The sequence below is a fragment of the Bombus huntii genome, chromosome 5 (genome assembly GCF_024542735.1).
Source record: "Bombus huntii isolate Logan2020A chromosome 5, iyBomHunt1.1, whole genome shotgun sequence".
Lineage (NCBI taxonomy): Eukaryota > Metazoa > Arthropoda > Insecta > Hymenoptera > Apidae > Bombus > Bombus huntii.
Window position 1 is genome coordinate 16716471 of NC_066242.1, and position 288358 is coordinate 17004828.

Genomic DNA, 288358 nt, shown 5'->3' on the forward strand with positions numbered 1-288358 from the left:
GATTAGATAAATTCGACTATATTAAACAGGTGTTTTTATCTTTTTACATGACGATTGAAATGTCGTTTGCTGTTATTCGTGATGCTTTTCTTCTTCCGGAGAAAAACTTGTCTCTTAGTAGAATGATTGTATTATGTAATATGTTTTTGATAATCAGTCTGGATTACGAAGTATGTCAGGGAACAAATTTATAAAAAATTAATAGTATCTTTAAAATGAAATGTATGTACATATATAGTATCGGCAGCATTTAATTTTATCAACTAATGGAAGAATCATGACCATGAGTATCTGTTTGTACGAAAATTATGATGAAGTAAGCTTTGCTTTTAATTTAGTTAAGAAATAATGTTAAAACATGCGTAATATAACGTACAGTAATTAAAATTATGCAAATAGTATAGAGACAAAGTATCTGAAAAAAAGATAAATCCCTTTATAACATTATAATTTACACCGAGCTTTATAAGTCCAATTTCTTCGTTAATTCTTAATGTATGTATAACACAGACATCAGATTCAGCTTAAAAAATCCTATAAAGACGAATGATATTTGCATAAACGTGGGCGTAATCTCGCCTTAGATTACTTGGTCGAAGAGGTGTAGATAATATTTAATTTAAAGGAAATTGTGTTCCACTTTATGATTACGTTTTGAGCACATGTTGTCACCAGAGAACCATCGATAATTCCGCAAGTGCAGTGCGAGTTCCACTCAAATTGAACCATTAAACATGTAATTTCCTTTTCCAGACCTTTCCTAACCCAGAACTTTCACACAACATTCGCATGAGATTCTAATGCGAATACGAGAACTGATCTCTTTCAGTATCGAGTGCTTAAATATACATTTTTTTAGGTTTTGTTTCTCTTTTTCTCTTTAAATTATTTTAAATAATGAGGGATGATATCAAGATAACGAGGAGGCAACGCAAAATTGACAGAGTTCTTCAACTTCCGCTTTATACTATTTATATGCCACATAATAAAGTAGAATATGTATATTCATAGTACAAATAAAAAACAGAAATAAATAATAATTCCTGTCCTTTAATAAACAAAGACGAATAATTTTCAACGACAAATGAAACTAACATAATGATTTTTATCTATAAATTTTGTTTTTGATTTTTAAAAAATATTGATATTGATCACAGTGACACTACGAAGTACAATTATCATCATTTAAATTTTAGAAATCATTTCAGACGACCATTCTCTCATACAATTTTCTACGGATCGTGTTACACAGACGTTATTTAATTTATTATCTCTGTGCGATTTTGTGCACGGTTTCCAATACCTGGAGTAGGAAAGACACGAAACCACTTTTAAGTTGTATAGACAAACGCAAATAGAAATTTTTCATGAGCCCAGCGTCAGTTATACCACGAGTTACTCTAATTACATGATCATTATGTCAGCTACGAGAAGAACACTTGAAAGAACACTGATTGTGACAGTTACAGTGTTGACTTATGGATTTTTATCATCGATTCCATTCTTCGTCAAATATACTGTCAGATTAAACAATTTTAGAGATACGACCTTTTTCCAACCTTTGTCTATTTCAATATGCGAGATAAATATCATAGTTTAGAATTTACTTTGCTTTTTAAGTGTAAAATAAAGAACAAATAAAAAGAAAAGATATATCTGTTAGATTTTAATTATTCGACAGTATATTTGTAGAAAATCGAAACCGGCTTCCTAGACACTTGATTTCGTAAATGTTTCATTCTTAGTTAACAATACTGTTCTTGTAGTCAAGTTAAGTATTTCTTGACAAGAAATTAATTAGTTGAAATTTGATGAACTCATTTCGAATCGCTTTGTAATACAACTTTGATAGCATTCCATAGAAGAAACACATCGTATCCTGCAAAGAAATACACTCAAAATGCTGATAAAGTCTTACGTGCATGATAGAGGAACACTCGTAGTCTGCTAAGTCTTCCTTTAAAGCACTTTGTCTTTTCAGTGACATATGGCAGTTATCGCTGTTTATACATCAGAATAATTAGAGAGTACTTAACATACAATTGAATGTCGCTTTAGAACTCATTGTTCTTTAGAGTTTCCTCCAACAATTGTTGAAAGTAACACCAATAGTCTTCACTCTTCATCGATATCTCACTGCAACTCAAACAGATAATTTTCTTTGTCAACCTGTGCTACGTGTCATAACCAGACACTTGTTAATCCATATCCCTGTAAACTTTTTCAAAACTTAGACTCGCCAGTCGCCGCAAAATCTATGAAAGTCACCTTCTTGGTTTTCATGTTGCCCTCTTGGGGCAACCCCTAATGCTATACGGATATCTCTTGTATTTGCACACGTTTTTTAATAGTATTGGTGCCACTAGTAGTACTCAAGGAGCTGGTCGTTCTCGTGGGAGGTTTCGGAGGAATGGGATCCTTGTGGATGGCGTTGCTGGTCCCGTGGCTAAGTTTCTGTTCACTTTTAGGCTGTTCATCGACATCTGTCGATTGACTCTGAGCAATCTGTTGATGTTCCTGGATCGAAGGGCTTCTTGCAAGGGTAGTATACGATGGTGGAGGTTCTTGCGCTGGCCTAGGACTTTCTGGAGCTTTTATAGACGACCTGGTAGTCATCGGTAGTGATTCTTGCCCGTTTGGCGTGCAGTCCATCGTGGCTCTCTTTTTGTCACGATCCCTCTGATAGTAAATGCCGGCGAATATCAGCATGTTGAGCACCAATAACATGCAACCGATTCCTACGGTGATTGCTAGGGCTGTAGTAGTACTGTAGTAATGACGAGAAGCTAATCTTTGTAAAAGTTCAGCGTCGTCTTCCGAATCGTCCAGAATAGGAGTAATGTCTTCGGTAATACTGTCGTCACCTGTAGATGTGCTGCACGCTGTTGTCGACGAGGCGCTCATCTTGGTTGTCGCTACAAGCGGCAGAGGAGTGTACCACTCGTCTCGTACTGGTCCTGAAAGATTCAACACTTGCATTCTAATTACTCTATTCGTTGGGTGAATTAAACGTTACTTACATCGTGTATGATAGGGACAGGTTTCTTTTAATTGTAATGATTACATAATTGAATTTTTTTTATAATACATAGATATAATTTCAGTACAAAATGTAATATGGCAAGCGTAAGATAGACACAGGTATTCGTGCCAGTATAATTGAAGTTTTTCGTTCCTAATCTTTTTATACAAAGTACTAGTTAATAATATTAACTTAGCTGGTAGATAGTATATATTTCACGCGAATCGAGAACAAAATGTATTTTTTTTTTAATTTAAATTATTCGAAGAAGAAGTTTTTAGTTTCTTACCTGCATAAAAGTGGTCACCTCTTTCTCGAAAATGATGATGCCGCATTGAGACATCGTCGTCTCCGGGTCGATGCAGTTGTGGTATCAGATTTAGCCAAACCGCCATTTTATGGCCACGGTAGTGGCTCTTCATTTTCGGTTTCATCGCTTAAACGATTAATCACCGATATTATTCTCTAATTACATACGACATATAGTGTATACACGGCACAAGTATTTAAATAAATGAAAAAAGAAGCGGATAGGAGGAAAAGAAAAGATACGTAGCAGGAATAAACTCACCAATTGTGAGATACTGTTGAGTACCCGTTTCGTATTGTTCCCATGTGAGACCACGGTATCGCGTTTTCTCCTTCGGTGTCCCATAATCCACCGATTCGATTTTGTGCGGCTCGTTCGGATTGCCGGTTTTCGCGAAATTCGTGAAAAACGTGAGAACTGCCTCGGCGACGCCCTGATCCTGTCGGGAATAATTCCGGGGAAAGAAAGCTCCTCCAGCCACCAGTGGCAACCCGAAGATATACGGTATATCCTCGCCACGAATGCTGCCCAGACGCTGAAACAAAATTATTTCGTTCGTTGGTGGCATGTACGTGTAACGTTCGAAACCTGCGGCAAATGCTGCTCAAAACGGTATTCGATATCGACGCCGGAAATTATTTTCAGCTACGGATAACCATTATCGACGAGAGAACTCTTTTTTTTTTGACGAGGGAATTCTTTTTTGCCCACTTTCGCCCACTATGACTTTTTATTAATATTACTCACAATCAATTAGGAGAAAGAAATAAGCGTGGAAATTCCACGATAAGAGAATCAAATACGCGCAAACTCGAAGACTAAGAGATTTAGAAATTTCAAGATCTAAACGCTTAAAGATTCGAACGAACGTCTCATACTATCTTTTCAAACTATCTTACCACTTGAATAATTACCACGCTATCCAGATAATTCTTAGAAACAGCGGTTCTTTCATTTAATATATAATATATAAAGTTTGTCCGAAAGAAAATTTCCGCTCAAAAATTACGCAGATTAACGACCGCGTCGTTCATTATCACGTTTTCCTTTCGAGGACGACTCGATGACAACGAAACAAAAATTCCTGTCGGCCCAGCTGTTCGACGATTAATTATTTTAATCCGATTCAATAATTTTAATTGGAAAGCAGCGTGAATCACGCGGAGACACAGCCAATTCTATTTGTGCGTTCGACAGAATGTCTGGGTCGCGATGCAAATCCTGTTAATTCAGAGCGCAAGCAAATGGGATTTACAGCTGCCTGCCGACTTAAATGTCGCCTGGATCTACTAGAAGCTCGTGGATGGGCTGCAGATCGGTATATGCATGTGCATACATTTCGAAGACACGCCGAAGAAACGAACAGCGAATTAGCATATTGCTGGAGGATCTACCGTCTCGTCTCCTGGCACCCATACAGTCGGATCGTTTAACGGATGAACCGTTTAGCTTTGTTCCGTTAAATACGTTGTAGCTTGTTGAATGAGTCCCAAGTGAATTTCGTTAATGTGGTTTACCTAAGCGTGGCTTCTTCAAGATACTCAATTTACCGGCAAAGAAGCTTAATTTTCGAGTTTAAAGTAACGCTCGGGTCAATGACTTTCGGCTTGTTCTTCGACATAGTAGTTCCAGCGTGCGTTGTTATCTTAATTCCCGTTTTTAGATATTTTTAGGGGTTTTATTTGCAAAGAAGTGACCTGAGAACGCGTGTGCGAATCAACGTTATTATTGATGATACTTTCAGAGTACCAACATAGAGAGAAACATTTGTTCCTTGTCAAATATTTAGTGTATTTATTATTATTATTATTATTACTTTATTATTATTTATCATGTACTAATTTTATTGACATAATATGCCAAGAGCTAACCCCTTAAGCTTAATCTCAGTTAACAAGTGGTGTAGGTCAGTGTATAGTCAGCCAGAGTATACGCAGTATATGGTCAGATAAATAGATAAGATTGGTAACTGCTACTATGTATTATTATAATCGTAGAAATTTAACTGTTCGGTCATTTAATGAATTTCATAGAACGGATTGTACTGCAGTTTACTAAATAACAGACAATAACAAAAATTATAACAAGAAATGCAGTCCATACAATTTATTGAGAAAAGTATGCGACTTCTTCGATAAAAAGAATTCCATTTTGGCCCAAAAGTTTTCCTATCACGTCAAACATATTAAATTATACTTAATATTTCATTATATCATCTTTATAAATCATATTTACAATTACACGATATTCAATTTTCATTTTGTCAGTTTGCAAATTGTCGAGTTGTCAGATTTGAATTCGTTACATTTCGACTTTTTACTAGAAATTTACAGTTTCCTCCCTTTTGCCTCTTCTATGCTGAATTTCTATTCGAATTAGCCAACGATATTTTTTTCCTAACGTTTCTAAATGCACGGACGACGCATTGATTAGGCTCGCGTTTCGAGTTTCAGTCACGACACTGAAACTTATTAAGCGAGATGGCCTTTCACGGGCGTGCACGCGACTCGACTTCCGTTTAATTAAAATTTCGCTTTGTACGTCCACAGTTGGCCATAGCGTGGCAGCTAAACGCACTAAATCGCTATTAACCGTGACCCGAGAACGAAACTCGTTAACTTGAAGTTCCTGCCTCTCTCCCTCTTGACGTATGGACAACTACCAGTCTTATGAGCGCATCGCGATTACACAATGAACTAGTTAAAATCATCAGATTGCTGACGTGCATAAATTTCGAAGAACGACGACAAATTGCTTTAAATCAAATTTTCCAATCAAATGCGTAGGACAACAATTTTACATTTACATAAGCAACAAAATTACATTTTGAAAGTGCGATAATTCAAAATGGATAAAAGACACGAAAAGGAGCAATGTATTACCGTTCGATCTGTACAAACACCGAAAATATTTCCTTCCATTTTAAAGTAAGAAACAGACAGAGCGAAAGACCAAGAACAGCATTCGAGCTCACAGCTCGTTCGGATTGCCTCTTTAATCTTCCGTTTTCCTGGAATCCATTCCGATCTTGGACTTCTCTCAGCTTTATGCTCGTGCTTGTCTTCCGACTAACCGCTGCCCATGATTTCACGATGAAGCTACTGTGACCTAATCAAACGTCTCATGGGACCAGTGGAAGGACGTTTGCGTTACCCCAGAAGACTACGACGATGTAAATTAAGCGTGACTCTATGTTGGAACTTTGCCTCGACGTTAGACTCTTGGAAGTTTGCGTTATTAAGTCTATTAATCTATCGGGTAGTTGGTTAATTGAGCCATGTGATGTATGAGTTTTCAAACGGTAATGATTCGTCAACTGGAAAATTCGTTGTTTCTTAAAAGTCAATGGATAGTACAGTTTATTGAAATTATCTTTCTATTTCTATCGATATTCCACTTGTAGAATTACGTATTAATCTGTACCATTTAACTAGTTATGTATTAATTCACGCGTACAACTAGTCTGACCTCATACTGACGTATTCTCCTTACCAGTAGCGACGGTCGACGTATAAGCGAGCAAGTAGAATATACGTTTCATTGGCCAGACGAGTAACACAGAGGTTGAAGCGGTAGAGAAGCTCTATAATTTATTAACCCTTGATATGAATTAACCAGCATAACATACAATTTCGTTAATAACATCGGCGCAACCATGCAAGGTAGCTCTCGCAGTAGAAATTCTTCCACTTAGCTTTTTTCCATCTCTTACCACAATGTAATTGTGATCAACTTCTGTATGCTTCTTTAACAAAAATAACGAAGACACTCGAGGGTCTCGTTCATCCTACATGTATAATTTTATGTAAAATTAACTCGAAGTTAAGCCGGTTCTCTGGCTCGCGCGTTCCACTTTCCACTTTTAGTCGAGTCAAGAGCTGTATGAAAAACTACCATACCATCTTTAATATTTCGCTGTGTTTGGCGAGAACGAGAGGAAGGGCATTGGTAGTGTGTGTACTTAAAAAATTTCGCGAAGAATCAAAGAAGTTGCGAATAAAATGGCGTCGACGACGACGACCAAAGGAAGAAAGAAAAAAAAAAAAAAGAAACAGCTTTCGTCGAGAAATAAGTTTACGACTGAAGTGGTTCAAAGAGCCACGGTTTACTGTCGACACTTCATGCGGGCGTTTCAATCGTTAAAAGACCCGGTTCCTTTTAAATTACTTCCAACATCTGTCGCGTTCTTGTATTTACGAATGGAAAAGGGATCGAGTACTGTAGGTCGCGAGTGATTTGTATAAAAGACTATAAATTATTTCCTACGTGTATACACTGTGTTCCAAAATTCGTGGTACGAGTAAAGTAAATGGAAGTTCCGATGGAAATCGAGAATAATAAAATTACGTTGGAACTGTACATTTTGTAAGTTTACCTACACACAACTAAAACTAATTTAGCAGCAAACTTGAAAAATACAAACAAGTTTCAAAACTGACTTTACCGTATAAGAAAATCAGCCAAATAAATTTCAAGAATAATCCCACCGTTAAAAATTCTAATTCAACGCATCGATCGTTTTCTTCGTCATCGGATACATAAAACGCACGCTCGATCCCCTGTAAAACGTGCAATCTTTTCCACAAACCTGCAAAAGGCTGTTGTCTTTGGTTTGATGGCTGAAGTGGTAGAAGAACGTTTTGGCTCCCCTTCTGGCGTGATAAAAGGCAATCCTCATGAGTGGAGCTACGGTATGACCATCGCTCAACGCCTCCATCGTCGAATCCCTTATAATGATAGGATGAAGGATAGGCTTGTCCCAGTCCGTATACTCGTTCCTCACCGCGGAGAAAATCTCGTTCAAATGATATACATAAGCGTTCCTAATGAACGTTCGTAAAATTCGATTTCGATGATCCTCCTCGAATCCGTACTGAATATCGTTCGCGTTAAAATCTAAATTCGACTCCGTAGTAGACACACCAAGGATAAGAGGTACTTTGATGAACGTGTCGCTGGCTCGTTCCATATCCAGCCCTGGATCGGGATTGTTTTGGTCCACTGGCAAGCCTGGTCCGATCCGTGGCACGAATCTGAAGCGGAAGACGAGACGAATTAGCGCGATTCATTGCTCGTCAGGATACCGAATTGGTACGGTGTTCCCCGTGTCGATCGATAAGGCGACCAAGTAAATCGGGTGCCAACAATAGCGTGATCCGACTCGCGAAAACTTGCGCTAGCCGATTAGCGACTACACTTATGCTTTGATCTGGAATAAACGGTACTATGATTTTGGCTTGGGCGCTACAGGGTTCGATATAGCATGGGATTTTAGAATTATAATTACGAGATACTACGATGAGAGCTTGCGCGTAGTTTTCATAGTCGCGTTGGTGTAATTGCACATTGGCTTAATCGTACAATTTCGTAGTAGACTTTTCAGGATGTTTTACCGTGGTTAACGTATGTTTGCGTTAAGAATGATCGTATAATTAATTTTTCAAGCTAAAGTTCGTTGCTCTCATTAAGTTTTCTATAAATGGTTAATGAAATAAATTGCGCATGATTGTTCGAGATTTGATTATTTCAACTATACGAATCACTATACAAATATATGTTTATGATTTTTCCTGCCATTAACGTTTCTTTTCTTTTTTTTTTTTTTTTAGATCGAGTACTTTACACGTATAGATGTATAACATCTCTTTTAAGTTGACATTTGATATTGTAAATCGTAGATGATCGATAACTTGATTCGCGTTATGGACGGGCCGCGATCTTTTTATGCCGGTAAACGTAATAAAATACAGATAAAGTACAGTCAGATTTTAAAAGATACGTTTCGTTCAAGATCACGGGAACTTTATTGGATTCTTTCGTGCGGAGAACAATAATATCGGCGACTCGGAGCTTTTTATTTCGCGCAGGTAATGCACGAGGAATTTTTACATGGAATTTACGGGCAGCTATTCACGGATCTTGCATCAGCCTCGAATCCAGATCGTAAAGAGTTACTATCTTACCGGATTTCCGGCAGTTCGACGGCCATGAGCTCACGCAGAGGAATGCCGCGTAGACAGTTGGCAATATCTTCGTCGTCCTCGGTGGAACATCCTATTTGCTTTGCTACTTTCGATCGTAAGTCGTTCGGATCGTGAACAGACGCCCATGGGCTTAACGCTGAGCCACTCGATAACACGACTCGATGAAAAAGGCCTGCAAACATTGATCGACACATTTTGTTAACGAACTTGACGATCTCTCAGCAGCACCGAGAAATCGATAAACAAGGCGAATCGTGTGTTTTCAAATGTTTCCGCTTGTATCTTCGAGCTACGTCTGGTTAAAACCTACTGTTAGCACGCGACGACAATTTTCATTTCCATTCTCTTATTATTTCGCGGAAAATGAAAGGTAAAATGGATCGTAAGGACATCGCGATAAATTACATTGAAGATAGGAAACGAAGCGCCTTCTTCGCCATCGTCTCAAGCGTCACGGTAGTAATACTGTTCTGAAGAAGGGACGCGTTAAAGTCCAGGCGAAAAGGGCCACCGGATATATCGAAGTTATTACATCAACACGGTAAAGTCGTTATTCACGATTCACGATATCTCAAAGAGATTTACGTGATAATAAAAGATATTCAGAGGGGAGAACGAAACGACAGCGGCGACGAATTGTGACCGGCTGCCACGTGCATAGGTAAAGCCGTCATCTACCTGCAACGAATAGAACGCCAATTTATCGCGCCTTTTACGAGGCGAATATTTTCCATGAAGTAGTTTGCTTTGCTTTAACGAATATTAGATTTAAAAACTGATTCCCCTTGATATTTATCTTGTGAAAAATGATATATTTTACATGCATCTCGAAGACTGTTCGTCGATTCTCGGGATGATCGTTGACGTCGACAGTGCGCGCGTGTTATCATTGTTCGTTCATACGTACGACGATCGTTGAGATATCGTAAACAGACTTAATAACGCGTAATAAGCGTTATCCTTCTGTCGGATATGGCTACGTGGCAGTAAAATAAAAATGTTACCGGCAGGAAATCGGCTCGGTTAACGTGATTTACACGAAACGGTAAACCAACAGCCGAGTGAACTTGCGCATCAGATGTTAGACGATTCATCGATACACTCGAGAAATCCACAAGATCATCGAGTAATGATAGCTCGGCAATCGCTCCTGATGTTCCGACATCGGAATTCATCTGAACCGGATCTGATGACGAGCAACCATAATGCTTCCCCAGCAGAGACATAACAATCTATATTTCTGTCACTCTCCAACCCATATCCCTCATTGCCTATAACTCCTACTTACACAAACGAGAACCTCGATACAAGGTATACCAGAGAAACTCCAGACGATGTAATAATGCCAAATAGCCAAGTGCCTCGTGTAAATACAAACCATCGGCAATGTGTTGAAAAGAAAAAAAGGAGCAGACATGGAATCTCTCCAAAATAAAAATTGGTAAAAATTCAAACATTACCACAGGCCTTGACAATAGCCTTCGTCTAGTCTCCATCGCGAGATACTATCGTCGCTGAAGAATGTGTAGAATACTTTGATATTTGATTGAAAATTGGATCAGCATTCGTCGTAGCCGAGGACTATTCGAGAAATGCGATGTCTGGGGATCTAGGATCATCGCATCGGAAGAACGCAGTCTGCTACAAGCAATTCAATCTAGAAACTTAGATTTTATATCTACAGGTCAGCTAACTTACTGGCCAACTGACCCGAATAAACTTTCCGACTTCTTAGTTTTCCTTCACCGGAGACGTATCCCACATCCACGCACAAATTGAGGCCAATTACGATTTAAGCTTGGACCACAGCGATGTAAGTCTAACGGTAAGTACAGATATTATTTGGTCGCAAAATATGCTGGGTGATCTGGCTCTGGTATGTCTTCGATCGGACTCTACGCAACGATCTACGAGTACGTCTGGTCAAGGACGTGATCGACTATCATTCGACGAGATATAGAGATCGCAACTTGAACCACCAAAATAATCTCGTCAGCGACCTGTCAAACCAGCGCGCAGTAAGAACATTCGAGGCTGAGAGGATCTGGCCAAACGACCTCTTTACATAAGTTCGGTTAAATCAGCGATGGACTGTTTCTGAATCTAATAATAGAAAAAGAAGAAAAAATCTTGAAGACCATTTTTAAATCATTTGTTATTTTAGTAGAACGATGATGGGAGCTGAAAAAGCCTGACATATACCGACGAAACTTGGCTGTTAAACCCTGGCACACCCTGTATATATGTATAACGAGAAAATATTTTAGTTATTTTTATTTACAGTACAATACAGTTATTGCTTTGCTATACGAAAACAAATTTCGTGCCTACAATTATCTGTTCTCCATTCGCAAATACACGTATCGATTTTAATTTACAGATATCCATTGTCCCCATTATTTAGGTTACAATTAATTGCAATTGGAACCTACTCGTTCGACCTATATTCGTATCCGTTCCTCACGTTTCTATATCCGTTTTAATAATCCAATACGAGACATCGTAAACCATGTGACATTTAAACAACTCCCAGATTCAATACGATAGAGCAAATTTGTATCGACTTACTGTAAAATATTAAAAATTACAGATATGTTTTTGATTACGCGAAACAACAAATACGACATAGAAAAGTGTGTCTAACGTCGAACTAACGCGATAACAACGATCGAGCGAATATTATCAAACGTTTCTCGCTGGAAAATTCTGAACATTTAACGCAATTATCGACGAGTCAAACGATGTGTCTGCAATATTTCGAAAATTTTGAAAAGGACGAAGAAATGGCTCAAGTAAAGAAAGAAATGAAAAGACAATTTCGGTAACACGATACTGAATTTTCAAGCAGCTCTTCTTCCTCCGTAGTTTCCTTCGGTTTATTAGTTCGTCATTTTCTTTCCTATCTTTTATACTAAATTTATCCGATTGAAAATTCTCTTCGTGGGGGGAGAGGAATACGAACGAATTCTCGATAAAGAATTAAACGAAGAAAGGAAGAAGAAACGAAGAAAAGAAATAAAGAGAAATAGGACGAAGAAAAGGAGATTCACCTGAAAAAACCTCGCTCGCTTCAGTCCGGCATCGTTACGCTACGTTTTAGTGTGGCTTCACGAGGTCGCCTCGTAAAGATCGTAAGCCGGAGGAATATCCAAACAAACGTCCTTTAAAGCATCGAGTACTTCACGCGGAAATGTTGCAGAGAGAAGCGTATTCGGATTAATCCCGGTGCTATGCCGAAGGGAAATACGATGCAATACGTGTCCAATGTAAATATCCTCCGCCTCGTCGAACGCAAATATTTGCCTTTTACAATTTTGTATCCCGCTCGCTCTCTGTCTAATGCTGCGCAACTATCGCTATAATTTTCGGGCAGACGATACTTGCACGAGACAACTGCGTTTTCCTATAACTTGCGATTCCGTCTGTATCTGATTCATGACGAAAGCTTCACGATGTTCGTTAGAGCGAAATCCGAGAGAATCTTCAAAGTAGATCTACGATTTCATATAACTGGTGTTTTATTTTATAGTTGCACGTATACACTAAAATAAAGGATGTATATTGTGAAGTAAAAGACATCAAGGAAGGAGTACCGCAAGGAAGCGTCTTAGGACCAATATTATACACACTGCACACGGCCGACGTACCAACAACTACCAACAGCAAACTATTGACATTCGCGGACGACATGGCTGTACTAGTGAGGCACACTAATCCAGAAACAGCAGTCACGTTACTACAAGAGCACAAAAATAGAAAAATTGCTACAAGATAAACAAATAAAAGCAAACCCGGTAAATGAAACCATATTACATTTACACTAAGAAAACAGAAATCACGAAATGTCCAATTGAATGGCACGCACATAACACAAACAAGGCAAGTTAAATACCTAGGACTCCATTTAGACACACAACTTACATGGAAACAACATACTAAATCAATTACAGACAAAATACGGATAAAAAGAAGACAGATGTACTGGCTAACTAGTCGCAACTCTAAACTCGGCATAGAAAATAAACTAAAAATCTACAAAACGATAATAAAACCAATTCGGACGTACGGAACACCGCTATAGGGGACAGCAGCAACGAGCCACGTAAATAAACTAGAGTCGCTACGATCGAAGATACTGAGAACAATAGTCAACGCCCTATGATATGTCAGAAACGAGGATATACGCAGAGACTTAAAAATACCAACGGTCAAAGAAGAAATCGGCAGGTACGCAGAAAAATACAAGGAAAAAAGGGCAACACATCCAAACCAGCTGGCTGTTGAAGAGAGCAAAACTCTTATAGAAAGAAGACTAAAAAGAACACCCCACTGACCTCACTAAAGAAATAAAATAGTCAAACTTGAAGATGGTACCTCGAAGAAGATGGAAACTGGAAGATGGAAAAAAGAAGTATACACTGCGGATGTTTAGATAAATTTGTAATTTTACGAAGACGATTAATGATATTTCGAAGTATAAAGAGTCAAAGCATAGGACATTTACATTCAATGTTTATCGATGTATTTAGCGTTTTCAAATCGGTATAATCGCGATCTAAAGGAAGTTGATCTAAATACGCGAATAAATACCAAATTAGCATTGTATTCGACGATATTCGCCGAACAATTTAACTCGTCTCCATTGCCATTCGTCTTACGGTACATAAGCTGTTGGAAATCTCGTTCGGTTATCGAATATTCCAACTTCCTCGAAACTTTCTTCGGCGTGTTATTCCAAAAATCTTCTCAAATACCGAGCATTCGAAACTTCCTCGATATTCCGTGGCGCATAGCCAACTCGGAGACACCGGATCACAGCGATTATTTCAATCACGCTCCACCCCTAAATATCGGAACTTCTTACTTTACAATTGGTGCACGCGGAAGGCGGTTCATGAATTACAATAGACCGAATCGTTAATTTCAGAGTGTTGGAACTCGAACGAAGAACACCTTGCCCCATTATCGGCTGCTGCTGTTCCTCAATTAATTAATAATCTTTGATAACCTATCGGAATATCGCTACTACCCTTTTCTCTCTGCGACCGATCATCGATTTATAGGAGGAAAAAAGAAGGAAATAGATGTTTTTAAGGCTCTTTTACTCTATCATCAAGATTTTTTGAGCAATCGAATACTTTGTACGTTTAATTAACCGATAACCGACATTCACGATCGATATCATCGTTTCATACTTCGATTTTATAAAACGTAACCAATTAATTGTGGCAAAATAATCCTGAAATTACCAAAGTTAAAGATCGAGGACTCTAAAAATTTTCTGAACACATAATCGCAAAATGCAGTTGTAACGCGCGTTTATGACTCGCATCTCGAGCGAGTCGCAAAGTTCGTAAATCGTACGCGATCTTCGGGCCGAAGAAAACGGTCGAAATAATCTGTACGAGGTGTCGAACACCGGAGACTCTGAAATCTTCACGAATCAGCCGATTTGTATGCAAGATGCACCGTTTCATAAGGTCGAGGACGAAAACGATAAGAAACGAAGCTGTCGCGAATAGAATCGAGGCAGAGATGCCGACGACGATGGAATTTCCGATTCGGAAAACCGCGTATAATATTATATAGCGCGAATAACCGCGATAAATTAAACCCATCTGATACTGCGTTGCTATCGTGCTCAAACTTTGATTTACTTTCGATCCTGCCGGCGAAATTGCCAAGCTCTTCGTGTCGTGCTGTTAATTGGACCGAGAAGGGTTCATTATGAGTTGGCGCTGCTAGTTTTTCAAGTGGATTAAAAGATGCGTTAAACCTTTCCCAATGGAGAACTGATTTTACCCTCGAGATACGAAATAGGGTAATTTAAGCCTCGAGTTAAAACGTTTCTGATTGGTACGTCAGCGGAGACACGAGGTTTCGTAAACTGCGATGGAGTAATTTGAAGTTGGTTGGATAACCGCGGATTTTAATACGTTCTACTTTAATAGAAGTTATTGGGGTAAAATTTATGAAATTTTGTTCCGCTATATTATATCATTTCGCCAAGTTGGCGAAAGTATTCCAAGTCCTGTCGTAGAAAACTTTTATATGCATATTGTATGTGTTGTATAAAACGATTTGCAATTTTGTCGATTAAATGGAATGGAAGTGGCGGATTTTAACAATATCGATGAATTTTACAAGGGATTTATTAATCTCGACGATAGCGGAGCGATGTGGAGCATACGATTGCAGATCTTGAGAGAGTAGAGCGTTCGCAAACGTATCAAGTTAATTGGGACGAGAGCAGAGGACGCAGATTGAAACTGATGACGATGGATATCTTAGCTATTCACTTAGCTATTGACTTGGATCGTTTGATTAAAAATTTATGTTTGCAATTCGACAAGACAACGGGAACGTGATACTTCTTATGGTCACTGGTCCAAATACTTTTGTCTTCTCGGTAGATAATTTAGATTTATACTCTGGCGATTCTATAAAAAGATAGCCAGCGTTGACTCTCATTATTGATTCACTTTTAGTTTGATAAAACGTTTTACCGACACTTTGCTAAAATTCGCGTAATATTACATATACGGATTCACTGAAACGTTCAAATACTTATAGACGGTAGTGTACGAGAGTAAAAAGTTCTTATTGTTAGCCAGTTTTAAAGCTTTGATAAGCAGTATATGAGATTCTCTTTTTACCAAATCGATTGGTTTTTAAAGGAAGGCTATCGCCTCTGCTAAGAGTTACTCACGAGTCCTTCGTTCGTTTTTCTTTTTTATCGATTAGTCCGTCGCTATTCCAGTGCTGTTTCTCGCCTATACTTCGCGTGCACGAACGATTGGTTTCGCGAGTAATGACGGGAGCAGTGGACCGTGATTCCTGGCAATTGGCTGACTCAATACGCGCCAGTTGCATCAGTTCTTCTACTTTCGAATCGACCTGACTACACAGTACGCGATCAACTAAAGAAATTCGTGACAAACCAGCGAAATATTAGGTGGACGTACGATTTAAACGACTTTGCATGGTGGAAAAGTGAGGCCAGAAGAGACTGAAATCCACTTGGATTGGTTGGTTACTTTTGTAAGACCTTTGAAGAATATTGTATCTATTTAAAAAAAGTTGTAAGTCTAAGAGAATTTTACTAACACGTATTTTTATCTTAAAAGAGTTTTTGCTGGTTGATTTTTGTTCAGAGAAACGATATTGATATTTTAGCATGTTATATCATGCACAGCGGTTGTTCAAGTTTCTAGACCAGTAATTCCGTTTGAATGTAACCCTGATAGAAATTTTCTTGCAGGAGTGTTTACGATGCTGTATTTTGCGAGATCAACGATAATCGAAGGAATACAGAGAATGAAGCGTTTACGCGATTGTACAAATGCGATTATTTAAAAATTATCGTTATATTTGATATCGCAATGGCGTTAAAATTGTACAACTTGAATGCGACACGATATAAGCTTCTAAAGTGAAACATCGTTTGAATTCTCCAAAATAAACCGTTGCGAATGTATAAAATTGCTATGACGAATTTTTAATTACGAATCAACCGTTCTAACCACCATTGTGTTGATAGTATTAGCGTTAGAAAAGCTGCGAAAGGATCGTGTTATGCAAATTGCACGTATACTTTGAAACCGCTGAAAAGCGCATTCCTTCGTCAATACAAACGGCCATTATATACCGAGCAACAAAGCGAGAGATGCTTCAAGTCCTAGCACTGTATGAAGCGTTCTCGTGTTCAGAGAACCAGACGCCACGGCGGTCGGAACGGGATAAAACAAACAGACAGGACAGACGCGAGAGAGAGTTGCTTCGAATGCTTGCGGCTGTCTGAACAGGATCCATGCCGCTTCTCGGCCATTTCCAGCCGGGTTCCGGTTGCGCCGGAAATGTTACCAAACAGTTTACATCTTCGGCCTGGCCTTTACAGCTCCGGGAACGCGCTGTCTCCGTTCCAGAAGCTGGCAGGAAAAGGAGGAAAACAGCTTTTCCTTCGTTGCCCAAGGTTGCAACACGGCAACTCTTCAACCACCGTTCCTATTTCTCTTTCTTTCTTTGCTCGCTTTTTCGACCTCGATACGCCAGCAACGAGCGACTTCCTGTGAATAAAACGAGGCAACGAGGCTCTTCCGACGCGTCGTGGAAACGCGGGTAAAAATCCACTCGGCCGATGGTGATGCTGGAAATCGAGGAATCAAGCTGATGCGCGCCTCGACTTTTATGCTTCTGCCTCGCTCCCGTTCACGCCATTTTCAACTGGCGAATTTCGAGGAAGTTGCAGGAAATTACGGCCTGTTGCCGAGGCTACGAAACATTCGTTTCTTACGGACGTTTTTCGTGTATTTTGTATATGTGATTTCAAGGGCTTTCTTTATATCGAACAAAAACGAAGAGAATTTACCATTCTTCTGTATTTCGTTCTTGCCGAGAAATGTTATCGTCGTATCGAGCATATGTGGTTGTTAGAGTTATTACTTTGGATCATTATGCTTATATGGAAAATTTAATGGTGTAAAAGTGCACGTAATACGCAAAGGTACTCGTATAGTACTCGTTATAATATTAAGCAGTACCCCTTAGAAATAGTAATTTACATAACCAGACGCGATGTACATAATTATGGAGCGTCGAACCCTCAACGAATGCGAATACTTTTAATATTTATTTATAATTACCGAGAGTTTCGCTTGAACACTTTTCGACTTGGAATTTGAGAGGAAAATAGATATACTTCGAGTAACCTAGAAAAATACACCGAGCTATGAAAATCTCCTTTTGTGGAGAAAAATTTCTTCGCTCTAATCCTAACGATATTTTTTGAAGCCATCGAAGCCATTAAAACCACTGCTGCATTCTCCTTCGAACAAAGATGCAAAGATATTTTATTCTCGCAACCCCTTCTGCAGACTTCAAACCGTACCTTTTAAAATGCTTTCCGTTTCATGTTGATACGATTTCTTGTCCCGAAGATATTGTCGAAGGAAACATCATTTTTGCTGTTCCTTTACGGCTGTCCTCCCTCGCGCTTACTGACCTGTCCCAAGTCTGGCACGTATGCAGTGGTCGGTGACAGCCGCCGAGTCAGCGCTTTTTTCCCTACTATTATAAGGGCGACGCGTACGCATTTCCAAAGGAAAGAAGTGGGTCACGAAATTTCGCCCACCATTCAACGCTCTCCGTGCACTCGACGTGCTCCGATTTTCGTGCCTCGTATCTCGAAAACCGATTCGGATATCGACTTGTAACAAAATGCATCCTCGAGTGCCACGGTAGTGGTACGTACGGTTTAGTCCTGTTACGGTGCTACAGCTTCACGGTATTCACCGAGTGCATTTCGGTTTTAAATTTCGTCGTTCCTTTCGGGTGGATCTTGTAGTTGAAACTAATGCGGTATCGAGTGCCTGATGGTTTACCTGCTATTGAATACGCTAATGCTGCTCTTCACGGATTTCTCTCGCATATATCTCGGTCTCTTAGGAAATCTTCGAGCTTTGAAAATATCCTTCTTTCCCTAAGAAGTCTTTAAACGTAACTCGTCGTGTTATTAATTGCGAAAATGGTATCTTTTATTAGTTTCGCACGATCCTTTTATCGTTGGTATTTTTCTTAGTGCTGTGACTATTGCTCGGAGGTCTTTTATTTTATCGGTATTTCTGCTTCAGCGTTTTCGGTATTTCTTCTTTGTCAGAATTCCTTTGGCTATTATATTTTATTTCTGGAATCCTTTTCTTTTTGGTATTTCTTTTCTTTGGGTTTATTATTGTTACTGAAATTCTGTTTTCAGTTATTCACATTCTAGTATTTCATTATGTTAGAGAATATTTTCGCAAACTATCATTAAAGAGAAACGGGTGGGATGATAGATTATTTTCCATCGACATAGAACAAGGGGAATAATCGATCTCTAGTGCGTCTTAATATCAACGAGAACTTCGAGAGGAAGTGTCAATGTTCTTGCCAGACAGAAAATAAAATAATAACAGGAGCACATGTGCTGTGCTCTTAATTATTCATTGATAAATAAGCGTGTTTTATTTCGTGGGTCAGCGCAGTTTCAAAGTATAATTAATGTTCCTACGCGTTGCTCGAGTTTCTATAGCAATATTATACTTTACGAATATTTACGCTGCACTTCAGCTGTGCATGTATATTTGTCTTAGAAGCACGTCGACGTTTCTGTGATTATCTATTCTCATTTTGTTCAAATCCTTTAACGTCGGACAATCCTCAGTGAATTAATTATAATAAGTACCAACTGTTCTATCTAAATAATATTTAACATAGAAATTGTAAAAGTTTGATAAATCTTTCATCGATAATCGAAATCCAAATTAAATCAGTCTGCAGACAAATTGAATTAGCTTCAGGAACGTAGTCTAACTCTTTACTATAACTTAACCAACAATTAACAAACTATTTCATCGACTGACAGAACCAGTTTTACCATTTTCCAAAAATGTCAAACGAAATATCTCTCTTCATTGAAACCCATTTTCTCTTCTTAACTGTACACTAATCGCACAAAGCAAAGTGAATGAAAAAATACCAGGAATATCACGACCCCATCGGGTAAATCCCGCCAACTATGAAAAACCAAATTCCAGTAGTTAAAGCCAAAAAGTGGAACGTCCAATCTGTACTACAGAGAGAGTCCAATAAAAAATACATTTTCGGTTCTCGAGGAATAAAACGAAGCCACGTAATTTGTCACTATCCACGCGAGATCAATACGCACGATTTTTTTCATCCCTCTTCCCTTTGTCCCCTGCTCCCACCCCACGTGAGATGTCGTACTATCTCGATCGTCGATCCGGTCGGGTTTGCCAGACTAATCTCTTGCCGATTAATCTATCGAGTGTCGGGTAGCCAGGATCTCGCCTAATCGCGACCGACACGCGATATTTCTGCTCTATTTCGAATCGATTTTCATCCATGCCGCTTGTTATTGTACGGTCCTTCGTCATCGTGGTCGTCCCACCGACTCTCGCAATTTGTCTTCGACACGGCCGAATGTGTTTAGTTTTTGGAAAACAAGCGTTTAATGCTCATCGGAATTCCAGATTATATCAAAGTGTTGGTGTATTCTGTAATGTGTAACACAAAGCAGAAGAAAAATGAATATTTTATCGGAGAGAAAGTCTTCCTCTGAAAAAACGAATTAGAGAAAATTGTGTACTTTTTTAAATCTTTCTGCGTTCTTTCATCTTCTTTTCGTAAAGTTCTCTCGTGTTAATAAGTATCTCAAGTTCTTAAAAACTCTTACCGATACGCGTGATTTCTTGTTTCGATTGTACATGTTAGACATTTCCCTGAAACATTGCAAATCTTGTTTGTTTGCCAGAATGAGAGCAAGATTGAAATAGAAAAGTTGGAGGATCGTAGGAGGGTTAAACGAGCGAGACAAAGGTCCTATTTTATCAAGAATTATGAAGAAATATTATATGAAAGATGTTCAGGAATATATCAAAGATTAAGTCTAACTCTCAACTGTTGCAGTTTCTCTCTAATGCGAGGCAGAAAGTTTAATTTTTGACGTCGCGTTCGCGTGTTTTATAACGTGTAGGACAGAGGAGAAGAAAGACGAGGCGTTTCTTTAGAAATAACGCGTTCGTGCGTCATTTTATCTTGCTGCACAGTATTGCACAGAATAAAATTCAATTCGCTCACCCTTGCCATAAGGAGCAAGTAGAAGAAGGTTCACCAGCGCAGCTCCAGTATCGTGTCCAATCAACGTGATTTTTGTCGGATCGCCTCCAAAAGCAGCGATATTTTCACGTACCCAGCGTAGTCCCATAGCGATATCCTTCAAGGCCAGATTTCCACCAGATCCTGGCGTTCTGTCTGGATACGGACGAGTCCTCAAGAAACCTGGAGCATTTCCAACCATACTTGACTCTACCTTATTTATTTATCAAAGAAATATGTACAATATTATGTTAATTTTCTTTTCCATTTGAGTAAAAATTTACTCTCATTTCTATCTTCGAATATTCTTCGACTCTCTTATTATTTATTCATAGATATCAATACATTTACGAAATTTATGTGTATCCGAAGAATCATTAGGAACTTATCGACTAATTTGAAACGTTAGACGATAAAGAATCTATATTCGATATTATAATAACAATCTGGTCAATTTCATATATTAAAAATAAATCTTTTCTTATTTACTGTTCCTATCGTTATCTCAATTTATCGTTATTCGGTTTCATGTTATAAAATGATATACAATTAAAATACCATTTATATCGCAAATGAGATCTATCTTTTTTCCATCGTGCTTAATTCCACGACAAAGTTATGCCGGATATCTGAGTGCCGTTCGATTACAGGAAAACGGATACCATAGGGAACAGTTTGTTTCTACATTCACGGATACCGTAATTGAATATACTAAAGGAACCGTAAAATATTAATCCGCTATCGGATGGATTTATACGACCGTTGGACGCGCGCAATTATAACGTTAAATAATGCGACCGTGTCGTTTGTGTTTCTGCCATAGAGCCGTGCACGTGTGTACGTTTCGTTTGGACAGAGTTTAACGCGGCAAATGAATAATGAGCAAGCTTTTGGGGAATAAGAATTCATCCGAGTTGGATGAATTATTTATTCGGTGTTCCTGCTTTATTTGTGTTTTCTTATTTACCCTGCATTATTCATGAGAACTTACAGTTTTTTACTTTCGTTTTACGTTTTCAGTTTTCGCGAATAAAAATGGTGTTACGTGAATACACGTGCTTTTTTCTTCGGATTTTATGTGCGATCGATTAAGGAAAATAATGGCAAAGCCTGCAACTTGAATGCGTCTATATGTTGTCGTTGCGTAATTTTGATATTACGTGTACACGTATGTGAATCTGAAAAATATTGTCTTGGCTATTTATCATCGTTATAATAATATCACTGTGGAAAGAAGCGATTTATTCGTTGGTTAAAAATTATAATTCTCGTTGTATGTATAAAAATGATACGTACCTAAGATTCCAAGACGATAATTAAGGGTGATTACTATGACGTGTCCAGCGCTTGCCAAAACGGACCCATCGTAGATGTTTCCCGTTCCCCATTCGAAACTTTCACCGTGAACGTACACCATCACAGCGTATGGTGCTTCTAGTCCTCGTGACCCTACGGAATTTCATAATTTCAGTTCTGAAATCTACTATTATTAATATCGCGATTATATGTGGATTATTATTCAAATATTGTAATCTGTTCTAATAGTATTTCATAGAATCTCGATATCTCCCTGCCTATATTAATATATTTTGAAGAAATATTTTTAACGAAGCGGTATAATATTTCCATTTAACGATATCAATTTAATTAACGAATTACAAGCTGATTCGTCGAAGAGATGCGCGAGTCAGATCTTTAATACGTAACGTAACATTCGATTTACCTTGACAACTCAAGCCATTACCTCGTTATCGAGATCAATCGATCTTACAATGATTTATTACCATGGTAATAATCCAGCCTGCATTCACGTAGCCCATATATTTCGAAAACACGTCGTTCATCATTAACGCCACCTCCAAAAGTGTCCTTCTACCGTGAAACAACGCGTAATTAAATGATAAGAGATCGTTGGGCGATTTCATAAGGGAAACTCTCAGACCGGGGAAGAACGACGAGCAGGTTGAATTGGCTGGATTTAAATTCATTAGACGCAAGGGGTGGTTTTACGTCCGGAACAGCGTGGTGTCAGTTTGCTCCAAGTGCACGGCTTGTTACCCCTAGTAATGGTGAGTTACGTTGCAATAACTTCTGCATTTCTCCACGCGTAGAGCTTGTGTTTATTAACTTGGAAAATATAATTTTATTACGTTACATTTTGCATGTATCCTTTAACACATTTTCAGTATTAAGAAATATTATTCATATTTGCCTATTCTAGATTATACGCTTTTATTCGAGTTTCACCTCATTCTCTTTTTGCAAAGAAATCAAAGTACCACAGGAAAGAATAGTTTTCTTCCTCGAAACAACCAAACATTTTTACTTTATGCCAAGAATTATTTCGTCCATTTGATTTAGAGTACTACGATAATTTTCGATACCCAATAATCAAAATTTGTTTTGTCATAATAAATAAAGAGAAATTTATGACAAATTCAAATATTACATTATCCCCGTGTACATAGGTATATCGATTTGTTCACGCTTACAGGAACCTGTACGAAGTTTATGCACATAATAAATTCCTCCCATAACCGCAAACCGTATCATAAAAACTACCATCAAGTACATCATAAAATAAACTCTGACGAGTATGTAAAATAAAACTTTCAGGCAAACTAAGCTAAAGCATCGTATATACTTTCAAACTCAAAAATCATTATCACGCCATAAAAAAAAAAAAAAAAAAAAAAAAAAATCCAATACGAAAATTCCACTCTGTTTCGCGCGAAAAATATAAATCAACTGTATTCCCATTTCTTTCTTTCAGGAATTTTTAGAACACTAGAAGAGATTCAATGGTCGATCGAAATCGATTTTCTGCGCGATTAATTCCGCCTGTTATCCGTTTACTTGTCACCGTAATATCACGTTGGCCAGGTATCGTTAATCGCGCTCCAATCACGGCCAAATCGCTCTTTAACCGGTTGCTATAGCGGAAACGGACGCGAAGCGATTAGCGGGCGACGACGGTTTTATTGGTTTCGTCGAAAATTCAATTTCTCTATCGCGTTACAATCCGCTCGACCGATTTAATTGGCAGCGGCTCGCCTGATCGAAAACGGCGAAACAACAACGGTGAAGCTCCCTCGCGATTTCCTCGATTACGTAACAACCATCCCCCTTTCCGCCCCAGCTTGTGTTTCATCGTGTACAAGGGAGAGACACCGGTGGAAAAAATTCGGCTAAATCGTTGATTGGGATGATACACGGTTTGTGTGGTGAAACAGAGGGAAAATAAAACGAGTATTTCGCTCGTTATCGTGAACCGGATTTTTTTCCAAATGGAGAGAAGACCTGGCGTGGTAATGTGTGGTTGATCAAGACCAGAATTGGCCACGACTAAGATATACCGTTACTCTATATCTATTTACGGCGTGTAATTCCAACGGGGTCATACGTTATACGCGTGTTTGCATAGAAATTGCATTTCATGTAAAAAAAAAAAAAAAGTGTTCGTGTAATTTCGAATATTTCCATTGTATCTTGTTACTAATTCTTATTTTCTCTTCTTTATACCTTTCTCTTGTTTGTCATTACTTCATTTGCAATCTACTTTATCCCATGTTGAAACACGTTATTACATAACAAATGCGTATTTCCCTGCCATCAAATTCCCGGGGAAGACCACGAAGGGCAAACTTTTAATTCCAATCTCAACTTTTCATCGTGCAATTTCGTCCTCCGTGTTCACACGTTATTTCTCTTTTTTTCTTCCCATCGAGTAATTTATAGATGCGGAACAAGAGGAGTAGTCATTCGTTCAGAAATACGTCTAAACATAAGCAAGTGCAAACTCTTTGGAGATTAGGAGAAGCTTGTATAAAAACCGTACGCAATAATTAATTAAAAAATATTTGCTGACCATATGGAAATAATTTTTCGCCATATATCCAAGTATTTGTCGATAGAAATTTATTAAAAAACTAATAGATTGCAATGAATTTTCAACGTTGACGTAAATTCGACCGACGTGAATTTGCCCTCGTAAATTCGACTACGACGTTCATCGAATGATATACGAGGCGGCTTTTACTTTCGCGACAATACCAGGCATAAAGGTCGTAATTACTTGGGAACTAATTACTCGAGGAAGTAACTTGTTTCGTAATATCGTATTATTCCATAAACAGACGATAGGTGGCAGGCTTGAAATTTCCTGGCCGTGTGTTATTAACGCGTGCTAATTAATTGCGAGCATTACACCTTGAATCTTGCGAATATAAAGGCGAGATTCGCGCGTTTAATTAGATACTTAATGCGCGACACATATTCCCTCGTCTTTCCTTTTATTCTCCCTCATTAACGTTATGTCAGCAACTCGTGACGTTTGCCTGGCGTTTTTCCGCGAATGTTGAATATAAGTTTGTTAATTACGCAATGAACCAAAAAAAAAAAAAAAAAAAAAAAAGAGAGAGAAACAGAGAGAAAGGAGAGGAAAAATGAAAAGAGGAGTTCCAGAGTGTTACTTATGAAAAAGAGACAATTTTTGTGTTCCAATGTAATAAACCGCTTTCCTGTGATTTATTTTCAACAGTGATAAAAACGTGAATTGTCCTTTTTCCATATAAAAGTAAAGTTATTATATAAAAGTAAAGTTAGTTGCAAAAGCACTGTCTCCGCTGTATATTCTAGATGTTGACATTTTATTCTCAACATCTAGAAAGCAATAAAATATAAAAATGATTAAAGCAGGCTTGTTACACAAGTAAAGACAAGAAGAAAGGAAAGGAGAAACGTAACACAGAGTTTTCTTCTACTTACCACTGCCGGGTATGTACAGGTTCAAAAACAGGCAGTCCTCGCTCTGGTTGGTCAGGAACATGTACAAACGTTTCAGCTGTTGGTATCTGCCTAGAGGCATTTGCAACAAAGCAGCTGTGTCATTGCTGATGTCCGGAAAGTGCTGGGGGCAAACCGCGCCGAAGGAATCCGCCAGTTTGATGCCGTCCCAGGGGATCGGCGATATCGGTGGTCGAAAACGTAAATCTCCTACGGGAGGTGCCGCGTACGGTATACCCCGGAACACTTCTACGGGATCTAAGTGCCTGCTGTTCAAATCCTGCGACAGATACACGAGATACTATGTATTGCCAAAAAAATATATATCAAAGGAATGAAAGCTTGGATGATTTTATCAACTTCACACACGAAACGACTGTAATCGAAAAAAGTATTTGAAAATAGATTTTTGTAGATATCTTATGAAAATAGTAAAAAATGTCTAGTAGAAAAGTTAGTAAAGCTCGTAGAGAAAAGTAGCGATAATTTTAAACTGTCTTTTATTCGCCACTGTATATATAAGTTTCCAATAATTCATAGATACGATCCTGAAATCACATTCGCCGATAGATGGGATTTTCGATTAGCTATATGAATTTCGACAGACTCTAATAACCACAAAAGTACCTCGTTACTTGAATTCGGTGTGCGCAGACCAGATAGCGAGATCTCTGGCGGTAATATCTCTGCCCGGGAACACACAGTTAGATGTAAATCCTCTATTTTATGTACATAAACGTGGCTCGGATGTTCCTGTTCCGAAAACTAATTACCTAATTACCCCCTGCGTTTCGATTATCTCTGCTTGACGAGAAGATCTGCTGGATTCCCGGCAATCCACGAGCATCGCAGTTTCTCTCATCGAACGATCGACTTCTGTCTCTCCTTTCGAACAACCGAAATTTTCTTTTAGAAAGACAGAAATTTGACGAAAAAAAGACAAGAATTATCGTAGAAAAGATTTGTTAATTCAGTAATTAATAGTAATTTAAAGATTCGTTAATTATTGAATACGTTTTCAAACTTTGACAGCCTATTTTACCATTAGACTACTAAGCTTTTCTCCGCGCTATGTACCGTGACTTTTGCTTCGCTTCGACCGATATAATTACAATGCCGTATCGAAGTTGAAATTAAAATGACACATGCAATTCATAAAAATTTTCTACGGCGAGTGTTCGAGTACTTTTGCGAGCCATTGTACTCGCATACGTATGTGCATATTCAATGCTATTTCCACCGCTTTTTCCACACTCTGCACATGTTTCTAAACGCCCATGTATATTTATCGTGGATACATGAAACTATGGATACAACGTTGAGGTACAAACATTTTTATTTCCAATCAATCGCTTCAGAGAACGGTATAAATTCGCGAGACGTTTGCGTGTGGCCGTTAACGAAACTCGATAATTGCTTTCGCTAGATATAATTGCGCAGAGAGAGAGAGAGAGAGAGAGAGGGAGAGAGAGAGAGACAGACAGACAGAAGGAGAATGGAAGAGAAAGAAAAAAGAAGAAGAAGAGAAAATGGATGGAGAAAACATTGACATTCTTGGAAGCAATTATACCAGAAGGGCTAATAAATCTCGTTTGGTGCGCGTCGACGTTAATTGCACCTCCGGTTGGTGGCCGTGAGAGGTGAACTTTCGCCTCTTCTTTTCCACCCCTATTGAGAAGGACGATGGAGCCGCATCGAGTTCAAAATCACGAATTCCCATTAACTGGAGGATTCGCGATGTTACCCGGAGAATGATAAAGAGAGCAAGCTGACAATGTTGGAAAGACGTGAAAAAAATTCTTGCCCCTCGGCCTTGTTTCTACCCTCCAGCCCTCTATAATTATGGCATTTTCTATCTTGAACGCTGTCGAAAGGAATTTTATAATGGAAGATAAGTTTTTATCGAGGATTTATAATCTCAGTGCCATGGAACTGATATTGATAAGAATCTAATATATTATAGTACGAAAAAATGAAAAATGAAAGAATAAGATAAATTCGATTAAAATTATTTTTACACCATCCCTGCCCACTTTCCATTTTCTACGTAAGTAGGACATTTCAATGCTTGGATTTTTCACCATTGTCAATTTGACGCGCAAAAATGAATTAAGTTCAAACGAATCAAATGCTTTCTTTCTTTATCGTCTTAATTTTCTCCCTTTCTTTCCTTGTTTCTTTATTCCACTTTTATCCTTTGTCGTTTCTCTTTTATCTTCCGCTTCTATTCATCCACTGCCTCTGTTCTTTCCTCGCCATTATTCCCTCTGGTTTTTCCGATTGTGGAAATATTCGTGTGCGGAAATTCCGTAAGCCCGGTAATCAAACAGGTCCATCAAAAAATAACGCTTCTCCATGACGCTCGGAAACAACGAGAACTGGATGACCAAAAATATACCACGCATACCAATGCTCAGAAACTGACGACTTTGCGTTAATTTTGAAACCACGGGCTCCGATTGAGTTCGGTTCGGGATTTTATTTAAAAAAACGAAGAAAAGAAAACGCGCAAAGAAGAGAGAAAAAGATAATTGTAATGGGAGCGAATGTTCGATCGCGGGGAAAAATCGACGAGGGTGGAGAAAATATTTAAATGAAAAAAAAAAGAAGCGCCCTGACGATTCGATTCGACCTCGTTCGCGCTTGTGTTTTCGAGTCCGTAAAAAATTAACGACCTTCACCTGGCGTTGCAGCGTCGACAATCAGCGTTCATGTTGGTGAAAACGTCTATGAAGCAACGTTGTTGATGCGTTATTTATTCCCGCGGGGTCATTGATTTCCCTCGTCGTCGCGCGATTGATTTCTGTTGGTACACCCACGCAATTATCATCCCTCTCTGTTTATTCTTTTATCTTGGCTCTGCCTGTGCTCTTTCTGGTCCTTTTTTCGCTTTCATTTCGGTTTGCTGCGGGACTTTGATTCCAGGAAAATCGAGCGCTCGATGCGTTGATTTTGAAGTTTGTAACGAGTCGGATGTCGTTGTGTGCTTCGTGTTCTGGTTTACCATCGCTGCGACACTTGAAACGTATGAAACGCGGAAGAATGTGTCGTAGAAATGGTCGATTAAAATATTCGACGAACGCGCGAAAAATAAGACGCTTTCGAACGATATTTGTATCACTTACTCTACTAGTGATACGTCTGATCGTAGATGGACCTATATCACTGTTACAATATTGTTGCACTATTTTCTCGTTTAACGCATTTCAATTTATTTCGTTCTCTTGTTATTTGTTTATTATTCTTATATTTTCTACAATCTATTATAAAAATAAATTATTGTAATTTTATAGAAACGTTTATTAAAACGCACTCATTGTCAAACGAAATTGAAAATTAAATAGAAAAACGAACGAGCGAGCAGTAATGTTAAATATAATTACTGGAAACTTTTATAAATTCGGCGCGTAATTAAAATTTCGAATACGTTTTATACTAAAATTTCATAAAGATCAGAAAATTAAAGGGACTTGTATGTATATAGGGTAAAATAAATTATACGCTCGCGGTGGCACGAAAAGCTGAAACACTGTTAGTGATACGAGTTTGCTTTCATTCGGATAGCTCTTACATGTGATATAAAAGCGCTTCCTTCTGTACTTTTTAACCCGAGTATAATTTTTGAAAACCGTTGCGAGCAAAAATTGACGCCAACTCACGCGGTGTTGAATGAAAAAATTCCATTTTGTGGTCACGAGACGAGAGAGACCCGTGAAAAATCCCCTCGAAACGACCATACAACAACGCGTGAACTATCTTTCTAAAACGTCCAAACAATCGCAATGGACAGCCTCTTTATTACGTCAATTTGAAAAAATGCATATTTCCACGGCAATTTCCCAGTGAAAAGAGGTGTCGTCGCACTCGAGTCCCAACGACATTAAAATAAATTTTCGAAATATATTTTCGCGCCAATATCTCGCGAGTCCGCAGAAAACCACAAATATTTACGCGCTGTTGTGCTCCGGACAAAAATATTTCATTGTCCTCGAGAGGGAAAAAAAATGATAAAAAAGAAAAAAAAAGAAGAGGAAAAAGCAAGAGAAGAATAACGCTGAAAGCTCGTATTAAAGCGCGAGAGTAAAAAAAAAAAAAAAAAAAATAGCGCTCGCTTAGTGCAACTTGGACTGCGTAATATGCGTTCATAGACGCACAAACGCGTCGAACGGCCGTGCTTAAGAATTAAAGAGCAGATCTGGGCCACGGCGATAAATAGATCGACTAGAAAATCCGAGACAGTGCTTTCTTAGTTTATGGAGAAGTTGTACTTATGCTGCCCTGCTTCGAGCCGAGCAATTTTCCGCTAATGCCCTCATGAAAGAAAGAAAGATCTCGTACACACGGCTCGTATCCTGTGAAATTACACTGTTCCTCGAGATATGGTTCCGGCCGTATTACCCTCGAATTCTCGTAAATTTAATTCGTTGGGGAGGAAAAGTCGAACTTCGTGAGTCTAATGGAAATTGGAGACGGTTAGAAAAAAAAGCTCGAATACCTTGGGAGGAGCAGAATGATTTTGCGTTAAGGAAACGGTAAGTAGCGTTAGGTGACCTTAACGTGAGATCCCTTAAAAATCTACTTTTCTTTCTTTCTGACCGTTCTCCCAACTTTTTATTATTTTAATTAAGCTTATAATCTTCCAACTCTAAAAATTCGTTCTTATTTCAACGATCTTTCAATATCATCATTTCCAAACATTTTAATTCCCTAATTTAAAACAAAATTCTTTAAAAAATCTACCCTGTTTTTCTTCTTTTACTCTCGTCTTAACGTTCAATTTACGATTCCTAAACTTTAAAAACTCTTCTAACAATCTATTGGTACCGATCTTTCGTACCTCTTAATTGTCCTTTCCTTTATTAATGATCATCGATAACTTTGCTCTTAAATTTCTTAAAAGACGTAAATCCTTTCCTAACTCATCCACGATAGCATCGTCATTCTCGGTACGATGCAAATTTTCCACTGAACCATAAAAGTCCACGCGAAGTGGCCACGAGTTGCGAACGCGTCGCCACGGAAAATTCGACGAGACATTTTCATTTCCACTTGCAAGTTAGTTTATCATCCATAAAATCTCAGTGATGCGACAGCTGCCCCGACTGTACCGCCGCGTGTCATCGGCAATTGACATGTAAACTGTTAAATATTTTATTAGTAGGTCATAGTTACTGGCAAGCAACGTTCAACGTGTATACGATGTCCATCGTTCCGGGTAGCTAACGTAATGTCATCGTTCCGTAATTATGTTGGTATTACCGGCCGACCATTATTATTGTCAGACTGCGGCATATGCACCGTGCACATATTAGACTGTTTGAGCGACGGGCTAACGTAACTCCGTAATTACCCCGTGATTAACGTAATACGATCGATAGTAACGAAAAGCGTACTTCGCCATGAAATTATGAACAATTTTTTATCCTGAATTACGAAGCATGGTATTATAAAACGTATAAGAAAGTGTGAATTTATTGAACGGTTGATAAGAGTTCGTTTTTATTTATGAATTGTGTATTTCGAGAGAGCCGGAGTGGTTGGTATATGTACCAAGCTTATTCTCTAATATATATATATATGATATATTGGGTTGGCAACTAAGTGATTGCGGATTTTGCCATTAGATGGTAATGACAAAATCCGCAATCCAATAGTAGAACGTGCTATTTAGCTTGAATATACGGTCAGTTTTAGTACGCATGTCCTTAGCCCTTCTTTCAGCTACTTTAGACTGTTATGAAATGTTAGGTGATAATGACAATATCCACAATCGCTTAGTTGTCAACCCAATAATTTTAAGTATTATATTTTGTGAGTATACATAGGTACGTACACAAAGGTTCACCGAAAAATTCGACTACGTACTTGAAAATACCTTTTACGAATATATCGCGTTATACGAAATATTTTGAAATTTCATTGGCATTGTTATGAGACTATAACGGCATATTGAAACTACAAGCTATATAGTATTATAGATGCAAGTACGTACTTGGCAGAGATCAAAAAAGTACTTCAACAGTTAATTATCCATTAAGTTAATAAACCTGGATATTCAGTGGGGTCGTATTAGAATAATCTCCTATCGATTATCTGTCCTCTCTAGTTGCGATTATGCAAATTCATCTATACGTGACAAGTTTTTAAACTTGATTTTGTCGAAAGTGCTATCTGCAAAGTAATTTTGTTGTTCTTGATTTTCGTTTCGACCTACAGAATTTACTTGTCCGCTACACATCGAATTTAGGACAACGGTACGTATCTTAAGTTTGTATAGTGTAGCCGAATCAAGATCCAGACAACACACTTATTACACTCTTCGTCCTCTCGAGCGTCGTAGGAAAGAGAGATACGCAATCCGGTGTATACGTGAGGCGACTGCTTAATCGGCGAATCATTATAATTCCTTTTCGCAGGCGGCAATTTTGCCTCGAAACCATCCGCGTGCAGACGTGATCGTAATTCTCATTATCGCGGTGGCGCATGGAAAAGTTTCAACCCCGCCAAGTGGAATTCGAACAATTCCTGCTGGCCAGGACTGACTGGCAAAAAAATTGCTTCGTCCCGTAATAGATCTGGTAAAAGAGAAGAGCGTATTTAAAAGAGGGTTAACTGACGAGGAAAGAAAAATAGTCAACGAGCTATAATAGAGTCTTCAGAGTATGAAGAGGGACTTGTTAAATAGCAGAACGTGTTATTTAACTTGAATGTACGGTCAGTTTTAGCACGCATGTCCTTCGTCCTGCTTTCAACTACTTTAGACAAGTGAAACGTTCGTTCCTTCTGTTTGCGCTTGGGCGTTTAATTTTTCAACCGAGAAAATTATGTACACGGTTGAGATATCAAAGAGAATTGTTTACTATTTTGGGCGATATATACGTAAAAATTTAATAATCGATCCAAAAATGGGTTTAAAAGGAAAATTTCAACATTTTAGTAGGATCTTTCCGGTGTATAAATTTTTGATATTCCAATATTTCACACTATAAATGTCTACGGGATGTTCAATATTAATACTTAATACGAGTGCTTTTAAAAAGCTTCTGAAAGGAATTGATAAACAGAATTTTTAACTACCATGATCAATAATACTAAATTTTCAAAGAAAATCCATCGTATTTATCGTAGAACAACATCATAATACGAAAACACTGTTTGGCATGATACGAAAATCCAGAGTTTTCTATTCTAAACTGTCACGTATTATTCGCATTCCTTACGATCATATTCTTTGGTTTACATCTAAAAAGAAAAAAAAGCTTACCAAGCTATTTGTCGAAGACACGTAGAAAATTCTTGTTCTTCATATCTGAAATTCACCGTGCAAAACCAACGATAGCCGTCAGAAGGTTAGGGCGGTTTCGAGCAAAAAGAATCAACGAGAACGGTGTCAAATCTTGCGCGATTCCGCGCGGAACGGAAACGAGGGAGCGCGCGGTCGTTCCGGCTGAACTGCGGACCCGTAATTTACCGAGCGTTTTTAGCCTGGCCAGTCCCGTTAGATGGATGGATAACGAGAAAAGTTTTTCGCCCGGGACGCCTGCTGGTCTTTACATTACGCGCTGCAACTCGCTCGTTTCTCGTTCGCCTGGCTCGCTCCATTTCGCGCGATTGAGTGCTACAAGAGGGAAACGTCGCAATGTCAATCGTTTCGCTACGTCGGCGTAGCGCGTTGCCCTACCGATCTGTAAATACGATCGTTTCTAAGGGAAGATTTGCGAGAACGAGCTTGACCCGTTATTCGTTATTCATTCCACGATCGTCATTCTTTCGCGGTTGAAAAAGGAAAGGTAGTAGAGCGATACGTTTGTTCGTCAGAATTCTAATTTCAAACGAGTTTTCCGAGCTAGCGAAATTCCGAATTGGCTCGTGACTCTGTTACGATCCTTGAATTTTTATGTTTCAGGAAGATGTTTAACGTAAAATTGAAGCGAGAATATACATATCGGTAATAATCTTTTTATTTAGTTGTAACCGAAGATATTTTTTATTGCCAGAAAAAATATAATTGGATGGAGAATAAGCGGAAGAGCGTTGCATGATTAAAAATTGTTTGATTTTATGGGACGCGTAGCGACTACAAACTTTTGCTCGATGATATATGTAAAATTCACATTCGGTTTATAATCTCGAGTTCGTAAATCGGTTGATCTGAAAATATCGAATAGCTTGAAACTTCAACGACCGATATACTGATTTTCTATCAACGATCTCAAGTATTATCGAGCAAGCGTTCGAGTGCTCTACGTTACCCGACATAAAAGAGAAAGATTTAAAATTCAAAAACGACGATGCTTGCTATCGCCTGAATTGCTTAAACTCGCGGAAAGAGGGTCGGATAAAAGATTGAATAAAAGGTGCTCGACAATCGGCGGATACTTTTCACGCTCGCGAAATTGGCTGTCCGCTTTCGTCACAGTACTGGATTGCCTATAAAATCATTCGACGTCCATCGATCCTTTCCCTTGTCGATATGAATATCTATTAAACGCAATTCACGTCTCGCAGCGCGACGCGACGTGGCGATTGTCGCAGTAAACGTCAAGTTGGCGTCGTTTTTGCCGGTTGATTGACGTCGTAAAAATCCGACACGAATATTTCCTTTTCAAATGATAGACGCGACGACACCGATGTTTAAAAAAAACAATTCTCTGAAAAGCACACCTTTTATTTTGTATACACGCAGAGCGATGAAGTGTCGTTCGAGTGAAAAAAAGAAAGAAAGGAATTGAATGGAGGATAATTGAAATGAACCGGCGAGTTTGTCCGAATGATGGAAGTAATATTGGTGAACTAAATTATGGAAAATATTTATTGCAGCGCTGCTGTGTATGGATATGTATGACACCTGTATTCGGTATGTTATTTACGTTTTATGTTTTCTATATGAAAAATTTTGAAAACTCTACAAATGCAATTAGAAGTTACTGACGTCCTATCGTGCTAGCGAACATAGTTATCGCGTGTCATTGCAATCCAATTGGCGAACTGTGATAAATATTTGGCTGAAATCGATAGACATTTTGTACGAGAATAAATTTGTTACGTAATGGAATTATGTCACGTGGAATTTTTATTGTAATTCGAAATAGCGGTTGGACAAGATCTCGAAAAAGGGGAAATGTAGCGAAAATTCTCAAAGTATTTTAGTAAAAGAACATTTCAAATACGTTTATCACGTCAAAATCATAAAATCGATGTAAAAGACTGATATAGGGAAAACTATTTAATCTACGCGTATATTTCTTAATTAGAAAAACGGCGCGGAAATTTTATGTTCGTTGCTAAGGTATTTGACAAATTAATTTGTTTCATAAATAAAGAAGTTATAGATCTAGAATCTTAACTATACGATTTTATACGGTTTCCTATACTAATCAGTACTATATATATACAGGGGATATAGAAGACTCGTAGCTATGCTGCACGTTTCATTCTACGGATTGATAATTACACACGATATCCTACGATAAACCGAGCATCCGTATCGTCTTCGAAGATTCCAAAAAATCATTTTCAGGCTCGGAACTTCAATCGTAATTTCCATCACGATTCGTTCCACAGAATCAGAGCTTCGAGAACGAACAAAAACGACTAAAAACTCGCTGCAAGAAAGTAAGACGTTTAGCGGTGGAGAGAATTTTTCGAGTATCCATATTCGCGGTCTCGGATTCATATTTCCACTGCATCGGATATTCAAACTCTATTCCTAGGCCAGGTAACCATTTCGTTCGATAGTCTCTCCCACCCTTTGGGGCCAGTGTGCTTCGCCGCGCCACTAAAATGGCAGAAATCGATGTACTCAAATATTCCATGAATACCGCGGCAAAGATTTCTGAGCTTAAACGCGATGCGATACATAGTTATCGCGTTGGGAAATTATTTATACGATCGCATGCTTTACGACCAGGACACAGCGAATCTCCTCTCTTCATCGACAATCCACCACCTTCACAAGGATTTTTAACGCTTTAACGGGAATTTTATCCGTCGACTGATCCAGTTTTCGTGACGCAATCTGCGTTACAACGGACCCTTTCAGGCTCCCTACGTGCACAAGGGTTATGTATTCAATATGTAAACCATCTGATAGTATGATCGATCCTTCCTCCCTTTCTGTTTTATTTCCATTCTTTGGACGTACGAGTTGAGAAAACTTCGAATACGTCGCTTTTTATCTGCTACTTGATAGCATCGAGCGGGTAATGTTACCGTTGTTTGGATACTTGGATTTGTGGAAAAAGATGGAGTCAAAGAATAGCGCAGAGGAAAGATTTTTATCTCTGAAACAACTCGAATTTTGAGAATAAACCTGGTTTTAAAGCCAAGCTGTCAGAACCGAAGCAAATATGTCATGGTATATCTTTTGCACGTTTTGACACTAGAACTACCGGCATTTGAGACGTAGCTATCTCTACCAAAGCCAGTCAAAACGACTGGTCTTTAAAAAATACGTAATAGTAGAATATTTATATATTTATCGATCTATTATTATCTTACAAAAGGAACTCCATGTTCCGAGATCACAAAAACTATATAATAACAACTTTAATAATAACAATAAGTACAATAGTGAAGAATATTCAGTACCAAAACCTTTGGTAACAAGAATATTAATAGATGTTTCAAAACATAGTTGCTTGTGTTTTTAATTGGCCTTAAATTGCGACGAAACGTGATTTCATCATTAATTTCAAAGCCTTCTTTTTACCGTACTTTAACAAATTCAAGCAACCCTCTCAAATTTTACAAAGATACACTCCCGATAATATACGGTTAAACTTAATAACGATACAAATATTCAATAACTCCAAAAAATAATTAAACGATGGATTATCGTATAATAGGATTATATTGCTTAAAACATTGCCCATCCGTTTGGCAACCCTTGAAATCGATATTCGGCTGAGCCACAGGCTCGTTTGTTCGGACGAATGACTTTCGAAGAGAAGAAAATCGATACATACCTGAAGAATCCCACGTATCTGTCCGCTCTTGGTCTCGACGATGCGCGAAGCGTAGCGGATCTGCGTGGCAGCTCGCGATACCTCGCGACCGATCAACACGAGGATAATAATCAACACGAGGCAGCTTTTCGATCTGCTCAAGGACCTCGTGACCAGCGGCCTCTTCCTGGCCGCCGGCTGGCATGGCAAGAGCATGACAGCATTTGCTGGCGGCCACTCGAAGCGACGCCAGCAGCATAACCGTCGAACACGACTTCAGCCACGGCCTCGAAGGTCTGCCGACCGCTCGCCGAGATCACCTCCGCTTGATTCTAAACATTCGAAATAATTTCGCTTTTCAACAAATATTTTATTACCTATCGGTTATCGTATTAATTCTTTTTTACTCGCACAGGCTACAGTATAATTGTAATTCTGTACCAACGACATTCAACCTTCTTCGCGTCATGACACAAGTAAACTAATTATTAGAATTAGTAATAACGATCTAATGTACAATATAAAATTGTTCCATATAGTATACCATAAAGCCTAACGTAATAACGTTTCCAATAGAAGCACTATTAGTAAAACGAAAGGGCTACTTTTTCATCAATTTTCTCCATAAATATACTTCCAACTACATTTACGTCAACAATTAACCAAGATCATCTTCGTTCCATGAGATGTTCGATTTATTTGAAAAAATAACCCGCGGCAATCTTCTACACGCGTCTTATAACTCCGTCAAGATTACATCGAGAGACTTACCTCAGCCGTCACCGGAAGCGATACAATGTTCTAGAGGTACTTTCAATCAGCGGGACGAGTCTCGAGTTATTTTGTAGGCCATACAACGTTCTTCGCCAACGAATCGCTTCGTAACTTCGTTATGCAAAACGTCTTTGAGTAGTTGCAGCTCGCGTGGCCCGCGGCTGAGATCCAGCCAGCCACTTCTGCTTCTTTTTCGCCTGTTCCTACCTTCCTTTCCTAACCCTCTCTTTCGGCTGTGCAAGTTAAATTGCACTCAAAACATCCCTCGAACACAGGAGGGAAGAACATGGCCCAGCCTGAATACTTTTTTCTCGTTTCCATGAGAATTCTCCTGGCTGCACGATCCTGGTCGTGGTTCTTTCCGAAATCGACGTGGCTGTTTCTAAATCGCTAGCGACCGAGGGACGATCTGAAATCAAGAGAAGGCGAACGTGAGTCCGGTTCTATGTAGAAGAAAGGATGTTAGGGGGGAGGGAGGTGAGAAGCTTGATCAGAGGGATGCCCCGAGGGAAAGCAAGTTTTCTCGAAGCAATCAGTGCCACTCCATGCTTGTATTTTCCATTGGATCGCCATTCTCATTCTCAACTAGCTGTACATATCTGCACTATGTTACTTTCCCTTCTCCAAGCTGCGTTTCTCTATTTCTTTTTAAATAAATCTCGATAATTTGAGATTCGAGACAACGTCCGTTCGAATTTTCAATGAAAGTCGAAGCTTCTGGTAACTACAGATGTTAGACGCGATTACATCGATGGATGTCGTTACTAAACGCTCAAATTTACATTTTCGCTATATCGGTTCTATCGATTGTACGTAGGCTTGCGACGAGCAATCTTTCGCGCTGCGAGATAAATCTTTAAAGCTGACAAGCTGCGCCGGATCGTGGTGGAAGATTGGACGAGGTTCGAGCGAAAAGAGCAAGATTAGCCCGTACCGGATGCTTCGTCTTCTCATAAGTAGCGATTTCAAATGTTTCGCGAAAACAACATTCGCGACAAATAGACCGAGAATGTTTGTGCAAATCTTGATAAATATAATTGAAACATTTACACCTACTAAATACTTCTACTTGGAACGAATATCACATTTTATGTATTTTATATACGTTCGTATTTTATATCACGTACATTTAGTGCAGTCTTGCACCTTTAACTTTTCCATAAATGCACAAAACTCCGTAGTCTAATGATAACTGCGTAGAATCTCGTGTATGTATTAGAATGTGCTTATTTTCATTCGTGATTGTTTCTTTGTAAATTTGAATTTCGTACGTATGAATAAATAAACTTCAGTATTTTATGGTAATTTGGAAAATTTAAATTGGATGTTTTTAAACCTCTGTAATATTTTCCTTTGGCAGACGAGAGGAAAGTAGGAATTATAAAGTGGACAAACGAGAAGTGAGTGTACGTAATAAATAATATCCGTACGTATTCATTAGTCGCGTATCGGTAAATGAGAACTGAATTCTACGTTTCACAGTACAACAATTGTTAATTGTTTTAAACGTCAGTGTTTGAACAAGAGGCAAATTTTAATTGTATCGTAATTTCAATTATTAGAATGCTTCGAGCCAGATAGATTTACAGGCGATTCCGTAAAAGCTTTCGTTCGAGCTTTCTCTTATTACCTTTGCAAGCCTGTCATTATATAATTAAATTAATGCAATGCGATCCAAATAAAGAGTCAAAGAATTAAAAAAAAAAAGGATGTAGCAATCAGGTACCTTGACTTCTTTTCATTATTTTCTTCTAATTAAATAATTAACTCTCCCACGGGCGTCGATAGGTCTTTTTACATTCAGGAAGTAATTTCTTTCCCTTTATCCTCGCTTGTAATTTTTCACGAGAATAAAACTTTTGATACGTATTATTCCTTGTATTATTTTATTACATACTTATTACTTACATTTAGCATTGTTGTGTTTTAAATACATCCCAGATTAGTTGATAAAACATTTATTCTTATTTATTCGTCGTGAGAGATTTTCTTTTTTAATTCTAAGAAAATTCTTCCGAAATTCACTGATCCTCGATTACGTGGTATTCGCGTGTTCATCGAAAATTCCAGATAAGGGCGTACCTACGTAGTTAAGGGTGCATTCGAGTGTAAAGAATGAGTGAGCCCGCGAGAACACGATTTGGAACCGTTATTCATGCCGCTAACAAAACGATTTGTCAACTTTATCGTTAATGCAACTCCTTGCGAGTTTCATAGACCTTTCAGGTTTCGTCCAGTGATAAAAAGAAACGTCGCGTGTCTCCTTCGCGTAGATTAACATTCTCTATGGTCCCTTCGAACACGATACCATCCTGACAGAAATTTATTATTAATCGAACTCGAACTTTTTTCATTTGTACCATGAAAAATTAAGCTGGAACGCATGCAAATACCCGGAGTGTTTCGCGTTAACGGAAGAAGACTCTTTGAGAATCCTAATGGATTTTCTTCTAAAGGACCAGCACCGTACTCAGCTAGCCGCAGAATGGAAAAATCTCTTTGATGCTCGACAAAACAATCTCTTTTCCGGTGAAATCGGGCTAATGATTCTGGTTTTCTTGAAAAATATGTGGAAAAGCGCGTATAAAACGGACACGACTCTCAAAGCTTTGATGGTGTTTCAGGATTTAAGGGAATTCATACTGAAAAGTTGTACATAAGTACGGCGGGGTATTGCACTGGTAAGCGAGGTTCTCAGCTCTTCAAAGCGAATCTTCATGGAGAACACCTGTTTTCCGGAAGTTAATACGTACAAAATAGAATTTCCCATCAGACTGGTGCGTTAATTTGCAAATTCTTACATAGAATGCGAATATGTAAATGTTAACGATAATATTAATTTCTTTAAAATATTTCGAATCGATTGTCGTCGTGATATTATTTAACTTTAAAACCGATCTCAAAATTTATGTAGAGATTACAAGGTGCCCATTACAAACGTATATGTACCTACTTGATAAAAAAAGCCAGTCTACGGTATGAATTGAGTGAAACGAAATTTGTTTAGAGAAATTGCAAAATGTTTCGTATAGCATATACAACATGGACCTAAATATTTTCTATTACAAGTGTTTAAATACTTTCATGAACCAGCGTATATAACGCATTATCAGTTGTATTAATGAAATAACGTAGAACACGCATGATGTGTCGTTGGTTTCGAATGGGTTAATAAACGATCTTCGTCCAGCTCTCCATCGCGCCCTTTTAATTCAATTGCACTCCCATTGGCGCGTTGACGGGCTATCAGAAAGGGAAAGCAGTTCGCCTAACGATTTGATCGAGGGAAACAGGATTGAGGCAGCTGAACGCATTTCCGGCCAAGTCACCGAGGGGACGAACCCGCCGGTCGAGGAATCGAAGTTCCGCTAATTTAATTCCGAGTCTCAATTATCGGTCGCGTCAGATTCCCTGAGCGGCTCTAACTTTCAAGCCTCTGCATCCCCAGATAGAGGGGGTTGGTTCGAGCGCGCGTAATACAGCCGCGAGATCCTGCCCCTGTATTCCGCCACTTTATCTTGGGATTGACGTTTCATCCACGGAAATCGACAGCCCGAGAACCGACGGGATTGCTTTGCGGCCGCATGCTCGCCGGGGAATAAAGGCGAAAGAAACAGCAACAAAATGGTGCAAAACCCGGGGAAACAGCGGAAGCAAGGCGAATGGGAGCGGGAAGATTGTTGTTCTGCGGGGAAATTTGAAGCTGACTCGAAGGAAAGAGTGATGGGATATGGCTGAGGAAGAATACTTGTGACAAGATTCTTGGCTGACGTCTTCGTAGAAAACGAATTTCATGTTTATGATTAACTACCGTTGTTTATGTACACTGACTTAAAATAGTATTTGAACTTTTACTACAAAAAATTTATTTATAAAGAATATATTATGTGCGTTATAGGAAATATTTGGAAATTTTAATGATAAAATTTGAAAAATGACTAAATAGGTTATCTTTATCGTAATGTAAGAATTTCGAAAAATAAAGTTTCAATTTATTGAAAGATAAGGTTTATAACAAGATATATTTTTAGCTGAAGGTAATTAAGGAAAGCTGATGTAATTATTATTTTAAAATTGATAATGATTATGAGAATGAGACAACGTGTAACATCCTGGAAAAATTCTATTGCAATTTTACGCAAAAACGTTAAAACGTGACCAATACCACCAATAAAGTAGAAGTATTAGTAATTTGATTTAAGGTCGGCATAAATTTTACAATTCGTCAATTCAGCAGTCTCACTGATACTTTTCTCTTTAGCGAGACTATTAAATTATCTTTTTTACTGTGGCAGTAAAGTTGAAACGATAGCGCGTTTTACAATCCGAACAAAATACTTCCCACTAAATATTGCAGTCTATAAAGTGTTTGAATGATTCGGCGGAAGAGCGGGTCGATATTTAGCACGAAGTTGGCAACGCATGCGCTTCGATTATGTTTCGTATCGAGCAACTTCAGGGCACTGGTACTCCACAGTGCTGCTGAAGCTATTGGGAGGGGAGGGTTTTTCTGTCAATAAAACCTCTTCTGTGATTCTTCTATAAGAGAAATTCTTTTTTATGTAAATAATTGAAACGTTAACATTCCTGAACGAATTGCCGGAACATGTAAGTACTTATATATGTGACAAATTTTTCCCTGAAATTCATATCCAGTGTTTTTGACGTATCATAGATGTCAAATTAAAACTTTCCATGGATACATTTCTCATCCGTTCTTCTAGTAGTTCTTTACATTATGATTTTGCTATAAATTTTGTGCATCGTATTTTAAATTTTGCACTGAACTCTTCCTTTAATTTATGTACTTTTGTTTGATAGCATAACCTCTATCACGTATTTTCCTTACTCGGTTTATCGAACGTTCGCATTTGTCATTTTTTTTTCTTTCTCTTCGCAATTTCACATTTTTAGTAAATATTGGCATATTAGGATAACGGTTAGGTTTTTCCTAGTTACAGTATAACAAATTTTCAAGATGTCGACGTCTGCGATATATATTTTAGACGTGAAGGGGAAGGTTCTGATCTCACGAAATTATCGTGGAGACATAGAAACGGGTGTTATAGAAAAGTTCATGCCTCTCGTAATGGAACGCGAGGAGGAGGGCAATCTTACTCCGATTATACAAACCACAGAATGCACATATGCATATATAAAATACAATAATTTGTATATCGTATCCACTACAAAGAAGAATGCAAACATTTCCTTAGTATTTGTATTCTTGCATAAACTGGTGCAAGTGATGCAAGAATATTTCAAGGAATTGGAAGAAGAAAGCATACGAGATAATTTTGTAGTCATTTATGAGCTTCTAGATGAATTAATAGACTTTGGGTATCCGCAAACTACTGATAGTAAGATATTACAAGAGTACATTACGCAGGAAGGTCATAAACTTGAAATTCAACCGCGCATTCCCATGGCTGTGACTAATGCTGTATCCTGGAGATCAGAAGGTATAAAATACCGTAAAAATGAAGTGTTTCTAGACGTGATAGAGTCTGTGAATCTTCTTGCAAATGCTAATGGAAATGTTTTAAGTTCTGAAATTGTGGGTGCAATAAGGATGAGAGTTTATTTGTCTGGAATGCCAGAATTAAGACTCGGTCTTAACGACAAAGTATTATTCGAATCTACAGGCCGTGGGAAGTCCAAATCTGTGGAATTGGAAGATGTGAAATTTCATCAGTGTGTCAGATTGTCTAGATTCGAGAACGACAGAACAATTTCATTCATTCCTCCCGATGGAGAGTTTGAATTAATGTCTTACAGACTGAATACACACGTAAAACCTCTGATATGGATCGAATCTGTCATTGAGAGGCATGCCCACAGCAGGGTAGAATACATGGTAAAAGCGAGATCGCAATTTAAGAGACGTTCTACGGCCAACAATGTAGAAATAGTAATCCCAGTACCCAACGATGCAGACTCTCCCAAATTTAAGACTACCATCGGTAGTGTTAAATATTCACCAGAGCAGAGTGCAATAACTTGGTTCATTAAGTCGTTTCCTGGTGGTAAAGAATATCTGATGAGGGCACACTTTGGTCTACCATCTGTCATTGGGGAAGACGTGGAAGGGAAGCCACCAATTCAAGTAAAATTTGAGATTCCGTATTTCACTACTTCTGGAATCCAAGTGCGCTATCTGAAAATTATAGAAAAGAGCGGGTATCAGGCACTACCATGGGTGCGGTATATCACGCAAAATGGAGATTACCAGCTGAGGACGAATTAAACGTAAAAAATTTATGGAGGAAAAAGGCAGAATGTTTGACACATTACGTTAATGTTAATCACAAATGCAAAGGTGAAAACTAGTCGGTTTGCTACGCTTCCGAATGTTTACAATTAATTTTATGATAATTTTCGGAAACGATCGTGATCTGTATAGAAATTAAGATCTTGTAGAATGTAAAACTAGAGTTTGTGATATTGACCAATAATTTATCGTCATTGATCTTTATTTGTTGGATTTAGTGTAATCTTAATTTTTTTTACAGTTTTAATACTCGCTCATATTTTGTACATTTTCTTCATGTTTTGTATATAATTTCTTAGGAACATTTTCAATATTCTCCTCTCATACTACCATAAATCGCGTGCAAAGGCGATGTACTTAATTTATTGACTGTATGTTTTTTCCCATTCCATATTGCAAATGTGTACTACAAATAGTATTTTCCACATACAGGGGCAACTGTAGTATACATTAAATTACCCAATATAAAAAAAGAGAAGAATTGTAAATATGTAGGAAACCATGGTATTTGAATGTCTTCATGGAATTGTTAACGAATTATAGACATTTTCCGGTATTAATATATGTGTAAGTTCTAATAGTATTACAAGTTTATTATTGTATATCAGTATGACAAGAGATAATAATGTTGTTATTATTGTAAACAATGTATTAGTAATTTAAGACATTGAGATGTATTAAATTTTTAATAAAAACTATCTATGTTTTTTCTTATTATCCCCAATTTTCTTATAATAAATCCCAATTTTTCATTAAGTTCTAGATACAATATCCAAATTAATCAAAGTTCATCATGAAACTAAATATGATTTTATTAAAGATTTGTAAGTTCGAAATCTTTTTATCTGCTAAATCATTTCAAATTTTTCTTAGATTTAATTCGATGGACCTTCTGTGCACATTTTACTCTTTCATTTCGTACCTTAACATATAGACCGTTTATTTACCATCTCCTGTCCACGACCGACTATTTACTCAACTGAAGGAAATCACGTCTGAAGAAAACTGTAGAAGATTTGTAGAGGAACAGAGAGAAAATTAGAATGGAGGGACAAGAAGGAGGAAAGAAAATGCATTCCCTAGCGGTGGAAGAGTTGCTATCCTCTACTTCATTGATGATTTGACTTTATAATCGAGACGGTCTCGTTCAATTACGATGGAATTTCTCGCGGAATTTCGTGCAAACAGTGCTGGGATTCAGGACGAATCGATCGCCCTAGTAAATATCTCTTTCTCGTAGTTGGATTCGGGCGGGATGCAGACGATCTAGAGTCAATCAAATAAACCATCTCCAAGTTAACGATTATTACGGAAGGAGGAAACAATATTTGTCCATCTATACGGCAAATACATTTGTGCCGTTTGCTACGATCGGTTACGTTCTCTCTTGCGGCGAAATTTCTGATTTCGTTGATGAGACTCGGTCAGCAGTTTCCCGGTTCTCCATACGTTGGCTGCTTCCTCTATTTTTCCCTCTCGGATAAAATAGCGAAAGAGATTGGTTAACGTGCGAAAACACTTGATGCAGCGTAATTCTGTTATCGTGGAAACAAGCTGGCTGCACGGATTTTTAAATGTAAACACATTGTTTTTCGATTTAATCTATTTACTCGCTTGTTTCGAGCAGTGTTTTTTTTTTAAATAGGAAAATCAAACTAACGATATTACGCGTTCTGTATGAGATTTCCTGTACGAGTAATTTTAGTGTCATGGTTTATATATTTCTGTATCACTTTTATTAATTCGTTGAAGTCATTGTTGAACTTCTGTTATATAATATTTTTGTCTGTGATGCTACTGTTTTACTTTTATTGCGAATATTACATATATGTGATATATTTCTTTTATTATTTTTATTATTTACGACATCGTCAGTGTTTGATTTCAGGTATATTCTCGTTTATGGTATCGCTGGTTTGTTCCTATTATTGATATATGAAAAATATACTTTTTTTTATTATTCTTGTTATTTCTTTCATTGCTGGAATCCTCTATTTAGTATCTTTATACTGCATTGTTCCACAAGCCAAGCATTATTTTTTCTTTTCTTATTCAGCTTTTAGAGTGGAAAATTTTCTAGACGAAATAACGCAAAATTTGTGTTATCGTTTTATTATATAAAAATGAAATTCAAAATATAATAAAATATACTTACAAAAATAGCCTTTATAAGCTATCGTTTGGTTAGTCATGGTTTGAAATTTTAACTGCTCGATTTTGCGTACTTCTGGTCAGACTTTGTCGCGTTGTATCTTGCACCTTGTACTTGTATAAAAATTCAAGACCTTAGGATGACTTTGTAGCGTAGATTTTTAATCGTGAAAAGTACATGTGCGATATACTAGTGACTACATCGCCAGATTTTCATAACGTTAAATATCAAATTTCAATAAAATGCAATGAAAGGAAAGACGAAGAGGATTCGATCGATAGAACCATTTTCTCGGAAGCCCTCTTTACGGTTTAAGTCACGGTTTTATACTTTATCGGTAGAACGACATCGTAAATTACATTTTAATTAAAATTGAAAGGCTTCGATCGTTGTACGCAGTTTCACGGAGAGGAAGGGGTAACAGCGACCGGTCGGTTCCCGCGCTATCTTCTACTTTCCGTTCTCCTTTCAAAGCTCACGTAGTCAAACGAGGTTCAGTTACCTCTCCCTCGTCCTTTTATATTTTATAGAGAGCGCACCGCACCGTGGGGTCATCGATGCGCTTTTGTGCCGAACAATTGCCTACTTCGGTGCACTACACTTTTATTACGTAACACCGACGGCCATTGTGCTCCTATGTAACGTTGGAATTCGCGAACCTGGTAGATTTTTTCTTGAAACATCGCGCCAAGCTTATACCTCCTTTACTTTGCTGTATGTTCGTAAATTACGTCTTGAATTTAAAAAATTAATGAAATTTGAAGAATTAGAAGATTACAGTTATCAGGGACCAAAAATAAAAGTTAATTTGTAAGGTTTTGTGAAAAATATTATTGTCAAATGTGATTTTTGTTCAAATGGAACAAAAATGATGTCATTTTTTTGTTTTGAGTCTAATAATTAAATGTTCGTATTGTTATGAGATATAATAGTATTTAAATTTTTATATTGCTATTTATTTAGTTTCCAGAAAATATTGATAAGTATATGCTGCGCAGTATGTACAACAAAACTATTTTCTAATTGTTCTTTCTGTAGAATAATAGGTACATATAATTGGATTAATATGATTTTAATGAAATGTTATACATAAACAGAATATCAATTTACTAGTAACTTTTATAATCCAAGGTTTAAAGCGTTCTTACGATACTCGTAGTTATAACCATTAATTTATGATCGCGGTATACCGTTTTCATATTTGTGAAGAACTTTTTAGATAAAAATTACTAAATAGGCTATGAGGAATGATGAGGTTTACGGCGACATATTTTTAGTCGAATATAAGATAAAATGTTTAGAATAAAATTATAATAACTATGATAATGAACCAACGGGCATTATCTTAGAAAAATTCTATTGTAATTTTATGCAAAAATGTTAAACCATGAAATGTAATGTGCAACTGAGCGGAAGCATCAATAATTTGATTTAAAGTCGACATGAATTTTTTAATTCGTCAATTTAGCAGTAATCATCAACGCTTTCTTTCTGAGAGTATTACAAATTAACTTTTTTAATTAATAAAACCAATAAAGTTGGAAAGATAGCGATCGGACAATTTTTAAATGAAAGCAAGGGAAGAGAGTAAAGATAGCAGTAATAGAAGTAGAAGTTAGCAACGCATGCGCCTCGATTACGGCTCGCACCTCGTACATTCGTAGCGAGCAACTTCAGGTAGTGCCACAGTGGCACTCAAGCACCTGGGAGGGGCTATCTCTTTTTTGTCAATAACATCTTTTCTGTTATTCATTTATAAGAAAAATTATCTTCGATGTAAATGATCTAGAGGTTAACATTTCTTCAGGAATTGCAAGGACACGTAGTAAGTACTTATATATGTGACAAATTTTTCCCTGAAATTCATATCCAGTGTTTTTGACGTACCATAGATGTCAAATTAAAACTTTCCATGGATACATTTCTCATCCGTTCTTCTAGTAGTTCTTTACATTACGATTTTGGCATAAATTTTGTGCATCGTATTGTAAATTTTGCATTGAACTTTTCCTTTAATTAATGTACTTTTGTTTGATAACATAACCTCAATCACGTATTTTCCATACTCGGTTTATCGAATGTTCGCATTTGTCATTCCTTTTTCTTCCTCTTCGCAATTTCACATTTTTAGTAAAGATTGGCATATTAGGATAACGGTTAGGTTTTTTTTAGTTGCAGTATAACAAATTTTCAAGATGTCGACGTCTGCGATATATATTTTAGACGTGAAGGGGAAGGTTCTGATCTCACGAAATTATCGTGGAGACATAGAAACGGGTGTTATAGAAAAGTTCATGCCTCTCGTAATGGAACGCGAGGAGGAGGGCAATCTTACTCCGATTATACAAACCACAGAATGCACATATGCATATATAAAATACAATAATTTGTATATCGTATCCACTACAAAGAAGAATGCAAACATTTCCTTAGTATTTGTATTCTTGCATAAACTGGTGCAAGTGATGCAAGAATATTTCAAGGAATTGGAAGAAGAAAGCATACGAGATAATTTTGTAGTCATTTATGAGCTTCTAGATGAATTAATAGACTTTGGGTATCCGCAAACTACTGATAGTAAGATATTACAAGAGTACATTACGCAGGAAGGTCATAAACTTGAAATTCAACCGCGCATTCCCATGGCTGTGACTAATGCTGTATCCTGGAGATCAGAAGGTATAAAATACCGTAAAAATGAAGTGTTTCTAGACGTGATAGAGTCTGTGAATCTTCTTGCAAATGCTAATGGAAATGTTTTAAGTTCTGAAATTGTGGGTGCAATAAGGATGAGAGTTTATTTGTCTGGAATGCCAGAATTAAGACTCGGTCTTAACGACAAAGTATTATTCGAATCTACAGGCCGTGGGAAGTCCAAATCTGTGGAATTGGAAGATGTGAAATTTCATCAGTGTGTCAGATTGTCTAGATTCGAGAACGACAGAACAATTTCATTCATTCCTCCCGATGGAGAGTTTGAATTAATGTCTTACAGACTGAATACACACGTGAAACCTCTGATATGGATCGAATCTGTCATTGAGAGGCATGCCCACAGCAGGGTAGAATACATGATAAAAGCGAGATCGCAATTTAAGAGACGTTCTACGGCCAACAATGTAGAAATAGTAATCCCAGTACCCAACGATGCAGACTCGCCCAAATTTAGGACTACCGTCGGTAGTGTTAAATATTCACCAGAGCAGAGTGCAATAACTTGGTTCATTAAGTCGTTTCCTGGTGGTAAAGAATATCTGATGAGGGCACACTTTGGTCTACCATCTGTCATTGGGGAAGACGTGGAAGGAAAGCCACCAATTCAAGTAAAATTTGAAATTCCGTATTTCACTACTTCTGGAATTCAAGTGCGCTATCTGAAAATTATAGAAAAGAGCGGATATCAGGCATTACCATGGGTGCGGTATATCACGCAAAATGGAGATTACCAGCTGAGGACGAATTAAACGTAAGAAATTTGTGAAGGGAAAAGACATTTTTAACACGTTACGCCAATGTTAATCGTAGATATAAAAGTGAAAACTAGTCGGTTTGCTACGCTTGGTACGCTTCCGAACACATTTACAATTAAATTTATGGCAAGTTTCGGAAACGATCGTGATCCGTATAAAAACTGAGATTTTGTAGAGAATGTAAAACTAGTGTTTGCGATATTAACTAATTATCGTCATTGATCTTTATTCGACACAGTATAATTATATATTAGTATAATTTTAATTCCTTTTGCAGTTTTGACACTTTAACATTTTTTCCGTGTTCTTCATGTTCTGTATATAATTCTTTAGGAACACTTGCAGTAATTTCCTCTCATAGGACTATAAACTATGGAAATGCAAAGTACGTACTTAATTTACTAGTTGTAATACGTTTTGATCCTATGTTATAAATATGTATTCCAACGAAATTATCCAATGTAAAAAAGAAACAGAAAAATTGTAAATATATAGAAAGTTATAGTATTTGAGTGTTTTCATGGAATTGTTAACGAATTAATAGGCGTTTCCCAGTACTATCATAATCTGTAATAGTATTATAGACTTATTATTGTATGTCAGTATGACAACGAATAATAATATTGTTTTTATTGTAATAATAATTTAAGATACACAGACGATTTATTAAATTTTTAACAAAATCTATCTACGCTCTTTTTATTATCTCGAAAAATCCATTTTTTATTGTTTTAAAAATAAAGAGTTTTATGAGAAGCAAAATTTCAGTTCAAAAGTTTTTTCCATTATTTATTATCAAGTACATATTCGATATTTCCTTTAAAACTGACCTGACTCGCTCATCAATTTTACTTTCTCATAATCCCGAAAAAAAAAGAACACATCACGTTCTAAAAGAAACATTCTAATAAATAGATCCTCCTATTTACTCGCTTAATTCAACTTCGATAAAATCTACATTCGCAAGGTCTCGAATAAACCTGACTATCGAGTTGAGCGGAAATCGTTTGAAGTTAAAAGGCTGTCTACCTATGAGACTTCTATTCGTAAAAAGGCTATATCGCGAATTCGTTTGATAGCTTCGAAGGGAATCAAAGACGGTAGTATAGAAAAATCGCGAAAACATTACGCTTGATGTGGTTTCCCTTGGAAAATCTGTAAATATTCTACTGTGGACTACGTTGAATCGCGCGAACAGACGGTAGGACACGGAAACCCGATTAGAGCGAAACGCAGCGAGTCTTTTTTATTCGCGCGGCCGCGACACGGTCACGCTATGCAAATTTCGGCAGTGTGCACGCTGTGTAATAATTTTATGGAAATTGCTGATCCTGCAAGGAATTTCGAAACGCATCTCGCCAGAGTAATACGTGCACAAACGTATCGGAAGAAGATGAAGAAAATAAAAAAAAAAAGGTCATCGTGAACAACCAGACCGACCCGTTCTACATCTTAAAGGGATTCTTTATATTTATTTGGCAATTTTTAAGAATTCTTCTCTTAGCTTGGCTATCGTGACTAGAATGTTGAACAAGTTCTACAATGGTTTCGTTACGTGGTTTGTGTTATGTATTAGATACGTGCGAGGAACTGATAACGACTCTCCGTTATCGCGGGATAAAGTATTTTTGAATAATTTTACCGTGTATTACGTAGCTCTTTGTGTACATGAGAATTCTTATAGACTGGTTTTTCACCAAAAACTTGAATGTGAAGTTCACTTTTTGTCAACAACGCTATTAACGCAAAGTATTAAACATTAAAATACCATTCTTTAATTTGTAACATGGTATTAAAATCAGAAAATTAACGGAAACGTACTTGCTAATGATGTTCCTCTTCTGTAATCTTCAAATGATATTTTCTTTTCCAAAGAACGAAAGCATCAAAATTTCTCGATTAATCTAATTATTTTACGTATCTTAACGTTATTTACCGCCCATGGTTTAACGTCCTAAACATAATTCTCACTAGACAACGCAATAAATATTCTTGGGGTACGTCAGTTATTTCTCTTTTCTCCTTTTTCATCGCTTTGCATCTGCAATTTGTGTATCAATTCGCAACATCGGCTAGCACATCGAAGGATATTTACGACAACACGTTTATTCGAAATTTCCTCCTATGGTATGCGCGTTTATGTACTCACACATACATACATATCTATAATAGTACGAGCATGCACCTGTATTATATCGCAGTCTTCAGCCGGAGATGTGATCAATAAAGGTTAATGTATACTCCACGAGTTTTCCATGGGCAACTGCAATTTTCAGCTTATCGGTTCGCACGGTGATGCCTCGAAAGAGAAATCTATATATAAATTCTTTATTATACCACAAAGGAGGGTAATTTATAGTTGAGATCCGTTATCGCGGTGTTCGTGATACGGATGGATAGGTGGACCATCTTGCACAATTATTACCAATTAACGAGTTATTAGCGAAATTTTACAAGTCACAAGCTGCGAATTACAACGAGTTTGTCGCAACTCAAGCATTTTGAAATTTTATATTCAGTCACGTTTCGTAACGTATAACGCTTCTATCAGACGTTTTATTAATATTATAATTAATTACTCTTTAAAAAATGTATATTAAGTATCTTCTTGAAATCAAGTCGCTCGAACTCAAACAGCTTGGATTTAAGTAATTCGACTATTCTGAACGAGTCTTAAGGAATCTTCTACTCTCCTTGATTAAAATATCTTATCTGCGATTGTCAAATTGAAGAAAACTTCAAAGGCGCTTTTAGCTGTCCGAAGAAAAAGAGTTTATTCTTTTTCTTTGGTTAAAAGGCAAAGAACATGGGAAACCATAAATATCCTAACATATCTTGACCAACGAAAAAATAGTAAATAGCAGGTTTTAACGAAAGGGGATAAAACGTGTCGATATTTTCATTTGGAAGATGATATTACCTGCTTCGTACACGTTGTTCATATTGTGTATCTTGAAAAAAGCCGAGAGAAAGCATGCAAAGCCAGCGAGCCATCCGAAACCCATTAAGGATTGCAAATTATTGGAGCGAAATGATTCTTTCGTTTCTTTCCCTTAACCTTTTTTCGTTTCTTTTTTGCTTCTTAAATGGAAGCGTGGCCTCGCGAAGTTATTTCGTGAAATTGTTTTTCGATTGGAGGATTATTATTTCCTTTATCGTTAGAGCTACTAGACTTGTAATATATCTGTATATAATCAAATGTACCGTGTAGATATTAAGACAAATTATTATACGTATATATTCATAAAGTATTAGAAATACAAAATTAATCATCATAATATTCTCCAAATAAAATTCATTAAACGAATACAGATATTATATATATTATTGTAGTATCGGGGGAAAACCATGAGTAATTAAGAGGGTCTACTTGACCATGGGACATGTGCAGGCCAGATATACCAGAACCAGGGTATAAAAGGTAGCCGTTAGTGAGTTGAGGAGCTTTAGTGTTGCCAGCGAACTTTAGCGTTGCCGGAGTTGTCGGGCTTTTAGTGTGTTGCCAGCGTTGTCGAGGAGTGTCGTCAGCGTTGTCAAGGAGCGTAGTCGGCGTGGAAGAGAGTCATTGTGACGAGACGAGTTAGCGACGAATGATGACTGCGTGCATATAGACTGACGGAGCATCGTACTTGATTTTGTGTTGGCGTCAACGATATTGAAATAAATCATACCGTTACCAAACTAACTAACGCTATATCTTATAATTTATCCTATATTATTCTCTACATTTATCTTTACTAAAAATTACGTAAATACCGTATCTCCATCGCGTCTCTCAATTAAAATCACATCAACAGCACCAAAGGCCATCTATTATTTATTCAGAGATTTGGCCGATAAGAACAAGGAGCATCAAACAAATCCGAAATGTACGAGTGTAATCGTCAAGTACAAGCAAGCAATCTCACATAAGCCACGATCAAACACTTAGGCCATATCATTAACAGCGTGAAAACGAAAGAGATCGATTCGAATTAAGAATCTGTAATCCCCCTTTGAGCGGTGACGCGTGCCACTCGTCGCTTGATCGATCTTACAGAGGAGATAGAGGTTGAGGCTCAATTTCATGGTTCCCCTTTCACCCTTAACGTTCCTTTAATAGAAAAAGCAAATTCACCGAGGAAATCAGACTGGAAAGTGGCGGTGAACGAGGTACGAGGTACGCGTGCAAGCAACCCCTTAGGGGATCGGTTGCACACGTCTCGTGGAGCATCGGCCTCTCGATCGGCCCCGGAATTGCCCTGGGATTCTACGGCAATTCTAGCGAGGCCGATTTAAAAGTTGCATCCGAGATCCTGTCGCGAGATCCATGGCAGACGTCTGGTCGTCTCCGCCGCAGGATATTAAAACTTCGCGGGGAAATATATAGCGGTTGTCAGGTCGACTGGATACGTCGGGGGACGAATAAAAATGCGACTTATAGTACAGGCTGGAGAATAAGGAAAAAAAAAAGAAGGACGGCCAAAGTTGCGTTTTTCTCGAGGGACTTGCGGCCACGACTGCAAAACTCGCCGGAAACGGAGATTTAGACGGTGTCGTTGTTGGGATTGAGGATGCTGCTACTCCGAGGACTTGATCGTGTAACGATACGAGAGATGTTTTATGTTAGTAAATGGAAATATTTTACGTCGCGATGGTTGACTCGAGAGGACCTATGGCGCTGTTTAGGGTGTACGTGATTTTGGAAAAAGTATATCGGATAATGGATTGGAAGAAAGTTCTTTTTAAATTTTGTTAATAGCCCATTGTTACAGAAACAAGAGTAAAAATGAAATTAAATTCGTTGGAAATCTGTTGAATTCTTCGCTCGGCCAGGTTCGTCGAGCGACCGACTTTTTGATCTTAAAGTCTTTGCTGTAAGCGCTTCTCTGTATGAAAAGTAGAACGTCAAATCGAATTTATACATTTCTATATGCACGAGTAACGTAGAACGAAAATTGTTTTGTCGTAAAACGAATTAGCACTGCAATTTGGACTTAATTTCAGCGGTTCCTGGGGAACGGCATCTCGCGATGTCGCTTAAATTCCGGGGGATCCATTGAATTACAGGAATATGAATCGCAAAACCCGTGGATAACTTCCGAGCTGTTTGGTGTACATTCACAGAAATACGTTCCAGAGGAGTTTGCCATTCGTAATTCAAGCCGAGTTTATGTACCTTGTGTACAAAGTGTTGGCGCGAAGTTACAGCGCTAGAAATACTCCGCTTTTGAATCCCGAAAGTCATCCGTTTCCATGGCGGAAGTGGATGCACGCTGCCTGGTCCCGGTGGTAAGTGACACGTGGCAGCGTCTCGCGAATCTAAGAGTGTCAAAACTTTGCCAGACATTGCTTGTTTATTCATTTCTGTATCCTTGGGTTACGAGCGAGATTTGACGAAGGTAGGTAGAAACGCTGCTCTCCTGGATTACGGGGTAAAAAATTCAAGATAATTCAGATTTACCAAGATCCCGATGAAATTGAATAGAAAATCACGCTCTGAAACTTTCCTACTAAACGTCTCTTACGATGTTACAAATGGAAACTAATCAGGCAGCGTTTGAAAGTAACTTAAGTATAAAATAGTCGGACAACGAAGGATCTTGAAAGAGAAACAAATGTCCAAGACACCTAAGGATTCCACGGATTCGGTTATCGAAATTTTTCCCATTCCGCCTACACGTTTCTTTTCGTTTCCCAAACGCAAACGATATTTCACCAGCGTGTAAACTTTTTCTCTTAATAACACGAAGCCAACCTCCGCGCCTTTTCTCTCGCGCAGTTAAGCGCCTTAATATCCTGCTTTCCCGGTGCACAAAATTCGACGTCATAACGCCACGCCATTTTAGAGTTCCTGATAGCGCGTTAAGACGGCCTCGGCAAAACAACCGGTGATTAATGGCGATGCGTCAGACTTCAATGCACCTCCGGTTTTCAAAACCTGTGAGTTCGCTCGTACCACTCTTCCTCTCTCTCTCTCTCTCTCTCTCACGGTCTCTCTACCTCTCTTTCGCTTTTCCATCAAATTCAAAAAACACGAATTTCACAAGGAATTCACCGTTCTATCGAAAACCTGTTCAAAGGCTCGGGAAAGACTAGGCGAGCAGAAGGGTGGCGTTTTAAACGCGAAGCTAAGCCGCTTTCAGAGGAAGCTCGACGAACTGGGACAGTTGAGCGGTGGTTGAGCATGTATGAAAACGTCAGACAGCGCGTAAATTAAGTGACGTTCATTTCGCGGTTCTCGAGGGACACGCTTGCCACGGCCCCGTGATAAATAAAAGTATATGTACGTTTAAGTCTCAAATGTTGGCGTTGAAAACGAGGCTCTGGCTTGTTGCCGTTGCCCGTCGCGCCATGAAAGGAGTTTATATATGCGTGCTTGGGCGTGTAAAATCGTAGAGGAACGGGCCGCGGTTTCCCTCACTGCGGAGATACTACCTTGAATTACGGGGATCTGGCCGAAAAAAATTCCCTTCCCTGTTGGCCGTGGTGGTTCGTGACTGTGGAGAGAATCGGGACAACCGCCTTAAAAGTGCTCGAAAAAACGCTACCCTTTTCCCTTCTATCCTCTGGCAAACCGGTCCAAAGAAACGAACTCCCTAATTTTCTGCCACTCGATTACAGCCGAGATCCGGCGGAAGTTGTAGTTTTTGTCGAATCCCTGTACTACCCTACGCCGTTTCCCGCGTCTAATTAACCTCGGGAATGTATCTCGTTTCAACTATACCGCAACTACGCTTTATCGCAATTTCTGTGTTATATCTCGCGTGTTGCGTTTCTGCTTCGGACCTGTTTTTCGGCTGACAACTTGTACGTTCTATTGGCGAAAGATAGATTTTTACACGTTAAGCTGTCAAAGGGTTGTTAAGCTTAGCTAAAGGCTGAGTCAAGCTGCAGTTTGAAAATTTTAATCTACTCCTTTCGAGGAAGTAGACGTTCTTTTTCAGCAATTCTCGAGGATAAAATTCCGTCTATATTTTCGCGCGTGACACGTTATGGAACGTTTCGAGATAGCGAGCTTATAAACGCGTTAGTATACTGCGCGACGATAGTCCCTGACAAAATACGATTTAGATACAAGCTTTTTGCCAAAAATGGCCAGGCAATTTCGTAGGATGGGAAAAGGAAGGGGATAGAATCACTCGCAATTTACCCTTTACCGTTGCAATCCTCCCCAGAGAGAGGACTGGCTGGGTAAAAATGTATGCGAACGACACGAAGAGATTCTCTAGCTCGTTATCGATCGATAGGACTCGGCAAGAGGCAGTGCACCGTGGTGGCTACGTAAAACCGAAGAAAAGCGAGTCGGTGGCCTAGCTTCGAAACGAGATTCCCGAATTACCCGGATTTCTCGGAAAAACCGGCATTTACTCGAGTCATTTGGGAAAAGGCGAGGCCGCAAATCGCGTGCCCCGCTGTGATTTATCCTCCAACGTTCTTTCGGAGGAAAAAGCGAAAAAAGCCGAAAGGGGAAGAGAAAGAGAAAAAAGGGGAAAAGAGAAAGAAGAAGAAGAAGAAGAGAATTTCAGGCGGATGGGTGTTAAGCATCCACGATAGACGAGCTCGTGTCTGTTCCACGGACTGACAAGAGTGACAAAACGCCACCCCTTCGGGAAGACCGCGGGATCCGTCACTGGCTCCCAGCCAATCGAGCTTCCTTGTTTTCGCCCCCCGTGCTTGGAGCTTCGACATCTGATTGCAAATTACGTTCTCGGGGTTACGAGTTGTTTCCGCTGTTCCGCCATACCGGATCGATGCCTCTCGAAGGCGCTTCGTTTTTCTTCGTAAGCCCCTGGACCTCGTGAAATAATCTCCAACGTATCCGTCACGTTGGGATCGCTTAATTCGGGGATTCCTGCGAAGTCTGCCAGAGATTTCCTAGACTTTGCCTGTCTGCGCTGTTTTTAGCTATCGTGCAGTCATTTGTGACTCGCAGAGCAATCGCGCGAGAAATTACGCTCGGGTTTTGAACGTTGGGAGGGAGACTGTTAACGAGAGTTGGTGAATTGAAACTATGGTTGGTTCGTGTAAAGCGCTTTGGTAATTGTTGGTATAATTTAGTGACAATTGGAGATTACAATGGAGAATAAAGAGAAGTCGGGGGATTAAAGACAGAGATCGCGCGATAGGGTAGCAAGAACAGGCAGCAATTTCAAATATGTTTGTATAGGGGGTGTTTTATAAGTTTATGTACTGTTTGTAAGTTTATGTATTGTTAGCGGTGCATTATGCAGGCGAATAATACCGCTGTATAAGTATAACGTTATAGGTATTTGGCTGGCAAATATTTACCGCAATCCTCTTTGCCAAATTAAAAGGAAGCAATAGAACGACACAGTTGTTTCTGTTTATAAGAATCACGATGATTGAGAACACGACTGACAAATCGCATAAAAATTTAGAAGATTTTCTGCGTAAGAAAGAAAAATGTTCTCTATCACAAGCTTCTTTCTTAATTAAGAAACGTACTACCGTCTTTGTCCGTAAGAAAATTCCATCTTACTTAGAAATGCAATCATAATATATTTAGTTTCTTCTAATTCTCTCTCGGGGGATAACCGACGGCTCGAAAATGTTTCGCGAGATCTGCACGGTACCTCGGAGTCGAAAAATGTGTTGCATTTCGGTCGGTGATTTGCGCGCGTCCATTTGCATTTTAACATTTCAATTTTGCCATGCAAATGACATTATGATCGCGAGGACGGCGTGTTCTTCTCTCCGTGGGCGTTATGGTGGCGATAAAAATCTGTCGGTACCTCACCACCCCCGTCTATTCTTCATTTCCCTTGGAAACCTTCTGAATCAGATAGCTTTCACGGCGGTTCTCATTAGTAAGAGAAACGCCAGCAAATATTTATAGATACCGTTCCGTGGCATTTACATTCGGCGAAGGGAAAGAAAACGTTGCACAATGACGCTTTGTGACGTTGCAACGGTACCACGAACTCCATTTCCACCCTTTCCACTCTTAATACGACCATCTTTCGCATTATTCGTCATCCCTTTTCGTTCTCTGTAACATCGCCAACCTTTCATTCGACTGTTACAACGATGCTTAAAGTCGTTCTCCATTCAGAGTTATTAAAATTCTGGAATATCAAACGCGAATGAATGACTTTTATTGTACAGGACGGCTCAATAAAACGACGCCAAATTGGTACAGCGTATTCCGCAGATTATACAGAAGAAAATGATTTATTACAGAGTTAGAATAAATAAAATAATCATTGTCCATCGAATAAGATCGCGTGACGTTTTTTACTCTCATAGCTATGCGTAATTATTTCTCGATAATACGACACTCGACGTTGTTATTTATTTATCAACGTGTAATTACACTGATCCCTCAATCTGCGCGGCACTTGTGTTACGCGGTAGATTATAACGCAATTTACGAGGTAGTTTTTACGCGCGATCTTAATTTACGTGGTCAGTCGCGTCAGTGTTGTATGAGATAAGAATAAAGGTACATTACGTTTCGCTAGTCATCGTATGTGTACATATTTTTCTCCGGTACTGACAGACTTTATTTACGCGATTTTTATTCGCGTAAAACGAATCCACGTTTCGAACGGAACTCCGCGTAAATCGAGGGGCGGGTGTATACCGAAATACGAAGTGCGTTTGGATTCAGAGCGTATTGAATCTTTCAAATCTCTCACTTCCCCTTATCGCACCGCGAAAATTTCATTAAATTGCCGTACTTTGATAGTTAATACCATACTCGACAAAGCACTTCAGGGTTTCAAGCACCTGAGCTTCAACTAGATCAACTCTCCAACTTAACGAACTTATCCTAACTTTCACAAAATATCAAGTGTCTGCGAGCCAGACTCAATTTGCCACTAACTAAACCACATTGAAACATTCATAAAATCTTGCAGTTCCTTTAACGTAAAAACGTCGATCTATTTATTTCCTTTATTAATCTATCTTAGCCTTTAGTCTTTCGTTATCCTGCAACTTTTAAACCACTAATGGATCACCTAAGAAGTTTAAATCGGGCAATCTTTAAATCTCGAAAATATTAAAGGAAAGTCAGCAGAACAGTAGAATTTCAACGAATATTTCCATATTAAAGTCCGCGTTTATATATATAATTTAAGAGAAATGAAGAAATTAAATACATACGAAAATTTTCATTAATTCGCAAAATAAAAAAATGTTGAAATTTCCAAGAAAGGCAGACGATTTTGTTCGTTCGTGATAACCGTGAAAGGAAGAAGGGATGCTCATTACGTCAGCTCGTTTTGTCGTTGCAACGCGACCACGGACATTGGGAAATGCAAATAGAGAGCAGTTTGGAGACGTCGGAGGCTCTTCGACGTTAAACTCGAGAGTTAATGCATTCGAGTATCGCGGCGTATGCAAATACGCGGCAAAGAGGCCGCAGCAGCACAGCACACGGGCAACGTAGAGGCGCGGCGTCGATTGTCGACGTCGCGACGCGCGTTATGGAAATAAACGCGACGCCAGCCGGATACGATGATATTACGAATTAGATGGGCCGATAATAATTTCCGGCTGCGCGACGATGAATCGACAATGCTTTCGGGTATAATTAAAGTGCCGAAGAAACATAAACCTGTTTCCTTACCAAGTTTATCGGAATTTTGAATATTTTCCAAGAATACTCTATGAATTTTAAAACTCTTTTACGAGTCTGCGCAAGTAAAGAAGATTATTACTCGTATCTCTGTACAATTAATTTGAAATTGCTAACAAAAGTAACAAGAGATTCAGTATAGACGTTCAACTGAAAAATCTCAAATTGTTAATATGCATAAGAGTTTAAGAAGTGTAATATACATTCATCGATTCAGTCCAATCTCTCAATCCTTCAACGCATATATTTTTCCTTGGTATATTCGTGAAAATGATCAATATTTTTATAATAAAAAATCTTATACTGCGAATGGATGTACCATATATTTTGTATAAAATATTTAGATATTTTAATATGTACATAAGATATCTATCATACTAATAAAAGATAGCTAAGATAGCTATCATACTAATAAAAGTCAACGACTAAAATAATCGGCTAAACTAAGAACAATTCATTAAGTGGTTGATAAAAATCAATATTGAGGCGAAAAGTTAAAAATAGGTTGTTCGAGCTACCAAACTGAATAATATAAAAGAAAAATATGTAAACTATGGATCCTGTTCATGTTGCAAAGTCTCGCGTCCCGAATCTAATAAAGGTTGCAATGTTGGGGGGATTCATTTATTTCCATTACCGTCACGGTCGATTAGTGGAAATTCCATCCAAGCCAGGTTAGTTATTACAGGAACGCTGTCAGATAATCGAACTTCAGATAAATGCTGCGGCGGCCTGCTATGTACGTACGGACGTACCGCGTATATTTGCATGCGTGTAAACGTCGACAAATTACCTACGCTCGAATAATGTGTCGGTCCACGTTAAACATGGGAATTGCGGCGGGATCTAGCTTGCACTAAATTTGCTAATAACCATCAGTATTCTATGGACACTTCGATTTATTGGTTCACGCTTTGGTTTTTTTCTCTCTCGTCGATAGGATGGCAGAGAATGGTGAAAAAAGAGGTACAAAATAGTACGCCTCTGACCAACGTCGAAAATTGTTGACTGTTAGTTTTCGAACTGATTCGTCCGACGAGCGATTAACCGAGAGAATTTGAAATAAACCAACCAAAAAGCGAGAGATTTTGATTTTTCCTATGGAATCCTTTCTTATGGAATTTTGATTTCGTCGATATAAACGAAATATATAAAGTTCCAAATAAAGTATAATATAATATGTTGTTTTAAAGAGGAATTTATGGACTTACAATAATCATTTTAGGGAGGTAGATTATAAAGTTACAAACTTAAAGTGGAGATTATCAGAGACGGCATAAGTTGAAGTGGTTTAGGTCGATGCAGATTGAAACACTAAGTTATGACCATATTTTCTATCCCAAACGATGGATATCTCTAACTCGCTCTGGTTAGTCATGTATTCAGGAATTTAATTAACTTATTAACAGGCAAAAGTTTTTATGACCTAAATTAAGCTTTTTCTGACCGATGATTTCTGAAATTTTTCCAGCGAGGCTATTAAAGAATACAAAAAGTTGTGATTCTCTTCACCTACAATTTTGCGCAATACCTTCCTTTTTCGACCTTATTTATCAAAAACACGATCATACTCTCGAACTTTCATAAATAAACGTATATTTTCTTTGTCACACGAAGTTTTCTGCAATTAACGGATTCGTACGACTAATGAAATTCAACATGATGTTCGAAAATTTCATATAATAAGTTTGCCAAAATAACATACTAAATAATCCTTTGCTTCCTTAATTCCATTTATCAAGGAGTAATCACGTTGCCGTGTTTCCTCCTGGAAATTTCTGGAACGATGGGTCACGTGTAAAAGTTCTTCCGCTCGAAGTAAGGAGAAAAAAGGAGATCCTCCTTCGATCGACGTATCGTAACAGGTATCCGTGATCTCTGCTAAAGTTTCACGGGAGAAAATACGCCCCTTAAACGCGTTATCAGAGGCACTCGGAAGCAGTGGTAATTAAATAGAGTGACGTAGTTGGGACTTTGCACGAAGGTTGCAGCTTACCAAGACCGAGGGGTCGACGAACCGCGTTGCTTTCGTTGCACTTGAATGCATTAGCTCAGCTTAAAGTCGAGATGGCGACGACTACGTCTCATTGCATTTGCATTTACTGCAGTGCCCACACGCATTTGCATTTAGTTACGAATCATTGCGGGGGCGAGAGGGCGCGAGCACGCGCATGTCCTAGACCACCCTCTTCCAGAGATCTTTGTCGCTTTCGACAAAACTTGGGAACACGTATATACTGTCACGTTCAACAAAGTCTGGCCTCCCTTTTAAAGTCAACCACTTTATTCTCGCACCCGTAAAATTTTGATTTACGGACCTCTGATTCGCCACGGAAAAACCAAGGGATTATGAAACTTGCGTGGAAGACTAAATGTAATGCATAGTAAAGAGCGTTGGGATTATCCTTTCTTGCTCTTGGATGGTTGGGAAAGTTAGAAAGGAGTTAGTTTTTTTTTTTTTTTTTAGATAATATGGATGAACGCGAATGTTTGTATAAAAGAACTTTTTAATGGATGTTTGTTTGTATTTTTGAGGATGGGCTCTATAAATTTGAAAGAAAATAATGTGAATGACACAATACGTAATAGAAATATCTGTTTTGTTTATGCTTTTCTTTATTAAAGATACCTACTTTTTTGAAGTTAAATCATCAAACTAACCTCTTCTATATGATAATTATATGTATGTGCGGCACATACGTTTGATCGAAATGATGAAGCGAAAAAGATTAACACATCCTAAAGCAGCTAAAAGCTGAATGCTAAAATAATGTCGCAGTCATTAAATGTCAGCAGTTAGAATTTTTCAAACAGATCTTTATAAATTTGAGACAAAATAATGTAATAAATGAAATGTCACAAAAATGCTCGTATTGCTCGAAGATATTTGTCTTTTAAAATTTGGTTATCAAACTAACCTCTTTCGGACAATACATGCACATATATACGTATGTATAATGGAACTAATTAAGTGAGGAAAATGAATGTATGTACCTGGAAGAAACTAGGAGCTGAAGATTGTGAAGATCCACTGGCTATGTTATCGTCATTTTGTTGAAATATTGTAGGAGCGAGAGATGCTTCTTGTGATAACACACGAAACACAACATTTGCTATTACATATTATTTTATATATTAAACCACGGTTTATACGCGTTTAAACACAGTAAAAGGAGTTAGTATATGCAGTAAAACACTCTGATGCTTTATCAATTAAGAGAATTCAATCATAATTAATGCGTATTTCCGAAAAATACCACAAGAACTACGCGGATTGGATATTACATGGCTACTGCAGCGTCTTACGGAAATCGAAAGTTTCCGAAGATGCCCGAAAGGAACAAAGCCGACTTAAATTTGCTAAAGTGACGCTAAAAGCGCGGGAAAGTTACGTCGGACTGCAAGGTTTGCACGGTTTGCTTTCCATAATTTGATCAAATTTTCCTTAGATTAAATGTTACTTTTCATAAAAATTTGCGAGAAAGTAATAATTTAATCGAAATGTGATAGGAAGGATATAGTATGGTACGTGTAAATACAGTGTAAATACAAGTATGAAGCATATATGTGATGACCATAGTATGTCGTTCGAGAAACTGTCACCAAAAACGTATACGGTTAGGTATGTATATCGAAGATTTGCTTTAATTAAAGTTGATAAATCATGCATACCAGTATTGATATACTGACGTGTTAAAAATAGTTTGAAGATAGATTCTTAAATATAAAACTAAAGTTGTTTTTAAAAGTGTTTGTAAAAAATAAAACTGTAAGAGGTTAATTTTTGTCACAATCTAATCTTACAACTTAACTTTATTTATTTTGCAAACATGATAGAGGTTACCTTTTAGAGTAGATTGGCTCACACTTCCTCCTTTGAAAAAGAGTAAGGAAGAAGAAAGACGGTTTTTATATTTTACTGTCGATGTTTTGCTTTTATTAATTCGCTATCCTTTCAGCAGAAACATTTTAATGGCTGCCACTCGTGTTGACGGAGAACGATTTTACGCCGCTTATTTTCAAGCTAGGGGAAAATTGTGTTATTAAGACGTCAACTTGAATCACCATCTTCGCTGCAATTTCGAGACATTCGAGGGAGCAACGGGGTTTAAAATATCAGGCGATATATATTTCACGGTAAGAATTCACATTCTCTGCATTTTTTTCGATCCTTGATTCTAATTAAACGTGAACGATAAAGAAAACGAACAAACAGGAGAGGGGAAAAAATAGGAACAAGAAAAATATCACCGTTCTTCATTACAAGCAAACGAGGAAAAACGCGTGGCTTTAATTCTCGAGTTTTTATCGGAACTCGATGCTGTAAACTACATATACAGGGTGAATTGTAAAAAATGGAATATACAAGTACCTCATTTTTAAATTTACCATAGTTGAGAGTTATGAGAATAAAGAAATGTAGTTCTTTTGTAGATTCTAGATTTCAATTTTTAAGAAATAGCATAATATTTAAAATTTAATATGAATATCTAGAAATTTGGGAATTTAATAAACCAAGAACTGAAAATATGGAAAGCCTGGAGATTTTGAATATTCGATTACATTCAAAGTTTTTTTTATTGGTCATGACATTTGTGTTAAAAAGTATTGAATAACAATGCGATAAGCACCCTGTATATCCTTTAATAGACTCGACAAAGTGCGCCAGTGCAGAATAGATTGATAATTATTATAGAGAAAATAATATTCCCCATTGCTCGTAATCCTGCTTTTGCAGCGAAATAGATACGAGAGAACGAGCCCAAAGCGATCTCTATTCCGTGTAATTTCAATAACTCAAATATTAAATACGCTCCGCGAGTTCAGTCGTTCGATTCTCCCTATTTCTAGATATAGAATAAAATTTATTTTTAATCTAGAACTCGTAATTTCATATATTTGATCAGGATTATACATATACGGCGGCCCACAAAAATATTTGGACACTTGTAGAAACTTTTTCTGAATATGTATATTATATAAAATATTTTGCACATGATATAACCATCATGGTCACTCACATTGAGAAGGTTTGAAATAAATTCGAAAATATACATAAAAGTTAAAGATATTTATTGTAAACGTACATTTAAAAAAAGTCACAAAATTATTAAATAGTCAATTACTCTACCATTATATTGTGTCGCTAAGTAAATTTCAAAAAGTTTTTTATGACACACATAATACATTTATAAAAATTTCCTATAATAAATGTTCAAGTTACTTTCGTGAGTCGCCGTATATGCTCGTATCTCGGTTATTTTCAATAATTTAGAAATAATTTTGAAGAGATGGTACTTTTTAATATCGGCGTATGATGCGACCGTACTCGTAAACGAGAGTTCCCCATTTCCAGTCTATGCAAATGCTTTCGAGGTGGCCTCGAATTCAGTACGACATTAATAACGTTTCACTTCGTTCAAAGAAAAGGATTCGAGATGTCACGTCGCCAATATCTGTCGTTCGATTTTTTAAATAACCAGTTTCCGAGAATGGAAACGGCGAAGAATCGATATCTACCGTTCACTGTATTCAATGATTTTCGCTTTGAACAATTTTTAATACCGCGTATCTATGTATAAGAGGAAAACACATGGAAATTTTTAATATTACGAAAGACTTCATTATCGCAGCAAGGCTTTTAGTTAAATCACTGATTTCCATGGGATATTACTAGAAATTAATACAGAATATTGATTTCTTGGAATTATAAATTCTACGATAAATGTCTCTGGTCTATCTGGAACAAGACACGTACTAATAACGAGAGAGTTGGATAGAAAAAACTTTGTAGGAAAAATTAATTCTTCAACAGAAAGATGTTGCAAAATGTTGCGAGAGATCATCGTCTTACTTCTTCGAATATTTTCAAAGAGATTTTGTCTTAGTAATTCCCCAAGGATTTATGTTTCTTTTACTTATCATAATCATTAAGCGTGATACAATTTGTTATAATTCGTTTGAAAATAATTTTTACGTAATACCATTTAAATCCTCATGATATTAAATATTTTCATAATCCTTTAAGGTTTAAATTATATTAAGACGATTTATACAAGTAGTAACTTTCTTTTCTTGTCCATGGTAAATGAACAGAATTTTCCGTCTGGAAAAACGATGCCCTTTGACGTAAAAGACAGATTCAGCTTTGCATACTTCGACGTTAATCCGTTTTAATGCCACAGAAGATTCGTGATAACGAAAGCGTATCCGTTGCTTTTATCTTTACAGTAATAACTATAGCCTGTTTTATCTGTATGCCTGTTTCTAATCTGAAACTTTCATATCTTTTCAAGTCATTAGTAAGAAGCGTTTCTCCTGATGCTTTAGAGATGTTATTATTATCGATTCTAGTTTTTCTTTGGATTACGTGATTACCTATACATGTACATGTATATCTGTGTAGGTACCCATATAGCTACAGTATCACATTTGACAGTGAAGTTATGAACATTTTATGAAAAATCTACGGTTTGTGTCAGTAATATCCAAGACTTTGAAATGACTGTATAATTACTTCTGTTTTTGTAAGTTACGTCTGAGAATATCATAATCTTTTTATACGTCAGATTGGGTAAGTTTCATGGAAATTAAAAGTACAAAAATTTCTGTGTTAAACGAATTAGCTGGCAGCCCTCTTTTGCTTTTTCTTGACTAACAGAGAAGGAAAGATGTAGAAGGTTAAAGATTTTAGTTTCGACGCTGGTAAGATGGGGTAAATCTCATTAAAATCGCAGTACGAGTTTCACTCCTTTAACTCGGAACAAGAAGAAAAGACTGGCAACTCGAAAGTATCGTTAATGAACTTCGTCCGTAAGAGAAAAGCTTCATATACTCCATCCATCTCTGATACAGTTATAAGCGCGTGTTTACAATATTTCGTCCAAGACTTGACAAATGAAAGTTGGGAAGAATAATTCGTATGTTTTATCGCAGTTTCATTCTTCAACTCGAATTCGAATTTTAATCGGATAGATTTACTTTCTGACGTTTTATTCACTGCGCAAAATATGTTTTAAAGATACGGAGTATCCACAGGATAAGATCTAATAACTAGCTACTATTATAATTATTATATTTCTATGTATCTTTCAAAAATCTAATTATCATAAAATATTCTAGGAAAAATTGCACGAAATGTAATACTTCACACAAATATCAATTCTACAAGTTTTCTTTTATAGGAAACAAATTTCGTTAGTTTACAATCAACGAAAATAGAGAATGACGAAAACAAATAATTTTTTACCTTTCATCTTTGGTCCTAGTCGAAATCAGATCAGTATTAGCAGTATTACATTAAAAAATCGAATTCATTCGATATCAGAAACAACATTCACCCAATTCAGTAGCCTAAATATCACTGTCTTCTACAATACCGTTCAGTTCTCTCCACGCGCTCCATTTGAAATCAATGCTCATATAAATTACCCTGTACTCATTATCTCCGCCTGCCTCTCGTTCCAATGCCTCGACGTATCCTTCTGAGAATGCATACGAGAATCTATTCGTTGGCACAAGCCAGGAGGATGGTGAAAGTGCTCCGAGTGAAACCGGGATCGGGCGGCATCTCATTTAGGTTGCCAAGCTTTCTACGAGAGCAGGTTGAACAAGATGAAGGAAGAGGGGTTGAACGTCGATTATACGAGGCGATGGTAGTTAAGGAGACACTGTGTTCCCAGTGTAAATGTAGCTAGACGTCTCGAAACTACTTACATACATCCCTCCGTATATCGGCCTTTCCTTTGTTGTTCCCGGTAAACATTGGCTTGTTTGACCGATGGAAAAGTTGTGTCGATTCGGCGCGAGACCTGTCAATGATTTCGTGTCAAAGAATGGCAACACGAAACCCAGCCACTTCGATTTTCCTTTTATTTTCAACCAACCCCTCTCCCCTTTTTATACACTCCTTTCCTCTCTTTTTTTTCCAAACCCACTCGTGTTCTGGACGAAAGGAGTGTATTCATTGTCCACTCGCGAACTCCTCGAGCTTTTGGGATCAGGAAAAAGGATTGCAGAGGGTGAGACAGGGGTTGGAGATTGATTGTGAAACTGCCAGACGCAGACTAGTCTCGCTTTCTCCGGCTTTTCTTCTCGTTGCTGTTCGAGGTTTGATGAATTTACGATAACGTTTATGTCCAGCCTGTTCGCTTTCCTTATGTCATCTACTGATTGAATTTGTTTTCTGTTTTGTATTGTTCGCGTGCGTGCAATGTCGTTGGGGTCTCGTTCGATAGATAAACAGAGATTCGGTCAGGAGAGAATCACGCGAGAACGTGTTTAGGTCGCGTGTGTAACGTTCGAACGCAACAAGTAATATCCGATGTTATAAATTTGTATAGCGATACTTGACATTGTATATTTCCATATCAAGAATTCTGTTATTACGTTAAACTGTCAATAATCGCAAAAAATATTAGTAATTTAATATTAGGATAAGATACGATCAATTTGGAATATGAAGAAATTTTTAATTTTCATTTTACGTATGTATTCATCATTGATCACTTGAATAAATTTCCTATGAAATTTGGAACTTATTTATGGTACAAAACAATATTCATGCTATTAATAATTTTACTAAGAATATTAATAGTAGTAGTATATTTTATTAGTTGCCGGAATTGCAAAAAGGCTCAGGATCTTCCGCGTATTTCCAATTGCAAAATTCTCACATGCCGCCTTATTAAGTTACTTAATTCTGTTTATGAAAATTACGTAATTTTAAACGTCACACTAATATATATTAAGGATATTAATAATTCTGTATAAGAAATATACCTAATCGATCGCAATGTTCAATATTATTTTTACATATTAATCAATAGAGAAATATGTTTTAATTTATTTAAACGAATGTCTCTTTAAACTTGAAATTCGTTTAATATACAAGACAATATTTTCTCGTGAAACAGATATTTACAAAAAATATAAAGTAAAACTCACCGTGTCGTTGATTGTACGAAGACGTAACATATACACTGGTACACTAATATATTAATGATACACTAATTATACCATATTGCGTTTTAATTAATGAAACGAAATAAATTCACTGAATGAAATATTTAAAAAAAGACATGGAAGAATTATACGACGAGGCACCAAAGTCGAACGCAAAAACAAGACTGAGCGAGAAGTCCCGGGCGGGCGGCGCGATATTAGAATTCTTATCCGAAAGGGACGATAGTAGGGCGATCGGGGTGGGGCTACACGGCGGGAAATTCACAGACCCGAGAATCTCGGAGCGTAAACAGAGGATTTCTGGTTTCCAATTCTGGAACAACGCCTGGTGAATTGTTCAGGATGTTTACCATTTTACAGTGCCACTTTCGAGCCGGATTGTAACGTGTAACTCAAGGAATTTCTTCGAGAATGATGAGTATAGTCGTCTCTGCGTCGTAATGCATAGCTACGATTCTAGTTGGATTTTAATGAAAATCCAATGATCCGACAGAAAATGTGAGTGTTGCTGCGAGGTAAGAACTGGAACGATATGCCTTCGTAGGAATTTCGAAAATTTTCTTTTATCTATATATAGCTATTATTATGCTATTATGCATAATTGTAATGATTTTGAAGAGTAAAATCATTGCATTCTGATTTATTAAAATAGATCTTGTCGAAAATAAACAAGTTCCCGGGTATTAGTTAAAAAGAAAATAAAGGACGATTTTGTTTAATATGCCGATACGAATCGACAAGATTCAAATAACGAGTTAATTCATTTTTCGCATTGAAGAACTGAAACAGGATGAATATATCGATTCCCTCTGAGAGTTCTCGTACATTGATTGAACAAAGTGGAAACAGAGGAGGGAAGGAACTGGAAAATTGCATGAATAACGGAACGGCAATTAATTATCTTAATTGTTATCGTACTCAATGACAACTTGACAATTGACGGGCAATGGATATCGTTGATAATTTCATAAATATAAAATGTAGTAATTAATTGCATCGACAGAAGGAAAAGGGTGAAAAATGTTAATGGAAAGATAATTTTGAATTCTGAACCTTTTCGATCCCATTGGTTTAAATAATTATATTTTCAATGAATCAATTAGCGATCACGACAAAGTTGAGAAAAATATTATGACTTGTATCGTTTTACATTTGAAACTTGTAGAAACTTGTGACGAATATATCATTATGCGTTGTATGAAACCTTTTGAAATTTCATTAGTTCTGTATACGAATATCATGATTGTATTGATACAATTTGAAATGAGTCTGAAAATGTATAGGGAAGTTGCGAGATACTCGTTGCAAACATAAACTTGGTAAATATCGTCAAAGTATTTTGTCAATTATTCACAGTCAATTATTCGTTATATTAAAAAGCCACGATACGAATATGTATTGTAGTGTGATTACTAATTATACGTTTATGTTGTATACCAATTTCTATTAATAATTGTCTGTGCTTTTTTCTTTAAGTTTTTCTTTACCTAACTTTTCCGAGGTACTGTATATGCAAATATTCTTTTCGTTACCATTTTTATTTAACAAGCAAGATTTTTCATTGTGGTATGTGTACAAGTACAAAATTGTATTCTTCTCGGAGACAGAACGTGTGAGTTATTCAAGCACGTATATTTCGATCTAGCTATGCCACGAAAGTAAAAGGTTCATATTTTCAACTTTGCTATCACATTTCTGCCATTTGTACATCTCTTCTCCTCTTCTATAGTTCGCGTCTTTATACGTTCAATATGCATGCGGTGCGATATGTATCCCGCTGAGCTTTTCTCCTTTCCGATTATTAAATATTAATATACCATACGCTATATATATCTTGGATCTTTTCGATCCACACGCTGCCTTGTATCCTTCTATCAGACGTACAAGCATAAAGAAAATCCTCCAACATATCCTCGTATTTTCCCTCAGTACTTTCGTCTCGGTTTTTTCCTTACCATTGTGAAATACTGAAATACGAATCCTTGGTTGGAATCCGTTTTTTCTTTTCTCCTCGTCAAAAGAAGGTTTGCTTTGGAGGTGTAGAAAAAAAGAAAAAGAAACTATGGAATTTTATCCATTTCGTAATGGTCGAATTAAGAAGCGCAAAACTCCAAATCTTCTTTCTCTTATCTCACAAGTATTCGTAAGTTTCCTAAATTAATTTAAGATTTTCTATCGAATATCTCTGAAAGCTTATTTATCCGTAAAAGAACTCGTAAAAATGTAGCAGATTGAAAAAGGGAACGTGGATGATCCGTGTCTTCACTGTGCAGTACAATCGATGAATTTGCGGTGACACTCTGAGAAATTTTAAGAGATCCTTTCGAACGATCTTAAACGTCGACATTTCCGAGTGGAGTAAGGAGAGATCCTCCTTATCTTGATTCACCGCAGAACAGTTTGATTCGAGATTGGACCAAGGTATTTCCAATTTTCCCGCGTGGATCGATCGATGCCGCTTTTTACCCCATTCCCACCAATTTAGACTCTTCTTCTTGTCGCATCAGCAAATTAGATTACACCAACGGCTCTTTCCGTTTTCTTTTTTCCCTCGGTTTACTTCATTTACTTCGAGCTTCGATAACTAATAAAGCTGCTGTAACAAGTAATTCAACGTGCTTGTAATTTTCTCTTGAACGACAATTTCGAAGAGGAAAAGATCAATAAAGAATTATAGCAAGAATTTTGGTAAAATGTATTTGCTAGCACATCTCTTAATCAAATTGGAAGAATGTAAACTGTATTCGAGATTATGAGTAGTCTTATTTCATTTACGTATCTCAGAAATGACCGAAAATAGAAAAATTGTATAGATAGAAGTATCTTATATTTTGAAATTGAAAATGTATCAGTATAAAGAGATTTAAGAAATTCCGCTACGATATTCTTCATTAACTCCGTAGGCAAATAGATATACATTTACATAATCCGTAGATAAACTGATTCGTTTACGACCCAAGCTTAAGTATTCAATTGTCTTAGACTTCAAAAAAGTTTGAAAAAATTCTGAAATACTTTCCAAAGCCTTTATCATGTTATACAATTCTTCATTGACTTAATGGCGTAAAATTCTTTTTAAAGAAATTCGAGGGTCGTCAACGATTTCAATTTGTCAAAGAAGGGGTTAACAAACCACAAATTAAGGAAAGATAAAATAAAGTATCTTATCCTTAATAATTTCATTTCAAACAATTTTCTCTTCGAGACATTTTTTATACAATATTTCTTGGAGTATTTACAAATGAAAGTTTGAGAATAGTTTGAGAGCCACTGTTGCGTCAGTGGAGACCGAAAATGCTGAAGGTGCTTTATTCCCGAAAGACCTTCCATATTTCTTGCGGCGAATGGCATTTGAGGCCGTACAAAGTTATCGTTCAGACCGGAATAAGAGCCAATAGTCTGTAACAGGTAATATTACAGACGTAATTTCCTATCCGCGTTCTCCTCGGCAAACTAACGGGAAATCCGTCCCCGGGATGGGAAAGGGGATTTTCAAGGAGATGAGGAGATAACGCAAATTTACTGTCCGCTTGTTTTCGATTCTCTTAGCCGGTCTATGCTTACGGGACTTAACTTTGTTTTAATAAACGCGACCGAGTTTCATTGCGGGGCCCTCGCTGGTTTATCAAGCAGGAAGAATAATCCTTCATTTACGGAGGTATTCAGCCACGCCCCTTTTCTCTTGGCTTTTATGCCTTTAACTGAATAGTGGAGAAACACTCACCGCTTTATGAAGTAACGTTAAACCTTCTTTCGGAACTTTCCTTATCGTATCCCTATTGTGAAGCCTGTATTCGTTATCGGTAATCCGATTACGTGGTTTTTTCGTATTCTCTTTCTGATTATCGTTATTATCGACGACGCTGAAAACGGAAAACGAGATAAGTCGAAACGCGCGATATAATATGAAAAGATGCGGGGATTTTTAATCCTTGTTATTTGCCGAGAAACTCGAAATCAACATTGTCAGAGTAGAGAGATTTGTAGAGATTTTAGACTTTCTGGAAAAATTCTATGGTAACCTGTTGCTCGCGTAGATCATACGCGGTTTGTTTCACGCTCCGAACGAAATGAAAACGGCAGCTACGCCGTTGCAGTTTAGCTTAAGTATAAAGTACTTCGATTTATTATTAGGCATCGAGCAGTAAAACTGTAGAAACTTTAGAAATCGGATAATACGAAAATCAGCTTGCTTTCCCTTCGATCGATCGAACCTCGTTTAATACGAATTTTGATAAAGCGTCTATTGTAATTAAATGGCACGAACTGAATCGGTACTCATCGAGATTGTTTTGCGTAAGAATTTCTACGAGGACGAAACAAATAGTTTCTGATACATTTTCGTCTTCGCGATCATAGATATAATCAGAGAAGGCGCCGGTAGAATGGTACGGGATAAGTCAGCCGCGGGCGCAAACTACAACAACTGTTAACTGCATCGACTGTAAACTTTGCCGGTAGTAAAACGCATAAATAATGGAAACTTGGTGCTGTGCAGAGATAATAGAGAACGGGCTAAATGTGTTTCCACGTAGCCGGTGACAATAGATAACTGTACAGTAGAAATGTATAGCATAAGTCAGACACATGCAGCCGCCTTGAAGCGGTACAAACTACTTCAACCATTAGCTTTACTACTTGTGACGGATATCTGTATTTTATCCTTAACGATGCTGTTTTGGTAATTGTAGACACCAGTAAATATCGAATTTTTCTTTTCTTCCATTCTATGTGAACGTGGTTCCACATAATTTAGTCGTATCTTTAGATTAATCCATCAACTCTCGTAATATATTGTAGTATCGTGGACGAAAGGCCTGAGACATATCTGGCGAATTATAAACAATGTCGCGAGAAAGCCGATGTCGACAGGTCCAACAATGTATCGTCCTTCAATCGAATAGTTTCGCGGAAAAGGCCTGCGTGACCCTGGCCACGAGCGGCTGCGGAACACGTGCGTGGTGGGGCTAACACAAAGAACAAAGAGATGCTAAGGGAGAAAGACGAATTAACAGTCAGTGTTGGTTGAGAAGTCAAAGAGTGTAAATCGAGAAGTCAGAGAGTACGAACTGCGTTGTCAAGAGAGTGTTGCCAGCGTTGTCGTGAGAGCGTGGTCCGCGTAAGAGAGAGCGTTGAATCCGTGGTAACGAGAGTTGCAAATTAACTATCTAGTTGTCTTAATTATAATACGTTATTGTGATTAGTTCCACCATTTAAGTTTAATTGTAATTTATGTTTAATCCATTTATTGTAAATAAACTAATTGTAGTAAAGATGCTACAATATGCTTAAAGCTATTCTGCGGTAAGTAGTGAAATACTTGAGTCAGCCACTTTATCGTCAATCACGTGAAACAAGCATCTTGAAAACGAGAGAATAATCTTAAATCCAACGTATATTCTTTCTTAAACGGTGAACAGAATGCTTGAGAAACGATCCATCGTAGTTGTGTCTGAAGGATCGGGGACGCAATTTTCCACGGTGGTCGAAGGCTAGGGTTCGGCGAAACCAAGTAAAATCGTGAGGCAGGACAGATTGAGAGGCAACGAGGGGGACCGAGAGAAATTTACTGCTCGACTCATTTCGCTCTCTCGGAATAAATGGACACTTGTCTGGGTACGATGTAAGCTTGCGGGAAAAGACAAGGCTTCGGTTGTTTATCACCAGAGACAAACGCAGCGATTAAGGCAGAAATAAACGCTTCACTTACCGGCGTCGCGCACGATTCATAAAGCTCTCTAAGTGTCCATCCCCTAGACATGCTAGGCACGAGATCCGTGGATTTCCTTTCGCTACCGACAGTGTCCTGCACCGACTCTGCTACGTGCCACGACGTGGAATTAAATGTCCTTTCACTATCTACTCGACACGGCTCTCGACGTGAAGCATGTCGACGCTGCAACAAAATGAAACGGGCCCGTTATTCTTGGCAAACCGGCATGGGGATTGGCCGAATCGTTGCGCAACCATTTGCGTTCAGCAAAAGAGGACCGACTGCGATTTGATCGTGAGAGAGATCGTTACGAATTTAGCAACATAAATTATAATAAATAGTAACAATGGGATAAATAATAGCAACATATTTAGAAACATAAATTATTTCTAAGGAAATTGCTATATTTTTGTTTATCTATGTCGCGTTCAATCATCTCCTATAATGTTCAATAATAAATGCAGTCGTGTGTAAATACTTTTTGCAAGCTATTGCAAAAGATGTATAGAATGTATTATTTAAAATATGGAAAAATTTTACAACTGAAACTTTCGTCTTTAAAAAGGAATATTCCTACTTACTTGAACTTACAACAACAGTTTCGGAGATCAAACGAAATGTCGAAGAAATTTAGAGACTAAAATTTTATTTTTCTATTTAATTAAAAGTTATATTCGCGAGCATTTCTTTGGAGAGATGACGTGGCAATAAATTAAGCTGTTTTGCATCTATGGAGCAGATATTTCGTGGCGCAATGTCGTTCATGCGATGTGTTGGATGAGATATCTTGCTACGTAGCGTTGTTCATGTGGAGTTATGGACGAGACATCTCGCGTGTCTTTTCATTAAGGTGCGAGATATCTCAGTCATAAATTCAGATAAAAATCTGTTCGTGAGACATGTCATCTACGGGCACGCTAAACGGAAGACATTCTGTATCTTGAAACACACAATTTTTTTCAATATTTTTACACGAAAGAATATTCATACTGAAAAACACAAATATATTCATAGATTCAAGGGAAAATATAGTTCGTGAAATATTTCACGAAATGAGTTTTTATGTATGTCATGATGTATATATAACACATATATACATATATGAACAGGATGAATTTATGTTATGAAAATTAGACATACACGTAAAATATCTCTTTTAAAGCTTTCTATGAACGAAAGTCTCTCATGAAAAATCTCATTTGCAATTGTAAAAGAATGAGAAACTTCGCGAGTCTTGTAGTGAATTTTAATAAAAAAAAGTTATCACATTTTAAAGTTTAATATTTGGAAATAAGTGGTATTTCGGTTTAACGTGAATTTAAGATGTAAGAGAATACTACGACTTGTCAATATTTCTTGTTCCCTCGTATTTTCTGTAGCTAGTAGAGCTTGTTCTTTTAATCTAGACTTTGATCGAAGAGTATTAGGAGCTTCTTTCAGTCTGAGAAGTAATGTTTCGCACGATTCCTTGAGCCAGTCTCATCAGTTACACCTAAAGACACTGCAGATTTAATCCGAGTATTATGTGTCAGGCATCGTAAGAGTGTTGCCTCGAGAGAAAAGTTACACTTCTCCTTCGTTGTGTACTTAATCAATATTGATGTTGGATCAAGCCACAATTCATTCGGCGCATTCCTACCCGGCCCTGTATCGGGCCAAGTGACATGTTAAGCTTGCTTTACGACATCGAATAAAAGCATCGAAGTAACGTTGACGACGCAGGGGCAAACGAAGCCAGTGATCAACGATACTCTCCTCAATCTCCAGACGAAGGCATTTCAGAGAATTATTCTTACTCGACTTTCAATATTTCTTTTCAGCTTCTCTTTAATCATATAAAATTCGTTATTTCTTCTGCGTTTGTAAGAAATTTCATGCAATTCAGAAAATTTAACGTTATCTTCTTAATTTCCTCTTTTCAAAGATTTTTGCTACTCAAGATTGTATAATAAATATGTAGATATACAGGGTGGTTGGTAACTGGTGGTACAAGCGGAAAGAGGGTGATTCTACGCGAAAAAAGAAGTCGAAAATATAGAATAAAAATTTTTCGTTCGAGGCTTTGTTTTCGAGAAAATCGACTTTGAATTTTCGCTCGGTGCGCGTGCACTTTATCGCGTCTCGTTATAACGGATCTCACTGCAATATTTTCAGCAATTTTTGTAATAATAAACTTTATGATTACTTCATATTATTTCATTATGTATTCCTAATTTTCCGTTACGGCAAAAACAAACTTAAACTGCGATAATATCCATCGAGACAACGATCTACAGTGAGATCCGTTATAACTTTATCCGCGATAAAGTGCACGCGTACCGAGCGAAAATTCAAAGTCGATTTTCTCGAAAACAAAGCCTCGAACGAAAAATTTTTATTCTATGTTTTCGACTTCTTTTTTCGCGTAGAATCACCCCCTTTCCGCTTGTACCACCAGTTACCAACCACCCTGTATATGCGTTCAGATTCCTTTTATATATTAGATTGTCGGAAAAGTTTCTTTCGTTCCATAAGGTGATAATAGATGAATAACAATTTCTGTTTTATATTATTTTATTGAATTAGATATGATCCATTTCGTTAAATCTCTATTATTATGTTCCTACATAATTCAATAAACTAATATAAAACAAAAAACATTGTGCGTCTATTATTTCCTTATAAAACGAAAGAAACATTTCGCACAATCTAATATGAATAAATTACAGTTATATGCTGTTGGGGAGCAATTGCACCTTCTCTTTTAAACGTAAAAATTAAAGAAATTTCATTCGCCTCTTACGTAGAATCCACGGCTGATCAAAGATTTTTGTATTATTCGGTACAAGTATATTTCTCGGTACAAGTATTTCCTACATAGCGAGTCCACAGCGAGTATCATCAAAGTACAGTTCGTTTATTAGCAAGAATTTGAAGCGGGGTGGCGGTATTATTTTAAAATTCGCACCAGACAGAACAAACGCGAGGGTGTATGTGTGAAATCTGCTCGTAACAGTATCGGAGTATCATTTTCCAACATGAGACCAGTGTGTTCACCATGGACGAGCCATTTCGGCTAAATAAAAGGTACGATTATTGGTATATCTTTGTCGTGAAAGTAGTCGTTGTCGCGATTCATTCACCGTGGCTAGAAAGTGTATATGAAAATACTTCTTGAGTGTGTATCAGCCGTTATGGCTCGGCAATCTAGATTTCTATGCACATCGCGACACACTGACAATTCTATTACACGTTCGCCAACCAATTATCATATCGATTTCGAATCTGATTACATTCGAACGCCTATTTCCTTGCAGTGTGTATAATCGCCGAGTAATCGATATAATTATACAATTCTCGTGTCTACCTCGTCCTGGATCAACTGATTAACGACTCAAGTATCGCCAATAAGCATTCCGATGTTAGTTTCGAGGCAAGACCGTCTACGAGACTATATATACTAAATTATAGAGTCGCTCGAGTATTATGATTAGTTATAGATTATACGATTAGCTAAGTAGGGGAGATGGGAATTAGATATTACAGGCGAGGATTAATTAGTTACGAAATCAGGAAGTTTGGGATGTTGTTGCCTGGAATTTTGAATTATTTATATAAATTTTCGTGTCTCAAAGTGCATATTTAGAATTTATTATTTTTTATTGGTATCTTATCAATTACGAAATGATGAAATCAACAAGTTCGCAGAATCGCACTTACAGATCATGTTCGTAGTATTTTCAATTTTCCATATAAATTTCGATGTTTCGTGATAGAAATCTGTTATCTCACACGATAGAGTCGCAACTGTTTCACAAATCGTAGAGTGTTGTACAGTGGTATTTTTACGGAGTTACGTGATTTTTCGAAAAGAATAACAAGAAAAAGAGATAAAGTGAAAGAGGATATATAAATTCAGTGAACGCTCAAACAGTAAAGTAAAATATCAGATAAGCCCACAGCCGTTAAAAGGACACGGAAGTGACAGGGATAGTACGGAGGAGGTGGGGCGGCACTTCATCGATCGGGAAAATCGATCAAGAGAACGTCCATTCGTTTGCCCGATAAAAACTTTCTCAACGACTCTCTCCAGTCCTACCTTCTACTTCACATCTTTCCCTCTCCCCTTTGTTCTACTACAATATCTTTTATACCACGACCTCGTTTTCTCGAAGGGTTCGTAGAACCCGTGACTGAAACCGAGGCCAGGGCAAGGGGGGACATTTGAAACATTAAATTCTAAATGAAAAGGCATCTCGAGCAGGACTTCGGAATTTCAGGTCGCAACGATAGAGAGAAAGAGAGGGAGAGAATAAAAGGAAAAGGGAGAAATGGCATGGGGGAAAGAATGGCGTAAAACTGAAGCTGTAAAACGTGGCCAGAATCTTTCACGGTAGATTCAACGGAGTCTTCCTTCGCGTCAAGGCTTACGCGAAAGGAAAGATATTCGAGAATGCTCGGGACAACTTCCACTTTTACATAACGCTTCATCCGAACGAAGGTGAAAACTCAAGGTACTTGGTCAAAAATATGTTTGCCTGGTGACGCGAAGAGCTATCTCAGTTACCTAAGGTTCGATGTCTTCGAATTCTTTCTTGAATTTTGAACAGAATAATCAAACTTGTTGTATATTATGAGACGCCATCTGTATTTAATATAATAACGAAAAAATGAGAAAATATCGTGTACTTTAAGTCTAGCAAACGAAGCTTCGAAGCTCGATTGAGGTTGTGAAAGTCGTATTCTTCACACTCGAGGTCGCTCGAGAATCGTACAATGATCATCTTGTCATTCGGTCGGATCACGTAGGTGATCGAAGTCACGTCTCTGATACTTAAGGTCACTTGGTGGTTGTGGTTGGTCATTAACGTAGTATCATGGATAGATAAGGACGTTTGAGATCGACGCCGTGACGATAGCTATCGAAGATGAATGGATCCTTGGGTTTAGGTATTAATCGACGATCGACTGTCGAGTGTTTCGTATTTGTTTGATATTAGGTGATATGATATCATTACGTGATATCATATCGGTTCCCTTCGACTGAAACGAGTACGTTTTGCCTTTATTTCGTAATTAGAATACACGTTGTTAACACGTTGACTGCCACGCGTGTTTTCAAAGAAATCTCCGTCAGGCCACGCGTACAGCAGTACCAAGCGTTCTCTGCTAGGTGCTCCCATCGATATCTTAGTAACGCGAATCGCTCAAGTGATGGTCTCGAGAATGATCTTTCGTTTCGTTTGTTCGCAACATTAAAACCACTAGCTGTTGTCGAATATAACGAAGGAAAGCGTGGTATAGATTATTCCGACCAAATGGTTTCTTATGCCACCACAATTAGAAAAGGAATCAAATGGTACAGAAAACTTGGCATTCGATTCTTTCTGGGAATTTCCGTTGTAAACGCTTTGACGGTTTACGAAATTGCAACAAGAAAACATATAAATATTAGAATATTTAGACGATTATTAGTTGCAAAATTATTAGGGTTGTCTGAAAATACAAAAAATCCTTGTCTTCGACGGAGTCAGCGTAATATCGCCGTTTGGAAAAACGATTCCAGAAGAAGCATTAGACGCGCGTGCAAACTATGTTATGCAAATAAAAGACGTCGAATGGACCGAACAAAGGCACAAAAGAATTTGAAGAAAACAACGACTTATTGTTCAAATTGTCCCGACCAACCTCAGCTATGTATAGAATGCTTTAAAGTTTTACATTCTAAATAATTTTTTTAATAAACCATTTTCGTATTTTTATTTTATAACAATTCAACTATTATTACAACTAATTATTAATCAACAATTTGTTATTACGGAATATCTTTTCAAATACCTACAACGATCCTTCGCAAGTAGTCACATAAGCGACGCCCGAATATGGGTTACGTGGTCTGACCAGAAACTTTGCTGGCACTCGAATACGGGTGTCGTGGCAGTCAACGTGTTAAACACGAGAAAAGACACGCTCGAATGATACTGTAAGTTCGATTGAATTCATCGTCGAATCAGCTCATGTTCCAGAATCGCCACAAGTTAATCATTTTCGTTGTCTTTTTATCTCATATTTCGTGTTACCTGTTCCCCACGAGGAATAGTAGTGTGAATCAGTCATCTTTTCCGGCCACGCCACTGGGGAGGAGAACGAAAGCGGTTGGAGGCAGCGATCGGGGGAAACCGATGATAGAAGTGGACCGAGAGTTCGTCCGGGCACGTAAGACGATAAATCATGCGGTTACAACACGTCCATGTGAATGCGCACATGCATGAATTACACCTGCGGTTATGCGTATGAATGTATGTCGTTCACGAAAATGTAGTTAGTATCCGTGTGGAACTGCATCCGTATACAGGTTGTTTCTAAACTGATAACAGAACTTTCGTTACGAATTTCATTCACTTCTACGAATGCATTTGAAAGATCGAGAGACAGAAAGATTATTCGTATCCTTTGTAGCTATATTTCTTTCATATTTCCATCAACGGAAGCAGGTTTCAGTTGAAAGAAAAATTTGATTTCCGCGTTCGCATGGTAGATCGTTTCAATCTCTTTGAAGTAAAATTCTTCATTTGCTAGAATTGCTTCCGTAACAATGCAGCCTGTTTGTGCATACAAATATTGGTAACGCATATCCAAGTGTTCGTAGCTATATCGTAGCTGCTGCGCGTGTTTGCACGCGCAAGTATAAGTAGATGCATACGTTTGCTCTCTATATATTTGGTTACGTTCGCGCGCACACGCCAAATTGCGTACATACTGTCTTTTACATACTACGCATACGTATAAACGCAGAGTATGTAGAATTAAATAGATATCGCGATCGAAAAAGCAGTTGCACTTTCGAGTATTCGAGTGTTTTCTCGGATCAACTTTATCGGTGGATTCTCTCAAGTCTTAATTAACCTTCAGAGTCGTTCAATTATCGATACGAAAATTATTTTACTTTATATTTTGCTTTCGAAGCGCTTATCGTGAAAACTTTCATCTCCGAAGATATTTTTAAGCGAAAAGTATTACGAAAATTATTATAGATTTTCTGAAATTACAGTTACTCATCGAGTTATCGATATAAAAGTGATCTTAAATTTTTATTGCATATTTTATTTGAGCGTGTATACTGAAATTTCTGTTTCTGTAAATGTTTCTAACGAATGGAAATTATTGCTAAATTAATGGTAAGCAGTTCTAGATAGTATTATTTATTTATTTATTTATTATTGCTTAGTCCGTGCCTTTCGGCTTTGGACGAATTCTATTGCACTACCGTTCTTACTCTACCTCTAAAAACTAAGAGTTAGGAACTGTAAATTAGCAACCAATGACTAAAAACTGTCAATTCTAGATAGTATATTTTACGATTATAAATGAATAAATTTACTATAGATAATAGATAACACAGTATATATTGAATTATACGCACTAAATAATAAATCGAATGATCTCTGATGACCTATTTCGCTGTCTTAAATCAAATAGTAGATGTAACTGCTGTCAGTCGCATTGCACGGTTGGTACACCGTAAAATTTTATTGTACAGCTCGACGCGCGTACGTCGAACAACGTCGCGCAGCAGATTTTTCTCGCGCGTAACTTTCCGAATAAAACGAAAATAATAAAATATCGAGTTCGAGTGGAGCATAAACTCTCGCGTCCTTCGTTCGCAGTCGTGATAAAAGCGACTGCCGAATTTTTCAAGCCCGTGAATCGCAGTAATCTCTTCGACGATTCGGCAAACTAACTTTCTGTTTAAGATCATAATCTATAAAAACTCCACTTTTATAGTGTCTATAATGTAGACTATAGTATGATTATTGCGTGATTATGTACACACGTATTAGGTTGCCCCAAAAGTGTCTTTCGCTATCTGCACGCAGCTGCTTTATCCGGCAATGTTTATACGAACATGAAATCTAATCTGTCAAATGTAAATGGCACAACGTAATAGAACAAAATGCGTCATACAATTCAATAAAATAATATAAAACAGGAAATGTTGTGCATCTATTATTTTCATTAAGACGAGAGAAACTTTAGGGTCAACCTAATATTAAACATGTTGTTTATACATTCTATAGCATAGCAGTGATAGACAGATGTTTTGTATATTAAACAGTATAATAATGGAGATGTATTTTTATCGGTTAGTTATAGTTATCCAACACAAAATTCAGCTACTTTTAAATTATAAAAAGTACTTAGGGAAAGTTGTACAAATCTTCAAAGTCGTTAAAATGTATGAAAATTGATTCAGAAATTATTCGTGTTTATATTGTTAACTATCGATTGTTAGCTTTTTAGTGAAACAGAGAGAAAAGTGGACTTTTTAATAACACAGTTGAATGATTTGAAAATTCCTCGCTATTCTTCTCGACATTTGCTAACAACAGTTTGCTTTTTTCTGTTTTAATATTATACGAACTCGTACATTCACACATTTAGAACCCCAGGATTATCCATTAAATTATAACAAGGATATCTTTTTTATTGTCAAGATGATAGAGATCAATTAATAATCTTCTACTTGAGATCTATTTATTCTATAATTACCTTTATAATTACTTCTATAATTACTTCTATAATTAATTATAATTTTCTTGAAATCTATAATTACCTTTTCTTATTTACATTATTCTTTTAATAATGATGTTTCGAAGAACACACGAAGATCACAGGAGAATAATATTTTCTCATTGCAGCGTGACTTTCTAACGAAACACGAACAACTCTAATGTGACGTGATAGCATATTGTTAAAGTTTTCTGGAAGCCAAAGTTAAGCCAAAGTCAAGACCAGTAATATTTAGAAAACTTCGTAGGGGATGAAAAAACGTATAAAACATGCACATGAAAAACAATAAATGTCCAAAAACATTCGCACTATAAATATTTCCCGCACTACTTTGTACTCTCTACGCGTTAAAATTTTATTTAAAAAAAAAGATGCCATTTCATACGTATCAATTTTGTCATAACGTTTCTCGAACGTCCCTTTGTCGATCATTTTCCACAATCCCTTCCATTTCTTGCTCCATTGCTCGTGTATTCCGAAAAGAGCTCGTAATTCCGCAACTAGTCGAGTGATCGCGAAAAGGCTAGCAATGGCATCCCATTGCAAAATTCTCCCCTCTCCGTGAAAGTTATGCTCACGCGGACTGCACAAAAGTTAGGCACGTCCGCACACGATGGCCGATTCTCCTGCAGTATCGTCGACCATCGCCGTTCCAGAAGCGTATCTCGGGCGAACGAAAACTTGGCTATCGTTAAGCAAATTGATATCGGCCGTCGTCGGAAAGTTTCGTACCGCATAAGCTTCCTTTATGGCGTGCACGAAAACCGTGAACCGTGTACGTATCTGCGCGGCCGAGTTCGCGTAACGCACGGATTATTGGCGCGCGAACTTCCGCCCGAGAGTTCTGTGTCGTCGATAGAACGTTCCCCGGAACGAGATTCTGGATTATCGGATGCCGACAACCGGCTTTCCAAATTGTTTCGACCCCGTATCGAAACTTTCAACAAGGAAATTTATTTCAATTCCAGGAGGAGCCGGAACTGTTCAATCTCTCTAATTTCTCTTCCACGACTGCGACACTTATGTCATCAATTTTATTAAAATCAATCATTAAAATAAAGAATATCGTCACAGGCTGTTGAAATTATTACCCAATGCGAATGAGCTTCTAATTTCTATGCATTTATGGAAAATTTGAAGATACTAGAATACGCAATTTGATCGGTTTTATTAAATTATATTCTCAAAAATATAAGTTTGCATAAAGATTCCCAGTCTACTTGTGAAAGAATTTACGATATACGTATATCTGTGATCTCTTTAATTTTGCGATTTAACAACATATTGATCAGACTAATTTGCGACTAATGGTATTTATTATATTTACGATTGCTCTATGTGCGATTTAATATCGCGTCCTAATACGCGAAAAAGTTGCCGCAAGTCGAATGTTTCCTGGCAAGATTTTTCTCTAATTTTTGAATGACAAGGAATTGGATTTATTGGTGGAAATTTGGACCGAGTTGTTTTGCGTACACGATACGTTAAAAGCTCTATCTATAGCAAATGTGCACGTTTACGAGTAATAACTGTGCTTCGGCGCTTCGTTGGGCGGATAAATAAATAGCGTATGGTTTGATAGGTATCAGGTTCGTGTGTATTTTGAATGAATGAAAATGGGGAATGTTTTCATATTCGATTTTGTATCCATTAGTAAATATATTTTCATTGCAGCATATTGATGATAAATGTTATACATACACATGGACGATGGTTATATGATCTTTATATATTTTACGATGGTTATATGACGATGCTTTTCTATACACAGGGTGTCCTAGATTTAAACGATCAAACGTCGCCAATATGTTCTATGAATAAGAGTAAGTAGAAAACGTTATATAAACACAGGCCTGCAAACACTTAATAAAAAGGTTATAACAAAAGTACGAAACCAAAAATTAATCGAGAGACGAGACGTACGAAAGACTAGACAAACATTATCATGGAAGATGGATTGGTCTGGGAAGATACACTGTTTGGCTCGCGAGATCGCCAGATTTTATACGTCACTTTTATTTGTGGGGAACAGTGAAAACGATTGTGTATCGCACAAGAGTCAATTCGTGACAAGAACTGATAGAAAGGATTAACGATGAATTCACTGAACCGAAGCAAGATAAACATGAAATTCGGAGAGTGATAAACTCAATCTCTTTACGATGTCAAGCTTGCATTCGAAACGGGGCATGGTATTTTGAAATTTAAACATAACCCAGCATTGTTTCTGTAGAATAAAGCGTGATAATAAAACGTTTGTGAACCTATGTTTATGTTACATTTTATTCTCTGATTTCTATTCATATAATACACTGGTGAAGTTTGATTAAACTTGAGACACCCTATATATTGAAAATGATTCACCCAGGAAGCTAGAAAGCTTCGATCTATACAGAATCGTGAAAATTTTGTACAATTTCTAATTTGATTATTGGATAATTTTGAGTCGCCGTTTCCATTCTATTGCTATTCTATTCCTAATTATTTTCTTCCATTTCAATGACAATTAACGAACAGTCCAATGGGAAAGATTTCTGAAAGTTTTTAAACAACTTTTTAGTCGTCTTAAATTTCTGGACAGCTTTTTAGGCATTTGATACAATTGAACTAATATATAAGTAAATTTTACAAATTACAATTATTATAAATTACAATTAAAATAATAAAATCACGAGAGTAACGCGTATTTCTAATGGAACGAAATTTTGAAATAGATTTTACAAATTAAATGTCACTTTATTATCTTACAATTAACTAACGAGAAATTAAAAAAATTGTAAAAAAGAAGTCTATAATCTACGATCTAATTAAATTTATCAATTCATCGATACTATCAGTTGACAACTTATCATGCGAAAGGTTTCTGATGTTTTCGAATTATGAATGATATTTCTGCCACGATAAAGTATTCAACGATCATTTTCGAGTACTAAACTCGGACGTTGAGCGTGTTGACGGAATATTAAATTCGGCCGGAAGTTTTCGAGCACCCGTTGCATGAATGCGACCGGTTCGATAGCGGGTGGCATTGTTTCCGAATTCCCATTATAAGCGCGTTCCGATTCTAGCGAGTGGCTGGCTCCTTTGTCGTCGAGCGAACTTTCGGTCGGAGCTTTTCGTCGCGTCGTCAGGACGACGGTGTAAGAGTAACGGCGGCTTGGTAGTTTGTTATGCCAGCCGACTACGCTTCGTGAACGCGTTAAAATTGCACGCGTCTCGAATTCACTGGCGTAATTCGCGCGAAACAGTCCCCGGTATTGCACCGTGAATTACACGAAAAGCCTTTCTTTCGACGCGCCATCAGGATACGTAAGAGAAATTACGAAATCTCGTTCGTGGAAGAAAAAATAGTAAAGTGGAAACTCCTGTCGTGATACTGGAAATTTTCGCGTCTTGCCTTTGTACAATCGAAGCTATTTTAATCTTCGAATGCGATACAGGTATCGCTAGGTCATAGAAGATCGGAGTTGTTTAATTTTGAATTACGGTCTTTTGTTGAAGTTGACTGATAGAGGAACGAGTGGATGAATTTGTAATAGAAAAATATATTGAAATAAGTATTGGTATAAGTATAAGCATAGGTATAGTTTATGCTGATCCAGATCCTCATTTTTACAGCGTTGCAATACAATAAAGCATAATGGGGAGCACATTCATATAATTGTCGGGTTGGCGCTAGTTTTAGGGACGCGTTGCGTATCTTTATTAGGACAAGCCATCGTAGTTGTTCAGTGAGGTTTATATTTACAATTATGTGTACAAGTGTTGATTTGACAGGGTTTAACGATTTAACGTGTTTATTAGACACTCTTAAAGTAAAGACAATGTTCTTAGGTTCAAATGAATCCACGGTCAACGGGATAACTCTTTGTACAATCGAATATGTTTTGAAACTCAAAGTGACGTTAGCCGTGACGCACGGTATCTTTCAGACTGACTGACCAGACGTTGTGAATAAACTCTCCAAGGAGATCGTAAGAATAAAAGACCGACACGATCACGTTTGTCAGTTGCGTATTGACCGGGGTTATCGACAAAATTCCAGGCGCCGTCACTAGGCAGACCCACGTAGAGCCGTCATTGCTCTTGCCCCGGGGCTTGTTCGTTAATACAGCATGTGTCCCTCGATATTGGTACTTCTACTGTTAAGTAAAACGTTCATCCCGTGACCGTGGCTACGTTCGGCGACCAGCTGTGTCACCTGGACCCCAAGCCCACTGTCACAAACCTCGGGCAGACATAATCAGATCGTATCACAACAACTACTTCTAAGTTCTATTATTTAAGTACAGCTATAATAAATAGTTTAGACCAAAGTATCGGGGATCTTGCCAAAATTCCAAAAGAAAGGCCCGTTGTCCCTACATCTCCGACATATTTATAGCAAAGGACATTACCAAAAAGCTAACCTTGGTGCGTAGCTCTAGCTAAAGGCTACAAGAAACAGCAATAGAAATCTACTTATAGCTCTTTTGTTTCTAGACCTTGTAACCCAAAACAAAATTTATATTCAAGGGCACAATAATATGCACCTCTCGTTATTTTGAATCTTTTCACTTAATTCTGTTCTCTTTGTAACAATGGTCTCCAGGTCACAGATATACAAAAGAAAAGATGTAGAGTTTTTTTTAAGTAATTACTTCAACATCTTTTATAAAAAATATTTAGGCATCTATACTTTTAATATTTGCACTTTTATAAACAGATGGAGATTGTATCATTTACGTGATGGGCTATGATTTCTATACTAATTATCCGTCCTGATACATACGTATATATTGTTTATCTGACCACGTATGGCCTGTACGGTACTTGCGTGACAGGATATGATTACTACTCGCTACTTGTCTGACAAGGTACGCCGTGTGACAGTGTTTATGTGACAAGGCACAGGCCCTATATTAATTGTCTGTCTTGATATGGTTCCTATATTGTTTGTCTAACTAGGCGTGGTTCCTGTATTACTTGTGGCATAGGGCTGGTTCGCATACCAATGAACTAATTAGTTATAACTCTCAGATTATTAGGTTGTGTAACGAGTTCGTGTATCCTTAAGTAATGTACGCGTTTCATGGAATGTAACTTCATGTTATGTAAATGAATCACACAGAAATGATCAAATACATTGTCAATCTTTCGTACAGCGAGATATGTTTACTTGATATGTTCATAAAAAATAATAGAAGAAGCTGTTACGTTATATACATCGTATTCATCGCATGGATTCTATGATATATCAAAGTAAGAACACATGACATTTCTATTAAAAAATCGCGAACGAAATTATGATTCAACCCTAAGTACTTCTGACCATGATTACTTCTGACCATATACCATGATTTTATACTACTTATCCGCCAAACGGGTTATCTATACTACTCGTCTAATTCTATTGAATCTTTTCTTACTCTATAACTGTCTCGTGACGAGAACGAATTGCAAACGTACAAATTACCGTTTTCAATTATCACGGAAATTAGCAAATGAACACTGTGAATGTTTTCATGACTCACTTTGTGCCGAACTGGTATAAGATACTCGCATGGACCGCCGTCGAATACATCCAATTACAGCCCGCAACAATTAATCACTGAAACGAGAAGTAACTGTCTTGAATACAGCTGAATCCACTCGGAGGACTAAGAAAATGGTCGATGCGGAGGAGAATTGCGAGGAAACGTTACGATGCGTCGTAAAGGGAGACACTTCGAGAAGTTACGAGTGGCTCGTAGTCCACTCGGAATCACCTCGAAGGGCCTCGAAGGAAATTAAGATGGACTACGGGACAGCGTAATGGCGTCAAAATTGTTCCCACAATTTCTTGGTGCTTCCGATGCGTCAATATCGAATAAAGACACTAACTGCAATCCGCAGTAACCCGAACACGCGAATGCCGTCCGTTATATAGGAAATTTCTTGCTTGTTCATGAAGCTGTTTGAATTTGAACTCGTTTAATAAATTTGTCAAGGAAAAATTGTTTTCATCCCTTGCATGAATTTTTCATGACTTTCGTAATTTACTTTTCGTTTTCAGCAAATTATATCCTTTTTACCGTATAACAATACTTTCATCCAAGTTGTGCGCGATCAAGCGATCTTATTCTCCTCTGTCTTAATTCAGTTCCAGAGTAAACACTTAGGAAGTTGACGTGATTCGAGAGTGATTTTATACGGGGGGAAATTGATTGCTTCCCTTGGAAGATTAAAGGGAATGCAGGATAGGTTTGGTCAGACATAAGTAAAGAACGAAGTGTATGTACCAGAATAAAGCAACGTGGAAATAAATTCTATTATATTATAGATAGCAACCAAGGATCAAAGTTTTGCTTCATGGAAGTTTCGAAGGTTCCAAACTTTCCAGTTAATATTATTATATATAATATATAAACTTTCGAACTTTACAGCGTAATATTCGTCGATAAAAAATTTCTAAAAATTTCAACGTTGTTACGAAGTGTGCTGAGAGAGTTATCAGAGCTACTACCGTCTATTAAATTCCATACTCAGGATACCAACGCTAAGACTAACTTTTACTTTCTTAATATAATATACGCTGACCACAGCGCATCTTTAGTAGCCAACGTACAATTACATTTTTAAATTTAAGCGTCCACGAGGCGAGCTAGCAGCCTTAAGCAATAAAATAACGATTATCTTAAATTTTGTATGACTTGTATGAAATGCGTGAAAGTAAAAATATACTACGCAGTGTCATATTCTTTGAGAGTATGATAAATTTCGAAATAAACGAGTTTATGCGATAATACGCGCGCAAAATTGCGAGTTATATTCGTTTCTTTTTATTTAAATGTATCCTATATGTTCCACGAATATTTTCTCGTATCTCAGAATCGAAAATTAAAGAAGAAAAACTAAATGATAATATCTTGATAATAAAGGTAATATTCTGTTTAATGCTATTCTATCTAATTAGCCCATCTAATGCTCGATGTACGATATTAAAAAGAACCCGAAGACAGTATCAGAATAGTAAATAACGAACGTTTAAGTTACCAAAAAGAAGAACTCGATGACAACAGACAATATCGATGATATCCCAAAATGGTCTACACATTTTCCTTGTAAACCCACCAAAGACAATGCATCGAACCTACGTAAAAGAAGAACCGTGCAAACGAAAGGATCGTTATCTTGATGAATATGGGAAGCATTTGCCGAAGCGACAGTACGTTTCCGACCCCGTGAAATCCAAACGTCCGGTCCTGACGGAGGCCGCATTTCACACTGTGCATTCGCGTCCAGCCCCGTTCGGAAGCATCGTCCAGGACAACGGAAGTAAGTGGGCACAATCGATCGATATTTCCTTCCTGGCTTGGCACGGTCAGCCCGCCAACATTCGGCTACACGCGACTGGCTGGCTCGTCCGACACCGACGCGACGCGATGTCTCTGTACGCTGACAATCTCATGCATTATGGGCATCCTCGAGGCTAGGCGACTTGACCGGATCGTAGAAACGAGGTAGGCCAGCCGATGGACATAAGCTACACCTCCTCACGATCACCGCCATCCTCGTTCGTGCCCCTTTGTGCAACGACGCTATCTGATCACCGGTTACGGTATTCTGGCACGAAGATTAACGTTCTTAGACGTTATGGGGCGGTTCGCCGTGAGGGAGGAATATAGACGAGAATGGGACCGTCTTCGAGGTTTGTTAGGCGACTGTGCGGCGAACACCTTGACACGATGATGAATCGAGCTGCCGTAATAATTGAACGATGTGTCGTCTTTATTTTGGGTAATTTCGGTTTCGTGTGCGGGAAGCTTCGTCTTGAAAAGGCGGGATCAATTTAAAGTTTCGTTAGATTTTAGCTTTTAGAATTTTGTTTGTTAGTTTGAACGTTTCAAAATACATATAGCACATCCTGTTTAACTGGAAATATTACGTTCAAATATTTGGAAAAGTACGAATGATATGAAAAATGTTTTCGACAATAGTTGCAAGATACACAGGGCTACATATTGTGCTTTTATCTATTTTATCTTAGGTTATACAACGTTGTTTATTTTTCTAGTTAGATTTAAGCATGTCCGCGACGCAACCAACACTCATCGAAGCGGATAGTGAACAACGTCACTGTCATCTAAAATTACGAAACTTACGAGAGTAGCATTTACAGTATAGCATTTATTTGGCAGTTTGCAGCAGTTGCATGGCTGTTGCAACGTAACTGTGATATTTTAGCTTTATGAATTTAGTATTGCGATACTGTAACAATCTGTGCATGCAGAATCTGTAAAATTTATCAGTGTCATCATATTCTTTCAATAGACTTCATCAACATGTATTATATTTTATGTTTTGAATTTATAATCCGTAACTTTTTCACCGGTTTTCCAAATGTGAATGGCGACGAAGCGATGAAATTTTCGCGAAGCAAATATGAAACACAAATTTTACGCTCGTATTTATTATATAATATATAAAATCGATTCTAAAGGCCGATGGCATATCTCGTTTCTGTTTTTCCTTTTCCTTGTTTATATCAACAAATGCCGTTCTAAATTATTGCGTCCCATTTCGTTTTGTTTCTCCGAGGAAGTGGATGCTAAATCTTCTTCTGTCTAGAAAAAAATTATAATTAAAAAGAATCGCGCAGGGAACGGCAGATGTATCATGCCAGTCCCGTGACGTTCATGCTACTTCGCGAGATGTATTTGTAATTTTAAAAAATATATCAAGCGCGTGATGCTTTTAACGAGCACTTTTCACCAAGACAGCTGCTATTTCTCCAGGGAGGAAAGATCGACTGCATCAAATAAGAAGAGCAATAATAAAGGAGAAGATAAAAGTAGGTTGTCGTTGTACATTTTGTACGCAGTCGATTATCGTTATACGCATTAAAACTTTATTTCCCTGCAAATTAGTCTGCATAAAAACATTTGCCATGGGAACTGCAACAGAATATCTCGATGATTATTCTCTCTTTTCTCCTTTTCATTATTCACATCTGCACGATTGGTGCTTCCATTTCAGCGATTGTATCAATTTTCCACGAAAATTCATTAACAATATTTATTAAATTCGAACATTTTTGAATTGTTCCTTTTAATTAAATTTGGAAGCACCTCTCTGTTTTCACATTTCTCCGTTCTTAACCATTTCGCTACACTTTTAAAAAATCGTAACAACGCGTGCTCGGGATTATTGTCAAAAAAAAAAAAAAAAAAAAAACAAAAAAAGAAAAACGTTGGGGAAGAATAATGCTCGTATTCGCATAAAGGGGTGGCATTTGTAGTCGTTCCGAGGTACTCCATGGGAAGCACGTGCTCGTCGTAAACGAACGAGAATTGGACCACCGTATCGCGTAAGGTTAACCGGAAGGGGAAACAATTCCGCGAGGGTTGCCCTCCGGGCGAAAGTTATTCGCGCTTCCGACAGTTCGTGGCCTCGTGTTCCACGAATGTCTTTTCGCTGGTTTCGAGGCGAATGCAAATACGGAAAAACTCCAGTCGATTTAACTATCCCCAACCCCTCTCACCATCCACACTCGTATACATACACTCCGGCATCGTTTCGCGATACCAATCTCTCTTGTAACTGCTGCTAGTTGTTTGGCTGCACAATCCTATTTGCCGAGCAATCTGCCACTGCCGGCAGTTCCTGTAATCCCGAGGGGATGCGCTTGGTTGCGGTAATGCAACCGGAAGCGATGCCGAAAAGACCGCCGATTTTCAGGGTCGTGCCTCATTTTCGAGTGTCGTTCGTTCTTCGATAATCGAGCAAATTTACCTTGGAGTAGGGTCAAGGAAGCTTATTCCGTCGATTTTCGGCTTTATTTTATGGTATCTATTCGTTTCGTTGGAAAACGTTCCTTTCTTTGGAAGGCTTTTCAGACGTTTCAAAGATAATTTCGTTTTACGAGAAGAACAAAGATTTTCAGTGTCACGTCTTATTTCTCAACGTCGTTCGTTCGTCCTCGACAAGCGATCGAATGTATCTCGGAGTGATGCCAAGATTAGAATTAAAAGTTATTTTCAGCTGAAAAGTAGTAGCAGAAGTCTACTTCTAATTCTGATTCAGTTTCAATAAAAATCAACGTTATTCTTTTCAGAAACATTAGCATTTTTTTATTAATCGCGAGAAGAAAGCTTGGAACTCGTCACTTTTATAAATTTGCTATTTTTATTTGGTATTAAGAAAGTCATATCTTAGAAAGTAGTTTCGATGCAAAACATTCTGTTGAAAATGTCAACGTAAGTTCGTGCTCGCCATCCATATGCAGATGCGTTAGCAATAGTTACTACGCGTTAGGAATAGTAACTAGAGGATGATCCTAGTTACAATCGATAGATTTAATCGATTGGCTTAAGATGCCTTTTTGTTTTTATCCCTAGTTTTTTTGTAAGCGCGTCCAATAAAAGTTTTTTTGGCTCAGAACGGTATGACAGATTTATCCATTCGATAAAATAATAACTAACTCTGATCTTACCTCTAAGTATAGAAATAACAACACATTCTGTCTACCTTCATTGACGAACTTTAAAGAGAGCAACTATTCTCCAAACTTGCACCAAATTTTCCACCTTTTTAAGATGAAACATTTTCGATCAACGATATAACCACGAAATTCTGATTAATCGATGGCAGACGAGTCAATATACTTATATACGGCCCGATAAAGTATTTGTAGAATAAACGAACTATATATATATAGGGGGAGAGGGAGAGAGAAATACTTCCTTTTTGTTGACTGTGCAACGGTTTTACCGGATAAACGAATCCACCTCGGAGGAGGTATCGGTCGTTCAATTTCCAATAGCGAACAATCTGGGATCGACCGTTGGCTTAATCTGCATTTCCTGTCCAGTCAGTCGGCCAAGAAGACCGGCCTGATATTTTATTTAGTCGTGGAAAAATTTAATCAACCGGTCCGGGTCGAAATCCTCCAGCCCAAAACCGATTGCACTCGAGAAACTGTTGTTGCCGGGCGATCTAACGAGTTTTTCTCTCGGTGCTTCTTGTCGCGCGAATCCTAAATCCTGCGAAATATGCGCATTCGTTAAGCAACCGAGTTTCAACCTACGTATACTAACGAAGATTGGAACGAAGCTTTTTCAACAAGGAAATCCAACGTCCGATAGCGAATAATTCGATCGTTTGGTTTATTTTACTGTTGCGTCATTTTGTCATTGCGTTTTAATCGTTTCGGTTCTGAATTGTGTTATACTGATTTTCTATCGCCAGTTTTATTCGAGGCACAGAGTACAAAATACCGTCAGCACATGCATGGTTAACCAAAGCGTACTTTACAAACGTTTTTTAAGCGTTTGTGTGTTCAAGGTAATTACAAAAATAGAAATATTTCAAAACGGTCTACGTGGAAAAATCGCGCGAGAACTTCCTTTCACTACATAGAAAAAGCTGCACAGAAGTTCATGCGTAAATTCATACGCAATTCCATCCCCTCTCCCTAAAAAAAAAAAAAACACGTAGGTGCAACGGTATTTGATCGACACCAGTGCCGTTCAATCCCATTGTGTCCAAAAATATCAAAAACCATCGACGCTGTCTGCGATAATTCCGAGGACAAAAAACGGTTCTGCGATACTTTGTGAAAAAAATATTGGATACACTAGTAGGAGAGGAAGTATCAACCGAATTTCTGTCCCGTACAAAAACTTCCACACCCTGGAGCAATCCATATTACCCGTACGCATAATCCGTTCCATAAACACTGCAGGCGTTCGCGTTCGCTTGTTACAAAAAAGTAAAAACGAAAAAAGAAAGGAACAAAACGAAGAGAAAAAGGAAAAAAATACGAAACACCAGAGGGAACGTTAAAGAACGATCCGCGTGACATCGAGGCGATGGTTTAATCTGTTTTCTATAATATGACCAATCGTGACCTCGCATGAACACGCATCTTTTCAAACACGTACGCTTACAGATATGGTATACAGGATGTTCCAGAAACAAGGGACCAAAGTTGGGCGTTGTATTCCACTTTTCCTAACCGATTATATGTACGTACGTGCTCGTACCGAGTTTCTCACAATTTTTACACGTATTTTCAGATTCGTTGAAAATCTTACCAAGTTGTAATTACGATAATCGAGTCACTGCGCTATAAAATTTCAGAATGTCTCGTACAATATACAATTAATATTCGATTATTTTCATAAGCATCTGTACGTAGACATAGACAAGCGTACAGTCGGATTAATTAGCGGCCTACCATGGCCGTCATTTTTGTCACGATTGCAATAAAGTGCTCGTCTAAACGGCCAATAGTTTGGTGACGATGGTGAAATCGCTTATCGATCGATCGTAGTGAGAAAGAGGAAGAGAGAAATCAAGCCAATGGCCGTGTATAATTTAAATAACATGGTATTTTTGCGATCGAACGCGACGCCAACAAAGCGATCCAAGTGACCTCTCCTCATCTCTCTCTCTCTCTCTCTCTTTCTCTCTCTCTCTCTCCACTTTCTGTATGCCTGTACACGCGATAATTGTCGTAATTAGATCCACGCCGATTGGGTCGGGAACGCAATTAAAATCTTGTGTTCGCGCAATCTGCGTGCCGTGCACGCGTCCATGCGTTCGAATCGGTCGTCCGCATTTATTTACCGGGAAAAGGACTGTCTGTTTGCAATGACTGCAAGGGTTTATTGCTAACCCAGCTCTCAGTAGCTCGTTGTTATCAATGATATTATGTTTTTATTGTTATTAAAGCATACAGATTGTTCATTTCAACGTGGCTATGTATGTCATTTTTTAAGTATTATATTCGGTACGATGAGATGAAAATGTTCCAGACAAATACTTGTTATTTTTAATAAATATTTTAACGAATATTAAACTTTAAATAACACGATTAGTTTGATTCTATAATTATTTCCTGGAATTTCTAATAACCCTTCAAGCTTATACAAACGCAATTAAACGAGAAGGATTAATTTCAAACTGTTTGTTTTTAACCAATCACTGGCTATTTCCCAATAATCTGATGTTTGTTGATCATCGAAAATACAGCCTTTGAACGAGAGATTAATTGATACTCGATGAGATCGTAATTTATGATAATCATTTACCTGAATGGAGATCCACAGTAAGAGTTGCAAATATGACGATTGCTAATCAATAGTGTTTCCAAATAATCTGTCTATCTACATTGCGAAAGATAAAGCACGTTACCTAATGATGAATTGGTTATTTAAATTTTAGTTCAATCGTTTTTAGTTAATCGTTTTAATTTAAGAAAGATCGTTATTTCAGGCTTATAGATCAAAGATTCCTTTTCGTGTGTTCCATAATCATCGTTCAGTGGTATAGATTGAACATAGAAATCAAATGAACATAAAATCGTGATTAAGCATTGTCTGAACGACTTTGAATTCCAGGAAACACGCCGATCTATTTGAATATTGTGGATTTATTCGTCTTTTATTTGATCATCGTATTTAATAAATTGCTAATTTATCAGGTAGAAATATTTCATCTTGCTCGATCAATTACCATGACTCGAATATTAAAATAAGAGCATTTATTTATTCCGATAGGTTGTACTGTTTATACATTCGTTTCTTCTAACAAGCGAAACCCAGAAAACGTTGACACAAATTTTTACTCGCAATGAAAACGATAAAGTTATCAGCGAAATATATCGTATTCTTGTTAGAGTCAAAGGATATAATGGGACGATGAACTTTTATATGACTAATTAATGCTGAAACTTTTTCCAGTAAAGAATTTTATGGCGGAGGACTGACTCGGCGGAGAACGCCGTAATCAACACTCTATCCCGGAGGTTAATCAAATCTCGTGGATAATTAATTATGTGGATCCTCTAAAAGACGTTAGATCGTCTAAAATCCTGAAAGCTTCTTCCCTTTCTTTATGGTCCCTTTTTCACGTACGTCGTATTTTCCCATGTGAAATACACGGAATCTACCTTCGCTTTCACGGGGTATAATGGACACCGACACGTGACCATTGCTAAGAAAAAGGAAAAATAAACACTCGAATGACCGAGCTACGTGATAAACGAAGAATCGTTGGACGTAATTCATACGGTAGATCTATATCAAATTGTTTTCGTGCAAAAATTTGCTGCGAAGGAATGACATTTTTTAGCTGATCAAATATCTCTGATCCAAGATCATTGACCTTACAAATATATTTCTTGCCAGATTAATTATCAACTATTAACTGGTACTTCAATATAATTAGTCGTTTGAGCTTGAGATTAGATTCTCTACATAATATTAAAGTCAACCAATGGTATTTACGGTTAAAAGATTAGAATCCAAACGAATGTTAATCACCGCAAAATGAAATAACTCGATTCAATCCGAAAGCGAACTTGGTAATGTGCAAGTTGCGGCCCAATAACAATAATATCACTGAAGGGTTAATTTCATCCTATTATAATTTAATCCGAAAAATATTTGAAAAGAAACGCGTAACTCTCTTCGAATATTATTAGAACCCAAACACTTTCACAATAATCGTGCAAGTCATCATTTGAAAACCACCCAACGTAAGTTCTCCTTCATCATCGCCTGAGATTTCACGCGACCTATTATTTTTATGCAATGGAGGGTGAATAATGTCCGTAGGCTCCTGTTCGACCTGTCGGTATCACCCTTCGGCGATGCCTTGTTTCTTTTTCTTCTCACAATCTTCGCATAACGGCTGTCTCTCGACTCGACAGCTCGTGCTGCCTCGTCATCCTCGCCTCTTTCCACACTTTCTGATGTCACTTGATTTTCGCATGGAAATTTTAATTATTACACAGTCGGTCGGTGTCTTAATTAATTCACGTTGAGAAACGTCGTGGAAAGCCGGCTGTGCTGCGCGATTAAACAGCTTAAAGTGTCAGCTAATGGCAGGGGGAATTATTAATGATTCGTGACGCGGAGAATGTCGAGAGATGACGAGTGCCAGCTATCCCCTAGCACACCTTATGGCGGATCCCCTCGTAAGACTGCAATTACGGATAGTCTGGTTATCTCTGTGGCGAACCATTCAAGATCAAATACCGTGAGATTCGACAGAACATTGTTAATCTATCCACGTAAGTGGGCGTCTTCTCCTCCTTCAAAAGCTTTTAATCCTTCTTCTGTATTTTCTTTTTCGTGTCTGTTTCATTGCTGTGAATTCAAAGTAGTTGACGTATCGCGTATAGTTAATATAATGGACGATCGGTTAAGTATTTTTTCGATCTCTGCGAAATACATGCTCGCAGCAGATATCTTGTAGCGTCTACGTACGTTTTACAGGTTTGTTTTAAACTTTGATAGTGATAGTGGAATCTCGTTACGGTTAATTCAATTAGCTAATTTCCATCTAACGAAGTTCCAAAATATTTCGTACAGTACGTAAAATGTTTTTATCAGTGTTCAAATACCTTCACGAGTCACTATGTGTATATAGAATAAATTCTGGATGAATGAATGCAAGATCAGAGAGTCGTGAGCTTTTTAAATTTGAAGAAATTTACTCGCAGATTTACTTGCTGTGTTTGAATCTTAGAGAACTTAAGTTTTCTCCAAGAGAAGCTAGAGAATCGCTCGATAATTTTCACGCGTGTCCAGAAGTGATTAAAGTTAGAAATTACTAATTATTTTACGAAACACTCGAAAGTATAATTTTTGAGCTTGTAACGTTCGCTCGATCTGCCGATTCGATCAATCCGCGTCCGAAGGAGTAAAGTAGTTTCGTACGATTTAAATTGAAGTCAATTCGAATTCAGGTAATCCGAACGTAGCTGTAACGCTTCCAGGATATGCACAGCGGCCGACAAAGCTCGATGGAAAAGCGTGGAAACATTTGTCATTGTCGGAGCGCGTGCGATAATCGGGCAGCAACGAGGCGACGCTTATAAAATCTTGGCCGGGGCGGCGCACAATCGGTCGTTTCGTTGACAAATTTATCTGGCCGCGAGTATCATCGGAGCGAAACGATCGCGCGCGTGCACGCGTAATTAGTTCGAGAGAGCATTGGCTGGCGAGCTAGCCAGCCGGATCGCGAGATCCAGCCGAATATGTTAAAACGCGGACGTATCGATTGGAACGGGGCTAATTAAGGGTATCGTGAAAAATGTACGCTCCGATAAATCATCGATACCTCGTGTCATAGGGACTAATGGGGATTAAAATATCCGATTTTCGAGCAAATTGCCGTGGACATATTACCCGGCTGGTTCCTTCGATAAACGTCGATTTCGCGATTAAAAGCGCCGATGCCTGTCGAGCCGAGTAAATATAACGGTGTTTGTCAGTTTTCATTTAATCTCAATCTGATTTTTCGAATCTTCCGGCTTCCCATATTTTTCGTTGCTCGCTGCCACCTTTCACAATTTAATTCAATTACTCGTTATAGTTTATTCATATTTCACGTACGTTCATTCGGTTTCGATAAACGGAACTCTCTATATGAAGGCCACGCAGAGAAAAAAAACACGATACGTCCATATTTGTTGATTTTCTGGCTTTTATGCCACTCAATGACTAAAAAGAGGATATTTCGATACGACGTACAAGTAGTTGAAAAAAAAAAAAACGTCCTGTACTACACGCAAGTATATATCGTTATTTAAAACTGGATGATAAATCGAAAAAGGAGGGCAGGAGTAAGTAAAATTCGAAATGGAAAAGTTTGTTCGAAAAAATTCTACCGTATACTGTAAATAACGTGTCAACTTCAGGATTTGAGGAATTTGTTTTCCTTAGTAATGTTCTTGGTCGGAGGGTAGTGGCAATATCTGGCTGTTGAGCAAGTTGGATCGAAACAGAAGTTACAAGTGTTCCTCGTAACTTCTTCCAGCTGTGTGAGAACGAATATGCTGGCAAAATGGCGATCGATGATGAGAATCCAGGCAGATGGTGTTGCTCGTTTAGGATTGTTTCCTGATACTACGCCTCTCTTCCACGTTAACGATCAAATAATGATTGTTTCAGGGATTAAATTGCGAGCGAGCCATCTTTAGTTCAGGAATTAGGACTTATACCAGGCATCGGCTTTTGTCTGAGAATGAATAAAGTCTTAAGGCAAGTCTTATAATTTTCAATAGAAATAGGAACTTATTGTTAGAGCAGTTTATAAAATAATTGGAAATATTTAGAGGATTATTTCGAGTATGATTCGTTGAATTTATATAGAATCTTGTGGGCAAATATGAAGGGAAAAACAGTTTATTCGTGTCTCGATTATTTCTCACATTTTAATTGTGCGATTAAGGAAAATAATAAATGACAGATCAAGAGGCGAGTCTTTCGTGCAATATTTTATAAATTTCTACTCTATTTTCGCTATACTATTTACTGTATAATATTTTCGAAGAAACTATTTATCAAAAACATTCGAAGATGTTATATGTACTTCTCCCAAATTTTTCAAAGAAATGTTTTTTTTTTATTGAAATTAACGCTTCTCAAATATCGTTAAGTAAATTAATTTCGTGCAATGAAGCGCAACGAAGATTATTGTAAAATTTAAACTTCTCTCGAGTTTGTAAAATTATCTAACAACTCGCAACAATGTAAAGTCGGCAGAAAAATAGCTATCCTACTTATTATCCAACTAACAAGTCAGACAGAAACTTCAGGCTATAGAAAAATTACGGAGAAGGACTCTTCGATCGAGCTGGTTCGTTCCAACTTTTCCACAGCCGCACCTGTGATTGAAACAGCGATAGACAATAGCAAACATCGAAATTTATTTTCGAAAGAGAAATATCAGCTCCTGCGCTTTCGATTCGGACTCAATGATCGTTTAACGAATCATTAATTAGCTGGATGCGATTGCTGTCGGTCTATCGGTACGAAGTTTTCAAATATTCAACACGATTGAAAGTAAATCCTTGGAGCGGGTGAACTGCTCGTGATTACCTCGCATAATAGATGCATTTAGGTCGTCGAATTGCATGTTTAAAAGTGACTTTTGCATAGAGTACGTACGCCGGTTTCCCGGTAAATAATAAAACATCGGTCGTGCAATGTTCGTTGCGTCAAAATGAAATAGTGGAGATGAAACGAGAGGGTTAGATGATAAGTTTTAAGGGGAAAAGAGATAAGGGAAAGCTTAAAATAAACAATCGAATGGACCTGGTTCTTCGACGATATCGATGAGCGAATCAGTTCTCGATGTCGTACGGTTCTCCCATTCGATCTGCCATCCCTCAGAATTTATTTATTAGTTGAAATGTGACTGATGTGACTCGCGTGACTCGTGTAACTGGCAACTGGGTTATCGATGGGGAAAATTGAAATATTTTTTTTTTATCCCCATCTAGCGTTCTATAATAGTAATTTATTAGTAAATGTAAATAATAAAATGTAGTTACACGAACTGTAAATTTAATTTGTAAATAGACAGAATAGATAGAATAGAAGTTGTAAATAGATCATTGCATAAACAATTTAATTTGAAGAATATGATACATTCCTATTCGTGGACTCGTCGTTAATTTTAATATTTTTCAGCATACACGTATCATATCACATCGAAGAGTTTACTTAAATATTACTATGAAATTCGGCAACCAAATAATTTTTCATTCGACCACCCAAAAGTCTGACTCGGCCATTTCTACTATTCTATTTGTCAAAAAGTGCAGATTTTGATATACGAAATAATCATGTCTGGTAAAACAGTAAATCATCGACGCGAACGAATCGAATGTGTCTGTGGTTGAACATTTTTCATAATACCTTCCCCTCCAATCGTCAATCAACCTTCATCGCTGATCGTCGACAACGTTTGTCGAAACTGTTTCTGTTGTACGAGTCCTCGGGGCACCCTTCGTTCGTTGGGAATTTAATCCTTCGAGCTACTGCTTGCATATTCATCGACGAAATAACGAACGATCGCGGCCATTTCGATCACGGTGAATTCAGTTCGAAAGATCGAATAGAACACGTCGGTTACCCTTTCCTACCCCCGTGACATTAAACCCGAACACGACTAACGGGGATTACTGCCGAAACCTCTCAACTTTTCACCGCCGGAAGTTCGACGCGAAGCGTGGTCCATTTTAAAATTAAAATGTGTGACTTCCAGTTCATCGAGTTGCACCGCGATACCAGCGAAAAAAAGAATGCAATTTTGTTGCGCGAAGAACGAATTTGCTCGTGAAGGATTGCAAAGCGGATTATGTTATTAAAATATTAAAAGGATCTAGTTTTTAATATTTACGGGCGTTCCGCTGTGCTGCTACGTATTTAGAGTCTTTTTATAAATATCAGTATGCGTTCAGGTTGTCCGAAAAGTTTTTTTCGTTTTATGAGGAAATAATAGACGCACAATGTTTCTCGTTTTATATTATTTTGTCGAATTACGTACGATCGATTTTGTTCTCTTGAGATAAACACCGCGATATTTCACACACTTGGTTTCACGTTTCTATGAAGGTACATTGTTGTAAAAAACACAATGAAAAAGACACTTTCATAGTGCATGAAAGTATATTTAAAAAGAGAATTAAAGGAACAGGGAGAACAAATAATACTCACAGTCATTAAAATCACTTTTATATCGAGTTATAGTCACATACTCCTCGTATAAACCCATAAAACGCAAACTATCCCTGCTTTAAGCAAATCGCTTGTTCTATCAAACAATGTCAGTATATCTTAAACGCGATTCCATAATCTCCAGTGTAACGACTGGATCTGCCCGATAAATTTCAATGCAACTTTCACGTACTCTGGCTTGGATGGGTGCAAATATCAAAACCAAGTTAACCCCTGGATGGAAGAACTGGTCGCGTTTTCCAGGTAACGAGAGAGCACCAGCTCGTGTGCACGAGTTTATCTTTAGTATTAGCGGTTCTTGGAGGCCTGCAGGCTGCTTTAGCACTATAAATTCTGCGGCACGCCGGCCAGTCGTTAATATCGTTCGCGGGAAAGCGGTTTACGAAGCTCTCGGAACCAGCCCGAAGGCTCTTTTGTTCTATTTACCATCTGTACCACCCTTTCTTTTTTTCTTCCTTTCCATCGTTCGCACCGTAAGTTCAACCTGTTTTTCAGTGAATCGGTTCGAAATCACGCCGGATAAATCCTTCTTATTGTTCTTTAAATAAGCGAAAATGTCTGTGAATTGGATTATTGGTCACTAAGTTCAGGTTTACCGACGATTGGGGGAAATTTATTAACAGCGTTGCTGTTTGTCCAAAGGCTTGAAGAAAATTCGTGAGCTCGCGAGTGATTCAGTTTGGTTAAGGGCAGTTTGAGATTTGCCCATTGGTTTTGGCAGAATTTAGTTATAATTGGATTAATACTATGATACAGATAGTGTTACGTCGGGCGACATTCTACCTAGACCAGCCCACACACCGCTGACAGGATGGCAACCAGATGTCCGCACGCCTTCACTGCGTACCTTCGATAGTCTTAAGAGCCGATCATAAATCTTAGGAATTTCTAAGGTCCTTCAGACCGAACCAAACATCTGCACTAAGTCACTGTCTAAAGGTTATTGTTTATTACGGAAAGATAGGAGAAGTTCGTTTTTCTCATGTACGATGTTTCACACTAGCAACTTTCTCTCGGGGGCGGTTAACACCCTTCCTCCACCCTTCCACACCAATCCAGAAAATTAACCAATTACCAGAGAAGTCCTTCCCTCACTCTCCCAACAAGAATTTGGTCTTAACAAATCAGCTTTTCTCGCATCGTTAGACCCACCCATCGCAAGTGTCCTCCGCTGCATCATCGTTACAGAAAGTCAGTCTTTATACGTTTCTTGAACCTTCAACATCTAAGCGTGCGTCGCGTACAACACCTTGTTACTCTAGCTATCGATCGAATTTAATTGTATATTTCTAGTCAAGAAGTTGTTGGAATAAACATTAATTATATCCGTTAATTCAGTGTAAAGTCAATTCAACCACCGCTATTATCGCAACAGAAATCAGGGGATCGATCATTTCGTGGCGTCGATTATCCAATCGTAACGGGAATTTACGACTCCCGTTGACGTGCTTTCTCGCGATCGCGTCTCCCCGCGAATGGTCGAAACAGATAGTCTTACCGAGTATTTCTTTTCGAGGAAGATTTCGGCATTGTTTATTGCGAATATACGAAACAGCGGACATAGACGTTAGATTATGAAAATTTGCGAATTACAAACGACGTTGATAAGATCGATAAAGTAGTTTAAGGTTAACGAGTTGCTTTTAGGAGAATTTATTGTAGATAGGACTTTATCTCGTTTTTTCTAACATAGAAAAACACGATGTTCAAACAGGATATTGTATAAATATTTTTCCGTACTAATATAAATTAATGTTCCTACATTTTTGCATATTTTTACGATCTAATTCCTTTCCCTTTTACTCATAAATCGCGGTAAAACTTATTACTACTATACTTCCATATATGAAAATGGTATTACGGTATGAAAGATGTAATGCTACGTGTTGCGAGATGAGATAATGCGAACAAAATCCGTCCATTTTTCATTCAATAATCTTTCAGTTTAACATCGTTACACGATGAAAGTCTAAAGCGTTATCTTTAAATTCGCCGCGTGACAATTTTTCAACGTATCGATCTATCTACGTAGGATGACATCTGAACGATTATACCTAAGTCTATGCGACCGAATAAAGCCGACCAGTGGCATGGCTTTTAATAGAAAATAAAGGACGCCACGAAAAGCCGATGAATAATGTAGAGTCACGGAGATTAGAGGATTCGAGTTTTTGCCGGTGACCATTAATTTTAACTCGTGCTCCAGCGAGCCGAGGACCAAGTTGTTTATGAGATCGTGAAAATCTTTTCCGATTAGAACTCTCCGGATCTACTTAACTTTCACCCACTCTAAGATTTTCTCCAAACGGGATCAAACAGAATTTTCAAACAGGCCGATCATTTTCTTTGAAGGAAATAGAAACGAACGAAGATACGAATGAAAATATAAATGGAAAGTCATACGCTTTGCTTCAAAATTGGACGAAATGAAAGATTCGTAGTTTTTTCAGAGAAATTTCGCACAAAAGTAATCAAACTTTAATTTGTAATTTTTCCTAAGAATTTTATAGATTTACGATGCTGCGTTTATAGGAATTTCAGACTTTGTGTAAAATATGCCTTGCGCTCTACATATATGTTTTCATATATTTTATATTTTAATTTTCTCGGTATAAATTTTTATTCGCCCGTAGCTAATAGGAGTTAAATTTCATGAAAAGTGCGGCATTTTTTTCGTTGCAGTACGTTACGTTGGCTTGACGTTTCGGTAAAAAAAAATTCAGCGTGCAATTTGAGGGACACAGGAATATAGGTACATTTGGAAAGGAACGCATAAGGCAGCGAGAAGATAAATTATGTACCGCGCGTTTAACAGTGTTCCAGGGTTGGTGCTCATTTAAACTGACATCGAAATGTAGGAAAACTAGCAGGACTGGTTGCCAGTTTAAACGAACATTTGCTCTGGGAACAAACTACGACCGGAAGATGGATCTGTAAATGGGGACTAGTTCACGAACTTGTGTAAACTTCCTATCCTCCTTTGTTACGTTCACCTTGGGTTTGGTATTTTACGCTGGAACCATGTTCTTCACCAGTTGGCATGTACATATCAGCTAATAACGTTTATTAATATTTATGTTAATTATTAATATTTCTTATTACTATTCATCGAATTATCGTTATTTCGTGAAACATTTCTACATTATAATTTTCTCTAAATAGATGAAATTATTATTAATGAAATATCATCATTGCACTGAGAATTCTATTTCATCGTGTTATTTAATATTCATCATCTTCTGATTACTACATCAAATTTTCCTACTCCATAATTTTCTACTAATTTCTGAAAATTATAATTAACAGAATGTTAGAGGAGCGCCGCTAAATTAATTTTATTATGCCATTTTATTTTCATTATATTCTTGTTATTACATCAATGAATTGGCTACGTTGTACTTTTCGCCAATGAAAATTCTGATTAATAGAATAATACTATCGCAGAAGAAATTTTATTTCGTTATAATTGTACAATTTCGTACCAGATAGTCGTATTTCCAATCAAAAGCGCTATTCTCGAATATTAACCGCTGCATTAAGCAGTCAAATTTGTTTAAAACGATACCTCATTCCTCGAAAATTCGATTTTCTCTTACTCGTATCTATCGCACGGTTTTCCATGAGAATTACAAAGGTATTAACGTTGCATACATGGTAAGGGTTACCCGATACTATGGTACATACCGTGAGTGGAATTTTATCCCATGAACGCAGACATACTTTCAGACACCGTGAATAGTTCGCGACATTAGCTATAGCGGCTCAGACGTTTTCGACTCTGGGTATTAGCTCGAGACCGAGACTCTGTGTCAGCTCGTTAGGAAATATCAAGCGTGCAAACTATGACGATACTGGGAGTCCATTAAATTAAGTCCCTGCTGGTTAACAGATTGCCCTGGAACCCCTAGGGCTTCTCATAACGACGATAATTTATACGTTATTATGTCCTCGGGCCTATTGTTTTGACTAATTATGATTCATGTCCTCGCGATACATTATCAAGGTAAACGAAAGTATAGAAAATGAGGACGTTGAAGGATTTACATCAAATTTCAACGATACCCTATTTCAACGATACCCTATTTCCTCCGAATATATATTTTCCTTCAAAATTAAAAGAAAAAAAAAAGAATTCCGAATAATAAAATAACTTTTAACATTCCGAACTTGTTGAATATTATTTTATACTTTTATCGGCGGTACATTCAACTGGATGAAGTTTTACATTTTGAAGGGAAATTTAAAGAAAATTTATAGTACGATGAATTTTCTTGCAACATCCATTTTGCTGGATTATTCGCGGAAGGTTTGGAGAACGATAGCCGGAAGTGGAAGATCAGCACGTCACACGCGCCGTGTTCCTCGTAAATTTACTAGCCGGAATGAAGTCCTCGCTGTTCATCACGCCTGCCGTGCACGAGGCGAAATTAGTTTTTCGAAACGCAAATCGTAGTTCGTGAAACGAAGTAACACATGGCCGCATCAATATTCCGCGGCCGGTTAATAATTCTGTCTTCCATCCATTCGCCGAAAAATCAGCTTGTCGTTCCGGTAGAACCAGTTCGCAACGTTATTTTTAAACGTTCGCTCGACTCGTGCATGAATTTTTCAATGCCTGTTTTATTTCCCATCTCTGCCAACCATTTTGCCCATTCTTTCGTGAATTTCGAAGAACCTGTTGAGCCTATAAAAATCCCTTTTTTCTTCCTTCTCTCGTAATTTCACACGAACCAACTTGTATTTTTAACCAATAAAATAACACTGCGAATATTTAGTTCTACGTGAACATTTTTAAATATCAGCATCCTCGTGTAGAAGGTAAAACGTTATACCGTTATAAATGAAACGTATCTGTCGTAATCTAATTTCTAGACGTTCGAACTCTAAAATTATTATCACGAATAAATTCGTTGTTTAACAAGTCGAATTGTTGGATTCTCGCTTCCCATATTATACGCACGGTGACCTCGCGTACCGCTTCCACCCTTTCACCGGGTTCAATTTCCAATCGTGCCGCCACTTCTAACTGCGATCTACGCTGACATTATGGGCTGGCCAGGAAATCGAAAGGAAAATCGCCGTTTCCCCGGAAACTGAAGTGCACTCGCCACGGTATCGAAAATCCGCCGAGAAAGATCGAAGAAACTCAGGAGACGGTAGTCTCTCCTCTCTCTATCTCGATGGTCCAGCTGTCGTATTAAATTCTTCGACGTTCGTTGTGCTTCTTTGAGACGTGGCCGAATTTCACGCTGCCCGGGATCGTCGACAAGACGTTTTCGAAGGTTCAAAGTGCATCCAATTCCCAAGTATGAGTCGTTCTCGTACGCGAACGTCGAGTATTCTCTCTGTTCACTTTGTCGTTCAGACGATGTGTAAAGTACGAGAAGTCGCGTAAAGAAACCAGTGGAATGCTATTATCAGACTGCGCACGTTTATGCAAACACATATTTTTCTAAATAGTAAAATTAGAAAATTAACTGAAAAAATTGTTAAGCGAAGTATTTCTATTAAATCGAGGGATTTTTGTTTGCATAATAACTTTTATATATTTTTAACAAGTACGATTAATATACATTAACGAGAAACAATTACGACTTGTAACAAGGCAAATTTTGATCTTTCGCGAAGACACAGATTTGTCATACAGCCTGTCGCTATAAAACAAAGAAAGAATAGTAATCTTTCATCATCAACTGAAAAAATTGTTAAGCGAAGTATTTCCATTAAATCAAAGGATTTTTGTCCGCGCGATAACCTTTATATATTTTTGGCATTTACTACCAACAAGTATAATTAATACACATTAACAGGAAACAATTACGACTTGTAACAAGGCAAATTTTGATCTTTCGCGAAGACACAGATTTGTCATACAGCCTGTCGCTGTAAAACGAAGAAAGAATAGTAATCCATTATTTAAAACTATTCTTGTGAAAATATTCCAGTTCCATAAAACAGGCATCACGTACATCGGGAAAATGTAATATCTGTCGAATTCATATTACATTTTCACATTTCATATTATTTATTCTGTTTCATCGACAACAAAAAACAGTACCAGTTAATGCATAAAAACATTCAGATTCCTATTCGAAAGGAAGTCCATTTGCATCCCTTTAGGAACAATAAATCCATCAAAATCCACTCAGCTTCGCATTTGTCGATTTTCACAACAAAAGTAACATATAGATTTACTATGCATATTTTTTACGCTTTACGAGTAATCTTTATAGTTATTCAGTCCTCGAACCTTACTTTTCGCTCTTTACTAACACCAAGCTTCCCTTTGATACCTGTGTTATTAATATTTATTAATTTTTCACTACGAAAGGTGACAGAAGGTAGCAGATTTGACGTGTTTTCTCGAAAACGAAGCGTAGCCGCGTAAACGTCACGTTGTTTTGCAATAAAACAAGGTGAACCTCTCTCTCTCTCTCTCTCTCTGCGTATTATGCGAAATATCGTAAATGTTTATCGCAACTTTCTGATGCAGTCGCGCCTTTGTTATTGCAGCGTGATGCAACAATCATGTTAAACATGCCAGTATAAATCGAAAAGCAAAGTTTCCGGTTAATATCGCCGGAGAGAACCCAGTTCTACCGAAATGTCCACCACTTTACATTTTATCTAACAATTTTTTCGGCGATCGTTCGATAAATTTAACGAATTCAATTTTTTCATCGATGAACTATACGACGAGTAGTGTATATTTACTTGTGAAATTTTTTGGTGTTTCCTTCGTTCTTTTGTCGTTCTACTTTCTGGATAAAAACAAATTTTGAACAATGTTATGCAGGAAATTGATGACGAATACAACGTTGGAAGGTAGAATGGCGCATAGTGATATTTTACTGAGGATTCATGGAATTGTTTTGACATGCTTTTGCAGCTCGGTTATTTTTAACATTGCAGGCATTCTGTTTTAATTTGCTCTTATGGATTTGCTCTCATGGATGTGACGTGTATTGATGTTACTCTCAAATGAAACGAAGCGGAATATTTAGGTGATCTGTGTAAAAAATAATAGGATTTCATTCGTAAAGGTTGGAATATTCAAGGAATTAGATGAAAAGAAGATTTTTGCATTTTCAGAATCGGAGAGATCACTTACAAATTATATCCCTTGAAAAGCATTCCTAATTAGTTGGTTAAGTTTCGATTATTTCCAATCTCATGGAAATAATAAGCGTTCAGATGATTTTTTTCATTTTTACACAATAAACGTAACAACGAATTCTCTATTTTGAATATTTTATATATATTTCCAGACATCATGCGCGTTTCGTACATTTGTGTACGTTCAGCCCCAAACCGTTCGGAGTCCAGTAACAAATGGCGAGAAACCAAATTCCAAGTATCAGATTCCATTTTTTCGGTGTCAATTAAAGGGTTTCAGGGTAGACGGCCAATTATTGAAGCCAGTTTTCGACCTCGATATCGATCGAGACAGGCAGAGGATGGTTTGTCAAAGCATCGTCGAGCTTTTATTCGCGGTTGTTATCTCGTCGTAGCGTGAAATTTTTGACTAGCGAAAATTTCAGGCCAACTACACGGAAAACACCATTACTCCGCTAGAACCTGGAAATAAGGAGACACGTTCCTTTCGCGCAACACGAACCGGCGAGAGAATTTCACGGTGGCAATCGTGAAATTTCCTCTCGTTTCTCCCTCTATTCGTTTCCACCCTCTGGCTGCAACCCTCCAGGCGTCTGGTAAAATTAATCTGACGATTTTTATGGAAATCGCAAGCTTGAAAAGTAAACAATTTTCATGATCAACGTCGTGGAAAATGTTTCGATGAAACGAAGCTTCTGCAGTCTCGTGTCGCTTAGTCGACTCTTTTAGACTTGTCTGATTAACGGATTTACGTTGGTAACGTTCGTTTTAATATATCGTTTCTTGTTGCATCAAATTTATCAAATACGCTCTACACGTGAAATAGTACAACTTTGATTTTCAACTGTTCGTTTCGAGGATTAAATCTGTAATTTATCATTTCGTTGAAAGATATCGATCGTGGTGATATTAAACGCATCTTTGGCATTTTACAAAACTGCATGAACTTATGAGCCACCGTTAAAAGGCGTGTTTCTCTGGCCTCAGGTTATTTTTCTCTTCAACGACGTTACATCAAGGTAATGACGGTGGATGTCTTTATAATAAAACAGCTGACAAAAATTCTCTTATCGTGCCTCTTCTCCGTGCTCTTGATACGCTGTAATAAAAAGGATAAAGTCGATGAACTTTCTGTTGCATCGAGTTTCTAAAAACCACTCATCCAATTCCTACAGAAACTTCAAAGACTCGAAACATAGATCGAAGAAAATGATTCTCTCGTACGATATAAAATTATTTTTCATAATTTTTAACTCTCGCGTCCTCGAAAATTTATCCCTCGATCTCGCCTCATGAAAATCTTCGGTATAACGTTGAAACGAGAAGTAACGCACATCGATAACGATTTTTCAATATTCCTCTGAAACTTAACAAAATTGTTAACGACAGAAAAACACGATTCAACCACGGTTGATTCGAAGCGTCGGAGTACCGACAATAAAAACTAAAATTCACGTTTCCTTTCGAACGTTATTTGCTTTTCTCTGGAAGAAACATTGGGAAAACGAGACGGCGGGTTCCTGAACAAACGATTCTCTCTTTGTACAAATATTCTGCGACCAATTCTGTATCCATTGCACGATTGTACACGAGTTCGCTCGGTATCGTGACTCGCGAGTAACGAGCTCATTCGCTCGGCGAAATATTCCGCGGCTCGGACGGCGACGGAATGATCGAAATTGTGAGCGTAATCAAGATTCAGTTCATCGGGATTCCCTGAAATTCGCCGGAAGCTCTCGTCTAATACCCGTAAGAGGAAGCAATTTACGAAAGCGTGCCAACTCGTACGATCTTCAACGAGTTTCGTCGGTTCTCACGTTCCTTCTATCGAAAACGGTGATAATTGAAGCAAAACGAATAACCGTGTCTCTACTTTGCCTCTAATAATAGCCGCTGCATCACACTGTTTGTAATTACGCGACATTTGCAAATCCAGCATTCTGCTACCAGTGTTTCACAATATTTTTCTACACTTTTTCTTTCTTTTCTCGTGGAACGTCGTTTCGTGCAGAGCTTCGATTTCAGTCCCTTGTAATTTTGCTGGAAAAAAGGTTTTGCTTTGGTCGACACGCGAACTTTCATCGAGAATTTTCCTCCTTTTCTCTCCTTTCTATGGAATTTTGATAAAACGAGACGAAGTAATAATTATTACAAATTTATATATAAACAGAAAGATTTATTTTACTGCATGGCAACAGCGAAGAGGCAGAAAATGTGCATTTTTTAATGCAGATTTCGCGTTGGAAATTGGATCCGTCTAGAAATACATCGTTGAGTCCCTGCGAGAAATTGAAATGAAAAATGGCAACATTTTCAAGCGAACAGTAAGCAGTTGAAGAAAGGTCGATTTCGTAACAATCTTCAGCTCCTTGAATATTCTGCATTTTTTCCCACGGTTGAAGCTCCCTTTCGGAACGATCGGATTGTCGTTAAATTACAGCGATATTCGATTACTAGCAGAATCGCGATCTCAAACGGTTCGTCGAATGCATCGGGCGGATTTTTAATAGCTCGTTTACATCCGCGCCATGTACATTTATAACGCAACAGTGGAACATGTAACTCCAATAACGATTCATGGGCTCGCTACCTACCTTTATCACACCATTATTTTATTTTCCTCGTTAAAAAAACTCTACTTCCGGCTCTTTTATCATCTGTCATTCTGCGTTTATCAAATGAAAGATGTTTTCACGTAAAATCGTAATATTATAAAACATCTACGATATATAGTTCTTGGTGTTTCAATTCGCAAGATCGCCTTGTTATCGCGTGTCTCTTAATACACCTCCGCTTCTCAAACACTCTATACAATAGCCGAAACCATAAGCCAGCAGCATCCAAAGCACTTCCATTAACCACAGAGAAAAACACCTTCGAAGAAAAAAGCAATGCCAGCACGAGGCTTAGTTCATTTTCTCGAAAGCTTCTCTCATCGTGCCTTATCGCTAATGATCGTCCATTTCGAGGAAACGTTCAAACGCGACGTCCACGACGATAATAAACGTTAACGTTCCGCAAGCGCGAAGGAACGTTCCGTCAGCGATCCGATGTGTTTCACGCGGTCGTTAACCGGTTACCTATAAATTTACCGGAAGCCTCTGCTCTTAATATCAGCGCCGAGCAACTTATGAAAACGCATCCACTCGCCGATATTCGCCGTCATTGTTGCGCTGATAAACGCGCCAAGAAGTTTTCCCTCCACGGTTAAAAGATAAAGGAAACGGTGGGAGGAGATCATCGACGATGGTAGAAGACAATGGGGCAACTGGCCGCGAGTCGGGACGAGCTTCGTGGAAACTACCACGAGAAAAGTATAGTGAATTACGCGCTACGTGCTCGGCCTGTGAGACTTGTTAGAGTTTTGAATGAACGCCTCTCGCTGAGTGCTTGAATAGGACTCCAGGGGAACCTGCAGAGCATTATGCGTCGATTTCGCGTGGAATTTTGTTAATGGATGGGCTGGATATTTGTCTTCTATTCTGCATACTTATTGATATTTATCATAGCGATATCGTATATACTTGGTAGAATTTTTCAGAAATTATTAATTACATTGGATTATTATATACGTATGACGGGTTGGCGTTAGACTTTGGGGCGTGTAACGTATCTTCGTTAGGACAAGCCATCGTTGTTGTTCAATGGAGATTATATTTACAGTTATATGTACAAATGTCGATTTAACGGAGTTTGACAATTACACGTGGTGATTAGACACTCTAGATGTTAAAGACAATGTTCTTGGGTTCAATGACGAATCCACGGTCAACGGGGAAAACTCTTTGTACAATAAAATATATTTTGAAACACAAAGCAACGTTAGCCGTGACGCTCGGTATCTTTCTGACTGACTGACAAGACGATGTGAGTAAACTCTCCGAGGTGATCACAGGAATAAAAGACTGATACGATCGCATTTGTCAATTGCATATTGACCGGGGATATCGACAAAATTCCAGGCGCCGTTACTAGCCAGATCCGCGTAGAGCCGACATTGCTCCTGCCCCGGGGCTTGTTCGTTAATACAGCATGTGTCCCTCGATATTGGTACTTCTACTGTTAAGTAAAACGTTCATCCCGTGACCGTGGCTACGTTCGGCGACCAGCTGTGTCATCTGGACCTCAAGCCCACTGTCACAAACCTCGGGCAGACATAATCAGATCGTATCGCAACAACTACTTCTAAGTTCTTTTATTTAAGTACAGCTATAATAAATAGTTTAGACCAAAGTATCGGGGATCTTCCAAAAATTCCAAAAGAAAGGCCCGATGTCTTTGCATCTCCGACATGTATATAGAATATAGCGAATGATTTTTGTTACTGTTATTTATTCTATTTGAAGTGGCATCGTCTATTTATCGCGATTGGCGTTTATTTTCATACTCGATGGATTACTATATTCTCTTCAATATCGTAATTTTACGAAATTCGATGGTCTTTTGTTGGAACGGGATCGATGCGAGGATATCCTTAAGATTATCATCCACGTTATACCTTTACCTTTCTTCGTTGTATATAGGACGCTCTATGATTATGTGGGTGATCGATAGTCTTACATTGCGGATTTCACATTTAACAGAAAGACTATTTTACGGTATGATCGTACGATTTCGATGTGTCGATATTTTCTGAATCTTATTATTGAATTGTATTCAGATATGTATAATTTTGTGTGCTAGACTAGATTGGCCGCGTAGTAGTGACGAGCGTATGTGAATACGAGTGTGTGGAAATATGCGCGTGCACAGCGTCTCGTAAAACAGAAGAATGTAACTGTTCCGTTGGCAGTCTGGTTTAGAAGATGGTGAGACAAAGCGAGTGCTGAGACGCGAGCAAATGTATATCAACGAAGATCCTGGAAATCTTTTATTACATAAATCTAAAGCTATTTTAATATGAATTTGTTAGAATTTAATCTCGAAATTAAGATTAATAATCTGTGGAAGACACAATGTTTGTGTTGAAATAATATTATGTGATATTTATTAAACAAAAATTACAGGAAATATAAGTGAGTGTTGTGGAATGTTGACAGTTGGCTAGTTATTCTCAAACTGACTGACTTAGTGCCCATGACTCTTGAAAAGATTTTGAACCTCCACTCTCTATGCAGTAAAGAGTGTGACCTGAGTAGATGACGTTTGACGTCACGTGCCACGGAACCTTCTAGCAGTTTCTCGATACAAAGCGCTACGCCGTCAAGGCGCGACACCGACGTGCCCGATGTTCCATCCATATCCTTACGCTTCTTCCGCCGAATTCTCGGAAAAGCATGCACGCGCCAGCCGCCGCGGTACATCTAACGAACGTACGCTAGTGGGGATATCGTTGGGCAACGAAGGGAAGAATCCGTTCGATCGATCACATCATCTGTATGCGATTAATATCGTTGTATTCCAACAGAATTCTAAGTGTACCCTTAGTGTTCCTTTACTTTTATTTCGGTAATTAAGATCCACGATCATCAACGTGAATAAATATTTTTATCCTTGTGCATCGCTCAAACAAGACCTTAGAAAGGCATTTACAAAGTTTGATTCTAGACATTAAGAGAATGGAGCAAGATCTACACTTTGTCGCAACTACACATGCTCGTTCCTTTTTCTCTACCAAGGAAGTTTAAATAATTTCGCGATCTTAAATTATCCAAGTTGCTTTTCGTATTTCCGTGTGCCTTAAAAAATTCTTGCTTTTATTTCAATCGCTTGATACTCTTAGAATGGCTTCTAACGACGGTATACGTCTATTTACGGACTAAAATGGGACATCGTGTATGCAGCATTAGCTTCATGCACCAGCTGACTGTGCATCGGTTGCGTTTATCGTAACGACAAAATCTTCCACCGGGATCGAGGTCTACGGGCGTTATCTCTTTTGATCGCGTCTTCGTTGCTCATCCACGGTGTAATGACGTTAGTCATGCGCACGAGCATGAAGTTATCGGTAGCTAGCAGTTAATTCTGCACGTACTATACGCTGTTCGCTTAGGTGCATCCACTTTTGCTGTGAATACCCTTAGTGACGTTCAATCTTCCTGTTTGTTCATACAGAGAAAATCGCGTATAAATCAAGCGAGATTATTCCTATATCGAAATATTCGTTTGAACTCGTTCCGCTAAAGTTGTAGGTCAGGTTTTTCCTATAAAAATATTTATAAAAAATAAATACATTTATCGTTTAGTTGGTTAATCACTCGTTAAAGTACATGTAAAATCGAGCGTGTCTTATAAACTTAACGTCTGATCGATATAACATTTTTTCGTTAGTCTACTTTCTTGTTTTAGAAAAGATCAACGTGGAAAGTAATTTTACATTTATTAACTAATTTACGCCAGTTGCGAGGTAAAAGAGCCTAACACTGTTCTAATTAAAATTAGTTAACAGATAAAATAATTCAAACGTATCTGAAGAGTCCCAACTTAAAAATTACGTATCGTCGAGATGGGCCTCGATTTTGATAAAGAGGAAGACGCGTCGTGAAAATAGCTTGTAAAGGTAACTTCTACAAGGAATAGGGAAAATTATCGGAAACCTTTTCTCGATACCGTGCATACGGACAGCCAGTTTTTAGTGACGTAACCGCTCTCATCCGTGGAATTTCCTTTCGACCGAGACTTATGTATACCATCCATTTACCGCTGAAGGATTCCTTCTATTCGGAATAATAGACAGCCGGAAAAGGCAGATAGATTGAAATGCATCCCAGAAAATTCACCATCAGAAGTGACTTTCCTCGTCAATCAACAGTTCCATCGAGAATATGACGAATACCTTCGACGAACGCGTTTTGCTACCTGCTGTTATAGCGAATAGCGATTTTCATTCTTTTTTTCGTTTTTATCTAACTTCACAATTTTTTCCTCCGTTAAAAGATGTACATTATGGAATAAATAACGATCGTGCGTGAAATAAGAATAAATAATTTTCTAAACTTCCTCTTTAAATTAATTCGCCTTATTTGCTATTTCGAGGGACAAAGGTTTTTATTTCTCGATTTATCTGTATTTTTCTGGTCTTCATCTACTAGATTTTATTCGGCTGTATTACACGTATGCGCATATCACATGTATTAATAATTGCTCAAGCCGCTTTTCCACGTTCCCTCGATTACTATTTCAAGATGCATACAGAGTGGATGTTTCTGTAATTCTTCTAATCAGATTTCCACGGTTTCCGACGTGCCTGAAACGAACTGAAATTCAATATCCATTCTGAGATATTCAGTGCTTCGAACTAAACGTCAGTTATGAAGATTCCACTTGCTCTTATCTAATATCGCGCAGTTAAAGTACAAATTCGTGGAGGAACTTCCTTTACTTAATATCATTTACGCACTGTCATACTATGCGCCAACGAACTTGGTTCAGTCATGGTCTCATTGAGTCTGTGAATTCGCTAAATTTCAATTACGTACTCAAAGAACCAAATTTAAATATCCCGTGGAATCTCGTTCGTCAATAGCCGAAAGCTCGAGAATCGTTCGTTTGTGATCAGACTTTCCCAAACGTCGTTTCGGAGATGTACCGAATCTCTTGCTAATGATATTAGGATGACAGTTATAGTAAAACTTCTAACGCGAGAATCTATTAAGAACGAATATCGTGCGTTTCGCTAAATTTCGAAACACGCTAGGAATTTGTAGTATCGTTGGTTCACGGTATTCTGTTCTATTAATTATTGCACGAAACTCCACAAACGATAGGCAGTAAATATATAATACAGCTTTTGGAGATCATTGGAAACTCATGATATTATTGGTTTAGGATAATTTATAACGTGAGAATCTATACTAAGCACATATATTGTGCCTTTTGATAAATAATAATTTACATTATTCCATAATAATGCGATACAACGCCAACTATCCTATAATCCGAAACCAAACACTCTATGCCAACAGCCAGTCTAATAAACTACCAAATAAACTATCAAATTTAAGCCAAACGGTTCGCATAAACGATCACAGAGGGTAGTAGCGAACTATTACGGGGGCAATCGAGACAAATCCCCACAAGGTATTGTTTGTATCCGCTTCGGAGGAAGATTTCGCAGGAGCCAAGGACAGGCTGCTTAACAAAGCTACGGATCGTCCTTCGACTACGTGACTAAAGACAGAAATTCGGAGCTTCCTGGCCAATTCCCCTTTGGTTTACAATGCAAGTTCCGAGACTCTTCGCTGCCTCGAGGCGAATCGCACCGGATGCAAGCGAAAACGACGCGATGGTGAACTACCACGGCCTCGAGCGACGTTCGAGTGGGAAGCTCGAATTTATACGACGGATGTTGGATGGCATTGCGTCGCTACGCGACCTCCAAGACGAGATCGCAGCGTTCGCTAATTGGATTGACTCTCCGGCGAACTTCTAACCGCCTGTTCGCCAATATTGTCCCTCGTTAGCGGGAATTAACGATGGTTAATTGTTATCGTTCCGGTCCAGGCGAGTGTTTGATGTTTTGACACATTGTTCGTCGGCTTCGATTTAGTTCGGCAAGCTGCGACTTTCCATCGTTTTCGAATGTTTTCGTGTTCGCAGGAACTGGTTTAGGAGATTTGCAGGGATATTGGGAGCGATTAACTCATTTGGAACAGACACAGGCGTCCTTGCTCATCGATTTGGAATAAGTAATAACACCGCTATATATAGCTAGTCTCGAGACTGAATTTATTTGATAAAAGAATTAATCGCGACACAGAGACAAAGTGCGACGAATATACGATATGCAGATATTAAGCATCTAGAGTGTCTAATCACCACGGTTAATTGTCAAACTCCGTTAAATCGACATTTGTACATATAATTGTAAATATAATCTCCATTGAACAACAACGATGGCTTGTCCTAACGAAGATACGTCACACGCCCCAAAGTCTAACGTCAACTCGACATACATATCTATTTTAAGCGTGCATACTCGACAGCAAAATATAGTCGATACAAATAAAAATACAATACGCGATTCAGCATATACCGATAGTTTCGTTCAACGTGTTTGATGTTTCATTTCAGAGATATTCACCAAACACGATACATTTCTCCCAGTTTTCAATTGGAAGCGCCTTCGCTACCCGTATGCTTCTCTATTTCTTCTATTTTCGAGAAGCTTTTCTATTGTTTTTTTCCGTTATACTTTCACAATACGGAACTCAGTAACGCATCGGCAGCTCAAAGAGAAGCTTCTATGACACCAGCACCAACGTGTGCTCTCCTTATCCAAGCAGTTTGTACGCATTCCAAGGTCCTTTGGCATTCTAGCATCCGGCAAACGTTGGCTAAGGCTCCCTGCGAAATGTTCTCGTGGCTTCTGTTCCGTTATTCGCTTAGCCGTCTTTATTGCCACGCTGAAGGATGTAGACTTAGGTTAACGGAGTGTTCTCTTCCTTCCCTCGTTTCGCCCCATTTTCTTTTTTCTTTTTTCTTTTTTTTTTTTTTTTTAGTTCTCCCTTTGGTTACGGCGCTGGCCGATTCGTGCCAACACAAAAGACGCCAGTAATCCGCAAACGAGCCGGCTTTGCATCTAACGAGGCAGGACATTAGTCACGGCCAGCGATTCGTACGAGCAGATATTACGCGTGATGCGATTTTATTTATGACTCGCGATTACGGCTCGACCCGGGGTTAATCGCGTTTTTATACCGTTGCGCGCGTGTGCTTATTGTCGACGTCCGCCGTCTGGAAACGCTGCTTCGTATGGTATGATTGTCCGGCGAGTTGATATCACGCTTGAAAAAAATCGGAGTTGGCTTGTCTTTGTGTTTATTCGGTACACATACATCTCTGGTGCTTATCGTATATGCGAGAGGAAGATATTTTCTTTTTTTTCCTGTCACAGGGGGCAGCTTTGGTTCGGGTCGTATGGACGAAGCTTTTAAAAAATTCTTCTTTCGTTTGAGAGACAATCTCCTGTCTGTATGTCTATTATATTATAATGTCTATTATATATACATATATATATTGTACATTTTTTAAACGATATTAAAAGTCTGCGTCTACATACACGAAACAATACGAGTATTTTTGACTTTCCCTCTATAGGAATTCCGAATATCATTTATAAATTATTTGTTGCGTCTTGAAGCAAATCCCACGTAAGAAGATTAATTATAGGAATTATCTTCAGCTGTGTTACAGGCTTCCATTGAGATTAGAAGTTCTTAGTCTAAAGCAGCATGTCTCTAGACGATATAAATTAATCAATACGCGTACCATGAACTTAACGCGACAAGTAGCTCGATTCAACGGTATAACGATATGCCTTCCGGCTCAATCTCCAAATCTTTTTATACAAGACAAATGTTTCAAATCACGTTCTGTGCGATAACGTTTAAGGCTTGAAATTGACGTTACTATGTCTGACAACCTGCGCGTGCCCCTCCCGTGATACGCAATGAATCAATTTATTAAACGAACAACGTTGTCGTCAGTGAAACAAAACCATATGAATAAAACGGAGTTATATTTTGTTCGCAATGGTGTGTTTGCAAGGAAATCTCGGGAAAATCGGAAAGCGATCGTTCTTTCGGGCTAACTCATTAAAAGCGAACAAGAGGCTCTTACTTTTTATGTTGCTGCCGATTTGATCGTGTAATCGGAGGATTACGGGCGTCGGGGGGAACGGGCAGGCGTCTGCAGAAATTTATCTACAACGTCCGGCTAAATCGCGTGTGCACGATCCAGCTAGGTGAGCACCTAATAGTACGTAGGTGGTCGACGCCACGTACCTGACCCGGGGATTTCCAATCGTCCGGGCAACCATGGGTTAGTTCACTAAAGCTTGATGTAATTGCACACTGTCCTACGTTTCCCCGCAATGATTTGCTGGCTTGAAAACCGCGCATGGTCGAAATCCCGCGTTTTCGTCGGCCGTAAGCCGAGTAGTTGTATCGCTCGTGTTTCTCAACGTTCGCCATTCTAACGTCATATTGACATTGACGTTATTGATTTCGATAATACTATTTCCAATACTAATTCCAGATAAAATAGTTTCAACGGGAAAACAACCACGAAGAGAATATGAAATATAAAAAAAATCCCTTTATATGGAAATTTTATCGAAGTTTCTATGGTATCTCGCTTTATATTCGTTGCGTGGATAGAACATTTTTAGGAAAATTCTATACAACAAAAAAATTCTATTCTAGTAACCTTTATGTAAAAATTCTATGCAAGTTTCTGTAGCCTCCTTTTTTGTATTTTCTCCGTGTTTAAAATCTTATTTCGCGATACTAATGAAATACAGTTCGAATAAAACGTACAGACGTGGCAAATCAAAGACAGGAATGAGATATTCGTAATTGAATCAACGAATCTTTCCTTCTTTCATTTTTCTTTAAACGATTTCAAAGATGATCGTACTTCGCGAATAAAATTTTGCAACACGGTCATTCGCAATTCTTTTCAGGAAAATCGATAATAACGCAGAAATAAATTCAACTAAATCGGACAGCCATCGAGATCCCCTTAAGTAGAATCAGCATACAACAAACCCAGACTTATTACGTCAGTCACCGGAGAGGTCAGCTCATGCTGTGTTTCCAATTTTCATATAAATCAAACAATTACAACAACTGTCCACAACAGACATACGTGCAGTTCCTCGGTGCTCCGCTATAAATGCAATTTCCCCGCGTACCTCGAGTTCCGCATAAAGTAGTTTCCCTTCTCTGTATGCATTGTGTTGTTCTAACTGGGAATTGTAAGAGTCCTGGTACAGTGGCCGGAGCTGATCGCCAACTGGAGAAAACCGAAGTTACCTCGTAGTCAGCTAGTAGTACGACCCTGTGCGAGTTAGCCGTAAGGACTACATACATAATACGTGTACATGATACATAATAACGTGTGTTGATCTTTCAATGCTGCCAGGCCACTTTGGCATGGCCTATCGGTGCCGGTTCGAAATAATAGATGCCAGATACAATGCCATCGAGACGTATAAACTTCTGAATAACCTGCGCCGATCACAGTTGTTCGTTCGTTTCAATAACACGCAACTGAAATTCCATTTTATGCAGATCGATGGAGAAAGAGCATTTCCTATTTCACGTTGACGACTTTACGATTGCTTTTGTTTCGCGCCACTCTTTCATCCGTTTAACGAGTGTTCTTTTTCGGTATTTTTCGGGTCCTAACGTTTCGTCTTCAAGTTTCGTCTGTTTGAAGAAATTAAGAAGGTTTTTCGGGGCTCTGCACAGGAAAATACAATGACATCGTACGTTAACACGACACTGGATTTTTGTACCATTGGATTTTATTCGAACAATGTCCTTCCTGCTGTTATATCTACCAAATATTGAATTCTTGAAAGTGGAAAATCTGCCAAAAGACATAAGTGTTTCCACGGCACGTGCGCGTCTTAAAGCATAGACTTTCGAAAGGAGAATGCAAAACGACGATCGATTGAACGACCGACTTTCGTATTCGTTTTCACGGTATTTTATAGCGTCACGGGCTAAAGAACGAGCCTGATCAATGTTTATTGCGTGCGCGATCCTGGGAAAAATTGGCCGGATTTATACGGAACGTGAGCGTTCATTTTAACACGCGCATTGTATTACACTTTGCTGCGCTCGAAATTTTCAACGGGGACGAGCACGTGCAATTTCCCTCTGGTGCTATTAAAGGAGATCACTCTTGCCATTGGAAACGTTTAAACTTCCAAAAATTGGATAACCTCGATGTTGCTTTCCAATTTTCTATACAACGATCGTTATCTACGGATAAAGAAATTAAAATTTCGTTTTTTTACGAATTGTATATCGCTCCCATTCGTTGCGATATTACTGCGTGTCGATGGATTATTGCATTCCAATATATCGTTCCAGTTTACGTAAATAATTGTTTCAATGAAAAACGAAGAAACACGGTGACCAACACATTGGCAATGATGATGGTATCTTTACAGTGTATATTATTCTATAAAATTTCCATAGAATCTGTACCCTGTCGCTTTAAATTTCAAGTCCAAACGATTTATCTTTCATCGTAAAACGAGACCACATACGATATAGCGTCATCGACGAAACGTTCGTTCGAACGAAACTGCTCACCGATACCATTGCGCCAAATCAGCATTCAATCCCAAAGCTAAATAATCCTAAGCTAAACGCGTCGATTCGGAGAACACAGGCAATCTGTTAGCGGGAAGCACGTAGGAGTGTCTGAAATGCAGGGAAACCCGTTTCCTGGATTGTGCCGGCCTCCTGGCATCGGTTTCAACTCGAGACATCGATTCGCGTTGAATTAGGTGGCCGCCTGAAAATTCTGGCTATCCGACATGCATTGGACTCTGTTCAATTACAAGCCCCTCCCGTCTCTTCATCCTTGAGAATCCCGGAAATCTAGAAACGACCGAATTAATCGAGATCACGATGAAATTGTTCGCAGTTTATGTGAGTTGGATCCTTCCAGCGGTATAAAATTTTATGCGACTCGAATCACTTTCGAACCTTTTATTAAATTATTTGATCGTGGTCTATAGGGTGACAAATTTTATTTATCAATTGCGTCGTTGAATATAAATAAGGCGGATCTCGATACAAGCAAATTGAAAATGGAAACAATCTGTTAGGTTCGAAAATGTCAGTTTTTCAAAGTTAGTCGAATAAACTGCAGGTGTGACTATTGAAACAAACAACATGTTAATACTACGATAACGTGGTGTAAGAATAGTCTTGGTCGAGTGTAAGGGATAAAGCAAGAATAAATAATTGTTGATGTCAAAGAGTAAGAAGTTGTAATACATTTGGGAAGTGGAATTTTAGAGAGAGCTTGACAGAGAGAATTTACAAGTAAAGTCAACCATAGCTTGGATAAGACTTTAAATGTAACTCTAGTTTTAGTTCTTAGCGTATAGTCGTGAAATATAATTGACATTGCTTTATTCGATATCTCATACATCGGATCTTCCAATTCCTTCTCCAGAATTTCACTCTTTCTTTAATCGCTAAAAAATCAAATATACTCGTTCGTTAACAGGATTATGTATTCGTTATTCGTATCGATTCTGCAAGAATTATTGAAAAAATCACTTTTTGCACACTCGAATATTCTCCAGAATTCTATGCTTCTGTAATCGGCAAAAAATTAACTACGCTCAAACGTAAACAATATCATTCAGTCGTATTTGTCCTGCACCCGAGAAACTACGACGAGAGTATTTCAGTAGTTGAAGCAGTCACAGCGGCGGCAAGTGGAAAAGGCAAGTGTGTCGTCCGACTTCTCGAGAGAAGCTGTTACGGTAACTGGCTGGTTTCTGGCGGAGTTAAAGTCAAAGGGAAGCGAAGGGTAGGAGGAAGTGAACGAGAAAGTTGCGAGTCGACTGTAGCCAAAAACGAATTGCCGCTATTAACTTCGACAGCTTCTTAATAGCGACGCGATGGCGTAAATTTTCCTCGGCTAGTCCACTTTTATCGCGTCGTAATCGAGTCGTCGGCGAACAACGGACGATAGAAGGTTGTTTCGAGGCTCGGAGACATCGGTGTGAGAATTTCGGTGAAATTCGAGGGCCGCAGATGTGAAACGAGACACGAGTTTTCCTTGGTCGCGTATGTAACGCTCGAAATCGGAATATTCTCGTCGTACATCATGCAGGATTGTTCCTTTCTCACGTTGGATACGTTTCGAGGGAAATGTAATGGAATCCCACGTGTCAACGTAGGAAAACTTTTGTTAGCGAAACAATAGATAGAATAGGGTGATGTACGAGCGCGACAATTTTTTCATAACTTCTTTCGAGTTCTGTGTAATACTTTGAAACGTTACAGAGAAGTTTTAAGCAGACAGAAAGGAAAAAGGTAGATGCAGATAATGTTTAGAATTCTTCATTTTGTTAGCAGTGTTAACGTATTGTGTCGAAAAATGTTATTTTGCTATTGTAGAATGATATATGGCTGCCATTGAAACTTACCAGGTTGGAAACGCACGATAAATCCCCCTTTTCTTTTGCTATCTTCGCTTCTCCTCGAATTTTACTCGCTATTTCTGCAATAAATCCACAAAGATGTCTTTAAAAAATATTCACTACTACGTTTTATTAACAAATATTTCATTTGCGTTTGAATTCCACGTACAAAATATCTTTCGGTTTGATTTACAGATCAAATACGCGTCGTTATCGTTTATATTTAAATCGAACGTTTAAAAAATATTACTAACATTATCTGTTACGTATATATCTATGTTAATGTTCATTCAGTGTCGATTATTTTATACGAATTAAAGTAGTTCCTTTTAATTAACAAACGACACGAAAGTCAGAAAATCAACGAGAACTTGTCATACATTGCCCGTGTGGTCTTCGATCGATAGGCGAAAAATATTTACATAGAAAATTTGAAATATGCGAAATATGTTTTCATTAAAGCTGCCGTGACGAATCAGCTGCTCAATTTACGGCTAGCGTCCCGTCAAATGAAAATGTATTGGTCGAAATAATTACGGAAACCCGTGTCGGGAACGAGAAACGGGTAAAGACTCGCTGAAACAACGCGAACAACGTAAATATTAAAAAAGAACTTTTGCATGGAAAGGAAAAAAAGACCAAGATTTTATCCAACGGAAGGCGTAGACATTTGCTTTAATCCTACCAGGGAAAAAATTAATTTTTTAACTCCCAGCCACTTGCACCGCTTTGCAGCGTAAAATCCTGTTCCATAAGTTCATTTCTTTCTTAAACTCTAAGCTCCGTACGGTGCTCTGGCTTAATTTCGTTAAATCAGATTTGTTAACCCTCTTTCACGAAAATCGTGGAAAAATATCATCGTGTTCCCTCTTTTGATGCGAGAAAAATATTTAAGTTTCCTATGCGAAAAGACAGCACCCTTAAGTATTCGGACACTTAAACGATTCACAGCAATAATGCGTGAATTTTATCAAAGTGTACAAATTAACGAGCAATCGGTAACTGTTCTAATACTTATGAACAAACATATGCATAAAAGTCTCCTGCGGAAAGTATTCGAATACTTTCGTCAGCCACCGTAGATGCGGTGGTCGTAAACGACGAAAGCATCGTAGTTTGATTCGTCCGTAATCTGGTAATTAAAGTACGTCTTACGAGAAACAAGCAAATGTCCAGATACTGTGGAGCGGTAGCGTAACTGTTCTTTCTGTCTAGTCGTTTTTCTACGTCTCCACGCATCCATTATGCCGTATTGCACAGGAGTAATTGCCTGGCAACAAACGAGCCCCGGCTTTTCTCCGCGTTTCCTCGCAAGGAATTAAAAATTTCACCGACCCGACGCGCACCGCCCATGTCGTCCGACAAATTATGCCTTTTGCCACTGCCGACCCGACCGTTCACGCCAGATGCGTCTGCACGACTTTTCATCCCTCGCACAATAAAATATGAGCTGGAATTTATAATTTTCAGAAGCACGTCAGCCTCGCCATTGCATGCCGCGTGTATGTCCACGCAACCAAGCTCCACCGACTATTTCGTATTTATCCAAACTTTCTTACGTTTTGCGTTTTACGCTTCGCGTATTACGAGAGGCGCGTGTGCGATTAAAAATTAAAAGTAAAAGAAGTTACGACGCGCAATACGAGTGTATACTATGTTTAAAATTCTATTTGAAGGTAACGATAATGTTAGATTTTATCCTTGTAAAATAGTAATGAATTACGTTTTGTCAGGCAAGTAGTACGAGGCGATATCTTGTCAGCCGCTTGACGTACGAGCCTGAGTTATCGCGAGATACAGTTGAACGATGTATGGGTAGGCAAGTACGAACGAATGGAACATGCAGTGTATTTAGGATAATGATAAAGTAATGTTGCAGTGAAACGAAGTCGGCACTTATCAGTTTTTATTTAGATTAAGAAAAGAAAGCTGAATTACGTGCTATTTCTGAAACCTTATCTAGTGTTAAATACTCTGCTACGGTCGAAAATAAATATCCTTCTTCTTATTATTATTCTTCTTCCTTTTCTTTCTATCGAAGTACAAGATTTTCATTCGAAATATGTTTATTCCGAATTTTATAAAATTTGTGTAAAACTATCAGCTAATTTTTAACGATAATTTAAAAAAAAAAAATGCACGAAACAGAGAATATTAGAACGTAATACCGATCAGATTTAATAAAAAGTTTACTTAAAACTAATATTTGGTAAGTCATTTACAGGAGCGTACGCGGTCAGGTAAGCGTTACAGAATTGTGTGTGGCAAGACGTGTAGAACAGAAACGTTTATGGCGCGACAGAGAACTTTAGAATCGAATAGAACAGGTGTGTGCACGGTCGAACAAGCAACCAGAGGTGCACGAAACTTTGAAACAAGTACCGTATTTCGGCGTACGACCAAACAACTAGATTATATACAGTGTGTAACCAAACTAGCGTGTTACAGCTAGTATGTGGTCAGACAAGTAGATTATGCGCGGTATTTGATCAGACGATGGCATGGATATACGCAGCCAGGCAAGTAGTACGAAGACGTTACGTGGCGGGCCAAGCAGAGAGAGGATCGTGTTTAGTTAGATAAATAGCATCATAATCTTATATAGTCAAACGAGTAGAATAATGCTGGTATATCTCGTCAGCATAGTAGAACAGGATACGTCCGCAGTCAAATGAGAAGAACGAGAATGATATGTAGTCTGGCAAGTGGCATAGAGGAATTACGCGATTGAGCATGTAGAATTGGATGGTGTATGGTTAAATTAACAAATTATATCTGAAATCGTTGTAGAATAGCTAAGAATCGTTATACCTATACATATCTGACATTCTTTATTATTTCTTATGTTATAATAAAAAATCCACTTTCTTAAATTATAGAAATTTTGTTTAATCTTTAATTATCGTAATATTGTAGATTTCTAATACACATAATAGCTTTGTAATATACTACTGTAGTATTCTAGTATTCTAATAATATATTCTGTATATCTTGTCGAAACAATATATAAATTACATTACGTACATACTTTAATAGAATTGAATCGTATAATTCTATTATATAATTTCGCTTCTTGATCTCAAAACAAATCTCAAGCAAAATATTTTATAAAATTAATCAAGTAATTGTTTAGAATCGTACGTTCCACTTTCTCATCTTTCTGCCACGCATCTCGCTATAAATTGCAGCAAGTGATAACGCGGGCGAAATGTATCGACACGTATCATCGCCGGCGGTAAATCAGGCGTATTCAAAGGGGATCAAAGTTATCCGACATTTTCCAGCTGCGTGATATGATTAATCGTCCGTTCTTCTGCCACAACCTCTGTCGCCATTCCCATTATGGAAATGTGACTCGCGCCATATGCGATACTTTCAACATACGGTAACATCCGACAGCCTAATATTTGTCGAATACCACGTCAAGTGCTAACATATTTGGTATTTCGATCGGTGTTGTTGGAAGTTTGTCTCGGAGAACATCTCCATCGGAATTAGTTCGTATCGTAATTCCTTAACCCGTTTTCGAATTTAACTCGCGACCACTTCCACGGCTTGTAGTTCGTTATTAGCGTACGAAATAGCTCGTTAACGAGTATTGCAGCACGTACACTGCATTTCATAATTAATTCATAGCGAGTGGAACCAATTAACAATTTGATTGCGAATAGTTCGCCGCGAGTATCGCGTCGTATCGAACCAACGAAGGAAAAACAGAAGAATTTTTTCAAGTTGAATTATAATTATGAAAGTAACGTGATATTTACGGTGTAAGAGTTAAAAACAATAGTAAAAAGTTGTACCGCTGGCGCAAGTTATCTTTGCACTCGAGCGTAGCACGAATATTTAACGTTTTCTAGTTCCATCTCGTCGTGGATGTATATGTTTTTGGATGTGGACGAGACATTGTTAAACAACAACGTTGACGCACGCTAACGCGCCACAAAATTGTAGCAGATATCGCGTAATTAAATTACCGACAAATTTGATAACATTATGAAACACAAAGGTACACGTTAAAAGTTGCGTAATGAATGTTGAAACTTATGTAATTATCGAGTTAGGCGAGTTTATAAGTTTGCAGGGACCGGCGGCAGCCGGTTGCCAAGATCTATTTTGTAATTAAAGTTAGAAGATACGAGAAATTGCGAAGTTTGTGTTATAGTTGCATAAAATGGCAAAGAAAAACCTTAGCACCTTAACCCAGTTCCAGAGACTTAATTAGAATTTTCGTTCGTTGGCGAGTTCTACAAGCGTAATCTTTCTTTTTTTTACCAAGAAATGTTTCGTGTGACTGTCTTATTCACAGAGACTTATGGCATAGCATAGAGATTCCATCATTTGAAAATTATTAATTGATTCCAATTCAAAATTATTAGTTATTTAATACTAATATATTAATAGTAATCTGATATTAATAGCAATAGCGATTTGGTATTTTAAATATTTTTAAATTAGATTTAATATTAATATTAACAGTAGCAACATTAATTTAAATTTTCATATCATTCGGTATATAATTTCTTTATCGCGCAACTGGATGTATTTAAACATTGGTTTTACGCATACTTCCTTTCGCTGCCTCCTAACTCCACTGTTTCCATATTCAGGATATCTAAAACATCTCTTGGTTTCACTATTTTCTACTTATAGAAAATTTATTCAAATTTTTATCGTATTCCGTCTTCTTCCCTTTATTTCATAATTAAGTTTGTAAATTATAGAGTAACGTTTGAAACACGTTTTATCTTTACAATCTTCACATTCTCCCGGACTGTAACATTACTGAAAATATAATTTCAAGCAATTTTCTCGTTAAGTTTCTTTGAAATTTTATTAGCGGATACACAAAATCCTATATCCTAATCACCTACTTTACATCCCTCAAGTATCTTCGAAAACATCTTTATCTCGAAAGTTCTTCTCATTTACAATTGTTTCACTTCTCTTCCTGCATAATGTTACCGGTCACCTTAATTGCCTATCTGTCAGGAAATTGCCTATCAATTATTAACGGCAGAAGTTTATGCCGAATGGGTGTGTGATAAGTGTTTGCAATCGAAAAATATACCTTTGGTTAAATTTAAACCATAACTGTTCCGTTGGCAGTGTGGTATGGAAGATGGTGAGACAAAAAGAGTGCCGAGACGCGTGCAAATGTATATCGACGAAGATCCTGGAAATCTTTTATTAAATAAATCCAAAACTATTTTAATACGAATTCTAAGTGCAACCTTAATGTTCCTTTACTTTTATTTCGGTAATTAAGATCCACAATTCTCAACAAATATGACTAGGAAATGGAATATTTGTTCGTTCCCTTTATTCCTTGGTATCAATTTTGATTGTAACCAAGGTGTTATATACGAAAACAGAGAGATGACTGTTCGGAATAGATTTTATTATGTCATGGTTTGGTAACGAGTTAATTTTGCCGATTCGACTTTGCCAGAAGTTCGTAAGTATGCTTGGCACGTACACAGTTTCACCTGGATGTCGCGCTTCTAACGATAACTGCGAACTTCCCGGCTCCTTTTGATCTCGATGCGAAAATTTGACTTCTGCAAGGTATTCTTAAGAAGCTGCAAATGTAGAAATGGCAGAACTTTCGTCGACAATTTTCATATTCTCGCGCGAATAGGATGTAAGTCTTCCATATGGTGAATCGTCCAACTTTAATTGGAAAATGAAAACTTCGTTGATTTACGCGATCAGAATATTTTATAAGCATAAGTCGCACGAATGCAGAGAACACGTTGGTTCTGTAATTTTCAATCTCAACCAGTACTCAAGACTGGTATAAAGAAACGCTTGAATAAAAGCGTATAATGAATTTTAAAGGGAGGTTTTACAAGGTCTGTTCGAACTGGTTTAAATCAGGGGAAACAAAAGTGTCGATCCGAAAGCAAGAGGAACAGGCATATTGTACGCGCTAACGCGTCTCGTTGGAAAATTTATAAACACGTTTCTCTTTTGTTCCGTTTTGAATTGAACGCCGCGTTTCAGCAGTTGAATGCCAGGGTTAAAAAGTTCGGCCGTGTTTTATTGCAAACGAATTGAAATTATGCCGTGCAAGTATTATAAATCAGAAACGGAATGCTATCTTTTGTGCCATTTAACGAGAGCAGACGAGACCTGGCACGAGACAACGACGAGATTTCCTTTTCACTTCTTTTTCATTTATTTACCAGCAAATATCGCTCGACGATTCTCCTACGCAAATTAAATGTATCGAGGAACGAGGTTCGTTGGCTTCATCGAACGAGTCTGCAAGTCATAAACTCCACTTTGATCCAATTTCGATGCTTCTGTCGGAATTTTTAAGCGGAATTATTACAATTAATTAATCGAAGAAATTATTCGACGCTCAAAGAAACCACATTTATTTCGGAATAATCGTTTCTCACTCGTAAACATTTCTGAATCTACATTTCGTTTAACGCTCTCAAACTCTTTGATGTCTCTAAAAATATTTCTTCCTCCTGGACGTGGACAACAGTCTGTTAGCATTCGATTTCGCGGTTCGTTCGTTACTTGTGCGAAAGTCGAACAGAAATTCTATCGACGGTCACGTCGGTCCGGTTGACCGGTAACAGAAGAAGACCACGCATCCAGGAGCGGTACTTTTTGGACAAAAGAACAGGGAAGAGGTTGATTTACTACGACGCATAATTTTCGTCCTGGCATTAAATTAATATTTTCCAGGCTTTTGTTCAGCCGTTCCCACATAACCAACGGAGAAAAGAATCTTGATGAATGCGGTTCCTTTTGCGGATCTCGTTCAACTATAGAGCGACCACGCCGTTCTTAGAGCCGACTCTTCCTTCCTTTTGCTCACTTCCCCTCTTTCTTTCTTTAAGGAGTGACGCCATAATCCAGAAGAAAGAGTCCTTTTGAAAAGGAACGCGAATTCCTCGCTCTCGTTTAGGCCTGACATTATAGGCGTTGCTCGGTTACCTCGCTGAAAGTCATGTTAGAATGAAAAAGAGGGGTTCGGTGACTTAAAGTATCGCCGAAATTAGCATTTTCGTTGTTAGGTGAACAGAGAAGTATAGTGACGTAAACATTATAAATATTAAAATTACTGAAAGGTATAAATATATCGAAACGAGGACTTTTATATTTTTGCACCTTCCAATGTCCAGTAAATTTATAAATAAATAAATAAATAAATATATAACACTTATGTATATACAGTTGCCTGTTGTGCAGAACCTTAGGCCTCGCGAACGATAAACGAGACAAAGATGAAGTGTTTATCGTGTAATGTATAAGAACAAGCGTTAAGCAGATAATATGATAAAGCGATGCAAGTACGGTCAGGGAAGAAAGTTCGAAAAATGTTGAACTGCCGTTGGTAACTTGTCGGTACGGTCGAGTGGTTTAGTTTCAGGCAAGACTTGGCCCCAAGTTGTAATGAAAAAAATCAAGAGGCTGGTGTTTAACTTTCAGGCAACTTGGAAATTTTCATAAAAATTTTCTATAAAAATTACGCGCAACCCTTTATCGAAGTTAATGTAACCGGACGTGGCTTGGCGAAATTTCCGCTCGAACATCGAATCGACCAGTTAACCTCGGTTTATCGTATTTTCAGCGACAAAGCACGTGTATTACTCCGCTTATGTGTGAAACGAGTGTGGACTTCTTACGGGTAAACGAGAACGGCGAGTGCTTAAAAACAAATGATAAAATAAATGAAATAACCGAGGAAAGGATAAAAAAAGATTACAAAATAAATGAAACTCTAGCAGTATAAATTGTAAAAATTCGGCCCGCTAATGTTCGTTTTATCCACTAAATGGCGTACTAAATTTTGAATATTTTGCATATTTTCGCGTATTACACGCATTTTCTACATTTTTGCACGTCCAAACCTATAAATGCATAAATATTCACAGTCTACTTCTGATATCGCGTTGCACGTATATATCTTTCGTATATTACAGAATTTGAACCGCGGTAAAAGTAAAGCACGTTAAAATCGAATATTTTTATCACGTCCTTGAAAGAAACGAAGGCTGTACGGTTTCTTTGCAACAAAGGAAGGAGCAAAACGTTTCTTAACGGAGAACTCGTTAACCGGCACTTGTAACGGCTGAAACAGCCTGTATTATAAACTCGAGAGTTCTCTTGGGCCGGCTGTTTCACAAGCATATCGATTTTCCATCGAAAGTATAGATCGTTTCACGTGCCTTTCAGATTCGACGACCTCGTTATCGCAGGTTAGGCCAAGCGAATCTAAACTTGGCCAAATTCAAATCGAATTTCCTTTCTGCTTCGTTGCATCGATTGATTTTGACGGATTTCCCAGTCAAATACGATCGTTCGCGTATTTTCCTCTCGATACTTCGCCGTTTAATCTTCGTCTCGTACTTCTTACTATTTTTGTGTCAAACAAAACGTTCGTTATTCGCATAAATCGTTAGATACAGTTGATTTTTACTTGTATTTAACTATCAACTGTCCGCTATAAAACCCGGGAAATTGAGAAAACTCTAAATGGGAATGTAATTTGTCGAGAAATACGAAACGCCGTAATATTTGCGAAATATTCTATATTCTGGAAACATTTGCGAAATAAACTGCCCAAGTCAAATGGATATTACTTAAAAATTCACGAATTACGATTCTCGGGCAACGTATTTTAATTAAATTTCTTGGAAGGAAAACATCGCGGAACAACATTTTTCCAATTATTTCTCATTAACGCGAACTTTCTCAACGTTTTATTCCCTTTTCCCGTACTTTGCCAAAAGGAAATAGAAAAAGCTGCGAGCATACAGAAAGACGTTGAGACATTTAACGAAACGTCGCACCCCGAAGTGCGAAACGCAAACGTTTCGAGATTGAATGGCGCCTGGCGTTGAATTGCCAGGGACCGGAAAAGGGACCAGAGTTTCCCGCGAGTGTACACGCATCACGTAATTCCGGTTCGAGTTGAAAGGGCGGGTCGACGGTCGAAATGGCGTTGAAACGGCGCGATACAACGAACTCGCGTCTCTTAAGCGCTTAAATTATTCGAAACGCGGCGGAGGGATTAGCAAGCGTCAAAATACTGCCACCAGTTCAATCTGCTTTATAACTGATCGGGTTTAACGGCCAATATGTAACCAATAATGGCGATAACCATGTCGTTAAAAGTTGTCTGTCCATCCGGCAGCTGTAACCCCCCGTTAAAAGTAAATTTGCACTGGAACCACAATGGAACTTGCTGTTGGAACTAGCGCAATTGCGGCGACGTTTCGGTAAATATTTCAAGAACGCGGTTTACGAAAGCTCTTGTTTCGTTTCTGGCCGTATTACAAATATGTTTCGTTCGATTTCGCTCATGCATCGATTTGCTAATCATTTTACCGACATTTTTTCGAAGGAAATAAATCGAAACGACGTTTTTTTTTTTTTTGTATATTTAACACAAGGTTTTGCAGTGATTTTACAAATTGATTATATATTTCGCGAATGATAAATGAAGTTCCGCTTTACACTTGGATTTAATCTGCAAGCGAGAAAATTTAATTTTCTTCCAGATTGAAATTTGTTCAAAATTAACTACGCGATGTTTTCTTTGGTTATGAATTCAATTTTGTTTCGTAATACCTCGGTTAGGAATTTTAATCCTTCGCCTTTGGAATTTTATGATGTTTCCAAAGTATCGTAATTATTCCCTATACGAGAAAAAATACTTTCTCCATTTTCTGATAACCATCGTACCGTAAATGTTTAGGAACGACAATAATTTTTCATTGTACAGTGAGTTGGAGCTAATTGTAAGTAACGATATAACAAGAGTCATAACTGAGGATGCTGAAGGGATAAGTGTCTTTTCAAGTTCCGAATATCTCATAATCCTCTTCCTAGACGTAATAACCGTAGTATCTACATAACTGCCAAACTTTAAAGTACACATCTTTTCAATAAGCAACCAGCACGTGTAGCATATTGCTGTAACATAGCGAATCGCGATATAATACGTTGCTTGTTATTGCGAGAGTGGATTTTCGAATAACGTTTACGAAAGAATAGAACGATAGCCTATAAACAAAATTTCATCACGGTCGTGCTCGAAATAACCGAAAATTAGTTCATGGAGTGGAAATTGCACGGTTTATTTTTTAACGAAATACGCGACCGACTTTCCGTGCAATTATAATGTAATTATCGCGGTGATTACACGGCTGTATAAAACAGTAACGATAAATTTTCGCCGATTCGCATTTATTTTCGCAACGTTAAACTTCGAGTTAATTGGCCAGCTGCCACGTAAATAATTTTTTGAATCAACAACTGAACAATTGCTAGTTTGTCATTAACGCGTGTAACGTAACAACGGTATGTTTTATTTTTAGAAGCTACGAGATCGAATAAAAACGAATATTCTTCCTTTAAGATTTTACAATATGTCAATCGTCGTAGAAGGATTATTAAGTTTTGTCTATTTTGCGCGAGCTTCGTGGTTTAATGAAAAATGAAAACTCGGTCTATTTACTTCTTGGTCGCGTCTACTTTTTAATTAAACGTCATACTATTCGCTTCGTGAAGTAACGTATAGTGATTCAAGCCGTAATTAAGAACTCAAAATCTCTCCCATAATCCTCGAGTAAATTTGCATACAATTTTTTGATAAGATTAATAAGTACCTTAAGCCATAATTAAAACTTTTAAATTCGTCTTATATTATAGTCACATTGGTTTCACAATACGCTCCTCTTTATTACCTCGCGCTATTGTAACTTCAAAAAGTACCAACAAAAGACCACACAGATTACGTCAAAGGAAGCGAAGTACGATGCAAAGTTTAATCAAAGGTCGAAAATTCACTTCATGCTAATTAACCTTTCTCAATTATTCCAACATTATTAAAATTCAACATAAAGCCGTTTTTTCTATTAAATACCACTTACCGTTTGATCTCTCGATCACGCACTCCGTCTATTGTTTACTATTTTGTTTTTGTTTTCCTTCGTTAAAAATTCTATGCAAATCTTGTTGCTGAAGTTATCAATTATTCTCTTCGATAAAGTTGAAATCAATGATATCGATTATATACGCAATTTAATAATACTGAATTTGATTCCTGGGCATATAAATTAATTTCATTTATTAGAAACTGATAATCGAATAATTAGATGAATAAAAATTTCTATACGTTCAACTTTATCATCGTGAGATATAATTCATTGGAGAACAATACCGTCTTTTCGAATTAACGACACGATTCTACGTCAAATTCATTAATTAAATTAATTCCATATTCGATATGAAATTTATTCTAATTATTATCCTGAAATTCATAAGCTAAGTCGTTTAAAATTCATTCCCGCTATATTAAAAAATATTTTATATAATAATCGAAGATTTCGTATAAAAGACGATCTCTACCAATTTTTGTCGTTCTCCGGAAGAGCAAGAAATATTCTGCAATTCCTCATTTTTGTCAAGTAGATTCCAAATTTGTTAACAAACTCTCTTTTATCCATTAGAGAGTGCCTTGTTATTTGAAAAAACTCGTCGAGTTTATCAAACTTATTGAAGATATTTGTTCAATTCTATCGAAGAATTAATTCTTTGATCTTTGAAAAATCAAACATAAAAATTATCTCTTCTATCACTGGCATCAAAAAATTTCCAGAAAATGGAAATCTGGTTTTCGATTAACTCAATCACTACTTTGACATTATATGATACAAAATTTAATTTGTTTAATGGAATTAACGAGGACCACATAAGCCCGGACAATTTGCGATTCAGATGCCGCGATACGAAATAAATTAGCGACTTCGCATCCGGAGATGTCGTGGCTTCTTCGCCGGAACATCCAATCCCCATGGCCCGCTTATAAACCCCATCCCTCCGTTCTCACCATCCTGTCGGTTTAATTTCTCAATTTCGTGCACGAAACTTTTGAAGGATCGTCACGGAACGCCCCAACCGTTGCGAATTATCGATTAGTCCTCGATATACTCAGCTTCCTTACGGTGGATTCACCGAGAGAGCCAAGGGGATGATTAACGAATCTGGCGTCGAGAAAGGGTGGGAAAAGCGTTTTCCTCGGAAACGTGGGCTAGATAGTTTGGATAGGTCGCGAGTTTATGACTGGTAATACGCGACTCACGGCACAGAAAATTAATTACGGAAACGTTCGCAATGTAAATAAGCTTGTGTGTAAGTTGAACGACGAGAGAATATGTTTTTCTCGATGTTGAGATTTGAAAGCGAAGATCCAGCTTCGCAACTAAGATTGGTTTTTGAGATACGGTTACAGGCGATCTTGGCTACAGTTTGTTTAACGAGAAAGTCACCGACTTGTAACAGTTTCCGGCGATCGACTTGAGTTTGAAGGCGCGACATCTCGCGTTTCGAGTTAGAAAAGTTCATCGTTTTCTTTGTTAAATACGATCGCCATCCTGAGTAATAGCGCGAGTAATTTCGTTAAGGATATTTCGAATGAGAAATTTTCGAAAGTTGTTTAAAGGATCAACATCGCGTGAACGCAGCGTATACCCAATGTGTATTAGATTGTCGGAAAAGTTTCTTTCGTTTCATAAGGTGATGATAGATGAACAAGAATTTCTGCTTTATATTATTTTATTGAATTACGTATAATCCATTTCGTTATATTTCTATTATTACGTTCGTGCATAATTCAATAAACTAATATAAAAGAAAAAACATTGTGCGTCTATTGTTTCCTTATAAAACGAAAGAAACTTTTCGGACAACCTAATCATTTCTTCTTGCTCAACTTTCGTTGCTGTTCTTCCATCTGAATCTTACGATTTTGTAAAGTTTGAAGAGACCGAACGATCAACTATCCTCTTTTCAAATTATAGAACTTCTTTTTCCTCGACTTGTGGCTCACTTTGTCTATGTCCCTTTGATAATGTTCGCTTTACGTAAATTCTCGATACATGTTATTTCACTGCTCGGACTTTGATCGAGAAAGACTCTGCCTGTCGACGTTGAACAAATTCTCTTACTTTTTATTTAAATATAAAATTCGACATACATACTGTAGTATCGTGGACAAAAGGGCCTGAGTCCTTCGATCGAATAGTTCCGTAGAAAAAGCGTACGTGAGCTTGGCCACCAGTGTTTGCGGAACACGTGCGTGGTGGGCCTAAGAAAAGACAAAGGATGCTAGAACAGTCAGTGTCAGTGGAGAAGCCAGAGAATGTGAATCGAGAAGTCAGAGAGTGCGAGTTGCGTTGTCGAGATAGAGTGTTGGTAGCGTTGTCGTGAGAGTGTGGTCCGCGTGAGAGAGAGAGAGAGAGAGAGGGAGGGTTCTTCTGTTTAATCAACGTCTGTACAATCCACTTATTGTAAATAAATCATTATCAACAATAATATTTTATTCTCGATATTACAATACACATATTCCAAAAACTATTTCTACCTCTTTACGAAATAGACAATCAAGAAAGGAGAAAAGTAGAGGTAAAAATAACAGGAAGGTTGAAAGGAATCAGTGACCCGAATTATATCGACGTAACGAAATACAATATACACAGGAAGGAATTAAATATTGCGGAGTAATGCAGTTTCTGAGTCAATTATATTTCACGAACAATAGCTGGGCAACTTTTCTAGGTTCACGATTCTGCTAACGATATTACTTGGCGGTTAATAACTCATAATTAGTTATCGCGGTTGTATCGCGTATTTTACGCATCGAGATAAATTATCGTTCGTCCGACTGACTATTAAAAGTTCTGCAGTAATAAATGAAAAGAAAAAAAGAAACACAAAGAAAAGGATAGAAAAAAGGAAATAAAAGAGTAACGGAAATAAAAGAGCAGACTGAACAAAGGGAAAGAAAAAACGCTTGTACGTTACGGTGTCGCGTCGGACGAGTTACGTTTTCCGGCTGACATTTTATTTCGACGTAAATGTGGCGCGCTGCAACGACGTAAATCTAGCCTGTTATAACGACGACGTCGAACATTCTGTAAATTTAATATCGTTCCGTGTCACCGGTACAGCGTCGTTCGTAATCGTTTCGACGATTTTACGGATCGAAAAAAATCCGCGAGTTATAGTCTTAATATGTTTGTCGACTTTGCTTAGTAAGAACAGAGCATATTGACAAGTTGGTCTGGAAAATTCTGGTGCTCTTCCAAAAATTGTTTAACGGCCTGTTACCTAAAATTATGTGTTTTCGAAGTATACCTTAATATAGCGTCATTTTTATTAACGAGTTTCGTTTAGTTTATCTCGTTGTTTGTCTGTCTCTTTGGATGGAATTTTGTAAGCGGAATTTCACCCACTTCCCGTCCAGTTAGAAAACTGAAATTTCCAACATACGCTCATTCCCGACAACGGTACGATATAATTTCAAAAAGTTGATAATTTTTTTATTGGAAATGATTGTCTACTTTCTTCTCCATAATTGGGCTCAGTGTATCAAGATTAAAAAGTAAAAAATGAAATTGAATTAAAAGAACAAATTAAAAGAACAAATTAAAAGAAGATGGTTTCTATTTAAAGAAATACTGAAAAGAAGAGAAAGTAATTTTCTCAATCAGGTGACATACAGGGTGGTTGGTAACTGGTGGTAGAAGCGGAAAGGGGGTGATTCTACGCGAAAAAAGAAGTCGAAAACATAGAATAAAAATTTTTCGTTCGAGGCTTTGTTTTCGAGAAAATCGACTTTGAATTTTCGCTCGGTACGCGTGCGGTACGTTATAACGGATCTCACTGTAGATCGTTGTCTCGATGGAAAAATTAAAAAAAAAAATTAAACAAAAATTTTTATTCTATATTTTCGACTTCTTTTTTCGCGTAGAATCACCCCCTTTCCGCTTGTACCACCAGTTACCAACCACCCTGTATATATAATTAGTAATAAGTAAAATGAGCAGATACGTGAAAATTTAAGCGACTCTTACATTGACTTACTTTACGACTTCACATTGCTTTTCCTAATTTCGAGATCTTATCTTCCTGTAGCTATTCGGAAGTCTTTAATGCACAGTCCCCTTATCTAACGAAATAATTTACCTTAAGAAACAGATAGTGCAGCATCGAAACGAAAGACAAACCTCGATCTCTCGCACCCTTAATCGTTACGTTTAACTCGATACTGCGATTTCCGGCAAAATAGCCGGTTACATTTCACAAAGCCGGCGATTAGCAGTCCGGAGCACGTCGCTAAAATGTTGTAATACGCTTGGACCTCTCTGTTATCGTTCAATTAGCCGATACAAACGCGTTATCAAACGGTCGTACTATCAGGCCAGCGGCTTGTTAGCGCGCTGGAAATACCGGACGATAACGCGACCATTTGCATTCCGTAGCACGCGAGCTGTAAGTTACTCTAACGAACAAGTGGCCCACAACTGGATTTCGTCTAAAAGGATAATAGCGTACATACGTTCACACGCGATATACGTAAATATATATAAAATATTCGCAACAGTACTGATACGTAGAAACATAGTAGCGTTAAAAAAATTGTCTTCTTTTAATCGAACGATTTGTTCAACACGGAGAAACGACAGAGACAAATTCGATATCTGATTCTTGGTTTTACCGGGCGCATATGAAGGAACGCGAGACTCGACCGTTCCTTTGATTCTAATAAATAATTTTTGCGTGCAACGTTATTACGTTTAATATTGTTTCGCATCAATCATTCTTGATGAGAGAGAAATAGAAACAGAATGAGTATCGCAGCGTGAATATTGCGTGTTCGCGTGACTCGAACGCGGAGGTTCCTCGTATAACTATACGGCAGACCGTGTAGATTCGAGCCAGTTAATGATTGCAGAAAGAAAGAAGGTGGAAAAAAAGGAAAAATTTCGTGGTTTTTGTTGTAATTTTTAATGAACCGACTGCAGAGACGCCGGAATTTTCAGGTCGTTAATTGGACAGAGGATTTATCGTTTTCGTTACAATGCCTTGAATTTTTTTAATATTTGTCCGAATACGCCAGCTTTTCCACGGCGAGGAATTTTTTAAGCAGAAAATACGATTGGTAAGTTGATTTAAGTTCGTTGCGCGCGAAGTTTGGAAATTTACAGAACACAGTGCGATTTATAAATTCCTCGAGCAAAGAATTGGCTCGAGTGAACAAGTTAATAATTTACGTAACGGATATCGGGCGAAAATAAGGAAGAGAAGAGAGTTGTAACAAAGCAAAGGAAGACGAGGGCGCGAAAGAGCAAACGGAAGAATCGCGGGACGATCGTGAGATTTAGCGAATAGCTAAGGAAGATTCTCGGTGAATCTTCGGCAGAGTGGGCCGCGGAGAGACCAGACGTCCCTTTGATGCATTTTCACAGGCAGAGAAAAGGTTCTGGTTAGGATGCAGCTGCAGGATGCATGAAGAGAGCGCGGCTGCTCAAGAATGGGGTCGTGAAAGGGAGTCGTAAATTCCGGAAAATTCTCGGCCCACATCCTCCGCTTTAAAGCTTCCTGAACGCGTTAAAATTGCAGGCAGTCTAGCACGATTATTTAACGATTAATCAATCGTCGATTTGGAATTCGGTGAAATTTCGCCACTTGCCGAGATCCCTTTTGTCTCTATATCTCTGTAGAGCTGTGCTTTATACGCGGCAAATGAAACGCGATATTGAACAAAATAGGTTCTTTTTTGCAAAAACACGAGCAAGCTTTTCGCGAAGGATGCGAAGGAGAGGACGAAACGTTTGTAACGATGCAGAGAGTTAATAGGAAATTGAACGGGCCGATTCATCGATGAAAACTTTTCAGTGGTTAACGCTAAAACGCTCGAATGCCATCATTTTTATCATTTTACGGGGATATTCGATCGCAGATGGACTTTCGTGCGAATTATTAGATGGTGAAATATTAAATAAAATGATAAGAAGTATATTCAATATTATAGAATGACAATAACGAAATAAAATAACACTCGATTGGCTCGTTTTTATTATTAAATAAATATCTCACGGTTATATTTCATTATTATTTTTGTGTTTACGGGCATCGAGAACCGATCGAGTAAAAAATTACTTTTTACAACGTTCATGGCAGAATTTCTTATCAGAGGTGTATAAGAAAACGGCGTATAATAACGAAAGGGGTGTTTGTTTTATTATCACTCTCACGAATTGCATCAACGATAATGCACTGCTGCGATGAGCCAGCTGCGCGATCGCAATATTAAATCTCCTCTACTCTTGCAAAGAGCTTCCGCGTAAATTTTAAGCGGAGTAGAAGGAAGATTTTTAGTTTTATTACTTGTTTTATTAGATGGTATTCTATTGGAATTTGAAAGTGATACATACGTTTACTTAGTTTCTATCTTTATCATACTCGTATTATATTTCATATACGTGATGATATTCTTCAGTTTTTTAATCCTTCGCTTAATTTATATGATCGTCCATCAGATAATAATCCATTAGAATAGAAAAATCTATGGCCGGACGACGGACTTTGGAAAAATCTATCAAGGAAAAATCTTCGATGGAACGAAGAACTTCATCAAACACGAAACGAACTAACCCGATAAATCGAGAATCCTCTCGATTACTCACCATTCGAATCAATAAAAACCGTCGAGGTGAAAAATCCTGGAATCACCAAGGAATTAGTAACACGATCCAGTCAAGAAGCTGGTGCAGTTTCAGAGTAACGAACAATTTCGATGAAGGATGATCGTAATCCTACTATCCATCAGAACCATTCATCAAACGGTACGTCTGCTTCAACTCGACATGGTAGCGAAAGAGATGTAGAGAGGCAGCTGAAAAATTTCTTCGGCGAAATTCGTTCTTCTTCGAAATTTACGTAGAATCTTCTCTCCTCTTCAAAATTGCTTCGAGGAAAATTTAATATAAGGATCGCCTTGGTCGTGATTGTCATTGTTTGTCCCTGCTAATTTTTCATCGTGAAGCGACCGGAATTTGAATTTTTTTCTTTTGAAATTTTTTTCTTTTTGAAATTTTTGAATTTGAATATTGAATACGATCGGAAAATTATTCAACAACGATATAGTTTAATTAGGAGAACTCGTCACGTGCGTCGCGTTCTATCGTTTGTTCCGAGCGCGACAAAAATATCGAAGAGCTAGAGTACAGATTCCGTGAAACAGCAAACTTTGGTACGACTGATTTGTATTTCGAGAAGGGTAGCTTCGGAAAAGAGGGGCAATTTCAGGATCAGACGTTTCATACGGTACTACCCTCAGGAACAAATATTAGGTCGTCCGAAAAGATTCTTTCGTTTTATAAGGAAATAATAGATGCACAACATTTTCCGTTTTATATTATTTTATCGAATTACGCACGGTCCATTTTGTTCTATCAAAATAAAGATCACAACGTTCGACGGATTAGGTTTCATGTTTGTATAAAGATGCATCGTTGTAAAAGACGTGTCTGTAAAAGAAAGACACTTTTCGGACAACCTAATATCAAATAAATAGTCAGCGTTATCAACCCACAAATGGAGAGGCGGATTCGATGAAATCCTAGGAATTTCTACGTATGTGACAATTTGGAAAATACACGTGCATATTATTCCATAATACTTGGAATGTATCGCGAGGTGTCGCACTGTTAACGCAGACGTATGCATAGGTAATTTAAAGACTATGTCAATATGTGTCAATAGTTCACAGCATCGCTCTTTATACATTTCTCAGCAGTTTTTATCCACGTGATAAAATTATCTACGTGTACTTGTATCTACGTGTATTCATAGAGCATATCATTATCCTTGAAAACATTGTTTCCTTCGATCACTGAAATATCTCGCACGATGATAAGGTAGCATGTGGTCATTGTCTATATAACGAGCATCTTGCGTCAACTTTCTGTCAACCTTCTGTCAACCATGGACACACACACACACACACAACAAACTTTACTAACGGACATTGCACGATATTCTTTCGCGCATATCATGACGGAACAATCGCAAAAATGCACTGTCGCGGCAAATTCGAGCTCTGACTGCCACCAGTAATCGCGTCACGCTGCATATTCACGCGAGATTACATATGCATCCTTCAACCATCGTATGCATATCCGGTGCATGCATAACAAACGTGTGTACCGACATCCTGTTTACCTGACAGATCTTCCGAGGTTACACATCTCCAGAGAATACGTTCGATTATGTCAACGAGATCTTCCTAAACACTCGTTCTCTTGCTTGACGTATTTTTTTTTCTCTCGTTGGGGGAGATCTTGTTAGGGGTGGTTTCATGGTGTTTCGGGAAATTATTCCAGCCACGTCCGAGCCGAAGTTTCTCTTATCGAATTTGCCAACCGCGTCGTCTCGTGTCAGTCAGCCTGTATATTCCGCGCTTTTTGGTGAAATCGATTATGGCGGGGAAAATTTTCTCTCGTTCGGCTCGAAGAAGGGGATGTCCAGTGATGAATTTTCGAAAAAAAAAAGTTGAAATTTTATTACTTGGATGAAAAAGGAAGGCTTCTCGTAGCATGCGGACCTCTGTCCTTTTACGCACTGTATTTCCATTTTACGAGTTTTCAAAGTAGTTGCGAATCTTTGGTTCGAACGTGATATAACTCGAAAGTATTAATTTTTTAAGTAAATACAAAGAATCGTGTGCAAACTCGTATGTTCATGGACGTAACCGAGGACATGGCATAAGTAGAAATTAATAGAAACAGAAATTTGTTATATATGTTGTATTACAAGATTTTATGCGTGTAAATAAATATATATATATATAGTATATTTTAATAACATGTATATAATTCGTATGAGTAAATTTGGTTGGCTGGTACAAATGGTAAAAGACGTGAAAAGTGTACTAAATGATCTTTTGAATTTTACAAACTTCGAATCTAGAAGTTTTCAAATTTTTAATTTGTACATCGTCGGACTCGCGAAATCTAATATTTCCTCCCAGATTACACGTTCACGTGGCCCTTTTTGAATTTCCAAATTCACTCTTTGAAATATTCAACTCAATCTGCAGGCTTAATCAACCCTTACGGACAAAACCAAGAACCAGTCTCTCGATCGAGTACTCAAAGGCTGGATATTAAAGGGCGGCTGGTGCATGGTTTAATTACAACGTCGATTAATACGAACCACCCGGTCTACACTGTTCCACAGACTAGACTACGTTTCCTAGGTTCATCGAGAAATTTTCTTTTCTCCGCTAACGCGATACGATGAAACGAACGATGACTAATCATCGAACATCCGTAACGTTCGTTTCGTTCTAAATATTCCAACGAAATGTACAAAAGCCGAAGCTTACGTCGTAGCTTTTAAATCGCGTTAAATCACAAACATCGATCGTTTCACGCTGTAAATTGGACTTAACAAACTTTAACAATTCGTTTTCTTCCACGCCTGTGCACACCTATACATATACATAGCTCTTACACACATAGGTCTTTGCTGCGTGAGGTAACAACGAAATAAAATCCACGATTTTGGACGAAGTTTCCTCGTATAATAAATCTCGCCGCGTGGAAACGTAACTCGCGAGGATGGTAGAGTTTTTCGTGCACGGGGTTCGAGGAAAAGAATGAATAGCTAGCTCGTTCCACGAGTCACCTTCGTCGAATACCTAATTCGCCTTCTTTTCCCGCGGAGGAAAATAAATCGCGGACCCTGCCAACTTATCCGATCCATCAGCAGCGGGCATGATCGAGTTAAAACTCTCGAAACTCTGTTACGTGACGAGGAACAGTCTTTTCCGTCGTTCCTACCTCTGTTTCTGCCTCTTCCTTTTTCCTTCGCTAACGTTCGTTTCGCTAGCTGGTCGGCTCGCGTGTGCCTACGTGTGCACGTGTTTCAGATAAACCGACATTCTATCTGCACACAGCGTGTGCCGTCTTATGAATAATGCATACTCAATGGATTAATATTATTTTTCGCTGGCCCGTCGTTATCTTCGCCGAACACCGGTGCAATCGATGTTCGCTATACGCGACACTTCCAACGGATTTTCCTCCGAGTTTTCCATCGAATAGTTCGACTAACGCTGGCTTATACGTCGAATGGTTCCTCGATTTACTTTGTTCTTTAATTTAACGCGTTAAATTCCCACCCAGAGAAAGGCGATTAATTTAACGCAGAAAATGTCTAGGTTTCGAAAGTTTCTAGAGAAATTTCGCTAGAAACTGTAAGCAAATGTAAACATCTGTAGCTGAATAAGACAAGGTTTTCTTTCGCAAAGCTAAGATTCACAATATTGTTCTCGAAGAACACGATCATTCGGTTAAACGGACCGTAGCTGCGCTATCGGAATAATCCAAAAGCTTCGTTACGTTAATCGACTTATCCGTGTTCCCAGCAACTTTCCACGATTACGTCGTGTTCGGTAACCCAGCGTACCACGCGTTTCTCACTTTCTCTTCCCTAGAAGCTAACACTAACGTTCCATTCACTCTTCGTGATTTTACGTTCTCTCTTCTTGGTTCGCGAGAACGCTGTACAGAAGTTCGGCGAATACCGACCGGTTGGATGTACGGGAAACTTCATAACTCTTATCCCGAACAGAGTCATAATACTTTCAACTGTTTAAGAATCCTCGCTCACACGACCAAAAAGAAGCCAGTGGAAAGTTCCCGACAAGATTTTGAGTTCTCCGCAAGTCAATTACCCTCGAGGCCCGGCTGAAAAACGCGGCAGACTACTAGTTTCTCTGGTAGCCACAAGTTAACCCATTTCTTACTTTCAGAAGCAATATGTTTCGTGTATCTGTCGTGGTTTTATTTTTCCTATGTTTCTCGCTATCATTTTTCACTGTGTGATTTGTGATAAACGAGATCTCAACTTCTACTCTTTCGGTTTGACGCTATTAAAAGATCAAGGTCGAGACGATATTTATGGAAAAAATGTCATTTAAAGAGAATATACGTTTTGTTGATTTCGTATAATTATTTGTACAGGAATAAGAATAATTTTATATCACGTCGAATTCGGATAATATTTTATACGTATATTCAATTAATATCCGCGAAAATCGCAAAGACCGGGAAAAGTATATTAAAATGAGAAACGAAAGCGTAAATAACTGAAAGAATATCGCAACGTCCGGATAATACGTATCAATAAATAATAATTATATGTAAATTGATTCATTCCGATCTCGCAAAGTAAAAGGGAGAAGTTCAGATATCGAAATTAAAAGATAATTGAAGGATAATTGCGAGAATAATAAAGAAATGAATTAAAAGGGCAGTAGTTAAGATAAAATTCCACAATTATTACAAACGCCAATAATTAATAATTCTACATATTATACATAGAAATTGTTTCGTTTCGTATATTCTGTCATAAATAAAGCGCAGATTTGTATTTGTATTTATGGGAAATTTGACGGCGCAAAATACATATAATATCAAAAAATATAGAAAATATCGTTATAATACTCGCTACAATTTTTAATGGTCATGACAATTCTCTATTTAGGTTCCATTTTTTAAATTATATTCACAAAAACATGAATTTGCATAAATATCCACACTCGCTTATCGTTACGAGTTTCCGAATAATTTCATAATAATACGTAGAACAACTTTTAAATCGAAGAAGACATATCACACGCTACGTTATCGAGCAGGAAAGTATTAACCAGACGATTTTAAATATTCAGTTCTCCACGTTGAATGGAAAAATAGCGCAGGTTCGAAGTAGGAGCCGGACTGCTGATTCGCTCGTTTATTAGTCTCAAAATATTGCGGGTAGGCTGAATTCGAACGAGAGGCAACTTTTGTTGTCTTTCGTGGTTCTTCTTCTTTCGTTTTCCTCGGTACAATGTTTTCTCGTCGTTATACGAGGTTCGTAGCTACGAATCGAAGACAAAGCAACCAGGAGAATGTTCGGAATGCTTCGGACGGAGATCAGGCTGGTTCGGGGGATATCTTTTCCGTGTGTTGTTCTTGGCCAAGTTTCCTCGCAAACGCGCCTGCTCCAGATAATGTTCCAGCACCGGTCGCGTCTACCGAAGTTGTCTCTACTTTCAGGTTTCAACGTATCAATATTCCAAATGGTAGTAGCGAAACTTAAGCTCGCTAGACGTCTTTCGAATTTTATATCGATCTTTAATTCCATACATCTGACGCATTTAATAAGAAATATAAGGAATATTGCCACTATGGTAAACGACGTTAAGACAAAAGTTCCTGACATTCGTAGCATATCAACTTTAAACACGCAGCTCGTGTATTTCGCACTTCCAAATTTCCTCTAAATACAAAGACACCTTTACTTGAATGGCAACAGCAACAAAAATAAAGAAAAAGTGATATAATTTTCAAATTAGTTTATTTCGCGCGCGCCAGAATTAAATCGTTGAAAATCACGTGGGACAACGAGAGGCCGAGGTGACCGGCATGGTGACGCGAGGATGGCGAATTCAGCGGAGATCAGCTTTGCAGCTTATTGGGAATTAAGCCGCTTAAACGCCTCCGTTCTGAAGGAGCAGCGAACTCGCGAGCGAACCAGCGTGGAGAAAATGCGGTGTTCGTCGAGACACGCCACGCCGCGCCGTGAAACGCGAGAATTATTCACTCTCGCTCCGCGTCTCGTTTTCCCTCGTCGTTTTTTCCCCCCTTCCTTTTCCTTCCTCCTTTTCTTTTCATTTCTCCTCCCTTCTTTTTTTCTACCTTTACGTTCGCCATCCTCTTTCGCCACCACCGTTGATATTGACATTTTCCCGCGGCGACGCGTTTCTTTTTCGCCCCGGCCAACGTTAATCCGCGCGCAATCGAGCGAATTCAAAGGAGAAACTACGGCCGCTGCGTTCATTTCGTCCTCCAGTTCGTTTTCTATCACCCACGACCGTGGGTCATCCTCCCACGGGAAGTGGAAATATTTTTTATATTTCGAACTGCAGCTGGTTATCGAAGTGTCTTTTCCTTTTTTTTTTTTTTTTTTTTTTCTACACACAGCTTTAAACGGCAATGATACAGCCACCGCTATACGGTGGTCTTTAGGCGATTTAGTTTTAAAGAGCAAATGGCGGAGAGAATTTGAATGGGTTTTCGCATCCGTGTGTCGCGTTTTAGAAATTCTATTCGCCGTTGAATTGGATTTTAGTTGGGAATTTATTCGCGGGAATTTTTTTACGATATGGATTCACGAGTTTATAGAATGCAATAAAATAGGATAGTAGAAGTTCGATTTTAACTCTGAATCCTCTGTACGTGAACTTTTCCTAGTATTTAAAAATAATCGAACTACTATAATGTATTTAATAAGTTTGAAACGATTGATTTTCATTAGGAGAAGTCTCATAACGATATATATTCGAGCTTTACAGAGTTCTTTACCGTTGGTTCAAATTTCAAGCAAGGATTTATTCAAGAAAATGTTTTTACAATGTAAAGCTCCGAGTCTATAGAACACGATAAAGTACGATACAATGGTAGAATTTCGGGTTTAATCTCTGAATACCTTGCTAAGGTAGCATATACGATTGAGAATACCTAGATATTGATATTTAACAGTTTAATGGCCCAATGAAACTCGAAAATCTACTGGTAATTTTTTTTTTTTTTTAAACAGAGGAAACGTAGAAACGGACTAATTTTTCCCTTTCCTTTTTCCCTTTAATATCTTATGCCTCGCGTATGGAACAATAGAATGAAATGGATCAAACCGAACGTACGAACGATGGTGAATAGTTCGTTTTCCAGCGCTCGGTTTTTCGACGTCTATGAAATTCCTGTTCCGCCACTGTTATTGTCGTGAATAAAAAAGAGCGAGAGAGAAAAAGATACATATATCTATATACATATATATATATAGAGAGAGAGAAAGAAAATGGAGAAAAATTGGAAATTTAAGTATAAAGTCCTCTCTTTTCTTCTTTCTATAACAAATCTAGGAGTTGTTTTTTCTGCTACTGGTATATACGTTCTGATGGTTATAGTTACGTTCAAAAACACAAGATTCAAATTGCATCGTAGCTCTCGAAAGTTTTCGCCGTTCTGAAATTACCGATAGAAGCAGAAACTTCGGCCATTTCAACGATCTAATAGGTTGATTCCTGATATCGATTATAGCGCCGGGGCAAGTTCGCGTAATGCAGGTTTTTACCAGCGTTAAAATATTACACCCGAGCAACGACGAAATTAATTGGAATGCAAATTCACTCTTTGAGATTCCTGAAACGTTTTCAGGTATATTTTACCGGTTGTTTGTTCGACTACTTTAATTTTTTGGAAAGTCACATACATGTGGGATGGTGTGACATCAGGGACGGACGTGGCGTGAGAGGTAATTGTTTATAAACGTTGTCAAGATATGTTAATGTTGTCAAGGAGTGTAGTGAGCGTTACCAAGGTACGTTAAGGGAAAAATGAGCATGGAAAATGCTGTCAGAGTTGAATTTATCGTGATCGTGTGAAGTTCCTTGTGTTGTTGTGCCGTAGAATTAGTGAGAAACGAATACGCGAAACGCGATATTATATTCGATTTCGTGTGAGTGCAACGATATTGTATTTATCATACTGTTTTCTATTAACTTATAATATAACATTCCTACATACATACAGAGTGAGCCAATAAGAAGTACCATCTGAAATACTTATTGGTTTTATCTAAAACATTTTAAACGGTTATTCGATAAATTTTCCAAGCTCTTAACAAAAAAAACTTCTTATAAAAGAAACGAAACATTCAATATATAGCTGGACTGCATGATTTCCACTATACTCTCGATATTGAGACTTCTTACGCGTCAAAGACAGCACGGAGCACGAAGCTGCAGTTCCAACTACACGTTCATACACATGTCACGTGCCAACTCACATTGGATTTTGCGTGTTTGATGTACGTTTGTAGCTGGACATCTATCTGGTCTTTACATCGGAGAACGTAGCTGTCCTATTTGATCTTCTCCTAGTTTGATTTTTGCGTTTCGAAGCTGGTCACGATCCTTTAGACGTGCATCAAGAGCAGAGCAGAAGGGTAGAGGAAGTGGAACACGTTGGATCCTCTCAGCAGAGTTTGTCGGAGTTCGTTAATTCCTCTACCGAGGGTTGGTTACCCTTTATGGCTGACGAATGAGTGGTTGATAATGGCGGGACTTTTTGGTCGACTACTGGTCTTGATTGGAGGACACTGCCACATTGTGGTTAGATTCGAACGGAACTGTTTCAGGGACAGTTTGCTAGTGCTAGAGATGATTTTGTCGTTATTCGATGCGCTTTGTTTCAGATTTGAAGTTCTATTTAAATCCTTCAGTCGTTATATTTTTGTTTTATAATCTAAATTTTGGTTAATTTATAATCTAAAATTTGGTTAATAGTTTTTCAGTTTTTTAATTTTAAGTTACAAACGAACGAAGGACGATGTAGTTATCGAATCGAAATTCTCTTCCCCTGCAGTTCCTTTTTGAAAGCACAGGTAATGCCGCAAGCCATGTTCTTCGAAATCCAAATGAACTATATTTAGTATCCTATTCGCGGAATTTTGATAACGATTCCCAAAGCTCTAACGTTCCGTTCGCAAAAGCCGAAACTTCGCTTCGCGGGCTTCGCACAAAATTCGCCCTTCGAAGCAAATCACTCGCAAGCTTGTTTCCACGATTACATCAACGATGAAATCCTTCTTGCACTCGCTTGTGCAATCCGGACAATTAAACTTTCATCAAGATCGCGCTAAATTCCCCTCTAATAATTCCCAGAATGTCCCGGCGATAAAGTAGACAACGTAGAATTTCAAGTTGCCGCGCGGCGGCGGTTGAAATTAACGAGGCCCGTACTTTTACCCAGTAACGGGCCGCGTTTAGTTTAATTAAACAATTCCTCGGACATCGTAGCTCTTAACATTCCGTCGACGCGTTCATCCCACCTCCAATGGAGGATTTTACGGCCGGCATAAAGAAACCGGCGCGCTATCGGTTATAAAATTTCCGGGACACGCTTTCGATGCCGTGCAATTCCGTTTTTATTTCAGCCACTTCACGGCAAATGGTCCGTGGTCGTTGGAAATCACATCCGTCGACGTTCAAAATTTTCGACGTTTATACCATCGCAAAGGTGACGTTAAACCCGACCGTTTCATTTATTGATTCCTTTCGTTACTGTCACCTGTCGATTGGCCAACTATAGTCAAATTCACACTGAGCACAATTCTACCGTCATACCGTTATATATAATAAATAATCTAACGTAATATAAATATAAATATTATATATGACAAATTATAAACGAATATAAAGGTGCATAGAATATTCCATTTTCCGCGTTAACTGGAACTTTATGCAAGTTTAATATCTTCGACGATATTTTATATATGTGAGGTGGTTTTAGATGTAAGTGACCAAGAAATACTCTCGATGTTCGACGATATACTTTACTTAACAATTAGCAGTCAACAATCAACAATCACGCTTCTCGAATGTGTTTGCTTTGCTGTTACGCTAGACCCTTGGCACTTCGCTGTTCGAAACGGAATGAATCTTTTGTTCAAAACCAAACGGATTCTTTTCTTTGTTGTTCGTTTGTTAGACATCCGCGATCGTTGCCGCGTATGCATTCTTCCGAATATTCCGCGGGAGGACCGTAGGGATATCGATGATATTTGGGCATGTCGGCCTTACGCTTTGATGGTATAGCACTTTGTGTCGCGAACCCGTTGGAAAGTTTCGTCGTCGAATGCCACCACATTTTGTCACTAGGTAGTATTGACAAAATCCGCAATTACTTAGTTGCCAACCCAATACTTACATCCCAATACTTACAACACGTAAAATATTTTATATCAGCCAACAACGTCGAATCTTCCCTCGACTTCCGTTTCAATGACCTCGCTCTTCTAACTTCGATCCTACGCAGAATGTTTCCCAATCTACTGTATTCTACTGTACAATGTTTCATTGTACCGAACCACAAAACTTTAGGAAGGTAAAAGATCTGCTCGACGCGTCTCCTGAAACGTCCGATTTTCTATTTTACGTAGCTTATGAGAGATAGCAGAGCGAGGTATTTAAACGATTCACGCTGTCAAACCAGTCGATGTCTTCGCGTCCACGTATAAACATTTACGCGCAACCTACGCAATTAACCCTGTCAACAGTGGAGTGTTACGACACGTTACTCCCTGAAACTTGATTCCGATCGCGAACCATTCACCGTGCGAACACCTGCATACACAGGTGACAATACATCTTCGCTGTACCACGATGTTACTCTGTTTCGAATACGAAAACCGTTTAGCCTCGATGCAAGATGTAGATAAAACACGAGCGCACTTAGCCGCTACGAAGAGCCGCTATTTATTCAACAGCTGCGAACCGCGTCAAATATTGAAACATTGGCCGTTGAGTGAATCCTGAGCGAACTATCGATTGTCACCACGTCTTATCGCGATTTCAGATCTGATAGCCTCAAGTTTGCGAGGTTAAAACGTGAATGGTGGATTTGTCGATTGGACGTGAAGATTTATCGTGATGTCTGTTTTAACGGTGCTGCGGTGCTTGAATTTTTTATGTCTCAATCTCGCTTTAGTTTTCACCGAGAAAAGAAATGTGTCAAAGTAAAATTGTTTAATGAAAACAGATAAAGAGAAGAAGACAGAATGAATTTTTCTAACTGTTTTACCGATATTCTATGCAAATGTATCGTTACAATTACAAGAAAAACTCGAGCGTAATAATCGATATAGTAAAATTGTGAAATCTTTTACGAAATTATTTTTGCTCTTCATTTTTTCAACTTTTATGTAAAGCTTTCTGAAAACTAGCAACCCCGTCAGAGTAGGGAAACTTTATGAAACGCCGCTCATCCCGGCTAACAATTTTCAGTTACGATCTCGAAACGTTATTTCGGCTGTATCGACGCCATTACGTTTCACGCTTTTTCACGTTCGTCATGGACAATTGAGTCCTCCTTCCTTCCCAAATTTTTTCCTCTCTTTTTTTTTTTTTTTATCATTGTTCGACGCCCGATCGGTGTATCATTTCAACGATAACACTTTTTTCACGTTTCTGTTTTTTTTCGGTTCAGTAATTTTTGAAATTCGCCTATACATATATCCTCGTTTATGCACATCGATGTCTTGTTTTCCACCGAATGACACAGACATACTAGCATCATGAATATTTATCACTCCAGTATGTATGATAAAAGGAAAGAAGCGAAATAACGCAACACATGGTTCACGGAAGTACTGTTCACTGAACAATAAAAAAAAAAAAGAGAATTGTTTAGCGAATAATATTGTACGTGATATACGAAACATTTCGAAATTTGTTAGTACTATAATAAAACACAATTTGTATCATTTAGATTATCGAAGATTAAGCGAATTAAAATGGACAGATTTTACTGGATCAAAGTTTAAAACAAAATTAAAAATATACACAAAATCTACAAGATATTTTAATGTGATAAATTTCGATCAAATACATTTTCAGATTAGTTTAAAGTTTTACCAATACGATCCTGATGGTCCTATCAATAAAATTTCAAAAAAAAATGTATAACACATACGCATAATATATTCACAAAATTTTCCTACGATAAGTGTCCAAATATTTTTGTGCTCCAGTCTGTATACGAAAATATCTCGAATTTTCTCTTTCACGTCCAATCCTTTAAAAATCGTCTAATGTTACTGTGCAGTAAACTACCGGAAACGTTTTATTCAAAAGTAAATTTCGCCGAAACGTATACGTTTGCATTTCCTTTGTCCATGCATTCAATCGTGGAAATATTTTATTTCCTGATTGAAGTAGAAAGAAAGTTGGTATTACGAAAAAGAAAAGTATTGTGGACACGCACGAAAGAGGTTACGATTTCATAATTGCGACACTTTTGAAACAACACAGAGACACGCACAAAACAACGTCCTTGGAATAATGTTACACACCGCGACGGTCCACGTTGCTTGACCACGAAAAAGTATTGCCCTTTTTAACATCGTTACACTATGTTTCCTTTGCAAAAGTGCATCCTTTTTTCCGCGACCAACCACCTTGAACTCTTTTCCCTCAGCCACGAAACGACGCATTAAAGCGGCAAAACAAATTTTCCCTGACATTGCTTGGTTTCTACTCTGGTGAATTCGTATTAACTGCAATTTGCATCTCGATACGTAGAAAGAAATCTTCGCGCGAGCCAAACATCGGTCGCTACTATTTTCAACTACGAAATTCTACGTTTCTCAACGTCAATTTTTCGACCTTTCCTTTAGTTTGAGAAAGTTTAAAACAGTAAGATTTTTGATATCTTGGTACGAAGTGGGCTTGGTACATAGAGCGGCTGTATTTCGCATTTCGATTAAAAGTAAACTTAATTTGGCGAACGTTAAAGCGAAACTCTGGCTTGCCACAGGGATATAATTTTCGAAACGTACGTTCGAAGTAACTTAATAAGTCTGGAGTCGAGTGAACGAACAAGGCAAATTATTCTTCCTGCAAACTTGTTACAGTTTGGAAACAGAAACTCAACTAAGGAATATATCGCTACCATAAATCAACGATCAGCCTAAACGCTGTATTGACACAAAACCAGCAGAATGCTAGTTATCACACCCACTGAGCAAACACTAACTTTATTAATTAAACAGCTCCGTTCTACACACGTAGCTATACAGTTTCTCAACGTCTACTCAGCCTAATAAAAATATCGTTTGGTAAGTCGATAGGGGACGATGTTTTAGCTTCTCTCCGACAAACGCGTGACAAATCTGTTTGCTTTCAAGTTATTTAGCGACGATACTTAACAAATTTACGCTGTTACATTTTATACTTGGCTGTAAGAGAAAAATTGACGACGTTGAAACAGAACCCTAAGCTTCTTCCTTACAGATCGCGGTAAGAAGGACAGCTTTGAAAGATTAAAATTTTTCAAATTTCCCGTGGTACGTGGCGAGAAACTAGAACGAAACTCACCCTCGGTTCGCATTCTTCGTAGCCAAGGGACGCTGAAATCACGAACAGATGGCTTTTCGGTATTAAATTTGGTTCGCGGTAAATTACAGGACGTTGTCGGCCGTAGGCAACAAAATGTACAAGCCTTGCGACGACCTATCTCCGAGCGTCGACTTATAATTAAAAAGTTAAATTGAAATTACTTCAGTAACCGCGACCAAGGGTCGCGTATTAAATTGGAATTTCCGTGAATGCAAGTCGTTCTCTGAGAATCCGTGCAGTAACGACGGATAATTAACAAATAAGGAAGAAGGTTGTATTTGACACAAATAGTTGCGTACAGTGTGCAGTGTGAATATAATAGTGTCGCTAATAGACGTATTAGGTTGTCCGAAATGTTTCTTTCGTTTTATAAGCAAATAATAGACGCACAATGTTATTTGTTTTATATTAGCTTATTGCTAGCAGATCTTGGACGAAACACTCACTTTCTCTCTTCTCTCATTGTGTCTAAGGTATAGGTCTGTTAGGTGAGAGCCTTACCGAAGAGTCCATACTATAATACTATTGGCTTATTGAATTATGCACAAACATAATAATAGAAATATAACGAAATTGATCATACCTAATTCAATAGAATAATATAAAACAGAAACTGTTGTTCATCTATTATCCATATACGACACTACTAGTACACAGGATACATAGGATAGTGAGATTATATTACTGAAAATAAATGGCATGAAAATACTAGTAAGATCGTGAATCACATTTTTGTATATGAACTTCCGAGAACGCAATTTTTTTTTTTCTTATTAAAATTGGATTCTTCTTGTTTTTACCTGCTTGGTGAAAACCGGCCTGTTTTACATAAGCAGCGTCGAACTTCTTGAAAAACACATATATTCAAACTTGTCCACGCGAAATCTTCCTAATGGTTCAGATAACGATAATTTCAAAGACTTATGCAAAACTTATGGAATATCTTGCTTCCATCTTTGTATCACACTAACTGTATAGCGTAAATGTATACCGGTATAGTCAGTAATATATACAATGATGGCTGAAACAGTAATATTGTGGTAAAGTAGCGACACGATACGAAGGGTGTGACAACTTTGTTTTACGTAAATGAAACGCGTGAGTAATTGCAATTCTGGCAAGTGTCTGACCGCAGCTTGCTTACGGTATGTCAGAGTGTCTCCCTTTTAATTTTCAGTCCCCTTCGCGTACGATCGAGTTGAAAATTAATTAGAGCTAATTGTGAATCTTTTGCAGTATGACTTGGAGCGTAGAGATCGTCTTGTGTGGTTACGTTGTATTCCATTTGAAGCGACGCGAGTGTTGTGTGGCGTTAAGATGGATTCTCCAAGGTGTATACCAACGACAAGTTTCATTAATTAGGGAGTTGCATCGAGCAACATGTAGAACATTCGCGATTTTACTAAAGATAAAAAAATCTGAAAATTAAGAAATGTCCTTGAAAAGAAAAGATGTTTATCGTAGGGTACTAAGAATCGAGAGAATTGGAAAAGTAATTTTTTGAAAATTAAAAAGATTTCTTAGAAGCCTAAAATTATAACAAGATCGTACAAAATTAGTGAAATTATAAATTGATTAACAATTGCTTATAATATTTATTATTCGATTTTATTTCCTATTTTACAATTCAAATTTACACCTTGCAATTGACCCGAAAGTAACCAATAAACTTTCTTGACACTGATCGATCACTGCGACTCTTAAAGACTCTTTTTACCGATCGTAAGAAGCAAAATTCGCCATGTTGAATGATATCAAGGATTCTAATTTGCAATTCGTACGTAGAACTTTTAGCGAGCTCGTAATAAATAGAACTTATAAATCGCATTTTATGCAAAGCGTTGAAACGCGAATATTTGCTATCAGGTAGCGTGGCTGGGCAGGTTCGGCTTGGCGGAAAAACAGCCGGATAGTTTATTTTATACGAGACAAGAGACACACGACTCTGCTTCTATCTGTACGACAGGAAATATTGCATTTGACTTTGAAGCATAACATATTGTTCCAATGATTAATGTTCTCTTCGTTCTCTTCGCCTCGTTTTCTTTCATCTTTTTAACTTCGCCACACCCCTTTCCAAACGTTGGTTTTCTTCGTTTCCGTCAATGGAAAACCACGTTCAACCGGAATACAATCAGACAGAGGGATTGATGTAACCCGAGAACAGAGACGCGAAAGCTGGTACTGGCCTTTTGGGAAGACTTCTCCTCGAATTTCGTTAAATTTATTTCGTATACGGGCTCGCGATAGTATTGCGACAGTTCTAGATACTTTTTGCAACTATACTGTATGTGTTATATGAAACGTTTTGAAATTTCATCGTCACTGTTATGAGATTCCACTATCGCGATTTTATTCGTTTGAAACGAATCGGAAAATATACAAGGTGGTTGGTAACTGGTGGTACAAGCGAAAAGGGGGTGATTCTACGCGAAAAAAGAAGTCGAAAATATAGAATAAAAATTTTTCGTTCGAGGCTTTGTTTTCGAGAAAATCGACTTTGAATCTTCGCTCGGTACGCGTGCACTTTATCGCGTCTCGTTATAACGGATCTCACTGTAGATCGTTGTCTCGATGGAAAAACTAAAAAAAAAAAAAAATTAAAAAAAATTTTTATTCTATATTTTCGACTTCTTTTTTCGCGTAGAATCACCCCCTTTCCGCTTGTACCACCAGTTACCAACCACCCGGTATACTTGTACTAAAAATATCTTGCGATTTTTATATACAACCGTACTGCACGCGTACCGAACGAAAATTCAAAGTCGATTTTCTCGAAAACAAAGCCTCGAACGAAAAATTTTTATTCTATATTTTCGACTTCTTTTTTCGCGTAGAATCATCCCCTTTCCGCTTGTACCACCAGTTACCAACCACCCTGTATATCCCGCAGACATTACAAAAGTAAATTAACGATCAATTGAACAAGCGAAGATTGTTAAAAACAAAATCTTGATATTGTTTATAAAAATAAGAAAACTGATTTTTGTAACTATACTCCAATGAACAGCAAACAAGATCGTGCCCTAGTGTCCTTCCGCACGAACAGACGACAGAAACTGATAAAAGAATTCGTGTAAAAAGCGGAAAGTCAGGCGGAATACCGCATAACTCGCGGCGACCCGCAAAAAGCGGGCCGGAATTCAGATATACAGGAAACTTGATACATTTGAAACTGTTTCGTGGCCACGTTGCGGTTATCGCTAGTCTGCAACTCCTTGGATCGATCCCATGTTCCTCAAACGTGACGAGACTTCGCATAGTTTATGAAGTTTCGGCGATCGCGACACGCATGCGGCGGACCTCTGGTCTGCGCTCAATCGATCCTCCTTTTCCCTCGGAAAGCAAATCGACCATCCACGGCGTTCTCATCGTCACGGTGCAACCGTATAATAAAGACGAACCTGAGAGTCATTTGTCGGCGAAGCTCGTCAACTGCGAAAAACCGTGCAACTACATAGCCGGATAGCTACACAGAGATTGCCGCGGGATTTCTGTACACCCGCATCGTTTGCCGCGCATCGAAATATGACGCGTTTGTTCGATCATAACAAATTTGTCCCGCACACAAATTCCACCTATAAGTCGAATGAAAATAGTCTGTTACTCGCGATATAAAGAGTCTTCTACGAATATATCTTGTTTAAAAGTCGAATTATTATTGTTGAGAATTTTGGATCTTAATAGCCGAAATAATGGTATAGGAACAGTAAATTTACACTTAGAATTTATATTGGAACAGTTATATATTTATTTGATAAACGATTTCAAAGATATTCATCGATACACACTTGCACGCGTCTCAGCACTTTCTTCCATATCAGACTGTTAACCGAACAGTTTACATTCCTTTGTTTTCGAGGCGCCACGCACGCACATACTTCCATACACTCGTATTCACATACATGTATCAATATTATCTAATCTAATCTCGTCTAGCACATAAAATTATACATATCTCAATAATTATAAACTATCATGTTCCAAATAACAAACACGAGTTTTCTAGAAAGTCTTCAAGATACAAGGTTCCTGAGAACGTGAAGGAAACGTTCCAAAAATGTTCTCGTTTCGAAAACAATTCATATCACCCTTTTTTCATACCAATTGTTCCTGAATTACCCTTGTAAATTATCGTTAAGGTATAGAGAGGATTTAGGAAAACAAATAGTCTAAAATTTATTTACAAATTATACAGCTCTACATGTACGTTACTCTCTGAGGTACTCGATAACCTACTCGCTTGCATGTTCGTTCTCTTCTGATCTCTTCTAATCACTTCTAACGGCTTTTAATAACTTCTAACCGTTTTTAATCGCTTTTGTCTCAACTGAGACCTGGACGTCACGCTTCAACGCTCACATACACTTTCACACGTACAGTATAAATGTAGCATCTATTTAACAAGTATACATACTTGAAACTTGCAAATTTAACACCCCAAACATTTTCACCCACACGCAGAAAAAGCCGAATCTCCTAACAAACTCTCTTACTTCACCCTGCCGCTCGATCCGGTGCAAGAACGTACGAACGAACATCTCGAACTCGAGGTACAATCCCCACTGACCTCCTCGCTGAACATTCCATTCAGTAGCAACAAAATATTCTCCGATCCAGAGTTCCGACGAGATCACTCTCGAAGATCATTCTCGTCGTCGTCGTCGTCGTCGTCGTCGTCGTCGTCGTCGTCGTCGTCGTCGAGAGGACCATTAAAATCCAAGCGGAGATTTTGTTTTCCGTTACGATACCTCGTACAACGAGGAAGAAGAAAGCATCGGGAAAGTAGGAGAAGAAGAGGGGGGAAAGCAGTTCGGCGGTATCGCTTTGGTTTGTTTTACAATTCAAAGTGGGTTCGCGACTCCTTTTAAGTATTCAGGATACGGAATCGTCGTGGGAGCACGACAGTAAGCGATGGCGAGCTTTTTTCCTTGAACCCTGTCGTGTCCTGCCCGCGAAGATTATGTCACGAACCAGCCGACGTAATTGAAATCCACGTTTAAAATGCAGACAAGGATCCTTTTTCCTCCTTCTCACCCTTCGCATTGTGCGTGTTTGTGAGAAATTGCATCGACGCCTCGTGCTTTGACTTCTGTAGGATTTTCGAAATCGAAATTTCTTTAGATATTTCCTGCTGAGCAGACTGTCGAGGACGCGAGATATAACTCGTTTCGTCGGTAATGAAAAAAGGAAAAAAAAAAAAGAAGAAAATGGAAGATGAAACTTTAAATAGGCGGTAACATTTTTTACAGGAAAAAATAATCTGTGACCGCTGTCTTTAATACGATCTATATAAATCGCTGGCCAATAACTTGGAGTCCCTACGGTTCCACGTATAAAATATCCTGCTATATTCTCGTAATTCATAGCAACCGTTTTGCAATGGCATTAAAACTTTCGTTCAATTAACGCGGGTTATCGAAACATTGCTGCTGGAGTGGCATTTATGACCTCGTCCACGGCCGTTAATAGTTTGAATTTTACGGGTGGATCGCGTAGAACCATAAGAATTCATGGCACCTTTGTAAATTAAGTGCTGAAACGCTAGCCGAAGTTCTCACGGCTGAAGCAACTTTTATTGAGCGTAATAAAAAGATCCGGGCGTTTAGTGAGATCGTTAAGCGCGCGGTAAACAACGTAAAGAGTGTCGCGACTTAATTGCATCTGCATTGTTTAGCTTGACGAAGCGTGAATAAATTTCCCGTGGAAACTATCCGAATACATAGTTGTTACCATGAGATGTTTCAAAGTAGGGAGGAGATATTGCTTTATTAACGGATTCTTCGGTTAACTTTAAGGCGAAGTTTCGGTTTCCTGATAATTTCGTAGAATCTTGGTTATCAAGTCGTTACATCAAATTCTGTTTACCCTTCAAAGCTGAAATGTTTTATAAACTTTTAAATATCTCGTTAATCTATAAATCACTTACACTTTGAAACTCATCGTCTTGAATAGTAATTGTTTGGTAATTATTATACATGCGAGTGTACTTGTAACTTGATTTGTATAGCAGAACTAGAACGATTCGGAAGTGAAATTTGAATAAGCGAGGGCTTCGAACAAATTAAAATATGAATATTGAAAAAAAAAAAAATAATTTTGTAGAGATCTAGTCCGTTAGAAAAGGATCCAATCCCCTAACTTCAAGATTCAAAAGATTCAAAAGGTTACACGCAGTTAGCATATTATAAATGTTTCAAGACGACAACAACAGTAGATATCATAAAGCTCTTCTATTTGAAATATATTTTTCCTGCGGCTATTAAAATCGGTAATTTCTCGAATATAAAATGTTTAAGACTTTCTCAGTATTTCATTTATGACGATAATATAATGGTAATAATAACTTATGTCTCTACTATTCCACCTTGAACACTATCATATCCTTACGATTTATTATATCATCAATGATCGTATTTCGAGAACTTATTCAGAACGAATATGTTGGTCATAAACTTCCAAGGATTTAATTGAACGTGAAGTACGTCTCGGCAGATAATTTATGGGGATTGGCTAAAGAATGGTTAGGATGGTATACAGCAAGAAGGAAGAATTTTTCAATATTCATCTACGATCGCGTTGCTCGTTTAATTTTACGATCCTCGAATTTACCAAGATATTATTTTTAAATGTAGAAAGCGTCTCTTGTCATTTTTATGTCGTTAAAAAGTTATTAAAAAATATTTAATAAAATTGGTCCTACGATGTAAAGAACGTTTAGGGACCTTTTTCTATTGAATTTTATAAAAATTTTATCATATTATATAAAAGTATAAAATATTCTATGAAAACTTCGCGCAACAAAATATTTTACAACAAATTCAGGGATATTTAATATTTTTCAAAATTCTCACATTTAGAAGAGTATAAAAGCGAAAATTTATTACTATTATTATTGTTATTAGCATTGTTCATAGAACGGATATAAAACCAATATATGTGTACATAGAAAATAAAAGTCCATACATATATGTAGATGAAAAATGGGAAAATAAACGAAAGAAGAAAAGCAGTAGAAAAATTCGCTTAATCGTTTTTTAATATATAGTAGATCTGGTAACTATTTTTGGTATATCGTTGAAATACCCGATTGTTCTATTACTGTCGTTAGCATCCCACAGTCCTGTCTTGCATTTATTTATACGTAAGGGAATAAATTAAAAAGTTTTCTAAAATTTATGCTTCGTTATACACGACTAGAGGAAGGTTATTCGACTTAATATTACCGAATTGAAAATTTATTTGTAGTTCAACTGCGTGTAATTTCCAGCTAATCTAATAAAGGATACAATTCAAATTGAAATTTAGATTCCTCGAATATGCAGGCTGGTGTCCATTGAACTGGCATGTATGTACGTAATTGGATGTGATTAATCTGTATCAGTCGTCAATGTTTTACGTTTATATCTCCCGTTTGCTATTTAATATCGAACAATGAATTCTGCGTGGATACGATATTTACACATCTACACGTCTGTCTATCTATCTTCATATATCCACACAAAATGATTTCTCATTTCAACGTGCAAATAAATTCATCTTCCATTTATATGAACTTCGAAACTTTATGAACGATTGAATTTAGTGATTTGATTTCATTTCGCGTGTCTATGTAGTAGGCAAATTTAAAAATAGCAGCAAGTACTCATTACTGTTACAAAGCATTGTACGATATGAAAGTCATCGAAGCTTCGTTTCTCAATCATCTAAAAAATGTGCTGACACCTGTATGTGTATTCTTAAACGCGTCGGTGTGTTCTTGAACGTATTATATGTAAAATTGGAGTTCAACGATATAAAATAATATATTCGATAGAATAAAAGTTAACATTAATTTTGCCAAAAGTACCAACATCTTCGTAGTAACTATAAGAAAGGAGGAGAATTAAAAGGCATCGTTCTATTACTTCATCGTGCAGTGAAACAATTAAGAATAAAATTCCTCGTTATTATCCTGAAGCAAACAGATCTTCAGACTTTGCCACGGCTTTCAACACACCTGGCAAACTACATTTATTCATACCTTAAACCACCTTTTCGACCAAACTACGGGCTTGATCTCCCAACAGTGCATCAATCTGACCAGTTCGAAACGCGTCACTTCGAAAATCCGGTGCACCAAGTTCAACCATCGTTCGAGGATTAACGAGAACAGCTGGAAAGCAACAAAAACGATTTCCGATTGGTCGTTCGAACGGGCCAGATCCCGTTTCCAAAGCGATTCGTTATCGCGCGATTAGCGCGCAGCACGCGAGCTTAATTTCAGCTAAGCTCGAGGAAAAGTTGGTCTGGCTAATGAAGACCGATTGCCGGACAGTAACTAGGGCGTGAGCTTTTATCGTGCCGCTAATTGGATTAGAGAAAATAATTCCCGCTTCCGTACCATTGCTCGCGATGGCGCGCGACTCACGCCGAGCGTATGCTAATTTTTCTTAATGGATCGGCCGAATCGGACGTTCCTTCTAATTCGATCATTCTTTCGATTCTTTTTTCATGACTTCTACTGCAAATGGAACGCGTTAAATGACTTGTGCAACGAACGATCGATGCATGTATGCATGGTATATTTAAAATACACATCGATGGACTGCATACGTCGTAGATTATTTAAAAAATATTTTTCTACGTCTGTTTTTATTGAGGCTAAAGCTCGAATAGAGAATTTTATATTTTTGAAACAAACGATTTACCGTCGAAGTACGGATCGTAATGTACAGTTTCAGCCAAGACTCGGTCGTTGTTTTCTAAGATAACTTCTCGTTTGTTTCTATCTTCTTAGGATTTGATGTACAAAACGTCGCAAAACAGGTACACGATCTTTCGACATTTGTTGCGATACGTTTGCTATTTGTTGAGATCATCCGATCTAGCTATCCACCTCATCGGGGTTTAAAACCGAGCGGTCGTGATATTTATGAGAATTAGAATTTTTTTTATTTATTTATTTATTTGAATTTTACAATTTGTCCAGTAGGACATTAGAATTTTGACGGAGAAACTGAGCTTCATGGCCAGTTTCATAATTTAAAATTATGTTTGTGGTAGTTAGGGATACACGTATGTTTGAAGCGATGGCGATGGTACCGCCATACTTAAACGATTTCGCGACGTTTAAGGGATTTGCAGAGAGACAGCGATTTAACTTGACTTTTCTGCGCTACGATCGAGATTCTACCGAGTTAGGATTGATATTCTGCTGAAAATGCGCTCTTTCAACGTTTTTAATACCTCGCAGCCATCCTTCCATTGCACGTTGTGCAGTTGGACGAGGATCCGAGACTCGATACGTCGAGGTAGTGGAACGTACAACCCTGTGGAATATTCGAGAGGATCCCGGTTACGTCGCAGAAATCTAAAGTTAGGTTGGTCGCATGACAGTTTGGAAACTCCAAGGTTTATGAAAAAAAATACATGGCGTTGCAAATCCGCAAATTACTCGGATACCGTCTGAGTGCTGGAAGACTTAACGCAATCCTCCGTAAATCGCGTTATAATACTCGATAATAAGTAATGATGCATTTTTTGTTTACGAAAGTCGAAAATGCATAACAAACAAATTTGAACAATCTTGTTGATATTCTTTACTTGCAGTCGTCAATGAACCGATAAGAAATTAAAAATTAAATTACCGAGTTAATAGAAATACCTGAAGCAATTTTTCATGAAAACTCAAATATCTTCAGCCGTCATTTCGCGAAGGAAATTATGTGAATTTTGACGTATGTTCGATCTCGTGAAGATGATTTCTGGCAGCTAGCTCCTCGGAGACGAGTGATCGAGGAGCACGTCGAACCCTTTCAAATTGACGCTTGAATAAACGTTGAATTTTAGTTATCTACCAGAGTCCAGACACGGTTTCATACGCGACCGTGCAAACGTTCCACCGACTAAATCAGCATTTCTATCGACATTTAATTTCCCCTGTCCTGGCCAACGCGTAAATTCACCCCCATAGATGCACTGAATCTTTTCTAACGGGGAAGATAATCATGAGGTATCGTTGGTCAGACGTGGATATTAAGAAAAATGCTTTTGTCACGCTTATCGTTGAATCAGTTAGGTCTATCAAGTATTCTTAAATTGTTGCTCAAAAGTTTAGATTCGTTCGTTTTTTAATTACGACGATACTAAAATCTCTGCTAACCGTGTCGTTAATTGGAAAATGGTTATCGGAAACGTTTCTTTCGTTTTATGAGGAAATAATAAACGCACAACGTTTTTTTGTTTTATATTATTTTGTCGAATTGCGTACGATCCATTTTGTTCTGTCGAGATAAACACAGACTCGGTTTCACGTCTGTACGAAGGTGCATTGTTGTAAAAAACACGTTTGCGAAAGAAAAACACTTTCTGGACAACCTGATTCGTCTCGAAAGTATTTCTCAGATCTTTATTTTATTTCTAATTGTAAGTTGACTTTATCAAGTTCTTGGCTTCTACGTGGTTTCTATGACAAGCAACGATTGGATATTTTGAGATTCTTTTTAATATTCAGGCATTCGATTAAGCAACAAAATAAAGTACATATGAAAATATAAAATAATAGTACAATAAAAATAATCGTTTGTGGGAAGATTAAATCTTTGAAAGTAGAAATATCTACATCTGTGACACTGAAATGTTAAATACAAAACCTTGTACAAAAATATGTAAAACTTTGTGGTTATGTCGTTTGGTAATTTCGTAATATTTTGTTAATGGAAATATAGGAGCTTTGTTCGAAGTATCGTTAATTATGGAGCTTTTCATTTGCCGGTGTTTGCGAGTAAATTTAATCATCCCCCAGGGAAGAAGGAATGAATAAAGGGAAGAATTTTCAGGGAATAAGAGAATAACCCAGGACCGGTGGTTCTAACACTCGCGCAAACGCGAATGCATAAATTTCATGAGCGACTGACTCGAATGAATTGGTTACCTCACTGAACGAAACAGTTCACTGAACACGAATAATTATATTTATCTAACATACAGGGTGAGTCGCTGTGAATTAATATCTGGAATGTTCCATGCACCACCTAAATTGATCTTCTCTTATGTAAAGTCTGATGCGAAAGAATTTTAAACCACATGTTTCTCTTTGATTATACCATGTTTTGTTAAAAAGATCGTGATAGGTAGAATATAAGATAAATTGGTACAAATATAAGAATTAAATGTATAATTTCGAGTTTTATAATTAAGCCTGTTAAAAGATAAATATTTTTCACATTAATTTCCTATTCGTGGTATGTTCTCTGTACTTTGAATTAATCTGTATATCTAAACTAGAACATTATGGAGGTAAAATTAACTAATTTTCTGGTAAAGTCGTGTTTTACGTGTTCTGAAATGTTTTACGTGTTTAAAATATTTACGTTCTACACGCTTAAAATGTTTTAAAATATTTCACGTGTTCTCGTTTATTCGTGCATGTACATTGTGTAGTGTATAGTGCATTTTGATTAAAACTCGGAAATAATTCAGATTATTCTTTTTCAGAATTTTCTGCTTTTAAATTGCATCGCATGTATAGCTTGAATTAATCAATACGTATAATGCAAGAACTGAAATATTCAACAGCAGTATCTAAAAAGGCGTTATTTCCTTTATCAAATCATTTATTCTCCATCAAATATCAACAAATACTGTATCATTGTTTCGATGAATCGATCGATATATGCAATCTTATGCGTTAATCTTCCCTTCGGTTGGTAAGAAATGGGATAAATACGTATAGTTACTGACATTGAAAAACCCAAACTTAATTTAAATCTTTCAAATGTACATACTATCGAACGTATGTAACATACAAGATAAATTATTTCATATTTTAAAACGAAAAGCAAATTACAACCATATGCCTAGGAAAATGTTACGCAGAATCACGACTCTGACAAAATATTCAAAGATGATGAATCGATCAGGCAGATGAGAAATCGTTGAGGCGTATCCTATGTTAAATAACCAAAATAAAAAAATCACAGTACTCGAAACTGTACTTAGCGACGATCAACGAGATGATTTCTTTGCAGCAAGTAGGCGAATGAACGCGTGTGCTTGCAACCCCGAAAAAGGAACTGGAAACGATCGTATTTAAATGACAAAGAGGTCATTCATTTTTGCCGGACGGCCTACTTTTTGGCCGTGTACGCAAACGGAAAGTACACGGGAACTTCTAGCATCGCTATTGTCTCGCGATGCAAATTTCTCCACCACCCCGCCAGCATCCCCGTCCCCATCACGCCGGAGATTACAAGAAGAGTCGCAATACTCGTTTTGAGTTCTCTTCTCTGTCCGTAGTTCTATGTGTTTGTACGATTTCCACGTGTAGATGCATTATGTACAGTAAGTGAGGCCGCGTTGGCTGTTTTTAACGCAAAGCAACCAAAATATTTCTCTAGCGATCTTTCAGCTGAAATATCTTAACTACGGGACGTAGGGCAAGGAGCAGACGATGCTTTTTAATATAATCTCGATCGTAAACATCGCGTTGTTCGTCTTTCTGTTTATTGTCTTATTTGTTTATTTGTCTTTATTTTCTGTTTACCGAGAGATTACGTAGACTTTGTTTTCGTACGAGACTTCGTAAGTTTAGAATATGTCGAAGATGCGTTAATACTCAAATGGAATTGCTTCGAATAAATTCTGAAAATTCATTTACTATCGCGTAGATTTCTTTCTTCGAATAATGTTTAAAGGAATTGTTCGCAACGACCGAAACGAGATACGCTGGTCAAATAAAAGTGAAAATAATTGTTGCGTTGTTTTCAACCACGACATCCTCTCGACATACTTTCGTCTGCGTGGATCTGAGCGAGTGGAAAAAAACTTGCGAGGACATCCGTATCGTTGAAGAGGATTTCTGTTACGTGGTAATTCTTTTCTAGGAAAACGAACACCTCTTTCGCGCCAACTCCACCTCGGCTTTTGCTTTCTGTTCCATCGTTCTAGCAGCTCGTAATTAGTGGCGCGATAAAAATGGAAACTGTAGATAAAACTAACACCAGTAATTTTCATAATGAACATCCCGTTTTTGCGGATAAATTTCAGGCATGCAATAGTATAGGTCGTTTTTGAAACCGTACGTAAGACGCAATTTTACGGCTGATCAGCTTCCAATTATAAGAACGTTTATACCGTGATCGTCAGGTGGTAATAGCATCCGATATAGAAGTTCCCATCTATTTGACCGAAGCGATGGTTTCTATCGATCCTCGACCATGAGAGTAGAAGCTGAAAATTGCGACTCTCTTTTTACAAATAATTTGACAATTCTTTATTACAGAATTGCGCGAGAAGTTCTGAACTTTTAACCATAAAATCGTGAATGACAATAACAGATCGTTAAAAAGATGCATTAAACAAATGTATGAAATTAAATAACAGGGATGAATATGTCCAATTGATCCAATATTGTCTGATTTACTTTCAAATAACATATCCCGTATCTATGCCTACGCGTTCTCGATTCTTTCATAAATTCTTTCTCTTTAAATATCCGCTTCACTTTGCGTAATATCGCATAACCAGAAGCTTATATCCTTTTATTAAATAATCTAAAAGAATAATATATTTCATAAAATCATTCCTAGCCGAAAGAAAGAAACAGCACGATATACGAATGTTATGAGAAAGAAAAAAATTCTTTAATATAACATTGTACAAGCGATGTCTGTATTTTCGTTGCACGAGCAAATCCAGCCATCTTGTTCTAAAATCGCACGTTCCCAATCCTTGCCCGAGGTCGGAAAAACCCAATCGTCGACCCAGTTCTCCCTTTCCCTTTTCCCCCTCGTGGCAGTCTCGTTCCCTGCAGCGAAAGTAAGCGGGCAGCTGAACCGTGTGTCACGATGCAAATTTTTCCGTCAGTATACGGGATTACAAGAACGGTAGAGCCACTCGTTTCAAGCTAGAAATACACGTGGCCGCGTTATGTGGCCAGTAACTAGGCCCTGCTTCGAGCTTGCGGTGCCTGCAAGCAGCTCCGTGGCAAAATATTTGAACACATGCCATAGACGTTTACCGTGCTCTTCGACAACGCGTAATAAAGAGGTGCGCTCGTTTCTCGGTGATTTCCTTCTCCGCGTCTCAAAGTCCTCTTGCTTCGTTTTTCAATTCTTTTTGCCCTCGGAGCTCAAACTTAATAAGAACTTTTTGTTAGCATGCTTTGGTATCGGATTGTCGATTCATTCTAATTTTTACGTAGTAATTTGCGTGTATCATCAGAGACAAAACGAAGCAACCAAAGGACAAACTCAAAAAATTCTATTGGCTCACTGGCCGACGATCCAAACTAAACACACAGAATAAAATTACCCTCTATAAGACCGTAATAAAACCTGTCTGGACTTACGGAATCCAACTATGGGGAACAGCAAGTAATTCCAACATTGAAATGCTTCAACGCTTCCAATCGAAAACGCTAAGATCCATTATAAATGCACCCTGGTATGTCACCAATGAATTAATACATCGCGACCTCAAGATACCAACAGTCAAAGAGGAAATAGCAAAATATAGCTACAGATATTGCAAAAGAGTCAACAAACATCGAAACCCCCTAATTACCGGACTACTCGATACGTCGGACCAGATTCGCAGGCTGAAGAGACACTACCCGCTAGACCTAAACGCTAGATTCAATTAGTTATCTAAATTAAGTAATATTTACTTATTTATAATACTTACTTATAAATTATACTTATCTATAATAAGTATTAACTTATTATAAATAATTAGCCATGTCACTGCGCCACGCCAGAAAAAATTACTGAAAATTCTCAATGCGAGAATTGATTGTAAATTTTAATAAATAAAAAAAAAATTGCGTGTATTTGTGATACGACATCTTTGCACACATTAAACAGATCGAAGTTTTCCTTCGTTTATTGGTTTGCTCGCACATGCGTGCAGAATGTTCTCCGAGTATAATGCAGGAAGCTTTTAGATGCTTCTAGGTAATGTAGCGAAGCTAATGGAATTGATTATTTATTAATTAGCCATTTTGTAATATAAAAACCATCGAAGTACCTACAAGGTAAAACGCAAAAAATTCTCGAAATTAATAAATTCTCCAGAAAAATGACTGAAACCGTAATCAGTCCATTAGTTTAATCGACAAAAATTCTTTTCACATTAAAAATTCACTATCAGCCCTATTTTAGTCGCCATAATTTCAATTTCCATAATATCGATACGTACAATTTCAAGGGACAGGAAACCGTATCCCTGGTTTAATGTATACACCAGTATCTCGTGGAGAAAAAGCAGCCACTCGGTTCGAATTAATCAATGTTTCTCGAAACTGCCTCCGTGGGGGCCATGGCGCGTCTCTCGCCATAGAAAAATGGCCACCACGACGATTTGTCTCCGGGCATTTCGCGCGGCGCTTTCCAAATTGCATCGCGATATTTCTCAGCGAACGAGACGAATTCGCCCGCCAGCTTCCGCTATCGATTACCGAGCCTCGTTCGCCGCGAAGGAAATTAGGTGGCCGTTGATTACGACCATTAAAAATCCCACTCAGCCGCCTGTACTGGACTTTAATTAAGTTTTAATGCGGCGTATATCCTACGTTCCTACGTTGTGATTCACGGGATGGCGGTCTGATTATTTTACCGGATAATTTCCTCTGTGTGCGTACAATACGTCTGCGATGAATAAGAGGCCAACTACGAGCTGAAAACGTTGATCCATTACGGTAGTCTTGGTAGCAACGTTATTATTTTTTCAGCGTGAATACTGCAATTAGGTGTATCGGTTGCGTAATGAGTAAACGTAGATATACAGGGTAAATTTGTTTAAATGGGATCGACTAATTATCTGATAAATAAATAAGATAAGAACGAATGAAATCTAAATATACAAATATCGAAATGCAAGTAGACGCTGAGTATATGGAAAATATATCGTTAGGACAAAATTGTCGTTAAACTGTGTTAAAAAGGAGTAAGACAAGATGAAATAAAATATTATATAGATATTTGACGAATTTAATGGAGTAACTTTGAAGTTCCAAAATGCAGGTTTAACGAGCAACGTTATTCGGTACACCTGGTTCTGCATTTATTGATAATTCGTTGTCAAAGAATAGAACAGAGAATATGAAACTTGGAAATTGTATTATACAAAGTGTTATAACTGCGTGCTTGGTTCGTGTGGTTATTAACAACCTGTTTGAGTTGACCCTTTGGTTGCATGTCCAGACTATCGGTATTCTATTAATTAGTATTAATTGGTAGACCATCCAGTACAGTCGATATAGCGTTCACCCTAATATTATGCTACCACTTCTAATTAATAACTGCTGTTTATCTTTTAAGTTTACTTCGCTCGACTCCTGGAAAATTAAGTATTAAATTTTATGGATTAAATTGTATCTACGGACGATTTAGTATTAAACTTAACCAGAAAATTTTATGATCGTGCAGTCGAAAGTTAATAGAATCGAGTCGATCTTTGTTAGGTCTATTCTTCACACATTCAGGACTAACGTTATGTTGACACAATATTTCATTCGCAATTTCTTTTCAGTCATTTTACATGATCAAATTAAGTTATTTTTCCTCCGTTGTTTCTTCTCTTACGTAGATTCTGCATTTTTACAAAATTTGAAGAAATCGAAATACCTACGGCATTATGATAAACTACCTTCCTCTAAATCATGAAAATTTCTGAATATTTTCCTAGGCACATAACACCTGTCGTTAGTATTACGAAGCTACGAAATCATTACAAACTCGATATTTATTAATATAATTTTATTCTTCGAATAAATATAAACAAACTAGAAAATGAAAAAGAAGAGAAGAAGATAAGTAACAAGATGTATTTTACTCCAAATCAAGCAACTTCATGGATATTCGATAATCGAGGAGATATTACTGGTTTGCATAAAAATTCGCGAAACAACGAAACGACACAATTTACAGCGGGCAATTTTTCTAAGCAGGCTAGAAATGTTGCGCTGCCTTGTCACGATTCTGCCGATTAATCGTACCACGCTGACAAACCGATATATCCATTACCTCGCACCTGCAACCACCATCTACCACAGGTATCTATCAATCGTTGAAAAGCCTTTCGTAAGCGCAAAATTCGTCGATGCTCTTCACTGTTTGGATCGCGCGTATTCGTTGAATCTATGGGCGGACGACTTATTTCCAAGTTGTTCATCTTTCTCCTCGATGTAACGAGTACGTGCCTCGCTATCAGACAAAAACCTATTTGAACGAAATACAAGGCGAAATAAAAATTGAAATACATTTTACTCTTGGGTTTACCTTTGTTTGTTCGAATACTTTTTTGTAATCGTTTCGAATAACGGTATTTATATATCTGAAATACAAAGGTTTACATTCGAGATATATTTCATCGGCGAAGAAAAGAAAATGCAAAATGTTCTGGGAACGTCTGCTATTTACGACACTCGAAGAAGACGCGTTTCTTCCGCCGACTTTGCATTCGCTGACGACATTCGCTTTACGATGACCTGACGTCTCCATGAGACATGGGTCTGAATTTTTCAACGTTCTTCGTGTGCCACCTACGAAGTGTTCGTTCAAAAAATCATATGTTCTCCGTGCATCTCAGAGGTTGCAACGTTGTAATAAGCCAAGCGGAATTTTCTTAAACCGTTTCAATAATTTATACATAATATTGTTTTAATGGAAATATTAATAGATAAAGATATACGAAAACTTTCAGATTTATTTTAGATGCTCTCAACTCTAATGGTATCGCCATGATTCTAACGCAAACGTTGTGTGTCTTATTTGTAATTGTAAGTAGCTAGGTATACATTCGGATAATCGACAATGGGAAAATCAATTCCTGCTTAATCGAGAGTTCAAATAATCGGAACTTGAGTAATCGATCCTTGAGCAATCAACGTTTTCCTACATGTAAATAATATAAATAAATATAAATATTTATAATATTAATTTATAAATATGTACAATGTATATACAAATAATCAGATAGAAGTAGAAACAAACGTTAAATTAAATTTCCATTTAACTGTATGCTACTTTAATTCTGAGGTGTAGAGATAGCGCGTCGTGATACTCACCACAGATATACTTAAAATCAGGTTTTTTACGTTAAAACGCTTTTGAAATTTCACGATTTACATAGGCAACGAGTATTTGATACTCGCAAGTGCGCAAGCTATTATTGGTAATCAACATGAAAGATAAAGCCAATTTCAAGCACCAACATCAGACACCGCGAGAATTTAAAAGAAGCAACGCGAGCAAATTGGAATAAACAGCCTCGCAAACAACGCAGAAGAACCGCAACGAGAACTTGCTCGCAAAGAGAAAAAGGGACGGTAAGGAAACCAGAGACTGTAAAAGTCAAGAGGGAAATCGAAGAAACGCAAGAAAACGGTGCAGAAAACGAGCAAAACGTGCGGAAAATGAAGCAAGCAAACGAACCAAAAACAGAAAACGAAGGAAGGAAGAAGGAAGGGCAGAGAAATAAAAAAGGAAGAATTCATAGAAGCGTGGAAAGAAAGAGGTGGGTAGGGGTCGGAGGACGAGGGGTTAGAGGCGGTAGGGAGGAAAAACGAGGAATGGAAAAGGGAAGGTAGTCGACGTGTTCCAACGATTCCCTCCGCTTGACACTTTCGGTTCGCGTTGAAAGAGCTAGTTCGGTGTGGCAGAGAGCGGCGCGCTGCCACGAAGAAGCTTCGCCGATGGCAACGTACCGAGAAATTACGTTTCCGCAGCTGGCACCGCAGACATTCCTCCTCGTCGTTTCTCGCCTCGTCTTTTACCAGCGCCACAGCGAGCGCTAGCCACAGGAATTCGCCCGGACGACAAGCCCCCAGCGTTGTCCCATTTTCGAATCTTTCGCCGCATTCTGGTCTGTATCCCATTCCTGCGGTAATTCCCTTGTTTTCTTAATACTCGACCCCCATGGATTTGTATCGTGTTTTTGTTTAATCGAATGAGAACCTCGAACGAGAATCTAACACGTTCACTACGTACAATTGCAGACGCGGACAAAGGAAAGTTTAGGTGGTAAAGGAGAAAAGTGGTGTAACAAAATAAATATATATCCTATACACCCTATATAGTCCATAGTATGTACCGTACAATACAGTCAATAGCTGTCGTTGACGAGATAAAAAAATGTGCAATTCAAAAATTAGCAACACTCGCAAATTATCAATTTGCCCAAATTATTGACTCTCTCTCTCTCTCTCTCTCTCTCTCTCTCTCTCTCTCGGGCAGGGAATGCACCAACATAGTACACCGAATGTATCACGTCGCATATCACTCGCTCTGATCGATAACTAATTAATACAGATCATTTGATTTAAGCAGCAGCGCGAGTAAATCGTCGCTTCGGAAGATCACAGAGATGTAGGGATAACAGTTTCTGCTTTTATCCCGTGAGAGTGTTAACCGTTGATTCAACGTCACACCTCGTCCGATTCCTGTATCTATTTGCATTGCAAAACTTCCAGAATTGCGATCTCTAATTCCGACTAAGTGGTTCGTTTAATTAATCTTCTCTCGCCGAACTGATCCAGTAACTAGTTTACTGTTTCCATTGGAATCGTCGTCGATCCTTGTTTCATCGTCAAAATGATACTCAAACGCGATACATGCCCGAATTATATTCTTAGCTCTTAACCCTTTCAAGACGCCAAGTTTCCAAGTAGATTTTGTCATTGATAATGATTACCGGTAATCCATAAAATCGTTGTCATTTAGAACGGTTATTCGTAATTTTGCATCCTGAAATTTCACGTCAATTCATAAAAAGTCGCAGTCAAAAAAACTGGCGATTGTTATCTTTCGTTTATCCATTATCTATCTTGAATTTTTCAACAATTCCTTCCGGAAAATTTTTTGAATCGAGAAAAGAAGGAAATAAAATCCAGGAATAGCCAGAGAAGCTGTATTTAAGTGAAAAGAGGAGAGGATGCGAGAAGAAAGTAGAGTTTGGATAGAGCTATAAGAGAGAATGAGAACGATAGGAAGAGCTAGGAAATGAAGCTTAGAGGGATTGGAAAGAGCTGAGAAATGACGAGGGAGATTTAGGTGGAGGTAGAGATCTAAAAGAGGTCGTATCATAATGGTTAAAATTATAAAAGTAGTTAAAAGTTGAAGAAAATCGATAAAAATCAGGGAAAAACCAGGGAAGATCGAAAGAAAGGCCAGGTCAAAGAAAAAGAAAGCAATGTAGCAAATGATAAACGACATTTCAAAATAATCAGGAAGTACTAGGAACAATTAGAAAACGTCGAAGAAAACCAAAAACGAAAAAGAGGAAGGGAAAGCCAAGAAGATCCAAACCTAGTTAAACCAGAGCTCCGGAGAAAATCGAACATCTATAGCCAAGAATAGCCTCGAGGGATCGATGAAATCAATTCCACAAATTACAACTACAATATACCCATATACTCAGTCGCTTAGTCGAATTCAATCAAAGTACATAATTAAAACAATGGAAATTAGAACGAAGAACCGGGACAAGGATCGACAAATTGTTAAATAAACTATTAATTTATTTCTCTTGTCCTTATCGATAATTGAGAAGCTTTCTGAAGCAAGGACCTAATATTAAAATACGTAGCTGCTCAGTGTATAATCGCTACCTTTTTAAATACGCGTAATGAATTGTGATACGTTTTTAAACGTATATTTAGGTTCAATTAATATCAAATTCGTTGCCAAAAATGTTTGCTACGTGTTCATTACGACACGTCAAATTTACGGAAAGCATATAGACCTTTTTAACCGTTTGCGTATACTTTTGTACATTGTGTGCGTTCTATATATTTGAACACCTTGAGCATCACCATAAATGCATAAATATCTATCGATTATATTCGATTTTCCGTGATTTTCGTTATTCAACTACGTTATTATCATTCGGAAACTCGTTTGAAAAGTACAATTTATACGATCATTCGACAAGGGTTGACCGCCTCTTCTTCGAACCTTTTAGAAGTACTGGTTGCTAGGTTGGAATACAAATGCACTTCCCCACGGAAGTATTATTCTTTGCCAGCTCCTCGGGGATATGGTTCGTTCGATTGAATTTAAGTGGGACTCTGTGCGCAACGATTTCTCGCGGTATATATCACGCGTGTCGATATCTAACCCGGTTATCGAACGCAGACGACAGCTTCCTTAAGTTATCGTGACGACGATTTTTTAAAGCGACATACGTTCCATAAAATCATCGATCCTCCACCAGAATTTTACGATAACTCTCGTAGAATGCGGATATCGCATGGATAATGCAGGGATTTTTCTTGCGCTATCTCCGGAAGGGTGAAGAGCTGGAGGCACAAAACAGTTTCAACACCGAATAAGATTATGGTTTAGAATATTATATCGTTCCAAGTATTAAAATTAAATGAAATTCTGAATAACGTTGAAAATAATTCTAGAAGCAGTACAATGTAGTACGAAATTTATAGACAGACAGGTGAAATGTCAAAATGCTTTATGTAACGTACATATATTAGGTTGTCCCAATAGTTTCTTTCGTTTCATAAGTGAAATAATAGATGCACAACATTTTTTATTTTATATTATTTTATGGATTTATATATGATCCATTTTGTAGTAATAGAATAAAGTGGATCAAACATAATTCGATACAATAACATAAAATAAAAAATGTTGTGCATCCACTACTTCCTTATAAAACGAAAGGAACTTTTGGGACAACCTAATATACAGGGTGGTTGGTAACTGGTGGTGCAAGCGGAAAGGGGGCGATTCTACGTGAGAAAAGAAGTCGAAAATATCGAATAAAAATTTTTCCATCGAGACAACGATCTACAGTGAAATTCGTTATAACGAGACGCGATAAAGTGGACGCGTACCGAGCGAAAATTCAAAGTCGATTTTCTCGAAAACAAAGCCTCGAACGAAAAATTTTTATTCTATGTTTTCGACTTCTTTTTTCGCGTAGAATCACCCCCTTTTCGCTTGTACCACCAGTTACCAACCACCCTGTATACAAATTTTCTGTCTTAAGTGTTGAGTCTACATAAGGACGTACGTATAACATACGAGTATATTTCCTCGCTGTATGTAATTATTTCCACCAACCTTATATTTTTTATTGCAATTTTATTTTATTCTAAAGTCAAGTCACTTAAAGTTAACATGTTTGACCCGGTGCAGCGTAATCCACCGGTAGGTCATTTCTTCATTCTTCCATCAGGCAGCGTACATCACCGGTGGGTCACACGTTAGAAGAATAAATCTCACATGATCATATGACGACTTATCATCGCGCATATAAAGATCCATTTATATACAACTGTGCCGTATCCGTTCCGTGTCGTGGTGCCATGCGCCAGATTCGATTCGGTTACCATAGTTTTATACGTAACAGCGCGCCAGACGTGTGTCGATCGCATTTGGTAGTCTCCGATATTTTTTCCGTTTGCTAATCTGTTCACGGAAGGCTACGACCACAGCACAAGCTTACATAAAAGTATCTGAACGTATCTCGTTTGTGTGTGACGTTACAGAATTGATATTACGCAGTGAAATGTTATAAGAATATTGTGTCATTCTGAAATATTCATAAAATTCCTGTTTATATTATTAATTGGTTGTATTGGGTTGGCAACTAAATGATTGCAAGTTTTGCGGAACCACCTAATGACAAAATCCGCAATCACTTAGTTGCCAACCCAATATAACCAATTAATAATATAAACAGGAGCTTTATGAACGTTTCAGAATCACGCAATATTCTTACAACATTTCACTGCGTAATATCAATTTTTGTAAAATACGAAATTTTCCTCCTTTTTGCGGATTTGCCACAACGGATGCACACTAAATCGTCTTTTCTCCCTTTGTTGCTTTACTTCAACTTCCTCCTCTTCGTTCAAAAGTTATTACAGCTCAGTCCTCGATCGAAAACGATATTTTGTTATACGAATCTACATCTCGTCTGACTTCAAACTGACTGGCACGTTTACCTCGATTATATTTCCGATAGCCAGCAATAATATGTAGATATTAACGAAATCGGACATTGTTTGGACACGAAACGGACACGGCTGTTTATAAATAGGTGGGAAAAATATGCGAAAAATTGAACGTGTTCTAAATAACTTAATTAATCTGAGCGAAATTTTACACGAATATGTACTTTCCTTTTACATTATAATATCAAACATCAACGCTAGCGTTAGCCCTGTTACTACCCGGAATTTAATCATTTGCAATATATCATCGTAGCAAATTTTCAGCCTGATGATAATATTCGGTATTTCACTAACTGTACGCGGTTGTTACGTACACGAATTACCGATTGTTTGTCACGCATTAAAATAAGTAATTCCCACCGTTGATTGTTATGACTGTCATAATTATGAATTATTAAACGTTCTCGGGAATAATTGCACGAATCGTTCTTCGTTCGACTGTGTTCGCTCATTTTGCGAAACGAAGGGAACGGCCGAAAAGGATCGACGAACATTCACGTTAGCGCTCTGATAAATTCGAGGTAGAATTGATTTTCCGAGTGTTTCGCAGCTTTGTTACATTCGTGCCCGGCAGGTGTTCTAGGATCGATTATTGGATTAATGAAATAATAAGCGCCAGGAACGAACATACTCGTAATTTACGTAGTCGATGAAAATAAACACGAAATTTCTGTGACAAAGCAAACACGTTTTAATCATTGTTCGTGTAATTTCTTTCTTGCTAGTTTATTCCTCTATTGCTTTATCGCTTCATTCTTTGTGCCCGTGTAATTTTGTTCTTCAGTTACGTTCATTTCCTTAATTCCTAATCGATCCTTCTAACTCTCCAAACCCATTCAAATTGTATCAATTACTTATATATATATTTCATTTACTCCACTAATAAAATCCTACATACATCATATTCCATTAACCAATTTTCTCGTCTGCATATCTACTCCATCACTCGGTTTCAAATTCGCTAATTTACAAATCTACGACACGTTCCATTAATTCCGCAACTCAGTGATTCGACGCAATTCTTTCCATTAAAAGTACGTACAATTACACCATCAGACCCAAGCTATAGCAACAAACACTCTTTAAACTTAAACGACAATTTTCCAAGTTCTACCGATTTCTGGGTCGTTTGCGACGCCTGACTTCCAAACGACGCTAATTTCGGCGAGATCGCGTGCAAGTTTGGGAACAGGGATACTTTCTTCTCCATCGACGTCGTTCGTGACGCGGATAAAATCACTCGGGACCTTGCAGTCATCAACCGACACCTTTGTAAACATCGTTCCGCCGATGGAATCGAACCTAATACCAGTCTTCGCATCAAGACCAATAATTATCTTTGCGTTACAAGGCTATAGGATAATGGGATAGAGCGTGTTGATCGTGAGTAGCGATGAGCTCAAATTAAGGGCGGATTAAAGTTTTATCAGGCCTGGGATTATCGACCCTTCACGCTGCAAAAATAAATTTTTATCGTTGAAGTAATTACTTCAAGAAAAACTCTACACCTTTTCTATTGTATATCCGCGACCTGGAGACCGATGTTACGAAGAGAATAGAATTTAGTGAAATATTTCAAAATAAACAGAGGTGCATATTATGGTTGCCCTTGAATACAAATTTTGTTTTGGGTTATAAGGTCTAGAAACAAAAGAGCTATAAGTAGATTTCTATTGCTGTTTCTTATAGCCTTTAGTTAGAGCTACACTCCAAGGTTAACTTTCTGGTAATGTCCTTTGCTGTAAATATAGTTGAAAAAATCTACACCTTTTCTTTTGTATATCCGCGACCTGGAGACCGATGCTACGAAGAGATTAGAATTTAGTGAAATATTTCAAAATAAACAGAGGTGCATATTATGGTTGCCCTTGAATACAAATTTTGTTTTGGGTTACAAGGTCTAGAAACAAAAGAGCTATAAGTAGATTTCTATTGCTGTTTCTTATAGCCTTTAGCTAGAGCTACACACCAAGGTTAACTTTTTGGTGATATCCTTTGCTATAAATATATGAACGTGCTCCCTATCATACGTCTATTGTATTGTAACACTGAAAGAGTGAGGATCTGGATCAGCGTACACTATACCTGTACTTATTTCAATATATTTTTCTGTTACAAATTCATCCACTCGTTCCTCTATCAGTCAACCTCAACGTTTATAAATACGAAATACAATTTACTTCGTAATAAGCTACATTTGGAAATTGTTAAGAGGCAGTTTCGTTTATCTTTCTTGCAATGGACGAGTGAATTACTCGTTATAGTCGCAAAATAAAGTATATTTTCCTTTGAATCTATTAATTCCAGTTTCGGCGATCCTTTACTCCACTAATTTTCAAATTCTAAACGATAGCTTCTCTAGGAAACGTTCGCAAACTTTCACCGATCTCGTCCGTTTCAATTTTCCCAACAATCTGCCAACGATACCACTTTAATATTTACCTTAAATAGAAACAAATTTCCTCTTCAATCACTCTTGTACAACATTGGACTTTGGTGTGCGGCAACGAGAAGATGAATCTCAAGCCAAACCACAAATTTCGTTGGTCAAGTCCTTTTCGTTGCGCCAGTTGAACGCACAAAGGAACGACGAATTCATTAAGCAGACTTCTCCATCATGAACGTCTCGCGAACCTCTAAAAGTCTTCCTCGAGCAGCTAGAGCGATACACTAGTCTTCTCGCCAGGTCGTTACTCGCAGACTGTACGTAGATCTTGCCATAGATAAGTAGAAGTAACGCCAAGCAAGTGATGTGCCACGATCAGGCTTCTTATTTTATGCAGAATGTGCTCTGAAATGTATACGCCTCTTCAGCGATGAACTCGAGATTCAAAAGTGGCAGAAGGAGAAGTTTTTCTTTTTTCTTTTTTTTTTTTTATATATATATATGTATTTGAATTTATACGTGATCGTTCAGCGTTGTTAACGGAAAACATGAATCGACGTTTTGTCGTTAACGTTTGTCAAACGTGGAGAACGTGAGACGCGAATAAACGTTTCTCGTTTTATAAACGTTAACGTATTTTTCAAAAATATGCGGCAACTGGGGAAAAATTTATTTCGCCGTACATTGTCAACAATGTGTTAATGTTACTACGATCCTTCGATTGTTTCAATCTCGCTTTCCTTTCAGTCGATAAAAGAACTTTTCATATTTTTTAAAAAACCTCTGGTAATTGAAACGGACAGTGGCGCATATCAACAATGATTCTTTCATATTTTTTTCAAATTTCAAAAATTGCCGGACCATAGAAATGTACGATTCGGCCAAAAATATCTCAAAGCTGAAGAGGTCAAACGTGAGATCGAATCGTTGATAAGAATTCGATAGATTTACAAAAAAATAAGATGAATATCTTTAAAACGAAATTGTGTTTGTCAGTAATTTTTTTAGACTTTTCGTTCTGATTTTCGTTGGCAAACGCGGAACGCTTAAGCCTTTCAGAAGTGTCTCCTTTATAATACTTTTTGAAGCGATGCAAGATCCTTTTTATTAGAAAAGATATAATAGTATTTTTTATGAAAATTTTTTTTCATTCCCATGGAATTTCAAAAGCACTTTACCAGAAATTTTTTAAAACCTTGAAATGAATATTTCGTTTTTCGATGGTAGTATACATTACCTGCGTATAAAAATGAAAAAAGCATCGAGAGAATGGGAAAGGCACAGAATTGTGAATATCGAACGAAAAAAACTTGATTTCCATAATATTTTCAAAATTTATTTCTTTTAGAATATCAGTAACAACGATTAATTAAAATAGCTGAATAAATCAAAATTAAATTAAATTTACTATCGCTAATATTATTCGGACAAATAATAATAGATTACCTTAATCAAGACTAAATCAGAAAAATAAATTTTCCAACTGCTTAAAATCTTTACAAATCTGACGAAAAGCTTGTCACGTATCCGACATTGATTTATATTCAACGGATGCAAAAAATCTTTCAAAAAATACCCAGTGAATCTTGTCGGATTATATCAACGATATAACAATCGCGAGAAAACGATTTGCTACGGTTTTTTTAAGCAGTCCTATCAAATTTTTTCGTTCCATAGACACGGTTTGGCAAAATATATGTTTTTCATATCACGTCTAATGTATTATCGACACATATATTTCGTACAAATAGCACACTGATAAAGTAAACGTTATTTATCGTTTGCTTCTTTTTTTTTTCTTTTCTTTTTTAAATCACTCTTAACCCCCCCCCCCCCATCTTTGGTAATCGATGGAGGCATTTATTTTGCATCCCTTCAGCGTCGAATGTGAAAAACAATCTTGTTTCCTATGGCGTTATCGATCGTGATTAAGCGTACGTATTTTCAGTGATTAACAAACCCGTCATAACGGCTGCGTGTTGTGTAACACGATTCATTAATTATACGATTCCGTGATAAGCTTCAATCATTAAGGTAAAATATAGTCAGAGGGTACACTCGCAGAAGGAAAATTTATTGGACGTTTGTTTTCCTCGTTTTGAATCGGAATAATTATCCTTTGGTCCTTGCGTTGCGTTGCATCATATATTTTATATTAATTAGTATCTAACTAATTGTAAATAATCTTAAAAAGGTATAAAGGAACGCTTTGGATACGCAGGCTATTTTTGCACTGCGAATGTTCATACATTTTCATTATTTAATCTCATTTATTTACGGTTTGGTTCGTTCGAAATTCGTGAAAGGTATTCATTTGTATTTTGTATTTATTTATTTATTTTTTTTCGAAGTCAACCCTTTTGCGTCGTTTTATGTTTTCGTCCGCGTAGCATTTTTGTTTCGTTATAATATTTGTCTTCTCTTACTCGTTCCGTAATCATTGTTTTCTTGTTCGTTCTAGTTCAGCTACGAGCATTAAAAATGTTTATTTCTTCTTATTGTTTCTTCATCTTCCTCATTCGGAATAATACGATCTATTCGTGTAATTCATTTGGCTCCGTCAACAAAAGCTTTGTTCAGGTGTGAATCATAATATGAGCTTTACTACACTTCAGTACTATAGTTTACTCTCTACTCTTAATTAATTTGCTTCTATTGTTCTTCCATCTTCGCTCGGTTTCTTTGTTCAACCAAGAATCGACCGACTTTATAAACAATAATATAACATTCACCGCATACTATCAATTGCTTTAATATAAAGTTAATAACAAATTTACTAACATATCCCGAATTCAATCGTCAGCCCTCTTTTATCATTCCTTTCTCCTCATTTGGATTTCTGATAAATCGATCAGAATTACGCTTTTCATAGATTCACTCTTTGAATAAAGATATTCTTCCCTCTTCGTTATATTACGTTCATCCTTGTGCAAATATTTTTACGATTTTTTTCATCTTATTTAGCATTATCAAAATTATTTCTACGTACAACACACGAACAATAGGTAAAAAGCCAGGAAAGGAATCGACGATCGCCTGAATAATAACGAAGAAAAGAAACAAGATTGGCAAACGAAATAAAATGAAATTGCCGGTTAACGAGACACAGATATAAATAAGGGATGGCGTTAACGATATGCTTGGGTAAATTTTATTTCAGATAGAAATAAAATCATTTCAAATATTTTATTATTTTTACTATAGAAATAACCTTACGATAAAATCAAATAAATCGTTCTCGAATTACCTTGTACTTTAATCGATTCTGTTACGTAAAGTATGATATAACCTGAAGTTTTTAATTCCTTCGAGATTTTAATACAATTAAACGTTTCTACTATTATACCCAAGCTTTTTATACTCTTTTTCTACAAACGCTCATCTTCAAATTTTCCATTAATGAACGTTCAACTAATCGATAACTCCGTTGATCGGTATTTTGATAATCGAGGCTTTATTATATCAGAGATATGAAACGTCGGATTTCGTTTTATCAATTTTCTAAATCTTTTTATTTTTCAATAAACACTTTTATTTGTACAGATTGTTTCATATAACGTTTTAGAATTGGTCATTTTCTTGCTCATATACGAAAACTATGGGACGAAAATACGATAAATCATATTTTCTATCTTTTATAGAGGAGCAATTTTTCAATCTGGTATGTTGTTCATTAATCGCATGTAGCAAAAACTGGGGAGGAGGACTAAACACGTATTTTTCCACCCACTTCGTAATTTTTACGATATCGCTTGTCGTAGTATTAAAATTTTGGAAGATAATAGAACGCGAGAGATATTAAAACACAGTTATACCTTCGTCTCATAAATAACTCTATTAATTATATCTTTGTATTTAACAACTTCTACGTATCTTATACTAAAATACTCCTTTTTCCTCATAGACTTTCAAAATAAAATTAATAATTTAATTATAAAGTTAAACATATAAAAAATAAAATGTGCCTGTCGTATTTCTCCCCTGTGATCTTGATACGATTTTAATAATCGTATAATAATTGTTATTCTGATATTCGAGACTCCACTGTAAAACAAACAATTATTTTATTCGATAATTAAATAATCAAATAAATCGAAGAAAGGTCGTTTATTTATGCAAATTATTTCGGAATAGCACCGAACAAAAACAAGATAATACATCATTTATGTAAATAATCATGTCCAAACATTTTATCGAAATAATATTCAAGTCTGGTAGATTCAAAGGAGAGGTGAATGGGATGAGACACTCGACAACGAATCAAAAGGAAAGATTACGCTTTGGCAAGTGGTGGATCCGGCCTGAATATTTGCTCACGCGATAATCGATATCTGAAACGCGGCGAATAAACGTGGGCGTAAAGAAATGTAGGTCGCGAATAATTTCTCCGATTTGCGTATCGATGTCGAACGACAATCTCGTATTCTTTTTTGCGCCACAGGGAGAAAACTGGATGGCCGGAAATGGCGTCGACTTTCGGACGACGATGAATTTCCGTTGATTTCGTTAGAAATTTAGGAACGTGTTGATCGCAGTATTTGCGATTCCGTTCCGCGGTTTTTCGAAATAAATCGTTCGAAAAGGAGAGAAAATCGCGTGATTCGAAGTTAAATGATCTGGAAGAGAACGAAATTGGGAATTTTTGAAACAGACGAATATCATAAAAACAACGAAAATAAGTGTATTTTTTTCTTTTTTTTTTTTTACTACATTACACGTAGAAGAATTGCGGGAGAAAAACGCATGTGAAATATTATTTTAACAATCCTGTTATCGTAGATTTCATAAAGCTTGAAATTGGCGGTTCGTTTATATTTAATGTATTATACCACGTGTCGATTACGGATTACAATGGATTACGAAATTGTCATTAGTTAGAATAATAATTATAATCGTGTGTTCGCGCGGAACATACAAAAGGAAAACAAGAATCGTAATACACGCTCGGTAAATCCTTTATTTCGCAATTGTATTTCAATAGAGCATAATCGAGACTGGAATAGCAATCAATACGGCCGTGCGGAGAGATTGCTTAGTCTTTTTCCCTTTGTTTCCACTTTTATCCATCGTATGACCTTTTTTAAACATATCGATATAACGAATTTAACCCGAACCACGCGTCCCGTTGATTTACGACCTATTTTACATTTGATTGAATTTAATTCGCTGCGAATGCGAAGAACGTCATCGGGAAACGGGAAATAATTCAATCGGTTGTCTCCCTGCGTTGACAACTTTGACTTTACTCAACGATATATTATCATATATGAGAGAACACATTTCCGAGCTATACGTTATTTACCGAAGATTCGGTTTTCATAGAAAATAAAAAGAACGACGACACGAAATGAAAAATAGGAGAGAAAAAGAAGATGCAACCGAAGATGAAATATCCAGGTTGTTTGCCTTGAAACTGGAAGAAAGTAGAATGGATTCTCAGTCATGCGAAACAGAGACTGGTAATTCATTTATTACTCATTTTATTTATTTATGAGGTTATTTTATACGGATATAGCCACGGCTTGTCGATTTATTTGATTACGTTTACGCTCGCTCATTTCGTATCTTCATCGTTTGGTAAATGGGGTGGAAAAAGTTGGATTCATCTGAAAATGGAACTATCCAATTTAATTTGCACTTTATGTGTATGTAGGTTGTTTCCGTAGAAATATTTTCGACGCTTGCGATACGATGGACTTTTTAAATTAGCAACGTCGGATTCCAATATTCGAATCTTACTAAATATTCAAATTACGATTACGTAGATTCTTATTAATTAACAAGCTTTGTTAGCTATCCTTTCTTTTGTATCACGTCAAGTCAGAAAATAAACAGGGACGTGCTTATCGCGTATTTTACTCGTGGTCTTCAGATTCAACTAATTCGAACATTCGACTCGAACTTTCTTTACGTATTTTTAGAAAATCTCGAAAACTATCGCGTATAGAATAAAATCGGAGATTGCCAATGGAACGATTCTCAAAATTCCTTCGCAATCCCGCCATGAACCACCATTAGAATCGACGTCTCTTTATCTTCGTTCACGCGTAAATTAACCTCGCTTTGCGCTAATATCAAAGAGCAAATTAATTCCTGAAAGGATAAATGGTTGTTAGCTTTTGCCAATTAATAACCAAAATTTGGTAACCGTTGGTAGATCGCCAAACGAACGAGAGGATCTAACGATATCACGAAATGCAAGGAATCAGCCGCTTTGATCGTGAAAAAGGTTCCTGAAACGGAGCTACGCTGCGTGCAACACGTGCCACGACCGCAAACGCATTCACGTCATTGTCTATTTCCATGGCAGCGAGATTCAACCTGGTCTCGACAGAACTGCTCCCAATTAGATCTTGATGCAGCGTAATTAACCTTTAAATGGTTCGAAGAGTGGCCAGGGACGGCGAAACCTTCATTCGACCGCTGATTCCACTGAAATTCTCCCGTTCCGAGTTTTCCTTTTGTTGGGATGGCACTCGTTACGTGTTACAAAGCGGTTTTGGTGAATAGTTTCATAAACGTGTAGGGTAAATTCGCACGTAGAGCTAACTGGAAGGATTCTATATACAAGTGGTAGTTCTTTCTTCAATTAGGTATATTTCTTTAAATTCCTAATAGATTTCACTGGTTTACGTAATATAGAGAGTATTTAGAGGACAAAGTATTTACGGAAGGAATTAGCGAGACGATTATAACATTTTTTAAAGATTTTCTAAAGTACAAATATGGCATCGATGTATAGTATTAGGTTGTCCTGAAAGTTTCTTTCGTTTTATAAGGAAATGATAGATGGAGAACATTTTTTTATTTATATTATTTTATCGAATTATGCGCGATCCATTTTGTAATAATAGAAGAAAATGTCTATTATTAGAATATAGAAGAAAAAGTCTATTATTTCCTTATAAAACGAAAGATACTTTTCGGACAACCTAATATTTTCTCTCTCGTGGCATTTTTTCATTTCTGCATTTCAATGCTTTCTATTGAAATATACACTGCTACACTGGATCAGCCGCGTAGTAGTAATACTCATATATGTGTTTGAGTATATGAGTGAGCATGTGCGTGCGCAGCGTCTCGTAGAACAAAAGAATGTCACTGTTCCGTACGCACGGTAAAAAGTGAGACTAGAAGAGCGTTGGAAAACGTGCAATGGGTATCCATGAACATCTTGCAAATCACATATTAAATAAATACAAAACTATTTTATTATCATCTCTACATGTAATCAAAATGTTCCTACATATTTATTTCGGTGATTACGATCCACAATTCTCAACAGTTTCTATACTTTCCGAGTACTCATACTCACAAGCTTACCACGAGCTTCTTGTTTCTCTAAGATCAAAGTATCATTTTCAACTAGCCTATTTCAAATTCACTCGTTCGGATCTCTATTTCATTTCATTTTATCTCTTTTTCCTTTAATTTCGAGACACCAATAAATATTTCCCTTGCATTTCCGACAGTTTCCCCTTAAAGTTACTTTCTCCCGAAGTTAGCTTTCGAAATCCACTAGCGGGAAAACGAAACGTTCCAGGTACTGGCATCGGCGCGGTGCTTTAGTTTGCAATTCACGCGAGGGCTGTACGAAACAAACGTTGGAGAAAAAAAAAATATAACAGCCCCATGGCAAACAAAGGTTATTCTCGAGCGATTTTATGACCGCGGCAATGCGATCGACATTTCCATAACCGGAAACAATGGGCACATGTGTGACAATAGCGAAAGGACTAGGGAACGGCCGCGTTATTCAAAGAAATTCGCGGCCGCCGTTTCCGCATAGTAAACAACGTTTCGATTGTTCGATGAATCGACGATGAGAGGACCTACTGCAAGGATCGCTTGACAATGAAAGCTTCTAGACAGAGTTTTATATAAATCACACCAGTCGACGTAACCGTTTGATTATGGGACAGTTGAAACTTGTTATATAAATAAAATTGATAGTGAGGCTGAGATTAAATTGAGTTATTACGACGGTCGAGCTATTAGAATTGTCCTAAAGATTTGATTTTTTCAAATTGAAAATTTTATTTTAGAAATTTCTACTACGCTACCTGTGAATTTTAGAATAACGTCGTTAGGAACTATAATTGGAAACATGTTAAACGAATGAAATCGACAGCAATGCCAGGATTAAGTGAAATGATAACTATGAGAATGATAGTTGAGTCGTAGAATGTATTCGGCTGTAGGTAGTATGAAAAGAACGCTTCTAGAAATTGACTGTTCACGTACTTTTGCGATTTTTACTTATACTAAATATCTTCGAATTTCTATGCATATTTTTCCAGATTTGATTCCAACTTTACCAATGTAATTGTGATACGTAGTCACTGCTTTGTCACAATGCCAGTAAAATTTCAATGTGTTTTACACAACACCCACGATGTACGGAATGTCTCGCCTGAAATTACCATCTTGCTTGCTCATTAATTTTTCTTCACGGTGAGAAACGTTTGGATGGAAGCTGGATGGTTTCAAAGACGACGTATACACGGCACTACGTTTCGCATTTTTTCTTACCTTTCGTACAATAAATTTAACAAATTAAAGTTAGGGAAACTCTTAAACCAATGATTTTTCGGTATAAACAGATCAATACTTTTGTGTAGGGAAGGACGAACTGCATCGATTGGCGTATTAACAAATATACGACTCTATTTAAAAAGTCAACGCTGACCTTCGTAAGTCGATAACGCGTCCATCCACGAAGAAACTAATAACATCAGAATATGCATCTCTCGAAACCATTCAACATCCATCTAAACATATCTCGTTGAGAGTAATAATAATTGTTGAGATTGAGGTTGACTGATTGAAGAACGAGTGGATGAATTTGCAATAGAAAAGTATATTGAAATAATTAAAGGTATAAGTATAAGTTTATGCTAATTCAGATCCTTACTCTCTTAGTGTTACAATACAATGGAAAAATAGAGAGCACGTTCATATATTTACAGCAAAAGGACATCACCAAAAAAGTTAAGCTTATAGCTTTAGCTAGAGACTACGAGGAACATAAATAGACATCTGTTTATTAGTACCTTTGTTCCTAAACCTTGCAACCCAAAACATAATGTATACTCAAGGGTACAATAATATACACCTCTCCTTATTTAGAATATTTCTGCGTAATAACAGTCTCCAGGTCACGGATATACATAAACAAAGATATAGAGTTTTTCTTCAAATAGTTACTTCAACAATAACGACAAAAATAAAGGTGGTAATATCAGGCGAGCCAGCCTGTATACATAAAAGTTTTCTATGGTAAGTGTTTAAATACTTTCTCGAGCCACTGTATGTGAAAACAGCAAACTATAACGACAGTCAGAGAAAGAAAGAGTGAGAGAGAGAGAGAGAGAGAGAGAGAGAGAGAGATAGTGAACGAGACACAGACACACAAAATAAATTCGCTTTTACGACTGCTCGACCCTCCACACGCATCATCCTATCGATCCCTCGACTCGTCGCGCTCTCCCCTACACTTTTGCTCTCACTTCGCCGTTCCGTTTATCTCGTCGAGGATCGCTAAAACTGTGCCAAAGGCGAGTCTCTGTTTCGTTCGTTCGATCGACACACCGATTCCGACCCTCCTTTATTTCCTTCTTCGTTCTCATGTTCCCTTTCTCCGTGCCTTCGCGTGTGCCTTGTCTGAAATCCGGCGAGTTCTGATCCGAAGATCGGACGGACGTCAAACGATGACGGCGACGACAGCTGTCGGAAAGCCTTCGGAAAGAGTCGAGCAGTCGATGACAGTTTCCTTTTCTCTTTGTTGTTTTTTTCTCCCGGCGATCGACGCTCGATTCCACGCGCACGATATCGCGAACAACGCCGTTGGTGCGGTGGTACGTTCTTTTCGCTTTTGACGAGCCTTTCACACGCGCCACTGATCGTCACTTTGTTTTTGCTTTTTCGCTCTGTTCAGCGTTTTTCGTTTCGGTTGTGCGTTTGCCGGAACGTTCTGGACGGTGGAAAAAAGCGAAATGAGTTAATTTTTCGCGATACGGCTGCGTGAGTGTATAACGTCTTGGTTGGTTGAATGGAGCAGCAGGAAATTTAAAAAAACAAATGAGTGGATTTATTAGGTCGTTTTACAACTTGTTTCGTTTTCTTTTTTTTTCAAAAAATCGATATGTTATCACAGAAATATATCAACGTATTCTCTCTTGTTTTCTATACTATCTTCCCTATTTAGAAATTAAATTTGTTGACTCATACAATTTCTGTGATTTAGAATTTGGTCGAAATCTTTGCATTAGATCTTGCAGATAAACCGAAGTAAAAACTTTCTGTTACCATTGTTGCTTTATTTTCTGTTTAAAAAAATACATAAAGCATGCCATGTGTCGTAAATATTCGCAGCTTAAGCTTCCAGTCGACATTTCTTCACCCTGTCAATTTTCTTGAAACTTTCATCTAGTTCAAATTAAATGCTAATTAAACAAATGGATAAAATTAAATATTAATCAAGAACATTTGTAAGTTTTGAGTGTAAAGGTGGTAAAAGTAAAAGTGATTCATTGAAAATTAACGATGGAAAAGCAACAGACCTTGCGAAATCCACCTTATAATTTTGTTACGATCTTAATTTCGAAACATAAATGAAGAAATGAACGAAACGAAGTTGAATTCCGATAAAAACATGAAAATGTAGCGAGATACGTAGTTTTAAACATTGGAATAAATATTTTACTCGCACGTTAGATACAGCGTTGAGCTAATGGAAATGAGAAGTAGCTGCGTGACTGTTATGAGCAATTCACTCGTGTTTCTCATTTAGCACGCTGCTAACTTTGTGCTGAAAAATTCTCTCTGAAATAGGTAATTGGAAAAATTTGAAGTACACTTAGCCTTTAAAGATCGTAGCAATTACTAGAATGTCGTGCAATTTGAAGATGAAGTCATCTAAAAGCAAAACGGAGCTTTGATAGAAATACAAGCTGCTTTCGTTGTGTTTGCTCCACGTTTCACATTAAGGAGAGTTCAGACGACCGATATTATTCTCGATATTTCAGATTCTCAACGTTATCGTACGTAAGAGACCTTCTAGCCGATTAATGTATTGTCGATACAATGTTGCAAACCTTAAGAATGCGTTTCAATATTATGAGGGAAAAAGCTAGTAAAAGATACGAAAATGAATTTGATCAAAATTCTTTTAATTCTTCGATTCTTCGTCGATCTTCTAAAGCTGGATCAGAATTCGTCTCCTACCTCATTCATTCACTCGATTACGCTGATTCACCAAGTTTACATAACGTTACAGTTATCAGTTTGCAAATGTTTCCAAAAAACAGACTTCGAAACAACGGTAAATAAAATTATCTCGTGATCCTGAGCGGCAAAAAGGATCGTGACGCGGAGATACGAGGACCATTCCACTTGCACGGGAGTCGTTATGGATTTAGATATGCCCACGCAGTAGGAAATATTTATGAACGCACGGCTAAACCTCTGCGACTACTATTATTTACGAATGTATCACCTTCCCTCGCTATTTCCTCTCTATTTCCCCTCTATTTCCCCTTTATTTTCTCTCTCGGTCCAGCAACGTCTGGTATCTCTGAATTGTTTTGGGTACACGAACCAGTTCGTAGACGGGTTGTTTTATTGCGCGACGTCGCGCCCTCGCAGACGATGTTTTTGTCGGGAGCACGCCAAAGTGGACCAAGTTTACGATACGAGGCTGGTTCTCTGTTTTTGAGAACCTACCATTACGATTTCCTCTCTCTCTCTCTCTCTCTCTCTCTCTCTCTCTCTCGCTCGCTGTAGGGTTTGGTACAATTCGACGAATCGAAGCTCGACGTAATTGAGATTGGAAGGAAAAGTCATATTCTTTGACGACTCTAGAGAAATCGTTGTTGACGAATCAGGTACACGAAAGTATTCGAATATTACATAGCGATATAGTACACCGTATATTACGCGAAATCTTCTAAAATCTCGCTAGTACTGTAACAGCACACCATCGTTGCGATTATATTAATCATATTTGAAATTAATCCAAAAATGTATAGAGAAACTCCGAGACTATTATTGCAAATATACGTTTAGTAAAACGTTAGTACAGACGACGAACAGTGTTGTTAAACGTACAATGATAATACACGTGTAATTTGTGCTAAAGGTAGTCTAAGGATCGACGAGAATGATAGTAGATTAGATAATATCTAATTGAAATTACCTAGCGAAAATTTGCTGGATTGTAAAAGGATAAGCGATGAAGAAGCCTCGATAGTTTTCGGTAGAAACTGCTACGTTGCACTGATTAGGGAGTCTAGTAGGAGCTTATGTGATTTCGCAGTGTTGGCTAAGTGACTGTAGTTTGATTGCTTCCGGTGTGTTTGTTACTCGAGCACAAGCTTAAGATTAGAGGCTGAGAACTTGATATTTCGTGAACTTCAGTTTATTGAAGGCTTGGTATTAACTCGTGAAGTCCTCCGTTAAGTTCTATTAGAATATATTAATCTTCCGATACTTGCTCACGATCGTGTTCCGATAAAACGTACTTATTTTACGAACGATTAATACCTCGTAACGAATGTTGCATCACATTTTATTGGTAAACATCGAGTTTCTCGATTATATTTTCGCATTAGCATGTAAATATAAAAAGCTATTGATATTCGACTGGATGACAGTTTACCTCGAACAGTCACACACCATCAGGCGCGACAAACGCGAAGCATAAATTCGCGCCGCACATTCCCGATAAATTTATTTTGCAACAAATTTCAAACAACGGCCAGGATGTAAACCGACGTTTATTGGCAAACTTTAGATTGATATTTCGCTGCCAGACGTTATAGGTTCAACGTGTGTTTCATGCATAATCAATGTAGCCAAGGCCCTTCCAAAATTCCATGTCTGACTATACGCGGCTCGTTACTACTGCACCGCTGCCAGCGTTTCGTTGACAATCGTATTTTCGTGTTCCGGTAAACAAATAAATCACAGATATGTCCAACGTCGCGTGCTCTATGCATTTTCATGAAATTTCGTCGCACGTTATAAAGAAATATAAAAGTTTACGTTTAAGTAGTACAAGAGTAGTATAACCGAGACGCGTAAAAGCGAATGCAACTTTCGAAGAATCGACGAGTCTCAGACGTTTGTAGTTACCGTGTACCTTGTGCGTTTTCGTTAAATGTTACTGCAAATTATACAGAAGTATTGAAAAAGTTGATGTTTAAGTAGTAGAAACGTCTGTAAGTTAGACACACAGAAATTTGTAATCGCAATGCAACTTATAAAAATATTTAAAAGGATGACATGTAAGTAAAACGGGAGTGACAAACGTACGAGAATTCTGGAATAATATTAACAATCTCTATTCGTCGAAATGCTCGTTTTAAAAATTAGATAAGAGCAGGTATAACTACGGAAATATAGAATTTGTATTCATTTAAAATATTTATCTATGTAACTTTTTTCTCTTCAAATGTTTGCCCATGTCAGTCATCGATTTATCGCTATATCTGACGCAAAACATCGAAATATTATACATAATCTGTATTCGACAATTCTTAATTCTATAGTTTGTAATTTGGAAATAAAATGAAATTTTGGCACAAAAATATCGTCCGCCTTCGTTATACTTGATCCTCGAACAAAGACACAAGTGTGATTCGATATCATAAATCGAAGGGTTTATCATACCCACAATTTACCCAAATTAAAGATTTTATCATTTGCGCTAGTTATCCTGTGAGCTCTCGATTCTTCTTCTACACTACTACTACTATTACTAGAGTCTCGTTCCAATCTTTAGCAGAGTAATCTGATCGACAACAATGTCGACTGACATTTTTATACTAGAACTATCGCGCGTCGTTATTTTCAGAGTAGAATGAAGAAAATTATTTAATCTGAATGAATTTACGAAGGTAATTCAGCTATCATAACTTACACAAACGTTTGCTTTTCCATCTATCTACAAACTTTCGTCATTCCATTCCGCCGAAACGAAGCTTCTTCGACTCTAAATCCATGAAAAATGTCTCTTTAACTCGTCTACGATTAATCCGTCCCAACTAACATTTAAAATCAAACCCTACGCCATGAAATTCACCTAAGCGCAGGAACTGGAAAAAACAGCGCGGAGAGACGTGCGTCGAATCTCGAGCCAAAAAGGACACACGAAAATTGCATAGCAGGAAGGGTTAAAACAGGCTTGAGTCTGATGTTTGAAAATTTATCGTTCAACATTGTGCCACGAGGCGGAGACAGAGCCGAGAGGTAGTAGAACGAAAACAGGGGAGAGACGGTTGGAACGGAACGAAGACGGCAAACTGCGGGGAAACTGCGTGCGCGAGAGAGGAGAAATTAAACGGACGTCGTCGGGAATTGCCGGGTAATTGAAAGCTCGACTGCAAGAGAAGAACGGCGCACCACGAGCCTTTGTCACCTCGACACGTGAGAGCTCGCCGACCAGCTATGAAACGGAAGGACCATGCGCCAAGGGACGAGTTCGAACATTAATTCAGGTATTTCGCCTGACGAGAGAGGAATATTCGATCGATCGTTCGCCAACACCGCCGCAACTGTCCACCCTCCCATTCTTCTTGTTTGATTTTTTTACTTTTTACTTCATCTTGTTCACGGTCAGAGATCCTCTTTTTCTTCGACGCGTTTGATTCGCTTCAACTTTTCTGCGGTTTCGCTTTGGCGGTGGTTTTGTTGGTCTTTCTCGGATGTCGCTTTATGTATGGCGTTATTTCAGAAATGTTTTTGTTTTCTTCTCTGTTGAGGATGTTCGAGGTTTTAATTTTGTTTGATTCTTCAGAAGCTGGGAACGAACATTGTGCGAATACTGTGAACGAATTCCAGCAGCCAACAAGTTTTACGTAAATATAGAAAAATCGGTATCTCTGAATCTGAAAATATAAAAAAGCGCAGAAACTGTTTGCTTCTTTCTGGATCGTCCTTCTCTTTGTGCCAAATTTTCTCCAGCCTTCCCAATCGACAAAATAACGCAGATCTATATCCCTTGTTCCACAATGAAATTCTAATCGTCAGTACCACGTATCACACGAGATTAGCTCTTTGTTGATGTTCCCCGTCCCAGTCGAGCAATTTGCAGAGTGTTGCAGAACGCTGAGCAGCAACTTTGGTCATCGATTGGTTACTGATTCTCCAAACCGTGTCGACCTCGCCCGATGTATAACCGGGAATTTCGATCTAATTGTATGAACACCGTGAATGACGTGGATGGTAATGGACAATCGAAGGGATGTCGCGAACTGGAACAACGGGTGGAGAAGACAGGGGAAGGAAATTGTGTCTGATCAAGGGAGTGGGTGGTGCCTGTAACTTTCACTCGTTAAATGTAAGGAGAGAGGAAATTACGTTCGGTCGATGTAATTGAAGGATCGGCTCCGCTCGAACGAGATAATCGATAGTTTCAGAGCTCGCCTTATTCTCTACGAAGTATCGGAGATGTTTTACTAATCATCTGCCCTTTTCCCACTTTTCTCTTATTACGGAAAAGTAAATCGTTTTTAAGGCTCTTTTATTTTGACAGAGGTAGCGGTGATTGGTAAAAATTGGTTAAAAAACGTAAGACATTTGGAGAATTTTTTAAATAGCTATAGATACATATGTTAAAAAATATAGTTTTTTCACTTGGTTTTAGTTTTTATTGCAGGAAGTATTATAGAATACGTTGTAGAACGTTTAACGTGTTCTTCGATCGATGTTCACCTTTATTTATTTATTTATTTATACATTTATAGAAAATTTATTACGTTTTTCGATTGACACGACGGACAATCTGATTATCTTTTTAAGTAAAAAAAGATTGACCTTTTTTTCAAATTATGGATATGGCTTAAAGAAGAGCAAAATGAAACAATAAAGGGAAATAATGGTATGAAATTGAAAATGTAAAATGCACGTAAAATATAAATCCATTCATAAGGGAAAATAAATATGTCAAGCAATGCAAATGTTACACAAATGTAATAAATGTAACGACGTTACGACAAATTCACCAATTTATTATCACAGAACATCTGTACATCCCAGAATCCCTCGGATTCATTTCGATTTTTATAATTAATCCAAAGGCTGATTCGAGTTAACGGTTTCCCATGCAAATTGCAAAGTTATCAGAAGAGGTTAACAAGTGGGGAAAAAATTCTTCTAAACCGATTAGCTTATAAAGCTTCTCAAAGGAAACATTTAAAATATAAAAATCCTATCTCCCTCAAGTTTGAAGTTTTTTTCTCAAGCACCAGCGAGCTTGCAACAAATATATAACTAAAACTAACTGTAGAGAACCTATCAAACTTAAACAGCTCCATTGAAATAATCGAAAAAGTTAAATTTACACTGGCGTTTATAATTTCCCGTGTATCTTTTTAATCTCCTTGCTTCCAGCACAAGTATTTCCAGCATAAAAATATATCACGGAAAAGGTAGAAAGATGTAAAATTAAAAAATTATTTAATTAAAAAAATTCCTATTTTTCTTTCTTCTTTAATATTCATATTTAAATCGTTACAATTGGATCGATCGATCTATTCGATGCATCGATTTGATTTTCATACAATGCACGCGTAAATTTGGAAAGAATAAACGATGTTTCTTCGATTTAAATTTTGAATAAACTTTGCCCGTGTACATATTGAAAAAGGATGGCGATTTTATTGATAAAATAAGTTGTTTGCAGCACGTTTCACTGCAATTCAATTTTTTTTCAAACTGACAACTACACTGTACTACAATTCTAACGTATATTCTTCCATTAATCGTTATTTTATTTTTATCGCGTAACTGCTGACAAAAAGGAAGAAAGAAAGACAATGGTAAAATCTGGATTCGTGCGATTTGAAAGAAGCTTGTCGTCATTCGTTCGACGTCACGGCTGCGGGTGAAAAATCGACAGATATATCGGGTGTCCCGATGTCACGGCCAACTTCTTCTATTTCCTAAACAAGTTGACTGAGCTCGGGTTCCCTCCCACGCTTTGTTTTGTTAACTCTCCATCGAGCACGACTTATCTGACGAGCACATAAAGAACGTACCTGCCAGCGTTTCTTTTATTGAGCCAAGAAGCTGAATTGTGGTAGCTGGAATTCACCTCGGCTACCAGCTTTCACGAGCTTTTGTCCTGGCCCTCGTTTAGATAACCTCCCACCTATTAATTTCTTTAAATTAGAAAACCGGCAGCGATATATTTTGTTTTCGTATTAACTGCCATGGAATTTCCCATTTTATAATTGAATTTTTCTACTCGAGGAAAAATCGTTCGACACAGGATCAAGCGGCGATAGAAAATCGTTAAGAAAATATTGCAGGAAGATCGGAAAGGTTCTCTGGCGCCTGACAAAGATTAAAAATATTCCTTTTGGAAGCTTAAAGCGGCGATGTTGTAGTAGATTATTTAGAGCGTGTTTGATCGCGTGTAAAAATAAATTATCGATATTTTCAGTCCATAGGTAGCTTCAGAATGGGCCGAGTCAATGGCTTAAAAGGTAATCTGTTTAGATAGAAATCTAAAAATACAGCAGGTAAATGTTCCAATAAATGGCTTAAAGAAATAGCTTGAGAATGGCTTTAAGAAGTAATACAAAAATAATATAAGAAAATATCGTCATGTAAATATATTGTAGTGAAATATTATTAAACGTACTAACGAATATGTTGAGATATGTATAATTTTCTGTGCTGGACTGGGTTAAATGCGTAGTAGAGATGCTTGTATGTGAGTGTCGGCGTGTGGAGGTGTGTGTGTGAGCGGCGTCTCGAAAACAGATGACTGTAAACTAGTCAGTCGGTTAACAGTCGGGTATGGAAGAAAGTGCTGAGACGCGTGCAAGTGTGTATCGATGAATATATAAGAAATCGTCCATGAAATAAATATATTACTATTCTAATATGAATCCTCGGTGTAAATTTAGCGTTCCTGTAACATTATTTCGGCTTCAAAGACCCACAATTCTCAACAGAATATATTGAAAAAATTTCGTCGTACAAATATTCTAAAAACTATCGAAATACGTCTATTTTAAACTGCAGCTTAGAAACGCTTTCTTCTTCCGCGGCTTAAAACACACTTCTCATCGAAACTTGCAAAAAGAATCATTCTATCACTCTGTCAAAACTCTACTTAACTCGACTCTCAGTCACAAAACCGCCACAATTTCCACAAGACCTTCGAAATACTTGAGAATATCAACTGGACATGTGCGGTGATTTCACACAGAATCCATCGTCGATCAACCTAAACCAAAGATAGCCAATTCAATCCAACTTGAACTTACTAAGCCTGTTTTCGACTAACGAAAAAACATGTCGATAAATCCACCGTTTAATCCGAAAAGAACGCGTAATCCTTGGGAAATGGTGGCTGCTTTGTCGCTAGGCGAAGAAATAATCGGTTGCATTGCGGAGAAGAGAATAAAGCGGCCAACAGCGACGAATAAATCTGCGATGGAATGAACACCGTGCGGCTCGTAGACGGCTGGGTATCGATCAGGGTCAGCTTAGAATTTCCATCGTCGAGGAACCTTGTCGATCGATATGGGCAGGACTCTTCTTTCTTCGCTCCTTTTTGTCTCCAACGGGGGAAAAAAAGCAGCAGAGAATCCGGTGTGAACGAGCTTAAAGACGACCTGCGAGTTTGTCTTTTCTCTTACGAGAATCGATCGTTTGGGTAACAGCAGGATTTTAGGGATGTTTTTTTTTCTCTCGAGAACATTGAATATTTATACGTAGAGTGGATGAGAAATTTTTCTAAGCGAATGATTGATTTTGTGTTTCATTTAGATCGAACTTTATAAAAGGATTTTTATCGAAGAATTGTTTTTTTAATCTTTCTGGATAATAAGAGATACTTGAATCGTTATAACCTCATAGACGAATTCTTAGAGCTACATTATTTTATCCTAAACGACGTCTGTTCCATATTATACACTCGTTCGAAATACCATATTAACAACACCTTTCGTACCACGTTTCACATTACGTCCAATCCCTTCATTTTGCCATAATTATCTAGAATAAATCCAAAAAGTATTATCTCTCTATATTCTCACGTTTCTCAATTATACGTCCTTTGTACCACTTTTACATTTCATCATTTTACATTATAAAAATTTCGTTTCATTCACTTGCCAGTTCCTCCCTCCTATTCGAATCCGTTGTTAATTTTCACGTACCGACTACTCTCATGGAATTATCATTCGCAATGGCAATATTATTATATAAAATAGCGGCAGGAATTCCATAAAAGATGTCCAACAAAAAATGATTTAAATTCCCAGTTACACATCGTCGTTAATTTGCATTCTAATTCGCGGGACGCGTTTCATCTCTTTAGACTCGTGTTTCGTTCATGGATAAAATAGAAACTGAGACGTCGCCTTCTCTTCCTCTTTTCCATTCTCTCTGCTATACTTATACACACTGCGAGTTAAACGGTTACTCGGTTATTACTTTACTTAACCCTCCGTTACCATCGGCCCACGGGGAAAAGCCACGTCGGTTTCAAAAGCAAACGAATTATTCTCTTTTCCTCCTACCTTTCTCTTCGTTGTTTTATTCGAGCCGGCATTCGGCTCGCGCACACAATTCTCTACATATGTACGAATTCGGCGTTAATTATCGCGCGTAACGGTCCATGCTTCTGTCTTGTCTCGTTATTCTTCGTCTGGGATTATATGGACAGTTGCGGGGAACATCGTTATTCCGAGACGAATGTTCCAACGTATATAGAATAATAGAACGAGCTTTTTTTTTATTTCCTAAAAGTTTTGGCAAAATTATAATTGGGATCGAATTTCCTATAGATATGTTACATGATTTTTAAATATCGACAACAAATCCGGAACAGAGATCGTATACGAAAGAGGAAATTCTTCGTTTTAAAACGATACGTAGAATGATTTACAAGAAGATACAAATATTTCCTGTTGGAAAACTTTAAATTCCTCTACTCTGTTAATAATACTTATAAAAACGTTGTTATCTATTAGGTTGTCCGGAAAGTTTCTTTCGTTTTATGAGGAAATAATAGAAGCGCAAGGTTTTTTTGTTTTATATTATTTTGTCGATTTACGTACGATCGATTTTGTTCTGTTGAGATAAACACCGCGACATTTCATAGACTCGCTTTCACCTTTGTACGAAGGTGCACTGTTGTAAAAAACACGTTTGCGAAAGAGAGACGCTTTTCGGACAATCTAATATTTTGAATTTTAATACGATGTTGCTAAATTTCGACAATTATTCGTTTAATAAACTGTCGACGGTCGAATGAAGAGTGAGCGAAACCAATTACAGGTAATTTGAACTACGGTTGACTTAGATGCAACTATAGTTAAAGTTAAACCGACTACCTCAGATTGTCTTTCGGTACACTTTGCACAGGTCGACCAGTGTGTTGATCAGTTCGTTTATTTCTGTTTAGTTAGGTGCTCTTTAAGTGAATTTTGAGAGTACGAGATTCTCGACCTGCCTTCTACGAGATAGTAGAGTTTCAACAAAAATGAATAAAATATTCCATCGATAGAAATTCGTTTACGTTCGCAAAGAAATTTTTAATTAAAATCGATACTTTACGTTCCGAACCACGTGATAGAAGAAAGTATTGTAAAGAACTATAATCATCAAATCTCTTTCAGGACTGAAACGAATAAAATTACAATTTTAGCGAATACCAAGAAAACAGGAAGAGACATATTAAATTTTCTATCATTTGGTAATATCGAGGAAAAATGCTGTATTGAAAAATAAGGGATGTGCCAATACCTTTCGTAGCAGCTGTATAGAAAGCAGCGTATCTTGCAGAAACAATTTCATCTTTTAACCTCCAAAAATTCTATCCGCCTAAAACTCTGACAAGTACGAAGGAAACAAGAAGACTCCGGAAAGTCAACTTTCCACGTCAACTATATATGGTAAAGATACTTATCCTGCGAACTGGGTCAATTAGAGGGTGGCCCGCGAAAAACAGCCGAGGGCGACGCCCGCTTTTAGGGCGGTTCGTTTAAAGAGAAAGAGAAAAATGATTCTGGACCAAGAAAACAACAGAGGGAAGCTTCATGAAGAAAGCATGTAGTTCAGAGTGACATTATTTACAAGATCCTGGAATAAGACGAAAAATATGGTACAAGAGACATTTACGTAATTGCTTGAAGATAATGCACAGGATCAGGATTGTATGTATAATACATAAGACAAATGTTTACGACGTAATAAATATATTGTACGAGAAGTTGAATCAGCGAGAAAAAGTGTGGATTGTAGAAGGGATTAACTTGTTTTCTATTGTCGTTGCGTAAGTATTCGGATACTTTGATAGATTTGCGGCGACGATTAGAGAAATTTATTTTAATCGAGAAACTCGAAGGAAGGTAATTACGAACAAGGTCATTACGACGAAGGTAAACATTTTTATTTCTAAAAATCATGCAATCGTTTTAAGAGAAAGATTTCGATTTATGCGCTTTAATCAATTTGTCAAAAAATATTGTCTAGCTTTAAAATCAAATAAAATTTTCTTGCAAGAGCATCTTTTTCCGTCGCGGAGAAAACGTCTCGTTGGTCGGTTTACAGGAGCTAGTCGAAGCGGCTGAGAAACGATGCTCGACAGCAGTTTCAGCCGCTGGTAAACGCAAAAACGATAAGAAACAGGAGTAGTTCTTGCGATCAAAGCCGCCCTTTGCGCCTTTTTGGGTTTGAAGGGTCAACTTTTGACCGGGAATTCAAAGAGACACTCGGTTCGCTGGATAGATGGATTCTGTCTGTTCTTGTTTCTTGTTTACCGTCCGTGGCTTTTGATATCGCGGATTGGAGATCCTGCAAAACCTTTAGACATCTCACTGAAGAAAAACGTCAAATTTTACTTTGTCGATTTATAGATATCGGTGGCTGCAAGTTGTTCCATCGCGAGGACGTTTAATTAAGTTGCGATGGGTTTCTCTGCCTTTCATAGCTACTTTCAACGATCTCTGCATTTTACGGTTGCTTTTAAAGGAATAATGAGTTTAAATGTGAAAGTAAGGTTAAGAAATACAGTAGCTTAGAGATGCTGCTTAAGGATGTTTTTAATTCCAGAGTAGTTGAAGAACATGTATTTGAATTTCTTGTAAGAACGAATTTTGTATACTAACATGTCTTGAGTTCGTACAGTTTCCATAGCTTTATAATGAAATTAACCGTTTAAAGTAAGATATGAACTGTCAATTACATCTTAAAAATCGATAAGTCAAATAAAATTTTCAATATTCGACTTGTCCAAAAGCTTTCGAAATATTCCATCGATCCTTTCTATCAAAAATTCTTTTTGTTTCTCTAACACCCGTTCTGTATCAAACGCGTTCCATGGCCATTCATCAATATTCCTTGTGTCCGTTCATATTTTGCTTTGAAGTTTCCATATTCTCCCTCCAGTGAAAAATATCTGGCTACTTTGGGATTGAATCACATCCAAGAATCCGACGATTCCACGATCCGAATCCAACGAAGAACCATTCGACTTTTCCCGTCCGTTTGATCGATATGGCTTTTGTAACCGAAGACTCACTGATCCGTAAGCTCCTTATTACTTCCATATAGAGCGTTTCACGGACGTAAGTAGCTCGACATTAGAGGCAGACCCTTTGAACCGTGCAATTAGGAGAAGGCAGACATTCATGTACTTCCTGGATTCATCTTTAACTTATCTCATATATTTTGCCGTCAAGTGGTCGATCCGTATACTCGTTTCGCGGATCTTTCGCGAATTTAATATCCCCCAACTTTTCTCGAATATAATACTACAAATGATGAATTTTTCAAATTGAATAACGAAGTTCCTTTCTGTCCAATTACGTGCCCGATTTGAATATACTATATTCTTAATCTCTCTATTTGTGATTTCATGATATATTAAAACCCTCTTACAGCTATCTCTAGGATTTTTCTCAGAAAGGAAGGAAAAATTTCTCCGTAGGAACTCTAGTCTTTTCAACTATGCTCGAGCGCTCTTTACTATTAATACACTAATTATGCCGTCAATTTATGCATCCATGAACGAAATTCTCGAAAGATCATCCTTATTAAGCGTCCGTTCACGAAACGACCTCCGCTGAGAAATACGTTATACGGCGGCAAAGAGAAACGACGAAACTGGAGGCAGAAAAAGAGAGAAAAAGGAAAAGGCACGGTCCAGGAGAGCGTTATTCTCAGGCGTGCAACTGATATGAATAATTAATGCGGTGTGTTCGTTCGGGGATGCGCGTCCTCCAGGGCGAGAAGAAGCGTTACCCGTACCGTGAAGAAAAAGAAAAGCGTAACGCGCGGGCTAATTGTCCTATTTAAATTTCATACGACGCGACCGCGTCGTGTATTTGCAATTGAAATTATTTTATTGCATAGGGAACGATACATGGGAGCCAAGCGGCGCTGACCCCGTTGTCACTGACCGCTGAGAAAATTAATTCGAATTCTCTTATCGTAGAGGATTCCTTCTGAATCTTGGCATGGTAGATGGTTCACTCGGGAAATAAATAAAAATGCAAGAAATAATGCTCTAAGTCATGTAGGAAAGGAATGATGGAGGTTGAAACATACGAGGCGAACGAAATGGCGGAGCGAAGTAGTTGAAGAATAAAATGAACAAAATTTCGATTATTTACGAGACTATATTAACATTTATTTATATATATTTTTTTCTATATAACATTTTTAGCTTTTTCTATTAAGTTATTAATGAAAATGTTGATTAATTTGAAAAATGAATGTCAAGCGAAATTAGAAGGTAGATTTTTTTTATAATCGCGTTCCGTAAAGGACTTTCTATTCGATTATTCACCGAGTACAATAAGACACTCTGTAAGTGAAGGAATCGATTACCAGTCTGAAGCTAACTTAACAGGAATTTCAAAGGGAAATCCTTTGGTGGCGACTGCTAGGGCCGCGACCACATCAAGGAGAAGCGTCAATGGACTGAAAGGTATAGTTCACCAATACCCACGTAAATGAGTACTTTAATTGATGAAGTAGATCAAATAAATCTTTCGTTTGAAAGAACATCGTCCTTTCGATGCTTCCTTGTAACACATAACTTAAACTTTGCTATACTTAGCTATACTTTGCTATATTTAGATCAGAAAATGAAATACAGTTTTTAATTATAATTAAACAATAAAAGAACGCTCTTGTTTCGTCAAACGATTTGAAATTTCGTAAAAAGTTTGCTGCGAAGTGTTTTTGCAATTCAACCTCAGAATTTTATCGCTTGTAAATCTCGTCATCGAACTATTTTCGACACCTGCATAACACAACCAACCTGCAAGCAGCCATTTTAATCGCAACGACCACTTTCACTATAATTCCTGCAATCCCTACAAACCTTCCCATCACGTTTCCCTACCATCCAAATTCAATGTCTACCCTGTTTCTAACATACGATTCTCAGAGTGCAAGAGCTCCTTCAACACGCCCCTCGAAATCTTCTAAGCACTTCCTCTGGCGACATCCGCAAGCTCGCGATACGCAACCCAGTTCTCGCCTGGAATAAACTTAACCATCCGTCAAAATCAGGCGGAGCAAACGAAATTAAGCTAATTTCGAGTAGATTCGAGAAATAGAAAAACGAAGAAAATAGGAAAGAGGAAAAGGAAATAGGAAAGAGATACGTTTTGACTCTGGCGAAGTCGCGAGTCGAGGCAGCCAGTAGCTAACGAACGACTGTAAAAAAACGAGACGTGGCGCGAGTTCGAAGCTTCCTGGCACGAAAACCAGCTTCTCTATCGTCGACCGACGCTTCACAAGCTACCACTGACTCGGCGTTAATTGACATTTCGCCCACCAGATAAGCCATACCCGCCACTCTTTGTTGTCCTAATCACGAGACCGACTACGTCGTTGGTCACGGCCCTCTTTTATTCGCGACTTCGTTTATTATGCTAATTGTCCTCACCGAGTGGTTTCTCTCTCAGAAAAAATCAGCTTGCTTTCCTGGCTGGTTTCAAACTCATTTTTTCCATTCTCGGTATCTCTTCGCGCTGTCATCGCGGTTGTCTTGTCAGGTTTCGGTGTACTTTCATTTCTGTGACGTGCGTTAAAGATTCTGTCGAATGCAGATGACGCGACAGTGTGATGGAAGTATCTCGAAACTCGCTTCTTTTACTATTATTTATTATAATTATTCCTATAAATTATTCGTATACTACAAATTCCTTTCCAAGTATTCGAGTTGTTTCTTTTCCTATGAATATCTATCTGAATCGTTTCGATGACTTCGCATAAGTTTCACGAGGAAAAAGTCAATTCACGTTCGTCAAGAGCATCGAAGATAGTTGGACGACTATCGCAGGACAAACATCCTAACAACGCCAGTAGAAATCGAGTGAAACGCAACTTTCTCGTTTCGCGGAAGTTATTGCTGCGACCATGGATCGCGAGAACATTGTAATTCGAGCGTTCCCTTGGTGGAAAACCATGTAGAAGCGATGGCAGATGAACTCAATTTGCGGTATCAGCAGCAACGAATCGATTGTTCTACTTCTATCGGACTCTTCCGTCGCTTTTTCACCCCGGACATCCTATATATTGTTGATTACAAGTGCTAAAAAGAATTTTCCCCGAGCTGCATGGAAAATGCAAAATATCAAGTTCCATGGATTATCAAATGTCAAACTAGAAATCATAAAGATTGTACGAAAACATCGAAAGCAATTTTTGAAAAAGTTTCAAGTTGTAAAACGAAAATCCTACAAACTGTAAAAAGGACAAATCCTAGTTTGAAGAAAAGCCAAATTTCAAGATAGCGAAACGTATACAGAGAAATATGGAAGTTAATTTTTCCGAAATTTCCAGGCTAAATTCGGAGAACGAAAATAAAAAGAACGAAATTGACTTTCTTAGAAAATAGCAGGCTCCGCGATAAAAATTCTAATCGACGTTTACACGGGCGTTTCCCGCGAACGCATACGACCCGACGTAATTGCGTTTGACTGTTGTTTATGATCAAGTAGTTACGTTTAAACACCGAAACGAGATATCGCCAGAGGCGGAAAAAGTGATCAGTCGGTATTAGAATCTCATTTCCGCTTGATGTCCTAAACAATGCGGTTCGAGTTTCACAGAGAATGGACACTCAAATTACCGGGTGTCACACAGAGCTATCATAGACGTATAATAGAGGGTCTTGTCTTGCATGATATAGCCTCGCGTGCTTTTCACTGGTAACGCGTGTCGATATTTCCGCCGCTTGATCTCGCGATCCGAGCCATAAATTAATCTCACTTATTCAACGCTCGTGTAACTCTGTGATCCAACAAAATCAAGAATATAAATTCTCATAAAATCGTATTCTACGTTTCTTAGCCTTTCGATATAAATTTCTATGGCAGTTGTATATCAAGCATTTCTGCAAAAATGTCTAAAGTCAATCTCTCTTCCTACATATTGGTAGAATTTTAATTGTTCTATTTAAAGATAATTCAAACTGTTCTTACCACAAATGAACATAATCGCTGTTCTGTTTGAACTTTCGTCAACTACCATGCTATTATTACTTGATCAACTGCTACGCTATTACAAGTAATCTACCATTGTGTCGGTCGCAATCCAACTATTACAACTTCCAACAATTCTCAACAGCTAACAAAGGAACCTGAATGATTAATTTCACTCGTATAAACAGAATAATAATGCAATTAAAGTACGATAAATAACGCCAACCAAATGAATATATTTTATTCGAGTATTTCTCCAGGGAGCGCGTAATTCCTTCTCGATAAATTCATCCGGCGTTCGCACGCGACACCAGAATTTATCTTTTTCTCACCGATGATGCGTTTAATCAGGCATCGGCCATAATACGAATCGTTAAATTTATTTTCACGCATATGATTTAATTGCACGTGAACCGGATCGACGTTATCGTCGCCCCGCAGCTCCGTTCATGCGATATTCCTATCCACAACGCGAATTCCCTTCATGTATTTTTGCTAATTAATTTCCGTTTGTTCAGGAAACACCGCACTTTTATTCACTGTATCTCCACACTTTGCATATTTTCGTAGCCGTATATTAAAATGCCCTTCTTTATCCTGACCGTGCAATTTTTTCTTTCTCTCCCACTTTTTTCCTTTTGCTTCTTTTATTCTGATTTTATAAGCGAAAAGTATCGAAAATGTTATATCAGCTTGTTAATTATGTATCTTTGTTCGACGTTTATGGAACATGAATTTTCATTCGGAAAAATTGTGGTATTTTAAATTTTTCGGAGAGGAAATTATCGGTAATAAAAGATCGTAAAAAAATTTGTAACAATTATGAAGCTTCGATGATATAATCATCGCTGTATTTTACAATTTTTATAATTTGCGATTCATAATTTTTAGCATTTTCAATTCAGAATTTCTGTAATTCCCAACTTGGAATTCTTAATTCCCAATTCCCAATTCTTATCTCCCATTTCTCGCTTACTGTAATTTCCAATTCGCCATGTTTCTAACTTTCAATATCCAACTTTTGCAGTTTTTAATTCCCAACTTTTTATTTCCATATATTACAAATTTTTTCCTTTTAATAATTTTGCATCGATACCTCTTCTTCGTCTTTGGTTCCTGTGGATTACTTTCGTCCTCGAACAATCCTCGTACACCGTAAACTGATCGTATATATTCACCTGCAAATTGTTCTCTCAATTTTTTAAAATCATCGAATTTCGACAAATGCCCGGATCCTTGTCTCGTATCTGCAGACGAATTTCAGATGAAATCGATCAACGAGGTCGTAAGATTTACCGCCACTCTACATGTAAGTTGGACGAGATGGAAGGAGAATAAGGCGAACTCGTCGAGCACTTCTCCACTCTCGAAGAACAATATCCCTTTGGTGCCATCTCACGAGCGACAACTTTCACGAATTTCACAAACATTCGTAACATCAAAGACTCGTGAAGCTGACAGTCGGTTCAAGATGTCGTATGTAAAATACATTGTCTCGGTATCCATGGAAAATATTATAGAAAATTAAGTAATTCTTAACCACGTACTCTTCGCGATCATAGTTGCTCTCGTGTTCAGTCCTGTGCTTTGACGCATTCATATTTAATTCGAGGGGAAATGGCCGCGTGCTCGCACGCACGCTGTTTACGACGAAAAAGGGAGATTGAGTCGAGATAATTAAAAGCGAAGTGGCGCGAGTCAATTAGTTGTGAAAAACGAAGCTCTCGCGGCAAGAGAGAACGCGGGCCCGCTTCTAACGTGTGCCTCTTTATTAAAAGTCTTTGTGGTGCCGAAGCGGAACTGCACGCAAACTAGCCGACTGCCTTTCAATTTCAATGTATATTTCAAAACCGGTGAAAATTCCACGCTGCTCTGTTGAAAACTCCGTTTAATATTTTAGCGCGCGATGAAGTGATTAGGACTCTGCTACGAGAATAAAATCCATCATTTAGATGAGAGTTTTTATTTTTTGATATTAACACTGGTTTGTTGATTAATTGTATATATATGCTTGTATACATTACATTGGAAATTTTTATCGAATTTTCGCATCTCTCGCGGTGAACAATTTTTGAAAACGTTCATTCGGTTTATAGCTGCGAGTTCTATTAACAAACAAGAATATTTAAAGATTGATTTTATGTTTAGGTGTTGTGTAAAATAATTACTCTGGGATAATGTGGTCTCCTGTGTTCGTCGTTCGAGCTTAAAAAGCTAAATTTAAATACGCCACGAAGCAGAAAATGCGGCTTTCAGTGATCGATCGTACCCGAGACAGATAACACGGAGCATCTAATTTCTGTCGAGAGAGCAATTTCGCGTGTAGCGTCTTTTTCTAAGTAAAAGTATAACAAATGGTATTTCGAGATTCGAGAAACTCTACTTACATCCGAATATTAAAGTATTTATACGAGCTAAATTCAGATATCTCGATGAGAAGAGCGTTCAATTTGTATGGATCAATAACATCTTAAGATGCCACTTGTTCTGCAACAATAACCGAGTCGCTTGGTCTCGGAAAGTGAGTCAAGAATTTCTAAAAAAACTGCGCTGTTCGTGTCGAGGGTCGCTAAAAGCTGTACCGAACTGGTTAATAATTAGTCTCTCGTACGCAGCAAGTGTCCTTAGTCTACTCATCCTACTTTTAAGAAACAAAATTCAGTCGCTATAAATTCCAAGGAGTTTAATTTTTAAACTCCAAAGAGACCAATATTTAGCCTGGTAGTCTATAACGTATTTCAAAGTATCATCTTCCAACAGATTATTAAAATATTGAAATATTCACTTCGTACTTAAACGAGAAATTACCTACGAAAGATCCAACCACTCAACGAATCTAATCGACTTAATCGACCATGTTTTTCAACCACGATCAAACATCTTCGTCAACGAATTACAAATCTCACGCAATCTACATATTTCATTTGTCCGTGTAAACGATAAATCATCCCAGAGCTCGAAGCATTAACAAAAATTCAAATGCAAATCGACGAACATCGTTCTTAATCCAGGATCGAGTGGTCACCACGAACGAAACAAGAATTTACATACAACGATACAACCTATCCGGCGTTCGAACGACAAATTATCTAAAAATTTGAACCGTTTAAAAGCGTCAAGTCGACAAGATCCTGCAACGCGAGTCTGGAATCAGCGAAGCGTGTCTCAACGACACAATCAAGATTGGCTAAAAACTACGCTCATCTGGGCGAGTAGTCCCGGCTGGGGTGAGCGTTGAGCCGCGGCCAGACTATTCGCATTATTCGTCCGTGCCGTCAACAAATATGAAGTTAACTGTTGACGGGGGCGTGTAAGACGTCTGTCGAGTGTGCAGCAGGGAATCAGAAAGCTCGGGGCGTCCTCTTTTATCTCCTCTTCGCCGTCCTGTTCCATCGACCTAGTGCGCCGTGTCGCCGCGGCAAAAAGGAAGGAAACGTGCCAGCGACCGGGCACAAAGGCAACTTTGCCCCTCGAGGAGAGAGAGAGAGAAAGAAAGACGAAGGGGAAGGAGACAGGCTTTTTTTCCCCCTTTGAGATCTTATACTTGTCCCCGGCCATCCCGGCCTTATTAATAAATCATTATCGTCGTCGTCGAGGTTGCCACTCACTCGGCTTTTTCGAGAGCAACGAGACATCGTTTTCGTGCCCCTTTTAAAAGGCGAGTCCCTCATCTCCTCTTCTCTCCTCTCCTGTCCTCCGCTGTCTCTGTCGCTGTCTCTTTTACGCTATATTTTCTTCTTTTTCCATCATCGTGCCTTTGCGCACGCGGAACCCCTTTACACTCCACGTTCAATTATATTCTCCGCGCCGATGCTATCTTCGTAACTCGCTGCCAAGGATTTTACACGCCCCGCAAGGTGTCTTCAACTTTCCCGGGGACACCTTGCGCGGTTTCTACGGGCTTACGGATACTTGTTAGGGAGGATTAGCGTCCCGTGAGATTTCTTCTTTATCTTTGTGCTTTACGATATTTGTTGGAAATTAATAGCGTTTGACTATATCAAGCGTTATATGTACACGTACGTATGAATTAATTTTCATTAGTTTATTTTAGTATGTGCAAGTATTTTATGTTTTTATTCTTTTTTCCAAAGTTTACGATTCTTCCGTTTCTTATGTATTGTATTAATTTCGACATTGTTGCGTATAATAATCTGCCTGTTTTTATACAAATTTATGTAGCGGCACATGAGTTAGAGAACAATTCAAATCATGTTATTGTTTTGCCTCGGAGTACCAAGATCTTTAGGATACGCGTAATGTAAGAATAAATAAACTCCAGGCAAAACAATGTCACCGCTACGTGCAACCATCGAACAAAGACGAATTTGAATTTTCCGACTCTCTCCCGATCAGTATAAATAAACGGAGGCGATCGCGAGGAAACGAGTTACAGTCGGTTGTCGATCAGTTTTGAATCAGTTATCAACGAATTATCAGCGATCTAATTAACGAGTCATTAGCGATCCTATTTTATATCAGGCCTGTAAGTATGAAACCGGAATTTTTGTATAGAGAATACACGTTTATTGTATGAAAATGATTAAAAATATTTTATTCGAAGTATTGCCCATCGCTAGCTGTACATTTTCCCCATCTGTCTGGCAATTGGTGGATGCCACGCCAAAAAAACTGTCGCTCTTTTGACGCAAACCAGTACATTTTCGTAAGAAGCGAAGTGCTGGTGAGAAAGTGCGTGTCCCATCGATGCAAATAAATAGTAATCGGACGGAGCCAAGTCTGATGAGTAAGCCGCGTGCGAAAGTATTTCCCCAACTGAACGCTTCGATCGTTTCCTTGACCGGTTTTGCTGTATGTGATGGTGCATTATCATGAAGCAAAATTACTTTCTGTTGCCTTTTTTGATATTCTGGTCGTTTTTTCACGCAAAGCTTGATTCAAATCGATACACTGTCTTAGCGAATCGGTTAGTACGAGCGTCTTTGCGAGCATTATCTGTATACTAATTTATCATTTGAAATATATTCGACGGTTTCAACAACGAGCAATGTCGCCCATTAAACCTCACCGACCAACCGCCCTCTACACATAAACCTCTACATTTATTCGTTTTATTCGATTCAGTAGTGATGTGGCTAATGACGCATGGATCGGTCGTATGAACTAGAACAATTTACAGAAAATTAAACAAACTGTTTCCTAGATGTTTCTTTATAGAATTGACGACACTGATCCTAGAGACTTTCTCTTTATGTAGCGTTTCTTGCGAGTAATTTTATCGCTGTACCGCCAACTTCGTCCTCTGTATAACATTGTAGCTTTCGTTATTTAAACGTATGATAAATGTGAAAATCTTAGAAAAGAAATAAGAATTAGAGTGTGAGAAAGGTCATATAAATTTTAGAAAATAAAGTAAAAGTTTAAGATAAACACAAATGCCCGAAAGTATAACACGAAGAGATACCTGTACACGACTCAAGCGTATCTCTCTAAAATAGTATAAACGTCGATTCCTAGCCGTTGGAATATTATCACAACTCATTCAACTCGCAATCAACCATGATTACCAAAGAAGAAACTGTTACGCTCGAAAACATCGTTGCTATCACGCCTCCGCTACTCGAAAGCATCGAACAAAACGGTAAATTAAAGCGCAAGTTTTAATACCTGAAAATTTTCAGGTTTCTCGATGACCGTGATGAGTTATGGTTACGTGGATGCATAAATATATTTGCCAGCGCCACGGATAAGCCTCTCTCAGCCATGAAAATTAGCCATGAAAATTAAAAGCCAGGAAATTTTTCGAAAGCTTTCCCGAACGTGATATTAGGCTTTTGTTTTCAGTCATACATTTTATGTTTAATATCTTTCACAGGTATTTTATGTAATTTTCCACGTTTTTAAAAGTCTATGGGGTGTAATATAAATAATTCAGAAAAATCTTTAGCAAAATAAAATCGATATTACGTTAAAACAGAATTTTTTCTTACAATTAAATGATCGATACCGAGCAAAAGTTATTTCTTATAAAAACATGTTATAGAACTGTCGCCTGATACACGAAATTGTTTCCAATATCAAAATATCAAACTAATCTCAGAATATATATCCATTTATAAATCTGTCACAGATGAATGAAAGCATAAATCGTGGTGAAGAATAAAATTTCACCAAGTTAAAAGTATACATCGTGTATACTCGGGTAAATTTCGAAGTAAACTTTTAAACAAAAATGCTTCTATTTTGTCGTCACTCCCTGTTTATGACTATGCATATAATACTAAATTATTCACACACAAACTCTTTTTCTGTCGATGAAATTCTTTTAAAAGGAACGCTTTATTTCTTCCTCAGACTTTTATTAGCAGCGATTTGTACCTTAATGTCTTTCATACCGTAGCCACTGTACGTTACTCGTAGGTTCATAATTTTCCAAAAGAAACCACGAAGAAAATAATGTTCAATCTCCTGATTTACACACGATTCTCCTCCGACGAGGCTGCGATGGAAAGTAACGGGAAAATTTCGAAGTATGAAGAGAACAAGTCTTAATTTATGGTCATAATATCCTTGAAATATCACTCTATCTGAAACTCGATAATGAAACACCATCAGGCAGGCTGTGCCAACGCGATCGCAACCACCAAGTAACACGATATCGTGTGCCGGAGCTCTTACAGAAATTGCGGCTTGAATATTGCAACACGCAACCCTTAAGTTGTCATTATAAAATACTTTCGGAACTTCGTGATCCATCGCTTGCCGGAATGAAACAACTTTTTTGTTTGCTGAAAGTGGACGTTACCGAATAAACGCGACTTTTGTCAGCATATAAATCAGGTTCGTGCATTGACTTTTTCGAGTTTTCGTCCAGCAAGACCAAAGATAAAACTTTACCCATAATTCATCTTCTTTTCCGTTTCTTTTTTCTTCTTTCTTCTTGAGGAAACTATTTTCATCGATGATAAGAAAATTGATATTATCTTCAAAACTATTTCATGAATTTTTTAAATGGTACGAAGGGTATTGTATGTTGTATTTATTGGGTTCGAAAGTTGCTGATTGTAAATTCACGACCTGGAATTTGAAAGTTCATAGGTTACAGGATTCCGAGTTACAGAGTTAGGATTATAGGGTTACAAGTTACAGCGTTTAGGGTTATAGGGTTTACAGTTACGGAGTTTAGGGTTATAGGGTTAAAAGTTATAGAGTTATACTCGCAGGGCCAGAATTATAAGGTTCAGGTTATGAAATTTAAAGCCTTCGAGTTCAAAGTTATAGATGTTACAGCTGCAGAGTATGCAGTTACAGAAACGAGATTTACGAGATTCAAAGGCAAGGAACGTAGTGTTACGAAATGTAATTTTACGAATTACAAAATACTTCTTCATATCTAAAAAAAAAAAAAAAAATCACCTTGTATCCAAATTCTACGAATACAGTTTCCATTACAATAAATAAAGTCTCTAGGCATTAAATTGTGATATTAATAAAATTATTCTTGCCACACCTCAGACCGTATTAAAAAATCAAAACCCATCACAATTTTCCTCCATCCCAATTAAAAAAAAAAAAAAAAATGATTCTAAAGAAACAGATTAAAGAAAACTCTAGAAATTCAAAAGAGAAAAACGGAGGAAATCGACTAATTTCACTCGTACGTCTAAATAAATAGATCTTTGCGTTAAGACAAAGGTGTAGCTCGCTTAACTAGCTGGACAGGGTGCAGCGAAGCAACTAACCGAGTCACGTTGTTAAGCCAGCAAAATCCTACTCGCAGCTAAAGTCTGCGCGGTTAAACGCGTCTTTCCGAGCTTTTGCTCGTGGTTTCCTCTGGTTGAAGGAACGCGAGATAAAGCGTGGCTATCACGTGGAACTGCCTCCCTTAATTGAGACTACGAAAAAGGCGCAAAAAATTCGTTTAACGAGCGGTCAAGGGCCGCCTGTCGAGACGTCGATTTCCAACTGTCCCGACGATATTTATTGCACGACAGGATTTTCTTCGGGGATTAGAGCGCACTCGAAAAATACCTTTTAATTCATTTTTCGCGATTACGGAGAATTCTGGATTAAATTTGAATCTTGAAAGGATTTTCTGTCCATCGTCTACATTCTGCCGTATTGACGCGTGCCAATGTTCGCGGGGACGAGAAATTTCATTTCCCTCGATTTTGTATTATAAGAGAAGGATTTTGCTGATCGACCGTGTTGGAGCGAAGATATTTCTAATTATTTCGTCGTTTTGTTCGTTTATTCCGAAACATTTTCTTCCAGCAAGTTTCATATTCTCTGGTCTGTTGTTTCATAGAATTACCCTTCTTTCGTCGATATCGTTTGTTCGACGACGCTTCTGCCCTAAAAGAAATTAACAGATTTGATTTTTTCATTAATTATTCAAGCTTTAATCAATAATTTATCTTTACAGCGAATAGGAGTAGAATGACGATGAACGAGATGAAAAATTAAAACAAAACTGTAATATAAGAATAATGACTAATCACCTGCGATTAATCTGTGAGAATAAATGAAATAGAATGATAAATCCAGTGTAATCTATGTACGAATAAAAGACAATCTACGGAGAAAAGTGACCGAACGTTTTGAAATTAAGTCGGTATAGAAAATCGTAAATATTTCATCGCGATAGGTCTTGGTGTAATAGCCTTGGTGGCTTTAAAATATTCCCTAACGCAATTTCCCCCGACACACCCCAGTACCCCAGCGGTTCACACCCCCTGGTAAAAGGCAACAATACCTATTCTCTATTTCGTGAAACCGACAACACCAGGATTCCGTGGAAACGCAGTTATTCAGTCAGCGATAAAAAATCAATTTCCCTTCCATTTCTGGGAACGCGGCGAACCTATAGTCAGAGATCGCTGCAATTTGTAATCCCCATTTTTCTCCCCCTTTGTCGAACGTTGACCAAAGCAGCGTGCTACGCATAGGGGAAAAAAGGTTTGAGAACAGGTTTGAATATGCTGAACGATCGAGTCCTGTGTTTTCAACGTTTTAATAATAATGAAGTTTTAATGGCGTGGAAATTAAATGGTCGGGGTATTTTAGAATATGACAGGGGTGAAAAGTAGATTAGACGCGTGATCGAGGGTCGAGGGTGGGATTTTTGGTCGAAATCTGTCGATTTTAAAATCAAGCGAGTCAATTTTGATGAAATTAATTACAATTTTTGTCAGTTGCACCCAAGTTGCTCTTAAAAATTTTAATGCAAAAATTATTATTTGTAATTTAATATCTAGAAAATAAAAGAAATTTTACGATCGGAAAGTAGTACTCCTAATTAGAGTCTACGTAATTTCTAACTGCTTATGCATGCTATACAAATTTTTGTGGAACAACAGAGGACAGTATTTTCTTCGTTGTATGTATATTTGAGATGAGACACGAATCAAGAAATTCTTGAGACTTTCCACGATCATTCTTCTTTCGTCCCATATTTCTAACAAGAATTTAACCATCTAAAAACTTCAAGAAAGAACATCGAATTCCAACAGGAACAGCGAATAAAGTATCGAAAGAAACAAAGAATTAAGACGATAAGTGAAGAAATGTAATAACAAAGAAATTAAAAAATGCCAGAAGGGAACGCTTTTAGCGTGATATTTTACGCAACCCTCACACATCGTTCAATTTCTAATTCTGCTCATATTTCAACGATATCCTGGTCGTTGAAATTCGTCGAATTTCTCGAATCGAAAACCTATTGTAAAGCTTCTTCTTCCGTTGTGCGACACTGACGAATGTTCGTCTCGTGGAAATTATCTTGCATAAACTCCGCACCTGATGTTTCCCGGTAGGAATGGTCCAACCGTCTCGACGCCGTTTTTCCACGTACATATCCATTTTGATCACGCGGAGAACAGACCGGGATACAAGAGATGGACTCGTTTTTCCGCCTCTCGGCGACACCTGCTGCATTTCGCGGAGACGTTTGGTGGATACACCGAGGTAAACGAGTTCTGTGATTCCGTCGAGTAAATGGGACGTTCTTTGGTCTTTTTGGGGAACGTTTGACTGTAGGCTTGGGGATTTGTGGAATTTTGAAGACAGAGGTGGGCGAAAGTGAGACGTACGAATAAATTGGGACGCTTGGAAATTTTACGTAACGTGGAATTGGTCGGATTCTTTATCGACTTATGCGTATTTCTTGTATAATATCGAGACGGAGTATCGCTGGAAAACATATTTTAATTTCCGCATTATTTCAATGAAATATAAAATTACACAAATTTTTAGATAATTTTATAATTTACGTATATTAGACAGTTTGGAGTTTATTCAAATCATAGATTTAAATCTTAAAATCTTATCTTAAAACTTTTACGATTTACCCAAGTATTTTAATTATAAATGTTATATTACTTAATTATGAGTGACATTGTAGGCGCTCTTTACAGAAAAATCTTCTTTCAAAAGAATTAAATAAAACATCAGTTTAAAACTTGTATCTCGAACGAAGACTAATTCAATTAAAATATTTAATCCTACGAAAGCCAACCCTTTAATTACATTACTCGAGTTACAGGGAATAAATAAATTCTGGTTTGTTATTATTTTAATAGCTTTTTTCAATTCTCGGAATGAACAAACGGATAATTTTCGTGGACGCCAGGCGAACGTAGATGGAGTTAAAACGAAATTAATGTGTTTTAATGAAAAACAACAACGATTCAGGGTTATCTACATAATTAATTCACTAATTTATACTGCCTCGTACATAGGAACTAATTCGTACACAATAAATCTTTATTCGGCATAATCAAATCGACAATTATGGTAATTAGATCACGTATCCACGGTTTATTATTCTCCGTTTAATCGGTATAACGTATGCACGGATCAAGCGCGTGAATATATATAAATCGATGTACAATTGCGCACGAGTAAGTGCACGATAGTCTGTTTCACCCGTGTCGAATTAAACTTCAAACTTTGTTCAGAAATTTATCAACCGAACGTGTAGAATTTAATTCGATCTCTGTATCGATGTAATATTATTAGTTTACAATGTTCTACTTTGTACGCTTCACCGATTTTCAACTACGAATTACAAAATTATAAAGTTCCGAAAAGTGTTCGTGTTTGCGACTCACAATTTATCATTTATCAATTAACCATCAGTTACCAAATTATTGTTTAAGAAAGTCCGTAATCATTTTTACGCATATTTTAACGACAAAAAATTCGTAGAATACGCAGAATGCAATACACAGAAATATATAAAATATTCAAAATACAACGAGTGCTATAATATTTGATAGGACGAAACTAATCACAGCCTGGATCCGACCTTTCTAATTATTTCCTCAGAAATATGAATTTGCAGAAAAATCCGCGATCTAGTAAGGCGATTGCCTGTATCCTTCGCTAAAAATCCAAGGAAATATCGAATAATCTGACGTGTAAGACGCAACGTGACTCTGAAGACACATGACAGCGATGTTTGCATAAAGAAAATAGGATTCTTCGGCGACGAAAAGGCTGGTTTCCCGCGAGGTTAAACGACGACGTTTGTTCAACGAGCGAGCAGCCACGTGGCAAGCTCGCGGTTGACATGGAACGAAGAAGAGCGCGATATCCGATCGGCTTAATTAGGGAACACTCGATCCCACAGCGAAGCAGTTGACGTCTGTGCGACGATAATGAAAAGCTGACTGGTGGCAGCGATATCAGCTTCGTGTTCGAGCCACGGCAAGATCGCAGCTCGCTCGTGAGCCCGGGATCGCCGGGAAATTGGCCGCGAACTTCACGCTGCAGCTCGTTGAACTTTCCCTTTGTCGATCGATGACACCTGCCAGCCACCGCTGCCTCGGTCTGTCGGCTCTCGAAATCTTGTTTCGAGACAAGCAGAACCGAACTTTTCCTCGGATCTTTTGCCGAAAACGAGAGATCCAGACACGATCAATTTTTCACGTTGATAACACGCTTTTAGACGATTGGAGAAATTTTATTTGCGTATTAACACGTTACGTACGGGTCGCGAGATATCTCGTTTTCATGTTTTTCGATTGAATCGGTGACTTAAGCAACCAGAGACAAATGTTTTTGTTATGTTACCAGGGTAACGAAGCTTTGCGCATTCTTGTGACAAATGATTAGCAAAACAACTGAATGTTGACATTCCAAGCATGTAAAAACAATCAGTCAGTATAGCCAACACATCGGTAGATCTGTGTCGATTAAAAATGTACGGGGCCTGGGAGCGCGTTGAGCGCGTACAGCGCCGTACGCAATGTGTTAAGAAGCTCTTAGCTGGATCTAGGTGCGGTGAAAGCTCGTTGAATTTTCTGTTTGTTCATTTTTCAATTTTTTACATTTATATCGACGCGGGTTACGTGGTCGTAGTTTCGAAAACAAACGACTTGCTGCCGTAAGTTGTATCGGTACGTCTGAAAAATATCCCTTGTTCTCGAAGAATTAAACGAAGTGTCGCTCTCTGATAGTAAACGAATCACTCGCTGTACCGAGTTCCGATATTATCTCACGAAAATCAAACCGATACTAGCTGGAAGCACGGCTCGATTTCTCTCGATTAGCGAGACACGCACACACGAGATCACAAACATTCTCAACCAGTTTCATTAAGACCAGTCTTGCTCTAAGCCACGATAATTTCAAAGAGCGTGCGCGACGAGGAACGCCACTGTTCAAGCGTTAAACGGAATAAAAGCGAAACGGCGGATACATGCAATCGATAAGCAGTCACGGAAATTGAATTGCTGGATTTTGTATTCAGAGACGAACGAACTTAGCCAGCCGGCCAGTTTTTCCGATCGATCGATCGGATCGATTCAACGACGGTCTACCAGTATGTAAGTGTAGTATTGCAAGATAAAAACAGAAAAGAATGAAAGATAATTGTTGAAAATGACAACGTGAGTTGGCGCTCGCCATGCATATGCAGATGCGCTAGTTACGATAAATAGTAACTAGAAGATAGTTCTAGATATAATCGAGGGATTTGATCGATAGGTTTAAGATATTCTTTTATTTTTTATCCTTAGTCCGTGTAAGAAGGTGTAATAAAGGTTTTTCGGCTCAAAACGGTGCGATAGATTTATCCAAGGAATAAAATAATAGCTATTGCGATCCTACCTCTAAATACAGAAATAACAACAATAATAAAAATGGCACTATCTCTTTACGACATATCTCTTCCTTGTCTATAAATTCAATTTTCGTCAAGAAACAACTACGAATTTCTGCCATCCCCGTTGTCCATGTCCGTAAACCATGCTATACAAACTCGACTGCGATTAGAATCGATGTAGTTTCCCAACTTCTACCTGTTACTCCTTCACGTTGAAAGAATAATAGGGAAATATGAGTTTTCTTTATCGTTGCCGCGGTAAGAAGCATCCCACTGCTGATCAGTCGTGAACAGAGTCAATCCTGTTCAAGAAACTTCGTTACAAGGCAAATAGAAATTGAAGAGAACATTAGGAGAGTAGAAAAGTATTCACCGATTTTGAGAGCGACTCGACTGGTAAACAAAACTGCCCCTACATTTTTGCTTCCAAATGCATGTGGTTGTAAACGTATCAAAATTTGTCATTTCCATTTTCGTGTCCACAAAGAGCATAACGTACTATGGATATTAATAAGACAGTGAAATGGAGGGTTTTTTAATTTTATAAAAATGTATCTCTGTGAGCGTATGAACGGACAATGTTTTTTCATTTTCTTGTTCATATTACACAATTAATAATTTCGCCATTGGGAAACCAACGAAGCAACGTAAAGGATCAACGTATAATTTCCTGTAAAAATTCCGCGAATTTATGAGAATGCAACGATATCAGAGTTCGAATAAACGATGTTTCCTTTAATGATCATGTTCAGATGTAAACGAATCTCAATTTAAAAAGGTTTCGTTATTAGGAAAAGAATGAAACAATAAAAGTAGCTGACTTGCAATTTCTAGGAAAAGTTCGTTACATTTGTAAGAGCACATTTCTGTACATACCTATGAATGCATGCTATTTTTATTCATATTTAATTTCAGATATACATACGTGAAACTCGTTTGTAGAAAAATTTCGTAGCAATGAATTTTCATTAAAATATAATTCTTTCATCTTTATCCGTCAAAGGATAAAGATAAATTAATTTCCATTAATTTAAATATAATTACGTGGAAATATGAAAAGGTTTCGACGTAATAGTTATTACCGGCTATTATCTTGAATCTCTTACCTGTCTGAAATTATTTCTGATTTTTTGAAGAAAATATAAATTAATATTTTTGTTCTATGCATTATACAGGTGTCATTCATAAATTTTAATATTCCAAACAATTTGGAAAAAGCCAGTATAAATAAACCTCTAAATTCTCTATAGATCGTATTATTTTCACTGACATTCCAATTAAACTGAATTTATCAATCAAGCAACAAATTTGTCTATGACAATTTGTATTTCCTATATTTGCCAACCAAGTTAAAAAGCTGTTACCGATTGCAATTCTTTTGCCCATAGTTCAACGAAATTCTAATCGCAAAAAGTCAACCCTTCGTACGATTTATTCAGCACAGAACAAAAACGATTGCTATTTGAAAATACGAAAAATAAACTCAAACAACTACACAGAATGGCCAATTACTGTTTTATATAAAATTCACTGTTTGATTATTCCACAGTTGGGTATATGCATTTTATATTTTATTCCGATCGTTCTAAACTGAAATTGGAATGGACGTCGATTTACCAGATTTTAGTATTTAAATAATCGTGGATCCATCGACATATCTGCAAAACCGTAAAATTCGCAGGAACTTGGAGTGTTTCGGCGAATCCACGTTGATGAATATCGGTGCAATTGGAAATGACATAGAGTTGTTTGTAATATGGTGGAGTTTTGATGCGACTAATTTTAAATAAATGAAGCGAATCAAGCAAATCGTGTCGCGCCAGCACTTTGTAAATGATTAATTTTCACTGGGTGGGAAAGGACCAACGTTTTAATCATATTAATTACGATTGCTAATACATCGTAGAATTACCGTGAATTATTTGCAGTAGATCGTTTAAAATTAATTAAAATTGTTTTAGTTATTTACACCAGAGGAGAAGGTTAGATTTTGATATTTCCAAAATTGAAACACGATCGTTAGCAACGATGGAAATTACTAGATTGAATTACAATTCTCGAAGGATAATTAAAATTTTGGACATTCGTATTGCTGGATGGAGGGTTAGTTAAATAATTCGATAAGGGAAAATGTAATTTGCGATATGGAATTTCAAGAAAGGTTTCTATCTCTACTGTGAAATATTTCTGTTAAGAAATCAAATACTCGTGAATAGTAATAGCATAATTGATACAGAAGATTGTTTCAAAAGCCGAGATATATTAAAATTAAAGAAATTTTAAAATTACAAACTTATTTATGAATATATACACGTGTATAGATGATACTAGATGTGTAAGTTAAATATTATAAAATTATGAAATTCGAATCATATCAAATTCGTTTTTAATTTATCTCTTAATTTATATAAAATGATTTAAAATTGCTTTTTTAAAGATTCAGTTTAATACATTTCCAACAAACCCCTGTTTCATTGATAGATCCATTTCTGATATTTAAACCAATCACACTATTCAAGGAACGAAAATCATTTAAAGGTTCAATCTGAACCTAAGCATTTTCTCTCTTCATTTAAATGTGCAACTCTCTTCAAACGTAAATTAATATCACGAAACACAAAATTATTCAAATATCTTCAGTGACAGATTAATCAGCGAAACATCAGTCTGAAATAGTAAATTATCATTTTAATATTCAATCCTACATCTCATTTTGCAACAATTCCAACATTTCTAATAAATTCTCTACCCGTTGAAAGATTCACATTCGATATTTGAACCAGCAGTCAAAATTATTATAAAACGCAAAATTTTCCAATTACCTGTAACGACAAATTAACCACGAAAACATCAATGAAATTCGAAATGAACTCTGAAAAGAGGAATCTTACCGATCGAGTATCACAAACAGATCGTCTTAGTCGAACGTATCCGTTCCTCATGCTCGCGATAATCTGTTGTCCAAAACGAGACAGGGTCCCGTTTCCATTCACATCCGGAAACGTGACAAACACCGCCACTTCCCGTCAACACTCGCCCCCGGGTAAACAAATCGCACCACCACGCACCTACACACACTACATCTCTCGTTCCTTTTTTTCTTCGAGAACCGTGGCTTGCGACGTCCGCCGACCAACTGAAACCAACACCTCGCCGCACGTTCGTCCGCCACTTAATTTCCCCTGACCTGCGTACCTCGCGAAAATACCATCCAATCGGCTCGATCACTCGAAAACTACTCCATGTATCGCCGCTCTATCCACATGCGTCAATTTCCCTCAAACACGTGTACACTTTATGGGGGATTAACCTCGCAGGGGATGAGATTTTTTTCAGGGAAGATGAGAACCGTTTAAGCTTGTATTCAGGTCTGACCAATTCCTCTCTTAACTACTTTCGTTAGTTAGTTAGTTATTATTTTGCACTTGCAACGTTCTCTTGTCAAATATTTTCGATGGATATGGTTGCCGAAATTCAATAGCAACTTGAGTGCCTCTTCTGTTTTTCTATATGTATAATTGTCTCTTTTACGAGAGTCTTCTTACCTTTTATATACAGCGTTTGATAGTTGTTATTTCTTGGAAAACATAGTTTCGTCGACTGGAATCACTGGAGAAATCAGTCATTCACAGTATATCAGTCATTCACAGTATATAGTACTGCTACTCATAGTACCAGAGAATAATCCAATAAATATTAAATATTCTTGTCTTTGATAACATACTATGGTTCCCAATAGACGTCGAATGTTCCCTACAGTTTCTCGCCAACTTCTCGAAACGGAGTCCCGAGTCAGACCCTCGAGGATCATCAAACATCCCTCACATATCGTCCCACCAAACACGTCTGCAACTCACGTCGTAAACCAACTGCTATCACTCGGAAGCACAATGCTCGGACGTTCCACCAACCAGTCACGAGTTTCTCATACACGAGACTCGCGTATCAACCGGCCAAACGATCTATAAGACCATCGTTCTTTCACGTTCGTTCACGTTTCACAATCGTGTCACAAAGGTTGGAAAGGAACCACGGATTTTAGAGACAGAAACATCTTGAACGTATCTCAAGGCCTCGGGCAATTCGATCTTAGTTTAAGCGAAGCCAGGCCAGGCCAAGCCAAGCAAAACCGAGCTAGACTATCCAAAGAATCCTGAATGGAGAACGGACAACAGCGATCGTGGCCGATTTCGGGATAAATCGAGTGGTCCAGGTGAAAGTGTATTCGACGAGTCGCGTGACGGTTGGCTAGCACGTGACACGGTGTGGCCGTGTGTGACGTGGAGACGCGGAGGATAACGGCCACGTTACACCTGCTGCCAGTGCCACCCGGTGTGACGTTCTGGCCTGGTCTGTGTACCAGGGTGCTACTGGGGATTGCCGTATGCTTGTTTTTGCAGGGCTGCCAGCGGCGCGCGAGCGAGACCTCGTCAGTGGGGGTGGACGAGAGAGATAGGAAGAGTCTGTCTGTGGCGAGAGGAGCAGGGACACGTGAAACGAACCGAGATCGACGGTTGGTGAGCGCGACGGGGATGAAGATCGGCGAGGAACAGGGATACGAAGAGATGGTCGACCTGCAAGAGGGACAAAGAGGATCGCACGTAGGGGAAATGGACGTGGTGGTGGTGGTCAACGAGGAAGAGAGACGAGCCTAAGATCTAAGTTAAAGAGAGACACTTGGTTGAACAGCTGAAAGTAGAGGGGCGAAAACACAGGAAAGAATGAACTGACTGTGCAACGCGACACGAGAACACAGCCTGCTAGGTTGCAGAGGGGAAACGCTCGTGGGAACGAGACGGAACATTCGTCTCGCCCCCACCAGGCGAAGCTCTCGCCTGGTCCCGACGACGACGGTCCTGCCGTTGCGACGGCGCACCGCTTCCAAGGATCTCCGTCCTTCTTCACCAGACCACCACTCCCTCCATTCCTCTTACTGTGTGTGCTAGCCCACCCCTTGAACGCGCCAACTGCCCCTCCGCCTCCACAACCCCTCTGCCACCGGATCGATCCGACGTCCGTCCGTACGTCCGTCCGTACGCCTCGCCGACAACGCGGCTTATGCTCGCGCGTACGCGCCACGCCGTGCGACCGTGCCGGAATCCATCGGGTTAACTCGCGCCGATACAGAAGCGTATAGAAGTCGGAAGGGGATGAGGTTCGTCGAGAGGATGTAGAAACGGACTTGGTTCAATTGATGAAAGAGAGAGACAGGTGTGGGGTGGTTGTTTGGTTATTGGTGGTAGATTTGTATATGCCGTGTTACCGAGTGTCATACAGGCCGATGGCGAGATTTATAGACATAAACATTCTATTGCAGCGTGATCGCTACGATGGGTCGATTTCTTTGGACAGGCTGATGGGACAGGGGGTGCGATGTTTGGTTGTTGATGATGAATTTGTATGGGGTATTGATAAGTGTCAGGCGCGGTGATGGGCGAGTTGATTGATGAGCAGATTCAGGTGAATGAGATTAGTTGATCGGTCGATTTCTTCTTTAAATCATCGAGAAGGAAAGAATGGAATATTTAATCATTGCAACGGTGCTTAGATAATGTATTGGTAAATACTGGTAAGATGGCATCTGTGATTTCTAAGTTTAATTAAGAAACAGATAGGTTCAGGATTTTAGTTAAAGATTATTACTTGACTCTGCAGCTGAATTGTAGAGAAAACTAAAATTGCCTGATTTATTAGCTCGATCGTGATGATATTATCATACATAAATTAGATGACAGGCTATTGGATGATTACTGTGACGAGGTGTTTGCTGTTTGGTCGAACTGATAAAGTTTCGATAAAACTTTTTAGATTGGGAAGTTTTTAATGTTTTATAAAAATATCTAAAGACCATGTTTTTGTACCACTATTAATAGTTGCTTTTTAAGAATATTAGTACAATACCAAATTGTTCTCGAATGAAGTGGATCCTAAAGTCTAGTCTAAATTTCATATCCACTGTGCACGTCTAACGTATATGTGTATGTATATTGTATACACAAATGCAACAACTTCGAAATTATGCATGTACTTCTCCAGTTGCACCAGCATCTACAGTTCTGCCACTGATTCAGCTTAGTAGGTACTTCAACTATTATCATCAATATCTACGGAGTATACGTGCTACGTCTAACTACGTGTAGATTAACATCAAAACCACTAATTACTTCTCAAAAATGTTCACGGTGCCCGGTATCGTTCACAATTAAAAGTATTTTACAAATAACATCAAAAAATTCGTCGCAATGTGCTCACAGTGTTCACGCATCTGAATAGCCTACCGTTATCGTACAAGAAAAGGGTACAGAGTTACATAAAATACGATATCAGCTACATTTCACCTTATCTTTCTACCAAAATACTTCTGGATGCACGTCAAAACCACCAACCACTTTCGAAATGCATCTGCCATAAATAATAACAAATATTTTACTAGCTGTACTCTGTAGACTCCGAGAATTTCCTTCGTGGTATCCTGACATCCGGCAACTTATTCCACTAAAAAAGAAGATACGAAGTTATATGAAATCCAATGTAAGCTACGTTCTACTTCATCTTTCTACCAAAAATCTCTTGAATGCAAACCAATCTCGAATCAAAACATTTATCGCGTCGCGAATAATCCGAAATATTTCATTAATAATAGACAGAGTTTCTGTAACAGGTAAAACTCGTTCGTCCTCTCCTCACCATCCAAGAAAAAGATACAAAGTTATACTAAATACGATATAAGCTGTATTTCACGTTATCTTCCATTACAACACGGAGTTTCTAAAGAATCGCAGTTTAGGTAAAATTAAGATTGCGATAAAACGAAGTGCGAATAAGAAAAGAAGCGAAAACAGCGTGATACTTGGAGCGCTGAGAAGGAAACTGCATCGGGAAACGTATTGGGAACTCGTGTAGGGCTAAGATTACGAGTTCGCAGCAGGATTCGAACTTAGCGGGAAGAAACCATCGGATTAGCGCAGCCACGCGCGTTTACCCCCTGCGTATATGTGCATGTCACGCAATCGTACAGCCACGTCGTGAATTCTGCAGGCGTGTAGGGACTTAAAGTGGCACGCGTGAAGTACGAGGTTGTTCGCGAGTTCTTGCTTGGACTCGACTCGGATTTAGAGCACAGTACGTGACTCCTTTGGTCATATGTTAATTTGAATTTCCATGTTCTCGCAACGAAACGTGATTTTCGACTTCGCCAAGCAATATTTTTTACATAATTCAACGAATTTTCAAGGTAGATTCAATCGAACAAGAAATTGGAAAGAAAGTGATTTTTTTTTATTAAAGTATTGAATTAGAATTGGAAGATCGCTCTCTACGATAAGAAGATTCGAAGATCGAATTGAAATTTTAGAGGAAATAAATGGAGGAATATTTTAGGCGCCGTTATTCTTTGTTTCCGAGATTGAAATTTTGGAATTCTGGAAAACTAGAATGGAATAATTAAAATATCTCATAAGATTTTCAGTTACGCGACCTACCTTATACTTTTCTCAACACTAATGAGTGTCTACACGCGACGTCCAAAATGTTTCAATGTAACAGAGTTGTACTAAAAGTGTGGTGCGAGAAAAGTGTGGTTTTCATAGAACACAAGATTATTTCATGAAAGATATTTAATTTTATATATGTATCATTCTTTCATACCATATTACTTTAAATGAACGCTGTACAAACAACGAATAATTATATTTTGCATAGTCAGTATTAAAGGATAAACATGTAGTAATATTATCCTTCAACAAACGATCTTCCTTTAACAGAATAGTATACTATCGCAGCAGCCAGGTTGATCAAGGATCTAAAGATGACACAGATACCAGTCGATGCTTTATGATCGTCATCCGTTTATGATAACCAAAATTACACCCCGGATCGACGCTCACAAAGCACGGTACTTCCAAGCTGGACGATATTCTTGAAAATTTTACTATCTACATCGCCACATAATCTCCACGCTTTCATCTTGGTGCGAAGTTCATAAAATTATGCATTAAAATTGAAAGACTCGTGATAGAAATAAACCTTATCAAATTTTTCGTTTTTTAAATAATAACCTATACATATATAAATACATAGAATATTTTTATCCCTTGAAAATATGATATATATATATATGTGTGTGTGTGAAATAGTTGTAGCTTTAGTTAGTAATAAACCAAAAAAATATTTCGTATGCTTATCAATATATTTATAATAAAAAAGAATTGGAGTAAATAACTTCTCCAGATAAAAAGAACAACGTTCTGATATCAGAAGATGAGGAAGCAACCGATGATACTGTTTCAAAGAGGATGTACACTAGTATACTTTGTGCGTCGTATATTGCGAACAGAGCACGTCTCGCGTGCCTATCTCTTTCTACAAAGAATCTGATTTCACAGGTATTTTTCATGCACATACTTCCCTCGACACTCCATGTTATGCTCCATTATGAAATTCTCTGGACTACGTGTAAATGCTTTATCGTTGTTTCGCCTGTTCATTCTTGTAACTCAGCGATATTCTTCGACCTCGCACGTAGAATTTCATTTTTTTATTAAATCATTTTAGTTACTATTGTAATACTAGACCGTAGATATTCGCGCAAGCCTGCATCTTTACAAACACTACTAAAAGAATAAGATTTAGGTAGAGATTTCTTCACCTGGCAAATATTATAACTTTATATTCTATATACTTTTGCACATTATGCGCGTTTTACACATTTTTGTATTTTTTAATTTCTCATAAATGCTTAACGTTTAATACGACGATTGTTATCATTATATTCTTGAGTTATTTTCCGAATATCCCGGAATCTTTCGATTTTCGAGATGGCACGGTGCAATCCTTCGAATTAAATCAAAATTTGGAAGCTTTGGGACGAAACTTTTCAAACGGGACACCTTAGAATTCTAGGAGGAAACTAAACCGTGTCTATTAAGTAGCACGAAGAAAGTTCCTACGTTTAATGAGCAAGGAAGTTGTACAATGGAGCTTCTTCAAACATAGTAGAATAATTCCAAGGAAGTTCATGTGCTTCTATTATCTTGTATATGTATGAGTTATTACATTTCTTAAATTAAAGTAAAGTAACTTGAAGTGAGTTTCTAATGCTCTACAAAATCAAAGTTTGTTCACATGTACACGACCGTTGACGACGAATCACCGGCGTACACAACATAAAGCTTCTTCACCGAAAAGATGTCGTTTAAGCATTGAAAAGGGACACTGTCAATCTGAATTCTCAGTGAAACGGTAACTGCAACAATCGTCGAACTGTCTCTCCCTAATTCGATGCTGTCGCCAGCCACGCGTACACGTGTTTACTCTTTTCTGAAAAGTGGCGTGCACGCGTCTAACAGACTGTCGTGCCGTAAGAAGAACTTCCGCTTCGTTCCCCATGTCCAAACGACGCGACCTGTGTTCCATTCGACGTTTCCGGTGCAGCGCTCGCGATTCCGCCGCACGCATCGGCATGTCGTCGCGTCTTTCGTCAGCCGCTTGCCGCGTTAACCAGCTGGAACTCGAGTGCACTTCGACTCTACCGTTTCAACCTAGCGAAATTGTGAATTGAAAAGCGTGAAGTGAATGGAGAAAGCCAAGAACGAAAGTCAAAGTGGCTGAATAGTTCTTCTCTGCTGTCAAGTGATTGCTTCGTGAGAGGGGGTAACCATGTTATTGTCTCTTTGAAAGTTTCCTGTCTGCTTTGCTGTCTTTTTTGGAACCGATAATTCCGTTTTCAAAGAGTTACTTCGTTGTTAGTGCATAAGTAGAAATTGCTTAACTCAGGTTGATTTGCCTTGATGAAAGAGGGAGGGAGTGCTGATAAAAATGTAGTAAAATTCTTACAATTCCTTTTCTAAACCATAATACTAGAAAGCTGAATTTATTCGAGTAAATCGACCAAAAAAAATTTGCAAATGAAATATTACACGAACGTGGTGTTGGTCTTTAATGGTTTGCTCTTTGCATAATTCTTTTTGCTGTACTGAGAACTATTCATCTATTTTTATATTACTATATATATATATTTTTTTATTGTATATTTCCTTCCACTATTTTCTTTTTTTACAATTTCTAAAATAGTTTAAAGTCCTCATTTGAAACTCGTTGACCCTGCTTTCATTATACTGACCCGAGTTATAAAAAGAATTGGAATCTGGACGCCGCTCATTAGTGTGTCGTAAAAAATGTAACGGCGAACATGTCGCGAATGATATATTTAAAAGCACACTTTATAAGGTATTGCACAGTTTATGAGCTGTACATGGTAATAGTAATAATGATAAGACTTTATTACATGACATAATTATAAGACAGAGAACGCTAATATAAAAACTGTAATATTGTAAGTTAATGACTATGGTGTAAAGCAAAGAAGTGAGGAACCTGACAGTTTATGAGCTGCTGGCTGTCGTCCTTACTTGTCAGCTTGGCTGGGCCGCAAGAAAATGATCCTCTTCGTATTTATTTCAAATTGCTGATCTACTATTTCGTCCTTCTTTTGTTACGGAATTGTACTAACACGTTATTCGATCGTTATCAGACAAAAGAAGAAGAAAAAGTAGATTTAACGAGTTGGTGAAGTGTCCAGTAAATTGAGTAACTGCTGGGTTGGCTAATGTAGTTCAGAGTGAAAATAAATCATCCTTGGTGTAAAATAAATCTACATTAACTCTCGTGTAGGTGAATTATATATGTATACATATAGTTACGTTATCGATAAACTGTGAATGCTTTATGCAAATTCATGCTTTTTTTCAGTACGATCGAAGAGAAGTAGAATCTTATGCATTTTTGCATATTACATATATTCTTGATATTTTTACACTTTTAAATTTCCCATGACTGTATAAAATATAGGGTGTCGCGTCAAAGACACGATTTTAACGCACTACCGGCCAAAGATCTGGAATTGTAGAACAAAATTTTACATATGCTTCGCATGAATTATTATAAAAATATTTTAGAAAATTGTAAAATTTGTAATTCTAACTTTGCAGTAGGTTCTTGAGTACAGTCTGTAACGTACACGTACCATCCTATAAACAAGTTGTACGCGATGCACAACACACGGTGTTTCCCGTGAATGACTGTCGCACGTTCACACTTTGGCACGTGCATATTAACTACGTACGTTTCATAGGATCTCGACTAACACTCATGTGCCACGAATTTGCATTACTTCTGTGACGATCCTTCGTCATTGACACACTTTCATCTACTATACAATGGCTTATCAATAGCACTATAACAAGACAGCCATTTCTATAAAAATTATAAGATATTTGGCGCAAGTACATATTTCCGACAGATGACGAAAGTGTTTAAACTTGATCATAAATGTTTAAAATATTTATAGTCGCGACAGTTTTGTCTCGTAACAACGCTAATGAAATTTTCAAATGTTTCACCTCACACCTAACGACATATACATAAAAGTTTTCTACAGTGAATATTGAAATACTCTCGTGACCAAGCACATGCGTATCGCTATAATTTATAATTATAAGCTATCAGGTTATTTACTCTCGTTATGCCAAAAATGTATAACCGATTATAACGATTCTGTTTCTCATTCCAAACAGGCGAAACTTCAATTAAGGGTGTAAACTCTGAGACCTCTATCTTCGTTTCCCTTTGGCAAACGAATGAGCTACAAATCTCGACATTTACTTGCTAGAGTCACGCGTCTCCTCACACAAACGCAAGGAGCCCCGTTGTTACGTTTTAATCGGCCTGTACGTCGAGATTTACAGAAGCTCCGTGCGTAACTCGCGTTTCGCAATATCGTCGGACGCGGCCAGCGAGCGCTATCGAGGCCGGAGTGTGCAACTTGCTGGCAGAGTAATTTCACGTTACATGGAAAATACGCGAGTCTGCTCGCGATTTGTTGCCAACCTCGCAGAAGTGCACATAAACCGTTGGACGCTTCTTCGTCGGCTGAATTATACGAGACTGTATTTACATCCTCCGTAGGTGGGGCATAGTAGTTTTACACTTGAACAAGCGTACTCCGCGCTTTTTCCATCCCTTTGTTCCTGCTTTCTTTATCAGTACGCACAAATCAAGTACGCTTGTACTATTTACTAACGTAACAATCGGATGAAAGTTGAGGATACTACGTGCGAATTTACGTTCCAGACGAAAGTTACGTTTGCAGTTTAGGAATTTGATGAATGTAGGTTTGTGTCAGAAGACTAGATTGTTTACTTTAGAATTTATTGAAATATTCAGACTTCGTTAGCGCCAAAACTATCGGCCCTCAACGTCTGTCTAAACGCGTCATACGTAGTTGATTAGCACGAAAGCGAAAATAAGTACAGCGGTTTGTGGATTTATCTTTTGTCGCTAGCTACTATGCTCGATGGGGTAAAGGGGTTAATCACGTGTTTAGGGGTTGACGTGCATATTATAGGTGACCTGTGTGATATCAATGACATCTATACATACGAGAGTCTGTAGTATATCATGCATATCGTGGCGGGTGTAACTAGACGCGTATGTATGCAGCTGTTCCGTGCACGCAAATTATTACATTCCGCTTTGATAGGCCTCGAAAGCGGCATGGGTTAAGGATACGTCGCTTCAAAAGGAATCTCATCAAAATATCTACAGACTCTGATCGACATTCTGCTGGATCAGTGGATCCACCCCGATGCCTCTATCAAGTGTCTACCCAACAACGCATAGTGCTCGCAGACCTGTTCGCTCGAAAGATTGTGTTGATGTATAATAAATTAATAACTACATTGGCCGATGTTGACGCATTTAGGGGGAATTTTTTATACGGACGAATTTTTTCGAGAATTGTTAAAATTCCAAAGATATTCAGAGATATTCAAACAGATCTATTGAGATATGTGTAATTTTGTGCGTTACGCTAGATTAGCCGCGTAGTAGTGACAGTATATAAGTACGAGTGTGTGGGAGTATGTGCGTGCACAGTGTCTCGTAAAACAGAAGAATGCAACTGTTGGTAGTGTGGCAAAGAAGATGGCGAGACAAAGAGAGTGCCGAGACGCGTGCAGATAAGTATCGACGAATATCTTGTAAGTCACATGTCAAATAAATCTGAAACTATTTTCATATCAATTCTAAGTGTAGTGTAAGTGTTCGTATACATTTATTTCGGCGATTAAGATGCACAATTCTCAACAAGATCGACGATAAACCGAATACCAACTTTCGCAGACATCTGCACGGAATTAGAAATCATCAGAAACGGGTTTCGATGCTACAGGGTTAAGGAAGTTTCGATCCATTAGGCTACGCAATCGTGAGTTACGCGGCTCACGATCGATTAAACTAGTCGCTGTAGAATCGATTACGAAGATCCAATTGCTGCAAAGTACTCTCGTTAACTCGTCACTGAGCTGCTCGTTTCCTCGACTGCTGTCAGAAAATAGCAAGCGAGTCTGGCGTTCTGCGCCGAAGTCAAATTGGCAAGCGTTCGTAGCTTTCGATGATGTGCAATTTCGTTTTAAACTTCACGGAAAAGTAACGAAAAACGTAGCACGTAAACGTCAATCACGAAAAATTTCGGACAAGTTAAAATATTATAAATTCAGGATGTCGACAAATTTTCTACGTCTAAGTCGATTATCGCCATTGTCTTCTTTTTCCTTCCCTCGGATGATCGAATTTATGGAAATCCAAAGAGGTGGCGTTTCTTTGACTGTTGCCAGTTAACGAGGCGGTATCGTTATTACAACGTAGAAGAGGCACGAGGCTCGTGATACCAGGAATCTCGAGGTTTGCGCTTTAAGGCTAACGAAGTTTCACTTCGTTAGCTTCTAGGGTTACCGCGAGCCCTTCCGCCACGCCAGACGTGGTTGATTAATTTTCTGGATAACGATCGGGCTCGCACGACGATTTTACGAGACGCTGCGAAAAAGGCACTTGTTGCGCCAAAACGAACGAGGAACCTTGGTTGACCTGCTGGTTACCTCGCTTAAATCTTTCCGAATCGTCAGTCTTTTAGTCTAACTTTCGTTATTCTCTTCGAACGTATTATTAGTCGTCTATTCGTTGTAATTGATGGACTGTAACTAAGAGGCGGATTTTTATGCACATTTATATTTTTGAGAATATAATTAAAAAAGAGTAGAACCTCGGAATAAAAAATTGTTTTACCCACCAAATATTACAAAAGGTAAACAAAAACAAAAAAAAGGTAAACAAAAGGTACGCTTAGGACATTTTATATGCTTTTTCATATTACGCAGAGTATTCCATGCGGGTTTGCACTTTCAAATTTCCTATAAATGCAAAAAAGAAAAACGCGATTCGCTTACAATAATCGCTGAACTAAAGATTCTCGAAAAATCGCGATGCATTAATTAAATCGTCAATTTTACCGATAAGTTTCGTGAATGAAATTCACCAAAGGTGAAGAAATTATTTCAAAACGTTAACGAATAAAGATTAACGAACAATGAATTTTCCAAGAACGAACATCGGCTATGAAAAAAGCGATAAAATAAAGGAGGAAACAATGACGCAAAGGATGAAAAGAAAGTACGACTGGACGAATCTGTATTGCTCGATATAATTTGTAAAGTCGTTCCAATTCACTTACGAATAAAAGCCAAATAATAGTGAGATCCTCTGAAATATTTCAACGTCGTTCTTCGTTTCGCTGGTAAAACAGTTTCAAAAGCCATTGAAAATCGTTTTAAACCGGCCAGTATAGCGTTTCATGGTCGCTGAATTATTTGTATTTCATGTTAATCGAGTTAGCCGGCGATTGGAAAAATTCGAGGCCGAAAAATGGAAGCCTAAACGCTGGGGTCTCGCCGCGAAAACATCGCCGATTCGAGTGAATTTTATTATTTAACGCTGGCTAGCCAACCAATGAATAATAATCCGATACAGTTTCCCCGGTAATTGGTAAATGCAATCTCCAGTAACTCGCGTACACGCTCACAGCCGCCCGGTATCGTCTCGATTTCGTTCTAGTGGCACGTGTGTATCGTGTACAGCCAGCTAGGCAAGAAAATTATGTATATAGCTCTACTAGAGCAAAAGTAAGCTTCCCAGCAGGGGTTAACGCGTTTGCTACGTTACCACCGTTTCGTAAGTATCCGGACACTTTGGTCGATTCGCAATAACTGTACACTCTAGAAATATTTTAGTAGGCCGAGAATATTTACGCGGTTTCATATTTTTATAAACGTAACTAAGCAATCTAAATATAAACATTCCACCCCTCCTTGTCGATACATTTTCATCCCTTATTATAAGACGATTTTTGACTGGATTTAATCTTCGATCTTCCGACGAACAGCAAACAACGTCGATGAAACAAGAACTTGCACGGTAAACCGGAAGAAAAATTCAATCTACCCAGCAGCGTACATATGTAGTTCTTGTACATTGGCGTAACATTAAACACACAAAAAAAAAAAAAAAGAAAAGGAAAGAAAGGAAAAACGACAAGATGAAACAATAAGAAGCAGCTTACACGTTCGTTTGGCTGCACCAGGTGTACCTCATTAACCGAAACAACCTCCACCAGGTTACCTAATGATACTTCGACTTAACTTCTCTCGTTGCTCTTAAACTCGCTGTTTCTTCATTCTCTTCTTTCGTACATTCCCACCCTTCCTAGCTAAGACCGGATGTCCTGCGTTCTCCTACCTCTCTCGAGTTCCATCTCCAACGAGTCGACTCGGCTCTCGTCGGTAGCCGTTGTTCCGCGACTAATTACTTGAATTACAAAATCGTCTGCCACGAAGAACGACCATTATCCAGGACTATGATCGTCTACTAGCTTATATGAATATATTAAGACGCGTTTTGCTTTCATCGATGGTGATCAGGCTTATTGCGAACAGCTGAGAAAACACATTGATTAAGCGCTTAAATTGGAAAATAGGGACGTAGTGATGTTACAGATATCGTTTCTTTTCAATTTATTAAAAGCTTTATTCGGATATGTATAATTTTGTGTGCTAGACTAGATTGTCCGCGTAGTAGTGACACACTTATGAGAATCGAGTGTGTCACTACAGATGAAAAACAGATGAATGTAACTGTTCCGTTGGCGGTGTGGTTTAGAAGATGGCGAGACAAAGAGAGTGCCGAGACGCGTGGAAATGTGTATCGACGAAGTGTAAAAATATTTTGATATGAATTCTGAGTGTAACCTCAGTGTTGCTTTACTTTTATTTCGCCAATTAAGGTCCACGATTCTCAACAAGTTCCTTTCGTTTTATAACGAAATAATGGATTTATATTATTTTATCGAATTACGTGTGATCCATTGTGTTCTATTAAGATAAAGATCACAACGTTCGACAGATTAGATTTCGTGTTTGTACAAAGATGCATCGTTGTAAAAGACGTGTCTGTAAAAGAAAGATACTTTTCGGACAACCTAATATCTTGGAAGTTAATATCATTTATGAGTATACTGTGGACTCTTATGCATTTTTGAGAAATTTGAAGGTGCAAAAAATACACCACAGGACGCACACAATGTGTAAAGTATATAATTCTTGTCATGATAATTAGTAAATGAAAGAATCGTTTGCCTTTCAATTTTTAAATTATGTTTATAAAAATATGACTTTGCACGAATATCCACAGTCTATTTGTAACATATCATATGAAATGACTTTACGAATCAAAATAATTGAAATAAGCGTATCAAGATAATAAAATTGAAATACTTACGAAAACTGAAATTGGTCGGTTTGCCTTTGGAGGAGAGAAATTCATATTGGATTAAGTAAAGGTACAACAAAGATACTGAAATTTCTTTAGACAATTCAGAGAATTCCACATTGTATTCACAGACCTCACGACGAGATCGACATTGTCTCGCAATTCTTATCTATCTTCTACGGATCCTCGTAACGCAAATATCCAAAATACTGAAACTCGGAATTCCTTTTACCCTAAAAAGCAGTGAGCGCTGCCCTCGCGTAAATTCAACCGCGAACCTCTTCCACCTGCAGCTGTCGTCCATTTAATCTCCCATAGCCATCCGCAGAACCGCGACCACGGCACGCCCGTAAACCATCGAACGAGCAGTTTCCCGCACAGATCTCTGTCCCCGTTTCAAACTACGTCGTAGATGTAGCAAAGGCACGAAGGAATGCGTTTACACCTGTCATAAAATGCTAGCATATCACCTTGACGTTTCTCATCACCCGTTCACATTTTCACGACCACCATAGAACTCGTCGCATTCCTATTCTCCACAATTTTCTATTTTCGTTTATCTTCCAACTACTCAAACGAGAAGAAGAATTTTTTACGCGAAGATATTATCGTACGAGCCTCTCGCGAGTCGAATCGATCAATTCCATGTTTATAAATTCGTCAAATTTCCTTATCCAGATACACGATCGAAGATCGCAGCTAAAAAATTGTCGCAAGCTACGTTTCTCGCCTTTCGTAGAAGAGTAATCTTCAAATTCAATACGTCGTCGATCGATTGTCGAATCGAAACTATCTTTGATATTAAACTTGAATTTCGATAAAAATATAGAAAGCAAGAAGACATTTTTCTATATAAAGAACAACACGTTTCTGTAGATAGAGAAAGTCACCGGTTGCTGGAAAAATTGCGTTATGGATCGTCAAGCTTCACGCAAGGAGACAGGCCGATTGGCTCCGTCGAAATAGCTGGTCCCTAAGGAGCGCTTCTTCCGGACGAAACTAGCCCTGGTCGACGTCACGTCAGCCTCGTTTCACGCTGTAACGAGAATGGATTCGAGAGATCGTTACTTGCCGTAGCGCCATTTTCCTATCGCGGGCCATTGAGCTCGTCCGGCTGCCGGCTCCACGCTGGCTCCTCGATCTTTCGATCATCCGAAGAAAGAGACGCGGATAAAATAGACTTAAAGGGATTTTTTCAGTCTCCCTGTTCCGACAATTTGCTTGAAGGACGCTCGTGGTAGATGGTGAAATTAAAAAGTCAAGGGATATTTTTTTCTGATAGAGTAGAATTTTTTTTATCTAGAAATATCGACAGTGTTTAATTGTTATTTTAAATTCTGGTTAATGCTTGGAAGTGGATTATCGACGTTTGGAATAGAATCGTTAGAATAAACTGAAATTAAGAGCTTAGGACAAGCATTGGCCGTGTTTAATCATCGCTTTAACGTTGCCGATTGTTAGGATATGAAATAGAATTGCTGGAAACGAATTAGAATGTAAAATGGAATTGTTAAAGCTCGAAATCCAAAGTAAATTTTTCATTATTATTAGTTAAAAATCTGTTTGTTTGGATTAAAATGTGAGTTGAAATTTGTGGTGGAGTTGTTAAACATGGATGAAAGTTTAAAGCAGAATTATTAAATCTGTTGATACGTAGATTAGACGACGGTGATGTGTAATTTTAATTTTTAATCTCTACTGACACTCACTCAGAGTACAATCATCGGAATTTGCAATGGAATTATTAAAACAGGGTTAAAATTTGGGACACCGTTATTAAAGCTTGATTAAAATTTCAATTAAATCGAAAATTTGATTAAAATTCGGTGTAGAGTCAGTGAAAATTGATTAAAACTTCGAGTAGCGAAATTCAAATATGATCGAATTTGCGATAAATTAGTCGAGATTTGATTAAAACTTAAAATTAAGTCATTAAAATTAAATCCATGATTCAAACAGAATTAACGAAATTTCTTCCATTATTGCAGATTGTTCTTGAATTCTCCACGTTACTTGTATTTGTTCTTTAAAAAAGAAAGAAACCTTCGATTTACAACGCTTCTACAATTTCAACCTGTGTAGGGAGCAGAATTTTGTACGTCGATTCTCGGTTTGTAAATTGACGATTAATTTACGATATTACCTAACATGATAAGCTGTATATGTTCTCTATTAATCAAGAATAGAACAGAGTTTCTCAGTGAAACGAGGCGTTTTCAACCACTTTATTGAATTTTTTCTACTCAAGAAAGGGAAGAGCTTTCCACTTAATACCTTCGAGTAAAGAAGTTAACTTATTCGAATCAGTCGACCTCAATTTGTCGTAAAAGAAGCACGAAGAAAGCTCACAGAGTACTTCGGGGCACATCTTCCCATCTGTATCGAAGTAATTTTTTTAATTGAAGCAAACTACATTTACGGAAGACAATATAATTCAAATATTAGAAGAAACTCGAACGTAACAATCGACATTTCAAAGCGAAGTAGTCGATGGCTCGTAAATTAAAACGTCCGGAAAGCACCGTTTCAAAAATTCGTGTGTTTAAAGTTGAGAAAAAGTTGAAACACTTAAAAGATAAAGATAATAGATGTTAAGATATTCCAACGTTTCCAATTTTACGGAAATTCTAAAGAAATATCGTAAAAATTCGAACATCGAAGATAAAGGTTAAAGGTAAAAAAATGTCAAATATTTACAGGTTCGATGAAAGATACATTTAAAATTCTAAAAGTTTGGAACCAACATTTCAAAAATTCAAACATTCCGATGTCCACAGAATGATAGAAAAATACAAATATTTAAAAGTCGAGGAACGCAAATACATTCGAACGTTTGAAATGTTTTAAATTTCAAAAATTCCAACACCGAAACATTCGAAATTTCACGTTCCAGTACAAAAAGAATCCAAACACTTTCACAAATTCTATCAAAGCGTAAAGCGCGATGCGACCAAAAGTATACGTACCTGAAATTACTATCGAATTCCTGTTTTATACCTGTTTTATTCCTGTTTTAATATCAATACCGCACGTCTGTCCGCTCATTAGCATTAAAATTCAGAAACAATTCTCGGTTTATCGAGCACATAGTTCGTTCCGTGGAAATACGAAATTGTTCGACGTTCGAACGACGAGGCAAAAAGGAGCAACCTGTTCTAGAGACGAAAACCGCGGTTTAGCCGAAAGCGACGTCAACGTTTTTCGTTTTCGAACACGGCCACACATTATACGTAGATACGTAATTGCGATGGAATGAAATTATCGGGCGAACGCTTTTAACGTGCAACCGGCAACGAAGATAAGGGAACGGTGCAGCGTGATTAATGAAAAGCACCCTTAAGGAAAGCGCGGCTAAAATCCACGTAAGGGCGTCGATGCAATTACGTGGAGCTGTCATCTGCGAATAAATGTATTCCAGAGATATCGTTGTCCTGAGAATCCTGTAATTTATGTACAATTTACGTTGCTAGCGTTTACACGCTACAATTCCACTCAGTATTTCCACGAATACGTCTCATTTACGTTTCAGTGTCAGGTATTTTTCAAGAGAATATTATTATGTAGAAGTTTAAAAAATTGCACCCACTAATGTGGAGATTAACTGTGCAAATAGTTGTAAATTTTACTCAAATGTAATAAGTGAATATTTAAAAAAAAAACAGTTTTTCATTTATTGTTCTTTCTGTCGAAAGAATTTGTTGTGGAATTCGAAATAGTGAGTTTGCGAGTTGCACAGTAATTTAATTCCGTGAATACAGAGGAGCTTTTGATGGTTGGCTTGGCTTTCGTGAACTTTGGAATTTTTCTATGGTCGGAACAGTCACGTTTTAATTTTTACAATTTTCATTTCACCGACGAATTGAAATTTTATTGCGAATAAAACATTCGAAGATTGCACTGGCTGTAAAAAAATCGTTTCCTTGTAACAGAACGTTAGAAACTAGTTTCCTCGGTATCCGTTTCATCGAATTAACCTAATGGACTAAATAATAATCTGACAATGCATCGAAGTTAACTGTTTAACAAATAATCAAGAGAAAGAAAGTAACGGCTCTCTCTTTGCCTTAAGAAACCAGTCGAAACTTTCCAATCTCTTAATTGAATAACGAAAGAACCTTTTCCAGTTCCAATCGCTATAAATGCACAAAACTTTGCTTTTTCTCCAAGGAACATTCACTGCCCGATCAATATCACTCCTTGTTATTTCCCATTAGCTTTGGAAAAAGAAAAACAGAACAAATAGAGTCAAATTAATTACAAATTACATTGCTGGATGTTTCCTTTCCTCTCCTGCTCAAATATACTTATTTAATAATAAGCTTGAAATTGAAAATTATTAATTATTAAATTATTAAATTAGATATTATCTACTTGTACGCGTGCCTTTTGCCAAAACGTGGATCTCTTGCCGAACTTCAACTTCATCTTTCTCCCAATTCTCCCGAGGATCAACTTCGCTTTTGGTCAACTTTTCAATTTCATTAACGACTTATCTGATCTCATAAATGAATTACTTCCATGACTTCATTTATTCGAAGAAAATGACATAAATGATAGGAAATTTCAAGGTAAATTAAAAAATACAGCGTTTGCGCTATCATCACATTTTCTGCCTTTCGACCGATCCAGTCGATTAATGGCTGGTGGCTTATGACAGGCTCGTGTGTTGCTTCCTATCAGGAAAGAAGACTAAATAGTACAATTTCACTAAATAATTATAACACTCTTGTGCAAGTAAAAAGCTCACTTTTAGGATGACTTCTTGCACGGTTACACGAACACGTCGAAAGTAACAATTTTTTTAAAAATGTCGCTTCTATCAAACCGACATACTTGGCAATACGATATTTAACAATAACAGAAAACGTATTTGCGCATCAAGAGAAATCAACGTAACACAACTTAACCATCCATCGCTTCGACGAAAGCGAATAAAACCGGAGTCGGAACAAATTCTCCAACAAAGGCCAATTTCCCCAACCCCGTGCCATCCATTCCAACCCACAAACTCGAATTTCACGAATCTAGCATAGAAGAAAAGACCCACGGAAGAAACGTCCGTGGTTATCCAAGATGATCAGAAGCCTGGTAATTCCACTTACCTTGGAGCGTGATCGGCGAAAAGTAGGGTTGCAAAGGAAGCAGCCAACTCGACGGTTGAAACGAGAAAAACGAGCGGGGAATGCCCGAGAAAGGCTACGACGAGGAAACACTTTCGACGGCCACGTCGTCGAGTTTGCCGGTGCCAAATTTAAGGGTCAAAGGAAATGCAAAACGCGTTACCTCGACACCGAACGAACGGCTTTCGCCCCTTTTCAACCCTTCGCTATCGCACGAGAGAAACTCGCGCTTCGATATCCTCGTGTATGTTTGGTCGTTCTGCAGGTTATGCATATTGATGGCTTCTGACGTTTTACATGCTCTCCGCGACCTCTTCGTGCGTTTCAGACGGACGTTTCACCAGAGAGACGAGCGGTGGGTGCGAGGGTTGGGTGCACGAATTTCCAACGAATTTGTCGCGCCAACTCCGCAGCGAGTTCGTGTAATCTGCGAACGCGTGTCATCGGTGCATGGTCGAGTTTCTATTCTTTTTTTGTTTGTTTGTCTGTTCGTTTTAAGTTCCTACTAGTAACATGCTAGTCGTGCACGGAGATTTAACAAGAATTAAGGGGTGGTTTTTTTACTCGGAATGTTTTTCCAATGGCGCAGGAAGAGTTGAGGATGGTTGATCGTGTTCGCGCTTGGTACTGTGGCACCATCGTTATTAATCCTTTGAAAGGCGTTTTTATACCGACAAGGGAACGTCTGCAAGTTTGAAACGCAAGTTTTGACCACACATACGTACAATGTTCTTTGTGGAAAAATATTTCACGCGTATTTCGAAGAGATGAGAACAACCGGCAAAGTTGTAGCTACCAAAACATATTTTATGAAACATCTGGAATGCTATCTCATTATGTGTGTGTTACGTAAATGTTATGTAAATGTGGAAACTCTGAAAAGGGCTGGTTTTGTTGCTTGTCGAAACTAAAGAATCGAATTCTGGTAGTTTATGATACACAGCTCAGAACACTGAATAAAATACAGAATATTATTTTAATCCTGCGAAACTTCAAGTTTAAGCGTAGGATTTTGTTCGTTTCGCAGCTAAAAACAACGACATTCGTAATGAAGCGCGGCGTTGAATATTAGTCCAAAAATAATTCACCGACTCTCGTGGAAAATAATTTTAATTCTATCAAACTGTTGGCTATTAAACTCGAAGTTGAAGCAAACTTTCATATTCGGCTGGAAGCTAGAAAAATTGGCTTTTTAAACTTGGAACACGACAATTTAAGTGAATTCAAGCGAAACAATCGAGCTAGCGATGTTTCCAAGCCTAGAGAGAGAAAAAAGTGAGTTATATCGGTAAATGGACGCGGTAACACGCGATCTGCGAATAAAACAAAGTACAGGGTACATGTAGAAAGAATTGAGAAGATAAGAATCAAGAGTTAAGCTGAGTAGGTAAGAGGAAAGAAGGTAGTTCGAACAAAAGTACCGAGATCGTGACGAAAATAAGGGAAACGGTGAACTATGAAAGCATTACGGGAAAGAAGCAACGACTTAGGAACGAGAGAAAAATAGATGAAGAGAAAGTTTGAAAAGTAGGAAGAAAGTGCGAAGCACGAAATAAGGAATACGATGTGATGCATATCGATGAGAGGAAAAGAGAAATATTAGTACAGTTATCGAAGACTAAGAAAGGATCTTGCAGAGGAAATTGATCCATCCGTTTTATGCAAATATTTGTTTGTTTTACTTATAAGATTTATCTTATGTAGTAGTTTCGATTGGTATTGTATTTTATACTTTTATGATCAAAGTTGAGCTAAAATATAATTCGCGTAATTTTGGCTACTTTATGCGAGATTATTTTACAATGTCATTTAATAAAATTTCACTGAACCTTAATAATATTACGATTGGGGAGAATGTGAAACGAAAATTCAAAGGAAAAATAATGCAAATGACAAAATTTTTGATTCGATAAAACTGTGGTTTAAATTAAACCTTAATAACGTATATTACTTACAACCTGCAGATACGAAATCTTTTAACTTTTATTTTAAAATACAACGTTACAAAATAGATTGCTGTATGCACATGTACATACTCATAAAAGATTTAGAGATTCGCGACAAAAAATCTCTTTTACTACGTTAACGTTTTATCATGCTGACAGATTTCTCTTTCTATTCTGTTATTAATTATCAATTATATTATTAATATCATGGATAGAATTATTCGCATAAACAATTACGAACCTATCCTTCTCATTAGAAAAAGGAATAAGAAACCTGCAACTTTTCCCTTTCGTAAAGTCGAAACTTTCTCTCCATTTTATCATTTTCAGACGCTAGAGGTGATCGATGGAAACTTCGACGCCGCATCAAGCAAACTTCTCTCCGTAGGTGCATCAAACGAGATGCCCCGCGTTCACGAGTATCACTCGATTCCGTCGAAACAACGGCTACGTTGGCACAAGGATGGGTTGGAATCAATTCAGATTCGAGAGTACATATTGAACTTGATCCGATGGAAAGCCATCTCGTCGAATATTTCGTCGAAAAGACTCTCGACGCCTCGCGGCGTAAGGCCGATACCCGACTTTTCTTTATAAATTTCCAGAGTCCTTCTTTCCATCAATCGCCAGGACAAACAACGAAAAAGAAATAAGTAGAACGAGATGAACAGGTGGAAAACGACGAGAGAAGAAAATATTCGAAAGGGAAATATGTTAATGAAAACGTTTGAAATCTCTTTTGTGTCTACAGTGGCTCGCTAAAGTATCATTATACGCCAAGTATAAGCGTTATGCGAAACGTTTTGAAATTTCACTAGTGTCGCAATGAGATGTAATTATCATAATTATATCGTTAAAGTTTGAAACGGAAAAAAGGAAAGAAGAAATACGTATACGTATATAAAATTTACAAGATATTTATTGGCAGTATGTACTTTGCAAAAATTGCAAAAGTATTCGAATAGACGATTAGCTATTATGTGGATAGAAATCGATAGTTAATTAGAATATTCAAAATATCTCTCACGCGCATGTTTTACACAACTTTTGGAAACTCATCGATGGAAATGAGAAGAAAATGAAGCATGGGGAATATTAAAAACACGTGACCACGTGTTTCGAGGCAAGCAGCAGCAGGAAAATTGAAAAGCGAGACTATGGCGTTCGCGATTCTCATTCAGTCGCCACTTCGCGAACCCCATTGTCTCTCGGATACATGCGAATATACGGGTAGACGCGCGGAAACAGAATGTCCGCGAATGCATATTCCGCGATTCTGATAACGATACCCGGTGCATCGTATAACGGGTGGTAAGCAAAGAGAAAGAGACGGGATTGTCGCAGAGGAACAGGGGCTTTCAAGGTGACGGGACAAAAGCCAGTCGCATGCGCGTCCCAATTATGTTGCCGAATGCGTTAATTGATATTTAGCTAACCGGTGGACACCAACGTTACATATCTTTCCAAATCTTTCTTCTTTATTTCGTCTAAATTCAAAAATGTTCAATTTTCCCAAATTATTTCTTTATATTGCACGCGACTCTATACACACGTGGCTAAGCACGTAAAAAAAGAAACACAGAAACGACGTTTCCAAATACGTTAACGATGAACTGCAACCATATTTCACCGCCACCGATATATCTCAGATTTTCGTAAGGTTCAAACGTTACACGAAGCTAAACGCAATTCATTGGAAAAGGGCAGCAAAATACGGACGGCTGCAACGATAGAAACAGTTGACAATTTTCTTCGATATCGTGCGAGACTTGGCTTTTACGTTCCCCCTTGGAACGACGGACGAAAAGAACGGTGCGAACGGTCAATATTTTTTGAACATACATAGCCTTACGACATGCCGCCTTCCGGTAAAAATCCCAACGATTACACGGCCACGCCCCATGTTGGAAGAATAAGCACTCGCATGGCCCGCGGCAAATCCATTTTCTCTATACTATCCATGCTTTGCGCGGAAAACCACCGTGTAATCCATCCACGGCGTTTCTTACCATTTTCCATTTCTAACGCAATTTTCCATGAACACGTGGGCAAAACGGGGAAAGCAGTCGGATGTGAAACGAAACAGGAGAAATCCTCTTACGCAAGAACGATGATTCCTCAGACACGCATGACAGTTGGAATACTCGTGTCTCCTGGAGCTGTGTAACGAAGCATTAGGAAATTCTGCGAAGGTAGACAGCGTAGCCTGGGCTTTACGAGCTTTCCAGATTTTGACGAAACGCATTCTTCCTTTTACGTTCCAGAGGAAGATTTCGAATTAGTTCTGCTGAAATCACGAGTGGTTCCATCCACTGCAATTCTACTCGTATCGGAGTATGGTATACAGCCGTGTTTAATATGAAAATTTCTCAATTTACGATATTTCCATTCGCTTTTTAAACATAATATACACATAAATCTACTTATCTTAATTTTATCAACTCTGAACGTTTAATCGTGTGTTTAACCTCCTGCGTTTTCTCCTCTCGAAACACTCCAGACATTTCTAATCGAAACAAACAATCCACCTAATCAAACTTCAGTTATATCGTAAATAGAATTCCGACACGTGCCAATTCGCTAACACCAAATATCGAAAAAATCGAATTATTCTTTCATTCTCTTTACCCCAATAATACTTTAACTTGTCACGATGTAATCACAATCTTTTTTACGTTTCTAGCAAGAGCATATCCTCCCCTTTAAAATGCCGTTTACCTCGTTTCAATATGACTTTCAATTCCGGAGATATTCTCTTCGCTAGCGAGATACAATTTCAAGCGTCTCTCTATCGCCACCCTCGTTGCTCGCTCGAGCCTTTCGCTCTCTGCTCTTTCCTAACCTTAACGCTCGCCACGTGTACGCTGGTCAGCGACAGACGCTGAGTCTACGCTTTTCCCCTACCACCAGAGCGTCGTACGCGATTCGCGGAAAAAATGTAGGTCACGGCGTCTTCCTGGAATTCCGCTGTCATTCGACCTACCTCGCGCTCGGACACGCTGTGATTCTAACGGAGCTACCTCCGGAACCAATCAACCGATCGACACGAAACAAAGTGCGTTGTCAAAAGCACACCTCCTGATATCTCTCAGATATCCTGTCGATTTTATTCTCTTCGTTTCACAAGGCAGGAATTTTATTTAAAAATGAGATATCGTAAAGATAGCGCGAGAGTTGCTTTTATTGGTTTTGAGTTTAGTTTCATTGGCTGGATAAGGTTCGTTCTGATATTTGGAAGGAAGTTTGATCGAATTTGAGATTTCCTAGAGGGATAGGATTTTCTCTTGGGATACGTATAAAGGAAAATTTTTAATCAACGAATTCCCTGTTATTTCGATCGTGGATAAATCTTGAATCATAGTTCCCAAAACGTAATTTGATTATCCGATTAAACGACTCCTCACCTGGTTCGCCAACCAAGTACGAGTTTAATAAGAAAGTAAATTGGACCGACGAAGTCGATAATATGAAGAAGACAAACGGTAAAAACAGATATACAGGAAAAAGTTCTACGGCCAAGTTTCAACCACAAGGTACCACTGTTAATAACTAATGGTCGTTGGCCACGAAGAAAAACAGCTACTTTCAGTTCGATGTAGCCGAAGCTGATTAATTTTTCAATCAACGGAGCTTTTTTACCTTCTACGAAGCGAAGTTCGTCCTTTTCATAAATTACAGAGACTCCGGGTAAAATTATCCAGAATGCAACGAGAGAAGTAAAGTATAAATCAGTTGCAGCTTTTGAAGTTCATCAACATTCTATACTTTTGTTTCTATGGAAAGCAAATTGTCGAAATTTTATACGAAACATTTCCCGATTGTTTATTCCTTTAAAAGATCCTTCACTTTACCGTAAGATCTACCGTCAGTCGACACATAGAAATCCTTTTTCCTTTCCTGAATTTTCTATTCGTGTAGGATTTGTTCCTCGTAAAATTTTCATTTACATAAATCTTTTCCTTTAAAATGTAAGTTTCAAAAATTCCTCGGGGAAAATATTCCCCAAAAGATGTGGGGAAATACTAAAAGAACTGGACAGAAAATCAGCGGACAAAAAACGGAAACTAGGTCACACAAGTAAGAAACAAACTACAACGCTACGGCTGCGAACTCAATAACACTCCAGAAACAATGGTGCAAGAAGAAATTCAACAGGAAATACTGGAAGAAAGCGTAGAAAAACTAATCGAGAAGGATAAGAATAGAATACTAGGATCCACGTATATCGAAACATACAAAAGTATCGAAGATATGGAAATATTCGAAAGGAACGAGTACGTAACGACGAACGCTTCTCTATTGGCTAAGCATAGAACGACGCAACTAAGAGTGTTAGGAAAATTAAGGTGGACGACAACACCAGAAACCGGGTTAAGGCACAGAATGGAAGAAAACTTGCCGTGCCGGATGTGTAACACAGGAGAACTGGAAAATACGACCCATATATTAATCAAATGTCTCGTGTACAAAAAAGTCGAGCCAAAGATGCTGGAAAAACAGAAAATGGACAGAAACACAAAGAACAAACACGGAGGAGCAAGTATGGGAACTAAAAAATTTCGTAAAAGGGAAGCATGAAAATAAGGTCGCTATACCTAGGAGAGTAGACCCACGAGCAATAACAAGATCCCCGAAGAAACCAAATACCAAAGTAACCGCTAACCAATAGAATTACGTTGGAATATGGTGATACAGGGACAGTGTATAACAATAGATGTAAGGGAGCATAAAGTAGGCTGTGATAAAGAAATATGTCATAACGTAGTATAATAAGATGGATAATAAATCGTGACAAATCAAAACTCAAATATGTTATAATATATTATAACATAGTAATACGGTAAGGCTTAGTGCTTTTTTAAACATAAGAGGAACAGATAAAAAAGGCAACGGGAACCCTCGTCAAAATACGATGGAACACTTGAAATTTCTCTCTAGATAAAATTTTTCTCTTACGTAAAATGTTTCCTCTTACAATTAGAAGATTTCCTTCGTGTTTGGGTACCTTGTTTGCCTAAAATTCCATTCTCACAAAATCTTCCACTCGTTCGCGATACTAATCTCCTTGAAATTTCTACGATCAGTTCACTGGGAAATGCGAATTAACTGCGTCATTAATATAATCAATAGCTTAAACATATGAATTCGTTGAAACATCGATTCCTGATTTTAATTTCATCGTTATATTTGTACATTCGAAATGTTTAATATTAAATTTATATTCATTAGAATTGAAATCGCTTAATTAAAATTAATTCGTGATAATTAATTTTTCGTTCGAATTGATCAAAATTTTACTCAAAATTAATCCGTTCTGATTAACCCGAAGTTAACAAGATCTGAACAAAATTAATTTCTGATAATTCATTTTGGATTCCACAATTGGACGAATTCGATATTTTTAATAATAATTCGATCGAAAGTTTAAAGAATGTAATCGACGAATCGTTGTCGCTTAATATCTTTTCTCTGTGCTTCCTTTTATACGAATGTTTCGATACACCAGCACAATATAAACGTTATCCTATCCGATCCATTCGCAAAGAAAGATAGCGAATGAAGAACGCGAAATTAGGTTTCACTTGTTTAGCGTTTAGGATATTACTTACTCCGTGGCTCGTTAACTATTGGTCGATACGCGAATCTGATTAATCTTATGAACGATGTTACATAGTTCTCATTTTCTGCTAGATCCTTCGGCCATTAACTTGAATGAAAAGTAATCCGCGAAATTCCCTGAGCGGCTTAACTCTAGTTGTATCGTTTATCCGTGCATTTATTGCACAGCAATCGCCGGAATAACGTGTTATCTTCTTTGTTCTGGCAAAAGTGTTCTTTGTATTGTCGAATGCTTTTACAATGTAATACAATTTCTCTGAAGGAATATGGAAAAAGATATATAAAAAAAATTATTAATATTTTGTCAGGATTTCTTGCATTTTCGACCAATTTTGAATTTTTCACGGGCAAGAAATATCATAATGTAATAATAAGTTAATAAATTCTTTCTTAGTATAATAATACTACGTGGATTTCAACATATATTTAAGAGATGTTCCCAAGTCACGTAACTAATAGGAAATTAAAATTTTTCCTTTGAAAAAGTTCGTTTTATAATTACGTGAATTAGCTTCGACAAGTTTTCCCATTCTTCTAATAGGATTTTCTTAATCATTTGCAACCGGTTCGAACAGCAATGGAACGCATTAAGATAAGTCCTCTTAAAGAACTTAATCTTATTTTAAGTCGAACGGGTTCAACATTGACTGATTCTCAATTCTGTCCTCGTTACTTTTCTTCTGGGTTCTCGTTATCGTGATAACACGTAGGAAATTATGTTCCTGTCCGTAAGAGTTCTTTTTCCATTCCCCTTCAAAAGTGAAGTTAAATCTCATCATTGCTTGTTGAACGAACACGTGGAATCGTGCGTACTAAAAAAATTTTTCCAGCTTCAACTGCTTCGAGGATTGAACTATTTCACGTTACTTTATCGTCTTTGCGTTTCAGATAAAAATTCTTCCTCTATCGTTAAACCGAATAGCAGAAACATTGTAAAATTTTCAATAAAGTTGAATCTTATTTTCTAATCTTGAATATAATTTTATTATTTTTACGTATGTATGTTTATCGTTAATACGAAAATTGTATCTACACAAAGTACAAATCAGAGTTTTGCTTACATTTCTTCAGTTTTGTCTTCCCTTTGTATTAATCTTCGAAGATCCGATTTTTGAAAGAATAATTTTAAATCTTCCGTTTGAATCGCAGTGTTGTGTAATTTTTGAAACAATAATAATTTTTTTTTTTTTTTTTTTAGGTATTAGAAAGACCTATTCTTCTTGTTTAAAATATTTATCAGACAATATTACTATGGGATAATTTTATAGAATGTTATTAATTTTATGTAAAACGTTGAAAATTCGATCCGTAATGGTGAAGTTAGTTTTATGAAATAAGATAAGGATTTCGAGACTGATTAATTTGTGGAAATTAACCTTATATAGGAGGACAGATCTGATGAAACTCGAAGCGGTGGATGGATCTAATTAAGTTGCCTCGCAAATTACCGTTGCCAGTAATTAAGTAGCAGTTAGTAGCAGTCCGATTGAACACGGTTGCTCTTTTCGCTAGACCGACCAAGGATAGAAAATTAACGAATTTCTACGCTAGCCCTTCGAAAACAAGAAACTAATTGCCACCTTAATATTTACGTTGTCACCTTATGTCTGTCGCGTCTTTATTCCTGTTCCTAGCACGAACCAATAATTTTACTCAAAGAAACAATAATTCTTTTTATTAAAAAAGCTAGTATTCTACACCTGTTACCTGTGAAACACTTACACGTAGCTTTTTAGCAAAATCTGAATTATACCGAAACAAAAATATTTTTAAAACAAAAACCACAATACACACAAACCACAATACCGTGACAATTATTATATCACGATGACTAACAATATTACGAACAATACGATCCATAAAGTTTCTGTTTCTTCTAGTTTCTAAGTCTCTGCTGTCTTATTTCCTCGAGTTCCAATTACCGTTGTCGTTCTCGCTACATTTTTATTTGACTTTTAATTCATTCTTCATATACATAACCGTTCGTTATTTCAAATAATCTCAGTAAAAACAAGAAATAAGGAAGAGCCAATTCATTACACGTACATAGATTGTGTAACTACATTTCTCAGGAGGAATAATAATTCAATACCTAAAACAATCTTCTTGTTTCCTCCGTCCCTTTTCTCGTCGTTACTCGATTCGCAGGCACGTAAGAGCCTTAGAACGGATCAAGCGAACGTTAAATAAATCCCAGTTTTTCCCCAGCTGTTCCGTCGATTAATTTCACGCCGAATAAATCTATTCTCTGGTTTGGATCGCCTTCCGCGGATTCGTCGATTCGATCGAACCTCCTTCGCAGCCAGACGTAACCGATTAATTATTTTCAACGATGCTCGCAAACATGATCGGGCCTCAAATTCCAACAATTTAATAGCTGTGTGAGATGCACGCGTCATGTTCGTCGCGGCATATCCTCTTGACCCGTCATTCTTTCGATCACGAAACGATCGATATCCTCGTTTAATTGTAAATTAACGATTCTTCCATTATATTCCTTGTCGTGGAATTGTTCACTTTGCAAGAGGAAAGGGACCGAGGTAATTTTAACTTTAATGCGAGAGCTCGGTACGAGAAGCTTCAGGAACGTTACTTTCCACCTATTTTTTACAAACTGTTTGGGAAACTTGAGTGAAAAGTTCTATTTCTATTGCACGAGATGATGCAGATGAATCTTTTGATTGCAAGTTTCAGATATTTCTTAGGCAGTGAACGATCGAACGTTAGAATTATATTTAGTTTGTTAGCGTTACAAATCTCGAATTTTTTTCAGTGAAAAATCTGACGATTAAATTTGGGAAACGAGGGAATTTCCAAGTGATAGAAACACATAGGTGGCAGGACAAAATTAATACATCTTTAGACAGTTTTAGTATTAAGAAAAATGTGTTTTATGTTTCATATGTATTTCTTTGTACAAGCGTTTGTGAAAAATTCGTATCGCTTTATCTTCTCTTTTTTTTTGTGTGTTAATAAAATGGATTTCTTTACATGTATATCTCTTTATTTTTCTTTTTCGTTCGTTGCACTTTTAATACATGTTTTTAAAAATACTTCTTTTTATGGAACCGTGTTCGTAGTTTTCCTGTGCTACATTTCAGTAGTAAAAGAACAGTGTTTCAGCGGTAAATAAATGTGTAAATATTTTGTATCCTAAAATCAATATTGTCTAAAGCAACATGGAAAATAACAATTTTATACGGAAAAAATTGCCAGCAATTTGTTAATAGGAAATACATGCTGAACTTTTTTTTTCAAAAACTACCGGACACCAAAGCTTCGCCATGGTTGGTGATTATCAATTTACGACGCTTCTTTGCAAATCTCCGAATGAAAAATCGTACAACAGCAAATTTGCATTTAGAGGTGATTGCAGCTAATTAGAAGATTTTAATGCTCCATAAATTATCGACATCTCGTATAAATAGCGTTATTTCGCGTTGGAAAAAGAACGACGTTTCTCGATTCGAACGTATCTGGACCGGGTTTTATGATACTTAAATCAAATAGGTGGAGAGAGAGAGAGAGAGAGAGAGAGAGAGAGAGAGAAAACGAAAAAAGGAGTTTCTCTCGCGTGGCGTTAGTAGAAAGTTTGACATTCATGAGAGAATTTTTAAAGTTCACGCCCGGGAGAATATGAATGTTTAATATCCACGATGCATGGCGTGAAAGAGACGAGTGGAGGAGAGGAAACCGCCGGAGAGTACGCGAGAGCAATTTGATTTTTCTTATAATGGGCTTTACGAGTGTAACCCGGTCGGCTAAACGATTTGCATAATCTGAGCGCGGATCTGTTTGCATATTTACGGCTGTTGGAATACGGAAAACGTCATCGATCAAGTTGTTTGTTCGAAATTAATATCAAGAAATTATTATATTTACTGGCATATTTCTTGAAGGAAATCCTAAAGAATATGGGAAGAAATATTGGAGCGATGACGAAGGTTACATTCACATTGAAGATTGACAAATTTGACATATTCTACTTTATGATAAGACGTTATAATTGTTTCATAAATATTTAATTTGGTAAAAAAAAAAAAAAGTAAGAAGTGAAAGTGAATTGTAGGGATGTTTACTACGCTGTTTGGGGAGAGTGGCAAAATGGAGAGACAAATACTCTCCTAGATTTATAATAACTTAAGAATATTAAAATATATTTTAGTAATATCCAATATCTGAAAAATTATTTCAACTATAAAAGTGGTGGTAATAGTATACAATTTGGTGAGTACAATTTAAGCGAGAATATGAACGGAGAAGTTCTGTATTTTTGGATAACGAATATGACTAGAGGATATTATTATTTTAAACAATTTGTTGCCATAAGAATCTCAGAAGAATTCGTAAGATATACCGGTTACGATACAATTCTGGCATAAGAATTTCCAATGGAAATAAAATTTCTCCGTTCAAGACCATAAATTCTTGTTCTTAAATGCATACCATGCACTAAAGTTACAGTTTCCTTTTTTCTTATTTACGACGATCGTCGTTCAGTCAAATAAACGCGTATTACGTGCCCGAATGCTTATTAAATTCCGTAACTCAACCCGTCTGACTTTTAACTTCCGATTCTACTAGCACGATAGAATTTCACAGGCTGAGCCGATGATAAGCCGGTGTTCGTAAATATCAGTCAAAATGAAGGACCGCATCTTTCAGTGGGCAGATAATAAAGCTTCCAAGGAGAGGGGAACGTTGTGAATAAACAGAAATAACGAACATTATAATTTACTCGGACGGAGAAAGAGAAAAATGACAATGATCGATATATTGAATTCCATTCGGAAGGATAATTGGAATTTCAACGATAAGAATTTAATAACATGTCAGTTCGATTGCGAATAAAGTCATAACGAAAGGACAGTTTCGTAATTTTAAAATACATATATTTCAATTTAATATATTCAAATATATTATAATTAAAATATTTGTAGCTATAATAATTATAATACTGTATACGTATAATTTATGTATAATATGTTACGATATATCAGACACTTAGATACTTATAACAAAGTTCTTAATAAACTTTCACATCTTACTAATACTACGGGAACAAGTTTCCGTATATCTAAGACTTCGAAAGGATTTAAACAAAGATTTAACTCGCTTTCAACTCCGACATTTTTTCAATCCTCCAGCCTGTCGATTAATAATTTTTTAAATTAACTGTCGAGGTTGATTGATCGAGGAACGAGTGGATGAATTTGTAATAGAAAAATATATTGAAATAAGTACAGGTATAGTGTATGTTGATCCAGACCCTCACTCTTTCAGTGTTACAATACAATAGAAGTATGATAGGGTGCACGTTCATATATTTATAACAAAGGACCTTACCAAAAAGTTAACCTTGGTGTGTAGCTCTAGCTGAAGGCTATAAGAAACAGCAATAGAAATCTACTTATAGCTCTTTTGTTTCTAGATCTTGTAACGTCAAGGGCACGATAATATGCACCTATCCTTGTTTTGGATTTTTTTGTTTCACTAAATTCTATTCTCTTCGTAACAGTGGTTTCCAGGTCATGGGTATACAAAAGAAAATGTGTAGAGTTTTTCTTGAACTAATTACTTCGACATTAACAATTACCTTTAATCCTTTATATCGTCAATCCCATATTAAAACTTCCTTCGATCTCTTTTTTTTAACATTTTTCATCTCGCTTTTTTTAACATTTTTTACATTTCTTTAACAAGAACCCATTACGATAATACATTTACCTAGTACTAATCTACGATTTTATCGACCCTAACAGAACCCTGCAAACGACCCTTTCGCCTACCCTTAAGTTCCATACAATTCCATTCACAAGCACGGATTCTCCGGCAACACAATACGAGATCGTATTAAAGGTAAAGAATGTAGGGAAAAAAGGAATGGAAGCTCACGCATTTTCCACGAATTCTCCATTATACGGAAGAATCATAAATCCTTCGATAACACTCGCGACGAGCAAACGACGAACAAACGATCGTTGCTCGTCGAGACAGCGGCAAAGGCGTCGCGACTACACTTTATAACAGGTTCCATGATAAAGGAAGATGGCTGTACATGAAAATACGGTGCATAGGACGCCTTTGTCCCGTGCAAACTGTCGTTAACCCTGGTGTGGCTTCTGGTGGAAACACAATCGCAAGTGGAACGACGGCCGACGACGTCAACGGACGCAACAAAAACAACCGTCCACGCTTATCCAACGCTGGCCTGGCTTCGGCACGTTCTTTATTTTCGTCCGATTCGAAACGCTGCCGAGAATCTTCCCGTCGATTGAGCCTCAATACCCGCGAAATTAGGTTCGCGCGATTCCCGTTGCTGAGCTACGACCGCGAGATCTCCGAGAGGAGGTTTCGATTGGCTCAGGAAGGATGAACCAGATGGCGGATAATGTGTTCGCATGATGCTTTTGTTGTGCTCCTCGGATAGAAAGAAGTTTCGATGGATACGGAGGGGTTGCCCTCGACTTTTTATTACCGAGGTGGTTTGAAATGAGGTTCCGGAATTTTATAGGAGAATTGGAGGATTTTAGTGGGTTTTGCGAAGAATTTTCGATAAGAAGATGCAGATGATTTGGATAAGAAAAACTTTTTTTTCTTATTATATTACGATTATTATATATTTTTTTTTTTTATTTGAAATGTAACGTACCGTGTGCCAGTAAGAAGTAAGAATTTAAAGACGCTGCAAGGGAAATCGCGGCTTTCGCGACGAATCGTCATTGAATTTTAATGGGATTATTAAAACCATTCGGATTGAAAAAAGGAAGAAACGGAACGCCTTATAGGAGCTTATTTTCATGATATCGAAGAGTATTACGAAGATGATAGCACCCGCCAGCAAGCTTCTCTAATGAGGAAAAGCGGCTGAGCAATCGGGCGAAAAGAAGTTGCTATCTGTTATTCTGCAGATATTTCGTCTCGTTTCTTCGATCCTCCGATATAAAAATGGAAATACATCGCAGCTTATAAATAATAAATGGCAACGTTAGTTTAAAAAATTCCATTTTAAGGCTGAACTTGTTCCATAGCTTCAAGGAATATGGTGATATTTTTTAATCTCTTCGCTTTCGAATCTCTCATATTTTGGAACGTATTGTCAAGGAATTGTGACAAGAAACCACATGGACCTTGAGTTTTACTGGCGAAAGATTTTCATCCCTAGCTTCGTCTTATCAAGAAATTTCCGAGATACCAGGAAAGCTTCTTCCGTGTTCGAATAACGTCTCAGCGAGAGATTACGCTGCTCGAATATGCCACTGCCATTACCACGGGCCCATTTTAATTTAAATTCCTACCGCGACTCCAGAGAAATTTCGATTCTTACGTCGAACGATAAAAGCTTGGAAAGATATCGCCATGTTCGCACGAGTGTAAGGAGATAACGCTGGTTATTGCCGTTCTTCTCCTTTTCCGAATCTCTTACATCCAGCAGAGGTTCCGTTCAAGATACCAGCAACCTTTGTCACAAAACTTTGCTTCTGTATCACCCAAGATTCGCTTGCGGTGCTTCCCCTCGAAACATATTACTCGATTAAAGGGCTCACGTTATAGAATCGATGGTAACTGGCCCAACATCTTCTAATTTCCTTTGGAGGAAATTATGTTCGATGGAAGAGTTGAGTAGAAAAATATCAAAGTCGTTCCTATCGATTGAAAACGTGAACACACCGATTTGTAATTTATAGTTCATGCCGCGATGCATGTTCTATAATAAAATACAAAATATTACGAACAATCTTAACGGAGATTCAAAGAGCTGTAGCAAAAAAAAAAAAAAAAAAAGAAAAAGAAAAAAGAAAAAATCTTTGGAAGGTTACCAAGAAATTCCATAATGTAATACAAAATAACCTCGGTAGAGATTAAAATTGCTCCGATAGAAAAGAAAACTTGGGGAAAAAAGACGTAACCAAGAAAAATCTCCAAAGTCTTCGAAATCTGCATAAACCACCGCGGAACACGAATTACCTGCTCCACCCGCACGAATAATTTAAAATAGTCTGGCACAAGCTTGCTTCCATCATGAAACCAGTAAAACCAGCAAGACCAGCAACAAGCAAGCGTAATAAAATCGACGTGGAATAAAAACTCTCTTCGTGGCTCGTTTCCTCTTCGTCGTTCGCACCTGAGCGTCCCCTATCATCATCCACCCCGTTGCAACCCCATTTCTCCTCGTCGTTTCGTTCCATGCACCGTTTAAATCATTGTTAACTTTTTCCCTGGAAAGATTAACGCTGTGTCGCGGGCAAAGCGCCAAGCGGAAAAAGCTCCTCCGCGTTATCGGTTTCATCTTGCTCGTAAAACACGCGTCGAGGTTGCGACACGTGCAAAAGGTGCGGCATTGACGGTGAACGATGATATAGTGTTTATTCGTGCACGCGATTATTCGTCGGCCATCGATCATCGGGAATCGATCATTATCATTGGAACGTGACTATTTATCCCGAGCAGCAATTAACTTTTCGCAATGATAAATATTTGCCATCCAATGGCGGCTGTTAACTGAATGCAGTGCGCTCAACGTTTCGTTAGGGACGAATTTGATAGTGGAAGGTGGCTGATCGAGCTGGTTTCGCTGTTAATGCTCGTTCACTTGTGGGTGGAGTGCGTTTGTTGTAGTTTTATGCATTTTTAAACATACACGTAGATATATACATACGTAAACGGGTATTTTTTCTTGAAGTACGAGAACCGTTTTAGGTGTTTTCTTCTTTTCGTGGGTATTAGGGAACATGGGCTGTTTAGTTACATTTTTATAACGTTTTTAAAGCCTACCTTTTTTTGTTTGTTAATAATGTAGTCATTTCTTTTTCATAGTTAGCCAACCAATCGCAATATTTGTATATTTCTCGCTTCGCTAAAAATTCTAAAAAACAACGCTAGTTTTAAAGCTTTAAAACTACGAATGCTCGAAACAAATAGGTTAATATTAATTTTTTTTAAAAAAAAGGATGTCCTAATTGAGAAAATTTAATAGAAATTCTAGAATATAATAACAACAAAAAATGCTAAATACAAAAGAATAGCCCCTAAATCGATTAGTCCTGAAAGTTCACACCTCGTATAATATGAATTCCTTGTCAAAAATGTAATAATATCTTATAATAATAAAATCGAAGAATCTCGCGCTTCAGATTCCGTCTTTTAATCGAGAAAAGAACCACGTTGTCCCTTATCGACGTTCATTTTTTCTAGTTGATTCGCGTATAAATCGCGCATAAATTCCGCGCCGTTAGACAATTTTTGTTTTTCGACGAAGCTCTGCCTTCGTCGTGCGGCAGGTAGCTTTCGTAAATACTTTTCTCTTTTAGATGAAAGAATACGAGCTGTATAGACGAACGAACGTGTCAGAGAAAGGGAGAGAGAAAGTGAAATGTAGGAGAACACGTGGCGGAAATACGCGAAAAGTTGGGCGCGAACTGGAGAATCGTCGAACAGAGACGAACATGTTATGCCCCGCGAAAATGTGACCACGAACGAAACTTTTGTCCCAAAACCCAACGCTCGCGTTTATCGAGGTGTTAACTTCGAAAGAAATTACGATTCGAGACATTTCTACGCTTGTTTCGCTCTGTCTGGCGAACTTTTTGGAAATTTTACCAATATTTTAGAATTTATATGTTATCGAGAAAAATTCGTTTAATGTTCATTTCAGAATTTATATGCATAGAAGAAAAGTTATTTTATTTGTACTTAATGCAATTTTTCATCGACGAAACAATATTTTTCTAGTTCCTCTCGTGTATATTTGTTTCTTTTTTACTTTCATTAACATTATTAGGGTATACTTACAATTAACATTAAAATTATTATTTTGAATTTTTGGCACGGGGGATCCGTAGAAAACTGTACGTTTAAGAGTCTAGGTCTATCATATCTTCCTAATTTGAATGGAATTCAAAGAATGTATTTTACTTCATTGTCACGGTGAAATAAAATCTGTCCGAATCTGAAAACGTTCCTACTAATTATTTGAAAATCATTAACATTTTACATAACATTTTTTTCAACACCGTCATCGTCCACATCGTCGAATAATTTTTTAAGAAACTCATTCGGTACTTTCTCTCATTCTCTTTTCCACATTAGGCAAAACTAATCTACATTTTCGTTTCTGCCAGTTTCACCCAAACGACCTCATGCGATGGTAGTAATTTCAAAAAATTTGCCAACCTGGAAGAACCATAAACGAGCACACGTTTCTCTATGAACAGACAAGAACGGCTATCTAGAAGTTCATGTAACACACGTACAATCGATTGTTGACAATTGTGGATCTTAATCGCCGAAATAAAAGTAAAGGAACACTTACGTTACACTTAGAATTTATATTAAAATAGTTTTAGATTTATTTAATAAAAGATTTCCAGGATCTTCGTCGATATATATTTGCACGCATCTCGGCACTCTCTCTGTCTCATCATCTTCTTTGTCACACTACCAACGGAACAGTTGCATTCGTCTGTTTTTCGAGACGCTGTGCACGAACATACTTCCATACACTCATACTCACATACGCGTGTCACTACTACGCGGCTAATCTAGCGTAGCACAGAAAATTATACGTATCTCAATATCGATAAAGTTGCAACGCGTGTAAGTGTTTTGTGAAAGTATCGTATATGTTTAGACGCTATTATAAGATCGGTAACGTGGATAGCGCGAGATTTCTACGCTGCACGATGTTTAAGCTTCGTTTAGACGATGGACTTAGATTTAATCGGTTTAGTCGAGTCTCGATTAGCCGGTTTAATCGACGCGACGCTCGGTCGTATCGCGACGAGCTTTTCCCTCGGGAAACGCTGCACCCATCGACTTCCGGATGACGAGCTTGATTCCGGTCTCGTAACTTTCACCCGGCTGCCTCGTGAATCGATCGTTTACGTTCGAAAGAACTTTTCGAGAAAAAGACCAACGGCTAAAATAAAATTCTCCAACGTCTATGAATAAAACAATGTTAATTACAATGTTAATTTGGATGACGCGGAATTGACAGTTGCGCAAAAACTGGATTTAATCAGTTCGGTCAATCGATGTAAAATCTCACAAACGCGTATTCTTGTAATTTTTAAGTAAAATTTCACAGGCACGCGTTTTTACGTTCGTCGAGGTTAGATAGAAGAACGAGTGGATAAATTTGTAAGAGAAAAATACATTGAAATAAATAAATAAATAAATAAATGTATAAGTTTATGCTGATCCAGATCCTCACTCTCATAGTGTTACAATACAGTACAATAGGAGGGAGCACGTCCATATATTTATAACAAAGGACATTACCAAAAAAGTTAATCTTGTAGCTTAACTAAAGGCTACAAGAAACATAAATAGAAATCTATTTATTAGCTCCTTTGTTCCTAGACTTTGTAATCTAAAACACAATTTATATTCAAGGGCACAATAATATGCACCTCTCCTTACTTAGAATATTTTTTTTTTGTTTCACTATATTCTATTTTCTGCGTAACAGCTGTCTCCAGGTCACGGATATACAAAAATAAAGATTTTTTTAATTTATTTAATTCTTTTCATTCACAATTTGTCCAATTTGGACATTTGGTAGAATTTTTTAACTGTTTGATTATCATGTGGGTGGCTACCCCCAGCGGGATATCATCTTCGTGTTTGTCAGGTTGTGTCCTTTGCGAGGTTTGCTGGGTGTTTCCTTTTCAGTCTTCTATCCATGTTTGAGGTGTTGATCGTTTCCGCAGCTAGTCGGTTTGGGTGTGTTCCTATTCTTTCTTTGTATTTTTCGGCGTATCTGCTAATTTCCTCTTTGACCGTTGGTATTCCCAGGTCCTTCCGTATGTCCTCGTTTTTAACGTACCATGGGGTGTTTACTATTGTTCTAAGAATTTTAGCTCGTATTGTTTCTATTTTGTTTATATGGCTCATTGCTGCTGTCCCCCATATTGGTATCCCGTACGTCCAGATTGGTTTTATGACCGTTTTGTCTATTTTTAATTTATTTTCTATGCTTAATTTGGATTTTCGACTTGTCAGCCAATGCATTTGTCTCCTTGTTGTCTGTACTTTGTCTGTTATTGATTTAGTATGCTGTTTCCATGTGAGTTGTGTTTCCAAGTGGAGTCCTAGATATTTCACTTGCCTTGTTTCAAAAATAAAGATGTAGTGTTTTTCTTGAAGTAATCACTTCAACAACGTTCAGTCGTTCAAACAAAACATACTTACATACAGCAAATAGTCTAAGATTTTTAGACACCACTGTATAAACGTAATATATTACGAAGAGGGCGCGAAAAGTGGGCCAAATATCGACTGGAAAGGATATTATATACTTGTGGGTGAGCACATAGGGGATAATTGAAGAGCGCGGATAATAGACGGCCGGATAATCGAAAATCCGGAAACTGAAACTCCGTTAGCCGAGATCCTCTTGTATCGCCTTTACGTGTCTGCGACGGATGCATCCGCGATATAGCTGCACGCATTGGAAACGGCCTTTGCAAATGTTCGCTAAGGCAACCGCGCAAGAAGCTGCCAGTTGAGCGTGAAATCGAAATTCGATTCTGCCACAGTGACGGATTTTGAAATTCGTCGGCCAAATGGATATATCTCAGAACGATGTATGACGATTAGTCCACTTCAATTAGACGACGATCAATTACGAATGACGATTAATTAATGGCTGTTGGGTCTCTGGTTCGAGTAGTCGTGGTTTCAAATTAATTATCATAAAGTAGCAATATCGATCTTCACATTCATTCGTCGTCGATCTTAATTATCAAATTTATTTTATTTCATATTACGTTCCGAGTGGTTGCTTTGGTTAAAAGATGGAGATTTAGGATTTGTTAAGACCTTTTTCCATGCAATTTTTGCTCCGATCTTTTCCATACGAGTTTTATCTCTCAGATTGGAAAACACAGAAAAATAGAATCAATTAGAAAAAGTGGATAAAATTGAAAATTATATTAAACAGACTGGAAGGTTGCAAATTTTATCGTCACAAATCCCTCTGTGTTCTTCCAAACTCGCGTTTATCATTTTAATCGTAGTTCAAAACACGTACAAACATCGTTCTGTATAAAACTGTATAATGATCTTTATAGAATCATAAACGTAAAATCCAATCTCCAACGAACCCTCGTCATCCGTACCAAAAAACATCCCCTAAAAATACCCTCAGAAAAAGTCATTCGCATTAACGTGACCATCGAAACTTAACCTATTCTTCCATGAAAACACTCCCATTTTCATCGTGAAGTAACCCAAAGGGAAGCACACGAAACGTGCTTACAGAAGCACCCCCTTTCCACCTATCATCCCTCTTAATCTTCTCTTGGAAGGGTGAGCCCTTACGAGCAGAGTTATTCGTCCGCACCGATTCGAGTGACAAACCCTTGTTCTACAGCAACCCCTCTATACATACCACCAATTCCATTCTGACCGCCACTCCCACCGACAAGAATTTTTTTCTTATTTTGCGATTCTTAATTTAGATTTAACAGCGTACCGTAGTATCACCGAATTATAAGGGTTCGTTTTCTGTTTTCCTTCTCTTCCTTTTAATCGTTTTTATCGACGGTTACTAAACAAATGTTTTAGCGATTAATCAAAGAGCAAACAATGGAACAATGTAAATAGAAGACATAAAAATCTACACGAAATAAACTAAGAAAGTGATACAGCTGCGTTGTTTTTTAAGATGCGAAAAACGGAGAAAACGACGCGCAAGATCCGCTTTTATTTAGAAGAGCTTGTTGCAAATTTCTCGAATCGTTCGTAATGCGTTTTGGTTATTGAAAACATTTATTAGCATTAGAGTTATAAAGTTATTCGTTGTTTTATCTAACTAAAAATTTTACGTCGAAGCATTATTTGCCCGAGGTCCTTGTACGTTCTTGATAATCTTGGTAGCTTGATAATCAGCGAAACACGTGTAAAAGGAGCCACGATATCTACATTTAAAAACATCGATACGAACGATCTTCGAGTCTCAAGCTTTACGAAATAACCAATCTTCTCGCCTATCTATCTCAACGATATCCGGCTAACAAGTTCCACCAACAGCGGAGCGCTAAATCCCTCATCCACGGGAGCAGATTAAATTCTTTTTAATCACCTTTCGTTAGCCCGTCTTTCCAGCGCAATCTCAAGAGCTAATGCTATGGATCCAACTTGAAATTTAATGCCCTGCCGACTTGCCCTGAAAAAAATAGCCAAGTAGACATTTATAAAACAAACGAGAAACAATCCACGAGGTTGCTTTTTAGAATCAACTTTTAATGTTTTGTATTTTATAGTGAATTAATTGAACACTTTAAATACGATTGCTGTCGATAGATGCCAAAACGAAAATTTTATGAAACACCGCTGTCGAATCGATCAACCGTATCAAAATTTTAATTGAGTTTGAGATGCGGCAATCGTTTATCGACGTCTCCATTTCATATTATATTCGACTTTGTCATTTTATTCGCATTTGTGAAAATCTACCTGTGTTTAAATATATAAATTGGCTCTTTCACCGTGCAGCTCGTATGTCGTACGAACACATCGAAAACTATAAATCGTTGAGACTTATAATTATTACGACGATAGATTATTAGCGAGAGAATCAATTTCGTCGATTCAATAATTCCGCAAATAAATTATAGCCGTCTTTGCTTCGCCTAAGAGTAGACAGACTACTATGGCTCGATATTGGTAGAAATTTATCAGATTATATCGTCCAGCTGCCGAAGCAAGAAGCCACCATTTCGAAAACATTTTAACAAGCTTCTAGAGCTGCTGGAAGACGAGTCATAAAGCGACAGGGCAAGTGGGCGGCAAGGAACGCGAATGTAATCGCGTCGTTAAAATACCGTACGGATCAGAGAGACGTCGGACGACCCGGCATAAATTACAATCGTGCGGAACACCGACGAAGGGATGGAATTTCCTCGGTGCTCTAACGGCGAAACTCGGTGAGTTATTGTCGAAGCAATTTACGAAACCGCAGCTGGGACGACCACGGATCCAAAGGGCCAACTTTTCCCTGGGAAGAAAGTCCATGGAAGAATGCAATTTCTTCGGTCTAACCGCCCCGGTCCCGTCGTTGCGTTCCATTTAGCCGAATGTCCGGTGCGTGTCACGAACAAAGAGGTGGACGTGGACGAACGAAAAATGTACCGACGTAACGCGCCAGAAAATTCGAATAACGAAGACGGATGAGGGTTGCAACGAGTTGCGTTTAATATCGAAGGAAAACGAAATATCAGCCAGGCGGCGAATTTCTGCTTGTTTCGCCCTGTAATTTCTACGAAATTCTCTTTTCGCGCAGGTACACGATGCGATAGAGTAAATGACAGCAAAGAAGAGATATGGTCAGAGATGATATATGAATTTACCAACTGTGTATTCGATGATGTCTAGATGATGGTGAAAACTGCTTCACGATTTTCTACCAAACAAAACAACATTGCATTGCAATGGATTTTAATTCTAAAAATATGTCAGAGTCAAGTTGGCATTTGGGGCGTTCGATGAACCTTTACTTACTTTACCGTCGCGGAAGTAGCTAATGTTTATCGGCACAGATGTGCATACTACAAAGGCTATGAGTAATAGCGGCGATAGGATGGTCGAGATGACGGTGACTACGAATTCAGGTTCGATAACGAATCCACGGTCCACGGGAGGACAAGTATCAACGTAATACTCGATTCGGGTAACTTCTCGATAACTCAATCAGCAATTCGTCCAACGACTAACTAACAAACTGACTCTGCTCTAATCCAAAAGAAACTGCCCTTATATACTCCTGTCCCCACTTCTCGGGTCAATCTTTGTTTTTAAGGAGAGCCATATAATCGTTTCATACCTCTGTCAGGTACACGTCCCTCCCGTGACCGTGGCTACGTCTAGTGACCCGCTACGTCACTTCGAACTCGAACCCATCGTCATAAAGTCAGATTGGAATATTAAAACTATTTCTCATTTTTGTTACTTAAGTGCAGCTATAGTAAAAGTCTGGACTATGGTATTGGGGGGTTTCCCAACATTCCGGACGGGAAATCCCGATGTTCTTTCATCTCCGACAAATATTATTGTCAGCAACGAAGGTTTTTTTTTTTATAATATTTATTAAAATTACAATCAATTCTCGCGTTGAAAATTTTCAGTAGTTTTTCTGGCGTGGCGCAGTAATATGGCTGATTATTTATAATAAGTTATTACTTATTATAGATAAGTATAATTTGTACGCAAGTATTATAAATAAGTAAATATTACTTAATTTAAATAACTAGTTGAATCCATCGTTTAGGTCTAGCGGGTAGTGTCTCTTCAGCCTGCGGAGCAACGAAGGTGAAGCGAGAATTGCGTAGGTTGTTCAAACACTTGAACAAATTGATAGTAATTGTATTACAATAACGAATACTATACTTGGATGTATATCAATAATGAATTAACGACTAGATGCGATATCTGTTTGGATTAATCGCACATATTATTAATTTAAATTTGTTAATCTAAATTATACGTTAAATTTAGATCGTATATAAATCACGCGTTAAATACCTCGACTCACATATCCGCTAGCTCAATTACGTACATCTATGATAATTATATTTTATTCGCCTCGTTCTGAAGGTGACAGGTGTTGTATCCTTTTCGTCTTGTCAGACGTCGTAACGTACTATTGTAGATGCAACAGACGAAAAAAAGTAAAAGCTTCGACTTCATAATTTCGAAGCGCGTTAAAATTCCTAAAATTTTACACAGATTGGGAGATATTATGGGAAAGGCGCGAAGATCGTAATCTCTTCGAACGAGGCTGTTCGTGTAATTACGATCGAAAATCGCTTACAGATAAGTTCGTTTGGTCGTCCAATTATATATTAAAAGTTTCTAAGAAGCTTTCTTATTTGGCATATAACTCGATAATTAAGTAACTTAAGGACAAGGAACTTTGAAATGTTTAAGCGATTCTATAAAACTTCTATATTACTTCTATTATTCAACTTCTATATTACTTAATGGCTCTTGAAAATATACTACAATAATTATCTCGAATTTTATAATTAAATGACATCCAGGATATAACCTAACAAACACGAAGATGGTACCCCGCTGGGGGTAGCCACCCACATGATCATCAAACAGCCAAAAAATTCTACCAAATGTCCAAATCTGACAAATTGTGAATGTAAACAACTAAATAAAAAAAAATGACATCTTGTAAAAAGCGAACCACTGTCCGCTAATTTTCTTAAAAGATGTTGCCCTTCGTGAAATTCAAAATAAATCTCAAAATCTTAACTCATATTATTGATTCCGTGAGATTGTAATCCTCGTTCAAAAAATCCTAATTCTATATAGTTGTCCACTCTTGCATCAGGAAATACCGTACAGCTACAACGTTAAAGGAACGAGCTGCAGGATTTATATTTGCATGATACTGCGATTAATCACCATTAGATGGCGCTTTGGCCATTTTTTAAGAGATTAAACGACAAATATAATCGCCACGACACGGCGATTCTATCATAATCCGGAAAGACGAGATTCGATGTTCCACTCGAATAGAGAGGCATTTCACGTCGACGAGCGGTCTGTTCGTGAAACGCATCGGTGAAAAATAATAGTTCGAGCCGTTTTATAGCGGTACGGTGACATTAAGTCCGGCTACGGCGGATTGGGAATGAAAATTTGATAAATCCACGCGATGAAAGCGTAAAATCCTTGATTGTATCGGTTCCATTGTGCTCTTCCACTGTGCTACCTTGAAAAATGAACTCTGTCCGTTCGTACTACGAATAATTTGAAAAATGACCGTGAAATATAATGCCATTCGTAGATAATTAAAACGATGACGGTTGAAATTACAAAACTCCTTTTTCTACGCTGGTTGATCAAAAGGTATTTCGACGCCTCTTTGCTTTTCACGTTATAAAAAACTTTTCTGTCCATATCGTATCGCGTTGTGTAGAACATTTTAAATTTTCGTTAGCATTGCAGTGAAAAATAATCGTCATGATTATACCGGTAAAATTTCAAACCAATCTGAAAATGTATATAGAAATTACAGAATATTTATTGCCGACATATATCCAGTAAAAAATTAATATACAACGTGAATAGCTATCCCTGTTCGATTGAATATATCGAATATAAAATATTATTGAATATAAAATATATATTTATATCAGAACTGCTATGATAAAGCAATTGACTGCGAAATACATGTCGCACAATGTATTGTGTTTTTCTTATTATACATAAATCAATTACAAGCTCCCGCCGCAAACCGCTAATAGATTTATGTTTAATCGAATCAATTACGGAACAACCTGTGACCACAGCATAGAGCTGTAATTAATAGCATACAAATTTGCATAATAACATTCTGTTGAGTAATAATAACCCTTGGAATGGAAACACCTCTGTAGTTCAACAGTATTATTATCATTACTATTGCTCTAATTTCATCAATGTCACGAGTTTCGAAGACGAATGTGACAAAAACAATTGGAAAAAAGATGTGCGAAATTCATGTTCAATCGAGGCTGCCGAGTCTAACGATAAAAATATCTGAATATGATTCTGCTGTGATCTTCGAATTTGTTATTTGCGATCCCACTCTTGTTTCTATAAATAACATCCTTAACAACACTATGATAAATAACACTTTTAAGGCGAGAAATCATATCAGCAAGAATTCTTTCACGCTTTCCTCAAATTCGGTAAATCCGTTGAACTTATAATACAGCTAGCAAAAATTAAATTTTAATTAATAAAAAATTAGGCTTAAAAATACACGAAATCTCTTTTCGATAAATGTAACGAATAATACCGTGTCCTAATACTTATTTTCGTCGTTCTATTTCTAACGAATAATTTTAATCGTAACAAATCTTCTTTCCACTGCTTCTCCACCGCCGTAATTATCAACATTTATAAATACGTCTGAGCGTTAAAAGTAAAGGAAAAAACGAACTGAATTGCCCGATCGAGATACGAGAACTGTAATTCATTCGCGTTACACAACAACCGCAATCGAAACTCTGCCTCTCGTGCATCGAAAAGACAACGAATTCGTTAAACTAATTGCTCGATGTAACCGAGTGTAACGCGATCTCTCGATAGTGTAGGACGGAATCACGCGCTTTATTATGAAAATTACGTCGTTCCACTTTCGGTTAAATCCGAATCAAGTGGCGGCTTGGGTCAGCGGGGAGGGCGAATCGCTGATTTTCGTTCGTAATATCGCGGCCACCGAAGGGATTTTGCATCGTTAATGAGTGAAGTGCGTATTTACAAAGATATCGATGCATGACTATCCATGCTAATTGGACCATTAAATCAGGTCGAAATTTTGAATGAACGAAGGATTTAGGTAATACGCGTCGCGATGGATTCGCTACTTGAATCTCCCTCTTCCCTTTTCATCCGTCGACCTCTCGTTCCGTTTCATGGTGTTTGTTAACGATCCTTCAGCGTTTATAGGGAATTACACGCGATGGATTTAAACGGAATAGATCGAGCTATAAGCGAATAACGCGCAAGAGGAAATTTCGACAAGGATATTTTGAATAAACTTTCGTGATTATAGATCCTCGTGATTATTAATATACTTTATGATACTAGGAAATGTTGAAGTTGTATGGAATAGCAACTTTCCAACGATTATATTTTACTTGTTCGAAAGTGATTCGAGGAAAATATCGGTTAAATATCTACTAATAATATTTTTTTATCATTATTTAATTTATACTTTACAATTTGTCCAGCTGGACATTTGGTAAATTTTTCTAACTTGATTGCTAAATAACATGTGGATGGCTATGGCTCATTGCTGTTGTTCCCCATAGTGGTATTCCGTATGTCCAGATTGGTTTTATGATCATTTTATATATTTTTAGTTTATTTTTTATACTTAGTTTGGATTTTCGACTTGTTAGCCAATACATTTGTCTCCTTGCTATCTGTATTTTGTTTATTATTGATTTAATATGCTGTTTCCATGTGAATCGTGTATCTAAGTGGAGTCCTAGGTATTTGACTTGTCTTGTTTGTATTATGTGTGTGCCGTTTAGTATAATGTATGGTGGTATCTGTTTTCGCAGTGTGAATGTAATGTGTTTGCATTTATCGGGGTTTGCTTTAATTTGTTTAATTTGAAGCCACTTTTCTATTTTTGTGATGTGTTCTTGTAGGGTTAGTGTGCCTGACTAGTACAGCTGTGTCATCCGCGAATGTCAGTATTTTGCTATACTAATAATATCTCGAATTTAGAACGTTCGAAAAATGTATACCAATATCTTTTTACGAGTCCTGACGAAATAAACAAACGAATATAAATAAGAATCTTTAAGAAGCCTTTTTTCCCCTTCGAGGATGAAAACTCCAATGGATGATCTTCGAATTGATCCAAATATTCTATTTCAACGAAATAACGAAAAACAGAAGGAAGCCAGGGCGATTTGTCGTCGCTTGGACCGCGTGAAGCATGGCGACGATATGATTCAGTAATTATTAATTAGTCGAGAGCAGTGGACGACGAGCGTTCCGGGCGGCGATTAATGGCGAAAGTTGTCAGGTCCGCGTTCCTGCCAGTGGTCGCATAACAACGTTAGTCGAGCGCGTTGCTGGCCACGCTAATTTATGTCTTCCTCGGTCTAACGGGTACGCGTTGTTTTCACAAACCTTTAGAATCCCCGAAATTGCACGCGCAAAGAGGAAAACAGCGATTCCGTAACGCCTGGGAACGACCAACCGCCCACTTCCGTTTTCCACGGTGCGGCGTTGCATCGTACGAAGATCTAGGAAACAGAATACGACACCGTTTCGTGGAAATTTCTCTCTTTCAGGGACGGTAAATTTTGACGACTTTCGAATTTGAAAGACGATAAAACGCGAAAAATGTGTAGCTTTGGCGCGTGAGATTTCGAAATGATCGAAAGCGAAGCATCTATTATCGTATTAATTTTTAAACTTAAAATAGTTTTTTTAAATTAATCATTTTCAGATTCAACTCATATAGCTAGTATTTTATTCGGTCAATCGGTATATAAAAGGTTTCGTGTGAAAAAGTAGTAAGACATTTAATTGCGAAGATTCGAAATTGAGGAAGCTTGGAACGATTAATCGCGGAACACGAGGCTCGTTCAAATGATTTATTATAATAATAAAAACACGTGCGTTACTCGATCCTCTCACCCGTTTCGTTTCAATTTCTCTAGCGGCGGTCTCCGACAAGCCTGTTTTAAAATGTCCGTTCCCGACGTTATTTATGACAGCGCTGTACGAACGGCGATAAAACCAGCGATGGAACTTCGGGATTACATTACGTCGCGTCCTCCGCGGAAATTACTTTCCAGACAGTTTTCTTCGCGATAACCGCGCGCTACCGATGATCCTCCGTTTTTTTTCTCCTTTCTCTTTCTTTTTTTTTCTTTTTTATTTCCTAACCGTTCGCTCGTATCGCGAAAATTCCCTATTTCCTAGTCAAAATGGAAAAACAAGGGGAGGAAAAACGAACAAACAAATCGACGAATTTCATTTTCACGATTTTTATTCGCGATTATTTGCGTCGTTTACTGTTTCCTTTTTGACTTTTTATACTTTATATTCTGTATATAATGGTTCGATTAATATTCTTTGTGCATAAGATTATACGTGTCAAGTATTTCAGAAAATATTTTGAAATTTCATTAACACTGTGAAGAGACACGATTTTCAGGATTCGCATATTTCCATTCGTCGTAGATGCATAAATATCTGAAATCTAGTAATGATCGTGAAATTAAAAGTTAATAAATTACAAATCGAGCTGACGTTACGTACTTTTTAGTCCTCGAACGAATATAAATGTAATTGATTTGTTCAGCTTCGATCGATACAAAGCCCCGTATCTTCTAAAGAAACGCAGACTAAGCGAAACCATGACTTAAAGACCTCTGTAAATTTCCATGGGTTACCTCATGCTGCACGAGCTGCGGGAACGAAAAACGAACCGGAAGAGGAACGCCAAACAGACAAGTGCGCGTAAATTCGTACAGGATCGCGTATATCTTAGCCGCTTAATTAAAACCATCCGTGTTTGGACGTGGAAACGTTTAATAGTCAGGAGAGATCGGTGTTTTTCGCTTCTAATTGCCCTTCTGGAACAAATCTCTTAGTAATGGCCGGACGCAAAAAATTTCATCGACCGTAAATCCTACGCGAGCGATAAAAATGTAACGATGGAGGAAAACGACAGGACAGGAGGAGAAAAATGAATGAAAAAAAAGAGTTGGATGGAGGGATGGAAGGAAGAGTCGTGGAACACGATGACGGAAAAATACGGGAATGACGAAGATGCCCCTGGCGAAATAAAATTTACGTGGATAAATAAACCGTAATGGGAAGCGAGTCGATCGTTTCGCGTTTATTCGCTTCCCATCAACGTTTCGTTCCTAGAATTTCGTTTGCTTCAATCATCTCTACCTTCTTTCCCCTTATTTATTCTCACGCCAGAGTTACGTTATTAAGTATCATCTTACAAATGACCAGAATTAATTCACGATATCTAATTTCGTACGGTTATAATCGTATTCAGAGCGGTTGTTTCGACTCGTTGGAAAAACGATTTCGTTTTCCATAATTATAAATTTATACGAATCAAATTTAAGTCGCGGTAAATGAAATATTAAACGGGTGATAAAACAAATTAAATTACCTGCATCGTGATTTATTTTAAAAATTGAAATAAGTTCGATCGAACGGTGTCTCCGTATCGTAGTTCTGAAACGCTTACGAGATAAATTTTTCTATATATAACGATGTTTCCAAGCAAGCAGTTTCCGGATCACGATATATACCGAGAAATACTTTTCTCATCTGGAAAATCTACGAGCGAAACATATTACTACCTCATCTACGTCCAATAAAGACATTTATTTATCCACCTGTATCCATGCTCTCCACCTTCTACTTTCTTTCTATCCACGTTAAATCGTCTCCATTCGCTAAAGCTGTTCCTGTCTATCGTGATTTTCCTTTCTTATCTTCGCCCTATTATTTTCACCGGGATATAAGAACTAAGCATGCACAGGGAGCGAAAAATTGGTTAACGTTTTGAATATTTGGCAAAGAAGTTTGGCTTTATCAAAGAAGTTTATGATTTTCAGTAGAAAGCTTAGTTAGATTGGAGTTTATAATATTCATAATATATCGCAATATTTTTCATCGGTATTTAAAAATAATCTATTTGATTCGTTTGCTCTGATTTTTTTATATTATTGTCGTGTATTCTATGAAATGGACAATATTTTAAACGAATAAGCAGTTTTTGATAATTTTGTAAAAAAAAAAAGAAGTTTTGTGTATAAGAACACACATTCGTTAATTAACAAAGATATCGATGAAGTCTTACATTTTTTAGCATACAATACATATAGCGTATCGTACAATTATTAGACACAGTAATAAAATAGATAATTTCTAATTAAGAGAAATTCCAATTGCAAGAAAAAGTCTGCAATTTTGGATACGACGATCGTTTAACTGTTACACCTTAAAATAACGTAATTGCAAGGAATGACTACATTGAGTTATTTCTGAAGGAAAGTGAATTTTAGAGAATGCAAATTTTGTAATTTAAAAGAATCACGAAAGTTGGAAATTTTCATACTGCAATAATCCAATTGGTACATAGGAAACAGTTGGAAGAAAAGTTTCCTTTGAAAAACTCCTGAGCGAGAAAGGTGCCGGGAAACTTCGAATCCCTTAATTTAAAAAATCTGCAAAAATTGAAACTGTTGGCATTCTAATAATCCAATTATCGTTACAGAGGAATAAGCTACAAAAAAATATTTGTCAGACATTTTTAAAGCAATAAACTTTCGCGAAAAATTTTCTTCCCTGCAACTTATCGTATTATACTAAATTATTTCGTTGTGCCGCCGGCGTTATTCTCGACGCCACCTATACGCGCGATGAAAGAAGAAACTTCGCTTTGTTAAAATAAGTTGTCGGAGAAGAAACGGCTATTATCTCGTGGCTATTAGCAAGATTATTAAATCGCTTCGAGAAGTTCGCGTAACGAAACTCCACTCGCTCAATTCGCGTGGATTTTTCGATGTTAACCGAGCTTCTTCACGAAGTGGCTTCTTCGACCGAAGCTGTGTATAATCTAATAGAACAGCTGGAGGGAACAATGGGCGTCTAAAAATTGAGGGTGAAACGTAAAGATACCTTAGTTTTATTTTATATTGTTCGATAGAAATACATTGAGCAAAATAGCATAATAATTTTTTGTTGTATATGTCGGAGAAGCGTCAGGAATAGGGTTGTAGGCGTTTGATAAATCTTCATCGAAATTGGCCATCGTTATGGTATAACAAAGGTACGGTTTGCTAACACGAGTATGGATACTACAGACTTGACAATCAACCGCGGTGATTGGGCACTCGCGACACTAGTGACGTTGGTCATAGGCTCGATAACGAATCCACGGTCAACGGAATGATAGATATACTTGCTCGCAAAATCTAACTCAAACGTGTAATACTCACAGATCGTAAGGCGTCACTCTCTTCGTCGACGAGATCGCAAGAAAGACTGACTTTTCGTCCCAATGATGTCACAGAGGAAAACTATGATGGGGTGTGTCTAAGGACACGAGATCATCGGATTCGTCGAGTATAGCCCTCGTTCAGAAAGTAAGGGAAATTGACGTTGCTGTCAATTGGTCAATTTGGGACAGACTGCCTGTCCGTTTGAAGAACCTTAATTAACAAAAACCTAGGTTTTATAGCGGGTCCTCAGGCTAGCTGAACTTGTGCTGTGTAAGTGCATCAACATCTGGCACTCATTTTGTCCGAAGGAACCGTTGGAATGTTTTACTGTCAAGTACCTCTATGGGTATTTCTTTTAATGAGGGCCATACTACCACTCCACACCTTTGCTAGACGACGCGCCCGTCCCGTTGACCGCGGCTACGTTCGGCGACTGATGGTCGCCTGGAGCCCATGTTTATTATCACAAATCGCAAATAAGTACAACTGGGTAGAATGACGGCAAATTGTTTAATTACAGCTGTAAACTTTAATTACGATTTTACGGATTTTCCCGAAGTTCCAGAGGGAAGGCTCCGGTGTCCTTTCATCTCCGACATATATTATTCTGATAAATTAATTTATTCTATACAGTACCATATTTTTGTATAGTACCCAATGTTAATTCAAGCCATACGTATATACGTCGAATTTAATCCAACAAAATAATCAATAATCGACAACGATGTTTAAATTATTTAAGGGGACTATTTCCGAGGCTGTCATTCATCGAATTTCCTATTAATATGGTTTCGTACTATCGTATTTAATAAAGAGTAACATAATTATTTATTATCGATAAATAAAATCTCTAACAATAAAATGTTGCCATGTGTAATATTAACGATAATAGCGATGATATTAGCAGCAATAATTGAGGCATGTTTTCCAGCTTCACGGAACGTAATTACGTAACTGGTAATCATTAGACATCCACCACCATAAACTGCGCCCAAAGTTGCCACACAATAAATGATCGTTTGTTTGCGCTTCATGCAAGTTGCGCTTCATGCAAGTTGCATCTCATGCACCAGAAATGCAATTCTAATTAACCAACGTGTTGATGTGGTAACCGAATATTCTATGATATAACAAACATTTTGATTGTTCTTTTTATTGTTTCAAATAATATGTTTATGTTATATATCGCAGTAGGACAAAAAATTACAGGAAACGAAGGCGTCCAAACTTTTTAGTGGTAATTCATTTTTTTATTTTTCTTGTTTGAAATGTGTTTAGTTTCGTTTTAACATAGGGTAGTAAATTTAAAAATTTAAGGAGGTAAATAAAGAATTTTTAGATGTTTTCTTAGTTAGAAAATAGCATTCTTGAATCAACAAGTGCTTTAAGAATCTTCATTACATCACACGATTCTTGCAATTAATTAAAAAATGTTGGCAAAGAAGCAAAGTCGAAATAGCGTAAAACCGTTTACTTAAAATCCCTCGATTGTTTCACACGTTTGTATAACACGTATACTTCTCTGGTTACGAATCAAACCCTTCGTTTAACGTGATTTAATATAGTTACGAAAAACCTTTAAAAAAAAATGGGTTGAAATATTTGCGCAATATCTCATACCTTGTTTTGAAATATTTTTATTTGAAACGCGTTTTCAATGAATGTTTGCACTCGCGCAAGTTATTTCGAAAAAACGAACGAATATCATTTCCTGGATTATTGCAATGTAAAGTATACCTGAAGTTTTATTCGATATTTTCATGAAAAACATTCTTTAAAAAAGAAAAATTCAATACTACGTATAATAATTTCCTTTCAAGTTCGAAATTATTTCTTCCAGTCATTAAACGATCGATCGAATACGCCTAAATCGATTTAAACCTTTGATCCATAAACGATAAATTAAAATGATAAAACTGATGAAATATTGATTTTTCTCGGTTTCTATTCTACATTTTTTCTGCTTTTTGCAATCTTTCGTTGCCCGTAAATTACAACTACCGCTTTCTTCTTAAACGCCGAGTCAGCCACATTAATTAATAAGCGAGTAGAAAGCAGCGTGGAAACGAACCGTGTTACTTTATGCTACTCGAATAGATTTTGACAATTGCTTCGTCTGAAACCGAATTAAATTTTTACAATTCTTTCGCTCTTCTAGAAGAATTAAATGTAGTTCTTTCCGACGCTTGTAAAAATAAAAAATATTTAATATTAGGTCGTCCGAGAAGTTTCTTTCGTTTTATAAGTAAATAATGGATGCACGACATTTTCCGTTTTATATTATTTTATCGAATTACCTATGATCCATTTTGCTCTATCAAAATAAAGATCTCAACGTTCGACAGATTAGGTTTCATGTTTGTATAAAGATGCATCGTTGCAAAAGACGGGTCTGTAAAAGAAAAACACTTTTCGTGCAACCTGATACATACATCGATAATCGATATGGATACTTGATTTAAAACGCACTTTATAGGTTTCTAAAAATTTTAGTTTTAACAAACGGACAGAAAAAATGTGTGGCTTATGAATTCAACCATAAGTGATAACGCGAAATGACTTAAAATATCATGAGAAATAGATATATACATACACATTTGTATAAAAAGTGAGAAACTATTTGGTCCAGGTTATGATTCGTCCTAATAAGAGGATAACGTGTAATAAACGGGCGACATCACACATTTCAACGCTGAAATAATTAACTAAGAAAAATAGAATGGACATACCACGAAAGCCATCCGCGCCAAAAAGCGACATGGCAGAGTTTCAATTATAAACTCGCTGTTTCCCATGTTCCTTGTGCTCGTTCGCGGTAGCTGTTTCAATCTCGGACGCGTCTATTTTTATTAAGGCAAGCTTTTGACCTCCATTCGTCGACTGTCGGCCACTTCAACCCGTCTGCCCACCGCTCTTTATTATTTCGTTGACACTTTTGTCCCGCGACGCGTCCACACCGAGTTATTTCGCTGCGAAAACTTCGCGATAATACCGCCGCCCATCCACCATAGGGCACAAGGGGAGGAAGTAAGATTGCCCGGACAGTTATTTGCGGACGGAAAGTTTCAGCCTCTTCCTCCTTCGCCACCGACGTAAAGTACCACGAATAACAGTGACCTCGTTATTTGTACGAAACGAGAAAAGAGAAAGTACAGAAAGTACGGCCACTACTGAACTTTTCCCCTCGGTGCTTCAAGTTTTTTACCACCGATAGTGTTTGCGATATTATTAGTTTTATACGTAGACAACGTATTGCAGAGATTTTTATACCGGCTGTTTCTGACCAGATACCAAGTAATGGATTATAAGAAGAAAGATACAACGAACATATAAATAAATATATGTAGGATCTTTACTACAATTAGTTTATTTACAATAAATGGATCAAACAGATGTTGGTTAAACAGGAAACGATGGTTGTTTAACGTGAACTAATCACGATAACGTATTATAATCAAGACAACTAGATAGTTCATTTGCAACTGTCGTCACCGCGGATCCAACGCTCTCTATCACGGGGACCACACTCTCTCGACAACATTAGTGTCACGTAAAATAAAAAGAAATTTAAGAAAAAAAAGAAACTTTATTTTTTTTCTGGTTTACAATACACTTCCGAGCTCTAGGCGTGACTGTTCAAGACTGACTTGCATGATTTTAGGAGGAGTATTTAAATTCTTTTATTCGTGGAAGTGGGAAAAGGCTTCGATCATATATTTCCGAGAACGGATAGAGTGACCGGATATTATCCCCGATGGTCACTCGTGCTAAGGCGCTTGCAATTTCGCTATTTTATCGCTTTGTTTAGTCGGATTTCATCTGTGACACTAGCAACATTATCTCCTTGACTTCTCGATTCACACTCTCTGGCTTCTCGACTCACGCTTTCTGACTTCTCAACTAACACTCTTTGACTTCTCAACTAACACTGACTAGTTAATTCGTCTTTGTCCCTTAGCATCCCTTTGTCTTTCGTCTTAGCCCCACCACGCACGTGTTCCGCAACCGCTCATGGCCAGGGTCAGACCTTTTCCGCGAAACTATTCGATCGAAGGACCGACGATACATTGTTGAGCCTGTTGACACTTCTGCTTTCTCGCGATATCGTTTATAGTTCGCCTGATATCTCTTAGGCCTTTCGTCCACGATACTACATATACATGTTGGAATAATTGTTAACTATACTGGTTCATATAACGTGAAAATTCGAAGACAGACAGGACTCTCTTTGCAAATTGTTAAATTATTCATTGTAATTGTTATTCTTTGTAATTGTTAAATTGTAGAATACAATTTTAACGAGCTACCATACTGGTTTCACGGAGAATCGATTTTGTACGGAAAATTATAACGTTCGAGGTACGCGTTTCGATCAAAGTGTTAGTTTAAATTATACGGTATAAGATAATTATTTAATGGAAATAATTTTATTTTATTTATTTTTGTAAAAATCCACGTTTATTTCGTATCAGAGGAAAGTTGGATAAAATGCATGGAATGCATGGAATTCAAGCTGAGAATTTCTACTTTTTCCCCACTTTTCGTCATATCTTCTATGCTTTCTTATCTGTATACTCCACCACTCGAGCGAAACGGATACTTCGATACTTCCGGTAAATCTAATTTTCCTTCGCATGCAAATACTCTTCCTAACAAAGCGTTTCGTTTCTTTATAGTCTAACCTCTAGTTAAAACTCCTAACGAAGCGCTGTGCTTCTTTCGTCTCCTAAGTTTTTGTCATCGCAACGTAAAGTTAAGCGTTATACCACACTCTGTGCCTGTATCTTTTCTAATAATTGGAAACATTCCAATTCCTCGAAATAGATGAAAAAGAGAGGCGTTCGTATTACCACCTTACCTTCTCAATCGTCTAAAATACTATTATATTTATGTACTCACAAAAGAACCCACGATATTCACTTACAAATCGTCGTCCTTCGATCTTCGAGAAGCCTTTATGCGATACAACTGTGCAGGAAAATCTTCTCTCGAAACATCGAAATATTCTTTGAACAAGTTGAACAAGCGAAAGGATCGGAATAATGCCTACAAAGTCTTACGGTCACCGAATCGTTCGGTAGGCGATTTTCCATGGGGCAACTCTCGCCTGGGGCAGATTCGTGTCACTGAACACGACCGATCTGCCAGCGAAAGCATTTCAACGGATCTGTCCAGGCGAAAAATCAAGCTGCTTCAGTCCGAGACCGTGATTGGCTCAATCATGTCTGAACCCTGGTCAGAACGTGACCCGTCCCGACCGAACCAAGTTACCGGAAGTTAGCGTAACCCAATAACTCGGACCGCCCTTACGGTCCACCTGCGAGCGAACAGCTTAACGAAACTTACCGCGAAACTTATCTCTTGGGATCGTCCAACGACTGGACACTAAGAACTTGCCGGTCTGATACTGTTGAGTGGCGTCGTTAAGCTGATAATTTGTTTGGTAAATCGGAGTTGAATGCGGACGGTGTTTCGAGGTGGTTAAGGTCTTTTGATGAAACAGCTTTCGAATGAAAAGTTTCGAAACGGGAACATTGATCGGAAATAAGACGAGCGAAATGGTGAAGAACGGTTCGACTCGAATTTTAATATTTTGCTATATCTTGCGTTGTTCTCTTTGTAATAATTAGCTTGGATAGATTAAGTGAAACGGGAGTAAACTTAAATTGGATTTTTATTATTATTATTGGATCATTATGAATGTTTATGCTAGCATAAAACAACGCGTCAATAGTGTACGATGTAAGCGTAAGAAGACAAATAAATCTAATTAAACAAAGATTAAATAATCTGTAAATAAAGATTATAAACGAACAAGGAATCTAGATTTCTGCTTTTTAAGTAGTACCAATCAGTCACGAGTCAGGCACGTGCACTGTTCTCTACCACTTATAGCTAACTACTCTAATTTCAGCTCGAAACTACTTAACGATTAGGTTTAACCATTGGTCCTTAAGTATAATGACAACGTTAACCCTTAAGCTAATAAGAATTCAGGCTCCAAAATAAGCAAACATCAACCAACAGCAGCGGTATAATCTCTTCTTTTATTTCTGCAAGACTATTTACATCGAAAGAATACTTTTCTCGTTCGAAACGAAAAAGATCTTCCTTGCGTGTGAACATTTCGTGTTCCATCCATTCTCACTCAATTAACCATCGACTTCTCAAGAAAGTGGCGTTCATTGGAGCACACTTTCGAAATCCACTTCAGCCCGGAAGCGGAGCATCCGTTATCTTCGAAGACAGATCCATCTTTCCGGCTCGTTAACCTTGCGTTCACCTTAAATATCGCGTCGACCGAACTTTCCTTAACTCGATCGCGTCCAACGTCGATACACACGACACGAGTTCCGGCAAAGTTACTTTCCAACATACACTTGTGTGTTATACCATCTATACGTAATTTCGATGTATGTGCGTGTAAGTGTGCACGTCGAACCAACTCGAACGAGCCTTTCGAAACGAGCTTTTTCAGCTCGCACGCTCTTTCCTCGCGCGTACCACCGACTTTGTTAAACAGTCCATTAAGGTGCGATGCCTGGAGATTTACGGCGGCCCCATCGTTGCGTTTCCGGCACGTAAGCAGCTGAAATTTATGCGTAGCGCGTGGATTATCCGCTTTCCTAGCGAGATTAACCCCTGCGACGATTCCTCGCGATGCTTCTAAACCGAATACACGGCCGATGAAATTCGAGCGTGAAGATCTCGTGCATTGTTACGAGATACGATCAGGTCGCGTGATTAAAACGTTTAGAGCTGCTGGAGAAAGTTTTACAAACTTGTTTCTATGGGACATCTGCGGATATCGACTTCGGTTTTTCATGATTTTTCTTAAATTAGATGAAACGACAGCAGTTAAATATTTTGTGCCTAATTTTGATTAATTATACATGAAAGATTTATGCGCACCAGGACCAAAGATCCAAGCTACTGTATGCATGTTACCTTATAGTAAGAATATAAATCCCATTAATTTTATGCACTTATTTGAGGTTTCAACGATAGCATGCGATAGAATGCATAATATGCATTTTAATTAGCACACGTGCACACATGCACCTCCTAATAATTTGTGTATAGTTGTTGGTAGCCTTTGATAAAAATGCATGGATAAGCATATAACCTCGTAAAAATGTTCTACGTCCTTTCGCCAAAGAGTTATTTCTTCGGGTTTATTTTTTAAAACCCATATTTTGTAGAATACTAAAATATTGAAATATAACGTTAGCTAAAAAATAACAAGAATAGGTTACGCATATTGCACGTTTATAATATCTGCTTCGTGTCAACTATTTCTTCCAAGCTACGAAACAAATTCAAAAATATAATCGAAAAATATACAATCAAATATAGATTAAATAAAATTATAAAAAATATAATGACGCTAAAAACTGTAGTTTTTTTTATAGAGAATATATATGTAGAAGTACGTAGCTCTAAGTAAAAAGGCTATAGGAGATTGAGATAAAGATAAAACAAGAAAATATGATGCAGTAAAGTAAATGTCAAATTAAAACTCAACACTTAGATTTTTATTAGGAATTTTTGTTCAACTGATAGATTTTTTCAAATCTTTTAGCTACTTCAACTGTGACATAAATCCAATGCAAACATAACACTTCACCAGCAAAAACTGAAGCTTTAGAGCCACTCGACCGATTCGTACGTTTAAAAAAATAAATTTTGTTTAAATGTCCGCGTCACGAATTATTGCCAATTTAGTGATTTCTGAAAGGTACACGAGCCACGTATATTCCGTTAATGGCGTAAGAGTTAAAATTGAACATACTGGATATTACACGCAATTATAAGCATCAAACAAGAACTTTTGAAATTAATCAAACAACGCGATTCGACGCGCAGCTCTCAGAAACAGAAACAGAAGGAACAAAACGAAACCAATGAGCAACGAAATAAATTAAAATCTGGGAAGTTTGTGGTAGCATTCGTTTCGAGCGTTCTCGATGCAAATCGTTCGAATTTTATCCGGTTGTTCATTACAGAAATTCCTGGCGAGACCACAGTGAAGACCGATTTATCTTCGCTAGAATACAGATTAAATTAAACGCGGAGATGCAAATGAATTTATATTGTTCCGCGGAATCGATCGAATTTCCAAGCTTCGCGAGCATTCATTTTCAAAAAATGTTCTACGAACCGAATCATGTTCTATGAACTTAAAAGCAGAGTAATTCAACAAATCAATTACGCAATGCAAACGATAAAATTAAATACAAATATTTCCTTTTTTTGTAAAAAAAATATACTTAATCTCTTGCAATCGAGTGGAAAAAATAATTTGTTAATTTAGCATTAATAAAAGTAAATGGAACAGGTAGATATACGGATGCATATAATGTATATATATATACACGCCCATTAAATTAATATTAATTTGTGCTCGTTGCGTTGTTTGAAACCGTACTATGATTAATTTGCGGTCCTTCAAAGGCAGACGCGTGATTTCACCCGATTCTCGTTTCAACTCGCTGAATTTCACTGGACTATTAAATTTCCATGACCACATGTGTAAATGATCACTTCTTGTCTAATTGCTTTTGTATAATAACCAAATTTAACAATAAACAATAAATTTCGTTATAGAGTCATTATCGTTTCTTAAAATTTCTTTTATTTTTACCTGTACGCTGAATAATACGTTGCTGAATACTATTGATCAGCAACAAAGTATTTGGTTCGCAATATAAACTTCTTGGAAACCAAACTGACATTCTTTACTCACTTGATAACTTGATCAATGAGTACGCGAGTTAATACACAATTCTCAAAGAATAAATAACACTTCTGTAAGTTTATTCGTCGCAAAAAGGTGACATAAATCAAGATACACTTAAAAAAAAAAAAACATTGTTCTTGACATCACTACATTCCTGTATTTTTCAACTTTTTTGGACTTAGTCGATCTCGTGAACAATCATGTTAGCACATTGTTGGCAACACATTGTGAAATATATTTTACCTCGGTTTCCGCATATTTTTTGAAGACACGTCAAATCAAACCAAATAAAAAACGTCGATTTGCGTGTCTGTCCCTCGACGTTAACAAATTTGAGAACGTGGATAAAAACGTATCTCGTCGTTCATTTTCCTTGCGCAATCTGGCTGAAATTTCTTTTAATCGTTTAAAGATCCTAACGTTCTGAAACGAAAACAGGAACGCTGACAATAGCGAACCAACGATGGACGTACGCTAATCGATTGGAGGCCGCGACCAGACGAGGTTTGTATGTAAATCCGTTTGTCAACAGGAACGAATTTGAATATTGATTCGATCGGTCGACTCGACTGACTCGATCGACGGAGGCCAGAGAAGGCCCGCTAATGCGATTTGTAGTCGAGGCGTTTTGTAGCTTCTGTTATTTGCACAACAATGTTGCGCCAATTACGTCCGACCCGACATCGTCCAAATTTACTTCGACTCGATTTCGACGGCGATCGACGAACAGAGAAAGAGAATAAGTAAAAGCGGAGAGAAAGTTCATTGTTTGTCGAAGAATACCGGGCGCTCTTGTATCTCCGGGTGCAAGCTTTTCACTCCAACGAGTTCACGGATAAACAATCGACGCGTATTTGCTTCTCTGTATTCTTCGCGAGTCGCGAATAATGCGCTTGACAAAAGGCGCGCGAACGACTAGATGAACCAGAGATAACGAAAAGCGCACGTAGAGTGCATAGACTGTATATACTTTACGTTACATAGTGTGAGAAAGTACAGTGCTAGTGGGTTTGGTAACGGTATGATTTGTTTCAATATCGTTCACGCCAACACAAAATCAAGTACGATGCTCCGTCAGTCTGTATGCACGCAGTCACCATTTGTCACTCACTCCTCTCGTTACAACGGTTCCAACGCTCCTTTTCACGCTAACCACCTTCCTTGACAACGCTGACGACACTAACTTCTCGACTCACGACTGCCTGTTAATTCGTCTTTCTGCCTTAATCGACTGAAAGACCGACAACACATTGATGGGCCGCTCGGCTCATTCAAGTTTCCAAATCCTTTTGACCTGTCGGCACTTAGGCTTTCTCGCAACATTGTTTATGGTTCATCCGATATTTCTTAGACAATCTGTCCACGATACTACAATAGTATATTCTACATATAATGTACTGGTATGTTAAATATTGGATTAACAAGAAAGTTTTTTTATCAAAAGAAGATTTATCAATTACGCTTTTACATTTACAATAAATTTTTAACCAGCAACCACCAGCTAAAACAACCGCAAATAGCATTAGCAGGTCCCCGCATCGTCTACTGAAATGCAAATGGAACCAATATCTCTGGAACCGCAGCCAGAGTGACCACAAACGGTGCGACACCTCTTCATCTAGAATCCTATATGAAGCTTCTGATTTATTTAACTATTCCTACTCCGTTTCGTATTCAAGAAATAATTACCAACGCCTTTAATCGATTCCTCTAAAAAAAATATATATACATTTCCTGTTTCGTTCGTAATTCGTTAGACGCTTCGTTAGATTTTACTACAATTGTTGTTTTCTATTAAAAGATTCATTTTTCCAATTTATTCTCAGGTGGATATTAAACGCGTTGGTTGGCTAATTAAGAGACGAGTGATAAAATTGTAATAATCAGTGTATATTAAAATCACTGTAAGTACAAGTACAGAGATACTATGTCAGTCGTAATCGTTGCTCAATGTTACTGTTCAACTCTACGCTCGCTATTCGACTGTATGACTCGCTATAATAACTCGTTATAATCACTGACCTAGAGAGCACGTTCGTCTATTTATTTGTATCGACCGGAGTTATTATTAGGTCGTCCGAAAAGTTTCTTTCGTTTTATAAGGAAATAATGGATGCATAATATTTTTCGTTTTATATTATTTTATCGAATTTGTTCATGACATTTTTGGTCAGGAAAGTGAGGGCAGTATACATTGCTTCTGATTGGATAAACGAACGTTGGTGGACTAGGAAGGGTCTTAGCCGCCCTCGATAGAAAGTTGCTAGTAGGAAGCATCGATTTAGGTATAGAAACATTCTTTCCACCTCTTAGACCTCGCTATATATAATTGTAGTATCGGGGGAAAGGGCCTAGGAAACATCAAGTTAACCATGAACAATGTCGCGAGGGCCGAGACGCCGTCGGGTCCATCAATGTGTCGTCGGTCTTTTCAATTGTATAGTTTTGCATGAAAGGCCACGTGACCCTGGCAACGAGCGTTTGCGGAACACGTGTGTGGCGGGCCTAGAAAAAAAGGGATGCTAGAACGGCCAGAATGCGAGTTGGGAATGGGCAGTGTGAGTTGAGAAGTCGCGGAGTGTGAATCGAGAAGTCAGAGAGTGTAAGTGGAGGAGCCGGAGAGTATGATAATAAGACGTACGACGAGATTGTAATCTGTCCTTTGTACTGAGTATCGTTTATTAAACTACACTAAACTCTAAATAAAACATCATTACTTGTCCTTACTCTAAGATCCATATAAGTTACCACATAATGGATATATTCTTTACAAAAATTGCTAATAATAAAACTGGAACATTTGAAAATTTTCATCTGCTTCTCATAAAAGATATTTTGCAAAAATACCCAGCACGCAGAATAGAGACTAAAGGAGGAAGAGTTCATTCGGACGAGCTTCCATTTCGGTTAACGGAGAGGCATTTCCCTACATCCTGCATAACTAAAGAAAATAATAAACATTGTTCACGGCGATGATGCACCGTTTGCACTAAACATAATCACAGGACTGACTGTATCGAACCCTGCTTTGAGATTTACCATACAATACAAAATTATTAAATTTTCAATTTAAAAGATATAATTTAAAACTTTTATATCGTTCATCTTATTATTACTTAATGAAATAGATGGTTGTTAAGACTTTTCAGGTCACTACATAATTTATTTTAGTTACAATCAATATATTTTCCAATGAAAATTCTGTCTGTTCAATTTGCGCACTTTCGTAAAAAATACGCAGTCCACGGTGTACTTCTGCGTAAAGGGTTAAGTCCATCGCTATGAACAATATCTGCCAGCGATTTCACTCGTAGCCTATCAGTCGAAAATCAACGATTTCCTGCTACCAAGCATCCACACCGGTAACATTAAACTATACCGACTGTGCAGCAACTACGACAATCAATAATCAATACGGAAACTATCGCACAGCGGCATCGTACAACTTCCTCGAATCGAATCGCAACTTAACAATCTCGATCGCGATTATCAGTCGAGTCAAATAAACCGGATTATAGATGCCGTTTTGGCGCGAAGGCACGTTTATTGGTTCGAGCAGTTGTTTAGCATATACCAAGCGGTCCCGGTGATTATCATAATGTATTCACGCGGGCAACAATGATCCATCCATTGCGGTGTGGCCGGCATCGTTATAAATAGTCGTCATGGAACGTGTGCGACCGTAAATCGTTAATGTAACGAACAGCGTGACGACAATCATGTAATTTTAGTTATTCGTCATCGTGTTTGTCTATCGCCGGTTCACAATCAGCCCCTGCCAGTGGCGAACACGTCGCGCGGTCCGCACCACGCGTCATTATCGCGTTTCTAATCACACTCGTTTCTACGCCAGTACACGCCAACCAGACGCTTTAATCACATGAAAACGTGCCTAGTTGCGAGGTTCGAGATATTAACGATTCCAACTCGGCCAGAGTTTGCCAATAATTCGTCCAATTAATCTCCTTTGCTCGAACGCGTGCTCGATGAGAATGGTTTGACCTTTTTTTTTTTGAAACGCCTCCGAGAAACGTAAGAAACTTTCATCTATTTTAGTAGAATTTGATCGGAGTCCTTCGAATTTGTAAGAAAGATTTCATTTTTTCTCCTGTTTAAATTGAGTAGCAACGCTAATAGCTTTTGCTCCTAACAAATTTCAAAGAATTCATTTCAAAGAATTTCAAATTTATACAGACCAACGATAAGAACAGTAAAAATTAGCAAAATGTTGTTTCTGTGGACAAACATATCGATCGAGTACATCTATTGGCTTGGCAACTAAGTGATTGCGAGTTTTCTCATTAGGTGGTACTTAGTTGCCAACCCAATATCTCCACAAGCGTACCAAAACTAAGATTTAGATCTAACAATGTGACTAAAAATTGAGACTCGAAGGTAAAGCTTGAAAGTAACATAAGACTTAAAATTAAGCCACGAGATTAAGGTTTAAAACTGAAGCTCGAAGCAAAGAACGAGTTCCTGTGTCCGAAGGTGAGACTCCAAATTAAGTTAATCTAGATCTTAGATCTAAAACGTACTTAAACATAAATCTAAACTAAAGATAGATATCAAAAATAGACGTACATATACCTAAATAAACATACTCTTGACGAGGTTGGCCGAAAGATAACGATCTATGCAGACGCACTGAAAATTATCGTGATTTTTCTATTACAATAAGATCAAATGTACAAGACAATAATTTATACATTTTTATTATCAACTGAGGATTTTAACAATTAATTGTAATAGTAGATTTTCTAACTTTTATCATTTTTACAAGCTAAAATTAAATCTACGTTTCTGCGGTATTACTTTCAGAATTAGAACTGTGTTAATCTATATTAAATGCCAATTTATGACAAAAATAATTATATGTTAGTAAATTAATAATTAAATTACACGATGTAACTATCTTATAATTATAATATCGTCAAAGTTGATTTGACGATGAAACGAAGGTGACCAGTCAAAAATGATCACCGATCGATCCTAACTACAACTAAACGAATTACAAACTACTTTCTCGATCGCGAAAGAAAAATAAACGCGTGATCGTGACATTCTCTTCGCAATATTCAAGAATCACGTGCGACAGTTTCGTATTTTTTCGCTCGGCGAAATCTAAAAGTCAATATCCGCGGGACAAAGCAAATTGTGGCGATTTCAAAGGGAATAACCGGCAAATTATGAAACAACCGACGAAATGAGGATGGTGAGCAGAAACAGGACGGCGTTATAAGAGTTAATGTTCGCAATTTAATATCACGGGCACCGGAAACATTATTAAAAATGTAAAACCACGACGAATCAGAGCAAGAGGGATGCATCGAAGCGGACATCGCGGAATCGCGGTAACTATTGCTTTGTTCCGTTCTT

The 288358-nt window shown here is 37.7% G+C and overlaps 3 protein-coding genes across 13 annotated transcripts; 2 read left to right on the forward strand and 1 right to left on the reverse strand.

Annotated features, from left to right (window-relative positions):
- Positions 1–761: 761 nt before the first annotated feature.
- On the reverse strand, positions 762–224773 carry LOC126866013 (neuroligin-4, Y-linked-like). 9 transcript variants are annotated; one of them, XM_050619037.1, is made up of 14 exons: positions 223938–224773; positions 124702–124775; positions 88692–88768; positions 74626–74811; positions 37471–37882; positions 36721–37031; positions 25736–26033; positions 22265–22417; positions 20951–21151; positions 9296–9488; positions 7921–8365; positions 3594–3867; positions 3312–3458; positions 762–2957 (listed from the first exon to the last, which is right to left on the reverse strand). In XM_050619037.1, the coding sequence occupies exons 6-14, from the start codon at positions 36913–36915 to the stop codon at positions 2311–2313; spliced, it is 2553 nt and encodes an 850-aa protein (XP_050474994.1). In that variant the 5' UTR covers positions 36916–37031; positions 37471–37882; positions 74626–74811; positions 88692–88768; positions 124702–124775; positions 223938–224773; the 3' UTR covers positions 762–2310. The 9 variants fall into 9 exon arrangements, with proteins under 9 accessions (XP_050474994.1, XP_050474989.1, XP_050474990.1 ...); XM_050619032.1 differs by having other exon boundaries at positions 223284–224773; XM_050619033.1 differs by lacking the exon at positions 88692–88768 and adding an exon at positions 137706–137812 and having other exon boundaries at positions 223284–224773.
- Positions 41937–50053, forward strand: LOC126866030 (AP-1 complex subunit mu-1-like). Of its 3 annotated transcripts, none has more exons than XM_050619090.1 (2): positions 41937–42081; positions 48069–50053. In XM_050619090.1, exon 2 carries the CDS (start codon positions 48092–48094, stop codon positions 49358–49360), a length of 1269 nt encoding a protein of 422 aa, XP_050475047.1. In that variant the 5' UTR covers positions 41937–42081; positions 48069–48091; the 3' UTR covers positions 49361–50053. The 3 variants fall into 3 exon arrangements, with proteins under 3 accessions (XP_050475047.1, XP_050475048.1, XP_050475049.1); XM_050619091.1 differs by lacking the exon at positions 41937–42081 and adding an exon at positions 47556–47721; XM_050619092.1 differs by lacking the exon at positions 41937–42081 and adding an exon at positions 47562–47721 and having other exon boundaries at positions 48058–50053.
- On the forward strand, positions 41950–44442 carry LOC126866031 (AP-1 complex subunit mu-1-like). Its single transcript, XM_050619093.1, has 2 exons — positions 41950–42081; positions 42429–44442. Exon 2 carries the CDS (start codon positions 42452–42454, stop codon positions 43718–43720), a length of 1269 nt encoding a protein of 422 aa, XP_050475050.1. The 5' UTR covers positions 41950–42081; positions 42429–42451; the 3' UTR covers positions 43721–44442.
- Positions 224774–288358: the final 63585 nt, after the last annotated feature.

Coding starts and splice junctions, on each gene's coding strand:
- LOC126866013 (XM_050619038.1), bottom strand. CDS start 36,915: ATGCTCTTGCCATGCCAGCCGGCGGCCAGGAAGAGGCCGCTGGTCACG. Junction 26,034..36,720: donor AGATACGTGGGATTCTTCAG/GTATGTATCGAT, acceptor TATCTGTCGCAG/GATTTGAACAGCAGGCACTT. Junction 2,958..3,311: donor AGGTGACCACTTTTATGCAG/GTAAGAAACTAA, acceptor TGAATCTTTCAG/GACCAGTACGAGACGAGTGG.
- LOC126866031 (XM_050619093.1), top strand. CDS start 42,452: ATGTCGACGTCTGCGATATATATTTTAGACGTGAAGGGGAAGGTTCTG.
- LOC126866030 (XM_050619090.1), top strand. CDS start 48,092: ATGTCGACGTCTGCGATATATATTTTAGACGTGAAGGGGAAGGTTCTG.